Below are 262,890 nucleotides of genomic sequence, written 5' to 3'. Positions count from 1 at the left end.
AGACTTTTATTAGGGGAGGGGGCTTTTTACTATAAACAACACTTTTTTTTTTTTTTTTTACACATATACTAGAAGCCCCCCTAGGGGACTTCTAGTATATACACTGTGATCTCTCATTGAGATCTCTGCAGCATAGATATGCTGCAGAGATCCATGAGATCGGCACTCGTTTGCTTTCGGCTGCTGCAGCCGGAAACAAACGAGTGCCGAGCCGAGGACGGCGCCATCTTGGACGCGTCCCCGGCCGGCATCAGTAACGGAGATCGCTCCTCCGGGACAAGGTCCCGGAGGAGCGATCTCCCCCACTAGACACCAGGGAAACGTTGCCTCCGGTAATCGGAGGCAGCTGTCAACTTTGACAGCTGCCTCCGATTAGCTAATTAGCGGGCACGGCGATCAGACCGTGCCCGCTAATAGCGGCGGTCCCGGGCTACACGCGGCACCCGGGATCGCGGCACTTCAAAGCGGGGCCGCCGCGCGGCCCCGCTTTCAAGTGCAAGTGAGGACATAGGACGTACCGGTACATCCTTTGTCCTTAAGAGGTTAATTTAAAGCGTAACTGTCATGTTTTTATTTATTGCAGAAATCAGTAGTTTAAGCGATTTTAAGAAACTCTGTAATAGGTTTCATCAGTCAAAAAAGCCTCCTTCTGTACTCAAGAAGCAATCTCCCAGCCTCCCCCCCTGACTTCTTATCTGTGCATTATCAGGCAAACACGTCTTCATTACAGAGAAGCCAGTGAAGACGGGCTCTGCTCTCTCCATTGTAAGCCTATGAAGGGGGGAGGGGCTGGGGGAGATGAGGGAGCAGGAAGAGGTGACATGAAGGTCAGCTGTTTGTAGACTCTCTGGGCACCTAAAACGCTGGATTCTGGGGTCAGAAAGGTCAGTGCTTATCTATGAACTTACTGAGAGAAGATTGCAGGGTGTTGTGCTGTGCAGGACTGCTCCGTGCTCAGTCACTCCTAACAGCCCCTCCCCTCTCCATAGCCACATAATGGACACAGAAATCCTGCTTCATCTGATGTGAGGGGGGAGGCTGGGAGATTGCTTTTTCAGTCCAGAAGGAAACTCTTTTAGTACATAAAACCTATTACAGAGTTTCTTAAAATCGCTTGTACTATTGATAGTTAATGTTTTCAGAAAAATGACCCTGAAATGACAGTTACGCTTTAACACTTTTTATGCCCACCCTTAGGGGACTAACATTTTTACATTGGATTTAATACACTGATCATTGCTATGGCATAGCATAGCATTGGTCAGTGTAATCTGTGATCATTGTATAGAGCCTGCCTGTTGTACAGGTACGTCTTGGGTCCTTAACCTCTTAAGGACATAGGACGTACCGGTACGTCCTATGTCCTCACTTGCACTTCAAAGCGGGGCCGCGCGGCGGCCCCGCTTTGAAGTGCCGCGATCCCGGGTGCCGCGTGTAGCCCGGGACCGCCGCTATTAGCGGGCACGGTCTGATCGCCGTGCCCGCTAATTAGCTAATCGGAGGCAGCTGTCAAAGTTGACAGCTGCCTCCGATTACCGGAGGCAACGTTTCCCTGGTGTCTAGTGGGGGAGATCGCTCCTCCGGGACCTTGTCCCGGAGGAGCGATCTCCGTTACTGATGCCGGCCGGGGACGCGTCCAAGATGGCGCCGTCCTCGGCTCGGCACTCGTTTGTTTCCGGCTGCAGCAGCCGAAAGCAAACGAGTGCCGATCTCATGGATCTCTGCAGCATATCTATGCTGCAGAGATCTCTATGAGAGATCCAAGTGTATATACTAGAAGTCCCCCAGGGGGGCTTCTAGTATATGTGTAAAAAAAAAAAAAAAAAGTGTTGTTTATAGTAAAAAGCCCCCTCCCCTAATAAAAGTCTGAATCACCCCCCTTTTCCCAGGTTTTAAATAAAAGTAAACAAATAAATAAATAAATAAACATGTTTGCTATCGCCGCGTGTGTAATCGCCCGAACTATTAATTAATCACATTCCTGATCTCGTACGGTAAACGGCGTCAGCGCAAAAAAATCCCAAAGTGCAAAATTGCCCATTTTTGGTCGCATCAAATCCAGAAAAAATTTAATAAAAAGCGATCAAAAAGACGTATATGGGCAATCAAGGTACCGATAGAAAGATCACATCATGGCGCAAAAAATGACACCTCGCACAGCCCCATAGACCAAAGGATAAAAGCGCTATAAGCCTGGGAATGGAGCGATTTTAAGGAACGTATATTGGTTAACAACGGTTTGAATTTTTTACAGGCCATCAGATACAATATAAGTTATACATGTTATATATCGTTTTAATCGTAACGACTTGAGGAACATGCATAACAAGTCAGTTTTACCCCAGGGTGAATGGCGTAAAAACACATTTCCCCCAAATAAAAGAAATGCGTTTTTTTTTTTCAATTTTACCACACTTTGAATTTTTTTCTGGTTTCGCAGTGTACTTTATGCAAAAATTCAGCCTGTAATTGCAAAGTACAATTAGTGACGCAAGAAATAAGGGGTCATGTGGGTTTCTAGGTGGAAAAATGCAAGTGCTATGACCTTTTAAACACAAGGAGGAAAAACCGAAAACGTAAAAACGAAAATGGGCCATGTCCTTAAAGGGTTAACCCTTTGAGGACCAGGCCCAAAATGACCCAGTGGACCGCGCAAATTTTGATCTTAGTGTTTCCGTTTTTCCCTCCTCCCCTTCTAAGAGCTCTAGCACTTTCAGTTTTTTATCTACAGGCCATGTAAGGGCTTATTTGTTACAGGAATAGTTGTACTTTGTAATGGAGTCATTCATTTTACCATAACATGTATGATGGAATCCCAAATATATTATTTATGAAGATATAAATTGGTGAAATCGCAAAAAAGAATGCAATATGGTAACGTTTGGGGGGTTCCTGTGTCTACGTAATGCACTATATGGTAACAGCGACATGATACAATTATTCTATAGGTCAGTCCGAACACAACCATATGCAGGTTACACAGATTCTCTAATGTTATATATGTATTTTTTTATGAAATCCTTTTTTTTGGCAATTAATTATAAATAAAATGGGACTATTGTGACGCTTATAACGGTTTTATTTTTTCACCTACGGGGCTGTATGGGGTGTCATTTTTTCCGCCATGATCTCTAGTTTTTATTAATACCATATTTGTGAAGATCGGACGTTTTGATCACTTTTTATAAATTTTTTTATATATATAATGTAACATAAAATCGGTAATCTGCGCACTTTTTCCCCTTTTTTCGTGTACGCCGTTCACCGTTCGCAATGACGCTTGTTATATTTTAATAGATCGGACAATTACGCACGCTACGGTATATTATATGTTTATCTATTTATTTATTTTTATATGTTTTATTTATATAATAGGATAGGGGGGTGATTTCAACTTTTATTGGGGGAGGGGTTTTGGGGTAGTGTGTTAGTGTTTTTAACTTTTTTTTTTTTACACATTTGAAGTCCCTTTGGGGGACTTTTACATACATTACTTGGATTTCTACACTGATGAATGCTATGCCATAGGCATAGCATTGATCAGTGTTATCGGCGCTCTGCTCATTGAGCCTGCCTGTGCAGGCTTAGAGTAGCAGAGCGCCGATCGGACCGCATGGAGGCAGGTAAGAGACCTCCAGCAGTCCGTTTTACCGATCGGGACCCCCGCAGTCACACTGCGGGGGTCCCGATCGGTAAGTGACAGGGGACTCCCCCTGTCACTTACACTTAAACGCCGCGGTCGCGCCGCGATCGCGGCGTTTAAGGGGTTAATGACACGCGGCAGCGCGATCGCCTGGGTCGTCTAAGGGTTAAAGTGTCACTGTCGTGAATTTTGTTTTTTGCAGAAATCAATAGTCCAGGCGATTTTAAGAAACTTTGTAATTGGGTTTATTATCCGAAAAATGCATTTTTATCATGAAAAAGCAGTTTGAAGCTCTCCCCCCTGTCTTCATTGTTCTCCTATGGAGAGAGCTAAAGAAAAGACCAAAACAGGACAACAAAGAGTTAATCTACAAATCCCTCAGGGGATATCTCCTGTGACAGTCACCAGTGACCAGTCTGAGCTCAGATTACAGCTGTCACCCAGCTCCATGCCTGTAATCCTCTGTTATCTGCTTTCTGCTGCCGGCTAACTCCCTCCTTCCTCCTCCCCCCTCCCCTCTCCCTAAAGCAGACAGGGTACGTCTCCTGCAACAAGTCACAATTTTCAGATTTTTCAGAGTGGATGAAAAAGAGGAAGGAGGGGGGGACCTGGGAAAAGGCTTTTTACATGCAGATAATGGCAGATTTGGCTAATAAACCCAATTACAAAGTTTCTTAAAATCGCCTGGACTATTGATTTCTGCAAAAAAAAAAAAAATACGACAGTGACTCTTTAACCCTTTAAGGACATGGCCCATTTTCGTTTTTACGTTTTCGGTTTTTCCTCCTTGTGTTTAAAAGGTCATAGCACTTGCATTTTTCCACCTAGAAACCCACATGAGCCCTTATTTTTTGCGTCACTAATTGTAGTTTGCAATTACAGGCTGAATTTTTGCATAAAGTACACTGCGAAACCAGAAAAAAATTCAAAGTGTGGTGAAATTGAAAAAAAAAAACGCATTTCTTTTATTTGGGGGAAATGTGTTTTTACGCCATTCACCCTGTGGTAAAACTGACTTGTTATGCATGTTCCTCAAGTCGTTACGATTAAAACGATATATAACATGTATAACTTATATTGTATCTGATGGCCTGTAAAAAATTCAAACCGTTGTTAACCAATATACGTTCCTTAAAATCGCTCCATTCCCAGGCTTATAGCGCTTTTATCCTTTGGTCTATGGGGCTGTGCGAGGTGTCATTTTTTGCGCCATGATGTGATCTTTCTATCGGTTCCTTGATTGCCCATATACGTCTTTTTGATCGCTTTTTATTAAATTTTTTCTGGATTTGATGCGACCAAAAATGCGCAATTTTGCACTTTGGGATTTTTTTGCGCTGACGCCGTTTACCGTACGAGATCAGGAATGTGATTAATTAATAGTTCGGGCGATTACGCACGCGGCGATAGCAAACATGTTTATTTATTTATTTATTTGTTTACTTTTATTTAAAACCTGGGAAAAGGGGGGTGATTCAGACTTTTATTAGGGGAGGGGGCTTTTTACTATAAACACTTTTTTTTTTTTTTTTTTACACATATACTAGAAGCCCCCCTAGGGGACTTCTAGTATGTACACTTGGATCTCTCATTGAGATCTCTGCAGCATAGATATGCTGCAGAGATCCATGAGATCGGCACTCGTTTGCTTTCGGCTGCTGCAGCCGGAAACAGACGAGTGCCGAGCCGAGGACGGCGCCATCTTGGACGCGTCCCCGGCCGGCATCAGTAACGGAGATCGCTCCTCCGGGACAAGGTCCCGGAGGAGCGATCTCCCCCACTAGACACCAGGGAAACGTTGCCTCCGGTAATCGGAGGCAGCTGTCAACTTTGACAGCTGCCTCCGATTAGCTAATTAGCGGGCACGGCGATCAGACCGTGCCCGCTAATAGCGGCGGTCCCGGGCTACACGCGGCACCCGGGATCGCGGCACTTCAAAGCGGGGCCGCCGCGCGGCCCCGCTTTGAAGTGCAAGTGAGGACATAGGACGTACCGGTACGTCCTAAGAGGTTAAGTAAGAGGATTCCATGACGTACTGGTACGTCATGGGTCCTTAAGGGGTTTGCAGGAATCTATGATGTGCACAATGCATGTGTTCTAGGGAATAGCTCAGCCACCCGGTAACAGCTGATGGCTGCCGACCATGCCTCCTGTGCTCCGTCAGAAAAGGGGGAGCGGGCTGCACTAATTTTTTTTCTGTTTTTTTTTCTTATGTCTTGTTGAACTTAAACACTATTTTCAGTCCTATTAGTCAAACAGTTGCTCCTTCTGAAGTCAAGCGTCCTTCCTTTTCTGGAAAAAAATATACAAATTCTTCCTGACTTGTGTTATCTTATTTTTTGGTCTCAGTATGCCCCTGTTGTGCAGGGGCTTGGACTTCCATCTGGACAATGTAAAGGGAATCTGTAAGCTTCTGGGCCCTACCTAGTGAGCATGGTACCTTTTGGTAATTTGTCCGTGCAGTGGATTATGCACAATATCACATCTACTGTGATGAGGAGCCAAAAAGGAGTTGTTTCTGTTGCACTCTGGCACGCCTTACCACTCCCTCCTCCCTCTTCTTCATGAATAATAAATACTGCCCGGTCTTCTGCTCGCTCAGCTGTCAGTCAGTGTGTCTGATTGCAGATCAGTCCTCTGTAGGCAGTTTATGTCTGAAAGAAACACTCAGATATAGTTTAATCTCTCAGCTCAAATGTGTTGGAGCTGTGGTTAGGGGTAACTGACCTTACCACCAGCATTTCATTTTTGGTTCAAATCCCCTGATGGAATGGAAATGAAATAGGTCTTTAATTTTTTTATTTTTTTTTTACTTTTTCTTTTTCTCATTGTTGTATCATTTTTAATGTTCCCACACAGTAACTTTGCTCAGTATTTTTCAACCAAAACCAGGAATGGATTTAAAACACAGAAAGGCCATGTTCACACACTGTTGAAATTGAGTGAATGGCCATTTAATGATTAATAACGGCCAATATTTCAAAACAACGCACGTTATATGCCATTAAATGGCGGCCATTAACAGTGTGTGAACATAGCCTTTCTGTGTTTCCAACCCATACCTGGTTTTGGTTGCAAAGTACTGAGCAAAAACATTGTGTGGGAACATAGCCTTATGGTGTGTTTACACAGATTTATCTGACCAATTTTGGAAGCCAAAGTCAGGAATGGACTTGAAAAGACATGGAATCTCAGTCTTTCCTTTATGACCTGCACCCTGTTTATAGTTTGTTCCTGGCTTTGGTTTCAGAAATCTGTCAGATAAATCTCTCTGTGTAAACGCACCATTAAAATGATAAGATAATGAAGAAAAACTGGATTTGCATTCCCAGGGAAATACATAGTGCTTGAAAAGAGCGCCCCTATAACAGTGACTTCCCTTTAAGAGAAATTCTAACCCTTGATACCTTCCCTTTAAGAGCGACTTGGGTACCGTCCCTTTAAGAGAGATTTGCTACATGGCTGCCTCAGCTCTGCTACATAGTGCGGGTGTGGGGCTGGCTCAGCTCTTCTACTTTACGGACTTAACTCTGTTACTTATATTGGTAAAGATCATTGCTCGGTTACCATGACAATCTTACTCATGTCAGTGAGACAGAATCGTTAAGGACCTTCCATCTTCTGTTGGCCAATAGTTGACATGTGACTGTGTGGATGTTGTGAGGCATTGACTGACAAAACCTTAGATTTTCTATTGGCTGCTATATTTCAGCTATTTGCATATGTGCTGTGATTGGCTGTTAGCGTTTACATTGTGGACATTATTTTCAATAGGCCATTATTTCCTATGGGTAATTAGGGGTCTTTAAATGTAAATTTCTTTAAAAATCTGATCGGAACCAAGAATAGCCGAGGGGTTCAAAACGCAGTTTGAACGGAGTCTGTGTGCAAAGCAGTTCGGGCTGTATTAATTGCAGAAGAATGCCTGGCAGAAGTGGAAGAAGAATACGGATTACAATTTACTGCTTTTTCAAGCACTATAATAAGAAATAAAGACCATTTCCATCAGGATTTGACACAAAGAATGAACTGCTGGTGGGTATCTAGACAGGTGAGTTACCCTTGACCACAGCTATGACTGAAGCCAACTTCCCTGAATGTGGCAACAAAAGGAAAATTCATGACAAATCAAAGAGACTGATAATACGAATGGTAACAAAACAGCCCAGAAAAACTTCTAAAGAGGTTAAATGTGAACTGGAAGCTCAAGGAACATCAGTGTCAGATTGCACCATCCGCTGATGTTTGAGCCAAGGTGGACTTCATGGGAGACAACCAAGGAGGACACCATTGTTGAAAAAAAAATAAATAAAAAAAGCCAGACTGGAATTTGCCAAACTACATGTTGACAAGCCGCAAAGCTTCTGGGAGAATGCCCCATGAACAGCTGAGACAAAAATTGGCCCAACATCTCTGTTCACAGATAGAAAAATGAAGAATATCGAGAAAAGAACATGGTCCCTACTGTGAACCATGGAGGAGGCTCTGTTATGTTCTGGGGCTGCTTTGCTGCATCTGACACATGGTGTCTTGAATCAGAGTACAATGAAATCTTAAATGGGTTATCCAGCGCTACAAAAACGTGGCCACTTTTCCCCCTACTATTGTCTGCAGTTCAGGTGCAGTTTGCAATTAAGCTCCATTTACTTTAATGGAACTGAGCTTTAAAACCCCACCCCAACTGGAGACAACAGTAGGGGGAAAGTGGCCATGTTTTTGTAGCGCTGGATAACCCCTTTAAGGCTATCAAGGGATTCTAGAGGTATATGTCTGAAAGCTTGGTCTCATTAGCAGGTCCTGGGTTTTGCAACAGTATAATAACCCAAAACACACAGCTAAAAACACCCAAGAATGGCCAAAAGGAAAACATTGGACTATTCTGAAGTGGCCTCGACGAGCCCGGACCTAAATCCTATGAACATCTTTGGAAGTAGCTGAAATATGCCATCTGGAAAAGACATCCTTCACACACCAGACAACTGGAGCAGTTTGCTGTTGAGGAGTGGGCCAAAAGATCTGAGGTGCAGAATTCTCATCGTTTGATTGCAGTGATTGCCTCAAAAGGTTGTGCAACAAAATATTAAGTTAAGGGTACCATCATTTCTGTTGAAGCATGGTTGAAAAGCAATGTCTGACTTTCATTTGTTTATTTTCATAGAATTTTTATTAATTATTTCTTTTGTCAGATTCAAGTTATTTCTGTGCCCATTGTGTTTTTTTTCTTTTATTAAACAAGGGGTACAACAATTTTGTCCACATGTGTATGCCTGGTGGTGAAAGTTGTTAGGCAGCATTCCAACTGTCCTTTCGCTACAGGGGGTCTGTAATAAGAGTCAGGGGGCCAGACACATTTCCTGGCCTGTATTCATGCAGCCCAAGATGTGCTTTTTATACGGTCCCATCCACATCTTCCGATCGGCGATGTAATAGGTTTATTACCTGGCCTGTCCAGATACCGCATGTAGGAGAAGTGGATGTTAACATGCTCCACAGTTCATCCATGGGGTTTAAAAATCTTGCACTACTTAGGCTAGGTTCACACTGCGTTTTCAGCATCCGTTTAACGAATCCGTTTTTTGCAAAAAACGCATGAAAAACGGATTGCAAAAAACGGATTCATTTGTGTGCATCCGTTTTTCCATTGACTTCCATTATAATAAAAAACGGATCCGTTTTTTTTTTTTGACGGACCAAAACGGACCAAAAAACGTTGCTGACCCTATTTTTCTGGACGTTAAAAAAAAACGGATCCGTTAAACGTACGCTGAAAACGCAGTGTGAACCTAGCCTAAGCTGAGAAAGTCCTCACATCTTCATCCACTATCACACCATCCCCACCTGAAAAGAGAGAGACTACTAGAACCATCATCAGATACAGTGTCTAGCTAAGTATCATTGTGCAGGGATAAGATTGCATGTGTGTATGTATGCTGGGTAGCAGGGGTTTATGGGATGTATTCCTAGGTGCCGGGTGATATGTGTATGTTTGGTTAGTTTGTAATCCATGGGGATTGTAATTGCATTGCATTGTATTGTATTTTGCCATGTAGATAAATAATAACCAATATGACCATCTGTAAGAAAAAACTAAAATTACGTACGGTAATTGTTTTTATTTGAGCCCATGACAGCACCCATGGAAACCAGAAAAGCCTACGAGAAAACACAGTCTGCTACCTACCAAGACTGACTAAACTAGGGCCTGATGCCCAATCTACTCCGATAAGAGCTATAAACTAGCTTACTTAGAGAAAAATTTATATTTCTTTATATATATATATATATATATATATAATTTATTTATTTTTAAAATTTTAGTTTTCATAATTTATGATATATCAGTGAATAAATCTATCAAAAGGTATGCCTCTATATACAAATATGCAATTATAAGGGTGGGTATTAGGTGGGTGCTGTCATGGGCTCAAAGAAAAACAATTACCGTACGTAATTTTAGTTTTCCCTTTTCGCCCTATGACAGCACCCATGGAGAATAGAATAGCTAATTTAGGGAGGGACAACTGCCTGCAGAACCTTTCTGCCAAAAGCTAAGTCTTCACTAGCAGGTAGGAGCAATCTATAATGCTTAAAAAACGTATGTGGTAAACTCCATGTGGCAGCCCTACAGATCTAATCTATTGAAGCTGAGGCTCTCAATGGAGGGGGGGTTGCATGATTGTATGTGTGGAGTATAGTTTTGATGCCCGCAGCGGACAGCATGTATAATAGCTTTCTACCACCCACAGAGCAAGGAAAATCCTGCGAGTCCACATAGCCAAAAATGGCCCAGATCGGGCCCAGGGGGATATAGTTGACTAGATGTGTGGTGGCAAAAGTGTGAACTCTGTTCCAGAAAGAGCGTATAACTGGACACTCCTATAGACAGTGAAATATACCCGCTCCTCCCGCGTGGCATCTAAAGCAATCATCATTTTGATATATACCCATTTTGTATCCTCTGGTCGGGGATATGTAGGATCTATGAAACAGTTGCAGCTGCATCTCCAAGTATCGGCTAGAGGGTAGGTATCTAAGACTCCGCCCATGGGCTTTCTGGAGAATAGAGTGTGTCATCTCTGGTATGTCCCTCAGCCATTTAGTCAGTGTTGCTGTAGACTGGGTGTGGTCTAGGGGGGGTATACAAACTTATAATAATATGATATATGACCCCGCATAGTGGGTGGATGTGCGAGGGCTTTCTTCACCCATGGGGACCATTCTGTTGGGCTTATAGCTGCTGATACTTTGGATATGTAACTATGAGCCTGTAAGTAGGAGAAGGGTATGTTGATGTGTGGGAACTGTGTGGTAAGGTCCGCCAGAGTGAGTACAGTGTGTTTGTCGGGATGTAGGAACTGATATACGTAGCCAAGTCCCGCTGTGTGCCAATGGTGGAAGTCTCTATGTGGCGAGCCATCTTGGAAGTCCGGATTGTGTATGAGGGAGAGGAATGGGGAGTAGTGTGGGCGGAGCCCTATTATTTGTCACATTTTTTGCCATGCTCTCCAAGTGGGCATCAGTAACGTATTAAGTCTGTGGGGCTCAGGTATGTCGTGGAAAGATAGATGGAGAAAGTTAGCTAGGGAGAGTCGGGAAAGGAATTGTTGGTCTCGTTTGGGATCAGTGAAGTGGCTGGTGTGATATATCCAGTCTATGGCGATGCGCATAAGAGTGGCGATATTATAAGCCCGCACATCCGGGAAATTCAGCCCACCATTAAGTTTGGGCTGTTTCAGGAGGTGAAATGGGATTGTAGGCCTACCACCCTTCCATATGAAGGTGCGATAGAGATAATTAATTTTATTTTCGTCTTTGGGACGTAAGCAGATGGGGAGAGAGCGTAAGATGTATAGGAGTCGTGGGAATTCTATCATTTTTAAGAAATGGGCTCTACCTACGTAAGACAGTGGGAGATGACGCCATTTTGATACTGTTGCTTCTAAAGAGGAGATATAAGGTTTAATATTAGCTCTGTAGAGGTGGATGGGGTGTTTAGGCAGGGTTACGCCCAAGTAGGTAATCTCTGAGGAGCACCAGTTAAATGGGAAGGCATATGTCCAGCGTGGGCGAGAAGGACCTCTGAGGAGTAGGGCTTCAGATTTATCTAGGTTTATGTGGTATCCCAAGAGCATACCCAGGACTTGTAGGTCCTCCAATAAAGGAGGGAGCGAGGACATGGGGTTTTTAATTACGAGTAGAATATCATCTGCAAATGCTGTCATGGTGATATCACGACAGAAGGATGGGGATGAGTCGGTGGGTATAATAGGGGAGAGGTGATAGAGCAGCGGATCGAGGGACAGGTTGAAAAGTAGGGGAGAGGGGGGGTTTAGAGTTAGCATCCGTCTGTGAGTAGGTCACGAAGTTGGAGAATGTGGGTCCGAATTGTCTTCGTCTAATGGTGGAATGGAGAAATGGCCAGGAGACTTTATCAAAGGCTTTCTCCACATCTAAGCTGAGCACCATAGTCAGGGGAGAAGAGGGGTCGCGGGCCTCCACCAGGCAGGAGATGGCTGTCCTGATATTTTTGACTGCCTGTCTATTTCTGAAGCCTCTTTGGAAGGGATGTATAAGGGAGGGGAGTATTTGCTGTAAGCGGATGGATAAAATTTTGGCTAGGAACTTGTAGTCACTGTTTAACAAAGTAATAGGGCGGTATGATTGGGGTAATTGTGGGTCCTTGCCTGGTTTCGGGAACAAGATCGTCCTGGAGTCCAGGAAGAGGTCCACAGGGGTGTAGCGGATGGATATATCGTTGTATAAACGAGTAAGATATTGAATCAGGTCAATTTGCAGTAGTTTATAATATTCATTACTGAAGCCATCAGGGCCTGGTGTTTTGCTGTTGGGAGACGATTTTATAGCGGCCGCCACCTCCGCTTCTGTTATCTCCGCACTGAGCACTGATTGTTGGTCATCTGTGAGAGAAGGTAGCGTTAACTTGTCTAGGAAAGAGTCAATTTTGTAGGGGCACATCATCTATATGATCAAGATTATCATCGATGAAGTTTGCCCAAGTCATTAGATAAACGCCATGGGTCATATAGGGAAAGAGATTCGATGAGATGTAGCAGATCTCTAGTAGAGGGGGATATTGTCCGTTGGTCTGATGTTTTATCTATAGATGGGTTTAGGATCGTATTGAAGTCACCCCCAAGTACGAAATTCGTGTAGGAACCCTGGAGTAAAAAGGAGTGCAGTTTGGAAAAGAAAGCAGTATTGGGTTGGTTGGGGGCGTAGATGTTCAATAGTGTATATTGTGTACCATTCAGTCTGACCACCAGCAGTAAGTATCTACCCCCTTCATCCGCGACCTCCCTTTCCACCTCCACCCGCAGGCCCCTTCTAAAAAGTATCGCCACTCCTCTTGATTTTGAGGAGTAGTTGGCCGTATGACAGGAGTCCAGCCAGGCCGCTCTCAGAGTGGACGGAGAATCTTTTTTCCAATGGGTTTCCTGGAGGAACATGATGTCAGGTCTCATGCGTTTTAGGTGCGTGAGTACCTTTTTATGCTTAATGGACGTATTAAGCCCCGCCACATTCCAGCTAAGGAGTCGCAGGGTGGATGGGGTAGTGTATGTATCCGCCACCGGATGGTCAGAGGGAATCATATGCGTGTCTGTTGTACGTGAGTGAGCATGTCAGTAAACATACAGTTGTGCGTCCCCCGTTGTCCCAGCAAGCAACGAGAGACCGCATATCATACAGGGTGAAGCTGGAGGTCCCACGCAAGAGCACAGGAGTGTCATCATAGTATCTAGGAAAATAAAGAAAGGTTAGCTTCAGTAGAGAACAGTAACAAATGAACAACTGAGACAACTGAGACAAACTGATCAGTGGCAGTGCTAGTTGAAACCAAAAGACCTGCAACATAACACGGGTAATATAGTGTATCATATGAAAAAAACAGAACTAGTGCCTGCATGTCCCTGTGATGGAATTATCCTGGGTGGTCATCTTGTCCAATGCGGAAGTGACGACGCGCATTTACGGGGTCATCAAAGCATCAAAGAGGAGTTGTCTTCCCTCGGACTGAACCCGCAGTTTTGCTGGATATAGAAGCTGGAAGCGGATGTCATGGTCATGTAGGTAGCGACAGATAGGGGTAAAGTTTTTGCGCTTTTGTGAGACAGTGACCGAGAAATCTTGGAAGATTATTACTGAGAAGTCTTGGATCCTGAGAGCCCTTTTGTTTCTGAAGGCACGTAACACTTTCTCCTTAATGGCCCAATTTTGGTAGCGGGCAATAACTGGTCGGGGAAGAGTGTTCCTGTCTCCAGGAGGCCTTGGAGGCCCAATCCGGTGTGCTCGCTCAATGTAAAGGGCATCCGGAGGGCCCTCTATCTCCAACGCTGCAGGTAGGGTGGATGTCAGTAGCTGATGAAGAGCTGGGCCGACACAGGACTCAGGAATGCCCACGAACCGGAGGTTATTTTGTCTCTCACGATTTTCCAAATCATCGAGTTTGTCTTTAAGCATAACCTCTGCTTCTCGGTGTCGGGCTATCACTTGTTCCAGGGCAGATGTGGAGATTTCACAAGACGTCATTCTTTCCTCCAGATCGGATATTTTTTGGGTGTTTTCTATAATTTGGGTTAACGCTGAAGTTATGGTAGCATGTATAGTGTCCAGTCGTTTATCAAACATGGGCATCAGTATGCGAGAAACCTCTTGGGCCACCGAGGTAGCACTGAGTGGGTGATGTTCAGGTGGGTCCACCACACTGTAGGCTGGAGACATATTGGGAAATATCATCCCTATCAGGGGAGGGAGGGTCAAAAATGTCACTTGAGGATTGCTGCGAAACGTTCACGGAGGTTTTGGGGGTCAACCTGTTTTTCGTGGTTTTCGTCTGTTGTTTAGATGCCATTTTAGTGGGTTGGTGATGGTTAGAGGAGAATTGTAGTTGAGATTGGCGTCTGCGGTTCTGGCCGAGGGAGTTTTGGAGAGAAATTTGTCCATGACCCCTCTTGGGGTATACAAGTATTACGTAGGTGTACAGGAAATGCCAAGGCACCATTCAGTAAGGGTTCACATGAGGATGGGGGGCATCAAGGTCTCAGCCCCATCAAGGCTCTATCCACCGCCTCAAGGCCTGATTGATATTTGACGAGTGGAGAAACATGTAGCATGCGTTGCGGCTGTGCGAGCCCTCTAATGTAGTTTTGAGCACAGCCAGCGGGTGAGGGCAACGTATAGGACAAGTTATGAATTACGTTATGGACAGTTGCTTTATGGGGTATGCCAACCAAAGGTTCCAGTCTAGGTGTATTCACTGCAATCACTTGATGGTGCAACGTTCAGTCAGAGGTGGATTACAGGACTGTGCCCCTAAGGGTACATGTGGTCAGCAGCGCGGCTGTATGTTTGAGCAGCCCAGGGTGCTGCAGGAGGCAGCTTATGGATGTGGGTTAGGCAGGGGGGGAATCCCACAGAGGCAGGAGTATGAGATGAAGGTCCTCGCACTGGAAGGAATGTTCAAATTTAGCCCGCTCCTGCAGCTGAGTCGCAGCAGTATGGGGGAGGTTATGGGGAAAGTTCGAACAGCCCCTATGTTGTGGGCTTAGCTGCAGCGTTCCCCCTATGCTATCAAACGGTGTCAGTCACTGAAGGGGGTTATGTGAAGCACCCTGTGTCACTTAAGATGGCGCCTCTTCTCTCCTCCGCCTGTGCTGCCCAGTACTCCACACAGTACCTTCTCCCCCTGGAGGTCTCGGCTGGGCGGGGGTCCACTCCAGTTGTTTTCTGTGGTGAGCGTGCGGGCCGTGCGACAGCGGTGTCGGGCTGCCGGTAGTGCCGCCCAGCCCCCCAGCAGCTCCTCACCAGGATCCGTGTGGCGCCCGCTCTGCCCGGATCTCAGCGGCGCCGTCTGTCCGGACTGTGAGTGAAGCCGCAGCAGCAGCACGTGGGTAGAATGGAGCTCCTCCGTGCCCCGGTCCCCACACTCCGACTCCTGTTCAAGTGAGTCCGGGGGGCTGTAGAGATGTCAGGCCCCCGCCACCCGAGCAGTCCGGGGCAACGGTGGAAGCGGGAGACAGCCGCTGTTCCCTCTGTGTGGGGGCAAGATGGCGCCGCCTCACTGTGCTGTGCCGCCAATCGTCCGCCCGCTGCGCCTCTGTAATGACCGGAGCCGGGTCAGACTTGGTAGCGGTCTGCTCTCTGTTCCGGTGGTCCGTTAAGGGGGAAATAAGGGTGTTATCCCCCTGAAAAGGTCGCGGGCATAGGAAGGCAGCCGGAGCCCAGATAAAATGCCGCCACTCTTGGTGTCCCGCCCACCGGAAGTCCCCAGAGTTTTAGTTTTAAGCCAAACTTTATGTTCCTCAACCAAGGACTTGGACTGATCTTTTCCCATTTGCGGTAATACAGAAAAAGCCAACCCCCCCACTGGACCCCTGACTTTTTATCAGACACTTTGGAGGAGAATAGGAAACCTTTGCCTTTCACTTGCGTTTTCCAGCTATTATTTTTCGATCCACTACTGTCTTGAACCCTCCCCTTGCCACGAAAGGGCCGTTTGGAAGGAGGGGTGACAGAAGGTAACCCTTTCTTCCTATCAGAGCCCGACCTCCCCAGAGCCCAGGAGTGCGCGAACTGGACGGCCAATGCTCCGGTATCCAGGAGGAGACACAGGGATACTGACCGTAGCAACCGGGGGAGCCGAGACACCCAGACTACCAAGGCAGCCTTCATAGGACAGGACTTACGCCGTCAGGAATCCCTAGACATTCACAGGTACCACCCGCCAGGGATCGTCAGCTCTGAAAACAAGGAAAAAACCTGGAGACAAAACCGGTGCACCGCCACTTCCTGCTCGCAAGACAGGAAACTGAACTGGGGATGATGGGAAGTCCGGCCTACTTATGGAAAATTCCTGGTGACTGTTTCCTGTCCAGCGAGGAGTAGGTGGACGCTCTTCATGGGTGCTGTCATAGGGCGAAAAGGGAAAATATGTATCCACCTTTCTGTGGTTCGCCTGTGGCAGCAGAGTGGCTTGATTCACCTGACTGTAGGGTTCCCGATCAGCTTCCCTGACTGGCAGAGTAATAATACCTCTATGCAATCCAATCAATCTTCTCATGGGGGACATTTATCAAACCTACGGGCGTGGCCTCCTCCGGTGTCTCATGTATCATGATTTAGGCATAAATCATTATTCAAATCTAAACCAGCAGGAAGCAGGTGTAGCTTTGGTACGTTGAGCGCATGGCTGGCCGTAATCAGTAAAAGGTGGGCAGTGAAATTTTTTTTTTTTAAATATATTTTTATTTAATTTTTTTTTTTATAAACAGTGTCACAAAAAGGTCAAGGAATAGGTCATCCATAATACAAGCATAAACGCCTTTTCCCTCGCAGACCGTCTCCCAGGCTATTCATTATACATGTACCGCTACAGGTAAGTGACTGTCCCGTCCACCCGAAAAATTACTTTGCATCAGGGAACTTTAAGTCTCCCTAGAGATCCCGCTTTCAGGTACCACTCAGTCAAACGAAATGGAGAGATGATCTGAACTATCTCATGGTCACTGAGGAAAGCAAACTAACAGTTTCCATTTGGAAATAAAAAGTGTTTTGTTTTTTTGGACTTACATTGTTCTGTGTCAAATTGATCCATTTTGAGATAGTGTTTTACTTGAACAATAATCTCAGTTGTGGAGGGAATAGTTGGCAGGAGCCAATTGGCCAGCAAGCACCTCTTGGCTAACAGGATAAATATATGCTGGTTTTAATGAATGTCCCCCCATAGGGTCTGCAGAACAGGGCAGATAACACTAACCAATGCTATGCAAACTTCACAAATTCGATTTAATCAAAGACATTAATGTCTCAGTTTTATCAAGCTGCCTGAAACCTGAACTGGTCCAGTTTTCCTCACAGCAACCAATCACCGCTAATATTTTAATCAGCTCTGATGAAATAAAACCTGAGCTGTGACTGGTTACTGAGGAAAAAACAGAGAGCTTGATACAAGCTATCCCTTCAAACTCCTCCCTTGTATTCAAATCTGTTTTAGGATGTCCAGCAGGACATACTGAACCTGTCAGCGGTCAAAAGGAAGAAAGAGTTCATTATTAAAGGTTATCCAGCGAAAATATTTTTCTTTCAAATCCACTGGTGTTAGAAAGTTATATAGATCTGTAATTTTCTTCTATTAAAAAATCTCCAGTCTTCCTGTATTTATTAGTTACTATATATGTCAGGCAGGAAGTGTTTTATTTTCATTCAGACACAGTGCTCTCTGCTGACATCTCTGGCCGAGACAAGAACTCTTCAGAGTAGGAGAGGCTTTCTATGGAAATCCCCATAGAAAACCTCTCCTGCTGTGAAAAGTTCCCACTCAGCCAGAGATGTCAGCAAAGTCTCCCCCCACCCCCCACCCCCCCCCCCCCCTCCTCTCAGCTGTTTCCTTAACAGTATAAGCTGGGGTAAGATAACATTTGCTAGAAATTTTAGCTCTGTTTCTGTGTCTCTCTAGCAGTGTCTCTTTTCTTTCCCCTTCTATGGGTAGAATGAAGCCAAATACATCAGTGCACTGATTAGTCTCAAAACTTCTTTTAGCAGTTTTTCCAGGGTAAATAATAGTGGGTTGCCTAATAAATAGAGAAACATTTCAGTCTAAACATAGGTGTGGGTCCCAGAGTTGGGATCCGCATCTAATGGGCACAGTGTAGATATGCCTTAAGTGTCCCAGATGGGTATATCCCTTTAAGGAAATTTCCAGTTTTACCTTTCCTCTCAAACAACCACCAAATTCCTTGAAGTGCCGTTTAATCACCATCAGTGCCTGGTACCTACCCCGCAACAGAAAACAGGACATGTACCCACAACTTACCAATAAACAAGATCCAAATACCCAATACACAGCTGAACTATAAAATTATTGCATCCTCAATGCAATCAACATATGATATGATGTACATGGTGCACTACATACATTGGGAAGCAAAAAGTATAATCCAAGATCAATCTACACAGACACATTTAGATCTCTGTGAGCAAATCTTTTCGTAGACCAGGACATAGCATTACAGAAATACAGTTATTACTAATAAATGGTAATTTTAAGAATGAGGAAAAACTGAAAACATACCAACAACATTCCATTCATTGACACAAGCATTTAACACTAACACCTGGATATGTGATTGGATTTATTACATGGACACTTCACAATACACAACAGAGGATCACTAGATTCCTAAATAAAGTGTCGCCATTCCAATTGAGTAACAAAACCTCAGTTTTATTACTTTGGCTAATCTTAATGTACGGCCCTAAATAAACAGATGTCTTGACGTAAAGGCTGTGCCATTCTCTCAGACACTCATTTGTAGGCTCTCCTCAGGAAACAGTCTCTGTACTTCAAAAGCTTGTAAATATAATATTTTTTAATTTATCCAATAAAAGTATCGCTCCTAAAACACTTTGGGTCTTTTTAACACAGAAGTAGTTACTATAACATCTATAGCATGGTTTTTTTTCCTGAACATGGTACAACAATATCTGATGCTATATATCCCTCCAGAAGACAAAGCAGTGTACATGAGCAACCATTGTCAGTAGCCATGAAAACCTTAAAAAAAGAAACAATCATGGATCAAGGCTGGGTGGTGTGGATACAAATATATATATATAAAAAAAGAATAGCCATCTTGTCATGTTTTAAGTGCAACATTAGTAGGTCAGTCATGACTATAAATGAAGGAAAGGTTAGGCACCTCATGTGAAGCAGACCGAGATCTTTATTTAGGCAACAAACAATAAAATCCAATACATCAACAACAGGGGTACATCATATTACACAATTGAGGACATAATTGTCCCTTCATTGCTCATTGTAATAGCTTTCCTCCAATATTTTGTTTGCATATCGCTCATTTTCAGCATACAGACCACATATTACTTTTGCTTCTTATTGTCATGAAATCCTTAATTACAAGAACTGCGAGTACAGTGAAACCTCTCAAAAAGACCACTTCTTTAAGAAGACCACCTCATTTGTAATGCAGATTGAGTTGGTCATATCAAAGTTGTTTCACTGTACTATGTTTTAAGAGAGTAACTTATTCCAGTTCATCTACCAAGCTACTTTAAAACGTGTACATGAATTATTTTGATTAAGGCTAGAGCTCCAAGGCAAGCAGCCTCAATGTTTCCCTATAAGGGAAAAGTTGCAGACAACTTGCAATGACTGCAAGAATTCCAGCCATGTCTGAATTATTGTGTTGTCACTCGACTTGTCTCTACATTGGAAAACCTGTCATACACTAGTCACTAAACATTTTCACAAATTATATTGCTATTTTTTAAAATCATTTTTACCTTTTATTTTTGTTTCTCATTTTTATCATGTGAGAGCAGTAAGACTGCAGAACCCCCTACTACAGAATGTGGTAAATGCTATACATACACACTTAAAACAGGCTAGATACCTATCTTGTAAAAAAAAAATATTACAAATTATATGTAGTAGATTTATGCTACTACATCCAGAGATTTCTTATTGTGCCATATTAGCTGCCAGGCTGGTAAGCCTCTAGCTCAATTGCCAAATGACTATTAAGCATATCATCACTTTGAAATGGATTGACTTTTGTGATATTCAACCATAATTTTACAAATTAAACAATTTGCTTTGAAACAACATTTTTAATGTTTGCATATGTTATTTATGTGTTCTTGTGATTCCTCCTTTAGTGTCACAATGGGGTTTCTTGTGCTCATCAGAGGAAATTAAATACTTGGCCCATCCTCCATATATAGAGGGCAGGTCCAAGTCCAATTTCATTTTTATTAACATTTTAATATTTAATGAGGATGTTCCATTTTGCAGGATTACATATGTCTTATGTAAAATGTACACTATAGAATGGAACAATGCATTCGCTAACCAGATTTCTTGAATAGCCGATTTAAACACTTATCTTCCTAAACTGGTCATCTGGGAATTATTACAGAGGAGAAAAGAAGGCTTAAACTTTACTTTTAGATATTACATGTTCACACTTGGGCATCTCTGTTATTTATTATTAGATGTTTAGTTTTGAGTGGCCTCCACATTTGCTTTAAATAGGCATGGGACAGGCTAAAAATACTTAGCAAATGAAGGCCAAGTTAAAAGCTAGCATCCCCAAATAATCTTAGTGGCATTGTGGTGCGATTTTTACCCATGTGATATTTACATGCAAAACATTTTTTTTGAACCCATCTCAAAATCATGCAGTCCCTATAGTGGCATTGCAAACCATGGCAAGTCGCAGTAGAACCCATACATGTGGTAACGTATCCTTATAGAACTTTGCGGACATACTAAGCCAACAACCAAAGCTGAAATGAGGGGAAATTCAACTAAAGCTGAAATTTCCATTTTGGCAGTGGGCTTCTTCTTTTAATGCTATATCTTTTAAAGCTATACAATATCAGAATATTTTGGAAAATGACCTTGTCTTCCAACAGAAATCAAACTGTCCACAACGGAGCATTAAAGTGACACCTGGATTTAATAAATTAATATAGTTTTTAAGATTTACAATAAAGATATTCACAAAATTCTTCATTTGGTATCCCACATATTCTCACTCCTGGTACACAATGTCCACATAAATTCAATGATGACGGTAATGAATTTGAGCAGATTCAAACCATTCTATGAGTTCTGTTCTAACGTTATGGGAGCACTGTTCTGTAGACCCCCCAGTGTTAATACATTCCTTTAAAAAAAAAAGTTATCAGGTGTTTCTGGAGGTAAGCAATTATATTAGTCTTCTCTGTCCTTTTCACTCCCGTGCCAAGTGAGAAGGAAATGTTAAAGGCGAAGTTTTTGATTTTCCAGATTTGCGTTCGTAATTAACAAGACGTTGACCAACAAGATATCTAAAAGCAAACAAAAGAAAAGGCAATAAACATAGGTATATACATTCATTTGGATAAAATCTACTTCCTATTATGGATCAATAATATGGCACCCCATAACACTGTATATAATCATACGGTAATTTTATGTGATCTGGTTAATCTTATTTTGCTCATAGATGTGCCATATATGTGCTCAGACAGGCATGGGACATAAAAAGCAATACTTTCCTAGCTTCCCTGACGATGTCATGGAGCCCTGGATGCACAGTATTCTGGGGATAAAGAGGTGACAAAAGACACTTCTTGCTCAGCCAGTCACTGTCAAGCTCAGCAGGCATTTTTTTTCCCTTAGACGAAGCAGATTTTTAAATAAAAGGTTGACCTCCGAAAACTCCTTTAATTTTCCACACACCTAAATTTGGCATACTACATATCAGAATGAACACCCAACAAAGCCAGTGTGAGTCTAGATGTGCCAGTCAATTCTAGTAAAGTAGTATTATGAATTATGTGCAAAAAAAAAAAAAGTCTAAACGCAGGAAGTCCCGGCCAGAGTGTTTGGCTTAATGTTTCCGTCAATCAAATGACTACCCTCTCTGTAAGCATGCAGATGACCAGGACCTTCTTTTTTTAACCAGCACAAGCCTAAAAAGCTGCCTTCCGTATATGTTTATATACATATATAAAGTAAGTAAATGCTTTTTGGTTTTAGAGCATGATAACTAAAAGAAAAGAATTAATGTAAATTACAAACTTGTTTTATATCACATCACATATATAGATTTTAACGTTGTAAAAACAGGGACACTTTAAAACATGCATTTTCAGGTACTATATTAAAAAGGTTCATACTTGTCATTCTTAATGTGTTCATAGAGACGCTTAAACTGTCGAATTTGGAAAGATAGTACCCCCAGTAGTATTACCACCATTAGCAAAAATGGATAAATGCGACGCTGAACTAGATTCTGCATTTCAAAAGTTACACCTGTAAGGCAAAGAAAATTCAAGACATTAGTATAAAAAAACAAAACAATCCACACATGATCACAAGTCTTTCACCCTACCTTTGGCCAGTATATCTGAATCCTTTTACAGGGCAGACATCTGTCTCATATGAAGGTGAATCGACTATGTTTAAGTTGATTAGCGTTTTGTAAAAGGAGCTTTCACACACATACAGGGCCATATTTCCCACTAGGTATTTGTTGCACTTCTTGTTGGGGCAACCCTTCTTAACACTACTCAAACATCCCCAGAGCACCCAACATACCCAGAGCACCCAACATACCCAAGCCCCTCACTCCTTTTGGAATGATTATGAAAAAACAACAACATTTTTAGAGGGGGAGTGGTCAATCCACTGGGTGCATAACAGATTGAAAAGCGGTGAAGCTGCAGGAAGTTCTCTTCTTTGCTTCACTGATCAGCTCACCACCCTACAATATCCACAGCCAGCTGTACCTGCCTTACCTAACCAACAGACTGTTCCAAAGTTGTAACTTAAAGTTCCTGAGACCTACCCTGGCCTGTTGTCATTGTTCCTCCATTTTGGTGACCAGAAGGTGATACATGTAATTTTACTTGCCATATCCTACCTATTAATCAGATCCTTTATGATGTTTTTATCTAATAATTGTAATGAAATATGATCAAATCAAATCATCGTCCTTCGGTGTTATAGATTAATTCATTGGAACTGGTCATAGTATTTGATTGGCTCTGAATAAAAGTGCCCTGTTTACCGTAAAAATACATATATGACACTTTTGAGGGAGGTAGAAAGAGAACTGTATCTTGAATCCCTTTGAGACAGAGTTCAGGATCAAGCTATTTTTTTTTTTTTTAAATCTTTGTCCATTCCTGAAGGATCAACAGAAATCCTGCTGTCCACCTAAAATGTCACTGCTTCTGCTGCAGCCTGTCCTGGGCACCATCCCCGCTGTGGCGCAGCAGGAGACCCACAACCTAGGATGGGGGAAAACCAGACCAAGACCCTCCCCTAGCCCTACTAGGCTGCAACCTCCCCCAGACCGAAATCAGACCAGAGGTAAGGCTGGGAGCCCCCCTAAGGGGAGCAAAACCACTGAATAATCTCTCACAAGTTTGCAAAAGTGCATGAGAGGAGAGTAACCCACAAGAGGTAAAGGCAGCCGATGAAAAGGGAGGAAGCAGTGGATATTATGGATTGATCCTAGCTTCCTAACTTCATGTCAGGATGAAAGTAGCATGGACAAATAAAAAAAAAATATATATATTTTCTTTCTAATTTCTGACCACTTTAACCTAAAAAAAAAAAAACCTTACAAAATTAATTTACAACTGCTGAGAAAAGAATTTGCAAAGTAGCTCCCCTAGGGTATGTTCACACTAAGTTAAACAGGCGTAAATTCCGAGCGTAGCCCCCCCCCCCGTGGACGACGCTCGAAGTCCCACTTGCCACAGCGTCTGTAAAGTGTTGCGCTTCTCCACTGCTCTTCGCTTTGACAAAGAACCAAACCTGTTGTAACCTTAAAGGGGTAGTGCGGCGTTTAACATTTATTTACTAAATAACGCACATTGCAAGTTATACAACTTTGTAATGTGTGTTATTTAAGTGAATGACCCCCTTCCCCGTGTTCCCCCCACCTCGGAAGTGTGGTGCATTATACTCACAGACCCCGGCCGCCATATTGGGTCCACGTCATCTTCTGGAGGCCAGCCGGACCGCTCCAGCCCTCCCTCATGCCGCTCCCCTCAGCCAAGCAGAGGGGGGCCGGCATGAGGGACGGCTGGAGTGGTTCGGCCGGCCTCCCGAAGATGACATGGTTGACCCAAGATGGTGGCCGGGGTTGACAGCAATTGAGTTAGTATAATGCACCACACTTCCGGGGTGAGGGGAACACAGGGTAGGGGGCCATTCACTTAAATAACACACATTACAAAGTTGTATAACTTTGTAATGTGTGTTATATAGTGAATAAATGTTAAACGCCACACTACCCCTTTAAAAAAAAATAAAAAATACTTTCTTAATGATAAAGTTTGTTTTCTTGCTAATAGTGAATCATTTGATCAAAGCAAAGTCTTTCAACATTTTTTTTCCAAACAGAAATAATGCATTAAAATTTTCTGCGTGACAACATACAGTATATATGCCTAGATGGTATCTTCTAAAACAAAAACCAAATCTGGAAGCTCACTGTACCTTAAAATGATATAGGATATAGAATGTACATACAAAAAACTGGAACAAGTAAAACTTCTGAAATATTACTAGTCAATAAAATATAGTGGATGGAGGAAGTTACATACCAATTAACAGTACAATTCCAGCAGAAATAATGTATGGGATACACAGTGACAGCAAAAGAACAGCGATAACTGGAGCAGCCAGTTTTCCAAGTATAAAATGTAGATCAATATTGCGTATTCCATTGGCATAAACCTATTTATAAAAACAAACCATGAAAAAAATGAAACAAGAGATAACTACAAATTACTTAGATCTCTCTCTTCAATCCAAGACATGAATTTTTTTTTAAGAGAAAAAAAATTAGCAGACTTTCCAAATAAAGAAAGAACATACACTGCATTTTTCGGTCTATAATACGCACCCCTGGTTTAGTCTCTTTTTTTCCACCAGCACTAAAGACTAAAAATCTGCCTTTAGGAGACTGGACCTGGATTTCTGGCAAGTTCAGCTTTGTTATACAGAATAAGAACAACACAAAAATAATATATGTATATCGCAAACTACTGTTGATTTAGATTTTGAAAGTTATAACAACAGTGACACTTTAAAGTGTAACTACCATTTATAGTGTAAATACCATATATAAATGCTGTCTATGGAATTCAGCTCTCTTTAGCAGAGATGAAAGGGCAGATGGCGCAGGGAGGCCCCTTCGTTCTAGCTTTTGGCAGGTTTTTCAGCAGCCAGACAATATATAGCTATGACATGTCAAAAGTTTTTTAAAATGGTAGTTACACTTTAAATGCTTGTTTTTTGCAGGACCAAATGTACTTTTTAACAACATCCTTTATGATATCATAAATTACAATGCAAAACAGGGTTTCATTTCACGCTGTTCATTATGCAATAAGATTGTTGTTATCCTTAGGTTGGTATGATTACAACAATACCCAATTTGTAAAGCCTCCATCAAGGTTTAATATATTTTAAAAATTAAAAACATTTCCAAATTTTTTAAAAAATGCCATTTTCTGACCCCTAAACCTTTGGTATTTTTTTCTATGTTTAAGCAATTTCCCATGCATTTTGATGCAGCACTATATTTTAATAGATAGAACATTTCCGCATGTGGCAATGCCATTTATTATACGCTTCCTAACAACATGTGATGAGTGTAGGTTTTACAATGTCAGAAACCATGATGAACCTAGGCACAGTACAACTGTCCTTGATCCCTCAGTGCTCAGATGTACACGTAGCTAAGGTGGCTGTGCAGGGGAGACAGCACACGTGCTAGAGGATGTGTGCTCCCACCACCCTATCCCTCTTCTGCTGTGAGATAGGGAATGAGGTGGAGTAGTCAGTAACCTAGGCAATGAGCTGTTAGTGAGGAGGAAAGAGGAGAAGGCAGATCTTAAAAAAAGAGGCAAGTGTTGTAATGAGTGTTACTGCAAAAGGGTTTATTTTGACTTGCACTACAACATAGAATATGATATTGGAGATTAGAGATCCCTTTGAATTGTAATAAATGAAAAAATAAAATAAAATATTTTCTTACCTGTTCTATCACAGCTTTCAACCACCACTGAGGACCCATCAGAGTTATAGCAGCAATTATCTTAGCATGCAAAACCCCAAGGGCCCAGTCCTGAAAAACAGAACATCATAAGACTCCTTTGCACAAATTTTTTTTTTTGCAAAAATGTATATTTACATATCAATCAGCACAGTACAAATAGTAATAAAAATTCAGCACTTAAAAATGTAAACTTTAAAAAGTATCTGTAATTAAAAATACCTTTGACATGTCATGAGGCATGTCAAAAGTTACTGATCACAGTAGGTCTCACTTTAGCCTCACTAGGAGGCTACATTGCCGGAATTATGGGCTGGCAGGAAAATGGATTGTGCAACTGCCACTCTCCCCCCCCGGCTATATCTTCCAATCACAGCGGATCTCAGCTTTTGAGAACTGCTGTGATTACTAACTTTTGGCATGCCTTATGACATACCAAAAAGAAAGTCCAACATCACCAAGAAACTGTGTCAAATATGGCCTTGTAGGGGATGAATGCACGCTGGAGGGTCCAGAATCCTATATATGAGGACTTAACAGCATCTGTAGTGTAATCAGACAAGATTTAGAGTTCACATGATCCGGTACATAAATGCGACAATTCAACCACACTGGTCTTTATGCTTGATTAAATCCCATGGGGTCGAAACATTGCTGTATCAAAATAAATATTCTCTGATCAAAGCACAGATGCTGCAGACCTATCTACTTTATTCCTGATAATGTGTCAAAAGTTATTTTTATTGACAATTGATCTTTAGAGATGAAGGTATAGAAAATGCATAAGATTTACAAAGATACCAAGAAGAAATGTAAACATTCAATTAATTTAGTGATTAGCAATTAATTTAGTCAGACAAAAAAATTGAAACAAAAATAAAATATAAAAGTAAAAAAAAAAACTGATAAACTAGGCTCTGTACAAGACAACAGTAGAAATATATTTAAAAGAGGTATTCTAAGGTAAAATAACTTGGACCCCTATACACAGGATATATTAAGTGCTAGATTGGTGGGGGGGGGGGGAGGGGTCCCCACCGATTTCCAGAATGGTGCCTTGAGTGTTTGTTACAAAGGAAGCAGCAAGTTGCACCATCGCACTGCTGCTTCATTCATGGTCTCTTTTCATTGTGTAAGTGAATGATTATGCTGGGAGTTCCGAGGTCTGGTCCATAGGTCTGTGCCACCATGTATTGTTAAAAAGCAAAGATTTAGATGTGCCCTATCAATCAAATAAACAGACTGTTTGGACTTCTAACAAAATTAATTTCTCCTCGTCTTCTAAGCATGCTCAGTTTCAAAAACGGATCTTGACAAATGGATTCTAACCGTAGTAACACTTAAAGCAACTCTGCACCCACAATCTGACCCCCCCAAACCACTTGTACCTTCAGATAGCTGCTTTTAATCCAAGATCTGTCCTGGGGTCCGTTCGGCAGGGGATGCAGTGATTATCATAAAAACAACTTTTAATCCTACAGCGCTGTGTCTAACGGCCGGGGCTTACATTTGTATATGCATTAGGTTGGCACAACCTCTCCGTCCTTCCTCCCCACCCTCCTCAGCATTAGGAATGATCCAGGAACATTAACTGCTGTTTAAGCTTTGCACAGGTGTCTTAACGATCCAGCCCATGTTCATTATGCACACAGAAGGGGAATAGGAAGCAATCTGCCAGGAGCATTCCTAATCATGAGGAGGGTGGGGAGGAAGGACAGAGAGGTGGTGCCAGCCTAATGCATATACTAATGTAAGCCCCGGCCGTTAGACACATCGCTGCCGGATTAAAAGTTGTTTTTAAAACAATACCTGCATCACCTGCCGAACGGACCCCAGGACAGATCTTGGATTAAAAGCAGCTATCCGAAGGTACAAATGGTTTGGGGGGGACAGATTGTGGGTACAGAGTCGCTTTAACAAAACAGACAGAAGTGTCTCTTCTGTTCATGTTTCGTTTTTAAGGGTGGAAAAAAAAAATTGTCTGTGACATTTTATTTTCATGGTTCAAAAAAACAAAAAGCAAACAGGAAAAATGTAAACAGACGCAAACTGAAAATAAATTCCCATTCAGATCAATAGGGATGTAAACAAATCAGTTCATTTAAATTTCTCTAATTGGCAATAAATTAGAGAAGCAGGAAAAAAGGAGAAGAGCAGACATAAGTATGAACCCTGCCTTACTTTGTTTTTCTTATCACAAAGTATATCGACAACTAAAAATATTAAATTTTCACAGGATGCTACAAAACGGAGAACATGTATCCAAAAGGAGTCTGAGAACAGTCTGAAATGAGTTGCAGCAAAAAAAAAAAAAAAAGCCATAAACAAATATAATTTTTTATTTCACATCTGTTCAGGGCTTTTTTTTTTTTTTTTTTAATGAATCCCTTTTCCCCAGAAAACAAAATTAAAAATTATATATCTGATGGGAATGACCTTGGTGAATAAATTCATTCACTGGTATGAAGAACATATTTTAATATATTTTATTTTAATTTGTTTCTCTTTACCTGCCATGGATAAAAAAGTGGTGTTTGATCTAAAGGAACCCGGAGTGGGGCAACAATAACCAGTTCAAATAAAAGACCAAGCAGGAGAGGGACAACACCAGCCAACAGAAGTGCAACAATTAGGGTCTTCATAATCTGGAATGAACATGTTCATATTAGTTAAATGTTTAATAACACATCTCAAGATAAAAAAACATAACTAAATTTTTAGTAAGTGTAGCCCACCTTTTCCCTGTAGATGCTTCCATTTGCAAATACCAGTAGTGAGGAGTGAACTTGCTAAACGCTTGGGTTTCGTCCGAATCCTAATGCTGCAGAAGTTTGATGCATCCAACTTCTGCAGCCATCAGCTGTCAAAAGCTAAGCTTTTGATTTCAGACGAACGCGAATGTTCAGCAAGTTTGCTCATCAATAATTACCATAATTTCAACATAAATGTTTACTTGTGGGAGAGAGGACAGTACCTCTTAAAAGGGAAACTGTCAGCTAGGAAAAAAGTCTCAAACTGCTTAAACGGTTATGTAGCTATGTAAGCTGTAAGACTATCCATCACCTTATGTCTGAAGCTGCAATCACCTAAAAGAATACTTTTACTGATGCTATTGAGCGTCACAGAGGTGTGGCAAGGGTACATCAGTGTACTTCAGTGCTCTGGCAACACCTCTACTTTTATTTTTATAGAAGGTCATAGCCTCGGACAGATACAATAAAGATAGAAATAATATTTTGCTTCCACAGCTATGTAACCATGTAAGCAGTTTGTGAAATCTTTCCTGTCAGTTTCCCTTTAAATGTAGTATGCAACTGTTAAAACCTTAAGCAGCTGTCCGGGGGTGGGGTGGGGGTGGGGGTGTGTAATATTGATCAGGAGTACTAACTTACCTCTCCCCGTGCCCGCATTGGGATCAGCCTCAGGACCCCCGCTGGGCTCCAGGAATTCTAGCGCTGACATGTCATGACCTGGCTGACGGACTGGCCAATCAGCCAGTCACTGACTGGGGCAGGACGCCGCTCCAGTCACTGATTGGCTGAGCAGCCAGTCTATTAGCCGGGTCAGGCATTCCCCCTGCCTTATGTTGGGGGTGGCGAGGCCACTCACCGCAGGCATGGTGAGAGGTAATTTCGTACTCCTGATCAAGTTCCCACTGCCAGCTGCCAGTCTTTAAAACTGGCTGGACTTCTCCTTTAACAGCCAACTCTAATTCATGTACATATAGCAGCATATCACTGTATGTACAGTGTCATGATTGGCCATTTATAAAGGAGTCAGACCTGTGACTTACCAACTACCCAGCCCTGGTGGGAAGGCACCCTTAAAGTAGTAATAAATTATAACCTGTTAAACAATGAAATTATAATGCTTTAACACCTAGACGACCCAGGGCGTACCCATACGTCCTAGCGTCGCTAGGGGAGTTCAGAGCTCTGAACCGCCGCGGTCCCGGGTGCCGCTTGTAGCCTGGGAAAGCAGCTATTATCGGGTACGGTCCGATCGGTGTGCCCGCTAATTAAGTATTCAGATGCAGCTGTCAAAGTTGACAGCTGCATCTGAATACTAGATTTTTCCACTCCCTGGTGTCTAGTGGGGGGAAATCGCAAAGTGCAAAATTGCACATTTTTGGTCACATCAAATCCAGAAAAATTGTAATAGAAAGCGATTAAAAAGTCACATATGCGCAATCAAGGTACCGATAGAAAGTACACATCATGGCGCAAAAAATGACACCTCATTTAGCCTCATAGACCAAAGGATAACAGCGCTATAAGCCTGGGAATAGAGCTATTTTAAGGAACATATATTTGTTAACAATGGTTTAATTTTTTTAAAAGCCATCAAATAAAATAAAAAGTTATACATGTTACATATCGTTGTAATCGTAACGACGTGAGGAACATATATGACAAGACAGTTTTACCTCAGGGCGAACTGAGTAAAAAAAAAAAAATATATATATATATATATTTTTTTTTTTTCAATTTCACCACACATAGAATTTTTTTCTGGTTTTACAGTGTACTTTATGCATAAATTCAGCCAGTAATTGCAAAGTACAAGTAGTGGCGCAAAAAATAAGGGCCTTTTAAGCACAAGGAGAAAAAAATGAAAGTGCAAAAATTAAAATTGGCCCGTTCCTCCTTTACACCAATAAAAAAAGCCAAATTTAACTCACCGTAAGTGACCATTCTTTAACTTTTAACAGAATCACCTGCCGTCCTTGTGGCATCCATGCAACCAATACCGTTAAAGCTCTAATAGACAGCCAACATATATAGAGACCACAAGCAGCTGTGTATAATTCATGTATTTTTGCAGTTCCAGTCCAAAATGACATCAGCCAGCGCCCTACAAACACTAAACAGATACAGATACATATTAGCCACACTATTCTTTAGACCAGTGCTTCTCAAACTTTTTCTACTGGAGCCTCACCCAACAAACCAAGGCAATGCCTGGGCCTCACCAGACTGACCAAGAGGGTGTCTGGGCCTCACTATCTGTGGTGAAAGTTCAATTAAAAGCTGAAATAATGCTAGGGCTACATTTCACCCATCTCTTAAGCTTTATATACTAATAGAGCAAGTACAAAAAAAAAAATTAATAATGTTGCTAAAATGGACTGTGCAGATCATAGTTACTTTTGTGAAATCTGGTTTCACAGCTGGGCCTCACCAACAACTGGGGGGCGGGCGCCTCACTGGTGAGGCCCGCCTCACAGTTTGAGAAGCACTGCTTTAGACCACAGGTGTCAAACCTGCGGCCCTCGAGCTGGTGTTCTCATGGCGTATAGTTGAGCTCCTGTCATCAGAAGTTCAGGTACATGCGTAAGCCCTATCAGATTAGAAGAGAACTCTTGTACAGAGCTGACCCGGTGTGGTCATATCCATAGTTATCTGAACTTCTGCTGGCAGAAGCGACTGCAAGTCAATTGAGTGAGAACACATTATTACAGGTATGCTTTAAGTACTAAACAAGTAGGACTTATTATATTGTGATATTGTGAGGTTTGGCCCCAGTCTCAACAATCCTGAATAACTTCATAGCATGTCCAATTGTAATAATTAATAAAATTACGTGACTATATACTGTTACTAGAGTTAATTCAAGTGCCTACAGCGATACACACAAATTGAAAGACATTTGTATAAGTTGTAAAAAAAAAAAGCACACTGGAAATAAGAAATAACGTAAAGTAAATGTGACCAAGGCATTGCTTTAGGCGATATAAACTAGTGTCGCCTTTAAAGTGCTCTGGTTGCCCGGAAAATTCCATCTTTGTTAAGCAATTGGAGCACTTTGAAAACTGCAGTAATATATGTAGACAAAAACAAATATGTATAATTTCCCCCCCTTAAGGCCGCATTCATGCGTTCCATGCTATGCATGGAACACAGACGTGGAATGCCTGCAACTGAGTCCCTGGAACGTGTTAATGCTGCCTAAAGACACAGCTATATGAGAGCATTTTTTTGCATGCTCAATTAATATTTGTAAATAGCACATTTATGGGGTATCCTACAGGGCTTTTAGAAAGCCTTTGGATCCTTTCACCTTTTTCACATTTTGAGCTGAAATTAAATAAAAATTCAAGTTCTCCGCAATCGTTCTGTCCTCAATACCCCATAACAAAAAAAAGTGTGCAAACAGGCCTTAAAACATATTTTGCTAATTTATTAAAAAGGAAAAACTAAAATTCTGCATGAACATATATTCAGACCTTTTGCTATGACAATCGAAATTTAGTTCTGGGGGTCTCTTGATAATCTCTGAGATGTTTCCATCTGTGGTAAATTCAGATGACTGGATATTATTTGGAAATGCACACTAATTATAAGGTCTCAGAGTTGACAATGCTCACGAGAAGGAAAAAAAAACAAACGGCTGGAGCGCCAGACAGGATTGTAAAAAGGCACAGATTCGGAGAAGAAAATGCAACAAATTTAAGCTGGGCCATCACTGCGGCCCTCCACCAATTAAGCATTATGGCAGAGTGGCCAGCAAGAAGCTACTACTCAGTAAAAGACACATGAAAGCCCACCTGGAATTTGCAAAAAAAACACCTAAAGGACTCTCAGACTGTGAGAAACAAGATTCTCTGGTCTGATAAAACCAAGATTTAATCTTCTGGTCTCAATTCTAAATGTAACATCTGAAGAAAACCAGGCACTGCTCATCACCTGCCCAATTCCATCCCATGACGTATAGTGATCACTGCATCCTACTCTGGAATCTTTTTCAGTGACAGGGAGACTGGTCAAGGCTGAGGGAAAGCTAAATGGACCCAAGAACAGAAATATTCATAATTAAAACCTGATTCAGAGTGCTCTGGACCTCAGACTGGGCCAAAGGTTCACCTTACAACAAGACAATAACCCTAAGCACACAGCAACACAGGAGTGTCTTAAGGGACAATGTCCTTCACAGGCCCAGTTAAAACCTGATTTGAACTCAAGTATGACCTGAAAATGGTTGTCCAACAATGACCTCAAAGTGGTATTCACATCTTGACAAGTTATGCCCTAGCCACAGTATCTATGGCATAGAGCATAACTAAGATCGCAGGGGATCAGACCACTGGGTAACCCTGTGATCTTGAAAATAGGGACCCCAAAATCTGAGCAGCAGGTTGCACATGTGCTGCCGTAGACAAAAGCTGGATTTGTCTATCTCCAGCAGATCCATAGAGAAAGAATGAAGCAGTTGAGCACAAGTGTGACCCATAGCTCCATCCAGAAGGCAAGGTACCTGTTCTCAAGATCACAGGTGCCCCAAATTTCGGCACCCCCCCAATCTCTTAGTCATTTCCTAGACTGTGGATATGGAGCATAGGGCAAAAGGGCATATTTTAGTTTTTCCTTTTCAATAAATTAGTTAAGATTTTTAACATTCTGTTTTTACCATTTCATTATGGAGTACTGAGTACTATATACTGGGGAAAAACTTGAATTCTATTTATTTTAGCACAAAAATGGCAGCATAAACCACACCATCAAAGAAGAAAAAAGTAAAACAGGTCCAAAGACTTTCCAAATGTTCCACTGTTTAGAAGGGAGTATTTCAATTGATTTATGCTGTCTTAATCATGGAAAGCTTAATAATCTAATGTTTCTAGAAATGCTAATTCAGCCAATAACTGGCCCACGTAAAAGTGCAGAATACCACCATGCAGAGGTGAGGGTATTCTGGTGTGAGAACCAGTCCTTGTGCCTCCGTAGCTCCGCTCCTGGGTCTTCCTGACAGCCGCCGGCTGTCATATTAAAGTGACACTGTCACCCCCTTTGTGCATTCTGACATCTCTACACAGGTGTAAAGGGTAAATTTAGCGGTTTTCATAGCTTGTTTTATATCATACGTCATGGTGCTTGTTCAAGTAAAAAGTGATCTTTTATCAACTGTAGATTGTGTTGAGTGGGCGGGGCCTCGCGGCATTAGCGCTACATTAGCCCCGCCCCCTTGATGCCCATTGGTGGTCCGACCTAGAGGGGCTGGGGCCTAGACCTTTAGGGCTGCCTGTTCCAATGGCCGGCGAGGGGCGGGGCCAACGATGCCGTTGTGAGCGGGGCTAAGTGGCTCTAATGCCGCGAGGCCCCGCCCACTTAACACAATCTGCCATTCATAAAAGTTGACTTTTTACTTGAACAAGCACCATGAGGTAGAATATAAAATAAGGTATGAAAACTGCTAAATTTACCCATTACACCTGTGTAGAGATGTCAGAATGCACAAAGGAGGTGACAGTGTCACTTTAAGTTAGAATCTGGCTATGTCACGTATCCGGTCTATTCAGCTGGTCACCCACCCTAGTCACTGATTGGCTGAGCAGGCAGGCTCATGACATTGCAGCTGGAAGAGCTGCAGGAGGCTGGCAGTAGTCAGCTGAACCTGGGAGCAGCACTATGGGGGAAGAGGACAGGCATGTCATGGGACTCTTCTTTTAACACGAAAGGCTTGTACACTGGCAAATTATATCGTCCAGCAGTGTTGCTAGAAACACTCCTTCAGACCATATTTGCCATGTGTAAAAGTGTCAGCGATCAGCTGAGTAGCGGGAAATGCATTGTTTGGGCTTTAAAATTTATATTGGCCACACATTCCCAGTGTAAACAGGGATGTAGGGCCAATAGCAATACATTTAAAAGAGAAAAAACACTATGGGCAGGAGGTGGTCAGTAATTTAAAAAGGCAATATGCATCACGGAACTCCCGGACCTTGCCGGTTGTCATCTTCTCCCTGATTCTGGGTACGTCATGACCTGGAGATCCACATCACAGACTGGTAGGATTTAGCCCGCTCAGCCAATCAGTGACTGTAGTGGTGTCTCGTCTGGAAGCACCCATCAGCTGGGTGGTGACATAGCCAGCGGGGAGCTCAGAAGACAGGCAGGGTCCAGTAGGGGGATGTTGTGCTGCATGGGCTTGGGACCGCTAAGCATATTGCCTTTTTCAATTACCCCCTGCCTGTAGTGATTTTAAATTCCTGGCAAGATTACTTTAAATTTCCACACAAATGATTGTTGAGTGATTGTTTGTGCAGCCCGGGGTCTTCTGAAGGCACTGCAAACAAGTGCTGATCGGCTCTTATCTGCGTTCTTGCACAGCCCCATCTTGGGTTGTATAAAAGGATCCTATTTTGACTGCTCAGAGGCAAGCAAATCTCAACTGAAACTGGTTAATGTAAATGTTTCTGTAATGCTGTAAACATAGGATTGGTCCCTGGGACAGTGTGAGCTTTCTTTACTCTATTGGTTCTACAGCTAATATGGTGCTGGGTCTACAGGAGGAAAGAGCAAAGTGAAGTGTGGTGTTTTTTTTGTTAGGACTGTATGTTCTGGGCATAAGCCTGATTGCACACTTTAATTATTATTGCCGTAGGGTAGTTCTCAAATATTTGGTCTGGGAAAGATAGGAGCAATGATGTAAAAAAAAAAAGAATGAATTTACAAACTGAAGAATAGACAATTCAAATCAATTCTTTTGGTGGACCCAAGATCCCCCCCCCCACACACACACACAGTCTGATACTGTAAATATGGCAGCCTCACAACATTGGTGAAGAGGCGTAAAAGTGCAATCATCATGTATAAAACATTATGACTATAATTTTGCTATATTCCTTATTAGGCTCAATTAGCCAACCTTCATATAATCTTTTGTGCCATTTGGTCTCACGGCAGAGCGCTTCTGCCCCCATTCAAAGCTTCCAGTAAAGGGGCAGGATAGTATCGTAAAAAATCTAAGCTCTAAATAGACACTTTGAAAGAAAACTTTTGATATGTCAGACGCTGGAGTGTTCAGACCCACTAGATAGAACAAGAATAAGTGCATTTTTTCTCAGATCTTTACCTTGTGACAGAGACAGTCTTCCTAATACAAGTCTATGGGAATGTCTGGGTCCTAACGATGGAAAATGGGAAAAGGAGCGCTTAGCTGTTCACTTATCTCCCTGCTTGTTCTAGCGATTAATCAGGGCCTGAACACTCATATTCTAACTGATCAAAAATGTTGATATGTTGCAAGGACATGTAGAATTTTTTTTAAAAAGTGATAGGTACACATTAAAGGGAAACTTCAGCGAAAACAATTTTATTTCAAATCAACTGAGAGATTTGTATTTTACTTCTATTAAAAAAAATTTAAGTTTTGTACTACATACATACATACGTATCTCAAGTAAGTGCCCTACATATGTATGTCTATGACATACAGCAGCTGATAAGTACTGAAAGTACTGATTTTTTTAATAAAAGTAAATTACAAATCTCTGGTGCTTTCTGACACCAGTTGATTTAAAAGTAAAAAAATAACTGGAGTTGCCCTTTAAGCATAAGTAAATTACTTACAAACGTATTACTAAATACACCATTTTTTAGCAAAGTATTTTGACAAATTTGTACCGTATTTTCCGTCTTATAAGGTGACTGGGCGTATAAGATGACCCCTGACTCTTAAGATAATTGTCAGGGGTTTGCCTTATATGACGAAAAATGATAACCCCTGCCTGTAGCTAAATAAAAAGAAAAAAAACAACTGTTAACTCACCTGGGGCCTGTTCCCGGTATCTGCACGTCTCCTGTCCTGTTCCCAGCACAGGAAGTGTGAGGTACACTGCCTGCGCCATAGATTCCCGAACTTCTCCCGGGCAGCCGAGCATCTCATCAGAGAAGCTCAGAAATGCTTGCCTGGTGGGAGAGCTTCGGGGGAATGACAGAGGCTTTGGGAACTTCCGGCACCTCTGTCATTCTCCCGAAGCCCAGCGTCTCTGAGCTCCTCTGATGAGATGCTCGGCTGCCCGGGAAAGCTTTGGGAATCTCCGGCGCAGGCAGTGTACGTCACGGGACAGGAGACGCGCGGATGCCGGAACCGGACACCAGGTGAGTTAACTGTTTGGGTTTTTTTTTTTATAGTGGTCGCCCCATACAGTGGGGATGCGGCCATTTTTGAGCTCCCCCACTGTATGGGGGTGACCATACCCTGCATATAAGATAACCCTCGACTTCTAAGAAGATTTTTCAGAGTTAAAAAGTCATCTTATATGCCGGAAAATACGGGAAAAATCATCTTAAGCAAATATAGTCTGATCATATGCACTTACCTGGTAGTGTAAGGCAAACTAGGCTAGCAATCAATAATGTGATGCACATCAAAATTATTAACAAAAATATCTGGGGGGAAAAAAAAATAAATAAATATGTAACAGTGATTTGCAAGTCACAGATGTATAACTATTTAAATGCACAATGCCTAGAGAACAAGAAAATGGCTGCACATCTTTTTTTCTTCAGGCTTGTGCATAACTATTTAACACCTTGTTAACTGTATTTTAACATTATGTAATGTACCTGCACAGAAAACAATATCAAACATAAAAAGCCGATAGATCTCACATGTACTAGGTTTGCAAACATTTTTTACTGTTGCTTTAGTGTCCCCTTAAGGTGGCAGTGCTGTACAAATGCATGTTTTTGTGGCACTATACTACCAAAACAAGGTCACAAAATTGAATAAATTGAATATGGCAGTTTCTTCTATGTAATAATGTTCTCCATTGAGGTCCATGGGGAATTGGCCGTTAGCAAAAAGTAACACGCACTATAATGCTTATGAGCACCCTCCACACTTCCGAACTCCACCAGTCCGGACAAAACATCCAATATATACAATAGTAGTGAAGGAAAAAAGTGATTTGCTCACCATGTAGCCGCCAACTTCGGGTTATGAAACCCACTGTGCTCCAATTGTAAGGAGCAATATACTCACAGAGTCGATAAGACTTAAATCTTTTTTATTTTCTTCTTTTAAAGTGAATGCAGCATAAAGTTAACATGTTTACAGCTGATGTTACTCTCAGACTCGGACGCCCAAGTACGTCCTCCTCGCGGACGTTTTGGAGGATACAGACTCCTCCTTCCTCATAACTTTATGCTGCATTTACTTTAAAAGAAGAAAATAAAAAAGATTTAAGTCATATCGACTCTGTGAGTATATTGCTCCTTACAATTGGAGCACAGTGGGTTTCATAACCCGAAGTTGGCGGCTACATGGTGAGCAAATCACTTTTTTCCTTCACTACTATTGTATATATTGAATTGGCGGTTAGTGCACCCCCAGCACAGAAAAACATCAGTGTCTGGGTGTAAAAATGTGTAATGAACATGATTATTTACAACCTATTTTTATTTTATTTTTGTAAAAAAGCTTTTTTTTACTATGCAACCTAAAAACGAATGTAAGGAAAAAAAATAGAAAAAATTATATTAATTATAATTTTTTTTTAATTTGTGGGGGACAATTGAAAAGTTCTTTAAAGAAACTTTATTCTGTGGGAAAGTACAATGACAGAGATACTCCATTTAATTTGTTATTGTTATTTTTACTACTTTTAAAAAGGGATACTACATTTAAAAGTAAAATCCAGAATTAGAAAAATGTGTCTGCTATGTGTCTTAAATACAGCACCACTCTTGTCCTAAAAGCCCTATTACACGGCACAATATTAAGAGCAAGCGAGCGGCAACCTGTCAAGTCAGTGTTCGCTTGCTCCTTGTTCCCCCCTCGCTGTCAGTGCTGTTCCACGCACCGGCAGTAAGTGGGGAGGATCATGGGGGGGGGGGGGGGGGGTGTTAGAGCTGCCCAGGCGATTGGTCTGTTGCCGCTGCTCTTAGTATGCAGTCAATATCATTATTTTAATTCAACATGCTTAAAGACAACAGTAAGCCGACATCGTGCATGTCAGCTGGTCATTGTCTTTCAGCATGAGCTATTACACCAAACTATTTTAGGCCAGAATGGCCAGCAATTAGCCACGTTTGGACTATCGTTTTGCACAATAGGGCCTTAAGGATAAAAGTGGTGTTGTCTTTTGATGAAAGCAACCATGTCTTTTCTAATCCTTGATAACCCATTTACCGTAATTTATTTTGAAAAATTGCTTTGTCATATTCTGACCCATATAACTTTTTAAATGTTCTGTCTAGAGGGCTATGTAAGGGCTTGCTATTTGAATATTTAACTATACTTTTATTGGCACCTTTTTGAGGTAGATTGGACTTTTTTCCCCATGTTTTCTGGAATGGGAAGAGCCAAAAAAAACATTGGTTCTGGCAAAGGGTATTTTTCTTTAACAGCATTCACTGGGTGACATAGTTTAGAATTCACATATAGGGCTTTTACACCTACATTTTTAGTTCCCCTAGAAGATTTCACTATACAAGTTATTGCTATGATCTGTAAAGCTGCTCGAGTCATTACTGTTTATTTGTAATAGATAATTATGTGCTGCATATGAGGGTAGTCAACAAAAAAAAGTTTCCTCATTATAATGATAATGCAATGGGCCAACCCTATATATGACCTCCTGTTCAAACTAAGGGCAGTTATTGATAATTTCACCAAAGTTGCAAAGGAGTATATCCCTTAAAAATACATCTTAATTAACAAGTCCCGCATTAGCTTCAATTCCGCCAGTACATTCACAGAAAGAGGGCAAGGTATGGGATAAAACATTTTAAATTCTGAGAGAGAACCTAAGGGTACACTTACAAGTTTAAAATGTACTCCCCATAGTCAATCCTCAGAATGCTGACCAATCCTAATGGTGCTTTTACACAGAGAGATTTATCTGACAGATTTTGGAAGCCATAGCTAGGAATGGATTTGAAAAGGGGAGAAATCTCAGTCTTTCCTTTATAACCTGTTCTCTGTATATACTATGTTTCTGGCAGATAAATCTCTGTAAATGCACCTTAAGGGCCAGTTCACACTGAGCAAGATCATCGAAATTCCGCCACGCTCAGTGTGCTGCTGTAAGTGAATGGAGAGGGTGCGCGCTCGTCCGCTCCCTATCCTCTCCACTCAAAGAACTAACATGTTAGTTCTTTGAGCGGAGAGCGGCGGCAGCGGACGAGCGCGTGCCCTACCATTCACTTACAGCAGCACATTGAGCACAGCGGGATTCCGACGATTTTGCTCAGTGTGAACTGGCCCTAAAAGTTTGCAGGACAATTGTGTGCAAACTGATGTACTAATGGATGGATCAGGGTTACTGTGGATAGATTCTATACCAGTAACCTCTCCTCCAGTCCCTCGCAGACCGCTAATGCAGCTTGTGGTACTGTGTGGGAAAAATTAAAGGGGCCTCCTTTGACGTACGGTAGCAGAGCCAATACTAAAGGGGAAGAGCACGGGGAGTTGATCTCTCTGGTAATTCTGCAACAGAAGGTGCCTGTATTGTACCAGGGCAACACTTTTTCTGGGGAAGTCCCCTAAACTGCTAGAAAAGAGGGTAAAAAAAAAAAAAGACAGTGTGTGTCATAATAAGAGGGTAAGGACGCCACTTTTCAGTTTAACACCAGGGACGATAAATGATGCCTCTGCATTAAGGGTTTTAAAGTGTACCATTCCTCAATGATTGACTATTTTGGATTTTATCACCATCTGCAGTACATTCTGTTTATACATTTAGGAAACACCTGTTCACTAGAGCGCTAGATAAATATTTTTGGGAGTTGTACACTTTCTGTAATGTGGTAAAGTTTGGGTGTTTCTCTTTTTAGTTCCCATAGAAGTAATCCAGAGATACAGCCAGGGGAATTGTATGCAGAAGTATGCTCCCCTTCCAAAACTCCAAAAATCTTTTAAAACACTTGTGTGATCTAAATATCCACTGCACCCTTTTTTAGATACCTTAAAGTGTCACTGTCATTAAAAATTTTTTTGCAGAAATCAATAGTCCAGGAGAATTTAAGAAAATTTGTAATTGGGTTTATTAGGCAAAATGCCATTATCTGCATTTAAAAAGCCTTTTCCAGGTCCCCCCTCCTCTCCTTTCTGTCATCCACTGCTCAGAATCAGGAAATCTGGACTGTTTTTCATTAGTCGGATTCTGTCAGAGCTATGGAGAGAGGAGGAGGAAGGAGGGATATAAGTCGGCAGCTGAGAGCAGAGAACAAAGGATAACAGTGGGGGAGCTATTCAGAGTGCTAATCAGAGGTCAGAGAGGTCAGTGGTGACTGCAGAGGAGAGAGCCTGTGATGTTGCTGTAGATTAACTCTTTGTTGTCCTGTTTTGATGCCTTGTTTCCCTCTCTCCATAGAAGAACAATGAAGACAGGGGGGAGAGCTTTAAACTGCTTTTTCATGATAAAAATTCATTTTTCGTCTAATAAACCCAATTACAAAGTTTCTTAAAATCGCCTGGACTATTGATTTCTGCAAAAACATTTTTAACGACAGTGACACTTTAAGGGGTATATTGTCAAAAATGGTGGCTATAGTTGTAATGTACTGGAAAACTGCTAAACTTGTAAGCCCTCTAAGTAAAGGCATATTTAAAACCATAACATTATGTTCTGTGAATATTAGTAAGCATAACAAAATGCTGTGCAACAGAAGAGAAATTTCATGATGAGCTGGCCATTTTTACTCTAATAAAAAAAAAAAAAGACAGCAGACAGCTAATAATTACCCTGAGAGGAAATTTGACTGGTCTATGGTATGGCTGAAATCCCACAGGGCCTCCTTGCTGCAGTATGGCTTGATGAGCTGCATGCAAACCTTCGCCAACAACTGGAATGGCATTGTTTCGAATAAGTGGATTGTTGGCAGCCTGTTGATTTGCATGGTTCTCACTCTCCTCTTGGTCTCCAAGAAGATAGGAGTGTAAGTCTCTAGCAGAGATAAAATGAGAGTAAAATTAAATTTGGGCAGCCTGAATTAAAACATAAATGTATGTGCAGGTGCATCTTAATAAATTATATCACCACCACCATCATCATCACATTTATATAAGGCTGACAGGTTCACATTGCTTTTTTTCTGTTTACCGTATACAATAAAGAAAATGCAGAATCCATTTCCCATAAAAAAAACTTGATTGACAACATTCTGATTTAGTGAGATGCAATAACTTTTTGCTGCCAGGGGTTTATTAACATTTTGCACTTTTAGTGGTTGTGAAAATGTTTGCAGGTTTAACAAAATAATTAGTTGTTAAACCGAATGAAACAATCCAAACCGTGACTGTAAAAACTTAAAAAAAATAAATGTAGGCAGGCAGACTTACTATGCAAAAAAAGAGATATTCTAACAACCATGTAAGGTTAAGTTCAAATCACATCTTCACTATATATTTGGGGTACATGTCAAAAAAGGTTTGCTAATGTATACTGTGCCGCACTGGCGGTGTGCTCACGGAGCTGAAATTAACATAGTCAGCTGGTGGCTATATTTGGTCCACTTCCTGAACGTATATGTTCATTTTGTACGACTCAAAGCATTGTCTGCTGGGCATTTGATTACTGCAAAATAAACCTATAAGGAAAGGTTGATAATCAATAGTGGCTACAGCTGGGTCTTAGGGTCTTATTACAAAGCCTGATCATAAACTGTAGACAAGCGCCCATCCACTAGATTGACGCTCGTTTTACTGAGCAATTAAACGGGCCATCTATCAGGTAGCAAGGACATCATTAGCAATGTCTGTGCAGCCCTTGACTTTAGTGTAAAATAATAAAGTCTTAGCTTACCTTACCAAATTCCCTGGTGTCCTCAGGCCAGTGATTGGCTGAGTGGCTGTGGCCTGTCAGTGCAGAAACCTGAACAGAAGGCACAGCAGCAGACACCAGGGGAAGGCCTCAGAGTACACCGGGGGAGGCACAAGGACACCAGGGAACGTGGTAAGGCAAGTTAACACTACTATTTTATATTACAATCATCAGTCATCGACCGGGCATCACTATAACACGTAGCGATGTGTGCCCAACTTCTGATGATTTTAGGTCTAGACCTAAAGAAATGATCAGCTGATGATAGTTTCATTGGCTGACTGTTTTCTCTATTACACGGAGCAATAATCAGCCTTAAAAGGAGAATTGCGGCGAAAGTTTTTATTAAAGTATTGTAATGCCCCCCAAAAGTTATACACTTATTACAGGAAATGGTTAAAAAAAGCTCTTTTCCCTGCACTTACTACTGCATCAAGGCTTCACTTCCTGGATAACATGGTGATGTCACAACCCGACTCCCAGAGCTGTGCGGACTGTGGCTGCTGGAGAGGATGATGGCAGAGGGACACTGAGGGACACAGGGCACTGGAGGGACACTGAGCATCCCTCTGCCATCATCCTCTCCAGCAGTCACAGCCCGCACAACTCTGGGAATCAGGTCAGGACATCACCATTTTATCCAGGAAGTGAAGCCTTGATACAGTAGTAAGTGCAGGGAAAAATGTACTTTATAAGCATTCCCCGTAATAAGTGTATATTGGGGATTTGTATAACTTTTGGGGGGCAATACAATACAATAATAAATAATTTCGCCAGACTTTTCCTTTAAGCATGATAGGGTTATAGTTTAAAGATATTGAGTTTACAACTTTATGCAGACTGGTGAGTATTGTGTGCTGCCTTTTAGTCATTTGGCATCTAGCATAATCATAGTCCATTCTAACCTCTGAGCTTAACAAAGTCCCTTGTTTTCAAATTGTACTGTTTTGGAGAGTTGGCAAAAAACTAAACAAAACACATTATATGCAAATTAGCTTACCACCTCCCCTGTGCGTCAATGATGCCACTTCATCAATATTCATGATGGTTAAGATGTGACATCACTCCCAACCTGAATCATAATCACTGGCAGGCATTTTTGTCCCTTACTTCTGACACGGTGCAACCAATTTGAAAGCAGAAACAGAGGTGAACTTTGGGTCAAGATGCCAATTTACCCATACAAAAGTTAGTTTGGGCTAGGTTAATGCTAGACTGCCTTTAATTGAAAATGAGACAATATAAGATTAAAGGAAAACAGGAGATTAGGGTAGAAATTTCTGTCTTCCTTTGCCAAGCAGTGACAATGTGCACACAATGAAAACCCCTAACACAAGTACCAATACTCACCAATGCAAAATAGAAGTGATTTACTCTTCTAGGTGATGGTTACAAACACAATGCGTCTTACAACTGACCAATGTCAGATCATAATGTGGGCACTTTGGGCGGCAGGGGCCCATGGCTGTCCAAAATGTCCACATCGGATCATTAACTGCTAGATGGCAAGTGGCACTGACCCACCAGAGGATAATCTGGTGGGCCCTGACTGATGTGCAGCTCTGCACGGCCATCCCGGGAGCAGCAGCAACAAAGGGTTGTGTGAGGTTTTTTTAATCTACTGATGGGGGCCAGCCATCTACTATGAAGGTACTACACAGGGTGGCATCTAATATAGTGGGAATAGTCACTCGGCCACCTCCCATAAGAGAACTACACAGGGGGCAATCTACTTAGGGTGACTAGACAGGGGGCAACCTTCTATAAGAGGATTAAACAGGGGGCCCAACTACTTACGGTGACTACACAGGGGGCAACCAATATCGGCCAGTAGTCGCTTTGTGTAATAGGGCCTTAAGGGAAACCCACCATCAGCAGAGTAAAGCAGTGCGAAAACGGGTTGTAATGGCTTACACTCAAGCCAGCACAGAGGCTAATTCGTATCCACATTTCAGTTAAAAATGGGGAAAGCAGACACAGAGATGGTGTTTGCAGGGTGGTAACCTGGGGAAAATGGAATATACAAGAATGGCAAATGCTGCTCCCCATATATACACACAGTGCATTTAGAAGAGTCACCTGAAATAACAGTTAAACTATCTTACTTTGTGCCATTACAATTTTAATTTTTAAGCATTTAAACTTACAGTAGATATCCAGCTGTTACAGTCCAAGCTCTGACAAGACCTTTCAACCACTGTCGAGTATGCCCTTGTTCTAATAAAGCTGGGAGAACAACCTGAAGTAGTAGTAGCTCCAAAGACAGTTCACTCACTGGAGCATCACTAAAGAGAAAAATAGTAACCCAAAATAAGTATGACATCAATTGTATAAACATACATAAATAAAAGTTTTCAGAAAAAGTAAAAATTATATGAATAATTTCCCACACTTTACAACCTTTTATCAACTGCAAATTGTGCTAAGTGAGCGGGGCTTCACGGCAATAGCGCCACCTATCCCCTCCCACAGCCCCTCCGTTGGCCCCACCCCTCCATGACGTAATCACCACATAGGCCCCACCCCCTCGCCGACCATTGGTATGGGTTGACCTAGAGGGGGTGGGGCCTAGACCTTTATATTTTTTTTTTAATTCGTTTTATTGCAAGTGTGAAGAGAAGATTAAAAGAGCAACCATTACCGCAGAGGTATACAAATCACATGCTTGCATCACACAAAAAGATAAATAAGGATATACAGTGGACTAACTTATCACTTAACTGAACAAAGATAAAACAACTAAACATAACAAGATCGAGTACACACTTATGCATCCAAACGAGATTCTAGGGCATCTCTCAGCGTCCTAAAATTACCGGTTGTGTATGCCGCCTGTGGAGAGGCGCACCATGCTCCCCATACCTTCCTAAATTTGTTAGGGTGACCTCGCTTCATGTAAATTTGGGAGAATGGGACTACCGTGTTGGTCCATCCAGCGCAGAGCAATTACCTTACGGGCCATAAATAGGGTCTCTCTCAAGAAGGTCTGTTCATAGTGTGGCCATTCCTCCTCTGTCAGTACTCCAAATAGGCAAACAAGGGGAGTCAAGGGCACCGGTTTCACCAGTACCCCTGTTAGCATAGTCGTGACCTCCTCCAAGAATGATGACACATGGGAGCACTGCCACATCAGGTGCCAGAAATCAGCCTGGGGCCTACGGCATCGATGACACTCATCTGTTGGCAGCCGTCCCATGATAAACAACCTGATCGGTGTGAGATAACAACTATGAATAATAAACATTTGAGTCATTTTATTATTAGCTGCGGGGGATGCCAATGTGTGGGAGCTAAGTATTTCCTGCCAATCGTCATCCGTTAGTGTAGGTATACAGGATTTCCAATAATCTGCCGCCGGCAGAGGGGTACTATAGACCTTCAGCTGGATTAGATGTGTATATAAAGAGGAGATGAGACCCTTCGGGCCTTGGGACCGCAGGACTCCTATCAGAGGGTAGTCTTAGATTGGTGGGTTCTGCGAGGGGAACTGTGCCATAAGAGCATGGCGAATTTGAAAATATCGAAACAGAGTGCCTGGGTAAGTGGTTGTCGTCCTGCAATTGGGTAAAAGTTTTTAAAGTGCCAGAACAATACATATCTTGTAAGGACGTTATGCCATGTAAACACCAGAAGGCCGGCTCAAGACCTGCTGTAAGGTGTGGAAAATTAGGGTTGTCCCATAGGGGAGATCCGCCATAACACCAGTGAATCCATGCAATTTTTTGGCTGCAAACCAGACTTGTCTCGCCAGTCTATGTATAGGTAAACAAAGAAAAAAGAATGAAAAGGGATTCAGCTCACCTAGGCGTTGTCTTCCTTGCAGCAATCACAGAGAGTGGAGGGTGCACGGATGTCCGGTGCTGGCTAGGCACTGATTACTGAACGTAAGTGAAAGAAAAAAAGTGGTGGATACCGGCACTCCAGACGTGGGGTTAAAACTTAGCGTTTAATAAATATACATTAAAAAAGGATGTCACTGAACGGACCAACGCGTTTCACGCGACTGCGCTTAATCATGGTCTGACCATGATTAAGCGCAGTCGCGTGAAACGCGTTGGTCCGTTCAGTGACATCCTTTTTTAATGTATATTTATTAAACGCTAAGTTTTAACCCCACGTCTGGAGTGCCGGTATCCACCACTTTTTTTCTTTCACTTACGTTATGTATAGGTAAGTATGGTTTTTTTAGTTCCGGATAGGCCTTCTAGCAATAGACGAATATGACCTATCCCAAGATAATGTGCCAGGCGGTACTCAGAGTTAGGCAACGTGTCGGACAGTACCCAGGTGCGAAGCAGTCTTAACTGACCCGCCATATAGTATAGGTGTATGTCCGGGAGGGCGTAGCCTCCTGCATCTTTAGGCCTCTACAAGGTCGCTAGTCTAAGTTTCGACCTGCTATTGCCCCATATAAAGGAAGGAACCAAGGATGCAAGGGTCTTAAAGAATGTGAGGGGGACCGGGATGGAGGCATGTTGTAGGATATAGAGGCATTTAGGAAGGATGATCATTTTAATCAGGTTCATTCTTCCCGGGGTAGTCAGCGGGAGAGTACTCCATATTTTGAATTTATCCTTAACATATGGGATTAAGGGGGAGAGATTGCCAGCCAATTCATTCTTGGTGTCCCTATATATATGTATGCCAAGGTATTTAAATCGGTCTACTACCTTCAGACCACATATTACAGGGGGCCGGGGGTCAGCAGTTAGTGGGCAGAATACCGACTTAGACCAGTTGATTCTGAGGCCGGAAAAGTTCCCAAAGTGATCTATCTTGCTAATGAGATATGGGAGTGTGGTATCTGGTTGGGACATTAACAATCTCAAGTCATCTGCATTCAAGCCTATGCGGTCTTCCCCCATCTCCACAGGGCATGCCACGTACTGCTCTGTCCTGACGGATGGAGAGGGCAAGCAGCTCTATCGCCACTGCAAAAAGCAGCGGCGACAGAGGGCATCCCTGGCGGGTATCCCTACCCAGGGCGAAGGATGGGGAGCAGATGCCATTAACTAGTACCTGGGCTTTAGGCGCCCGATATAGAGTAGATACCCATTTAATGAAATTCTCTCCAAACCCAAATCTTCGGAGGACCGCCAGGAGAAAGGGCCACTCGAGGGAGTCAAAGGCCTTGGCGGTGTCAAGAGGCGCCAAGGCCCAGTCTCCACCCAATGCCACTCCAGTCTGCATTTCAGCCTGCACTCTGCGGATATTATCCGTGGTCAACCTGGTAGGCATGAATCCGGCCTGATCCTCATGTATGATGGACAGGACCACTGTATTTAAACGGTTGGCCATTATTTTTGTAAGGACTTTATAGTCTATATTTAAGAGAGAAATCGGCCTATATGAGCCGCATTCCTCCGGGTCCTTATCCGGCTTCAGAACAACCACTATTGTGGCATCATAAAGAGAATCGGGAAGGGTTCCCCTTTGAAATGCGTTTAGAAACATTTGGTGTAAAGGAGTCAATAAATCTGCGGAGTACTGTCGTAGGACCTCCAGTGGCAGACCATCCGGGCCGGAGGCTTTCCCAAGAGCCAGATTATTCACGGCCTCCGTGACCTCTTCTAAGGTAATGTCTTTTTCCAATAGGGCTCTCCTATCTTCAGTTAATTGAGGGAACTCTACGGTGTCCAGGTAATGCGATAGTTTATCCTCTGAGTAGTTAACCTGTGAGGAATATAGTGTTTCATAGAATGTGGAGAATCTATCTGCTATGTGTACAGAGTCTATTAACGTATCTCCGTCCGCCGATTTAACCCCAAGGATAACCGGGGATGCGGAGCTCTGATGCACTAACTGCGCCAGAAGCTTACTGGACTGGTTCCCGTGTTCAAAAAAGAATTGTTTTGTGAAAAACTGCTTCCTATTCATTTTGAGGTTCAGAAGTTGCATGTACTCTCGGCCCTTGGTCAGCCACTGGAGCCTATTGCTATCCGTGGGGTCAGTGATGTATTTATTTTCCAGCTCTGCACACTGAGTAGCAAGTTCATTTTCTAGCCTAGAGGTGTCCCTCTTTATAAAGGAGATAGTAGATTTTAAGCAACCCCGTAAATATGATTTCAATGTATCCCAAAGAATTAAAGGATCCTCATAACCTCTATGGAGGGCAAGAAACTCCTTCAACTGGTCGGGAATGCGATCATTATCGCCTATCAGTTGTAGCCAAAAGGGGTTAACCTTCCAGCGTCGGGGACCCAGAGAGGAGGCTGCAATAGTGTGAATGACCACCGGAGAGTGGTCCGATATAGCCCTAACCAGATATGCGACATCCTTGATAGCGTTTTACATATGTGAGTTACAGTATACCAAGTCTATTCGTGAATGGGCTTGCTTACCAGGCGAATAACAAGAGTACACTCTACGGGTTGGATTTTGTGCCCGATAAGCATCTATCCAGCCTATTTCTGTCATTAAACGAGCCAGGGATGACCATTGTGGGGAGGGGGGGGGGGGGGGGGGGCGTAGAGCCTCCGGGAGGGTTAGTGTGGGTTCGATCTAGGATCCCATCAGGCACTAAGTTGAAATCCCCTAAACAGACACACCTGGCATTCGGGTAGTCGGCCGCAAAGGCAACTGCCAGATGTATTATATCCAGGTTCGCGGGGGGAGGATTGTATATACCCATAAGCACATATGCAATATTATTTATATAGGCATGTATAAAAACATATCTGCCCTGAGGATCAACCTTGGTAGATATCGGCTCCCATCTAAGGGTTCGATGAATAAGGAAAGAGACTCCCCTCGAATAGGATGTATGGAAGGCGTGGATTTTCCACTGTACCCATGGCTTACGGAGGAAGCTAACTCTCTGAGGGACCAAATGTGTTTCTTGCAGACACGTGATCATGGGATTGAATTGGCGTATATGGGAGAATATAAGTGACCTCTTTTTAGGAGAACCCAACCCTCTAACGTTCCATGACAATATAGTGTAATCAGCCATTACCGCAACCACATAACCCTGGCAGCAGGACATACAACCATAACATTATAAGCATCACTGGACGGATAGTACATACTATGGACATAGCGAGTACTCGGTAAAAAGCAAGAAACACAATAACCTGTAACGGGAACAAAACAGCGTCCTTGGATTGTCCATAAGACACAGTAGTCAACACAATCAGGATAAGGCTAAGACTGTTTAAGACATAGGTAGAGACTGATGGCATTGATGTGGCTCTGTTAATGGGGCAGAGCCTGTCATCGCATAACAGAAAGTGGTTCCTACCAGTCGGCCTAGTAAGTAAAACAGAACGAGAGTGGGGCAAGGCCACATAAACAGGTTAACAGGATATCACCCATCAGGATATATTCCTCCGGCATGAAGAGGGTCATCGGGGTGTCACTCCGGTCTGGGCGAGCGGAGTCTCTGTCGTCGGGCCCAGTCGTCAGCCTCAGCGGGGGTAGCAAAGAAGATTGCCCGGTCTCCATCAACAACTCGCAGTCGCGCCGGATAGGCCATGGAGTACGCCACACCAAGTTCTCGGAGGCGGGCTTTAACTGAGGTGAAGGAGGCTCTCTGCTTTTGCAGCTCCGCTGAAAAGTCAGGGAAAATGGAAACCTTGACGTTGTCATACACAATTTCTCCTTTGCGTCTGGCAGCACGGAGTATAAGATCCCTATCATTGCAGTTCAGAATGCGAGCAAACAATGGGCGCGCGGCGGCGTCTGGGGGGGGGGGGGGGGGGGGGGGGAGGGCGCGCAGGAACCCTATGGGCTCTTTCCACCGTGAAGGCAATAGAGAAGTCAGTATCAGCAAAAGTTTCCTTGAGCCATCTTTCCACAAAAGCAGTAGGATTCTGCCCCTCTGCTCTCTCAGGCATCCCAATGATTCGGACGTTATTTAGTCGGAGCCTGTTCTCTAGATCATCCGATTTTTGCTTGTATAGTGAGAGCTGTGATTCCAGGGAAGAGACTGTATTTGTCAAAGGGTGTACCTCGTCTTCCGGGGAGGACATGCGGCCCTCTGCTTGCGTTATCCTCCCTCTAAGTTTCTGCAGGTCTTGCCGCAGGAGGCCCACGTCTATCTTCACCTCCTCAAGTTTAACCGTTAGGGTTGACTTACATGAGGTGATGGCTTGCAGGATTTCCCTCATCGTGGGTTCAGCATCTCCCTCAGGGCTAGAGGGACCAGCTACAGGATCTCCGTCAGCAGCAGCCCCGTGCTGCGCAGCATGAGGCAAATCAGCGGCGCCATCTTGGTCATCTTCCCGGAGCTTCTCCGTGCCATGGCGCTCCTTCGATTTGCCGAAATCTTGCTTACCCATCTTGCCCATGATGTACTGAGTAAGGCAGACGATGGTAGGAGTCAGGATATTCAGCAGGAGACTAGCTAAGACGGGCACAGGACGGTAGCTGTGCCTACATGCGACCGCTCCGCTCAAGCGCTAAGCCACGCCCCGGGCCTAGACCTTTATGCCAGCGTGTTTCAATGGTCGTGAGGGGACGGGGCCTATGCGGCGATGATGTCACGGAGGGCGGGGCCAATGCTGGCGCTATTGCCGTGAAGACCCGTGTTATTGGCTGATCGATGATTTTAGGTTTGGGCCTAAATAAACAGTCACCCATAGCAGGTGTGCGGCGGGCGACCAACGATTTAAGAAGCAGCATACATTACCTAGCAGGGCTTCTCCTCCTCTCAGTCTTTATCCTGGTCCCACGCGCAGCAACAGCTTCGGTGCCACCTGACTGAGCTGCTATCACAGGCCGGGACCGCCGCAGCCAGTGATTGGCTGAGCAGTCTGACAGCGCAGTCAGGCCGCTCCGCAGTGGATTCTGCGCCGCGGGACCCGGGGAGGAAGACGGAGCGGGGGAGAAGCCCTTCTAGGTAATGTATGCTGCAAGGGCTGCAAGGACATCGCTAAACGATCATCGGGCCGTGGAATAGGCCCAGTAAACAAGTGCCAATCTAGCAGATCAGCGCTCGTTTACACTGTTGATCGGACCCGTGGAATAGGGCCCTAAGTCCAAATAAAGCGATCTAAATGCAAAAATATCCAATACCAACTGTCCCTGCAAGAATAAAGCGGTCTCTTTAGCTTATGTATAGTATTCCAATGATAACATTTAATTAAGCGATTCATCTTATTAAATTGTACTAATGATACTTTCACTAATATTTATCACTTAGGAGGTGTGTTCAAGAATACAACATAAGTATTACTCACCTGTATAACATCACATTATAAGGTAAAAAGGTAGGCAGCATGTGCTTCATGATACGAATTGGAAGCCATAGCATAAGTATTACAATAGATCCAAAGACAATCTAACGGGGGAAAAAAAAAAAAAAAGATTTAGCATTTTAGCATTTTATAACTTAATTATTGCAAAATTTGAAAAAAAGTCACCCTAAATTTTAATATTTAACCCCTTAGGGACCAAGCCAATTTCCATTTTTGCACTTTGGTTTTGTTCGTACTTTCTTTCTTGTGTTTAATATCTTCACGTCAGTCATGACGATGCCCCGTGCAGTAGTAACATGCATAAACGTGCTTGACATGAAGGAGGTTTTAATTTGTGCGGGACTGATCACACTAAAGCAGCCCATTAGTGTCCCAGGAGAAAGGGATAGTAACAGGAAGCCACGATCACACAGCTTCTTGTCATTAACCCCTTAAACACAGTGATCTATAGCGATCACATTGTCTAAAGGAGTCAGTGACAGGAGAAGTACCTGTACTTCATCTAAATTGTTAAATAGCCAATCACAGCTCATCTTTCATTTTACCAGAGCTGAAAGCTGAGCTGTGACTGGTTATTATGGGTAGTTTAAATCAGCTTCTATTCTACACCCTTTTAAAAATCTGGGTCAATAACTTTATTCTCAAGGTCAGTGTTAGTAAAATTAAAGCTTAGTTATGATTGGCTGCTACGGGCAGGTTACCAAGGCTGTGGAGTCGGTAAGCGCAGCTCTGACTCAAACTCAGACTCTGACTCCTGAATTTTATCAGGCCAGACTCAGACTCCTGCTCCTTCATAAATGGCCGGTCATATACCAGGGGAGTTATTAATCACACTGGCTCAGCAGCTTCTCCCTAATGTCCTACATGATCCTGGGCAACTTCTGAGGGAATAAGTAGAGATATAAAGCAGATTCTCCTGTGTGTGCAGTGGATGCAGCGAGTCTCCAGCCTCCATGTCCTGAACTACTCACAACTAGACTAGATGGAGCAGGTGGATCTTTTCCTGCTGACAATCTTCTATGTTTCTAACCAAATATTCACCATACAAAAAGATACACTGCAATAATAATATAGATGTAATTGTGATATAGAGGGGGACACACATAGTTATATAAAGAAGTCACACATAGTGATATAGAGGGGGTCACACATAGTGATATAGAGAGGTCACACATAGTGATATAGAAAAGTCACACATAGTGATATAGAGGGGTCACTATGGGTGCCATAGCGCGCACACACACACAGTCTGCTGCAGCCATAGCATACACAGAGCTGCAGCCATAGAACACTGAAGAAAAACACCACATTGAGGACAGAGGTTTATGCTACACTACTTATATCTTCTCCTCCTCCTCCTCCTCCTCCTCCTCCTCCTCCTCCTCCTCCTCCTCCTCCTCCTCCTCCTCCTCCTCCTCTATATTACACAGGATCAGGGCCGGTTTTAGACTAGATGTGGCCCTGGGCAAAGTTAAAGGTGGGGCCCCAAATGCTGAAATATTTTAGCAACAGTTTAAGGTACCCATACATTTTACTCTTTTGTTGGTGGTACCTGTTGCTCCTGGTGGGTTCGGCCATCAGTGTAAGGTGTATGGGGCTCTCTGGACAGTCCTCTGACATATGATATCAGTGGACATAGGGGGTCGAGCTTGATGGAAAATCAATGCCCAACCTCTTTGTTCTAAGAGAGATAAGCCGCCATCAGATCTGTATGGCTATGGCTTTCCCCGCTCATAGAAAACACAGGAAAACTCATATGTGCCAAATTTCTGTGTATGGGGAGGACGGGACCAGATGGGAGAGATAATTGTCAGCTGAAGGATTGTTCAGCCAGCAGTTATTGGAAGCGTACGGCCACTTTAGGCCAGATAGTCTGCAGAAGTGAGCACCAATCTGGTAGAATGGAGCTCGCTTAGAGAGCCTACTACAGCAAAAGCTATGGAGGAGATTTATCAAACTGGTGTAAAGAAGAATTGGCTCAGTTGCCCCTAGCAACCAATCAGATTCCACCTTTCATTTTACAAAGAGTCTGTGAGGAATGAAAGGTGGAATCTGATTGGTTGCTAGGGGCAACTGAGCCAGTTTCACTTTACACCATGTTTGATAAATCTCCCCCTATGTGTATATATACAGTATATCATTAGTGATGTGTGTGCAATCCTTGCTGTATATAGTAAACAATAAAGATATATACTACCTGATCACGTTCCCCGGTGTCCTCAGGCCATGTCTGTGATATATACTACCTGATCATGTTCCCCGGTGTCCTCAGGCCTTGTCTGTGATATATACTACCTGTAAATGTTCCCCAGTGTCCTCACAGAGCGATAGCGTCCTGATTCGGACAATTTTCGCTCCATGTATTAGGGCCGCTACATGTCAGGACTGCCGCTACATGCCGGGACCGCCGCTACATGCCGGGACCGCCGCTACATGCCGGGACCGCCGCTACATGCCGGGACCGCCGCTACATGCCGGGACTGCTCCTACATGTCGGGACTGCCCCTACATGTCAGGACCGCCGCTACATTCTGGGACTGCCGCTACATGCCAGGACTGCCGCTAAATGCCAGGACTGCCGCTAAATGCCAGGACTGCCCCTACATGCCAGGACTGCCGCTAGTGGTGTAAACACAAGAACTATTTATATGAATTGCTTTAAAAAAAAAAAAAAAAAAATCACTTTAATCAGGACCAAATATTACCTCCATACCGTTATTGAAGAAAACACACTATATATAGGCCAATATTACCACCATAAAGTGACCGCCCCATAATGACTCTATATACAGACCAATATTACCACCATAGAGTGACCATCGCATAACGACTCTATATACACTATATATAGGCCAATATTACCACCATAAAAGTGACCGCCCCATAATGACTCTATATACACTATATACAGACCAATATTACCGCCATAGAGTGACCACCGCATAATGACTCTATATACACTATATACAGACCAATATTACCGCCAGAGTGACCACCGCATAATGACTCTATATACACTCCAATATTACCGCTATAGACTGACCACTGTATAATAAATGACTGTACTATTGGTCTGTATATATTGTATATATAGAGTCATTACGTGGCAGTCAATCTATGGCAGTAATGACTCTATATAAACGCTATATACAAACCAATATTATTGCCATAGGCTGACCCCTGTATAATGACTTTATATACACTCTATATACAGACCAATATTACCGCCATAGAGTGACCACTGCATAATGACTCTATATACACTGTATGCAGACCAATATTATGTGGCGATCACTCTATGGCTGTACTATATATACTGTACTGTGGCTGTACTGTATATAATGTCATTATGTGGTAGTCAATCTATGGCAATAAGGACTCTATATTTACGCTATATACAGACCAATATTAATGCCAAAGAGTGACCACTGCATAATAACACTATATACAGACCAATATTACCGCCATAGAGTGACCCCTGCATAATGACTCTATATACACACTATATACAGACCAATATTATGTGGCGATCACTCTATGGTTGTACTATTGGTCTGTATATAGTGTGTAGATAGAGTCATTATGTGGTGGTCACTGTATGGCGGTAATATTGGTCTGTATATAGTGTCATTATGTGGTAGTCAATCTATGGCAGCAATGACTCTATATACAGACCAATATTAATGCCAAAGAGTGACCACTGCATAATGACACTATATACAGACCAATATTACCACCATACAGTGACCACCACCTAAGGACTGAATACCACCTTATTTTCTCAATAAAATACACCGTATTGCCTTAGTGATGTCATCATAAGCTATACATAGGAGCTGCAGCAATTACATAGGACTGATGAGGCCGGAAAATGGCTGCAGTTCCTATATACAGTCTATTCACCTCAACACTTGGAGTCAGCAGTGCTTATACACACACACACACACCATTATATATATATATATATATATATATATATATATATATATATATATATATACACACACACCATTATATATATATATATATATATATATATATATATATATATATATATATATATATATATATATATATATATATAATGGTGTGTGTATATTATATATATATACATATATACACACACACATGCATATTCAAATTTTGTATGGGACAATCAATGGAGACTCTTAAATGAGTACTCCATTGGAATTTTTCACTGTTCTCCCTGAGTTCATTGATTGTTGTGTTTTGTTGGTCTATTTGTCATTGCCCCAGTAGCCAGAATCCTGCTCCACACTGACGAGGGGCAAATACCCCGAAACTGCAGTCTGTGGATGGATGCCTAGCCTTGGTAACCCTTGTCTTATGTCGTTATACTCGCCACAGAGTTAGACTTTGACTTGCAGGGGCCACCCTGGTGTTTCCGTTTAGGTCCCAAAGCTCGTAACAGAGTGAGGACCTGAGGGACTACGTATCAGGGTGGTTTGGTGCTCTCCCCACTAGGAGGCACCCCTTGGCAATGGGCTTCCTTCTCTGGAGAGAGGGATATCTGGCTATTCCCGTGTTTTGAGACTTGTAACTGAGGCTCCACGGACCCCTTTTTTGCATATATATATATATATATATATATATATATATATATATATACACATATATACACACACACACACACACACACACACACACACACCATTATATATATATATATATATACACACACTCACACACCCATGAAAACACATTATACAGATACAAACCATCCAGCCCACACACTATACACAGGACATGTAACACACACTACATTCATCCATTATACACTTACATTCATACACATTACACACTACATGTACAGTATACTTACTCCCTCTAGCATGCTGGTTGTAGTGGTGAATCCCCCTCATGTTCCTTGCAGCAGCAGCAGGCTGTCATCCTAACCCGGCAGCCCTCTCCTCCATCGTCCCGACAGCTCCACACCAGAGGAAGAAGTCACGTCCAGGGAGAGGAGCTGGAGGGAGAGGGAGGGGGAGCAGACACCGAGCCCAGCGTCCTGCAGCCTCTGCGTGACCTCTGATAGCAGCAGCCAGGGATCACTCCCAGACGCTGGAGGATGCTGTCTGTGCTCTCCTCTCCACTGGAACTGCGGTAGTGGGCATTTGCCCTGCTTGCCCCCCCCCCCCCCCCCTAACGCCGGCCTTGCACAGGATATCTTCTTATTACACTGCTGCTCATATACAGTCATCCAGCATCCAGGGAGAGAACAGCACAGATCCCCCCCCACACACACACACACACACACAATGGACTCTTCCAGCTCAGAAACAAGCTGCCAAATAGTGACCGACAACTTTCCCCTGACCACCCTTATGTAATAGGGCCAATGTCCTATTAGAATGTTGCTCAATATATATTGATGAGCAAAACTTATAAAAATCATATTAAAACAAAATTTTTAATTGTTCTAAGATTTTTTTTTAAAGCTGGAGTCGGTACATTTTTTTTCCGACTCCAACTCAGACTCCAGCCAAAACTAGCTTTGACTCTGACTCCACGACCCCAACTCCACAGCCCTGCAGGTTACACCAGTTACACCAGTGCCAAAGTGAAAAGGATGTAGAAGTGAAACTAACATAATTTTTAATAAAAGCTATAGAAAAATAGTTTTTCCACTTTAACAATAAAAGTACACAGCCAAACAAAAAAAATCATTATGACACAACACAAGAGAAGCCCCACAAAAAATACATCTCATCCTAAAAAATAAAATGTTAGTAACACAATTTAATTTTATATCATATTTCATATAGAATATTTTCAATGGCATTTAATAAAATTATATATTTTATGATGAGATGTGCGTTATAGCTTCCAAGTTTTTAATAAAGGAGTTGTTAACCAAAAATGTTTTTCTTTAAAATCAAATGGCGCCAGAAAGTGACAGAAATTTGTATTTTAATTCTATTGAAAAATCTCAAGCCTTCCAGTCTATGTCCTGGAGGAAGTGGCGTATTTTTTCGAGTCTGACACAGTGCTCTCTGCTGCCACCTCTGTCCATGTCAGGAACTGTCTAGAGCAGTAGAAAATCCCCATAAAAAACCTCTCCTGCCTCCAGACTGGAAATAATACAACTTCCTGCAGGACCTACAGCAGCGGATAAATAAAGGAAGACTGAAGATTTTTTAATATAAGTAAATTACAGATACAGTGGTACCTTGGTTTAAGAGTAACTTGGTTTAAGAGCTCACAGTTTTTCAAAATTATGACTTGGTTTAAGAGCATTGCTTTGGTTTAAGAGCTCCCTATACTGGGTGGGAGTGCGAGTGGGGGAGGGGCATGGTCTGCATAGCAAGGTCTACAGTACTGTACTCTGACCCAGAAAGTCTCCCTCACCTTCCAAATTATAGCAGATCCACTTAAGGCTGGGGCTTACATCAAGAGACAAGACCGTGGAGGTAATCTCTTCATACCTGTAACAGCTCTCTCCCCGGACAGAGAGTGCTGCATGTAAGTGCCCACATCTGCCCTGCTCATTCCTTCATGCTCCCTGCAGTCTCTGTCCGCCCTTGTGTTTCCCATCCTCTCCATTACTGTATAGTAACAGTTTCTGAATGTTTGTTTCATTTGTTTTACATGTTATTCAGAATAATAAATCATTATTTTTGGGGTGTGGAACCAATTGTCTGCATTTCAGTGACTTCTTATGGGAAAATTTGCTTTGGTTTATGAGTGGATTTGGATTACAAGCGCGGTCATAGAACGAATTATGCTCGTATTCCAAGGCACCATTGTATCTAGCACGTTAATTTGAATTTTTTTTTTTAACTACACCCCCTTGAAAAAAAAAACATCTGCAAATGCTTGGATGCTTTAAAAATAACCAGTTACGTGAATTCTTGTACATAAACCCAGAGTAACTAAATGCTTATGATATTTACCACAGATAATATAAATCTTCTAAGATGTCTGTAAATTGGCAAGTGGATCATTTCCTGGACTGGATTAAAATCTGGATCATTCAAATTTCTGAGAAACCACAGAACTCCTGGTCTTAGCACCTATATAATAATAATAATGATGATAATAATAAACAATAATAATAACATGATAATTTACACAACCAGTTGTGTACATAGGAGAGAGGGGGGCCCATAACAATACTCAAAACTGGTATCTGATTTTGACCCACAGGACAAACAAAAAAAAAAAGTATGGTTTTAGTTTCCCCTTGCTTTGCTCAATTTCTCAATCCCCCCTCCAATAATTTGTTGGCAATGCACAAAACTGGAAAGAGAAGTTATGTACAGTTGTTTTTTTTATTGTTTTTAAAAACAATCTCTAATCATCAGGCAAGCTCTATCCATGATTTCTCCACTAGAGAGAAACATCACAATACTTAAAAGGGAACCAATCAGGCAGTTAGTGTCCTTTCTGCCTGTTAATTATCGCCCACAGAGCATGCTGACATGCAGAGAGCTGTGTCTAGTCACAGGCGGCTCCCCACCCAGATGACTAGTTTCTGCCCCTCTCCCTGCCTTGAGCAGCAAATAAAAGTACTTTTTCTCCTTACTAAAGCTACTGCTGCAGCCCATGGCTGGTACATGCCGCTGCTGCAGCAGTAGCTCTATACCATCATCCTGGGAACCTGCTGATTGGTTACCTTTGGAGTAGTTAAGCAGGATTACAAAAATAGGGCTGTTTTCTGCTGGAAACAGCACCAATCTTGTGTTTAGCATGGGCGTCATGCCGCAACTCAGTTCTATTAAATTGAATGGAGTTGTAATAAGTACTCCTTTTTCCACTCATTCTCGTATTTGAGACCACTGAGGGTAGTGATTGGTTGTAAGCACCCCTTTAATGCATGAATAATTCTACATTTTATTTACTGAATCTTTCCACCTCTTACCTCTCTTAGTAGCAGGATGAAAGATGCAAAATAAAAAACATACACCATTCCTACAAGCCAATGGAGAAACATGGTTGTTCCAGGTGCTGACTGAAAGCTAAGTTCCCTGTCTTTCAAGGTGGCATCAAACATTTCCTGAAATACAAAGGAAGCAATCAGTTAAAATGTGTAAATCAATATATCATACAAGTAGGAGGAAATTGGAACATAACTGCAGGGACAGACAACACAGATTGTGCTTTTGATATGTTGTTATGGAGATACAAAGGTCTGTAATGGAGTTAAAATATCTCTGAAGGTGTGCCCTTAAAGCCAACCCTGTATAGTCATGGGGAAAGAATGCCCTACTTTTTTCTTTATCAAGGCTTAAAGGTGTACTCCAGGGATATTTTTTTTCTTTCAAATAAACTGGTTTTAGAAAGTTATATTTATTTGTAAATTACTTTTATTTAAAAATCTCCAGTCTTCCAATACTTATCAGCTGCTGTATGTCCTGTAGGTAGTGGTGGATTCTTTCCAGCCTGACACAGTGCTCTCTGCTGCCACCTCTGTTAAAGAAAGACAAATAGCGGAAAAAAGCGTCAAACTCCTAGATTCCAGCGCTGCCTCAGAGGAATCACAGGAACGATGATAGTAATATCCCTGAGGCAGAGCTGGCATCTAGGAGTTTGACGCTTTTTTCCGCTATTTGTCTGCACTTCCACGGGCCCCTTTGGGAGCATCCCGGTTTGTCTCTCCCAGCTAGCTGCAGCCCTGAACACAGACGCCAAGTTGATACAAGACACAGTAACCCACTAAAGGGGTGATATGCAACAAGCCCAAGGGGCTTTAAGGTGAGCCTCCAATCTACCTTTCTATTCATCCACTGGTACCTACGGTATCACATGAGGCGCCGCCTCCCGCCTTTTGCTTTTTTCCCCCTTATCCTATCTGTTAAAGACAGGAACTGTCCAGAGCAGCAGCAAATCCCTATAGAAAAGCTCTCCTTCTCTGGACAGTTCCTGTCTCGGACAGAGACGTCAGCAGAGAGAGTGCTTCCAGTGTTAGGGTGCGTTCACACCTACAGGATCTGCAGCAGATCTGCAGCAGATTTGATGCTGTGTTCAGTTATTTAAATGAAATCTGCTGCAGAAAATCAGCTGCAGATCCTGTAGGTGTGAACGCACCATTAGACTGGAAAGAATACACCACTTCTGCAGGGCATACAGATACAACAGCTGATAAGTACTGGAAGACTTGAGATTTTTTAAATCAAAGGAAATTACAAATCTATATAACTTTCTGAAACCAGTTGATTTGAAAGGAAAAGACTTTTGCCGAAGTACACCTTTAGGCTGGGTTCACACTACGTATATTTCAGTCAGTATTGTGGTCCTCAATCATATTGCAACCAAAACCAGGAGTGGATTAAAAACACAGAAAGGCTCTGTTCACACAATGTTGAAATTGAGTGGATGGCCGCCATATAACAGTAAATAACTGCCATTATTTCAATACAACAGCCGTTGTTTTAAAATAACAGCAAATATTTGCCATTAAATGGCGGCCATCCACTCAATTTCAACATTGTGTGGACAGAGCCTTTCTGTGTTTTTAATCCACTCCTGGTTTTGGTTGCAATATGAAGACCACAATACTGACTGAAATATACGTAGTGTGAACCCAGCCTTAAGCAGTTCTGTGTCCCTCAAAAACTGATGCAAAGAAGGATAATAAAAAACTGATGTATTTGCGTGCATCCGTTATGATCCGTTTTTCCATTGACTTCCATTATAAAAAAAAAAAAAAAAAAAGGATCAAAACGCATCCATATTTTTTTAGCATACACAAAAACATGGTCAACCATGTCAAAATGGATCAAAACATGCACACAAATACATCTGTTTTTTATTCATGTTTTGCATAAAGTGAATGAAAAAAATAGACTGCAAAAACGCAATGTGAACCCAGAGTTAGTCATGTGTTTTTTTTGTTTTGCTTCTTACTTTGAGAGGATATGAATACCAGTGTGACATCTAACGTAATTACATATTGCCAGGACATGCCATCGGCTTATGAGTGGTTGGTAGGAGCACCATCACTCCAGAGAATGAAAGTCACAGTACAAATTTAGATTCTGAACACGGTCAAGTGCTGAAGATGCCACATGCAGATGACATGAGCGCTGAACACTTAAACTGTGTGGTAGTCACCCAAAGTTTGAACAGAGTGGAAGGGTACATACTCAACCACTGTTTCTTTCAAACAGGGGTGTTCAGGACTCCTGTTTGGTGGGTCCTGGCAGTCATATGGATTAAGAGAAACTTTAAATATGTTGTCTAACCAATTTTTCTTATTGGAATAGAGAATCATTTGTAATCTGTCCCTTTTTTCCCCAGTTGTTTCTCCAGCTTTTTTTGGTCTTGGTTGTCCTTGGGCATCCTCCTCTGTTGCTGCTTTCTAGATCTGTGTTTTGTTTTACATAAAGAACTTCCTACTGAATACACAGTTGTGCCCGACTGACAATGGACATGACCAACCCCTGGCCTTTTTTGAAGGGATTGCCCAGAGCTTAAAGAGGATGTACCATCAGGGATAGAACGGCACCGTCACAGGGAAGCCGGTTCCCATGTACGGCACCATTTTATCCATGGGTCCCGGGCCAGAACTGAAGCACGGGAGGCGGGCTGGGCCGCCTTCAGTGGGTGGAATCCCCCGCCCCTGTATGACGCAGCTCCATTGATTCTAATGAAGCCGCGTCATAAAGGGGAGGGAATTCCCTCCCACTGGGAGCGGGCTGGCCCGCCTCCTGTGCTTCAGCTCCAGTGGATAGAACGGTGCCGTAAACAGGAACCGGCCCGCTGTTAAAAAAAACGGACTGCGGCACCGGCTTCCCCGTGATGGCGATGTTCTATCCCTGGGTCAGATTAAAGAGGATGTACCTGATGGTACATCCTCTTTAAAAAAAAAAAAAAAGGGGTCTGTGTTTTCTCCACAAATAGCACCGCTTCTGTCCATCAGCTGTGTCACATATTGCGGCTCATCAACAATGGAATCATGTCTTGTTAGGACAAAGCAGGAAAACCTTTTCCAAAAGGTGTTGTAAGAGAAGTGTAAATTGTCTATACCTATTTTGTCCTGACAGAATAAATCTGTTAAAAATACATAGCTTCCAAACAAAGTTGTATTATGACCATTCAAATAGGACTGTCGCTGTTAACAAAATTTCCATTCCGTAAAATCAAGAAGGCCTTTAAATGGTCATTAAATATAGCATATTTAAAATACACAGAAAATAAGAAAACAAATTTAAAATTCATATGCCAATACCACTTATTTTCTTTGAACAGTTTAAACTGCATCAATAATTAAAATCCTTACCAAAGAACAAATGTCCAACCACCAGCCACAAATGAGGGGGAAAACACCAATCTCTACAACCACCAGTAAGGAAACCTTTAGGAGGGAGAAAAAATAAATAAATATTATTATAATAATAAACACTCCATTCTGTGATTACATAAACATACATTTGTGCTATAGTATGTGCCAGACTGTGTTTCTTTATATATCAGGCTAGATTTATATAGAGTAAAACAAGAGCAATACACATTTTCTTATCTAATAATGTGCTGCATTGAAGTCTATGAAAAAAAATCCTATGTGCATACATTTATTTTAAAATGTTTGCACAGACAGATGTGTAGCACATTAGATTAAAAATAGGACCACATTTTATGGAAAAATTTTTGCTTTTATTTTACAGTGTCTAAACCCAGACGCATTTTTTTCAGTCTTCTAATGTATTTCTCACACAATATAGTGTGAAAACATTAATAACTTACCTTCACAACTATGTAGCATATGCCCAATATTCGTCTTGATCGCTGGAACTTAACAACTGCTGCTAAACTCTAGAAAAAATGTCTTAAGAAAAATGAACGTATAGAGGGTCATACAGCTGAGCAGTAAAGAATGAATACACTTTATACTAAATAGAGAAACAAAAACTGAGTTCAGAGTTTTGAGAAGCCAAAAGAAATAAACCAAAAGTTACACAGAAAATGACTGGGAGATGGCTCTTAGGCATCATTCACACGTTCCAAAGGCTGTCTATAGCCATGGAAGTGCATCCTTAGGCTGCATACACACACACACACACACACACACACACACACACACACCGCAGCATGTACAAAAAGTGTAAATAGGGCCATTTAAATAAATGGGTCCTTAGTACTGCCTGTAATTGTGGGTCTGCATTTACAGGTGCACTATGGAAGGTTGTGAATGTGGCCAAAGGTTAAGTGCACACAAAGTAAAATAATACCGAAATACCTCTGTAATTCTGTAAGTACAGCCCACTAGCTGTCTTGTGAAAGTTAGATATACCATACCACTCCACTTAGTCGGTAGACTCATGACTGATACCCTACTGGGTTCAATAGGTGATTGAGGAAGGACAGGAGTGGGTGCGTTCATAAATTTAGGCCGCTATGAATATACTCTTTTATTAGTGAAAGTTATGTTTTACACTTAGTGGGAGCCAGTACATGTGTGCCTTGGGCTTGTGGCCCTATTATGTATAAATTCCTTCCAGTCTGAGACATTGCTCTCTGCTGTCACATCTGTTTGTGACAAGACTTATCTAGGGCAGTAGCAAATCCCCTTAGAAAACCTCTCCAGATTGGAAAGAATATAATTTCATGCAGGACATACAGCAGCTGATAAGTACTGGAAGACTTGAGAAAGAATTTTTTGCACATGTCATTTCCTTTGATTTGCGGGGGTCCCAGCATTGGGATGAAGACCGATACAAACTTCTGATGTGTTGCTATGATATATCAGAAGTTTGTTTAAATGATAGGTACCCTTTAAAGAAAAAAAATCAAGTATATAAAACAGCTAAAGTCAGCCATTGCATGAGAGTCAGAAAGTGTGGACCTGCTCTAAGCATATAAAAAGGATACATGGCACAGAATCAACGTGACAGCCAGGAGAACATATCCAACTATTGTAGTTATAAGTCCTTCAAAGTGGGAAGCTTTTACCTGTAATAGAAAATAACATCTATTCACAATATGTTTATTAAAATATTACGTTTCAATGCAATCAATGCAATTTTTTTTAAAGAACTTAATACAGAATAATACTAATCAATGAACACATGGTGTCTTATTTAGAATTCACGTAAGGGTACAGCTCACCAAACCTAGATCAGGTGCACGATTCTAGGGAAGGGACAAAAATTATAGTGTGCAGTGGTCAATCCCTGACCGATCAGTAGAATGAGTGAGGAGGCTATTACATTGCTACGTACTCCTCACCCCATTTTTGCATTGGAAGCCCACCTCGATCATGTGACACAGAGCAGGAAGAAAATGTAGTAAAAGTGCACACTTCTCCCAGCTCGTTCTCTCAGTCAGTCACAGTCTGGACACTCAGACCCCAACCAATCAAAACTTAACATAATGTATGATATATCAAAAGTTTTTTTTTTAATGAAAGGCACACTTTAAGCATGTGCATACAACCATATCTGCTTTTTAACCCCCTTAATAGCTTGTATTTAATTAAACATTTGAATACTGGTAACTAAACGCATACATATCTGCAAAATGAATCTACGGCAAAGATTTAACAGAGGAAATCACTTGTATATACTCACATAACAATCAAACCCAAGTCCAACAACAGAGAAGTGTCCAATGTGGTAAGGACAAAATGCTGTAAGTGTATAAGGAAAACATGAGTACAAAAAAATTACTAAATGTAATAACTGGCATAATGGTCATATACAAATTTTGGGCAACAAAATAAAACAATATTGGTGTATTGGTAAGTGCTAGCATTACACTTACACACAAATTTAACTACTGTAAAAAGAAAATAGTTTGTCTTGTTTATTAGTACTATACATGCTGTAGCCAATTATTTTCTTTTTTCTTTTTTTTTTTTTTTTAAAGTTCCACAAGGGCCCAAATATTGGAGGCACACATACATGGGTCTTGTATAGTGCAGTGTAGAAATCGGTGTCAGCGACAATCGACAGGAGTTAATGGTGCAATCCAGGATAAGAAGAACATGGCTGCCTTTTTCCCAGAAACAGCACTACACCTATCCTTGGTCTATCTGTGGTATTGTAGCTCGGTTCTATTGAAGTGAACACAACAGAGTTATAATACCAAGCACAACCTAAAGACAACTGTGGAACTGTTTTTAGAAGAACAGAATAATGCAGCCCCTGTCCCTGATTGAAAAAAATTTGCAGATCTTACAGAAAAAAGTTTGGTGACACTGCCGCATCTATTCTAAGGTCACATACTATAACGCAAACACATGTATTCTTTAGGGAATAGAAAGTAATCAAAAAGTCACCAAAATACACCAACCCAATGCCAGGCAGCATTAGAAAGCACCCCAGTCTCTCTGTGGACCAATCCATGCTTTTACTGGGAGACTATTATCTCTGCTATGAAATGAAACCTAATCAGGACTAGAAGCCTTGGCATAAAGCAGCCTCATCTAGACTTCTGCTACCCATACCTCTCCACATTAGGTGAAAGCCTGAAGGGGATACCATCTCTAATAAACCAGGCACTGGGGGAGATCAAGGAATATTTTTCACTTTATAAGATGCACCTGATGATAAGACAAACCCCTGGTTTTAAATGAGAAAAAAAAAAATGGGGTAAAAAATTGTTCTGCACTATACTATAAAGTATATGGAGTTTGTCTCTTTTCAATGTGTAGCGGTGGTGATGTGTAACTGCAGCTCGAGTCCCAGTCAAGTGAATAGGAACTGAACTGCAGTTACTGATCGCCACACAGTAAATGGAGACAGTGTTCAATGTGTAGTGCAGCACCAAACGGCTGATAGTGCCAGGTGTTGGCACCACACTATTTTTTTGGATAGCTCATCGGTTGGCCCAGAAAACACCTTAAGGGTGCGTTCACAACACGTCGGCCGAGGCGGACGAGTGGTTACAGCTCCGTGAGAGACCACCTCAGCGGGACCGCTGATCACCCAGTGACTATGTCATGTTCTTATGTTTCTTGTTAGTTTTACCTCTCATGATACTGCTGTGCATAACTGTATAGTTACCTAATTTTGCCGTATACCGTTAGTGGTTATACTTGCTTCCGGGGTGCCAGCATTGTTCTATTTGACCTGTTTATGAGGTGCTGGTTAGATACTGCGTGCAACCTGCTGAGTTAGAATCCACCCTCCTTCTCAATATTGCATATGGCAGGACGGCGGGAGTACCGATGGATCTCGGACTACCCCTATCTATAGTCTGTGATTTTCTATTTATATCACAGACTCCCCCGTTATCTTCTGTGCCACGTGCATCTGTTTTACATCCATTGCTGTTTTAGTTGTTTGTTGGTCCGTTTTTTTTTTTGTTACCCAGTCGTGTTTGTAGTGTCCATGTCCTTCCGTGTCTTTTCTCTTAATGTAAGAGGACTGGGTTCCCCACATAAACGGTCCCTCACTTTTGCCTACATACGCAACCACAACCCCCAAATTATATGTCTCCAGGAGACCCACTTGACCCCCTCAACCACTGGCTGTCTCTCTAAACCGTGGATCCAGTGGGCGGCACATTCCACGCATACCTCTTATTCTAGAGGAGTTTCCCTGCTGATCCACAAGACTGTTAGATGGGAACCAGGTAGACTGTTTAAGGGCCCTGAAGGTAGAGCCTTATTTGTTCAAGGATGGTTGGAGACACAGCCAGTGGTTATTATTGCACTATACCTGCCTCCCCCTGCGAACCTGCAACTTTTACACGATGCCGCTAACTTTGCTGCAATGTATCCCCAATCTCTGTTTCTGTGCATGGGAGACTTTAATATGCTATGGGACGTCAGCCGTGACAAGCTATATCCATCCCCGTCTGCCCCTTCCCCCTCTCAACCCTCTCCCTTTCAACAGTTCACTGAGGAAATTGGCTGGATAGATTTGTGGCGATCCAGACATCCTCATGCCTCTGAATATACCTGCCACACACCGAGTAGAAATTCCCTATCTAGACTGGATTATATGTTTGAAAATCCAGCTATCAATTCTGTTCTAGTCTCCATCTCCCACCTACCGAGAGGTATATCAGACCACTCACCTCTGCTGGCGGATTTCAATATCTTGCCAAGTATGGCGAACAGAGGCCCGCGTAAAATACATCCTTTCTGGCTGTCTCTCATGCAGGATAATGATAGAATACCTGATCAGCTACAGATGTTCTTAACTGATAACAGGCTTGATGATAATCACTCTGCTTTTTGGGATTCCCTGAAGACATACCTTCGGGGCTGTATCCAATCCTCTATATCTTACATCAAAAGAGAGACAGTCAGACAGGAGGATGATCTCGCTTCTCACTGTAAGCGTAGAGAGGAGATATTTATTGCCCAACCCACAGATAGTAACAGGCTGGAGTGGTTACAGGCTGGTAGAGCCTATATGTCACACCTCCATGATAAAACTAAACGAAGAATGTTCTTTCTTTCCCAAAAATACTTTGATCTGGGTAACCAATCAAGTAGCCTCCTTGCTCAGCTAATCCATCGCAATAGCGCCTCTCCAGCAGTACTTAAAATACGATCCTCCCAGGGTACGGTCCTGACTGCTAGTGTTGATATAGTGAGCAGATTTGCATCCTTTTATTCTGACCTTTACACCTCTCATCTTGTACCCTCTACAGAGGAAATAGCCCAGTTCCTGTCTAACATCCCGTTACCTGAGCTTACGGAGGAGACCTGAACCCAGCTTGATGCTCCCATTACGCTGGAGGAATTACAGGAGGCACAGAAGGCGACGGCGAGAGGTAAGGCCTCGGGTCCGGATGCAATCCCTATAGAGGTGTATGCCCAATACTCCGATCACCTTCTGCCCGCTTTCCTAAAGGTCCTTAACGCATCCCTGGAGTTAGGTAGGCTTCCCGATTCTTGCTATAACGCCAACATAGTGCTCATTTTGAAGCCAGATAAAGATCCACTTGATTGTAGCTCATACCACCCAATCTCGTTGGTGAATTCTGACTATAAATTGCTCACTAAAGTGCTAGCACTCCACCTTAACAAAATTGTTCCATATCTCATTCACAGCAACCAATCAGGTTTTGTGCCTGGCAGGAGCACTTCAGATAACTTGCGTCGTGCTCAGATAATCACACAACTTGGAATGTCTCTTGGGCGGGACTGGGCCTGGCCAAGGCCTTTGATTCGGTCGAGTGGCCATTTTTAGTGGAGGTGTTGCGGAGATTCCGATTTGGTGACACTTTTATCTCTTGGGTCTCTATATTGTACCATCACCCTGAAGCATCCATTGCGCTGAATAGCTTGCTTTCCCCGTCCTTTCGGCTGGGGAGCGGGACGAGGCAGGGCTGCCCCCTGTCCCCCCTCCTCTTTATCCTCTCCATGGAACCCCTGGCAGCCCTACTCCGGAGAGATAGTAACCTGTCTGGTATTCCACATTCCCTGGGAGAGGAGCGAGTTAGCCTGTATGCTGACGATCTATTGTTGACATTGTCAGACCGTGATAGATCTTTACCCAGAGCCATCACCACTATTAATGACTACGGCCGCTATTCCGGTCTGACCATTAATTGGTCTAAGTCTGCTCTCATGTACCTTAGTCCTACTAGGGATGGCCTGGAGGGCTCGACGGTGGCGGGTTTGAAGGTGATCCGCACATTTAAATACTTGGGCATACACATATGTAAAACACCCTCAGAGACTATAACCCTGAATGTGGATGCTCTTCTGATCCATTTCAGGGAAAAATTCCGGATCTGGGGCTCGCTGCCTCTCTCTGTCGCCGGACGGATAAATTTGGTAAAAATGGTTACCCTCCCTAAATGTCTTTATGTTCTGCAACATGTTTTTGTTCCACTAAGCCAATTGTTTTTTAAATCCTTACACTCGGCTGTAACTTCCTTTATTTGGGGCTCATCCCGCTCTAAGCTCCAACTAGCTAGGCTGCAAAGGCCAAAGGACTTAGCAGGCATGGCCCTACCTGATATTTTCCTATATTATCTTGCAGGCCAGCTTAAATACCTGGCGCAATGGACCCAAGTTGACCCCCCTACCCCCCCTGAGGTGATGCTCCTTGACTCTTTCCCTCCCCCCTTCACTATGGTCGCTTCTCACGGCTGACATCCTCCCAAGGGCAGACTACCTTCCTGTGCACAAAACAGCCCATAAGGTCTGGTCCCTTGCTCGCACTACCATCCAATACGTTGATATCCCGTCCGAGTCCGGTCTCTGGCAGAACTCATTGCTTACACACTTATATGATCTCCCTGATTACCAGTTCTGGTCACGGTTGGGGGTCAACACCCTAGCAGACGTCTTTGTAGATGACACGGTGGTCTCCTTTGAATATTTGCTAGACAAGCATGAAATTCCACACTCTCAGTTCTACCGCTTTTTGCAATTCAGACATGCATTGAATGCCCAGTTTGCTCCACCAAGAGCTCGGATTTCCTCCTATCCACTCATAGGCAGCATCAGATTCCAGGGCCCAGAGGCCTGGTTTCCTCTCTATATGATTATCTAATTCGTGCTAAAGCCCATAATCATCCTCTCCCCTCTCTGGGAAAATGGAAAACGTATATTCCCTCTCTTACTGACGAGGATTGTGAAGAACTGTTGGAATCCCACTTACATGTCTCCCCCGCAGTAAATAACAAAATGACCCAACTCTATTTTATACACCAAAGTTACCTTACACCCGTCAGACTATGTAGAATGGGCAGGATTCCAGAGCCAACTTGCCCTAAATGTACCCATCTACCAGCAGACTGGCATATGGTCTGGGCCTGCCCCCACATACATACATAGTTTTTGGAAAGAGGTGACCTACTATCAGAGGTGGTTCAAATACCTGTCCCGTTAGATCCCGCTATTTGTTTATTTGGGCTTCTAGATGAGGAAACCTGGCCTCACCATACTCGTATATGTATAAGAGAATCGCTATTTCTGGCACGTAAGAGTATTGCCCTGAGATGGATAGACAAACGACCTCCTAAAAAGTTAGAATGTGGATATCATTGGTTAATAAAATAGTGGAATATGAAAGAGTGGTGTTCACTCATAGGAAATGCCCTAAGAAACATGATAAGGTATGGGGTTTGTGGAGTGCCTCTCCACTGACTAGGACTTCTGACCATGAAGTGAGGACCTAATTGACTGTCTATTATTGTTTTTTTTCTGTGACTGGGTACTGGTCCCTGTTGGACCGTAAAGTTGGATTTTGTTATCCTATTGATGTATATAACATGATGCCACACTGTTATCTTTCACCGTGTTCATGCCTTTATGCTTATACTTGTGATTCTGTGGAACTCATTCTAATAAACGGAGTTTAAAGAAAAAAAAAAAGGGTGCGTTCACAGGTACAGGATCCGCAGCAGATTTGATGGCCCAGATATGATTTGTTTTGAATCTGGGACTTCAAATTTGCGCCATCAAATCTGCTGCGGATCCTGTACGTGTGAAGGGGAGTATACAGCGGGCTCAGGAACTTATACACTTTGATAGTCTGCTGCTAATGACACCAGCAATCTTGCTGATGTAAGCTGTTTAACCACTTAAATGCCACGACTAACAGCAATTGTGATATTTATATCTCAAAATGACAGGTGCCGCACCTGTTGGGTGTGCGAACGACACCCTTGCATCGTGACTGCGGGATGCCAATCAGTCATGTATGCAGCCAAAGGTCTATACTTAAACTCCGTAGCTGCAAAATTAGCTCTGCTATTAGAGTCTGGCTCAGCCAGTAAAAAGGAGCCCCAAACAGCTCTGTGGTTCTGTATGGGTTAATGTTGCGAAAAACAAAATTTGCAAAACTGCAGGTTTTCTTTTGATTTGACAATTTTTTTGTTGTTTTTTTTGCAGTATACTTTATGGTAAAATGTAGGGTGTCATTACAAAATATAGTTGATATCACAAAAATCAAGCCCTTATGTGGCTCTACAATTGTAACAATTAAAGTGTTATGGCTCTTCGAATGCAAGTTGAAATGCAAAAACGAAAATTTGACTAGTCCAGGAGAGGTTAATAATTTTTGAATCATTGCCCTGTGAACGGCTTCATGCATTTAACCCACTATAAAATGTTCTCATACTTACCGAACACAAGGATGAAAAGAGTATTTAACGACACAACCCAGAAGACATGTTCCTACAATAAAACAATCAAGGCAATTGTAAATGAAAGGTAAAAAAAATCAATGTAAAATAAGCATTCTGGTAATTTTTTTCTTATATATTGCAGCATAGTCTACTATTAGAGCATAATGTAGAAAATCCTGTGTATGCCTTGTGAATTCCTGTTTTATCTCATATGGCATAGATGGGTTTTCAGCCATCTTGTTTCCTATTTCCCTACTGATATACTTTTCTAATGCTGCCTATATTACCCATAATGCCTCTGGTTTTGCAGAGAGAGAGAAGAAACGGAAGGAGGTGGTGTCTTACGACTGCAATTGCTCTAAATCCTAAGTGCAGCAATTAATAGATTTATAAGCACTGCAAATGAGTGACGATCTTGCTGATCATCGCTCGTTTGCGTCATTGCACGGCCCCATATGGGGCCGTATAAAAAGATCCTTACACTGTACAGTACTATTTGTGAGAGAACTGCAGCCAGCCTCCTTTGCTCCCCATTACTATAGCTCTTACACTCTATATATAGAGCAGCAACATGCAGATGGAGCTGGGTGAGGAAAGGAGAGTATGAGTGTCCAGGAGGGATCTGATAGGTGATTATGTAATCCTGCAGTTCACAGAAAGGCTTCTAACCCTGAACTGACCATTTCTTGTTAAACACAAAGCCATGTAATTTTCTGGTTATTAGACTGGTGTTCACATGACCCAGATGAATTCATAAGATTTATATATGTAGATAAGGGGGGCGAGAGAGTGTACTAGGGGTGAGTGTGCACTCTATGGCCAAAAGAAAATAAAAAATACAGTGCTTCTTAATCATCTTCATCCTTCCAAGACTAGCCCCTTTTTTATTTTTTAAATTACATAACAGACCAACTGCATTCTGGCTTTACATCATCAACCACAATGCTAAGCGTCGGATGGAGATGGCTGACATTGGAACCTGGAGCAGTGGAGAGGTGTCTGACAGACCAGTCTGGTGAATTCCAGGATAATGTTACATGTCTGACTGCACCAACTGTAAAGTTTGGAGGAGAGATAATGCTAAGGGCTTGCTTTTCAGGGGCTGGCTAAGGTACATTAGTCCTAGTGAAGGGAAATCCTAATGCTTAACCCCTTAGCGACCCATGACGTATCTGATACGTCATGGTGCCGCAGGGGGTGATCAGAGCGGGGTCCCGCCGGGACCCCGCTCTGAACGGCACCGATCCCGGCTGCAATCTGCAGCCGGGCAGTGCCTCTATTAGCCGGCGCGGGTCCCGTTGCCGCGCCGGCTAATTAAGCCCTTCAATGCAGCTGTCAAACCTGACAGCTGCATTGAAGTGCTTTCCTCCGTGCATCACTGGTGTCTAGTGGCACGGATCTCCCCCCCACGATGCGATCGCGGGGGGGAGATCCGTTCTTCTGCCCGTGCCGGGCCTCAGCGTTGGAATGACGCTGATCCCGACTCGGCAATAGATTGCTGTGGCCTGCAGCAGGCCATAGCAATCTATGACCGATCTAATGGATCTTTGCTGTGTATATACACAGCATTGATCTCTATGAGAGATCAGTGCTATGTATATACAAGCCCCCCAGGGGGGCTTCTAGTGTATGTAAAAAAAAAAAGTAAAAAAGTGTTTTTATTAATAAAAAATCCCCTCCCCTAATAAAAGTCCAAATCACCCCCCTTTTCCCATTTTATAAATATAAATTAATTAATAAATAAATTAATAAACATATTTAGTATCACCGCACACGTAATCGCCCGAACTATTAATCACATTCCTGATCTCGCACGGTAAACGGCGTAAGCGCAAAAAAATCCCAAAGTGCAAAATTGCGCATTTTTGGTCGCATCAAATCCAGAAAAAATGTAATAAAAAGCGATCAAAAAGTCGTATATGTGCAATCAAGGTACCCGTAGAAAGAACGCATCATGGCGCAAAAACTGACACCTCACACAGCCCCATAGACCAAAGGATAAAAGCGCTATAAGCCTGGGAATGGAGCGATTTTAAGTGACATATATTTGTTAACAATGGTTTGAATTTTTTACAGGCCATCCGATACAATATAAGTTATACATGTTATATATCATAGTAATCGTAACGACTTGAGGAACATGCATAACAAGTCAGTTTTACCATAGGGCGAACGGCGTAAATGCAAAACTCCCCGAAATCAAAACAAATTCTTTTTTTTTTCAATTTGACAGCGCAAATGTTTTTTTTCCGGTTTCACAACATATTTTATGGAAAAATTATGCCTGTAATTGCAAAGTACAATTGGTTTCGCAAAAAATAAGCACTAATATAAGTCTCTAGGTGAAAAAATGCAAGCGCTATGGACTTTTAAACATAAAATGGAAAAAGCAAAAGTGCAAAAACGAAAATTGGCTTTGACCTTAACCCTTTAAGGACGGGGCCCATTTTCGTTTTTACGTTTTCGGTTTTTCCTCCTTGTGTTTAAAAGGTCATAGCACTTGCATTTTTCCACCTAGAAACCCACATGACCCCTTATTTTTTGCGTCACTAATTGTACTTTGCAATTACAGGCTAAATTTTTGCATAAAGTACACTGCGAAACCAGAAAAAAATTCAAAGTGTGGTGAAATTGAAAAAAAAAAAACGCATTTCTTTTATTTGGGGGCAATTTGTTATGCATGTTCCTCAAGTTGTTACGATTAAAACGATATATAACATGTATAACTTATATTGTATCTGATGGCCTGTAAAAAATTCAAACCGTTGTTAACCAATATAGGTTCCTTAAAATTGCTCCATTCCCCGGCTTATAGCGCTTTTATCCTTTGGTCTATGGGGCTGTGCGAGGTGTCATTTTTTGCGCCATGATGTGATCTTTCTATCGGTACCTTGATTGCCCATATACGTCTTTTTGATCGCTTTTTATTAAATTTTTTCTGGATTTGATGCGACCAAAAATGCACAATTTAGCACTTTGGGATTTTTTTGCGCTGACGCCGTTTACCGTGCGAGATCAGGAATGTGATTAATTTATAGTTCGGGCGATTACGCACGCGGCGATACCAAACATGTTTATTTATTTATTTATTTGTTTACTTTTATTTAAAACCTGGGAAAAGGGGGGTGATTCAGACTTTTATTAGGGGAGGGGGCTTTTTACTATTAACAACACTTTATTTATTTATTTTACACATATACTAGAAGCCCCCCTAGGGGACTTCTAGTATATACACTGTGATCTCTCATTGAGATCTCTGCAGCATAGATATGCTGCAGAGATCCATGAGATCGGCACTCGTTTGCTTTCGGCTGCTGCAGCCGAAAACGAACGAGTGCCGAGCCGAGGACGGCGCCATCTTGGACGCGTCCCCGGCCGGCATCAGTAACTGAGATCGCTCCTCTGGGACAAGGTCCCGGAGGAGCGATCTCCCCCACTAGACCCCAGGGAAACATTGCCTCCGGTAATCGGAGGCAGCTGTCAACTTTGACAGCTGCCTCCGATTAGCTAATTAGCGGGCACGGCGATCAGACCGTGCCCGCTAATAGCAGCGGTCCCGGGCTACTCGCGGCACCCGGGATCGCGGCACTTCAAAGCGGGGCCGCCGCTGGAGGCTGTGTTTCACCTGCTGGGCTCACCTCAATTCCTCTTTCTGCAGAAATTTGGTATTCCTCATCAGTTCTTTCTTCACTGCCACCAATGATTTACTTTGCAAACTCTCCCTGCCACCAATGATTTTATTTGCAGGTCCCCACTGCCATCAATGATTTTATTTGCAGGTCCCCACTGCAACCAATTATTTTATTTGCAGGTCCCCACTGACACCAACGATTAACACCCCCACTGCCACCAATGATAAGGCGGAACGCAAGCCGCCGAATGACGTCACTGGACCGCAAGCCTCCGAATCACGCCCCTCTGGGCGTGATTACAGCCCCGGACCGTGACTACATACGCCCCCGGACCGTGACTACATACGCCCACCTTGACTACATACGCCCACCTTGACTACTTACCAAAAATTTACATACAGCGCGTGACCTGAACAAAGTCAGAATACTGTCTAATTGATGGGGGCACAGAGGTTACAGGGGCATATTTGGGAAGTGTGCTGGGTGATCTACCAGCACGTATCCTTAGCTTTACATTGATTTTCTGCGTGATTGGTTCCCTTTAATTATGCATAGCATATTCTTGATCCCCTTAAAAGTGATACTGTAAACCCCTTACTCTGTGTATGGTTTTCTGCACCATCCACAAACTTACATGCTGCATATTTGATATATACCTGTATAAAACTTGTTTGTCTTCTTTCTGCTCTAAAATTGCTTTCCCACTGCGGATCTCTGCCCAGTACACCCTTCCTGCAGACAAACTCGTAGCAGAATGCACATCCATCTGCGAGTATGTCAGCAGCCCATCCCGTTAACACGCCGGCTGCCGTAGTGTATACTTCACCTGGTTCCCGGCCGGTCCCGCTCAGCCAATCAGTGCGCTGCCCCGCCGCAATGCACTGATTAGATGAGCGGGACGTGAAGGCATCGGAAGCCCCGAAGCAAGCTGAAGCAGAGACCAGGTAAAGTATACGCCGCTGGGGGGTTCCATTACGTGTGAACGCAGCCTTAAACACAAAAGTGCTTTTATTGTCAGTTTAATACAACTGCCATACCAGAAAAACCAGTGATCCATCCAAGCCCAGCATCTATATATAAAAAAAAAAAGAAGTTATAATAATTTAAATGAAAGCAAAAAAGTAAAGCTATGTTTCAAAGAAGCAGTACCATTAAAACACTTATTGAAAATACCATAAGAGAAAAATAAAAATGTAGGGTAAATGTGTCTTGGGGCAAAGAGAAACTATATGTAGGCTTCCATGAAGAAACTACTTCCACAACAGATTAGTTCTGTAAGGATGAGCTTCACCCTGCTATATGAAAGTCAGGACACTGCATCTTATAGGAGTAGCAACAAAAGAGCATGTAAATGCATGCTGAAAATGGAAATAGCAAGACATCCTCCTCCACTTTTAAATACATGGTGGAACTGCATTATCTTACTGTGGTTAGCCATCACTGTTTTGTCCCATTGTGAGCTTCTGCCTACTTTTAACAGCAAAGAGATTATGCTCTTGCTCTATATTTTTCATCACTTTCAGAACTAATATACATGTTTTCTATTCTCCCACCATTACCTGCGTTTGGTGCATCTGTACTTATTCCTAGCTAAGGGATAGCCCCCTTCACTCGGACAAGTGGGGACTCCCATACCAGGGGGTCAAACTGTAGTGTTGAGGCAGGGATACTACAGGTAAATGTATATGTGTGTGTGTGTGTGTGTGTGTAAATAAATAAATACATTTGTTATTTCTTTTGTTTATTTATAACTTACCTTTTGCAATAAATTCACAAATATGGATAGCGGTTATACAGTGTCTTTCTATGATAGTAAAATGCCCACAGCAACAAATCACAGCTCAGCTTTTATATCACCAGAGCTGAAAACTGAGCTGTGATTGGTTGCTGGGACAGCTTACACCACTCTATTTTACATACTTTGATAAATGTGGGCCCTGTGCAGTGGCGTAGCTACCATAGAGGCAGTTGCTATGGGGCCCGTGCAGGAGGAAGCCCCCGGGGGAGAAGGTAAGAGCATGTGTCTTTCTGCTTAACCCCTTATGTACTGCAGTGTGTAAGTGTCCCAATGTTTACTTACATGCCACAACACAAAAAAAAGGGTTAACAAGCAGAAGACCGAGATCTCTCCTTCACTGCACTGATAACCTCAGACCTCTGTTCTCCAGCTGAGCAATCAAGCAGGAAAGGAAAATGTGCAGAGATCCATGCAGAGGTAAGGTGTTATCAGTGCACTAGATAGATAGATAGATAGATAGATAGATAGATAGATAGATACACACATACATACATACATATACACACTGTATATATTATATATATATATATGCACAGTGCTTTGTGTTGTGCGTAGGGGGGCCCCTTAAAAATCTTTGCTATGGGGCCCCGTGAATCCTAGCTACGCCCTTGGCCCTGTGTTTGGGTACTGCTAACAAAGAGCACTGCAGAATACTTTAACTCACCCTTTCCCAAGTCAGTTCTTCTGCAGCTCGATCCCATTCTAAGGCATTCCAGTTCATGTCATCTGCAAAGCAAAGCTAAAGTTATAGGCCACATTAAATGCTAAGGCGTGACAGTTGCAGTTCAGTATAATCCAACAGCAAAAATTTATTTAACCCTACGTAATCACCCATACATGTTTTTACCATGGTCACTAAGGGGCTTTATTCTACTACTGTAGCCCCTCCCATCACATAACTCTAGCTATTTATTATTCCTGCTTAGAACCCCCTACCTCTTACTATGTATTTCCCAAGGGTACCCATACTAACTCAAGCATTTGCCTTCCTGCTCTCATAAAGCCTCTGCCACCAGACTCTGTCTGAGGCCCTGGATTTTAGGAAACCTTAAGTGTGATGATATTACATCATATTTCTGCCAGTACCTTGTGCCCCATTGTTTATATCAGCTGCATCTTCAATAACAGCATCATCTTCATTGTCTTCCTCCTCATCTTCCGCCTGATCATCTGGCAGATCAGGATTTTCACCAACTACTGCATTTTCCACTGGAGGAATAGCCGGCTGGTCCATGGCAACATTTTCAACAACTACATTGCCAGCACCTTGTGCCTGTAAAGAGTAGTATTCAATAAAGAATATGTACTTCAAGAACTACAAAGCCACTAAAGAACAGAGCTGATAAATACAAATTAGTACACAGAAAACAACGTTAGAAGTGCAAGAGTATAAGCCACCACAAGACTGGAGCTCATGATGCCAGGTCATCATCCAAAGATAATTTTTCCCAGGAGCCTGTGTGAGTCAGTGAGCTGTAAAAAGTGGTCCCTTCCCACTTCCCCCTGAACTAAAAAATGATCAGGAATTGTCACAACAGTGACATGAGTAACATTGCCATTATGTGACAGCCCATGTCTCACAGCCTCTGCGGAAGACAACTATGCTAGCACCACCAACACAGCAATCATGTGACTGATAATACAGCAATCAGCCTAGGTGTAAAAAGATAACTATAAATATATTACCAGTATTGTCTGTTCTTATTTTTGTACATAGATTTTCCTTAAGCCCTCCTTATGTCCCTAAACTTCACTGCTCCAAGATTAATAAGGCTTTAAAAAATAAATAAATAAAATCAGCATGGTTCTCTTACATTAATGGGGAACTATCAGCAGGTTAGACGAACCTAACCTAGCCCCCGGGACACTGAGGAGGAAGGTATGTGTGTTACCTTCCTACTCTGCGCCGTTCTCACGCTTTTAGTCAGCGTAATCTTTGGCCGTGAGCCCTGTTAGGCGCAATGCCCTGCCCCCACAACATCATCTGGCCCGCCCACTGCATGAGTTAAAGGAGAAGTCTGGCGGGGTGGGTGAAAATTGACTTATCTTTATATTCGTCTTTACATGGTGTCTACTGAATATAATATAAGTGCACAGATGATATTATTTACACCACACTGGTTATTACTGATTACTGATGGGGTAAACAGTATACAACATATTTCCTGTTATTACTACTTACTAGGATTATACCGTGTACAGGGTTGTAACTGGTTATTACGGTACTAGTGTTCAGTGGACCTGTCAAAATGTTCGGATTCGGCAATGCTATCTGTTTTGTATCAAATGTCTTAGAAGGCTTTTTTGTTTGGGATATAGGTTCTGCTTTGTCTATTATAGACACACTCTATGCAGGTGTCTTACTTGTGGTATAGAATCTTAACACATGAGAAGAAGCCACCACTTAGCACAGGGAGCAGTAAAATCTTTTCCATTTGAGTCATGATTTCTGTTAATATATAAAAATTATATTGATGGTGTGTTTCCACACAGAGTATTTCTGTCAGTATTTTTCAACCAAAACCAGGAGTGGACTAGTTCCCACACTGTTGAAATTTAGTGGATGGCCGCCATTGAATGGCAAATAATTTTCTTTGTTTTAAAATAATGGCCGCTATTTGTCGTAAAATGACGCCCATCCAACATCGCCATTCTGTGTTTTCAATTCATTCCTAGTTTTGGTTAAAAAATACTAATCAAAATACTGAGCAAAAATACTGTGTGGAAACACAGCCTAAAAATGTATTTCAAGGACCTTTGCATACATCCATAATTTACTGTCGACAACTGCAGAAAGTATCGGACCCATTGTATTCTATGGCATAATATATTTGCCCAGAGCTCAGGCTGCAAAAAGTGTGGACTTGTCAGGGCTAATCTATTTCTATTGACTGCAAGCAGCTCACGGATGACACTCCACTGGTCATCCATGCATTATGGACCTGTGCAGGGGGCCAAAAATGGGTGCAATACATTCGCTCTTAGGGTGCATTCACACTACGGAATCCACGCGAATAACCTCCACTCGCACCATCCCATCCCCACCCCCCGCTTGAAGATCTGCCCATCTCATAGGCTCCATTCTATTCACGTAGATTCCTCCATGTGCCCAAAGGAGGTTATCTGTCCACTAGAGGTTATCCACGCGGATTACATAGTGTGAACGCACTCTTGCTTCAATACTCTCTGGTAACAATGGCCAAAATGTATTCATCTGAACTGCAAATACTTAGGGTGCCTTTACACACATAGATCTATCTGACATATCATTGCAGCCAAAGCCAGGAACAGACTATGAACAGAGAACAGGAAAGGAAAAACTGGGATTTCTCTTCTTTTCAAATCTTCTCTTGGCTTTGGCTGAAAAAATCTGCCAGATAATCTGTGTTTGTAAGGGTCCCTTACTATTTTACAGATTTATCAATCTAAGACGAAAAATGTGTCTAATTTTAGTCTTCGATAACAACCACAGCTCAGCTCTCATTTCTCATGAAAATAAGTTGTCATTGGTTGCTATCAGTCTGACACATTGGACACATTGGTAAATCTGTATAATAATGGGTGCCTGTAGTGCAGCTCTCCTGGGCTGCCCCTTCTGCATAAGGATCAGATGCAGGACAACATCCAATGTACAATAAGATAAGATCCAAAGCAGAAAATATGTAAACGTTTTATTCCATTTATTCAAAAGCATACAAACAGACGGCTTAAAATGAAGTGTTTTAGGAATACCTGGCGACCTTAGTCATACTAGGCAACACAGTGTACCAATTATAAACATGCTCTCGAAACACGAATAATAACACATAACACTTAAAATAGGTTTATTGTAGCAAATGCATAACTTGTCAAAAGGATAGGATGTACGATATGAAAATTACCACCAATAAGGAAAGTACATCAGCTCACCATCTAAACTATGCCCAGAAGCATGGTGCGGTTTCTCCCATGTCTGAACACGCTGGAATGATATTGCAGGCAGTTTCCCAGAAATCACTGGTAAAAATATGTAGTCCACAGTTTCATAAAATTTCAAGGTTTTATTGTAGACATCTTAAAAACGTGTCGTTGTGCATTTTAAAGTTGTTTGTGATTAAGATTTTTCTACAATAAAGCCTTGAAATTTTATGAGGCTGTGGAAATTTCTAATGGTGCGTTTACACGAAACGATAATTGGCCCGATCGTACGATTAACGGATGTCGGATTTTTTTTCATAACCATCAGCGTTTAGACGGTACGATATATCGTATGGAAAAATCGTTTTGCGATCGCACGCCCGCAGCCCGGCCCCCCGCTCATCCGCAGCCCGGCCCCACGGTCAACCGCAGCCCCCTGCGCCACCCTGATCGGCACCCCCGCCGCTCTGATCGCCACCCCTTCCCCCCCCCCGCCGCACCAATCGCCACCCCCCGCCGCCCCGTCCACGAGCATACGTTACCTGCTCCGCGTAGCAGGTCTTCGAAATCCCCGGATCCCCTCTTCATTTTTTTGCGAACGACGATTTGATAACATGTTGAAAGATCAAAATGAACGATTTCTCGTTCGTCGTTTGATCGTTCGCTGCTTTTACTCATACGATTATCGTTCGAATTCGATCGTTATCGCGCAAATTCGCACGAAAATCGTTACGTGTAAACGCAGCAGGCAGGCTCAATGAGCAGATCGCCGATAACACTGATCAATGCTATGCCTATGGCATAGCAATCATCAGTGTAGAAATCAAAGTACTGGATGTAAAAGTTCCCCCAAAGGGACTTCAAATGTGTAAAAAAAAAAAAAGTTAAAACACTAAACACACTACCCCAAAACCCCTCCCCCAATAAAAGTTGAAATCACCCCCCTTTCCCATTATATAAATAAAACATATAAAAACAAATAAACATAATATAAATTAAAATATAGCAAGCGTCATTGCGAACGGTAAACGGCGTAGACGAAAAGAGGGAAAAAAGTGCGCGGATTACCGATTTTATGTTACATTATATATAAAAAAAAAAATTAATAAAAAGTGATGAAAACGTCCGATCTTCACAAATATGGTATTAATATAAGCTAGAGTTCATGGCGGAAAAAAATGACATCCCATACAGCCCCGTAGGTGAAAAAATAAAACTTTTATAAGCGTCACAATAGGCCCATTTTATTTATAATTAATTGCCAAAAAAAAGGATTTCATTTTAAAAAAAAAAAAATATAACATTAGAGAATCTGTGTAAACCTGCATATGGTTGTGTTCGGACTGACCTATAGAATAATTGTATCATGTCGCTTTTACCATATAGTGCATTACGTAGACACAGGAACCCCCCAAACGTTACCATATTGCATTCTTTTTTACGATTTCACCAATTTATATCTTCATAAATAATATATTTGGGATTCCGTCATACATGTTATGGTAAAATGAAAGACGCCATTACAAAGTACAACTATTCCTGTAAAAAACAAGCACTTACATGGCTTGTAGATAGAAAACTGAAAGTGCTAGAGCTCTTAGAAGGGGAGGAGGGAAAAACGAAAACACTAAGATCAAAATTTGCGCGGTCCATTTTGGGTCATTTTGGGCCTGGTCCTCAAAGGGTTAAGTGATTAATCCAGCTTCCATTTTTAAATCTGAGAAAGAGTGAACAACTCAGACGTAGAAAATGGGGTCATGTGTTAATACAGAAACTCATTTGATTTTTATTGTTGAATACCTCTGATCCAAAAGGGTAAAACTTGGGTACAGTTTATCTTGCATGACTGCATGTTTTCTAGTCTAGACAGTCCATAGGACCCTGGTGTGGGTAGGTGTTACACATTCAGTAAACAGATTTTGACAATGAGCCCAAACAGCAAGGCATCAAGTATCTCTAAAGATTTGTGCAGTAAGACTATGATAAAAAAGTGAGAAGTCTGAAATGCATTAGCCACCGGTTTTCCCCCGACAGCAATTCAAATGTCTTTGTCAAGTACTGTTTTAATTGACCTATTCAAATAAAGAGAATTCTAGAGATGAATGACTGAATAACCAACTGGATGCTGTTTACATTCTGTCAGTACAGTACTGGGACATGCATCAGAAGAACAAGCAGGGAGATATCTGAGCTGAGCCTGGGACGTGACGAACCGGGAGCTGCAGTAGGCTGACTGGTTTGTGAGCAGTGATGCTGCGCTGCGGGGGGCAAGGATGGGTAAGTATGATTTCTTTATGTTCCATCCACCCCCCTACCTGCCTGGGCCTTTTACATTTGGACAGAGTTCTACTTTAGGAATGCCAAGGAATAACTTGTTTTATGCTTAAAGCGACTCTGTATCCACAGTCTGGCCCCCACAAACGCGTGTACAGCAGATGATGCAGTTATTGTCCTAAGAAACAACTTTTCGACTTGCAGCCTGTGTCAAATTGGCGTGGCCTAGTGCACCCATGCCTTAGGATTGTCCCTCCTCCACACACTCCTCATCAGTAGGAATGCCCCTAGAACAATTTCTTCTAATCATCACCTGTGTGAACACAGCACATGAGCTGGATCGTTAAGGCACCTGTACAGTGTTCACACAAGTGATGAATCGGAAAAATTTTGCACGGGGGCGTTCCTAGTGATGAGGAGAGATGGAGGGGAGGCATAGACATATTTGACACAGGGATACAAGTTTAAAAGTTGTTTTTTAGGACAATGACTGCATCACCTGCCAAACGGACCCCAGGACAGATCTTGGATTAAAAGCAGCTATCTGAAGGTACAAGCGGTTAGGGGGGGGGGGGGGGGGGGGGCAGATTGTGGGTACAGAGTTGCTGTAAAAAGCATGAATAATGTGAACCACAGAGGCCAAGTCCAGAAGGGAATGGAGTATTATTATAATAGACATCAGATTTTTTTTTTTTTATAATACAACTTACCTCATTTTGGTGGCCCAAACCATTCTGAGGCTGTGGGAAATTTTGATCCAGCCACAGAGGAGCTCCTCCATGAACTATTTGTTCTCTTAACCAAACAAGGCTTATAAAAGCACAAAGGGTGCATGTAACAACAAAACATCCCTGCAAGCAGTCTGCCAGTAAATTTTCCCTGAAACAAAACAGTCTGAAATTAGTGCATGCCACAAACACCTTAACACATTAAAACACAGACAATGACTTAAGAATTGCTGGGGCCAGAACTATACCCTTTTGATGCTTTCACGCTTTATTGCAAGTGAAAGTAAAATCAGGTTCACCTAAGAAGCAACATCAATACAACCCCCATTGACACATCATTATGTACTCAATAACAAACAACTTTTATCAGTAAATTATTTTCAAATTACATCAATAACCTGTTCCTCGACAGTGTCACTGTGCCTCACTTAACTCATTTAAAGATGTCTATGTACCTCCTGATAATATTGACCTATCCTAGTTACTGTTGTGCTCTACTGTTTTGGCCAGGTCTGACTACTGTGGGATTAATCAGGAAGGGCATACAGAGTACACTGTATGATAAAAAGACAGTTCCCAGTCTCCCACTGCCGATCACATGAGCAGTGCATACTTACCTTCAGCACTGCTCTGTGATTCGCCGTGTGTATGTGTATTATGTACCTCTGTACTATATGCATAGGAAAAAAAAAAAAGCGATGCGGAATCTGTTGGCGCTATACAAATAAATTTATTATTATTATTATTCATGATAAACGATCTTTATCCCAAGTTGACAGTATCACAGAGGTGCCTATATGATAGGGGCGCCGACAGCTAGGGGGCGCTGGTGGCACCCCCCCAGACTCCACTTAGCTGCGCGCACCCCCGGCCGGCCGGCCGCCCGCCTGCTAGCTCGCTCGCCCCATCACCTGCTCCTCTGAAGAATCACCTCGCGTAGCTCCGCCCCCGGACCGGCCGTAGCTCCGCCCCCGGACTGCCTGGACCTCCGTCTCTGGACCGCCCGTAGCTCCGCCCCCGGACCTCCCGTAGCTCCGCCCCCGGACCACGCCGACCCAGCCGAGCACTCTGCACCTGCAGACATCTCCCTCCAGCAGCGCAATGACGTCATTTCACTGCGTTTGCTGGAGAGAGATGTGTGCAGGGGCGGCAGCGGTCTGCTCCTCGCAGGCTGGAGAAGATAAGAAGAGGAGAGAGGGACCCCTATGCCAGAATAAGGTGAGTATAATGTTTTTTTTTTTTTGTGTGTGTTTGGCAATGCAGGGGGAGCAGAGGGGATTATTACTATTTGGGGGGGGGGGCAGCAGAGGGGGGATTATTACAATGGGGGCAGCACAGGGGGGATTACAGGGGGTGGTCACCCAGCTTTCCCAGCATCCTGTATGTCAGTGTGTAATGGAGGTCACCCAGCTTTCCCAGTATCCTGTATGTCAGTGTAATGGAGGTCACCCAGCTTTCCCATGATCCTGTATGTCAGTGTGATGGAGGTCATCAAGCTCTCCCAGCATCCTGTATGTCAGTGTGATGGAGGTCACACAGCTCTCCCAGTATCCTGTATGTCAGTGTAATGGAGGTCACACAGCTTTCCCAGTATCCTGTATGTCAGTGTAATGGAGGTCATCAAGCTCTCCCAGCATCCTGTATGTCAGTGTGATGGAGGTCATCCAGCTCTCCCAGTATCCTGTATGTAAGTGTAATGAAGGTCACCCAGCTTTTCCAGCATCCTGTATGTCAGTGTGTAATGGAGGTCACACAGCTTTCCCAGCATCCTGTATGTCAGTGTGATGGAGGTCATCCAGCTCTCCCAGTATCCTGTATGTCAGTGTGATGGAGGTCATCCAGCTTTCCCAGCATCCTGTATGTCAGTGTGTAATGGAGGTCACACAGCTCTCCCAGTATCCTGTATGTCAGTGTAATGGAGGTCACCCAGCTCTCCCAGCATCCTGTATGTCAGTGTAATGGAGGTCACACCTTGCAGACTTTACTGCACCAAGCAGCAGAATTACTACAGTTTAGGAGCCTATAGGAGGGAAAAGGGAAGGAAGTTGCTGGATAAGTGCAGAGCCTGAGATGTTTGTCTGGAGACGAATTGTAGCTGCAAGAAATCATCATGGTGGTCCGGTTGGAGAGGAAAAGGAAAATGGTGCCGCAGATCAAAGAAAACAGCACCTGTGAGTCCCTGTATGGTGATTTTGTATTCGGTTGAACATTATCTCTTAGGGGTGCAACGCTGCTCTATGCCATAATACACACACTGCTTCTTCCTAATAACCCGGATCCTGATAAAAGCCCCTCTTCCTTCTCCAGGGCTGAATTGAGTGATGTTGAGGGGGGGGGGGGGGCGCTTTTATCAAGACTCGCCCTGTTTCCAAAATGATCTAGAAACTGCCCTGCCGTAGCTTCAGGCTCTTGCTCTGGCTCATCCGCAATGATTGACAGCCGGGGGAGGCAGTTGACAGCCTGAAGACACATCATCACCAGAGAGTGGGGCAGGCATAGGCTGTGTCACAGACACCCCTCTTTGACAATGTCAGCCCGGGATAAAGATAGCTTTTGCAGCGATCGCTAATATGTATATGTTTTTATTTTTCACCTGTAATAAAAGGACTTGAGAAAGGGTGACTTTAATTTGTTTATTCTCTTTATTTTGTCCCTCTAGGGGACTTGAAGCTGTGTGTTACATTGCAAATATAGTACACAGCAGTGCATCTATGCTGCTATACACTATACAGTACCTCTCAGTTACTCACTGACAGTTCCAGCTACAATTGGAGGCCATTATCTGGCTTCCAGGTGCCACAACAATCATCGGGACCTGCCTATGACATAGATACACAGAAATATCAGTCATTAGCCTCAAACATAGCTCCTCATATATTGATGACCTTGGTAAGGTGCTGCCCCGTCTCGGCCAGTGACTGGCTGAGTGGGCAGTCACCCCAAACAAGTCGATCTAGGAAGTGGAGGGGGGATCGCAGGGACCAGAACATGGGTTAGGGCAGTGGATAGGCAAGAATAGTCTGTTTGCTATTTTGTCACCATGGGCTGCAATATATGAAAAGTTGAAAACTTTTGAAAAAATAATTAAAAAACAGACTTAAAAATAAACAAGCAAAACAAGAGTCCATGGAGTCTTGGTTGCGAGTCTCAAAACATGGGATAGCCAGATATCTCTAGCCTGTTGCCACGGGGTGCCTCCATGATGGGGAGAGCACCACACCACCCTGATAAATAGCCCCTAAAGTCCCACTCGGTTGCGAGTATTGGAACACAAACAGGAAAATACCAGGGTGGCCCCTTTTGTCAATGTTTAACTCAAGGTGCGAGTATTGCGATCATGACAAGGGCTTGCCAAGGCAGGCCTCCATCCACAGACAGCCATTTGGGGGTATTTGCCCCTCGTCAGTGTGGAGTAGGATTCTGGCTAGTTGGGGCAATAACAAATCAACCAACAAAACACAGTAATCACTGAACTCAAGGAGAACAGTGAAAAAAAACTCCAATGAAGTACTCAAGAGTCTCCACTAATGCTCCCAAAAATTTAAATATGCAAAACAAGAGTCTGGAGGCACCCCGTGGCAACAGGCTAGATATATCTGGCTATCCCGTGTTTTGAGACTCGCAACCGAGACTTCACAGACTCTTGTTTTGCATATTTAAATTTTTGGGAGCATCAGTTGAGGCTCTTGAGTACTTCATTGGAGTTTTTTTTCACTGTTCTCCTTGAGTTCAGTGATAACTGTGTTTTGTTGGCTGATTTGTTATTGCCCCAAATAGCCAGAATCCTACTCCACACTGACAAGGGGCAAAAACCCCGAAACGGCTGCCTGTGGATGGAGGCCTGCCTTGGCAAGCCCTTGTCATGATCGCAATGCTCGTACCTTGAGTTAGACATTGACAAAAGGGGCCACCCTGGTATTTCCGTTTGTGTTCCAATACTCGCAACCGAGTGGGACTTAATGGGCTATTTATCAGGGTGGTGTGGTGCTCTCCCCATCATGGAGGCACCCAGTGGCAACAGGCTAGACATATCTGGCTATCCCGTGTTTTGAGACTCGCAACCGAGACTCCACGGACTCTTGTTTTGCATATTTAAAAAATTTTTGGGGGCATCAGTGGAGATTCTTGATTGAGTACTCCATTGGAGTTTTTTTTAACTGTTCTCCTTGAGTTCACTGATTACTGTGTTTTGTTGGTTTTTTTTTTTAAATAATCAATTAAAAAAACTTAGTAATAAGAAAAAAGAAACTTACGTTGACAGCATGTCTAGGGGTAGGGTCAAAAGCGAGCTCACAGAGCCAGTAAATAAGCACTTGTAAATGCGACCTGTGGTGGAAAAATTTTTTTAATTAACAGTCCTTGCCTGCTGACAAGATATAACAGTACTGGTATCACCGATATTACTATAACTGGTTACTAAAAAAAACCAAGTTCTGTTATAAGCAAAGATGAAGAGATTAAGAAACATTATGGGAAATATTAATCATTTGTACAAATACATAGAGAGCCCGAAGCAGCATGGGGGGCCAGCCCTGAAGCTCCCATCAATCAACCTTCGATAGAGTTTTTGGGACAGAAAATAATTCACATATTACTTGTTTTCACAGCGTTTCCCTGCCTCCCACTGAAATAATAGGACCAGGGTCGTTTGTGACACAGAAAACAGTGTTCCTTTGAATGTATGAATGTCCTGCTGCAGCTACGCATCTCAAAGGCAGACTGAAAAAAGACCAAAGTCAATGTGGCACTTTACACACTTCTTTTTTTCCTGTGTGAACTACCAAAAGTATGAATGTTATTTTTTCCATCTTCGCCAGCAACTTTTTTTTTTGTTTTTTTATGAAACACTCCTTTAAATGTGGGATTTTAATGATGGAACAATAACTAACAATTCTGTCAATTTGTGACTGAATCCAAGAAACTGAACAGTAGGCTAGGTTCACATCACAATTTTGCAATTCGTCTCATTGTATCCATTTTGGAAAACATACAGAAAAACGTTGTCAACCATGTTTTTGTGTACGTTTGTAACCGGTTGCTTTTGATAATAGTCGCAGAAGGCTATAACCACACAGATTTATAGAAAAATAAGATTTTTAATACAGAAAACAATACTTAGCTGCAGTAACAGATGGTACAGGTGCATAGTTGTTTCATGCACAATGAAATGGGAAGCCCCATTGTATATTATGCACTAATATACCCCATCTCCCTCGATGACCACCAGGGTGCTGGGCACCTTCCTTCCATGGTCCCAGCTGAGGCTGACTAGAAGCTACATACCCCTGACCTTTATAGTAAGTTTGGGTGGGGATGATGTGCTTCTAGAAATGTCTGTGTAGACCACGGATGACCATGAATGGAAGTTATCTGATGTTTCCCAAGCACAATGGGTACCCAGTTTTACAACTACAGCTACAAGGTTCTTTCAGCCATACAACAATAGCAACAAACAACTGTATCCTCCAATGTTTACAATGTTGTGAAGGTATATGGCTGGACAGTTGACATAGGGGTGACAGTATATATACACACACACACACACAAAAAAACACTACAATGACTTCTACACACATAGCCATACAAATTATATATATACATATACACATATACACAAGACATTAAAATAATACATTCCTTCTCATTACATCAATAAGACACTTTAATATTCTGAAATGAACCCATCCGGTTACAACGTTATAAAATTTAAAAAAACGTATCTGCTTTGATCCATTTACAAAAAAAAAAAATAATGTAACTCAATGGAAAATGGATGAAAACGTATGGCATCCAACAGCATCCGTTTTCACCCCGCCCCCCCTTTTTTTTTTCTTTCATAGAATGGATACATTTAACGGATGGCAAAATTGTGATGTGAACCTAGCCTTATAATTAGAGATTACAGTATAAACAAAGCAAAGCCTTTTATTACATCAGCAGTCTGCTTATTAGCCGGCTTCCTTTGAACTCCATGCCGCTCCAGGTCTCTGGAAAAGCTGGATCCAGTCCTGGGAAACTGGGACACGTTTCCCAAGGCTTGATCCAGCTTTTCCAAGCACCCGGAGCAGAGTGGCATGGAGCAACAAGGATATTAAAGGCAGCTTTGCTTTATACTGTAAATTTGCTAATCAATAATAATAATAATAATAATGATGTATATCACATCAAAAATTACAGAAAATGTATTATGTGGCGTAAATATTTACTCACATGCTGTAAGGGGTACCACTCCAAGCCATGCAAATGCCACTAAGGTATAATGAAACCAATATCGAATTGCTGTGCCAATACTTGTAATCAGTCCAGCACAGATGTCTTGGATTGGAAGCCGAGAAGGCATGTCTGGGGAATAGACTGAGAAATAAAGAAATATTACCTATACAATTCAAAATAAAAAAAGCAACATTATAGGAGGTAAACTTGACCGTCAATCTGACAACTTTATTGAGGTCCCATTCACGTGTCCATAGTGCAACCAGTTACTGTAGACTGCACTATGAATGTGCATAAATAGTGCACCAAATTCGGCTACATATTAGGACCTGTGCTTTTTTTTTTTTTTTTTTTTAATGCAGCATGGATTACAGCCCTGTACACATGTACGGACATGTGAACAGAGCCATTGAAATCTATTGGTACTATGTTCTGTCTCCAATTGACAGAACTACAAGCATGTAAATAGGGCCTTATACTTTTACATAAACTTCCATTAACCAGAACGAAAGAGCATAATTTAAACAATCAATCTTATTAGCAGTGTGAAGTAATAAGTCCCACCTACAGCACTGCTATTTTATGTATGTGCAGTACTGACTGCATAACTCCCCTGTATGATTTGCTCATGTGCAGAAGCTGTACTTGCTTTCTATTACTGCCCAGAACACAGTGGGATGCAGAAACCTGTGGCGATGAACATTTCACCCACAAGTTAAAGATCCCAAAGGATAGTAGGGGCACTAAAATAAATAGAATGTAAGCTCTTACAAAGAACTGTCTTGAGGGTAGATGCACACATCACATTTTTCCACCTAGAAAATATATGCTGCAAAATACCAAGCATAACTTTTGGACAAAAATATAAACTCCTGACCACATGTTTTGTTAGAGTTTTGGACACGGAATAGTCCCATTATCCTATAATTACCAAAATGTTTAATGTGGGGTAAGTAACGACTTATTGCTACAGATATGAAATAAGTGCAAAAAGAAATATTTAAAGGACAAGTGCCATGAAAAACTTTTTCCCAGTAATTGAAGCACATTGCAAAGTTATATAACTCTTTAAGGCTCCGTTCCCACTGAGCAAAGGTAGCGGAATTCCGCGACGGAATTGTCCGCCGCGGAATGCCGTTAGCCTCCCGCTCATAATGGGACTCTATGGGAGGCGCGCGCTCCTGCCCTGTCCGCGCTGAAGAATGAACATGTTCATTCTTCAGCGCGTACAGAGCAGCAGCGCGCGCCTCCCATAGACTCCCATTATGAGCGGGAGTCTAACGGCATTCCGCGGCGGACAATTCCGTCGCGGAATTCCGCTAGCTTTGCTCAGTGGGAACGGGGCCTTAATATGCTTCAATCACCTATCTGCCTCCCTTCCCTGTCTTTTCCCCCCTCCACCCCCCACCAGGAAGTGTCCTGACTCATACAGACCTAATGACTGCCGTCACAGTCACCAGGCAGCTCCTTCTTGTGAGGATGAGTCATCAGCAGGAGGGCTGGTCTAGCTCCTGTTACAGCAGCCCCCCCTCCCCAGTCCAAGTGATGGCTTGCAGTTGTTCAGCCAATGGGAGCTGAGCAAGCCTGTCACCTGACAAGGCAGGGGAAGGGAGAGGCTGGTGTAAGAGGAGAAGGAGCTGAGAGAAGAGCTTGGTGACGGTGACGACAGTAATTAGGTCTGTGTGAGTTAGGACACTCCCTGGTGGGGGGTGGAGGGGGGAAAAGACAGGGAAGGGAGGCAGATAGGTGATTGAAGCATATTACAGAGTTATAAAACTTTGTAATGTGCTTCAATTACTGGGGAAAAGCTTTTCATGGCACTTGTCCTGTAACACAGTCCGCAGTGTGAATATTCAAAAAAAAGAAAAAAAAAAAAAAAAAAAAAGATCCCCAGTTTCCTACCAGTCCTCCATCCCTCCTATGTTTTTTCCCCAGTTCTTTGGTGTAATTATATATGGGTTAGCAGCACATATGACTATATATCAGCCATTACAGTGTTAAAATTGCTCTTGTATATCTCCATGTTGTATGTTGTTTTTTTAATTAGTATGTTTTGCCATTTATTTTCTTTATAACAGTCCTGCTTACCCACTGTTACTATAACAAAACATTATAAATGCTACCAAAGCCTCAAAAGAGGAAGAAATTCAAAAAACTGCAGAAGAAAGAAGAAAAACTGCAGCATTACTAAAACAATTGACTAGAAGAATTCATTTTGATTGATTGAGATAAAGATCCGTGTTTTTAAGGGAGGTTTTAGAAATCACAATATTGTTGGACATAACATGGCCTTCAGTTGTAAGAGTTCAGAATTTGCCAGTTTTTAATTTAATAAGGTGCTGGTATTCAGTATTCGACCCAGAATCTTTGAAAATATATTATATATATATATATATATATATATATATATATATATATATATATAATATATATACACACACACACACACTGTATATATACTCAGTGGACTGTACAGGATAACAGTTTATGTTAATAGGACATTAATTGGACATTTTTGCATGTGGAGGCACCAAATAGGTTTTTCTTTTTGTGTGAAGACTATTTGTAAAATGGGAATAGGGGGAGTTTTAAATTATTATGGAGGGGATAATTTTACTCATACAATCTGGCCTTTCTGGCTTGTAAATCACACTAGGTATGTGGAATTACAAGCCAAACTGTGTGACTAGTTCTATCCGGCTCTCTGCATCTATGTACACTTGGTAGTAATTTACATATGTTGCAAGCCAAACAATAAAGTTATACTTATGGATATTAATCAACTGTGCAGCAGTCAAATACATGATAGGATTTGTCTTACTATGGTGGGTAATGTGCTATAAACCCATTATATCTCCACAATCATGATGACTGGTTCCCTTTAAAAAGGTGGAATCTGGCATGGCAGACACTGAGGCCTATAGGAGGCCTCTGGCTGCAATGGCAGCCTATCAACACCCTGTGACTGTGTTGCTGAAGTGTCAAATGGAGCTCTGACAGGCCCCATTACTGTCAGATAACAGTCTAGATGTCACAATCTCTATTACAAGATGTAGATAGTAAGAAACAGCACAGCCCTGCTTTCACCTCAACCACAGGCCCTACCTACTTCAACAATCTGCCTTAAAGAAGAACTCCGGGCAAAATGTATTTTTTAATGTTATTACTTAAAGGACAACTCCGGCGGGACCCCCCCCCAAAAAAAAACACAGACACACACAGACACCATACTCACCATCCCTCCGGTGACGATCGCCACTCCATTCGCCCGCCTTCCGCCTCACCGTCACCTGAGTCCGCCGTCCAGCGATGTCTCTTGCTTCCGGGTCCATGAGAGAGAAAAGCCAATCAGGGCTGAGCAAGCTGGAAGCCATGTGATGCGCTCCAGCCAATGAAAAGGCTGCTGGTGCGCATGTGCACCAGCAGCCTTTTCTCTCCCATTCACTCTCAATGAAGACGCCGAAGAGGAAGAAGACCCGGACCGCCCCCCAGCTCTGACGTCACCCGTCACCAGATGCCGCCCGGGAGAAGAGGACCGTGACGACCGTAATAGGTAATGTATACATTCTTTAACTTCCGGGGTGGGGGGGTCGGGGGTCGGAAAGTGGGGGAAGGGGGCCAGACCGGGTATTTAACCACATTACAAAGTTATATAACTTTGTAATGTGTGTTAAATAAGCCAAAAAATTTTTTTGCCGGAGTTGTCCTTTAAGCAAAATTAGACAAATTCCTAATATACACTAGTTATGGGAAATGCACATATAGTGGTATTTCCCTCAATTTGGTAGTTCAGACAGGCTTCAATTTCTCTAAAAAAAAATAAAAAAAAATAAAATCTGATGTAAAAAATGTGACATCACAACTACCCAGTCTATACCTGCAGGATCCAGCAGGGGGCGCAGTATATGTAGAAGTACAGAAGTAGAAGTCTATGTAGAAAGTATATGTAGTGCAATCATCCACATCAAGCAACACCCCCCGGCCTGTCCATCTAACTGACTCTCTCCCTCCCTGCTGCCTGGAGCCCACTGCTGTTCATCTAACTCCCTGCCCCCATCCCTGCTGCCTGGTGCCGTGCATCTAACTCCCTCCTTCCCTGCTGCCCGATGCTGGGCATCTTCCTCTCTCCCTCCCCATGCTGCCCAACGCTGTGTAAAGGGCTGAGCGACAGATAAGGAGAGCTCACCCCGCTGTAGGGCACCTGGCAGCATAGAGAGAGGGAGATGTAGGCACCGGGCAGCATGGGGAGGAAGGAGATGCACGGCCAGGGGCGGGCTGGGCCGGGGGGCAAGGGGGCATGTGTCCCCCGGGCTGGTCTTCCCCACCAATGAGTGGGCCGCGACCCGTGGCCGACCCTCTGCTATAATTGAGACTGAAAGAATAGCGCGGCCGGCCGCCGCGCTATTCCCTCAGTCTCTTTCAGGCCGCCTGATCCACCCCAGTAGCCGCAGACGTGCCGCGCGCAGGCACGTCTGCAGGCACCTACATCAGGTCCCCAGCGGTGACGTCACTTCCCTGACGCGCCGCTGAGGACCTGAGAACGGAGAGAGGAGCCGCCTTGCTGCAGCAGCAGGGAGAAGCTGCTGCAGACTGAAGATCCGGCCCGAGGAGAGGTGAGTTGTTTATCTTATTTTTTTTTTTAAACCCCTTCAGGGAGGATGCACAGGGGGGCTATTCTATTAGGGGGGATGCTTAGGGGGGCTGTTTTATGAGGGAGGATGCACAGGGGGGCTATTCTATTAGGGGGGGATGCACAGGGGGGCTATTCTATTACGGGGGATGCACAGGGGGGCTATTCTATGAGGGGGGATGCACAGGGGGGCTATTCTATTAGGGAGGATGCACAGGGGGGCTATTCTATTAGGGGGGATGCACAGGGGGGCTATTCTATTAGGGGGATGCACAGGGGGGCTATTCTATGAGGGGGGATGCACAGGGGGGCTATTCTATTAGGGGGGATGCACAGGGGGCTATTCTATGAGGGGGGATGCACAGGGGGGCTATTCTATTAGGGAGGATGCACAGGGGGGCTATTCTATTAGGGAGGATGCACAGGGGGCTATTCTATTAGGGGGGATGCACAGGGGGGCTATTCTATTAGGGAGGATGCACAGGGGGCTATTCTATTAGGGGGGATGCACAGGGGGGCTATTCTATGAGGGGGGATGCACAGGGGGGCTATTCTATGAGGGGGGATGCACAGGGGGGCTATTCTATGAGGGGGGATGCACAGGGGGCTATTCTATGAGGGGGGATGCTTAGGGGGGCTGTTCTATGAGGGGGGATGCACAGGGGGGCTATTCTATAAGGGAGAATGCACAGGGGGGCTATTCTATAAGGGAGAATGCACAGGGGGGCTATTCTATAAGGGGGGATGCACAGGGGGAGCTATTCTATATGGGGGGGATGCACAGGGGGGCTATTCTATATGGGGGGATGCACAGGGGGCTATTCTATATGGGGGGATGCACAGGGGGGCTATTCTATATAGGGGGATGCAGGGGGGCTATTCTATATGGGGGGGATGCATAGGGGGGCTATTCTATATGGGGGGATGCATAGGGGGGGCTATTCTATATGGGGGGATGCCCAGGGGGGCTATTCTATAAGGGGGGATGCACAGGGGGGCTTTTCTATATGGGGGATGCACAGGGGGGCTATTCTATAAGGGAGAATGCACAGGGGGGCTATTCTATAAGGGGGGATGCACAGGGGGGCTATTCTATAAGGGGGGATGCACAGGGGGGGCTATTCTATAAGGGAGAATGCACAGGGGGGCTATTCTATAAGGGTGATGCACAGGGGGGCTATTCTATAAGGGTGATGCACAGGGGGGCTATTCTATAAGGGAGAATGCACAGGGGGGGGGGCTATTCTATATGGGGGATGCACAGAGAGGCTTTTCTATATGGAGATATGTGCACGGGGGGGGGGGGGGGCTATTCTATATGGAGGGATGTACAGCAGGGGGGCTATTCTATATGGGGGATGTACAGCAGGGGGGCTTTTCTATATGGAGAGATGTGCAGCGGGGGGGGGGGGGCATTCTATATGGAGGGATGTACAAATGAGGATGTTGCTGGAGCAAGAAGCCTAAAATGTCTGTCTGACAGATCCCGTGGAGAGGAGGAGTCATGGCCAGAGAAGCCTTCATGATGGCCGGAGCCAGATGGAGAAGAAAAAGAAAAGTGGACGTCTCTTCATGCAGAGAAGACGCCTACTGTGAGTCACTGAATGTAACTGCTTTATAATCACTTATAAGGTCTTATAACTTATCAGGGGTCTCAAACTCCGTCCCTCCAAGTGTTGCAAAACTACAATTCCCATCATGCTTTATCTGTCCAGTCATGATGGGATTTGTAGTTTTGTAACAACTGGAGGGACGGAGTTTGACAAGTGTGCTCTATTGTCTGTGTTCTTATACCTGAGATAGATAGGAGATAGATAGATAGATAGATAGATAGATAGATAGATAGATAGATAGGAGATAGATAGATAGATAGATAGGAGATAGATAGATAGATAGGAGATAGATAGATAGATAGATAGGAGATAGATAGATAGGAGATAGATAGATAGATAGGAGATAGATAGATAGATAGATAGATAGATAGATAGATAGATAGATAGATAGATAGATAGATAGGAGATAGATAGATAGATAGATAGGAGATAGATAGATAGATAGGAGATAGATAGATAGGAGATAGATAGATAGATAGGAGATAGATAGATAGGAGATAGATAGATAGGAGATAGATAGATAGGAGATAGATAGATAGATAGATAGATAGATAGATAGATAGATAGATAGATAGGAGATAGATAGATAGATAGATAGATAGATAGATAGATAGGAGATAGATAGATAGATAGATAGGAGATAGATAGATAGATAGATAGATAGGCGATAGATAGATAGGAGATAGATAGATAGATAGATAGGAGATAGATAGATAGATGATAGATAGATAGATAGGAGATAGATAGATAGATAGATAGATAGATAGGAGATAGATAGATGATAGATAGATAGATAGATAGATAGATAGATAGATAGATAGATGATAGATAGATAGATAGGAGATAGATAGATAGATAGATAGGAGATAGATAGATGATAGATAGATAGATAGATAGATAGATAGGAGATAGATAGTAGGAAGTGGCTATCTAGCAGCTCATTATGTATCTTCGATTACACATGATATCTCGACTTTGGCTGTCCCAGGCATGATGGGAATTGTAGTTTTGCAACAGCTGGAGGGCCGCAAGTTTGAGACCCATGTTCTATGGGGATGATCCTGGTATTTGTACAGTGGATGTTAGTTAGTAATGGTGGCGGTGGTGAAGGGGTTGTGATATTTGTTTCTTTTATACTGGTATTATTGGTCTGGGTATACTGGATCTCAGTTATGGTTTGGTGGTATTAGTTAGTATGGGGTGGTAATGGTTGTGGTCACAGTGATAATATATGTTTCTTATATACTGGTGTATTTGATTTGGTCAGTAACGGTATATAACTGTATCAGTTCTGTTCTGGGGTCACATCCACATACTGAGCCCCCACAGAACTCTGTATTCTGATCTCCCACAAAGCCTCCAGTATACAATACACCAAGAATCCTCCAAGTACAACAGCTGCAAACACTACAACTTCCAGCATTTACTGACAGTCTGCAGCCCTCAGGATATGCTGGGAGTTGTAGTACCTCCTCTGATAACAGCTGGTGCTGTAGAGATTCAGGGCTGATGGTTGTAACATGATAAGAGAACCAGAAGGGCATTGTAAATGATTACAGCACTGATAACAGGGTCACCGGGTACACAGCATGGTACCTTAACCCTGGTGCATTCACACAGACAGATTTAGCTGACAGATTTTTGAAGCCAAAGCCAGGAATGGAGTTGAAAATAGGAGAAATCTCAGTTTTTCCTTTATTACCTGTTCTCTGCTTATAGTCTGTTCCTGGCTTTGGCTTCAAACATCTGTCAGATAAATCTCTCTGTGTAAAGGCCCCCTAAGGTACTATGCTGTGCACCTGAGCTAGGTTCCCTTTAATCCAATAGATATATATCCTGGGATAGCTCTCATTACATACTATATAGCATGTGAGAGACCACTAGGTTTAAAGAAGTACTCAGGGGCTTGAGACATTTCATCCGGAGGTGAGACAATTACAAGGGCTTTTCGTGGCTGGGAACACTGGCCACAATACTATAATTCTGTGGCGCATGTAGTATCTTCCTTTCCCGCACTTATTTGGGGAGGGTAATACCAGGTAAGGGCCAGAGTGGTCCTTAAAGGATGGGCCGCTAGCCTGCCAGTCAAGGGCCAGTGCCGTGTGCTTGCCCCCCAGGCTAAAATCTGCCAGCCAGCCCCTGTGCACGGCAGCGGGCACCAGGCATGGACGGAGTCAGTTAGATGTACGGCGACGGGCAGAAGGGGGAGGGTGCGAGGATGAGTGCACTACATATACCTTCGACATAGACTTCTAAATAGACTGCGCCCCCTGCTGGATCCTGCAGGTATATGGACTGGGGAGCTGTGAAGTCACTTTTTTTTTTTTTTTTTTTTAGAGAAATTGAAGCCTGCCTGATCTACTAAATTGAGGGAAATAGCACTACATGTGCACTTCCTATAAGTTAGTATATTAGGAATTTGTCTATCTTAGCTTATGTAAAAACATATAAAAAAAAAAAAAATTTGCCTGGAGTTTTCTATTAAAGGAGAAGTCCGGGAAAAATTTTTATTAAAGTGTTGTATTGCCCCCCCAAAAGTTATACAAATCACCAATATACACTTATTAAGGGAAATGCTTATAAAGTGCTTTTTTCCCTGCACTTACTACTTCATCAAGGCTTCACTTCCTGGATAAAATGGTGATTTCACGACTCCCAGAGCTGTGCGGACTGTGGCTGCTGGAGAGGATGATGGCAGAGGGATGCTCAGTGTCCCTCCATTGCCCTGTGTCCCTCAGTGTCCCTCTGTCATCATCCTCTCCAGCAGCCACAGCTCGCACAGCTCTGGGAGTCGGGTCGTGACATCACCATTTTATCCAGGAAGTGAAGCTTCAATGCAGTAGTAAGTGCAGGGCAAAAAGCACTATGTGCATTTCCCTTAATAAGTGTATATTGGTTATTTGTATAACTTTTGGGGGGCAATAAAATACTTTAAGGGTACAAACACACACAGCGTATACGCAGCAGATACGCTGCAGATAGGCAGCAGATTTGATGCTGTGTTCAGTTATTTAGATCTAATTTGCTGCTTATTGGCTGCGTATCGCAGCAGTAAATACGCAGCGTATATGCCGTGTGTTTGTACCCTAATAAAAATTTTTGCCGGACTTCTCCTTTAACTCGTGGCCCCCATTTGTTTGTAATTTTTTTTTTACTGTATAAAGATTTCAACACCTTTTGTGTCGCTTCTCTCATAAAAGCACAAGTGACAGCAGAAGGGCAGAAATGACAGACCCTTTTTTTACATGTTATGCAGATGTGATCACTGCCAATGGCTTCTGGCAGCCATAACATCTGCATAACTAGTAGGATTTGATGTCTAGCTTTTTCTCCCTATTGGAGGGTCCTGTCATAGACTCACCCAGTCCCAAAGTCCCAAATCTGACAGCTGCCTGTTAAATGTATTTAAAGCGACTCCGTACCCACAATCTGACCCCCCCCCCCCAGACTACTTGTACCTTCACATAGCTGCTTTTAATCCAAGATCTGTCCTGGGGTCCGTTCGCCAGGAGATGCAGTTATTGTCATAAAAACAACTTTTAATCTGGCAGCGCTGTGTCTAACTGCCGGGGCTTACATTTGTATATGCATTAGGCTGGCACCACCTCTATGTCCTTCCTCCCCACCCTCCTCATTATTAGGAATGATCCAGGAACATTTACTGCTGTTTGAGCTTTGCACAGGTGTATTAACGATCCAGCCAGTGTTCATTATACACACAGGTGGGGAATAGGAAGCAATCTGCCTGGAGCATTCCTAATGATGAGGAGGGTGGGGAGGATGGACAAAGAGGTTGTGCCAGCCTAATGCATATACAAATGTAAGCCCCGGCCGTTAGACACAGCGCTGCCGATTTAAAAGTTGTTTTTATGACAATAACTGCATCCCCTGCCGAACGAACCCCAGGACAGATCTTGGATTAAAAGCAGCTATGTGAAGGTACAAGTGGTTTGGGGGGGGGGTCAGATTGTGGGTACGGAGTCGCTTTAAGAACATGCTGCCACAGCTAGTCCAAATCATGGGCTGTAACTGATTGGGGCACAGAGTAACAACCACAGCACCATGTAGAAATTGGGGCATGCTGACCGGCGGCTGTAGTGTATAGAGATGCGATCACAGCCACTACTTCTAGAAGCATTCGCATCTCTAATACAACTGAAAATTTATGATGAACTGCAAATGGCTGCCAACAACAAAAAAATGTCAATTGCTAACTTGCATTATAATCACATCTACTGTTGATTTAGATATTGAAGGTTATAACGAAAGTGAAACGTTAAAATAGACGCTGTTCTACCGGGGGCTCGGTGATCCCGCAAAATGGAGAAAATGACCTTTATCCCCTGCAGCAATAACAATTGTTTTCCAGTCATGGCGATGCTGTGCGCCCTCCTGCCACTTAGGCTTGATTGACAGCATAAGCACAGTGCTTTTACCTGCAATTAGACATTTACCACTTTCTGGGTGGGAGGGGCAAGCCATCATGACCTTACCAGGGCAAGGCTGCTGTCACACACTTTTTGGAAAAACTTCTGCTGCAGAAGTGGATTCAATAGGAAGCAGAAGTCCTTTCTCTATATTTTCCATTATTTCATCCTTTTTGCTCAAAAACTGCAGTGGCAGTTTTCCACAAACAACTGTGGTGTGTGACAGCAGCTTTAAAGGGTGCAAAGATAAACCAACAAAAACAGATATAAGGAAAATTACTTGGTGTAAAGGCAAATCTGTGCTTGCATAATTCACAGTATTCCTTCCGGCTGTGTTTAAGCCATTGGACCAAGCTGCAATAAAAAAAAAAAAAAAAAAAAAAAAAAACTTAATTAATGCAAAATAAAATTATATATTATGTTTTAGTAAACAAAAGTACTGTAAACATTTTCTTAAAAGGGTTCAGGTAAACTTTAAAAACACAAATAAGAAATACTCTCCCCTGCCTGATCACCAATTCCTAGTGACAGAAAACAAACACATAAACGAGGGTGCTAGAACTAATATAGGGGATAGGGTTGCTGCTAAAGACAAAGGGGACCCGAATTTTACCCTCAATAAACCCGTAAAATGTAACTATTGTCCAAAAGGAAAGGAAAAAGTCTAGTAAGTGTGAACTTTAAAAACACAGCCTCCTCAAGCCCTGATATATGTATCAAACTCCGCTTGGTTAAAGGGGTATTCCCCCCAAGAGCTAAAAAAATGAAATGCTCCCAAACCTAGCTGTTCTTACTCACCAAGGCCCCCTGAGTATTTTGAGCCGTGTCCCGTCTTTCTAGCTGCTGCCGTTCCTGGGTTACAAGTTTTTCTAAAAGGTGGTCTATAATCAAGATAGGAAACTACATTTCCCATCATGCAATGCTTATGCCTGATGATGGCGATGTAGCAGAGCTGAGATAGGGATGGCGATGTAGCAGAAAGGCAAAAAGTAAAAAAACATCTAAATTTTGAAAAATAGTTTTTTTTTTTTAATTTAACCTCCTAAATTATTGTTTAGCAACATATTTTATGGAAACATTAAGTGTGTCATTACAAAGTACAACTGGTATCTCAAAAAATTAGACCTCATAGGGGGATATTGAACATCTGGACAAAAATGAAATGCAAAACTTACCACTCTTGATGAATAAATTTAATACTGCCAGTACACACACAAGGATGATAAAGAGGTTTTTCTGCCGTTCCTTCTGATCGACACACCCTGCATATATCTTCTGGGCAAAAAAAGGAAAGCTATCAATGATTGAAAAATCAAAGTACAAGAATTCACACCACAGATACTGGAAAGTAATAACTGAAGAATAAAACACATTCTCTACATAATAACATTACTATATGGTTATAACATATGGTGAGCAGCACTTAAAGGGAACCATTCACGAAAAAAACGTCCATAAAGCTAAGGAAACGTGCTGGTACATCAACCAGCACGCTTCCTAAACATCCCCCTGTCCCCCCCCCCCGTGATCCCCTCTATTAGTCAGTATTCATACTTTGATTAAGTCCCGCGCTGTATGTAAATCTCCGCCAAGTAGTCACGGTGGGCGGATTTAGTCATTGTCCTGGGCGGCAGGAAGCGCTTTAATCACGCCCACAGGGGCGTGATTGAAAGTCGTGTGTTTCACTTACGTCAGCCGGGGCCTGCGTTCCACGTTGGCAGCGGGCTGACGTCTTCAGGACGCTGCGCACGGGCAGCACGGAGGGAGCGCCTCCTGCCTCCCAGGACAATGACTAAATCCGCCCACCGTGACTACTTGGCGGAGATTTACATACAGCGCAGGACTTAATCAAAGTACGAATACTGACTAATAGAGGGGATCACGGGGGGTACAGGGGGATGTTTAGGAAGCGTGCTGGCTGATGTACCAGCACGTTTCCTTAGCTTTATGGACCTTTTTTTCGTGATTGGTTCCCTTTAAAAACAACAGCCATTGTACTGAGTGTCAAACAACGGCCGTTGTTGCATTGAAAATGTCATTGCAATCAAAGCACAAAAGCCAAAAATAATTGACAAATGAGCATTTCCTTCATGAATACAGTGGAGTGGACTCATATATACGAGTCCAGTTGAGCAGGCACCAGGCCTTCAGCTAAGTGGAATCTGTCAGAGGTGTGGGAGTTATTTCCTCACAGTGCACACACAGCTGGAGAGAGTGCTGTGGCCGAACAAGACAAAAAGTTGCAATGATCCATAGTAGCAAAAAATGTGACAATATATTGTATACCGCCTCGCTTTTAAAATTCACATGTTCACATAATTTATTATTAGACATGTGACCTTTGATAAATCTAGGGTGATTAAAAAAAACAGCTAACTATATTTGTTAACTGATCAAATGTCCAGCCAAAACTTATTTTTTAACATGTTATTGCTTATGGAAAGTTAGACAAATTCCTAATGTACATTAATTATGGGAAATGCACATATAGGGCTATTTCTTTTAATTTAGCAGATCAGGCAGGCTTCAAATTCTGTAAAAAACTGTGACGTCATGAATTAGTTGTAATTCCTATGGAGTGTCCAGCAGGGGGCACACTATATGTAGAAGTCTATGGCACTGTATTGTGTCTATGGAAGTCTATGTAAAGTAATGTAATGTAATGTACACTATGCTTTATTGATTGAATACATTTATGGAATACTTTGGGGGGCAAGTGTCTTTGCTCCTCAAAGTATTACATACATGTATTTACTCAATACATTTGGAGGGCACCAAGCAGGGAGGGAGAGAGGTGCCTGTGCAACTAACTACTTCCCCCCTCCCTCCCTGCTCAGTGCTGTGGGACACATATACACTGTACTACTCCTCCCATCATCTGCTCATAGTATGAGCAGATGATGGGGGAGTAGTACCAGGGCCATCCCCATCACCCACTACTGCCGCTGATGCACTGCAGTTCACATCCCCTGCCGGGGACTGCAGAGCTCACCACTCTGCAGTGCTCCTCAAAGTATTCCATGTATGTATTCAATCAATAAAGCATAGTGTACATTACATTACAATACTTTACATAGACTTCCATAGACACAATACAGTGCCATAGACTTCTACATATAGTGCGCTCCCTGCTGGACACTCCATAGGAATTACAACTGATTTGTGACGTCACTGTTTTTTTTACAGAATCTGAACCTTGCCAGACCTACTAAATTAAGGGAAATAGCACTAAATGTGCATTTCCCATAATTTATGTACATTAGGAATTTGTCTAACTTTCCATAAGTAATGACATATTAAAAAGTATGTTTAGGCCAGAGTTGTCCTTTAAGGTTTATGGATCACTCATCATGTCAGCAAGATTACTATTTAGTCTGTCTGTGACCAATAAACTTTTTTCAACTGACTAAAACCTACCAAACCTTTCATCTTTCTCCCAGCATAAATATTTTGATTAACCATTTGTTTAACGAGACCGCATTTATGAATCTATGAATAAGAGTTTACAGTGGGGTGTGGGCGCCTACATAATCCACAGCAGAATGCTGGGACAGGCCCATCCAAAGCAAAAATCTGAAAAACACACAACATGTGCCTGAAGCTCTTGCGATGTAGCAGAATCAGATTTAATGACAGCTCAAGACACTGAGAAGGACCACAATAGCAGTTTATGACCGCTTTAATGTTTTCTTATCCTGCCTACATAGTGCTGACTGAGCACCTCCAAGGCATATAAAGCTACTGGTAGCATTGGATAGGTGTTACAAAAAACAACACTGCCATACCTAAGAACAGTACTTCCATGCCTAATATTTCTACGCTCAGAAATGTTTCATGTTTATCTCAGGGGACATGTCCACAAGTCTTGCTGTAAAGCATGTCACCAAAAGCTGTTAAAAACTGCTCAAGCAATATGGCAGCCCCCATAACAATGAAGCCAGACCTAGTCGTTGGATTTCTGATCAGGTGAATATATTTCCTCCAGTGGGGTACTGGAACCAATTACTTTGCCGCTGTCATGATTTGACGGCAGCATGTAACAGATTAAACTACCCAGAATGGAGGACTCTTCACATTGTTTAGTTACAGCAGGAGAACAGCTGTCATACTGACACATAGCTGATCTCCTGAGAGCGCAGGATTTAAAATGTTTATCTGATACCGCCGTAAAAAGCTGATGAGATCAGAATAAGGATGATTAGTGACTGCCGTAGAAACTCGTATTGGCAGGCAGTTATTTAACCCCCTTTTTTTTGCGCTTTAGTTTTTTCCTCCTTGTGTTTAAAAGGCCATTGCACATACATTCAGAATTTTTTGGCGTTTGCGCCATTTACCCCCCTAGGGGACTTCTAGTATGCCTGCTCTGATCTCTCATAGAGATCTATGCAGTATAGTAATACTGCATAGGTCCATGAGATAGGCACTCTATTGCTTTTGGCTGCCGAAAACAAAAGCGCTTTACGGCACAGACCCCGGCCGGGACCAGATGCGGGGATCACTCCTGTGTGACCACGTCGCAGGGGGGCGATCCCCCCCACTAGACACCAGGGAAGTGGCAAAGCAGCATTTTAAATGCAGCTGTCAGCTTTGACAGCTGCATTTAAAATGCTAATTAGCAGGCATGGCGATCGGACCGTGCCCGCTAATAGCCGCGGTCCCGGGCTACAAGCAGACCCCTGGGATCGCCGCGCGGACCCCCTCTGAACCCCCCCACCCGCATGAGGACATACAGTTGCGCCCTTGTGCAGGAAGGGGTTAAAGAAAGATCTCCAGGAGGTAGTAAACATAAAAAAAAAACTACTTATCTTCCCCTCTCTTCCACTACAGCCACAGAGCTCCGTCCCAAAAACACTTCCGGGTTTCCAGGTTGACAACAGCCTGTTCTGCCAATCAACAGGCCCATAGTTTTTCCCTTGGGAAACTGCATGTGCCATCCCGAGGGAAAGATAAGAATTTCTGTGTAGATATAGGGGGACATATATGAAATGTACAGCAGGGGCGTATGCCAGGGAGAAGGCGCAGATTCAGCCCTTCTCCCTGGCATACGCCTGCCGTTTTCCCCACTCGCCTGATGGGCGGGGCAGGGGGAGCAACAAGGCAGGGAGGAGGTGTGGCCTCCTCCCACACTTTATTTATCAGGATTTATGCCTGCGAGCAGGCGCAAATCATGATCCAAATCTACACCAGCTGGAAGCAGGTACGCCGGGCACAGGTTTGGGCGCCCAGCCGGATTCACTAAGAGGCATGCGTATCTTAATGAATTTGGGCAAGGAAAGGGGGCGGGGCCTAATTTAAAAGCAGTTTAGGAGTACAGTCTTGATAAATCCCCCCAAAAACGTATTCATTTTTTACAAATGTTTTCCCGTGCATACGCCCTTTAAGCAGCAGACTATGCTGTGGTAAAAGTCGTCATAACTTGCAGGTTACTAACGTATCCCACAGCGTATCCCACAGCGCAGGCTGGGGGAGAACTTGATCTGAAAGTAGCTGTACAATCTCCCATACGTGGCTGAAGCAGTGTATGAGAGGAATAAGGCTGCAGGTGTCATCCCTCAGCGTCTCCCATCACTGCAGGCGAGCAGAGCGCAGCACTACGTCAGCCCTCTAACATGTCACATACACAAACACTGAGCAGCCACAAGTCCTAGAGCTCCTGCTGTTGTGCACACGGCCTGTTACCTTCTTCCGCAGTCTCCATGGTGCCCGTCCTGTACGGCAGCTTCCAGCTTCCACAAGACACGCCCCCTCCGCCGCCACCGCTTGTTTTCAGGAAGTAAAACCAGTCCGGTCCCCGTTCGCTCCCACTCCCACAAGGAACCCGACTGGCCGCGGCCTAAGCTGATAGCAACGTTCTCTCGGAGATCTCGCGTTGTTACAAGCAGATTCCTCATTCGCCAGGTCAGCGAGTGACGTATCAGAGACGTCTGTACTGATCAGCTGGTATGGTCAGGTGATCAGTACAGTGTCGCCTCCTGTCATCTAAGACGTTTGTAGAGTATCTTCAGAATATGGCGCACACTTCCGATATACTGTACGCGGGAGCCACCTCATCCGGCCCTGCAGCCATGTAAATGGGGTTACTGTATATGCCCCATGGAGAGCCCCAGAATACATGGTAAATGTATCCATACACCTGGAGAAAACCAGAAGAGATGATAAATGTATCCATACACCTGGAGAAAACCAGAAGAGATGATAAATGTATCCATACACCTGGAGAAAACCAGAAGAGATGATAAATGTATCCATACACCTGGAGAGCCCCAGAATACATGGTAAATGTATCCATACACCTGGAGAGCCCCCCAGAATAGATGGTAAATGTATCCATACACCTGGAGAGCCCCAGAAGAGATGGTAAATGTATCCATACACCTGGAGAGCCCCCAGAATAGATGGTAAATGTATCCATACACCTGGAGAGCCCCAGAATAGATGGTAAATGTATCCATACACCTGGAGAGCCCCCAGAATACATGGTAAATGTATCCATACACCTGGAGAGCCCCCAGAATAGATGGTAAATGTATCCATACACCTGGAGAGCCCCCAGAATAGATGGTAAATGTATCCATACACCTGGAGAGCCCCCAGAATAGATGGTAAATGTATCCATACACCTGGAGAGCCCCAGAATACATGGTAAATGTATCCATACACCTGGAGAGCCCCAGAATACATGGTAAATGTATCCATACACCCGGAGAGCCCCAGAATAGATGGTAAATGTATCCATACACCTGGAGAGCCCCCAGAATAGATGGTAAATGTATCCATACACCTGGAGAGCCCCCAGAATAGATGGTAAATGTATCCATACACCTGGAGAGAACCAGAATATATGGTAAATGTATCCATACACCTGGAGAGCCCCCAGAATACATGGTAAATGTATCCATACACCTGGAGAGCCCCCAGAATAGATGGTAAATGTATCCATACACCTGGAGAGCCCCCAGAATAGATGGTAAATGTATCCATACACCTGGAGAGCCCCCAGAATAGATGGTAAATGTATCCATACACCTGGAGAGCCCCAGAATACATGGTAAATGTATCCATACACCTGGAGAGCCCCAGAATACATGGTAAATGTATCCATACACCCGGAGAGCCCCAGAATAGATGGTAAATGTATCCATACACCTGGAGAGCCCCCAGAATAGATGGTAAATGTATCCATACACCTGGAGAGCCCCCAGAATAGATGGTAAATGTATCCATACACCTGGAGAGAACCAGAATATATGGTAAATGTATCCATACACCTGGAGAGCCCCCAGAATACATGGTAAATGTATCCATACACCTGGAGAGCCCCAGAATACATGGTAAATGTATCCATACACCCGGAGAGCCCCAGAATAGATGGTAAATGTATCCATACACCTGGAGAGCCCCCAGAATAGATGGTAAATGTATCCATACACCTGGAGAGCCCCCAGAATAGATGGTAAATGTATCAATACACCTGGAGAGCCCCCAGAATAGATGGTAAATGTATCCATACACCTGGAGAGCCCCCAGAATAGATGGTAAATGTATCCATACACCTGGAGAGAACCAGAATAGATGGTAAATGTATCCATACACCTGGAGAGCCCCCAGAATAGATGGTAAATGTATCCATACACCTGGAGAGAACCAGAATATATGGCAAATGTATCCATACACCTGGAGAGCCCCCAGAATACATGGTAAATGTATCCATACACCTGGAGAGCCCCAGAATACATGGTAAATGTATCCATACACCTGGAGAGCCCCCAGAATACATGGTAAATGTATCCATACACCTGGAGAGCCCCCAGAATAGATGGTAAATGTATCCATACACCTGGAGAGCCCCCAGAATAGATGGTAAATGTATCCATACACCTGGAGAGCCCCCAGAATAGATGGTAAATGTATCCATACACCTGGAGAGCCCCAGAATACATGGTAAATGTATCCATACACCTGGAGAGCCCCAGAATAGATGGTAAATGTATCCATACACCTGGAGAGCCCCAGAATACATGGTAAATGTATCCATACACCCGGAGAGCCCCAGAATAGATGGTAAATGTATCCATACACCTGGAGAGCCCCCAGAATAGATGGTAAATGTATCCATACACCTGGAGAGCCCCCAGAATAGATGGTAAATGTATCAATACACCTGGAGAGCCCCCAGAATAGATGGTAAATGTATCCATACACCTGGAGAGCCCCCAGAATAGATGGTAAATGTATCCATACACCTGGAGAGAACCAGAATAGATGGTAAATGTATCCATACACCTGGAGAGCCCCCAGAATAGATGGTAAATGTATCCATACACCTGGAGAGAACCAGAATATATGGTAAATGTATCCATACACCTGGAGAGCCCCCAGAATACATGGTAAATGTATCCATACACCTGGAGAGCCCCAGAATACATGGTAAATGTATCCATACACCTGGAGAGAACCAGAATAGATGGTAAATGTATCCATACACCTGGAGAGCCCCCAGAATAGATGGTAAATGTATCCATACACCTGGAGAGCCCCCAGAATAGATGGTAAATGTATCCATACACCTGGAGAGAACCAGAATATATGGTAAATGTATCCATACACCTGGAGAGCCCCCAGAATAGATGGTAAATGTATCCATACACCTGGAGAGCCCCCAGAATAGATGGTAAATGTAACCATACACCTGGAGAGCCCCCAGAATAGATGGTAAATGTATCCATACACCTGGAGAGCCCCCAGAATAGATGGTAAATGTATCCATACACCTGGAGAGCCCCCAGAATAGATGGTAAATGTATCCATACACCTGAAGAGCCCCCAGAATAGATGGTAAATGTATCCATACACCTGGAGAGCCCCCAGAATAGATGGTAAATGTATCCATACACCTGGAGAGAACCAGAATAGATGGTAAATGTATCCATACACCTGGAGAGCCCCCAGAATAGATGGTAAATGTATCCATACACCTGGAGAGCCCCCAGAATAGATGGTAAATGTATCCATACACCTGGAGAGAACCAGAATAGATGGTAAATGTATCCATACACCTGGAGAGCCCCCAGAATAGATGGTAAATGTATCCATACACCTGGAGAGCCCCCAGAAGAGATGGTAAATGTATCCATACACCTGGAGAAAACCAGAAGAGATGGTAAATGTATCCATACACCTGGAGAGAACCAGAATAGATGGTAATTGTATCCATACACCTGGAGAGAACCAGAATAGATAATAAATGTATCCATACACCTGGAGAGCCCCCAGAATAGATGGTAAATGTATCCATACACCTGGAGAGCCCCAGAATACATGGTAAATGTATCCATACATCCGGAGAGCCCCAGAATAGATGGTAAATGTATCCATACACCTGGAGAGCCCCCAGAATAGATGGTAAATGTATCCATACACCTGGAGAGCCCCAGAATAGATGGTAAATGTATCCATACACCTGGAGAGCCCCCAGAATAGATGGTAAATGTATCCATACACCTGGAGAGCCCCCAGAATAGATGGTAAATGTATCCATTCACCTGGAGAGAACCAGAATAGATGGTAAATGTATCCATACACCTGGAGAGCCCCCAGAATAGATGGTAAATGTATCCATACACCTGGAGAGAACCAGAATAGATGGTAAATGTATCCATACACCTGGAGAGCCCCCAGAATACATGGTAAATGTATCCATACACCTGGAGAGCCCCAGAATACATGGTAATGTATCCATACACCTGGAGAGCCCCCAGAATACATTGTAAATGTATCCATACACCTGGAGAGCCCCCAGAATAGATGGTAAATGTATCCATACACCTGGAGAGCCCCCAGAATAGATGGTAAATGTATCCATACACCTGGAGAGCCCCCAGAATAGATGGTAAATGTATCCATACACCTGGAGAGCCCCAGAATACATGGTAAATGTATCCATACACCTGGAGAGCCCCAGAATAGATGGTAAATGTATCCATACACCTGGAGAGCCCCAGAATACATGGTAAATGTATCCATACACCCGGAGAGCCCCAGAATAGATGGTAAATGTATCCATACACCTGGAGAGCCCCCAGAATAGATGGTAAATGTATCCATACACCTGGAGAGCCCCCAGAATAGATGGTAAATGTATCAATACACCTGGAGAGCCCCCAGAATAGATGGTAAATGTATCCATACACCTGGAGAGCCCCCAGAATAGATGGTAAATGTATCCATACACCTGGAGAGAACCAGAATAGATGGTAAATGTATCCATACACCTGGAGAGCCCCCAGAATAGATGGTAAATGTATCCATACACCTGGAGAGAACCAGAATATATGGTAAATGTATCCATACACCTGGAGAGCCCCCAGAATACATGGTAAATGTATCCATACACCTGGAGAGCCCCAGAATACATGGTAAATGTATCCATACACCTGGAGAGAACCAGAATAGATGGTAAATGTATCCATACACCTGGAGAGCCCCCAGAATAGATGGTAAATGTATCCATACACCTGGAGAGCCCCCAGAATAGATGGTAAATGTATCCATACACCTGGAGAGAACCAGAATATATGGTAAATGTATCCATACACCTGGAGAGCCCCCAGAATAGATGGTAAATGTATCCATACACCTGGAGAGCCCCCAGAATAGATGGTAAATGTATCCATACACCTGGAGAGCCCCCAGAATAGATGGTAAATGTATCCATACACCTGGAGAGCCCCCAGAATAGATGGTAAATGTATCCATACACCTGGAGAGCCCCCAGAATAGATGGTAAATGTATCCATACACCTGAAGAGCCCCCAGAATAGATGGTAAATGTATCCATACACCTGGAGAGCCCCCAGAATAGATGGTAAATGTATCCATACACCTGGAGAGAACCAGAATATATGGTAAATGTATCCATACACCTGGAGAGCCCCCAGAATACATGGTAAATGTATCCATACACCTGGAGAGCCCCAGAATACATGGTAAATGTATCCATACACCTGGAGAGAACCAGAATAGATGGTAAATGTATCCATACACCTGGAGAGCCCCCAGAATAGATGGTAAATGTATCCATACACCTGGAGAGCCCCCAGAATAGATGGTAAATGTATCCATACACCTGGAGAGAACCAGAATATATGGTAAATGTATCCATACACCTGGAGAGCCCCCAGAAGAGATGGTAAATGTATCCATACACCTGGAGAAAACCAGAAGAGATGGTAAATGTATCCATACACCTGGAGAGAACCAGAATAGATGGTAATTGTATCCATACACCTGGAGAGAACCAGAATAGATAATAAATGTATCCATACACCTGGAGAGCCCCCAGAATAGATGGTAAATGTATCCATACACCTGGAGAGCCCCAGAATACATGGTAAATGTATCCATACATCCGGAGAGCCCCAGAATAGATGGTAAATGTATCCATACACCTGGAGAGCCCCCAGAATAGATGGTAAATGTATCCATACACCTGGAGAGCCCCCAGAATAGATGGTAAATGTATCAATACACCTGGAGAGCCCCCAGAATAGATGGTAAATGTATCCATACACCTGGAGAGCCCCCAGAATAGATGGTAAATGTATCCATTCACCTGGAGAGAACCAGAATAGATGGTAAATGTATCCATACACCTGGAGAGCCCCCAGAATAGATGGTAAATGTATCCATACACCTGGAGAGAACCAGAATATATGGTAAATGTATCCATACACCTGGAGAGCCCCCAGAATACATGGTAAATGTATCCATACACCTGGAGAGCCCCAGAATACATGGTAAATGTATCCATACACCTGGAGAGCCCCCAGAATACATGGTAAATGTATCCATACACCTGGAGAGCCCCCAGAATAGATGGTAAATGTATCCATACACCTGGAGAGCCCCCAGAATAGATGGTAAATGTATCCATACACCTGGAGAGCCCCCAGAATAGATGGTAAATGTATCCATACACCTGGAGAGCCCCAGAATACATGGTAAATGTATCCATACACCTGGAGAGCCCCAGAATAGATGGTAAATGTATCCATACACCTGGAGAGCCCCAGAATACATGGTAAATGTATCCATACACCCGGAGAGCCCCAGAATAGATGGTAAATGTATCCATACACCTGGAGAGCCCCCCAGAATAGATGGTAAATGTATCCATACACCTGGAGAGCCCCCGGAATAGATGGTAAATGTATCAATACACCTGGAGAGCCCCCAGAATAGATGGTAAATGTATCCATACACCTGGAGAGCCCCCAGAATAGATGGTAAATGTATCCATACACCTGGAGAGAACCAGAATAGATGGTAAATGTATCCATACACCTGGAGAGCCCCCAGAATAGATGGTAAATGTATCCATACACCTGGAGAGAACCAGAATATATGGTAAATGTATCCATACACCTGGAGAGCCCCCAGAATACATGGTAAATGTATCCATACACCTGGAGAGCCCCAGAATACATGGTAAATGTATCCATACACCTGGAGAGCCCCCAGAATACATGGTAAATGTATCCATACACCTGGAGAGCCCCCAGAATAGATGGTAAATGTATCCATACACCTGGAGAGCCCCCAGAATAGATGGTAAATGTATCCATACACCTGGAGAGCCCCCAGAATAGATGGTAAATGTATCCATACACCTGGAGAGCCCCAGAATACATGGTAAATGTATCCATACACCTGGAGAGCCCCAGAATAGATGGTAAATGTATCCATACACCTGGAGAGCCCCAGAATACATGGTAAATGTATCCATACACCCGGAGAGCCCCAGAATAGATGGTAAATGTATCCATACACCTGGAGAGCCCCCAGAATAGATGGTAAATGTATCCATACACCTGGAGAGCCCCCCAGAATAGATGGTAAATGTATCAATACACCTGGAGAGCCCCCAGAATAGATGGTAAATGTATCCATACACCTGGAGAGCCCCCAGAATAGATGGTAAATGTATCCATACACCTGGAGAGAACCAGAATAGATGGTAAATGTATCCATACACCTGGAGAGCCCCCAGAATAGATGGTAAATGTATCCATACACCTGGAGAGAACCAGAATATATGGTAAATGTATCCATACACCTGGAGAGCCCCCAGAATACATGGTAAATGTATCCATACACCTGGAGAGCCCCAGAATACATGGTAAATGTATCCATACACCTGGAGAGAACCAGAATAGATGGTAAATGTATCCATACACCTGGAGAGCCCCCAGAATAGATGGTAAATGTATCCATACACCTGGAGAGCCCCCAGAATAGATGGTAAATGTATCCATACACCTGGAGAGAACCAGAATATATGGTAAATGTATCCATACACCTGGAGAGCCCCCAGAATAGATGGTAAATGTATCCATACACCTGGAGAGCCCCCAGAATAGATGGTAAATGTATCCATACACCTGGAGAGCCCCCAGAATAGATGGTAAATGTATCCATACACCTGGAGAGCCCCCAGAATAGATGGTAAATGTATCCATACACCTGGAGAGCCCCCAGAATAGATGGTAAATGTATCCATACACCTGAAGAGCCCCCAGAATAGATGGTAAATGTATCCATACACCTGGAGAGCCCCCAGAATAGATGGTAAATGTATCCATACACCTGGAGAGAACCAGAATAGATGGTAAATGTATCCATACACCTGGAGAGCCCCCAGAATAGATGGTAAATGTATCCATACACCTGGAGAGCCCCCAGAATAGATGGTAAATGTATCCATACACCTGGAGAGAACCAGAATAGATGGTAAATGTATCCATACACCTGGAGAGCCCCCAGAATAGATGGTAAATGTATCCATACACCTGGAGAGCCCCCAGAAGAGATGGTAAATGTATCCATACACCTGGAGAAAACCAGAAGAGATGGTAAATGTATCCATACACCTGGAGAGAACCAGAATAGATGGTAATTGTATCCATACACCTGGAGAGAACCAGAATAGATAATAAATGTATCCATACACCTGGAGAGCCCCCAGAATAGATGGTAAATGTATCCATACACCTGGAGAGCCCCCAGAATAGATGGTAAATGTATCCATACACCCGGAGAGCCCCCAGAATAGATGGTAAATGTATCCATACACCCGGAGAGCCCCCAGAATAGATGGTAAATGTATCCATACACCTGGAGAGCCCCCAGAATACATGGTAAATGTATACACCAAACTTCAGTAAGCAGTGTTTCCTAAATCAGTCACTATTGCTGTCTCATATCTGAATAGGGAAACAAGTATTGTGTACAAAAAGCCAACATAAATCGGGCTCTAATTACAGACTAAGGCCCCATTCACACGTCCGTGTCAGTTTTTACTGTCAGGAAATCCTGATCAGGAGACCTCAAATGTCATCAGGATAGTATCAGGATTTCCTGACAGTAATCCGTTTTTACCATCAGGAAACCATCAGGAAAAACCTTCAGGATTTCCTGATGAGATAATATGGTCTAGTATGCCAACATAAATCACAGGTACCCATGTACCTGGATGGCCACAGGCTGCAGAACTACAACTCCCATCATGGCCTGTCAGCAAGGCATGATGGGAGTTGTACGTCTGCAACCTGGATGGCCACAGACTGCAGAACTACAACTCCCATCATGGCCTGTCAGCAAGGCATGATGGGAGTTGTACGTCTGCAACCTGGATGGCCACAGGCTGCAGAAGTACAAGTCCCATCATGACCTGTCAGCAAGATATGGTGGGAGTTGTAGTTCTGCAACCTGGATGGCCACAGGCTGCAGAACTACAACTCCCATCATGGCCTGCCAGCAGAGCCATGATGGGAGTTGTACTTCTGCAACCTGGATGGCCACAGGCTGCAGAACTACAACTCCCATCATGGCCTGCCAGCACAGCATGGTGGGAGTAGTAGTCCTAAGGGGTAATCTCACCTGTCCTGGATCCTGCTCTGTCGGGGCCGCGAGGTTGGGGTCCGGGTCCGGGTCAGAGTGCAGTGCTGAGGTCCGGGCGGCGGTCGGAGGTGCAGAGCATCCGGCGGGCGGCCCGGTGGTGAGTTCCCGGGGGGAAGAGAGTCAGATGCAAGAGAGCCGGTGCTCCAGTGGTGAGCGGCGGCGGCGGGGGGGGGGGGGGGACTAGCGGGTACTGGGGGTTAGGCGGCGGGGGGGGGGGGATCTGCACCGCACTCTGGCCGGCCAGCCCTGTAGTGCCGGGCAGAGTGTGCGGTGCGGTGCGGGGGGGATGGGGGTGTGCGGGTGATCGGACGGCGGCCGGGGCTGGCTCTCTACCAGTCCGGAATCGCGGGCACTTTCCTGATATACATCAGGAAAATGCCCGTGATTCCGGCGCTCCCATAGACTTCTATGGGGGCGTCCGTGCCGGATTTCCGGACGAAAATAGGACAGGATCTAAAAAATCCGGTCCTATTTTCCGGAACGGAATGAGTAGCTTGAAACTGTAGGGCAGAAGGCAGTCAGACACAGTCTAAACGTGAGTACGAGTATCACTTCGCTACTAAAGGTTTTAAAATCTAAACCAAAAGTAGATGTGATATAAAGCAAGAAAACAGGAAGTCCTGTGTTTACCAGGTCATCTGAGCACTCACAGAGAGAAGGCAGTCATGTGATTGATGGCCACATTGAGCTGTGACTCTCTGTAATTGCTGGAATTCCTGTGTTTAGTCTGTTAGTTTCAACCAGCACAAGTCAGAAGATTTGCCCTCAGGAGACTGGACCTTGATTTCTGGTAAGTACAGCCTTGTTTTACAGCATGATAACACCAAAAAAATAAAGAATGTATATTGCAAACTTGCTTTATTTCACATCTACTGTTGATTTAGAATTTGAAAGTTATATTGACAGCTCCACTTTAAGCACTAAGTCAAGCACTCAAGTATGTGTCATGATTACTACTGTCTGTGAAACGTGTACTGTAAACCTGTGAAAGCTCTACAGTAAAGTTGTTTTACTTTTATATCAAACACACAGAACTCCGACAATCCGGCTGGGTCAGTTGCCACTCCAGATTGCTGTGACAAGAGCCCAAGGGACCCACAACAACCCAATATTTGTATTAATAAAATTGTAAAAGGGGGTTATTTAAACTTTTATTAGGGGAGGGGATTTTAATTTTTTTTTTATTAATAAATTATTATTACTTCAGTGATCTCTCATAGAGATCAGAGCAGTATACTTAATACAGCACTGATCAATTAGATCAGTGCTGTCTTACCCTGGGCTGCTGCAGCCCAGATCTATGGATTACTGAGCCAGGATCAGTGTCATTCCGACGCTGAGGCCTGGCTTGGTAAGAAGAAGGGATGTCCCCTCCGCGATCGCATCTCCCCCACTAGACACCAGGGATGGGGCAGGGGATGGGGGTATATGACATACAGTATACTTATATCACGCATTAACCATGTATATAAAATACAGTATACATATATCACACATATACCTTGTATTTAACATACAGTATACATATATCACACATACACCATGTATATAACATAAAGTATACATATATCACTCATACACCATGTACAGTGGTGCCTTGGATTATGAGCATAATTCGCTTCAGGACTGCGCTTGTAATCTAAATCACTCTTAAACCAAAGCAAATTTTCCCATAAGAAATAATTGAAATGCAGACGATTGGTTCCACACCCCAAAAATAATGATTTTTTAAAATTCTGAATAACATGTAAAACAAATGAAACAAATATTTAGAGCTAAATATGTCATATTATAAGTTACTATACAGTATAGCACTGTGATGTAGAATATGTGCATAAACCTTAAAATACAGCAGCAATTTGTAGATACAGGATGAAGCTGCAGATCCCCATAATGCAGTAGCATAGTACAACAGGCTAGAAAAGAGAAGAAGGGCTGCTTTCAAAGGTCTGTGTGGTCACATGACAGCAATGGGGAAGGGGTGTGTGTTAAGCATGGACAAATCAGGAAGTGAGAATCACTGTGCAGGAGGACAGTGACAGAAACTTTTCTTTACAGCAGTATGAATGGCTGAGTGTAAGTTCAGGCACATTATAGCAGCAGTGTGTATAGCTGAGGATTTTAATTTGTGTAACTCTTCTAATGGGAATTGGTGTATATTTTGTTCCAATATCTTGTGACTGATTTATTAAAATGTAGCACTGCCATCGTGAATTTATCTAAGTAAAAAGTCGCACAAGAAGTCAAATGCAAAAATTGCTCAAGCATATTCACCTGGTACTGACCAGACGTAGGCCTGCACCTGTTTGTGCAACTTCATAAAAAGTCGCAAATGATGAATTGCCAAAAAGCAGCCCAAAAAAAACCTATTTTTCCCAATAAATCTGGGAATATTTTATTTAAAAAAATCATAAACTAAAAACGTAACAGAACCAAATCAAATTAAAATGCACACTTTTAAAAGCACAACCACTCTGCCATCTGGTGGTAATGATAATATTGTTGGCTAGATACGATCCTAATAGCTGCTAAATGTTACTGTATATCGGACTGAGCAGACTGAGCAGACTGAGCTGTAGTATAGAGGCAGTGTGGTACAATTTAAAATATAAGTGTGCCCCTGTAAACATATTTCGGAACTCCTGGTACCTTTGTCAAGAGCTAGCAGGCAGACTGAAAGCACGCCAGTTCCGGAGTTAAATAAAATCTTACTGCATTACTGTGCACCGCCAATCAAAGAGGGGATTCCCCAGCTTTCCCAGATTTGAGACATAATTATGGCAAGTAAAAATTCCTATTAGGAAGCTGATCACTTAAACCAATGGATGAGCTAGTTTGTCTGCGAACAGGGAAGGGTCGCAGAGAGTCACATGATCCGTCACATTCCTGAATCACCATCGGGCCCGCATCACAAAAAGGTGTCAGAGGGAGGACTGGCCCGAATGGAACACGTCATTGAGATCCCCGGGATCTCCCAACGCATGTGTACTGACTAGAGGTGGCGTCCGTGCACAGGTCTTGATGCACGATTTTCAGTGGAGGAATATAACCTCACATGAAGCAAAGAGGAAGACAGTAGCTGGGAAGATAATGTTAAGTATATACAAAGCCACAAGATTAAACATTAATATATCCAGGCTAGACTAGAGCATTCTCATAGGATGATGTCCGAATATAAAATGAAAAAGTAAATGATAATGAAAATATAACATAATAATTAAAAAAAAGTATTTTTACTAATTATGGGATAAAGGCAGGATTAATGATGTGATGGTAACTACCATTACTGTACAATTAAATAGCCACAATGAACGCAGTGAAGTTGAAGCCCTCATGGATCCAACGGACTTCCTCTTGGAGGAGCCTGCAGTTCAGATTCCCTTTATGAGTCCCACAGTGGAGCTGCCATGATGCTCTTTAATATGGTGATAGAGGTATCAGTATTTGTCTTTACATTGCTGAGGTGCTTTCAGATTCTCCTATGCAGAGGCTGGACCGTTTTTTCAACATAAAATTTCAGACAAGATACAAGATAGAACATAAACTATACCAGTAGTCAATCAATTAATGAAATCAGGTATCTCGTATGCTTGGTTGTCCACTGGATTCATGAAGGATGTCTTCTTGGGCATATGTTTACAAAAGATACACCCTCCACATGGATAGGAACTTGTAAGTTGTGATCTGAGCCAGGGTGATGGTGCAGTTTCAGAAAAATTATTTCAGCCAATAAAATTGGCCAGTACTTGGCCAGAATTTTTTTGAATTGATAATGATGTGGATCATAGGACCCAATACACCGTACCACAGCCCTGGTGTAATGGTTGGACCAGGCACATGGAGGTGGCTCCTCTTGATTACTATACAGCCTGGAACTAGATGCTCTTCTTCTGTGGTCACACTTCAAAATATGAGAAGATGCTGTTCAGACTGGAGCTGAGCTGAGAATTAGAAATGGAACAAGATCCAAATGGCTAGAAGGATGGTTGGAAGCGAGGAAGTATCAGATAGCCTGGGAACACAGATGTAGTTTGCTGACTGACACACACCAACAATTGAGGTTAAAGGTGTGGAGGTTGTGGCTACCCTTTCTTTCTCTATCTATCTATCTATCTATATATATATATATATATATATATATACTAGAGATGAGAGAACCTTGACCATGCTCAAGACCATCCGAACCCGATTGTTCGGCATTTGATTAGCGGTGGCTGCTGAAGTTGGATAAAGCCCTAAGGCTATGTAGAAAACATGGATATAGTCATTGGCTGTATCCATGTTTTCCAGACAACCTTAGAGCTTTATCCAACTTCAGCAGCTACTGCTAATCAAATGCCGAATGATCGGGTTCGGATGGACTCGAGCATGTTCGAGGTTCGCTCATCTCTAATATATACCCTCAGATGAACAGCCTGAAACTCTCCAAAACCCGTGGGCTGAGCTATAAATACAGGTGAACAGGTGCACGCCTACCACTAGAGGGAGCCCAATCGTCCAGCAGGCCATCTCAGAACAGGAGAAGCTGCCGGAAGAAGCATACTAAGAAAAAGCAGATGACCATGTCATGGCCGCGGCGGCGTCCCGGAGCACGGGACGCCGCCGCAACCGCCATCCAGCTCAGGCAGCCGCCGGGGTCCTGGTGCAGGGACCCGGCGCTGCTGTCTGTTCGGCCCCGGGGGGCGCCTCACCTCGTCCCGCTCCTCCTTCCGTCTGTGCCGGCCGGCGCGCGCGTCCCCGCCCCCTCGGGCGCGCGCGCCGGCTGTCTCAGATTTAAAGGGCCAGTCCGCCCCTAATTGGTAGTTGCACCCAATCACTCCCTATAAATCCCAGCATGCCCTGTCCCCTGTGTTGGAGCCTCTACATGCTTCCCATAGCGTTTGGCCCAGCTCCCTGTTGTTCCTGATACCTGTCCGCTACCTGGTCCCTAGTCCTTGTTCCTGATTCCTGTCCGCTACCCAGTCCCTACTCCTAGTCCCTGGTTCCTGCTTCCCGTCTCTCTGCTGTTCCTGTGTTCAGCCTGTCACCTGCGGTACGCTTACACGCCACTGTCAGTACCTGCTCCTGTCACGCCTCGCCTGCCGTCACCAGCAACCAAGCCAGGGGTAGCGACCTGGGGGTCGCCTGCCGCAGCAAGTCCATCCCTCCTTGCGGCGGGCTCTGGTGAAAACCAGCGGCCCCTTAGACTCCGCTCCCTGGTGAGGTTTGTGCCATCGCTGGTGCCGGTCCAGTGGATCCACTACTCCGGGCGTTACAGTAGGCTCCAACCATGGATCCCGGCGAGGTGCCTGATCTCCGTGACGTCGCCAGAGTGGTCGCTCAACAGGCTCAACAGATCCAGCAGCAGTCGCAGCAAATCCAGCAATTGACTGCCGCCCTACAGCAGCATGCTACAGGCCAGCGCCCACCACCACCTGCAACCACTTCGGGACTCCGATTGGCCCTCCCGAATAAATATGGAGGTGATCCCAAGTTGTGCAGGGGATTCCTGACTCAATGCACAATGCATATTGAACTGTTAAGTAGTCAGTTTCCCACCGAGCGCTCTAAAGTGGCCTTTATCATCAGCCTATTGGAGGGTACAGCTCTGGCCTGGGCCACGCCACTGTGGGACCGTGATGATCCTGTTGCTGCCAATCTCCGGGCCTTCCTGGCCGAGTTTCGCTCCGTCTTTGAGGAACCTGCCCGTGCCACCTCAGCCGAGACTGCTCTTCTCAACCTCTCACAAGGGAGCTCCTCTGTCGGTGACTACGCCATCCAGTTCCGCACCCTGGCAGCTGAATTGGACTGGAATGAGGCCGCCCTAATAGCCACCTTCAAGAAGGGTCTATCCAGCCGAGTGAAAGACGTACTCTCCGCCCGCGATCTTCCTCCTTCTCTAAACGATCTTATCCTACTGGCTACCAGAGTCGACAACCGGTTTTCCGAGAGAGAGGAGGAGGTCCGGCAGGAACGACGACTGAGCCTGCCCCGTCGCCTTCCTCGGCTGGCACCGGTGTTCCAGAGTCCCGTTGCTCCCATACTCCAGTCGCCTCCAGAAGTCCCTATGCAGGTGGAACGAGCTCGCCTGACGACTGATGAGAGAGCCCGCCGCATGGAGCTGAATCTCTGTCTCTATTGCGGTGGTGCAGATCACTACCGGCAGAGATGTCCCCAACGTCCTCAGCGTCCGGGAAACGCTCGCACCTAGGTCCGGTGGGAGAGGCCTCCCTAGGTGTGAATGCCACCTCTCCAAGGTTGACTATACCCGTCTCCATCCAGACACCTACAGGGCAAGTTTTCCAGACTTCTGCCCTCATCGACTCTGGCTCTGCTGGCAGTTTCATCTCTGCTTCTTTGGTCCAAAGATGGCGGCTACCCGTGATCCAGCTAGCCCAACCCCGGTCTATCTCTTCGGTTACGGGGGAGATTCTTACCGAAACTGTGCACTGCCAGACGGCACCCCTAGCCCTCCGGGTGGGCGCCTTACATCAGGAGAGGATCTCCTTCTATGTGTTGAGCCATTCCTCCTCTAACATCCTGCTGGGCCTTCCTTGGCTGCAATTTCATGCCCCTAAGCTGGACTGAAGAACTGGGGAGGTTCTCAGCTGGGGCCAGGACTGTCATAACCGGTGTCTGAGATCTCCTCAACCCAAGTGCTCTACGAGGTCTCCTGCTAATGACAAGCCTCTAGCCGGTCTACCAGAGGAGTACCAAGATTTCGGTGATGTTTTCTCGGCCAAGGAGGCGGACTCTCTACCACCCCATCGGGTCTATGATTGCCCTATAGACCTTCTTCCCGGGGCATCTCCTCCACGTGGTCGGGTATACCCTCTCTCTGTGCCCGAGACTGAAGCCATGTCCTCCTACATCCGGGAGCACTTACAAAAGGGCTTTATTCGTAAATCCACGTCTCCCGCTGGCGCAGGATTCTTCTTTGTCCAGAAGAAGGACGGTTCCCTTCGCCCATGCATAGACTACCGGGGCTTGAATAAGGTGACTGTTAAGAACCGCTATCCCCTTCCACTTATTCCTGAACTATTCGACCGTCTTCGTGGAGCTAAGATCTTCTCCAAGCTGGATCTCAGGGGAGCGTATAACTTGATCCGTATTCGTAAAGGAGACGAATGGAAGACCGCTTTCAACACCAGAGATGGGCACTACGAATACCTGGTCATGCCATTCGGCCTATGTAATGCTCCAGCGGTCTTCCAGGAATTCGTGAACGACATCTTCCGAGACCTCCTCTATGTCTGCGTCATTGTCTATTTGGACGACATTTTGGTCTTCTCCCCGGATCAGCAGACTCATGTGGCACAAGTGCGTCAGGTCCTCCGAAGACTACGGGCCAACCATTTATACGCCAAGCTTGAAAAGTGTGTTTTCCATCAGCGCAGTCTTCCATTTCTTGGCTATATCGTCTCCGACCAGGGTCTACAAATGGACCCGGCCAAGCTCTCAGCTGTCCTCCAATGGCCACGCCCTGTGGGACTTAGAGCAATCCAGCGTTTCCTTGGATTCGCCAACTATTATCGGCAATTCATCCCTCACTTTTCTACCCTGGTCGCACCCATCGTGGCTCTCACTAAAAAGAAGGCGGACCCCAGACGTTGGCCTCCAGAGGCCGAACAAGCCTTCAATAGCCTCAAGTCTGCCTTTGCCTCTGCTCCTGCCCTAGTCCGCCCGGATGTCTCCAGGCCGTTTTCTCTCGAGGTCGATGCTTCTTCTGTGGGCGCAGGAGCCGTTCTCTCGCAAAGGGACACAGCAGGCAAGACCAGAACCTGCGGGTTCTTTTCTAGGACTTTCTCCCCTGCCGAGAGGAACTATACTATTGGGGACCGTGAACTCCTGGCCATTAAGTTGGCACTGGAGGAGTGGCGTCATCTACTAGAGGGGGCTAAACACCCCGTTAACATCTACACGGACCACAAGAACCTCCTCTACCTCCAGTCGGCTCAACGCCTCAATCCCCGGCAGGCCAGGTGGTCTCTCTTCTTCTCTCGGTTCAACTTTACCATCCATTTTCGTCCAGCCGAGAGGAACCTAAAGGCCGATGCATTATCCCGAGCATCCGATGTCATGGGGCAAGAGGAATCTCCTCGTCACATAATACCTCCCGACCGCCTAGTACCAGTTGCTACTTCTGCTCTGCAGAGACTGCCCCCCGGGAAGACTTATGTGCGCCCCGCGCTCCGTAGACGCATCTTGAAGTGGGGGCATTCCTCTTTGGTGGCCGGGCATCCAGGAACTCAAAAGACTGGGCAATTGATCTCCCGTCACTACTGGTGGCCCAATCTCCTCCAGGATGTCAAGGATTTTGTGGCTTCCTGTGCAGTCTGTGCCAGGAATAAGTCTCCCCGTCAAAGACCTGCCGGCCTACTTTTGCCCTTGCCAGTCCCGGACCATCCCTGGCACCACATTGGGATGGATTTCATCACCGACCTACCACCATCTGCGGGCAATACTGTTATTTGGGTGGTGACGGACCGCTTCTCTAAAATGGCTCACTTCGTGGCTCTTCCTGGCCTACCCTCTGCTCCTCGTCTGGCTCAGTTGTTCTTCCGACACATCTTCCGCCTGCATGGACTTCCTCTTCACATTGTGTCCGACCGAGGCTCTCAATTTGTCTCTAAGTTTTGGCGTGCCCTCTGCTCGCAGCTCCAAGTAAAGCTGGACTTCTCATCAGCCTACCATCCCCAGTCTAACGGGCAAGTGGAGAGAGTAAATCAGATCCTGGGTAACTACCTACGGCATTTTGTGTCCAGCCGCCAAGACAACTGGTCCGACCTCCTTCCATGGGCGGAATTCTCCTATAACCATCTGGACTCGAGTTCCACAGGCAAGTCTCCTTTCTATGTGGTCTACGGGCATCATCCTCGTCCTCCTCTGCCTCTCTCTCCATCCTCTGGGGTCCCAGCCGTGGAGGAGCTGTTATCTGACCTGCAGTCGATCTGGGAACAAACTCGACAGTCCTTACTCAAAGCCTCAGAACGCATGAAGGACCAGGCGGATAAGAAGAGGAGACCTGCCACGAATTTTCGTCCAGGTGACAAAGTCTAGCTCTCGGCCAAATATGTTCGACTCAAGATTCCCAGCTACAAGTTGGGTCCCCGATTCCTTGGTCCTTTTTCGGTGCTGAAACGCATAAACCCTGTCACCTACAAACTCCGCCTGCCCCCTACTATGCGGATTCCGAACGCCTTCCATGTCTCCCTCTTGAAGCCTGTGGTCCTCAACCGGTTCTCCGATCAGTCTCCGTTCTCTGTTCCACAAGCCGTCTCAGACGACGTCTACGTTGTTAAAGATATTCTGGCCATGAAAACTGTCAGAGGGAGACGTTTCTTCCTGGTGGACTGGAGAGGATTTGGTCCGGAGGAGAGGTCCTGGGAACCCGAGGCTAACATCCTGGATAAAGATCTCATCAAGGGGTTCCTGCAGGCAAGAAAGAGGGGGAGGCCAAAGGGGGGGGGGTATTGTCATGGCCGCGGCGGCGTCCCGTGCTCCGGGACGCCGCCGCAACCGCCATCCAGCTCAGGCAGCCGCCGGGGTCCTGGTGCAGGGACCCGGCGCTGCTGTCTGTTCGGCCCCGGGGGGCGCCTCACCTCGTCCCGCTCCTCCTTCCGTCTGTGCCGGCCGGCGCGCGTCCCCGCCTCCTAGGGCACGCGCGCGCCGGCTGTCTCAGATTTAAAGGGCCAGTCCGCCCCTAATTGGTAGTTGCACCCAATCACTCCCTATAAATCCCAGCATGCCCTGTCCCCTGTGTTGGAGCCTCTACATGCTTCCCATAGTGTTTGGCCCAGCTCCCTGTTGTTCCTGATACCTGTCCGCTACCTGGTCCCTAGTCCTTGTTCCTGATTCCTGTCCGCTACCCAGTCCCTACTCCTAGTCCCTGGTTCCTGCTTCCCGTCTCTCTGCTGTTCCTGTGTTCAGCCTGTCACCTGCGGTACGCTTACACGCCACTGTCAGTACCTGCTCCTGTCACGCCTCGCCTGCCGTCACCAGCAACCAAGCCAGGGGTAGTGACCTGGGGGTCGCCTGCCGCAGCAAGTCCATCCCGCCTTGCGGCGGGCTCTGGTGAAAACCAGCGGCCCCTTAGACTCCGCTCCCTGGTGAGGTTTGTGCCATCGCTGGTGCCGGTCCAGTGGATCCACTACTCCGGGCGTTACAGACCATAGGACAGAGCGACCTGCAGCAGGTAGGAGAAAATGGACAGAACTATGTGCCATTACACCTGATTTAGACATGATGGGAGTTGTAGCTTTGCAACAGCTTGAGGGCTGCAGGTTCCATATCCCTGCTTTATCATGTGTAAAGGGGATAACATTACAAGTACAAATACCCCTTTAAAGGGAATCCTTCAGCTCCCGGGCACAACCTAAGGTGTTGACAGTGTGCTGTAGCTGGCAGTCCCCCAGTGAGCATGGTGCCTTTTTGGTAATTTTCCGTGCAGTGGATTATGTACAATCTTATGTCTACTACTGTCACAGAGCTGTTGTTCTTGCCACACCTGTCATGCATCCTCCTCCCTCTTCATGAATAATCAATGCTGCCCGGCCTCCTGCTCGCTCAGCTGTCAGATTGCAGATCAGTCCTCTGTAGGCAGGTTATCTCTGAAAGAATCTCTCCTCCCTAATGTGTTAGAGCTGTGGTCTAGGGGTAACTTACCTGTCTGGAGACCTGACAGCAGTTCATTCTCTGGTTTGAATCCCCTGATGGAAATTAAATAGCCATAAATAGCCATAAAAGAACATAGGCTTAAAAATGATACAATAATGAGGAAAAAAAGACATCTATTTAATAGGGGATTTGAACCAGAGAATGAACTGCTGTCAGTTCTCTAGACAGGTGAGTTACTCCTAGACCACAGTTCCAACACATTACAGAGGAAAGATTCTATAACCTGCCTACAGAGGACTGATCTGCAATCTGACAGCTGAGCGAGCAGGAGGCCGGGCAGCATTGATTATTCATGAAGAGGGAGGAGGATGCATGACCAGTGTGGCACAAACAACAGCTCTGTGAAAGTAGGAGACATAAGATAGTACATAATCCACTGCACAGAAAATTACCAAAAAGGCACCATGCTTACTGGGGGCTGCCAGCTACTGCACACTGTCAACACCTTAGTTATTGCCGGGGAGCTGACGGATTCCCTTTAAAGGAAACCTGTCTACATTTTCATGCTGCTCCAAACCACAACTTAGCGGAGAATGTCTTCTCTCATTCCACAAGCCTTGATTCATAAATTTCTCTCTCTTTGGGTTTAAGGCAAGATTTATCATTCAAGGGTATAGGGCAGGCAGACCTGTCATGTTGTATGCTGACCCAATCAGCGTGAAATCCATTCTTTGCTGGAAGTTTGGCTATTCATGGATGCAGGCACATGCAGTACTGACCTGGCGTGGTCGTATGCATGGATATTCAAACTTCTAGCTGCAGAATGGGTTTTACGCTAGTTGGAGATGTGGAGATATATTCGATTTTTCTCAGATTTAATGGAGTACTCCGGGCTGGGGTCATTTTTATTGTACTGCCGGGGAGGGGGTGGATATAGAAGGTGCCGGTCACTTACCTCCCCAGTTCCAGCGTCCGGTCCCTGATCGGGCCGCCCCGTTCTCCTGTGCGGAGTTCCGCCTCAGCCGCTGAATAGCTGAGCTGCCCTAAGACGTCATGTCTCAAGCCGCAGCTCAGACCAGGAAGCAGTGGCTAGATGGGAAAACGGGGAGGCGCGATCCAAAACCCTGCGCTGGAACCGGGAAAGTAAGTGACCAGCGCCTTCTATTTCCACCCCCTCCCTGGCCGTACAATAAAAATGACCCCAGCCCGGAGTACCTCTTTTTTTTTTGGAAATCAAAGTTTATTAAGAAGAATTTTACAATTATAACAGAAAAGAGAAAGAATATGTAGAAAGGGACGCAGTCCCAGCAATAGATATCCGGACTACCTCTTTAACTCAAATTGTTGTTTTCTTTAGTGTAGCTTTACACGCACTGTATGCTTTTATGCTGCAGATCCGCTGCAGATTTGATATAAATAACTGAACAAAGCATCAAATCTGCTGCAGGTCCTTTACATGTGAATGCACCCTTATAAAGCTGGGGCTACACAACAACTTTGGTCACGTAACAGCAAGTCTCTACACTCACCGGCCACTTTATTAGGTACACCATGCTAGTAACGGGTTGGACCCCCTTTTGCCTTCAGAACTGCCTCAATTCTTCGTGGCATAGATCCAACAAGGTGCTGGAAGCATTCCTCAGAGATTTTGGTCCATATTGACATGATGGCATCACACAGTTGCCGCAGATTTGTGGGCTGCACATCCATGATGCAAATCTCCCGTTCCACCACATCCCAAAGATGCTCTATTGGATTGAGATCTGGTGACTGTGGAGGCCATTGGAGTACAGTGAACTCATTGTCATGTTCAAGAAACCAGTCTGAGATGATTCTAGCTTTATGACATGGCGCATTATCCTGCTGAAAGTAGCCATCAGATGTTGGGTACATTGTGGTCATAAAGGGATGGACATGGTCAGCAACAATACTGAGGTAGGCTGTGGCGTTGCAACGATGCTCAATTGGTACCAAGGGGCCCAAAGAGTGCCAAGAAAATATTCCCCACACCGTGACACCACCACCACCAGCCTGAACCGTTGATACAAGGCAGGATGGATCCATGCTTTCATGTTGTTGACGCCAAATTCTGACCCTACCATCCGAATGTCGCAGCAGAAATCGAGACTCATCAGACCAGGCAACGTTTTTCCAATCTTCTACTGTCCAATTTCGATGAGCTTGTGCAAATTGTAGCCTCAGTTTCCTGTTCTTAGCTGAAAGGAGTGGCACCTGGTGTGGTCTTCTGCTGCTGTAGCCCATCTGCCTCAAAGTTGGAGGTACTGTGCGTTCAGAGATGCTCTTCTGCCTACCTTGGTTGTAACGGTTGGCTATTTGAGTCACTGTTGCCTTTCTATCAGCTGGAACCAGTCTGCCCATTCTCCTCTGACCTCTGGCATCAACAAGGCATTTCCACCCACAGAACTGCCGCTCACTGGATGTTTTTTCTTTTTCGGACCATTCTCTGTAAACCCTAGAGATGGTTGTGCGTGAAAATCCCAGTAGATCAGCAGTTTCTGAAATACTCAGACCAGCCCTTCTGGCACCAACAACCATGCCACGTTCAAAGGCCCTCAAATCACCTTTCTTCCCTATACTGATGCTCTGTTTGAACTGCAGGAGATTGTCTTGACCATGTCTACATGCCTAAATGCACTGAGTTGCCGACATGTGATTGGCTGATAAGAAATTAAGTGGTAACGTGCAGTTGGACAGGTGTGCCTAATAAAGTGGCCGGTGAGTGTATGTTGCATGGCCAAAATAATTTGTGTGACTTGTCTGCGACATACTGTTCCTAGACTTTATTACAGTTGTGACTTGACTATCAACAAAATAGCTCAGTCTCAGGCAAGTCGTATTCACATGCAACATGCATTAAGGCTTCTGGTAGCAAAATTTCATATGACTTGCAACTTGCAACCAAAAATCCATCAAGGATGTTTTTTTGCAACTTGCGTCACAATAAGGCAACATTCACTAACATTAGGTGCAACATTATACAATCTCTGTGTTGCACAAACAAAGTCGCTGTGTAGCCCTAGCCTAACACAATTGTGGCACTTTTCTTCCCAGTGTAATTGTAGTTGCAAATTACCATTTTCTTATTTGAAGTAGAACACAGTAAAAAAACAAAAAACAACATGTTTCTACTTTAGAAACAACACAGGAGGGGACAATATTAGGTCTCTTTTACACTACGTAAAAGTACGGCTGTTGTTGCCACCGTACTTTATGCGCAGGGGGACACTGCCTCTACTTCAATGGGATACCGGCCGGAGCATATACGCATCATATGTCAGTATACACATGTCAGTTTTCTGTGGCCGCAATTCACTAAATTGCGGCTGTAGGAAAACCCTGTCAGTTCACACAATGAAGCGAGCGGCCGCTTGCTTCATTGTGTGCAGTGGCAAATTCTAATGCGGGCGCGCGCTGATGCGCCCGCATCAGAATACTACGGCCAGAAGGATCATCCGGCCGGTACTTAACTACCTGGCGGGATAATCTTTGCAGAGACCGGCCGTTCCGTGACCCGACCGGGTCACGAAACGGCCGGTCTCATACGTTGTGTGAACATAGCCTTATACTGTCTGCAATTACAGATCCAGTATAGTACCCATTGATTTCAATGGACCCTTTTACACAACCATAATTGTATGGATCTGTAAAAGGGCCATGATCACCTATCACTAATAAATGGGTCCATGCAATTGTGGAAGGCTATCAATGCATATCCTTAGTGAAGTCCATAAAAGCCTGGCTGTGGCTGCAGACAGAGCTGCAGACGTGTAAATGCGGCCTAAGGCCTTATTGCCTTATTCGCACATTCCGTGAAGTTGTCTGTGCTCACAGACAATTTTATAGCCCATTGCTTTCTGAGTGAGGGTGCATGTATGTGTGAGTGAGGGTGCATGTATGTATGTATGTATGTATGTGTGTGTGAGTGAGGGTGCATGTACACAAGCCTCCACAAGCCTGAACCTGGTAACAGGGTTTGTGGTAGAAAAGCAAACAGTAGAGGATGCACAACATCACTTACACTGTGTGGTGTGTATCCTCCACTGTCTGCTGCTGTCCCTGAGGTTGAAACAAACAAAACTGACTGAAGTCAAAAGTCCCTTATACTTATCAGCTATTAAATATCATCACCGTTTCCCCATCTGCCACAAGCCGGTGACTTGTACCTTTTATATATACGTAGCAGGAGCACAAATCACGCATGAGCACGCAAGAGTAAGGGGGCTTACCCCGAAACGTCGCATCACGACAGAGAGGAACGCCCACTTAGTCTATGTGCTCCTAAGTAAAGCCTGAAGCTGTTTTATGTAAATAAACCATTCAAATAGAAAAGAAATAAAAGGAGAATTGAAAACAACGAAACGTGAGTCAATCTCTTTGTATGGACACATTAAATAGTCACTACAGTTGCGTATTGATTTGTCCCTGAGGTTGCCCTGGCTGTCGGGTCCAGGGGATGGGGGAGGAGAGGACACGCAGCACAAACCTGCACAGTGTCATCAACAGGAAGGCCCCCTGCAGAGCTTCCTCCACTGCCTGACTATGGCTGTCCTTATCTCAGGTCCTGACCCTGCACAGCCAGGATGTCTGCCAGTGAGGAGACCAGTATCAAGGAGGTTAGTGAATGTATGTGTACGTGCATGTATGTGTGAGTGAGGGTGCATGTATTTATGTATGTGTGTGTTTATGTATGTATGTATGAGTGAGTGTGTATGTATGTATGTATGTGAGGGTGCATGTATGTATGTATGTATGTGTGTGTGTGCATGTATGTATGTATGTGTGAGTGAGGGTGCATGTTTGTATGTGTGAGTGAGGGTGCATGCCAGGGCTGTGGAGTTGGTAAGCCGCAGCTCCGACTCCGACTCCTGAATTTTATCAGGTCCGACTCCTGACTCAGACTCCTGCTCCTTCATAAATGGCCGGTCATATACCAGGGGAGTTATTTATCACACTGGCTCAGCAGCTTCTCCCTAATGTCCTACATGATCCTGGGGCAACTTCTGAGGGAATAAGGAAAGATATAAAGCAGATTCTCCTGTGTGTGCAGTGGATGCAGCCAGTCTCCAGCCTCCATGTCCTGAACAACTCAGAACTAGGCTAGATGGAGCAGGTGATCTTTTCCTGCTGACAGTCTTCTATGTTTCTGACTAAATATTCACCATACACACAGAAACACTGCTAACAATGCCAGATAGCTGTAATATAGAGGTCAGCCATAGTGATATAGAGGGGGTCACACATAGTGATATAGAGGTCACACAGTGATATAAAAGGTCATTGTGGGGGCACGCAATGGCACGCACACACACCCACACAGCCTGCTGCAGCCATAGCATACACACACTCACACAGCCTGCTGCAGCTATAGCACTCACACAGCCTGCTGCAGCCATAACACACACACACACAGCCTGGTGCAGCCATAGCACACACACACAGCCTGTTACAGCCATAGCACACACACACAGCCTGCTGCAGCCATAGCACACACACACACACACAACTTGCTGCAGCCATAGCACACACAACCTACTGCAGCCATAGCAGACACACACACACACAGCCTGCTGCAGCCATAGCACACATACACACAGCCTGCGGCAGCCATAGCACACAGCCTGCTGCAGCCATAGCACACACACAGCCTGCTGCAGCCATAGCACACACACACACACACACACACAGCCTGCTGCAGCCATAGCGCACACACACACACACACACACACACACATAGCCTGCTGCAGCCATAGCACACACATACACACAGCTGCAGCCATTGAACACTAAAGAAAAACACACAATCTTCTCCCTGAGAGAAAACACCACACTGAGGACAGAGGTTACTGCTACACTACTTATGTCTTCTTCTCCTCCTCTATATTACACAGGATATCTTCATATTACACTGCTGCTCATATACAGTCATCCAGCATCCAGGAAGAGAACAGCACAGATCTCCCCCCACACAATGGACTCTTCCAGCTGAGAAACAAGCTGCCAAATAGTGACCGACAACTTTTCCATGACCACCCTTATGTAATAGGGCCAGTGTCCTATTAGAATGTTACTCATAATGTATATTCATGAGCAAAACTTGTAAAATTCATATCAAAATTCAATTCTACATGTCGGTACATTTTTTTCCAACTCCGACTCCAGCCAAAGCTAGCTCCGACTTCAACTCCGACTCCAGCCAAAACTAGCTTCAACTCTGACTCCGACTCCACAGCCCTGGTGCATGTATGTATGTATGTATGTATGTATGTATGTGTGAGTGAGGGTGCATGTATGTGTGAGTGAGGGTGCATGTATGTATATGTGTGAGTGATGGTGCATGTGTGTGTGAGTGAGGGTATATGTATGTATGTGTGAGTGAGGGTGCATGTATGTATGTTTGTATGTATGTATGTGTGAGTGAGGGTGCATGTGTGAGTGAGTGAGGGTGCATGAATGTATGTGTGTGAGGGTGCATGTATGTATGTGCAGTGTCCCAGAACGCAAGAACTACTTCTCCTATCGTGCTCATTTCTATCATTTAGTCCATGCTGGTTCTGGTAACTGTGCACACTGCAACTGCTGCTAGTTTTCCCCCTGATATTCCCTGGTTATGTGTATTCTCATGTATATCTTGGTAGCTACTAGCTTCCTGGTCGCCAGAGTACGCTAGGCACCCCTAGGTGAAGTCCTGCCACTAGGGTTTCTCATTCTTTCTCCTTTTTCACCTGTGCCTTGGGCGTGGGAGACACACCCCTCATCACACTCACTCTCATCATTCATTCCTGTTGTTTGATTGTCCAGTCTATTCATGTTTGCTACCTTCTAGATTCGCCGAGGTCGGCTCAAACTTGCTAGGGAGGTATGCAGTGTCCCAGAACGCAAGGACTACTACTCCTATCATGCTCATTTCTATTATTTAGTCCATGCTGGTTCTGGTAACTGTGCACACTGCAACTGCTGCTAGTTTTCCCCCGGATATTCCCTGGTTATGTGTATTCTCATGTATATCTTGGTGTATATATATATATATATATATATATACTCCTGTGTATTATTATTACCTTGTACAGTGGTATGCAAGGCTGTGGATCACGTGCCAGTGCCCTGTAACCATGGTTCCTCCAATGGCCGACTAGCTCTAGCCAGGAGCAACCATGTGACTTCCCACTTCCTGCTGACAAGGGAGTTCAGCCCCTGCTTTCAAGCAAGGAGGTTGTGTTGCTCTGTCCTCTCCCTCAGAAGGGGACAGAAGCGTCTCTGCAGCCTTTTCACCATAAGAAGAGTGACTGATTCTGCTGCTGCGTTCCAGTAAACAGCTGCCTGCCTATACAAGTGTCCGGAGTCATCTTCTCTCTCATCTGGGTGTCGTGCGGATATATCTCTCATCTCTACAAGTACCCACAGCAAGTATTACTCCCAAGTTTGTCCACCCAGCAACGCTAGTTTCTTCTCATACTACTACTCCCAACATCCGGCACGTATCTCCGCAGCCTATGCAGCATCACTCCTGCATTAACTGTCTAAGCCTGCTATATACCCGGTTGCAACCGGAGGAACTCGTTACTACAAGTTACTTCAACTTTAATAAAACCGCTGTTACTGAACCCTGGCATTGGTGTCTACTAACTGGTGCCCTGACTAGGTGCAGCGAAGAATCGCATGCTTCACATCATCAACCGCAGATTCCACAGACCGGCCCTACAGCTGTGCTGCCCTCAGGCCTATACCATGACAAGTATAACCCCTGCAGCTGCCCCGGTCATTGCCCGCTCATAACATCAGCACTGCGGAAGTGGCCCCCAGGGGCCAGGGCATCGCATTTTGGCGTCACGAACAGGATCTTACATCACGCGGTGTGCAAGATTTACATTTTATTATTATCTGCAGAGACTGTGCCCGAATCATCATGGGAGTAATTGAAGTGCCCCAGGCCCTAAACTGTATCCAAGATGGCCGCTGTTTCCTCTTATTCCTTGCTACGCCATACTCCGGGCCAGAGGGGGTTAACTGCCATGCTGTTAAAGCGCGGGAATCGCCCGGCGCTATAGACTTTGCATTGACTGTTCCTGATTGGCCGGCTGCCGCCGCTGACGTTGATGTTGCTAGGCAGATTCTAAGATCTGATCCTCCAGCCTGGCGCTCCTCCCCTTCCTGCTACAAGTTCCGGCCAGTGCGTAGCAAGATGGCGGCTCGGATGGAAGACACGTGTGCCACTGCTGCTGCCGTGTTGCCAGGATATCCACAACATCTGCCTGAGTTGGATCCCGCTTGCCTGTCAGCCCCGCTCCCATCAGATGACAACAGCTGGGGGTCCGACAAGTCCGACGCTGCCGAGCATAGCCGTCCGGCCAGCCCGACGCATAGTGACTGGGAGTTGGACTCCTTGTCTGACCGCAGTCTGTCTCCGATACCAGGCCGCTCCAGCGAGTCGGATCTGGCGCTCTCCACAGGAGGGTCGACCTCGCCAGAGTGTGATGAATCCGTGAGTACCGGGGTTCCGGGCCCCCTCTTCCTGCCTCTAGCAAGGGGGATAACTCTAAGGCCACCTGATACGCCAGTCCCTGGAGACTCCCTGGGCCCAAGACACCTTCCCTGCCTCAGTGGGTGTTTGGGGACGACCCGGTTATAAAGAAGTTGGCGGATGAGATCGAGCAGGCCCTAATCCTGCTACCCCCGGTGACTAAAGCCACCCTTACCATGGCTACTATGGTGACTTCCACTACCACTACTACCCGATCACCTCCTACTCCTTTTGTTACTGGGGTCCGCAAATCCGTCAAGACTGGCCTAGCGCCGGAAGCCCATCCAGCTGTCCCATATTCAGCCTATGCTCCCCTGTGGGGTCACCCTCACACCCCTTGGGCCGAATCTGATGGGGAGACTGAACGCCTGTTCATACGGAAGCTGGAGAAGCCCCGTGCCGGGGAAGTTCTGCTGGAAAGGCGACGAGGCACGGTCACGAAATTTGACCAGAAACGCAGCTATGGTCTGATAATGGACGCCTCTAATGGACTCCTAGTGCTGGTAAATCGGAGGGCCATCACCCGGGATTATCAGCCTGCCTACAAGAAGAAGCTCACAGCCGGGGAAGTGGTGAAGTACACCCTGGTGGGCTCCAAGAAGGGTCCCTGGGCTGCTGCCGTCACCCGGCTTACTAACCCCGTACAACGGCCGTTTCTCTGAAGACTGGGAGGAGGATTGGGAAGATTTTCAGCCCCTGGGCTCTATCAGGGTCTCATCACAGCCCTCGGGATCAACTACTCCAGGAAACCTCACCACTGCCGTGGCTAGAGCCGCGACCACCACCACCTCGGTGACCTACCACGTGGCTCCCATCATATCCCCGATCACCACTGTGACCCCGAGTATTGTGGTCACTTCTGCATCCAGTGATGTTCCTGCTCCCGCCCCTTCTCGTTATAGGTACCCCTGGGAGAAGAAGGGGAATGGTGCTGGAGATCCTGCTGCCTCCTATTAGGGCTCATACAGAGAGCTAAGCCCTTAGAGGGTTAAACTGTTTTGCTGTTCAGTATTTCTGTTTTTGTTTGGTGTGAAAAGTTATGTAACGTTCAAGGTTCGTGCCTGGTCCTCCTGACCAAGTTCCCTGTACTAACCAGCCATGAGCTGATGCACACTCACCATAACCAAACTGTTCTCTAGTGCCTGTCCCAGAGCCTTTAGCCATGGACGATAGTCTTTATTGCCTCAAAGAGACTCTCCCTAACAGAGACACTTAACCCATTCCTTCCTAAAGCACTTTTCTGTGAATGTGTGATACCCAAAGTTATTATTGCACTTATTTCTAGTGTTACACTTATTCTGCTATTGTATTTCAGTATTATCAAAGTCTCTTATATTTCCTCCTCTGAGCAGGCAAAAGGATGTTTAAGTAGCCTCAGAGTAGAGTGCCTCTTTTTGTAAGAAACAGTTTATTTTTCTAGTGTCAAAGTCAGATAGCTCCTCCTCTGAGTAAGAGAAGTCAGTTCATATATACCTCAGAGAAAGTCTAGATTATATAGGAGTGTATTTTCTCATCCAGTCTCATATTCTCAGTATTGTCTATATTATCTTTATAGCTGGAAAGATTTAGTTGAGCCAGTTTGTATTCAGATTTCTCTCAGGTTTCCTTAAGATTTACTTGAGCCAGTTCTCATCAAAGACCTCGTTGTATATGTCGTCCTTTGTACCTCCCTTCCTGGTGTCTCTAGTGTTGGTCGCCCTGTTTTGTCTCCACACGTTAGTAACCACACATAGTAATACTCCAACATTTACACTTGTCCATACCCATTGCACCTTGGATGCCTTTTCGTGTGTTTGGCTTATAGAGTGCTTGTGTCATAGTTAATACGGTTGAAAAAAGACACATGTCCATCAAGTTCAACCAAGGAGGGGATGGATACAGGGAAGGGGGAGGGGTGATAGGTTCTATACATATGCATTGATATTATTTTGGTCTAAGAACTTGTCTAGGCCGGTTTTGAAGCCCTCTACTGTTTTTGCTGTGACCAGATCCTGTGGTAGACTGTTCCACAGATTCACAGTTCTCATGGTAAAGAAGGCTTGTCGCATGATTGCTTGTGTATATGAGGGATCCCAAAAGTGTATGGTTGCTTTTATTATTTTTCTCTCTCTCTCTTCCAGGTATTCAAGACATTTCACAAACACGCCAAGGGAATACACAGGTCTTCACAGTTCTCCTCCAGTAGGGTAACACTTTATACAGAAAACCTACTGTCTAACTGGCTGGAACATGGAGGGTCACCCGCCAGCAGTTAAGTTGTCCTGGCTTACACGTCAGATGGTTCACGCACTAGCTACCTGGTCGCCAGACTACGCTAGGCACCCCTAGGTGAAGTCCTGCCACTAGGGTTTCTCATTCTCTTTCTCCTTTTTCACCTGTGCCTTGGGAGTGGGAGACACACACCTCATCACACTCACTCTCATCATTCATTCCTGTTGTTTGATTGTCCAGTCTATTCATGTTTGCTACCTTCTAGATTCGCCGAGGTCGGCTCAAACTTGCTAGGGAGGTATGCAGTGTCCCAGAACGCAAGGACTACTACTCCTATCGTGCTCATTTCTATCATTTAGTCCATGCTGGTTCTGGTAACTGTGCACACTGCAACTGCTGCTAGTTTCCCCCCGGATATTCCCTGGTTATGTGTATTTTCATGTATATCTTGGTGTATATATATATACTCCTGTGTATTATTATTACCTTGTACAGTGGTATGCAATGCTGTGGATCACGTGCCAGTGCCCTGTAACCATGGTTCCTCCAATGGCCGACTAGCTCTGGCCAGGAGCAACCATGTGACTTCCCACTTCCTGCTGACAAGGGAGTTCAGCCCCTGCTTTCAAGCAAGGAGGTTGTGTTGCTCTGTCCTCTCCCTCAGAAGGGGACAGAAGCGTCTCTACAGCCTTTTCACCATAAGAAGAGTGACTGATTCTGCTGCTGCGTTCCAGTAAACGGCTGTCTGCCTATACAAGTGTCCGGAGTCATCTTCTCTCTTATCTGGGTGTCGTGCGGATATCTCTCTCATCTCTACAAGTACCCACAGCAAGTTTTACTCCCAAGTTTGTCCACCCAGCAACGCTAGTTTCATCTCATACTACTACTCCCAACATCCGGCACGTATCTCTGCAGCCTATGCAGCATCACTCCTGCACTAACTGTCTAAGCCTGCTATATACCCGGTTGCAACCGGAGGAACTCGTTACTACAAGTTACTTTAACTTTAATAAAACCGCTGTTACTGAACCCTGGCATTGGTGTCTACTAACTGGTGCCCTGACTAGGTGCAGCGAAGAATCGCATGCCCATCATCACCCGCAGATTCCACAGACCGGCCCTACAGCTGTGCTGCCCTCAGGCCTATACCGTGACAAGTATAACCCCTGCAGCTGCCCCGGTCATTGCCCACTCATAACATCAGCACTGCGGAAGTGGCCCCCAGGGGCCAGGGCATCGCATATGCATGTATGAGTGAGGGTGCATGAATGTGTGTGTGTGAGGGTGCATGTATGTATGAGTGAGGGTGCATGTATGTATGTATGTATGTATGTGAGTGTGATGGAGGGAGGGTGCATGTATGTATGTGTGTGAGTGATGGTACATGTATGTATGTATGTGTGTGAGTGATGGTGCATGTATGTATGTGTGTGAGTGAGGGTGCATGTATGTATGTAATTGGTTTTTTTTGGGGCGGGGGGGGGGGGGGGGGGGGCAAGATTTCTTCTGTGCCTAGGGCTCCAGAACTCCTTGTCCCGGCCCTGGTTGACAGATTTCCAATAAAGGGAATGTGTCATCTCAAAAAGACTTATTGTTTAAATTGGGTTTTACGGTAAACATATTTTTTAAGAATTTCCCATTTTACTATCTATATTATTAAATAATCCTGAAATCTTGCAGTTTTCATTTTCACTACTAGGTCTAAAACTAAGCTGAGATTTCTTGTTTTGCAGATCACAGATCACCTTCTTAACAACGAAGACAGGAGTGCAGTGAAAGGTAACACTAGTATATAGATAACACAGGTACACAATAGCTGTTGCTCACAGTTGTTTGAAAGACAAAACGACTCAACAATCAGCCAACATGAACGATGTCGGCTGACCGTTGCCTTCTATTCCACAGGACGATTATCGGCCATAATGGCTGATTGTCCGAATACAGCCGATAATCGTTCCGTGGAATAGGGCCTTATGTCCACAAGAATTGCTGTAAAGCATGTCGCTAAATGCTGTTAAAAACATCTTAGGCAAGATGCCAGCCCCCATAATAATGTACTACAAATAGAGATGAGTAAATGAGTCAATCATTTGGGTTCATACAAACCCTAACTTTCAGCAAGTTAGCCCATCTGTAATAAAATTTAAAAATGAAAACAGGAAAAAGAAGATGTTCCCGTATCAGTAAAAACAAATCTAGGTGATAAATTCTCTTTAAAAATTACTTCTCTATACTTTGAAGTTTGAAGAAGCAACAGTACAAAAATTCTTGTTTAGTGTTTCCTTAAAAATTTTGATTCCTCAATTTATTGCCTCTTTCATGTTGGTTCTCCTTTCACAGAGCATTTCACATGCAAATGTTTTGAGTCTATTCTATCTATGATTATAAAATCAAAATCCCAATCGTTCCTTAGGTAACTATAAATGTTTGCATCATATGTCATGCAGCCAAAGTTGTGCCTTCACTTTTGTTTTGTTTGCTGTGATTATTTTTTTTAAAAAGGTTTTATTTATTGCTTTTAAGATTTAACAGTAAAAGGCATAAACTAATAGCAACAGAGACAAAACATCCATACTAGTGAGCAAAAGGGTACATTGTTTGCTGTGATTATTAGTATTATCTTCAAATTTAGAGTACTGTAAAGTACAGTGGTGCCAGTGGCGTAACTACCAGGGTCGCAGCGGTCGCCGCTGCGACCCGGCCCGCCACAAGGGGGGGCCCGCGGGGCCCCTGAGGCCCCCCCTCATCAATCCCTCTTGTGACCGCAAGCAACATTGTGTTGCTTGCGGTCACAAGAGGCCGCCTCCGTCTGCCCCGCATCATGCGCTGCTGCCGGGGTGTCGCGTCCTATCCCCGGCAGCGTGCGCATCATAGAGTTCCCTGTGTGCCTGTTACCTCCGGCACAGGGAGCGCACATTAGAGACGCTCCCTGTGCTGGAGGTCTCAGCACAGGGAACTCTATGATGCGCACGCTGCCGGGGATAGGACGCGACACCCCCGGCAGCAGCGCATGATGCGGGGGCAGACAGAGGCTGAAGAAGAAGATCGCCGGGGGAGCGCATTGTTAGGTGAGTTGTGTGTGTTTTTTTTATTTGTTTTCATAAAGGAAATAGGGGGCTATCTATAGGAGGGAGGGGGAGAGGGGGACATTTATAAAGGGGGGGGGGAGGAGGCCATCTATAAAGGGGGGCAAGAGAGGGGACCATCTATAAGGGGGGGGAGGGGGCCATCTAAAGGGGGCAGGGGACCATCTATAAGGGGGGGAGAGGGGACCATCTATAAGGGGGGGGAAGAGGGGGATCATCTATAAGGGGGGGGAGAGGGGACCATCTATAAGGGGGGGAGAGGGGGACCATCTATAAGGAGGGGGGAGAGTGGGCCATCTATAAAGAGGGGGCCATCTATAAGGGGGGAAGGGCCATCTATAGCAGAGGGGGGCATCTATAAGGGGGGGGGAAGGGGCCATCTATAGGAGAGGGGGCTATCTATAGGGGGGCAATATATATAAGGGGGGGAAGGGGCCATCTATAAGGGAGGCATATATAAGGGGGGGGAAGGGGCCATCTATAAGGGGGGCATCTATAAGGGGGAGAGGGGGCAATCTATAAGGGGGGCAACATAGGGGGAGAGGGGGCCATCTATAAGGGGGTATACACAGAGGGGGCATCTATAAGGAGGCTACATAGTAGGAGGCATATACTATAAGGGGGGATACACAGAGGAGGGCCATCTATAAGGAGGCTACATATAGGGCATAAACTATAAGGGGGTCACATAGAGTCAGCCTAACCACTAAATGAGGGCATAAAGGGGCCAATAAAAATGTGCAGTTTGTAGAGAGATGAGGATGGTGTCAGTGTGAGGAGCCTAATATGTCTGTCTGGCAGATTCTGTGGATTCGTGGCTCGGAGAAGTTCATGATGGCCCAGGACGGATGGAGAAGAAGATGAAAAGGGAAGAACTCCGATCAGAGAAGACGTCCCCTGTAAGTCACCGGATATAACTGCACTGTAATGTATATGGTGTATAGAGCCTGTGTGGAGCTGCGTCCACCTCTATATGACTGGATGCGGTGATACGTGTACAGTGAATGTTATTCAGTAGCAGCGGTGGTGTTAGTAGGTGGTGGTAATAGTCAGTAGCAGAGGTGGTGTTAGTCAGTATGTGGTGGTGTTAGTAGCAGCGTTGGTGTTAGTCAGTATGTGGCGGTGTTAGTCAGTAGCAGCGGTGGTGTTAGTCTGTATGTGGTGGAATTATTTGTTACTTGTTATCTGGTACTGTGTTTTATTGGTCTTAGTATACAGGATTTGGTCAGTAACAATATGACAGTAATATGTATGGTGATAATATTTCTCTTCCTATCTTCCTTATATGCTGGTGTTATTGGTAATATCTGTCTCGGTGTATATATATATATATATATATATATATACACCAATAGCATCACTTGGTCGAGGAAGGGGGGGGGGCCCAAGTTGACCTTTCGCAGCAGGGCCCAGGAGTCATTAGCTACGCCCCTGAGTGGTGCCTTGGATTATGAGTAGAGATGAGCGAGCATGCTCGTCTGAGCTTGGTATTCGTTCGAGTATTAGGGTACTCGATGGTGCTTGTTGCTCGGATAAGCATCTCTTCCTGCCTGTTTGGTGGCTTTTTTTAGCCAATCATCATGCAGGAGAGTCTTTAGGAGCTCGTAGCATCATGTGGGAACCCTACATGTTGATAGCAGCGATTGGCTGGCCAAATCAGATGACCTGGGCATATAAGAATCAGGTGAGATTAGGGAGAGAGCTGCTGTCTGTCAGGGAGAGTGTTAGGCTTAAATCCGACACGAAGAACCTTCTAAGGGCTTAAAAATTTTAAAACAGTAAAACAGTCCTTCAAAGGGCTTAAAAACTTTAAAACATTTTTTTTTTTTTTTTTGCTACTTTTGGCTGCTGGCTTGGACTTGTAGTGCAGCTGTCAGTAATTTCTCCTGTTGCTGACATTCTCTTGGCTGGCTGGGATCTGTAGTTCAGCTATACATATTCTCACTGGCTGTGTCCTGTGCACGTGGTGCCTTAAAAAAAAGCACCAGCTACACACGTGTGCCTTCCCCATCTTGGTCTAGGTCAGCAAAATTGTATTGAGGGCCACCACCCAGCTGTTGCCCATAATTTGGAGCACCTGAGCATTTTAGTACTCGCTCATCTCTAATTACGAGCATAATTCGTTCCGGGACCATCCACTCTTCAAGCAAAGCGAATTTTTCCATAGGAAATCCCATAAGAAATCACTAAAATGCAGACAGTTGATTCAGCATCCCAAAAATAATGTTTTTTTAATTCTGAATAACATGTAGAACAGATGAAACAAACAATGAGAAATAGCTTAATATGTCATATTGTAAGTTACTGTACAGTATAGCAAGCAGCATGTGGAGTATAATGTATATTAAGTGCATAAATCAGAAAAAACAGCTGCAGTTTGTAGATACAGGATGGAGCGGCAGATTCACATAATGCAGTACTGTAGTACAACAGGCTAGAAAAGAGAAGCAGGGCTGCTGTCAGAGGTCTGTGTAGTCACATGACAGAAATGGGAAAGGGTGTGTGTTCAGCATGGACCAATCAGGAAGTGAGAATAACAGACCTGTGCAGGAGGACAATGACAGAGACTTTTCTATACAGCTGTGTGAATGGTGAGTGTAAGTGCAGGCACATTATAGCAGCAAAGTGAATGGCTGAGTGTGAGTGCAGGCACATTATAGCAGGAATGGAGAGGATGGGAAACACAAGGGCTGACAGAGACTGCAGAGAGCATGAAGGAATGAGCAGGACAGATGTGGACACAGTATAGCAGCAATCTCTGTCCGGGAAAGAGGGGTTACAGCTATGATGAGATTACCTCCACAGTCCCATCCCCTGATGCAAGCCCCAGCTTGAAGTGGATCTGCTATGATTTGGAAGGTGAGGGAGACTTCCTGGGTCAGAGTACAGTGCTGTAGACCCCGCTATGCAGACCATGCCCCTCCGTCACTCCCCCTTCCACCTAGTACAGGAAGCTCTAAAACCAAAGCAAAGCTCTTAAACCAAGTTACAATTTTGAAAAAAATGTGAGCTCTTCTTGCAAAATGCTAATTGAAGTTACTCTTAAATCAAGGTACCACTGTACTTATTTAAGGGTATATTTTTCTCTTTATGTCCCTTAAATAAACTTATCTCACCTTTAAAAGTACAATGATAATTAACGTGTGATATTAAGACTGTTAGAATTCGTTCCCTGTGTGTGAATTCGGCTGGAAGAACCAGCCGGCGCCCCATTACTCTGACCTGATTTACACACTTCTATCTGTGCTGCCAGGGAGCCGACACCCGGCTTCATGTTTCTCCTGATTCCTCTCTGGTGCTTGTGGGGTTAAGCCTTCAGGTGTTGCATTGCTCCTGGGTCTTCCTCCATTCAGAGCACAGGGAGGGCTCCCTGGCTACTATTGGTCTGCATCACTGCTGTCAGACTCCTTGCTCCTATCAGGAGCTGGGGCGGAAGTTCTGGCAGCATTTAGTCTGGCCAGTTCCATCAGTAGTTGCCAGTGTATGTTTGTTCTCCAGATACACCAGCGTTAGATTGTGTTACTTGTGACTTGGACTTGGACTCGGACTTAGACTTTGCCTCTGCCTTATCCTTTTGTACTGCAATACCTCCTGTGCTCGACCTTGGACTGGACTCTGTTAACCCATTGCTTGCCGATTTGGATTTTTACGTTACCTCCTGTTGCCGTCTCGGACTGCCTGACCTGTTTTGTATTTACCTGTCTGTGTGTACTGTCTACCTCCCCGTATCCCTAGTTAGGCTAGGGACTTTCGCCCAGTTGCAGCCCTAGGGTTTAGCCTAGGGGGGCAAGCAGGTAGGGACATTACAGCACACAGTCAGGGACAGGTATAGACTTCTTATACAAAGAAATATACAGCATGTAATTCATTTACTCAAAACTAATGATTTGTTACAAAGTTGCTTGGGTTATTTTCTAGTTTCCGTTTCTCCTATTACTTTGTCACTGATTCTTCTACTTAGGCGTAATGTGTACTATTGTAGTGATACTTACCGCCGGCAGAGTCATTCTGGTTCCTGCTCCTGTTGGTGTTGCTTCTTTGCTGCTCTTTTTGTAGATCCTGGGTTCTCTGCCATCTGTGGTTCTCTTAGCCTATGCTACTTTCTTTTGCTTACCAAGGATTTAAAGGGGCAGCATGTCTCCTCCTATTTCTGCCTCCACCAATCCTGTTCCACTTGCACCCATTTAAAGTCACTCTGCCTGTTTCTCCTTGCTTAAACATTGTTGGATCCTTGTGTTTCTAGCAAAGGTGTGTTCCCTGTGTGCACCATCTACCTTTTTGAAACTCCATGCAAGGATTTGGAAATGATTATTAAACATTTTGGGGGACATTTATCAAGACTAGCATAGGAGTACACCAGTCTTAAATAAATCCCACCCTCTGTGTTTTCAGAGGGTGGAACACACCTCTTAGTAAATCCACCTGGTGCCGATGTGGCGAAGCAGTCAGGTTGCTTTTGGCCGGGGTGGCTTTGGCGGTGTTGTGGCTGCTAGGTGGTTGTAGAGTCTCTTGGGCCCTTGTCTATGTAGCCTGGAGTGGCGTTGGTACCCACCCCTAGTCAGACAGGCACTGCTTCCACAGGTTTGGATAACCCAAGTGTAACCTGGTGTGTAGGTGCAAAATGTCAGAGGCAGACAGAGACAAGCTCAATAACCAGCAAGGAGTACACAGACTGGGGTTGTTATATAGGAGGCCATGGTTCTGGTTTAAAACATAATTGGACCCAGGGCAGTTTCTAGGTAATTTGAACTACAGGGCGAATCTTGCTGAAAGCAAACCCCCCCCCAAAGTGATATGTGGAGGGGGGGGCGGGTGTTACTAGGGGGAAGCAGTGTGTGTATCATGGCATACAGCAGTGTTATTCAACCCTTTTCTACGTGGGGCAAAAAAAAGTCATATAGTGACTCACAGGTGACGTCTTCTTTGTTCCCTTTTCCTCCCCTTCTGGCCCAGACCACCATGATGATCTCTTGTGAACCTGCCAGACAAACATTTTTAGGCTCCGCACTTTTACAATTTCCACTTTTTTGTGTCATGTGCAGTAAAGTAAGTAGGTATGTGGGTTGCCCCCTGTATGTAGCATCCCCTGCTGTGCCCCCATATAGTAATAATGCCACCTGTGCTGTCCCCATAGTAATAATTCGTCGTGCTGCATCCAAATTAGTAATAATCCCCCTGTGCTGTCCTCATATTAATAATCCGCCCCAATGCTGTCCCCATATTAATAATCCCCCCAATGCTGTCCTCATATTAATAATCCCCCCCAATGCTGTCCCCATATTAATAATCCCCCAATGTGTCCTCATATTAATAATCCCCCCCAATGTTGTCCTCATATTAATAATCCCCCCCAATGTTGTCCTCATATTAATTATCCCCCCCAATGCTGTCCTCATATTAATAATCCCCCCCAATGCTGTCCTTATATTAATAATCCCCCCCAATGCTGTTCCCATATTAATAATCCCCCCCATGCTGTCCTCATATTAATAATCCCCCCCCTGTGCTCTGCCCCCCATAGTAAAAAATCCCTCCCATGCTGTCCTCATATAAATAATCTCCCCCTGTGCTCTGCACCCCACCCCCCCAAAACACACACACACACAAAAAAAACAACATTATACTCACCTCAATAGATAGAGCGGGACCCTGTCTGTTCTTCTCCTCCGGCCTGCGGGGAGCAAGCAGGCCGCCGCCGCCCCTGCACACATCTTCTCCCTCCAGCACAGTCAGATGACGTCATATGCTGGAGGGAGACGATGTGTGAGGGGGCGGCAGCAGCCAGCCTGGTAATTAGCGCTCGGCTCGGTCAAGTGCCGTCCGGGGGGCGGAGCTGCGGTCCGGCGGGCTGTCCAGTGGTCTGAGCAGGTGATGGGGAGGTCAGACCAGGACCCAGAGGAGGGGGCGGCAGCAGCCAGCTGGGTGATGAGCGCTCGGCTCGGCCAAGTGCTGTCCGGGGGGGGCGGAGCTGCAGTCCAGCGGGCGGTACAGGGGTCGGAGCAGGTGATGGGGCGGGCGGGCTGACGGCCGGGAGTACACACCGCTAAGTCAGGTCCTGGGGGTGCCACCAGCGCCCCCAACCTCTCGGTGCCCCTTGCGGTCGCCCGGCCCGCCCGCCCCTAGAAACGGCCATGATTGGACCATCCCCCTGATCTCCAAGCACAGACACCTGACAACAAAACACATCCACTGGCAGGAAGACCTGGCAGTCACAGAAAGAATCAAAACAAAGATTAACCATGACATGGCCAGACAGAACTCAGCAGATGAAGTCGGGTGTGTCCATTAAATCAAGTGAGTAGACAAAATAAACCAGCGTTCACACTAATGCAAAACAAAACACAGAAACAGAACAAATACAAGAAAATCAGCGCCTTCTCGGCCACACAGCATGAGCCGAGGGACACATCAAGCTCTGCAAAGATACCATCCTGACAGCAGATCTGTATCTTGTAGAGAGTATGCCTGGCATGGACAAGGTGATCCTCAGAGGACGTCCTTTCCTCCTGAGGGGTCTGGCACTGCTAGCGGTAGTTACTTACACAAAAAATAGAAAAGCCTTTCAGTCCCTGACAAGGGTCCTGGCTTGAGCGAGGCCCTAGCTTCACTGCAGCAGTAACTACCTCTGTCTGTGTCTCTCTCACTGAACTGACTAGAGAACTTTTCCCACCAGGAACTAACCTCCCTCTTATAGGGGCCAACTAAAGTGTCTTGTGATTGGCGGGGCGGTGTGTAGCAAAGAGAAAAGAAAGAGGATAGGTAGAAAAGTGAGGGAAACCAAGCCTGCATCTGTGATTGGAGGAAAATAAACATGTAACAACATAGTTAACCCAGTGCTTCCTTCAGCTGTGCACACTGTAAGACATACAGAAAACATTGTAGTGACACCTAGTAGAGAAAAACACACAATACACCTATCTTTAATCCCACTGTGGGAACCTGAATGAGTTACTTTGCCCAGGTGCATAAAAGACTTAGTGGCACACCTGTGCTGGGACACTACACAGGCATTGCACAACACTCGGGAGCAGGTGTAGATTTGTGCAATGATTTACACCTTGCCATGCCACAGGAATTTAATACTATCCCTTAACATTTAAAAATGCCATTAATGTAATTTCTGGTTATTTCTATTATTTGCATTAACAGCTTTTAACTGTTATTTGCCTACCTGACCTAATAAAATCCCCCAAAATGTCAATACATGTGGATTAAGTGCAACTTCTCTAAATTAAAGGGATACATACAGAAACTGAGAGACTCTAAAAAGTATTTGAAGAAGTGGGTTATACTGTGGAATTATTAGCTCAACAGGAAGTGCCCTTAAGAACAGGAGACTACCTATGCAAACTAGCTATGCTACCTATTAAAGAAAATGTGTATAGTTTAACTTTTTTGCATTTTTACATTAAATGAAAGCAGTGCTGCCATCAGTGGCTGTGTTGGGAACTGCAAGACTGCTCAAGCCCTAGTCCCAGTACAACTACGTACATACCGCTAGCACTGCTGCAAGCAGCGTTAGCAATACTTAGCTCCTTTTAATGGCTCTTTTAATTTATGTTATTGTTATTAAAATCAACATTAGATTTGGGAATGCCAAGAGGAAAGAACATAAAAAACCTTTTTGGGAGCAGAACCGTTCTTGGCCCGCGAACACACACCTAGTAAGACTTCATACTTACACTTGGTGAGTGGTGATGCCGTACCGTTCCTCAATGTACAATGCTCAAATCGACTCAAGTCAGGTTTGCTTCCATCTCCTGGTGGGTAGGGCAAATTCTATTGGCTAAAGGCATTAAGCGCAAAAAAAGACATAGACATATAAATTTATCTCATAAAATCTCATTGTTGCCTGCATGCCGCAACAGTGGCAATTTCCGTTTTTCTCCCAAAATCAAAAGAAACACATGATGCCGCGTGCGCCATTGTGGTAGACATTAGCAAAATTAGATATATTGCGTACGAATAAAGGAGAACATGTAATGTTCTAAAATGTTCATATATAAAATAGACGTACAATTAAATGCTAATAAATGCTAAGAAAAGGCCACGTTAATTCTAAAATGGATACATTGCAAAAAAAAAGTAATAAGGCAATAAAAGGTCTTTAAATACTGTCAATAAGGTGACCCTGATCAAGGGAGGAGAAACAAGCCACGTGATTCCTATGAAGTTATTGCTTTACCAACTAGAACAACCATCTGTTGCAGATCAGTTAGTGTAATAGCTCTGAAACAAATGCATTAGCGACCACAGGATGGTCAATAGAACGATCATAAGTAACTATCATTGTTACTTGTAATTGGGTGAACGAATTCAGGTTGTTCACCATAGCAGTAGTTAAAGATCGTTTATTGCTAATCGTCTAAAAATTGCTTCATGGAATAGGACCTTCATCCACAGGAGCAGTGTTCACAGATCTGCCAAATTCTCCTACTTTTGCCCAACCTTCCTCTGATGGTAAAGGTATGAATACCGGACTACCACCATAAAGCACAAATATACATTAATTGCTGATCTGACGCGTATCAGGGCTTTCCACCCTTTCCTCAGGGATATAACATACAAAATAAAACATTACATGTTTTAACTAGAGATGAGTGAACCAGGTTCGGGTTCGAGTCCATCTGAACCCGATCGTTCGGCATTTGATTAGTGGTGGCTGATGAACTTGGATAAAGCTCTAAGGTTGTCTGGAAAACATGGATACAGCCAATGACTATATCCATGATTTCCACATAGCCTTAGGGCTTTATCCAACTTCAGCAGTCACCGTTAATCAAATGCTGAAAGTTCGGGTTCGGATGGACTCCAGCATGCTCGAGGTTCGCTCATCTCTAGTTTTAACCCTTTAAGGACAGAACCAGATTTCATTTTTGTGCTTTCGTTTTTTCTTCCTCAGGTTTAAAAGGCCACTGCGCCTGCATATTTTCCCCTTCAGACCCACATGAGCCCTTATTTTTTGCGACACCAATTATACTTTGCAAATACAGACATAATTTTTCTATAAAATATGCTGCAAAACCAGAAAAAAATTATATGTGCAGTAAAATTGGAAAAAAAGTGCAATTCCTTTTATTTCAAGGGGTTTCTTGTTTACGCCATTCGCCCCATGGTAAAAGTTACATGTTATCTATGTTCCTCATGTCAGTACGATTACAACAATATGTAACTTGCAATTGCTGTATTCCCATGCTTATAACTCTTTTATTGGTTGGTCTATAGGGCTGTTTGAGATGTCTTTTTTGGGCCAAAAAACAAAAATGCTAAATTTTGAACTTTGGCGAGTTTTTGCGCTTACGCCGATTTCCGTGCGAGATCAGGAATGTGATAATTTAATAGTTCGGGCGATTACGCACGTGTGTTTTTTTTATTAATTTATTATTTTTTATTTATAAAATGGGAAAAGGGGGGTGATTTAAACTTTTATCAGGGCAGGGGGTTATATAAAAACACTTGTAGACATGTCACTGGAGATGTGTTCGAGGGGGTGTACATCTCACCTAGGCTGCATGCATAGTGTGAGATGGTAAGTCCAGGAGGGATCTCTTGCTCAGCAGTGCTATGCTGCTGAGTTATTATTTATTTTTACCGGGCCTGGATTTACATGGAATGGCAGGTAGGTTTTGGTAGTGGGATCTGCCATTCCCTCCCCCTCGATCCAGTATGGGTTTTGGGATCAGGTGAGCTCTGATCCCAATCAGCCTGAGAAGGCAAAATGTGTGCTCAGTGTGCAGGGGAGTGCTCTCAGCCAGGGGTGAACAGCCTGCATACTGGTTCTCCTGGGAGCAAGGAATACTGCCGCCGCTGGGGCCAATTCATACCCTGCGATACCGCTTATTGAAGCATCAGATAGGTAACCTGCCTGTTAGTAAGCGCCCAGACGGGCAAGACCTTTTTGTTTTGTTGTTAAAAGCACAGTGTTGCTGTATTTATGTTTTCTGGACTGTTTATGCTGCAAATAAACGCCAAGCTGTTACTTTACAAAGCCAAGTCTGCTGTGAACTGTGTCCAAACACACCATCCCCCGGGAAGATCCCTACACACTTTATTTATTTATTTCACATACAGCAATTAGAAGCCCCCTGGGGGACTTCTATATACACAGCACTGATCTCCTATTGAGATCAATGCTGTGTATATAATAGAGCAATGATCCATTAGATCATTGCTCTATTATACTGGTCTGCTACAGACCAGCTACATGGATTGCCGAGTCGGGATCAGCGTCACTCCAACCGTAAGCCCCAGCAGGCTCAGTACAAGTGATCCTCTCTCCGCGATCGCATCAGGGGGGGGGGGCGGCGTAGATACCCCATATAACACCAGGGACAGGGGCCACAGATACTATTCAAAAGCAGCTGTCAGCTTTGACAGCTGCATTCGAATAGTTAATTAGCCGGCCATGGCGATCAGCCGCATCGGCTAATACCCGCGCTCCCTTGCTGCACATAGCAACCGGGGACCGCGGGCTGCAGACAGGCCTTACACGGGAGTCCTATCTGATCACCCTTAATGGTATACCCGTCATGCGTCGTTAAGGGGTTAAACACAACAACTGCAAATATCCCTCCTCTTCATTATTTCACCACCAAAAATTACATCATTATAAAATCTGTGAATCAATAAATTACTAAAAAAAAACTGACATTTTTAATAATAAAATATTTGTAAACCCTCTTTTTATTTATTTACAGTGGTACCTTGGTTTAAGAATAACTTGGATTAAGAGTGCTTTGCAAGAAGAGCTCACAGTTTTTCAAAATTGTAACTTGGTTTAAGAGCATTGCTTTGGTGTAAGAGCTTCCCGTACTGGGTGGGAGGGGGAGTGGGTGATGGGCAAGGTCTGCAGAGCCTCCTCTACAGCACTGTACTTTGACCCAGGAATTATCCCTCACCTTCCAAATCATAGCAGATCCACTTCAGGCTTGGACTTCCATCAGGGGACAGGACTGTGGAGGCAATCTCTTCATAGCTGAAACCCCTTTCTCCCTGCACAGAGAGTGCTGTATTTATGTGCCCACATCTGCGCTGCTCATTCCTTCATGCTCCCTGCAGCCTGCGAGCTCTTGTGTTTTCCATCCTCTCCATTTCTGCTATAATGTGCCTGCACTTACACTCAGCCATTCACACTGCTGCTATAATCTGCCTGCACTTACACTCTGCCATTCACACTGCTGTATAGAAAAGTCTCTGTCACTGTCCTCCTGCACAGCTATGTGATTCTCACTTCCTGATTGATCCATGCTGAACACATCCCTTTCCTATTACTGTCATGTGAACACACAGACCTCTGACAGCGGCCCTGCACGTTTCTTCGATACATATCAGTGTTCATACAAATGTGTACACAGTACTGCCTCCTGAATGTTATCTTCCTCTTTCCCCCGTTTTCCTGGGTTACCACCTTCATTGCTGTTGTTTTTTTTCTTTTATGCTCACATAACATCTTGCAAACCCAGTGCATCAGTAACCCCCCCCCCCCCACAGTCAGTCTAGAGAACGTTAATAGCACAACGTAATGAAACAGCAGAAATGACTGTTGTCCTGTGATTAGCCAGACAAGTAAGGGAAGTCCCTGAGTGAGTACCACTGGCAAACAAACCAGCTCTGCTCACACCGCAGAAATGGAGAGAATAAAACATAACTGTGTTATGGAGGGAACGCTCAGAGGTTCAATAATAACAGCGAGAGCCCAAAAATCACCTTGTCGCTACTTTGAAACTTAGTTAATCTCGTTAATCTAACAAAACCATGCAGTTTTTAATATTTTCTTTTTTTTATAGTTACAGGTACTGTATACATTTCAGGAAGAGAGGGTGCTTGGTGCAGTATGAAATTGCATCCTTCAGCACCAACATAGCTTGCACCTCTCTTTGTATATGTATGTTCCAGGGTCCTAAGCATCATTTGTACAAATTCATTTGGGTGCACATGCAAAGCCATAATACATGTCTCTGGTCATTACCTGTAAATCACATATTTAAAAAAAAAAAAAGATGGAACAAAAACCAAATAGTACGTAAACAAAGTTTTAAAAGAGGAAGTTGTTTGACCTATATTGGAATGCTTGAGTTACCATTTTTTAGCTTTCTTTCTACATCTTTGCTACGGTAAGATTGGATTCAGTATGTTGAAATATCCATTATAATGCTGAAAATTGTAGAAAATGTTTTTCTTTTTTTTACTAGGTCACCAAGAAAAAGAATATAATGGAAGAAACTTCTACTCCTGAAGTAACCTCGCCAGAGTATGATACAGAATACGTCACAGCTTGTAACAAACAGGATGTATATGCATTTGTTGCTTTGTTCACAACCATTTTAAATTCTTTCTTTTTTATATTTGGAATCATTGGAAATTTACTTGTAATATGGATCCTCGTCATGCATGAACACATGGTGTCTCTTACAAATGTTTTCATATTTAATTTATCAATTTCAGACCTTATTTTAACTGCCTGTCTACCATTTTTTGTTGTGTATCACAGACAAGGATGGGTTTTTGGATCTGTGGCTTGCAAAGTGTTCAATGTACTTTTTTCTCTGGGATTCTACAGTGGAATAATTTTTTTAACATGCCTCACTTATTATCGTTATGTGGCTGTAGTGGATCCATTATCAGTTCTGAAAACCAAAAGACACTTAAATGGAATGCTTTTAACTGTGCTTTCATGGGCAGTTAGTATTTTTGCTTGTATTCCTGTTATGATTTTCCAAGTTCACACAACATCGGCTAAATGTGAATATAGCCAAATATACCCAGTGCTGATAAGTCACTATCAACAAAATATTTCATTTTTTATTGCCTTTTGTGTCATTGTATACTGTTATTTCAGAATTATCAGGACATTGAACAGTTCTCGATCACAAATTAATCATAAACCAGTTAAACTAATTCTTGTTATTGTTGCACTATATTTGGTCAGCTGGGCACCTTACAATATTGTAATATTATTACAGTCATTTCAACATCAACAATCTTTTACGAGTTGTGGACTGACAAAAAACCTTGAATATGCAAAATATATTACTGAGAAAATAGCATTTTCTCATTGTTGCCTCAATCCCATTTTGTATGCATTTATTGGAATCAAATTCAGAAGACATTTAAAGAACATTCTAAAATGTAACCAGCACAGCAAACGTAAACAGCAGAATGGGACTAGAAGTATTTCACAAGATCAATATTATAATGAGGTGGGCTCAGTTTTCTAATGGAAATTATGCTATGCAACCTGAAACAAACTGCATTTTTTTTTTACTTTGAGTATTACTTGGAAAGCTGATGCAAAAATACATCATTTGTCCAAAACATTTAACACATAAAATTATATAGTTTTATATTTTATTAGCTGTAATAGATCAATTTATAATATGTGCTTTTAAAGTAAACCTTTAATAGTATTTTTTGGTTTCTTACCTTTGTTATGTAACTTATTCTCAATCTCTTTAACATTATATATATATATATATTATATATAAACTTTCTTCTGATTATGTATTTTGTGGCGGTATAACTATATATATATATATATATATATATATATATATATATATATATATATATTTATAATCCAAGCCCTCGACTTGTACCATACAATGTATAGAAGTTAGTTTTCTGTTTGTATTTTGTTTAAACATTATTTACTAGAATCAAGACAACCATAACATTCAATTTTGAGGCACTGTGTCAATTTACTAGTCTAATAAAGATTACTTGTGTATAAAACATGTAAATATGTTATAGATATACTTAAGGGAAACTTTGATGTATGTAAAATCATTAAAAAAAACGTATATCAAATTATTGGTCTCATCAATCTAATTAACGCAGACAATACGCATGTAAATATACTTTAGACTTCAGTATAACACACAAAATTTATTTGAAGTAAATTAAATATGACTAAGTCTTGTGGCTAGATAAATACTAGATAAATGTAGTCCCATGTATAAGTATGTTACAGAAAATACATTAGTGTTATGTATTTTATTTCATTTTATTCTATAGAGATTAGGTTATACACATCACTGGTAAAACTTATCTAAGGGTACTAATTATAGGAACAAAGATTGTGTATTCTTTACACATGCTCGGGACTGGGACTGCCATAAACAACATACAAGGCGGTATACAAAACCATACATTTACATCCTAATGTGAATAATGCTTTAATACTGCCAATATAAATAATCCAAATATATATTGCATGAATGAATAATGCTTTTAAAAAGACTGCATGATCTCCTTCTGTTAGTTCCAAAGTAGGACATTCTTATGGTGCATTTACACAGAGAGATTTATCTGACAGATTTATAAAGCCAAAGCCAGGAATGGATTTGAAAAGAGGAGAAATCTCAGTCTTTGCTTTATGACTTATTCCCTGTTTATAGTCTGTTCCTGGCTTTGGCTTCAAAAATCTTTCAGATAAATTTCTCTGTGTAAACACACCATAAGAATCATTCAGGCAGCCCCTCCTGCAGCTTTCCGTACACTGCTATTACACTGTGCGTGTAAAAACAGTGAGTGGGGAAGAAGGAGGAAGTGAGTGCTCTCGCTTCCTTCTCTAGATTGTGCCATATAGTATGGCCTTATGATGCATCCACTTCCACTGGCCTGCCTAAAAATTACCCCACTTGCAGAGGTAATACTATAGCTTTAAAGGGGTAGTGCGGCGGTAAAAAATTATTCACAGAATAACACGCATTACAAAGTTATACAACTTTGTAATGTATGTTATGTCTGTGAATGGCCCCCTTCCCCGTGTCCCACCACCCCCACCCGTGTACCCGGAAGTGTAGTGCATTATACATACCTGATTCGTGCCGACACGCGTCCGCCATCTTGTGCCAAACGTTATCTTCGGCCGGCCCGAACACCTCCAATCTTCCCGAGTGCCGGCCGCGTCATCAGCTGCTCAGCCGCGATTGGCTGAGCATAACTGTGCTCGGCCAATCGCGGCTCAGCGGATTTTGCAGCTCGCCCCTGTGCACATCTCCACCTGTGCCATAGACTACATTCCATGCATAGGCCGATTCCACTGTCCGTCTGAAGAATGAACCTGTTCATTCTTTGGGCGGACGGCAGAATCTACCTGTGCATAGAATGTAGTCTATGGCACAGGTGGAGATGCGAGCAGGGCAAGCTGTGGAATCCGCGGCAGGTAATCCGTCCGGATTCCTCAGTATGAACCCACACCAGTGGCGTAGCGACCGCGGTCGCAGGGGTCGCCGCCGCGACCGGGCCGCTACCAAGGGGGGGCCCGCGAGGCCCCCCCTTACCACTGCACTGCCCGCCTTCCACTCCCTCTTGTGACCGCAAGCAATGTTTTGCTTGCGATCACAAGAGGCAGGGGCCCCCGGCTGTCTTGCGGCCCCCAGGGAGCTCTGTGTGCGGCGGGGGGGGGGGAAGTACTTCCAGCGCAGGGAGCATCGCGTTAAGAAAAAAACAGGTCCCGCGAAGCTCCGCCCCCTCCACGCTAAGCCCCACCTCCCGCCGGGGGAAGCCCGCCAGCGCGTGTGACCTGGGGGCTACAGAAATCATGCAGGTGAGTATAGATTTTTTTGTTTTTAAGGGGATGATGGGGGTGTAGTGGTATGATGATGGAACAAGAGGATAGTGAGGGGTGTAGTGGTATGATGATGGAACAAGAGGATGATGGGGGTGTAGTGGTATGATGATGATGGAACAAGAGGATGATGGGGGTGTAGTGGTATGATGATGATGGAACAAGAGGATGATGGGGGCGTAGTGGTATGATGATGATGGAACAAGAGGATGATGAGGGGTGTAGTGGTATGATGATGATGGAACAAGAGGATGATGAGGGGCGTAGTGGTATGATGATGATGGAACAAGAGAATGATGGGGGTGTAGTGGTATGATGATGATGGAACAAGAGGATGATGGGTGTAGTGGTATGATGGAACAAGAAGATGATGAGGGGTGTAGTGGTATGATGATGGAACAAGAAGATGATGAGGATGTAGTGGTATGATGATGATGATGATGGAACAAGAGGATGATGGGGGGTGTAGTGGCATGATGATGGAACAAGAGGATGATGAGGGGTGTAGTGGTATGATGATGAAGGAACAAGAGGATGATGAGGATGTAGTGGTATGATGATGATGGAACAAGAGGATGATGGGGGGTGTAGTGGTATGATGATGAAGGAACAAGAGGATTATGAAGGAACAAGAGGATGATGAGGGGTGTAGTGGTATGATGATGGAACAAGAAGATGATGAGGATGTAGTGGTATGATGATGATGATGATGGAACAAGAGGATGATGGGGGGTGTAGTGGTATGATGATGAAACAAGAGGATGATGAGGGGTGTAGTGGTATGATGATGAAGGAACAAGAGGATGATGAGGATGTAGTGGTATGATGATGATGGAACAAGAGGATGATGAGGATGTAGTGGTATGATGATGATGGAACAAGAGGATGATGAGGGGTGAAGTGGTATGATGATGGAGGGGCAGGAGGATGAAAGGGGTAGTAGTATGATGATGGAGGGGCAGGAGGAGGGGACAACATGGGGGGCATCTGTAAGGGGGATAAAATGGGGGGCATCCCCATGGGACGTCCCCTGTGAGTCACCTGATATATTTGCACTGTAATGTATATGGTGTATAGAGCCTGTGTAGAGCTGGGGCCACCTCTATATGACTGGATGAGGTGATATTGGTCTATGTACAGAGGATTTTATTCAGTAGCAGCGGTTGTGTTAGTCAGTATGTGGTAAGGGGGGGGGCCAAGTTGACCTCTTGCACCAGGGCCCTAGAGACATTAGCTACGCCCCTGACCCACGCGTACTCTAAAAATCTGCCTAAGGTCCTTTACAGATGAAACAGACATGACAGTTTATTGTAAAAATTTACTTAAAAGTGTGAGTACAATGTAAAGGGAACATGTCAAGTCAGTTTGCCACCCGAACAGGCACATTGGTCCAGATTTATCAATTTTCTTGAAAATGCAAAGATGGTTCTACTGTCTAAGGCTTTATGCAACATTCAGGATTTTTTTCAACTCCGTAGTCTGTAGAGCATCTGTATTTCTGTAAATCCTCTTTTTTTTTCTCAACATGTCAATTGTAACTCATACGTATTTTTTTTACGGAAATATGGCTGCCAAACAGGTTATAATCCGTAAAAAATAGTGGATCCCATTAATTTCCATGATAGGATCCGTAAAAAAAAATCTAGGTCCGCACTAGGACATGTCCTTTTTTTTTACATTGGTTTGTGTCCTGTGTAATCTAATGATGGTGTGAATAGCCCAATAGACAACAATGTGCACTAATTCAAATACGGAAATATGGATGCGTAGATTACGGGACATGTGAATAAGGCCTAAGGGTAAGTTCACACAAGCAAAAAGAAGCACCCATGTGAAGCACCATGACGAAACTTTCACTGATCTGTGGGCAGTACAGCTCCCAACCCTGAAGCTCCCACTAACTTCAATGAGAGCTTTGGCTCAGAGCCATTCTGAAAAGAAGTTTTGTCACGCACTTCAATTGATTTCAAATAGAAGCAGAGATTTGAACAGTGAGACTGCACTCACTGACATTGAAAGCTTTGCATTAGCCTACGAGCTTGATTGATTGGTTATTAAAGCTAGTATACTTATATACTTGAAATAATTGATCCAAGGCTAGGTTCAAACTTCGGGTATGTGCACACTATGGAATCTAGATGGAAAATCCGTTGCGGATTCCGCAGCTCACACCCGCTCGTGGACTCGATTCCGCTGTCCGTCCAAAGAATGAACTCCGCGAGCCGCGGAGTCCGCAACAAATTTTCCACCAGGATTTCATAGTGCGCACATACCCTTTCACTAAAGCCTCCATCCGAGGGTCCATTCAGTTCCAGAGACACTAACTGGTGCAGAAGGATACCTGAGATCTCACTGACTTCAATGAGGTCTGTCAGTTGTCTGGTAACTAGAACTTCAACAGAGGTCCCCAAAACTGAGCCCCAGCGCAAGTGTGAACCTAACCTTGTACTGTTCATGAAATTGTTAGGAAAGTATACTTACTGCTTATACAAAAATTGGAATTTTGCTTATAATCATTACAAAAACAATCTATTTTTAAATTGTGAACATCCAGAATCAGTTGATGAATTTTTTAAGCCAATCAATCATGTCTTTTCTTGCTTCTTCAATGTAAGGTTTATCTTCAGGATTAATATCTTCATTTTTTCTATGTGCAAATCCATGGGTCTGGTTTGAAAACACTTTCACTTTGAATTCAACTGTTGCATGTTCTTTAAGTTTTTCCTCCAATGATGTTACCTAAAAATAAACAAAGCCAACAAAAAGATAAAATATGAATGGAAAAAGTATAAGAATATAATCAGGGTCAAGAGAGTCAAAAGTCTCAGGATATCCATGGGTGGGGCGGTCGACTTTTAGGTTGTCCGACTTTTAGGTAGGTCCATCCGAACCCGAACATTCGACATTTGATTAGCGGTGGCTGCTGAAGTTGGATAAAGCCCTAAGGCTATGTGAAAAACATGGATATAGTCATTGGCTGTATCCATGTTTTCCAGACAACCTTAGAGCTTTATCCAACTTCAGCAGCCCCCGCTAATCAAATACTGAACGTTCGGATGGACTAGAACCCGAACACGGTTCGCTCATCTCTAGTAGTGTCTGAAACATAGCTGCTGTCTTGAATTAATCCTTTAAGGCCTTCAGGGTCATTGATGCACAGATGTCCAGGTCACAATGAAGCAGCGCTCTCCTCCTCGCTTTCTAAGAGCCACAGCGATTTTATTTTTCCACCTACAAGGCTGGTTGGGGTGTCATTTTTTGTGGCATGATCTCTTGTTTTTATTGGTATTATAGTGGTGTACAAGAATAAGTTTGATTGCTTTTGGTAATTTCTTTCTGAATATAATAAAAAAAAATAAATCAGCAATCTGGGTGTTTTTTTCCTCTTTTTGTTTCTGCTGTTCACTGTTACATATTTTTATTTTTATATGGGAAAGAAGATTATTGAAACTTTTATTGGGGGTTTTATTTTTTATATTTTTTAAAACTTTTCTTTTTGCACTTTTTTTTTCAACAGTTACATTGGATTGCATATGCAGATTAATGCTATGCAATAGCATAGCATTGATCAGTACTATAGGCAATCTTCTGGCCTGAGGGCAGACTCTACATAAGATTGTCAATCCAACAAGACAGAGGAAAGGGGAACTCCTCCGTTTGTCAGGGAAAGTGATTGGGACCCCCACAGCTTCAGTCGGTGACTTACTTAAATGCTGCCATCGCTATGCATCGAGGCGTTTAAGGGATTAATGACAGGCAGCTGCATGACCGAGGCTGCCTGTCATTACCTCCAGTGCCGACGACACTGCTGTTTGCTAGACTGCTCACAATGGAACCAGCCAGCACACATTAAAAGCCCCTTCACTTCAGGAACATATATATATATGTTCCTACTGAACGGGGCATGTGCAGTAGGAACATATATATACCAATTTTGGATGTGAAGGGGTCAAAGACCAGGCCACTTTTGTTTTTCCTCTTTATGTTTAACCGCTTCCAGCATGAGGGTGTAACTGTACGTCCTCATGCGGATGGGGGCGTTCAGAGAGGGGTTGCGTGGCGACCCCGCTCTGAACTGCCGCGGTCCCGGATGCTATCTGCAGCCCGTGCTCGCGGCAATTAGTGGGCACGGTCCGAACACCGTGCCCGCTAATAAGCCTTTTAAATGCAGCTGTCAAAGTTGATACCTGCATTTAAAAGTCTTCTTTTCCCCTTTCCTGGTCCCTGCATCTGGTCCCGGCCTGGGTCTGCGCCGTAAATGGCGCTGATCCCGGTTCGGCATTCTATTGTTTTCAGCTGCATATATCTATACTGCATAGATCTCAATGAGAGATCAGAGCAGTTATACTAGAAGTCCCCCAGTGCAAAAAAATTCCAAAGTGCAAAATTGCGCATTTTTGGTCGCCTCAGATCCAGAAAAATTGTTATAAAAAGCGATCAAAAAGTCGCATATGCGCAATCAAGATACAGATTGAAAGTACAAGTCATGGCGCAATAAATGACACCTCACACAGCCCCATAGACCAAAAGATAAAAGCGTATAAGCATGGTAATAGATGGTGGCAACAACGGCCATACTTTTACCGCGGTGGAACAATGCCTGTTGTTCTATGGGATCCCGGCCAGAGCTTACACACATCGTACACGCTCCGGCCGGGATCCCATACGCCGCCGCAAACAACTGACATGTCAGTTTTCTGCGGCCGGAGTTCAGTGAATTCCGGCCGCAGAAAGACCTGTCCGTTCACAGTGAAGCGAGCAGCTCCGGCCGCTAGCTTCATTGTGTGCTATGGGAAGCTCTGATGCGGGAGCGCGCTGATGGGCCCGCATCAGAGCTCTGCGGCCAGAAGGATCATCCGGTCTGTACTTAAAGTGTCACTGTCGTGAATTTTTTTTTTGCAGAAATCAATAGTCCAGGCGATTTTAAGAAACTTTGTAATTGGGTTTATTATCCGAAAAATGCATTTTTATCATGAAAAAGCAGTTTGAAGCTCTCCCCCCTGTCTTCATTGTTCTCCTATGGAGAGAGCTAAAGAAAAGACCAAAACAGGACAACAAAGAGTTAATCTACAAATCCCTCACGGGATATCTCATGTGACCATCACCAGTGACCAGTCTGAGCTCGGATTACAGCTGTCACCCAGCTCCATGCCTGTAATCCTCTGTTATCTGCTTTCTGCTGCCGGCTAACTCCCTCCTTCCTCCTCCCCCCTCCCCTCTCCCTAGAGCAGACAGGGGACGTCTCCTGCAACAAGTCACAATTTTCAGATTTTTCAGAGTGGATGAAAAAGAGGAAGGAGGGGGGGGACCTGGGAAAAGGCTTTTTACATGCAGATAATGGCAGATTTGGCTAATAAACCCAATTACAAAGTTTCTTAAAATCGCCTGGACTATAGATTTCTGCAACAAAAAAAAAAATACGACAGTGACTCTTTAAGTACCGGCCGAGATGATCCGGCCAGAGACCGGCCGTTCTGTGACCCAGCCGGGGTCACGGAGCGGCCAGTCTCTTACGTAGTGTGAACATAGCCTTAAAAGAAAAAGGTTTTTGCTGGATAGAATTATTTTGGTTTCTGTAATTAAATTGTGTCTTACAAGTTTGTTTTATATGTCATTACTTACAAAGTGCATATGACAGACTAGAGTCATTTTTACTGCTTATTTTTCTACATGAAACACTTAGAAAGGATCCATTACATCTCCTTACCTGTTCAAGAGGAATAATGGGGTCATTTTCTGCAAAAATAAACAATGTTGGATGTAATAATTGATACCGATCTTCTGTGGCTCGAATTATTCCTGTGTATAAAACAAACATAAACCAGTAATTTTTTTATAAGGACACTTACATATTTTATGTATGTTCACATTATAAACATCAGGATAAAAAACTCACCCCTCAGCTTGGTGTTGTCGCTCTGGGTTCCCCTGTCAGAAGGGGTGCAATCTTGTCCCTGTATATTGTGACATTATAGGAAATCACTAACCTCACTTGTAAGTCACTGCTGAGGCCAGTTACTGGCTACAATGTCACATACTCAGTGCACAAAGATGTTATTGCACTACCTCCATAGGGTAACCAGCAGCTGGCTAAATTGAGAGTTTAGTACATGTGTTTTGTATTTTGCATGATATTCCCTGCACATATGTAAGTTTTAAACAAGGCTAGAAAAGCTTCCTCAATAATAATTGTTATCATCACACAGTCTTGCTCATCATTATTGGCACCCATGAAGTCTAAGTACATAATGTGGAATATTTCCTGGGAAAAAAAAGTGAAACAGCTTTTTTGTTTAGAGCGCTTGTGTTAAATACTAAAGAGCAAGTGATAAATATTTAAAACAAAAACAATGGGAGGGAAAAATATAGAAACCTAAAGCTTGATGTGGCACTGGTATTGGCACCCTTTACATTTAAATAGTATGAATAGTTGAGTAGAGTCACTTGTGATAAACTGTCAGTGCCCATGTGACACAAATTAACCAATGAATGATGACTTAAGAGGACCTGTCACCTCCCGTGCCGGAGCAGAGCCCAGCCGACCCCCCGTTGGAGACCCTTATACTTACCCCGTGCACGAAGTCTCGCTCCTGGAGCCGCTCCCGTTGCTGAGAAATCACCGTTGGAAGCCCCGCGCCCGCACATCCGAGATAAGTCTGACGCTTATAGAGAATGACGGCTCCATTCATTCTCTATGGGCATCGGACTCATCTCTGATGCGCGCGCGCCGGACTTCCGTCTGTGATATCTCGGCAACGGGAGCGGCTCCAGAAGCGAGACTTCGTACACGGGGTAAATATAAAGGTCTCCATCGGGGGGTCGGCCGGGCTCTGTCCCGGCATGGGGGGTGACAGGTTCCCTTTAAGTGTATAAAAAACCTACATGTTTGGCCCTGTTTCTTTGTCACAATGGTGAAGGCAAAGGAGCTGTCTGAGGACATCAAAACTATTATTAGCAGACACAAGACTTCCAAAGGGCATAAAGGTGCTCTCCAAAGACTTTGATATCCCAGTTTCAACAGTGCGCAGTGTTACTAGGAAGTTTACCAAGTATGGGACCGCCAAGAACCTCCCTGGATGTGGGGGAAAGAAGAAAATTGACAAGGGATGTCTTGGATGGTTGCTGAGAATGGTGGACAAAACACCACTTCAAACATCCTGAGGCCAGGTTCAGACTATGTAACTGTGCGGCTGTATTTGCGGCTGTAATTGTGCGGCGGTATTTTTGGTGGTTCATGCGTACGCTGGAAAGTATAGGATATACGGCTGCACAGTGCACACTATGTATGAATCTACGGCCCGATCGTAAACGGACCTGTAAAAAATGAACAAGACCATTGTTTGCGGCTGGACATGCGGCCGAGGATTGACAGGCGGTCCGTACGGAGTACTTCAAAAATAGCCGGCAATGATGCCGAATGCCGATGCCTCTAATAGTTAATATATTAAATTAATAAAACACATTCTCTTTGTAATAAAGTCCCTTTCGTTGGTCAATAATTTAATTCTAACGAATCCATCATTTTGCAATTAAATATACTGTTAAAATAAATAGATATATAAATAAATGTATATTTATATATATATTTATTTTTTGACAGTATATTTAATTGCACAATGATGGATTCGTTAGAACTAAAATATTGACCAACGAAACTGAATTTATTTAAACGAAAATGTGTTTTATTAATCAAATATTAATTAGTACAGGAAGCTCCATAAGCCGTTAATTCATATGCCGGCAATAGAGCTTTCTGTACTAATCATCACTTTACTTTAATGAAAACATCAAATGTTTCTTCTAATTATGTTATCACAATAGCATTATTAGAAGAAACATTTAGAATTATATGTGCGCTCAGCTGATTGGCTGATCGGCTCAGCGCACGTATAATTAGCGGGTCCGCAGCACAGTGACTTCATTGTGCTGCAGACCAGCGAAGAGGACACATCGGGGTGAGTATACAGCTCTCCCCACCCCCTCCCCAGCACTGCACCCCTCCCAGCAAGGAAGGGGGGGTCAGTTAACCCCTTCCTTGCTGGGATGGGTGCAGTCTGACCCCCAAGGGGTTAAGGGGGATGCAATACATCCTCCCTTAACCCCTTGGGGGCCAGACTGTAAGCAGCGATCTGTAAAGATGCTGCATACTGTAAGGAGCACAACACCGCTCACAATGATGGGTGTTGTGCTCCTGTTTGTGTGTTTCTCCCTTTTTGTTTTTCAGATATCGGTATCCTGGGGATTACGTCGGATTCCGTGGACTACGTCGATGACCAGCGTTTTTTTAATGTTTTTTTTTTTATAAAATGGTCAATGAGGGGTGTGGGGGTGTTTTTATTTGAATAAAAAATTTTTTTAACTTGTGTCTTGTCTTTATTTCTTTACTTTATAGACTTAGTAGTGGAAGCCGTCTAATAGACGGAATCCATTACTAAGTTGGGGCCTAGTGTTAGCCGGTATAAAATGGCTAACACTAACCCCCTATTATTACTCCAGTACCCAATGCCACCAGGGGTACTGGGAAGAGCCGGGGCCAGTGGTCCCGGAGCGTCAAAATTGGCGCTCCTGGACCGGGCTGCAGCAGGCTGGTAAGGGCCTAAACCAATGGCTCTTCCCACCCTGGTGTTTTTTTTAAATTGTTTATTTATTTTAAAAAAAAACGCATAGGGTCCCCCCTATTTTTATAACCAGCCGGGTTAAAAACCAAACGACAGCAGCCTGGTAACACCAGGGTGGGAAGAGCCATTGGTTTAGGCCCTCCCCAGCCTAAATCTTACCAGCCTGCTGCCGCCCGGTCCAGGAGCGCCAATTTTGACGCTCCGAGACCACTGGCACCCGGCTCTTCCCAGTACCCCTGGTGGCATTGGGTACTGGGGTAATAATAGGGGGTTAGTGTTAGCCATTTTATACCGGCTAACACTAGGCCCCAACTTAGTAATGGATTCCGTCTATTAGACGGCTTCCACTACTAAGTCTATAAAGTAAAGAAATAAAGACAAGACACAAGTTAAAAAAAATTTTTATTCAAATAAAAACACCCCCACACCCCTCATTGACCATTTTATAAAAAAAAAACATTAAAAAAACGCTGGTCATCGACGTAGTCCACAGAATCCAACGTAATCCCCAGGATACCGATATCTGAAAAACAAAAAGGGAGAAACACACAAACAGGAGCACAACACCCATCCATGTGAGCGGTGTTGTGCTCCTTACAGTATGTAGCATCTGTATTGCATCCCCCTTAACCCCTTGGGGGCCAGACTGATGTCAGACTGCACCCATCCCAGCAAGGAAGGGGTTAACTGACCCCCCCTTCCTTGCTGGGAGGGGTGCAGTGCTGGGGAGGGGGTGGGGAGAGCTCTATACTCACCCCGATGTGTCCTCTTCGCTGGTCCGCAGCACAATGAAGTCACTGTACTGCGGACCGGCTCATTATACGTGCGCTGAGCCGATCAGCCAATCAGCTGAGCGCACATATAATTCTAAATGTTTCTTCTAATAATGCTATTGTGATAACATAATTAGAAGAAACATTTAATGTTTTCATTAAAGTGATGATTAGTACAGAAAGCTCTATTGCCGGCATATGAATTAACGGCTTATGGAGCTTCCTGTACTAATTAATATTTAATTCATAAAACACATTTTCGTTGAAATAAATTCAGTTTCGTTGGTCAATAATTTAATTCTAACGAATCCATCATTGTGCAATTAAATATACTGTCAAAAAATAAATATATATATATATATAAATATACATTTATTTATATATCTATTTATTTTAACAGTATATTTAATTGCAAAATGATGGATTAGTTTAAATGTAATTATTGAACAACGAAAGGCAGTTTATTACAACGAAAATGTGTTTTATTATTTTAATAGATTAACCATGAGAGACATCGGCATACTGCAGAGGATCGCAAACCCCGGTAATAGCAATTCATGTAAACTGTGTTCCCTGCTTTCCCAGATGCATCCAGAGGTGTTTGCATCACTTTCTTAAGATCTTATTTGTTATTTTTAGTTGAACCAGATTTCAAAGTAAATGACCGTATGTTTTGAGCCGCATGTCTATTTTTTCCCACGGCCGGAGTTTCATCCGCACATTTACAGCCGCATAAAAAATACAGCCGCACAGTTACATAGTGTGAACCTAGCCTGAAACAAGAACTGAAGGCCAACCTGAAACAGTCTGGGGTCATGGTTTAACCCCTTAGTGACCGCCGATACGGCTTTCTACGGCTTTCTACGGCGGTCACTAATGGGCCTTATTCTGCTGCCATCAGCTTTTTACGGCGATGGCAGAGAATAAGGCTGCGGGGCCGGGACGGCCCCCACCCCATCCCCCCGGCTACCGGATATAGCTGAGGGGTTGGGGCAGTGTGTGGGGTCCGTCCCGGCCCCCCCCCTTACCGACGATCGCCGCTATTAACGTTATAGCGGCGGCCGTCGGTAAAGAGGATTACCGGTGCTGCCGCCGCCTTTCATCTCCCCCCGCCGTGAATCTACGGCGGGGGGAGATGAAATAAGTGTCCCCCAGACCTCAGATCAGCCCCCCCTAGTAGGGCGATCACTAACCCCCCTCCCCCGGCGGCCATCATTTCCAAGATGGCCGCCGCCATCGCTGTGAACCGACTAACGTCGGTTCACAGCGATGAAAGAGTTAAAATGAATGAAAGCCCCATGCTCTCCGCCACCGGAGGTAGCGGAGAGCATGGGGCAGTCATCGGGGACCCCCCTGTGGGGTCCCGGTACAAGCGATCAGCGGTATATACTATATACCGCTGATCGCTTGTACCATGTGCTCCCGGCACTTTTTATCCCCTGTCACCATGAATGATTGGTGACAGGGGATAAAAAGTGATGTCCCCCCACCCCCCAAGTCGCCCCCCACCCCCCCTGTCACCCCCGTCCCCCAGTCACCCCCCCTTCCCCATTTACTCACCGGATCCACGGAGCTCCTTCCTCCTCGACGTCCTGGCTGGTTATGAAGTGCGCATGCGCTTCACAACCAGCCAAGCTCTGAAAATTTAAAGTGACAGAGACCAATTTGGTCTCTGTCACTGAACTATGATTACTGTGATAGAAAATATCACAGTAATCATAGTAATACAGTGAAAATGAATATGTAAAGTACAAAAAGTGACAAACATACAAAAAAATAAAACACACACTTTTTATTATAGTAATAATTGCAGTTTACTCCCAAATTACCCCTAACCCCTCCCCAGATTACCCGTAACCACCGCACGTTGCCCGTAACCACCGCACGTTGCCCGTAACCACCGCACGTTGCCCGTAACCACCGCACGTTGCCCGTAACCACCGCAAATTGCCAGTGACCCCCTCCAGATTGCCCGTAACCACCGCACGTTGCCCGTAACCACCGCAAATTGCCAGTGACCCCCTCCAGATTGCCCGTAACCACCCCAAATTACATGTACCCACCCCAGATTACCTATAAGCACTTCAGTTTATCAGTAACAATCCCAGATTGTCTGTAACCCTTCCAGGTTGCACATAACCCCCCCAGGTTCCCCGTAATCATGCCAGATTACATGTAACCCCCCCAGATTGCACGTAACCACCGCGCGTTGCCTCTGACCACGCCACGATGCCTCTGACCACGCCACGATGCCTCTGACCACCGCACGTCGCCTCTGACCTCCACACGTCGCCTCTGACCTCCACACGTCGCCTCTGACCACCGCACGTCGCCTCTGACCACCACACGTCGCCTCTGACCACCCCAAATTGCCAATGACCCCCTCCAGATTGCGGTGCCCATGTCAGATTACAGGTACCCACCCCAGATTGCCTATAAGAACTTCAGTTTATCCGTAACCACCCCACATTGCCCGTAACAACCCCACGTTGCCCGTAACCACCCCAGATTGTCTGTAAGCACAGCAGGTTGCCCGTAACCAGCCCACGTTGCCCGTATCCACCCCAGATTGTCTGTAAGCACTGCAGGTTGCCCGTAACCAGCCCACGTTGCCTGTAACCACCCCAGATTGTCTGTAAGCATTGCAGGTTGCCCGTAACCACCCCACGTTGCCCGTATCCACCCCAGATTGTCTGTAAGCACTGCAGGATGCCCGTAACCACCCCACGTTTCCCGTAACCATCCCAGATTGTCTGTGAGCACAGCAGGTTGCCCGTAACCAGCCCACGTTGCCTGTAACTAGCCCACGTTGCCTGTAACCAGCCCACGTTGCCTGTAACCAGCCCACGTTGCCTGTAACCACCCCACGTTGCCGTAACCACAGCAGGTTGCCCGTGACCACCACAGGTTGCCCATAACCACCACACGTTGCCCGTAACCACCCCGCGTTGCCTGTAACCACCCCACGTTGCCTGTAACCACAGCAGGTTGCCCGTGACCACCCCATGTTGTCCGTAATCACCCCAGATTACCTGTAACCACCTCAGGTTGCCCATAACCACCCCTGGTTGCCCGTAACCACCCCACATTACCTGTAATCTCATTTTTTTTATTTTATTTTAATAACTGCGCTATTCTAATAACCATTACTAGCTGCGGTTTTGCTCCTGTAAATTGGCGCTCCTTCCCTTCTGAGCCCTGCTGTGTGCCCATACAGTGGTTTATGCCCACATATGATGTACCGTTTTACTCAGGAGAACCTGCGTTACAGATTTTGGGGTGCGTTTTCTCTCCTGTTCCTCGTCAAATTGAGAAATTTCAAACTAAACCAACATATTATTGGAAAAATTCGAGTTTTTCATTTTTACTGGCCAATTTTGAATACTTTCCTCTAATACCTGTGGGGTAAAAATGGTCACCACACCCCAAGATGAATTCTTTGAGGGGTGCTCTTTCCAAAATGTGGTGACTTTTGGGGGGAATCTATTCTGCTGACACTACAGGGGCTCAGCAAACGCACCTGGCGCTCAGAAACTTCTTCAGAAAAATCTGCACTGAAAATGCTAATTGGCGCTCCTTCCCTTCTGAGCCCGGCTGTGTGCCCATGCAGTGGTTTATGCCCACATATGGGGTACCGTTCTACTCAGGAGAACCTGCTTTACATATATTGGGGTGACATTTCTCTCCTGTTCCTCGTGAAATTGAGAAATTTCAAACTAAAGGAACATATTATTGGAAAAATTTGAGTTTTTCATTTTTACTGTCTACTTTTGAATACTTTCCTCAAATACCTGTGGGGTCAAAATGCTCACCACACCCCAAAATAAATTCTATGAGGGGTGCACTTTCCAAAATGGAGTAACTTATTGGGAGATTTTACTCTGCGGACACTACAGGGGCTCTGCAAACGCACCTGGCACTCGGAAACTTCTTCAGCAAAATCTGCATTGAAAAAGCTAATTGGCGCTCCTTCCCTTTTGAGCCCTCCTGTGTGCCCATACAGTGGTTTACGCCCACATATGGGGTACCATTGTACTCAGGAGAACCTGCGTTACAAATTTTGTGGTACTTTTTTCCTCTTGTTCCTCGTGAAATTGAGAAATTTCAAACTAAAAGAACATAATATTGGAAAAATTTTAGTTTTTCATTTTTACTGTCTACTTTTGAATACTTTCCTCTAATACCTGTGGGGTCAAAATGGTCACCACACACCAAGATGAATACTTTGAGGGGTGCACTTTCCAAAATGGAGTGACTTATGGCGAGATTTTACTCCGCTGGCACTACAGGGGCACTGCAAACGCACCTGGCGCTCGGAAACTTCTGCAGCAAAATCTGCATTGAAAAAGCTAATTGGCGCTCCTTCCCTTCTGAGCCCTCCTGTGTGCCCATGCAGTGGTTTATGCCCACATATGGGGTACCATTGTACTCAGGAGAACCTGCGTTACAAATTTTGGGGTACTTTTTTCCTCTTGTTCCTCGTGAAATTTCAAACTAAACGAACATATTATTGGAAGAATTCGAGTTTTTCATTTTTACTGTCTTCTTTTGAATACTTTCCTGTAATACCTGTGGGGTCAAAATGGTCACCACACACCAAGATGAATTCTTTGAGGGGTGTACTTTCCAAAATGGGGTGACTTATGGGGGGTTTTCTCTCTGCTGACACTACAGGGGCTCTGCAAACGCACCTGGCGCTCAGAAACTTCTTCAGCAAAATTTGCATTGGAAAAGCTAATTGGCGCTCCCTTCCTTCTGAGCCCTGCTGTGTGCCCATACAGTGGTTTACGCCCACATATGGGGTACCGTTGTACTCAAGAGAACCTGCATTACAAATTTTGGGGTGCTTTTTGTCTCATATTCCTTTTGAAAATGAGAAACTTTAATCTAAACGTATATATTATTGGAAAATTTAAATTTTCAATTTTTTTACTGCCTAATTGTGAATACTTTCCTCCAGCCCCTGTAGGGTTAAAATGCTCATTATACCCCTAGATTAATTCTTTAAGGTGTGTAGTTTCCAAAATGGGGTCACTTATGGGGGTTTTCAGGATACCAGACTTCTAAATCCATTTAAAAAAAGAACTGGTCCCTAAAAAAATCAGTTTCACGAAAATGTGATAATTTGCTGATAAATTTCTAAGCCCCATAACACCCTAAAAAAGTAAAATATGTTTCCCAAATTATGCCAGAATAAAGAAGACATATTGGTAATGTGACTTAGTAACTAATTTATGTGCTACGACTTTCTTTTTTTAGAAGCAGAGAATTTCAAAGTTCATAAAATGCAAATTTTTTTAATTTTTCATGATATTTTGATGTTTTTCACAAAAAACACACAAAGTAGTGACCAAATTTTGCCACTAACATAAAGTGCCATATGTCACGAAAAAACAATCTCAGAATCGCTAGCATACGTTAAAGCATCACTGAGCTATAAGAGCATAAAGTGAGACAGGTCAGATTTTGAAAAATTAGCCTGGTCATTAAGGCCAAAACTAGCTGCAGCACAAAGGGGTTAAACAACTAAATTATTTAAAGGGGTACTCTGGGCAAGAGCCTTGTTTGATATATGCACATATGTGGTGTTTAAAAATAATGTACCACACTTACCTCCCTGGCTCCCAAGATGTCGCCGGTATCTCACCCACTCAGTCCTGGCCGCTTCCAGGACCTTTAGTCGTGATGTTGCAGTCCCGCCCTGCAACATCACAACAACAGGTCCCTGGGGCTGATGCACAGAGGGACAGAGAAGGTAAAATACAAGTGGCGCCACAGGAGCCAGGGAGTTGAGTATACTTTATTATTGTTAGGGCTGCGGTGGTGTCCTGTGCTCCGGGCCGCGGCCGCAACTCCCCTCCGTCCCAGGCAGCCGCCGGTGACCGTGTGCAGGGACCCGGCGCTGCGGCTAGTTCGGCCCCCGGGGGCGCCTTACCTCGCCCCGCTCCTGTCTCCATCTGTCCCGGCCAGCGCGCAAGTCCCCGCCTCCCAGGGCCCGCGCCGGCTGTCACAGATTTAAAGGGCCAGTCCGCCCCTAATTGGTATTTGCACATAATCACTCCCTATAAATCCCAGCATGCCCTGTCCCTCGTGTTGGAGCCTCTACATGCTTCCCTTAGTGTTTTGGCCCAGCTCCCTGTTCCGTTGTTCCTGTCCATTGCCTCTGCCACCTGTGGTTACGCCTAAGACCACCATCTGCCTACTGCTCCTGCTCACCTTGCCTGCCGTTACCAGCAAATCAAGCCAGGGGTAGCGACCTGGGGGTCGCCTGCCGAAGAAAGCCCATCCCGCCTTGCGGAGGGCTCTGGTGAAAACCAGCGTCCCCTTAGACTCCGCTCCCTGGTGCAGTTTATGCCATCGCTGGTGACGGTACAGGGAATCCACTACCCCAGTCGTGACAATTATTTTTAACACCTCATCTCTGGGCATAATTTTAAAAAGGCCCTTGCCTGGAGTACCCTTTTAAGCATTATAAAGATAGATAATACATAAGTGAAGAGTCAAAAAGGCAGGGCCATGATGCTTTTAAGCAAGTGGGCAGGGGTAAAAGGGGGCATAATCTTACGTAGTAAACTAGCAGTTAACAGTGCTTTCTTCTTACTGTTTGGAGTCCACTTTCCATACATACTATCAATAGCGATCACCACATTTAAACAATTTTGACAACAGCTGGTGATTCAGGGGCACGATTGGTAGCCCTACGATGTAATGGCTTCAGGGCCAGTGTCAGAACCCGGCTTAGTTGTGCAAGTGCTGGAGCCCACTACACCTCTAGGGGTCCCAGTACTTGCCCCCCACCCCAGAACTCACAGCCTGGGCCAGTACTGTCACCACCCAGCACCCGGCAAGAACCAAGCACAGTGCCTAATCATTCCCCCCTCCCCTCACACACACACACAAGCCAACATAAAGTTTGACCCGGAGACAGCTACACGGGCACAGTGGTCGCCATCTCTACGCGCTGGTCTCAGGCTCCACGTCCCACCTGCGGCACCACATGTCCCAATAAGTGACGTCACTCATCTCCATCTTAGCAGGCTGCAGTCCCGCCTCCTGCGGCAAGCAAAGACTGAGGACCAGGTCAGTATTCTTGAGGGGGGAAGGGCGCAAGGCCATGGTGGTAATTTGTGGCATTACTCTCAGCAGAGGTGGGGGAGGGCAGGTTCCTCTGCTGAGACCCCCTAATAGTGTCACTAGGCTACTGCTTGCTAGTGATAGTGTCTTTATTTTTTTTTAAAAAAACAGGGTAAAATAAAGAAGACCGGACTACTTCGGATTTTTACTTTTCTATATAATAATTTATTTTAATATCTTTTTAAACTTTTTTTGCTTACTTATTTTTGGCTTAGTAGTAGAAGCCATATACTAAATTGTGTCCATTACTAAGCCAGGGCTTAGCATTATCCCATAGAAGAGTTAACACTAACCCCCCAGATATTACCCTGGAAACCACAACCTTAGTCGGGAAGAGGTATCGGGAAGAGACTGGAGCATCAGAAAATGACAATCAAGGATTATTAGGCTGACAACGGCCAAAATAAATGGTCCATTCCACCCTGTCAGACTGTTACTGCTTAGTTTTGTATCTAGCTGGTTATGGAAAATAGGGGGGACCCCATGCATTTTTATTTATTTATTTATTAAACTAATGCATGGGGTCCCCCCCTATTTTCCATAACCAACCATTTTTTATAATAAGCTAATTGGCTGATGTGTATATATAATATATATTGTTTATCTCTGATCAAATATCCCGTACTTTTGTGGGACTCTTGCTGTTTGATATACCGCGCCCCCTCTCTCCTCCCCTTTTAGTTTCCTTTTTGGTTTCTTTTATGTTCTGTTACTTCTGTAAATATGTAAATATCACCTGATACTATGGAGTACGCTGTGGGGTTGTAAATATTAGTTACTGTATATAGTTTAGCTCAGAAGGTAGTCGGTGTCAGCAACACGCGGTGGGTTACTTTTCCATTAAATCTCCATATGTTATATCTTTAGAACGACTGTTTGTATGGTCGCCTAGTTACAGCGGTCACATGACTATTGAGCTGACGGCATTCCGGAAGTGACGGCTTGGAGCGCATTTTGCGTTCCACAGGACCGGAAGTAGGAAGTGACGCAGTGGATGCATGTAGGACCGCAAGGTATTTGAATCTCCATACTGTTGTAAGGTGGACAGGAGCCGCACATTCATCGCCGCCCGTTACCTGAGGCCATTGGGCCACGTGAGTGCAGTGATCCTAACTTATTTGGATCAACTGCTTTAGCCACATTACGTTGTTTTGTTATATTGCCCACCCTATCCGTATACTGAATGACCCCCCTGATGAGTATCATTACGAAACACTGGTGTCGGGAGTGTATCTAGGAAGGGATACTATAGGGTAAGTGGCGTTAGGGGTAGTACGGGGCAGGGGCCGCCCTTTCTAGGGCGATCACCCCGCTACACCCTGAGCGAGCAGGGATAGTATGGTGCACCTATAGGGAGCTATAGTGACTGTTACTCCCACCACCTATCCGTATTTAAGGATCTGCTCCTATTGGTAGATAGCCCATGTATGGACGTATGCACTTTAGTAAGATGGTTCACATGACATTTTTTTAGATTTATTTATATAGTGTCTAGGAACTGAATTTGATGTGTTGACCGACGTCTATATAGGCTACTACTTAATATTTATAGGCGTGTGGACTTCGGGTCCGTTAATATTATGGTGGAGGTTGTTGTTGTGCACATTTTGGTGTGAGTATTTTTTATATCTAGTAATTAATAAAGGTTATATTTTAATAGGATCCTAACTGTGATTAGTACCAACCATCAGCAGTCTGACTTTATAAGGGTGGCAAGGGCCATTTATTTTGGCCGTTGCTAGCTTAATAACACCAGCTTGCTGCCGCCCAGTGTGGAATTTGTCATTTTCTGATGGTCCAGGCCTGATGGTAACTGACTCTTTTTGATACCCCTTGTGGATGAGGTTAGTAAAAAGTAGGAGGTTAGTGTTAGCTGTTCTACAGGCTAATGCTTAGCCTTGACTTAGTAATGGATGCCAGCTATTAGACTACTGTACTTCCACTACTAAGCAAAAAAAAAAAAAAAACACAACAATTTTGAAAATATCTTTATTGCAATAAAAGGCCCCAGAAAACCCTTCTTGACCCTTTTATTATATGAAAAAGTAATATTCTTATTCCCAAAGTAGTCTTCTCTTCTTTACAGTCTCACTGAGTAGCAACCAGTATTCTACTGCCACTGTTAGGGGGTTCTCTCAGCAGAGGCCCTTGATCTCTCCCTGCCCCCTTGGCCGAGACCGCCTAATAATGATGCCACATGATTTGCTCCACAAAGGGGCCCATCCCTAAATTGTTGGGTGCCAACTGGCTGTCATGTCAACCCGATGCCTGCTGTGACGGATCTGCTGATCTGCAAGATCAATGCAATGCATTGAATTGATTTATGGTATCGGGAACTGGCCACAGCCTGTGTCTGGATTGCAGCCACACCCCTTTGTCCTGCCTCCAAACTCTTCTTCTCCTTTTCTTTGCACAATCAGGAGAATATTGCATGAATTGATGATGACATACATCAGGGTAAGATGGATTTCTGCAGGCACATGGCAAAGGCACAGCCTAATAAAGTCTATTATTTCCTCAACTGTAAAAACCTATATAATAACGTACACAGAAAAAAATGGTCATTTAGAAGAAGTCTGCTTGAAAGATTTATTTTATGCAATCCTTAGAATATATGAATAAGGAGGTGTGCCCCCGTAATGTTGCACTAGGACCATGCAGTGCCTAGTTTTATTTGGCCTCAGCCTTAACTATGTATGCGCTGTTTCTAGTTTTGTGAATAAGGGTCCTCTACAGTGGTCTGTGAGTCAAATTCTAAATTCTTTTTTTAAGTTATTGCCTTGTAATGTATACTGCATTCCCCAACTACTATACTGATAGGGTAAACAGTTGCCATGAAGTGTTAAGCCCCTATTCCACGGAGTCTCTAGTCTACGGATCGATAATCGATTCGGCCGATTATCGCTCCGTGGACTAGAGACAGCAATTAGCCAATGATCGTTGTCATCGGATGATCGTTGATATAGGCCTATATTTGTCAGGCACCGACTGCGTACCGCTACGTGGAATAGCAGTGTGCAGCCGGTGACTGACGATATACATTACCTATTCATGGTGCAGGTCTTCTCTTCTCCTGCTTCTTCCCGGGTCCCGCGTGTTCCTCCAGCGTCAGGGCGACCTGTGCCGCGGCAGTCCCGACCAGTGATTGGCTGAGTGGCTTGTCAGCTGATACAGGCCGCCCTGAAGCTGGAGGAATGCGCGGGACCCGAGAGAAGCAGGAGAAGAGGAGCCCTGCACCATCGGTAACAATGTCCTTGCAGCCCTTGTTTAACGATAATCGGCGCCGTGGAATAGACCCAGTAAGAAAACATAAATGTAAACATAAATGTAAGTGCAATGGCATTGGGTTTAATTGTTCCCACACTGGATTACTGTAAGGGTCTTGATAGGACCATGTGTGCACAAATGATTAACCTTTCCATGGTACAAATAGTTATCCTTTTAGTAGCAAAATCGGCCTGTGTATGGTACTGATTGCACTAAGAGATACTGACAGATTTCTCGCCTGTGTCCATAGTGTCTGCGTGCTTGATTTGCTGATGGCAAAAGATGAAATTGCTCCTTACCAATTATTCCGCCGGATTCACAAAGAGGCGCATGCCTGCCTGCGTATGGTGGGCGCAGAAATCTACACCTGCAACCCCGCCCAACTGGCAGGTGGGGGAAACGGCTGGCATACGCCATGGAGAAGGGACGAATGTCCCCCATTGCGTTCTACTTACCAACACCGTTTGTTATTGGCTTGCCTTCACCTATTTCTAACATTAAACAGTATGTACAATCAAGCATGACACTTACCATAAAAAGAAACCCCAGCTTTTAGCTCAGGATACTTTAACATTAGATGATGAGTGACAATACCACCCCAGCAAAATCCAACAACTCCAATTTTTGTCACATGACATTCTTTTTTAAGATAGTTGAAAACAACTTCAGCCTCCCTGTAACAAATAAATAAAAGGAATAATAATAATAATATTTAAAATATTTATAATTCATCCAGACAGGATATATAGCAAGACAACTACTATATATATATATATATATATATATATATATATATATATATATATACAGACAGATTTATCTGACATATTTTTGAAGCCAAGGCCAGGAATGGATTTGAAAAGAGAAGAAAACTCGGTCTTTGCTTTATGATCTGCTCTCTGTTTATAGTCTGTTCCTGGCTTTGGCTTCAAAAATCTGTAGATAAATCTTTCTGTGTTAATTGTGAAAATGATGTTTTCTTTTTCCAAATTGTCATTTTCACAAAAAAAACAAAAAACAACAACAACCTATAAGTCACTATGCACCTGTCACTGACTAATCCGGACCCCCGCAGCCCTCTCAGTCAGGCTCTATGCGTAGATCGCCGATAACACTGATCTATGCTATGGAATGGCACATCATATTTCAGTGTATGCAATCTAATGATTGCATGTTTTACAGTAAAATAAAAGTGTTTTAAAAAATGTGTAATAAAAAAAAGTTTTTAAAAGTTTTTGAAAAAACCCTTATATAACTTCCCCCACAATAAAAGTTTAATATACCCCCTTGCCATTATAAATATCTAAATATGTAAAATAAATAAACATAATGGGGGAGATATATGAAAAGGTGTAAATATACACCTGGTGTAAACTGCCCACAGCAACCAATCACAGCTCCTCTTTTATCCTACCAGACCTGAAAGCTGAGCTGTGATTGGTTGCTGTGGGCAGTTTACACCAGGTGTATATTTACACCCTTTTATAAATCTCCCCCATTATATATCGTAGTGTGTGGAAACATTCGATCTATTAAAATATAACATTATTGTTCCCAATGAATGGCGTAAATGGAAAAAACACTGGGATTGCTGATTTTTTTAAATGATATAATAGAAAAAATAATAAAAAGCTATCAAAATTTTTCCCTTACACCAATATGATACCAATAAAAACAAGAGATCATGGTACATGGACACCCCAACCAGCCCTGTAGGTGGAAAAATAAAACCGCTATGGCTCTTAGAAGGCGAGGGGAACATTGCACTAATTTGACCCGGACATCCGTGCATCAAACAAAAACAAATAAACAGTGCCCTCAGTGCTTCAGACCTGGGGACAAAAGTGTAGTAGAAAATAGTGAGCCATTTGGACGTGTGTCTCCCATCCAAATTGAGTTCCTGTACATGCATGTGTGCTGCCACTCCAAACATTCTCTATTAGAGCGAGTTCATACTACGGAATTTGCGTGGATAAAATCTGGCGGATTCAGTTACTTAGAGGGAGAAAAAAATGAGAAAGACGCCTGAGGAATCTATATAATAGGTGATAAGTGCTTGGTGGGGGTCTAACTGCTGGTACCCACAAGAACAGGAGTCCTGCATACCCTTGTTTGAATAAAGCAGTAGTCGTGTATGCACACTGCCACTCCAATCAAACTCTAGAGGGCTGACAAAGATAGCAGATAAGGTAGTGGAATACTTGACTGGGCCTCACAAGCTTCTCTACATGGCAGGTCCACAAGGTTGCTGATGGGAGACTGCAAACCCTGTTGCATCATACCCTAATAGACTGGGCAAGGTAATCACTGCCAAAGGTCTGAAGACTTATATCAATACAATCTTTTTATTTTTCAATATTAATAAATTAGGAAAGATTTCTAAAATTCGGTTTTCACTTTGTCATTATGGGATAGTAAGTGCAGAATAAGGCCGGGTTCACGCAAGGTATAACACCGGCCGTTCTGTGACCTGGCCAGGTCACAGAACGGCCGGTGTTACTGAAGATCATCCAGGCTGGTACTGCAGTACCGGCCTGATGATCTTCATTTCTGGTAAATTCGGATGCGGCTGCACCATTGTGTGAACTGACACGTCTGCTGCGGCAGCTATTCAATGAATAGCGGCTGCAGAAAACTGACATGTCAATGAATAGCGGCTGCAGAAAACTGACAAGTCAATGAATAGCTCTGCAGAAAACTGACATGTCAATGAATAGCGCTGCAGAAAACTGACATGTCAGTTTTTCGTGTGGCCAGATGGAATCCCGGTCGCAGCGTATACTATATGTATACGCTTTGAACAGGATTCCATTCATTGAAATGCAATATATGTTTTGTATAAATCACGGGCGTTGTTGCAAACTGTAAAAACGGCCGTGATTTATACAAAACATACATTATGTGAACATAGCCTAATGGTGGAAAATTACAGGGTTTTGCTTACCTCCATGCTGTCCAGTTGACAATTTGCTCCTAGAGCCTGCCCTTAGGCACACTCTGGTAGCAGAGCGCCGATGTCACTGCTGAATGCTATGCAATGGCATAGCATGGACTGGTATAAGCAATCTGATGGTTACTTTAGTCCTCTAGGGGGACTTAAAAAGTGTAAAAATAAAAATATACATTTATAATATAACAATATTGTTTCCAGAAACAATATGTATCAGAAAAAAATCCCAATCTACAACAATACCAATAAAAACTGTAAATCATGGTGCAAAAAATGAGGCCCCAAACAGCTTGATGGAAAAATTTGAAAAAAATTCACAATAACACACTAATTATTCACTAAATAACACACATTACAAAGTTATACAACTTTGTAATGTATGTTATGTTGGTGAATGGCCCCCTTTCCCGTGTTTCCCCCCCCACCCACGCTAGATCCGGAAATGTAGTGCTCTATAAGATTACATCATTGTCACAAGATGGCGGAGGGGGGTTGACACGGATCAGGTGAGTATAGAACACCACACTTCCGGGTCTAGCGTGGGTTGGGGGGGAAACACGGGGAAGGGGGCCATTCACTGACATAACATACATTACAAAGTTGTATAACTTTGTAATGTGTGTTATTTAGTGAATAATTGTTTAGCGCCGCACTACCCCTTTAATATTTATTTGTAAAAACAGTAAAATATAAAGAAAAGCTATGTAAACAAAGTATGGTATTCAGACAGAATGATTTGCAATGATGATTGAATAATTTTGATTGTATATAAATTATAAAGATAGATACATAGATAAATTACAACAATAACAACGTCTCATTGAAACATCAGGATGAGGCCTTAAAGGAGAACTCTGGCCAACATCTATTTTTTAATTTGTTATTTTATAAGCAAAGTTAGACAAATTCCTAATATACACTAATTATGGGAAATGCACATATAGTACTATTATCCTCAATTTAGTAGTTCAGATAGGCTTCAATTTCTCTAAAAAAAAATGTGACGTCTCAACCCCAGTGTATGTACCTACAGGGTCCAGCAGGGGTGTAGTATATATATATTAGATGTAAAAAATAACAGGGCCATTCCTGCACAAAATTCAGCTACCCAAACAGCCCAGTCCTGTGCAGCGGGCTAAACACTCCTCAGTCGCAGTCCCTGCTGCCTCTCTCCCGCTGCAGTAATTGATCAGGTTTGGAGGGAGAGAAGCAGCGGGGACCATGATAGAGAAGCGTTCACCCCGCTGCACAGGACGGGGCTGATCTCAAATACTGCAGGGGGAGTACCAGCCCCGTCCCGTACAGTGGGGTGAACACTTCTCTATCGCAGTCACCGCTGCCTCTCCATAGAGGAGCATTCAGCCAGCTGCACAGGATGGGGCTGGTACTTCTTATGCGATTGGGCGGCCAGGGGTGTTCTGGAAGCTAGTGCATAGCACTACAGGCTCCTATCAGGGTGTGGGGCGACTTGGGGGGGGGGGGGGGCTGCTCAAGACACTGTGTAGCTGAATTTTGTGCAGAAAGCGCAGGAATGGCCCTGTTATTTTTTACATGTAATAAATAAATGATATATAACATATGTAAAATAAGTCTACATATACTGCGCTCCCTGGAGTTTTTTAAAGAGAAATTGAAGCCTGCCTAAATTGAAGGAAATAGCAATATATGTGCATTTTCCATAACTGGTGTATATTAGGAATCTGTCTAACTTTGCTTTGCTTGTCTAATTTTGTTTTTGTCCGGAGTTGCCCTTTAAGAAAGATCCTGAGGCCTCATCCCTGCATACTTAATTTGCAGTCCACAATTTTGAATCCAAATGTACAGACTGTATAGGACACATTAAAGTCTTTGGGCCAGTGCACACAACCATAAATGACACGGTTCAGGCTCCATACACTAAATCCTTTTTGCAAGTGAATGGTCTATGTTTGCGGGAAGCACATCTGCAAGCCACAATCACGGATCTTTGGAGTGCTACAAGATTTTGCTTTATGGTGTGTTGACACAGACAGGTTTATCTGACAGATTTTGGAAGCCAAAGCCAGGAATGGATTTGAAAAGAGGAAAAATATGCATTTCCTGTATGATCTATTCCCTGGTTATAGTCTGTTACTGCCTTTGGCTTCAAAAATCTGTCAGATAAATCCCTCTGTGTAAACGGACCGTAAGGGCCCTATTACACCAACAGATTATCTGACAGATTTTTTTAAGCCAAAGCCAAGAATGGATTTGAAAAGAGCAGAAACCTCAGTCTTTCCTTTTGTTGCCTATTCTCTGTTTATAGTCCATTCCTGGCTTTGGCTCAAAAAAATCTGTCAGATAATCTGTTGGTGTAATAGGGCCCTTAGAAAGAAAGCTATATCCTTATTCACTTAGTACCGGTCAACTTTTGTTGCTTGACGAGTCTGTAACCAATCATTGAAGGTATTCCAGTCGTTTGAAGGATTCCAAGCCTCTTGTCCAACAAAAAAATCTGGGCAAATTGTTCTACAAAAACATTAGAAAAACAAATCAATAAATACTGGAATGATAAAATAAGCATTTTCTTGTACATAGTCTACTGGAGCTTGCATATCTACTGTATAAAGAAGCATGGACAAAAACAGCTGACATGTAGACATGTGGTAAATCTATATCATAAAAATGAAATTCTGTCTGTCTGTCTATCTGTCCCATATAGACTTCCAAACGCCTGGAACCGTTTGACCCCAAATTTGGCCCACAGATACATTGGGTGCCCGGGAAAGTTAGAGCGAAGGTCCCGTCCTTGCCAGATGTACAGGAGAGGAGGGGAATGCGGAAGACCGCCCTATAGAAATGAATGGGAAAATCTCCACACTGCACACACAGGTGATATAATTAGCTGCAGCTCTGCCCAGCAGTAAATGGCAGTTTGGAGCCTTAGCAACCAATAGGATTACTACTTTCATTTTCACAGGGAGCTGTGGTTGCTAGGGTCAGCTGCCTCACAACATCCACAGAAATAACTGGTAGACCCCCTACTCCATCTATACAGTACATGTATACAGGGCAGTATTACCAGCTGCTGCTGCCCTAAGCACTAAACCTGAGGACACCCCATCTTCACTCACCAATTAGCATCATGATAGATTGGTAGTTAATAGCTCTAGAGGTCACATTTAACACCACCATATCAGACCTGACCAATACCGCCACACTGTGACTTGTTAACACTGCCATACCAGACCTGACCAATACCGCCGCACTGTGACTGGATAACACTGCCATAACACACCTGACCAATACCGCCACACTGTGACTGGATAACACTGCCACACCAGACCTGACCAATACCGCCATACTGTGACTGGATAACACCGCCACGCCAGACCTGACCAATACCGCGATACTGTGACTGGATAACACCGCCATACCAGACCTGACCAATACCGACACACTGTGACTGGATGACACTGCCATACCAGACCTGACCAATACCACCATACCGTGACTGGATAACACTGCCACACCAGACCTGACCAATACTACCATACCCCCTTTCGAAAAGACACTAGATTTTCTGGCAAGTCTGAACAGGAGGTGGAAGACTAGAAAAAAAAAAAAAAAATTAAAAAGTTGTTTTCTTCCCCCTGCTCCCTGGTGCTGCCCCCATGCAAGGTGCTGCCCTAGGCAGACCACGAGTGCCTGATAGTAAATACGACCCTGCAGGTATACAGGACACTACAGGTATACAGGACCCCAAACTATACACTACAGGTATACAGGACCTCCACCAACTCTCTACTACAGGTATACAGGACCCCCACCAACTCAATACTACAGGTAAACAGGACCCCAAACTATACACTACAGGTATACAGGACCCTAAAACTATACACTACAGGTATACAGGACCTCCACCGACTATATACTACAGGTATACAGGACCCCAAACTATACACTACAGGTATACAGGACCCCCGAAGTATATACTACAGAACACTACAGGTATACAGGACCCTAAAAGTATACACTACAGGTATACAGGACCTCCACCAACTATACACTACAGGTATACAGGACCCCAAAAGACCTCCACCAACTATACAGTACAGGTATACAGGACCCCAAAAGTATACACTACAGGTATACAGGACCTCCATCAACTATATACTACAGGTATACAGGACACCAAACTATACACTACAGGTATACAGGAACCCAAAACTATACACTACAGGTATACAGCACCCCCACCAACTCTATACTACAGGTATACAGGACCCCAAACTATACACTACAGGTATACAGGACCCCAAAACTATACACTACAGGTATACAGGAACTCCACCAACTGAATACTACAGGTATACAGGACCCCCGAATTATAAACTTCAGGTATACAAAATCTCCACCAACTCTATACTACAGGTATACAGCACCTCCACCAACTCTATACTACAGGTATACAGGACCCCAAACTATACACTACAGGTATACAGGACCCTAAAACTATACACTACAGGTATACAGGACCTCCACCAACTATATACTACAGGTATACAGGACCCCAAACTTTACACTACAGGTATACAGGACCCCAAAACTATACACTATAGGTATACAGGACCTCCACCAACTATACACAACAGGTATACAGGACCCCAAAAATACACTACAGGTATACAGGACCTCCATCAACTATATACTACAGGTATACAGCACCCCCACCGACTCTATACTACAGGTTTAAAGGATTCCAAACTACACTACAGGTATACAGGACCTCCATCAACTACACTCACCGGCCACTTTATTAGGTACACCTGTCCAACTGCACGTTACCACTTAATTTCTAATCAGCCAATCACATGGCGGCAACTCAGTGCATTTAGGCATGTAGACATGGTCAAGACAATCTCCTGCAGTTCAAACCGAGCATCAGTATGGGGAAGAAAGGTGATTTGAGTGCCTTTGAACGTGGCATGGTTGTTGGTGCCAGAAGGGCTGGTCTGAGTATTTCAGAAACTGCTGATCTACTGGGATTTTCACGCACAACCATCTCTAGGGTTTACAGAGAATGGTCCGAAAAAGAAAAAACATCCAGTGAGCGGCAGTTCTATGGGCGGAAATGTCTTGTTGATGCCAGAGGTCAGAGGAGAATGGGCAGACTGGTTCGAGCTGATAGAAAGGCAACAGTGACTCAAATAGCCAACCGTTACAACCAAGGTAGGCAGAAGTGCATCTCTGAACGCACAGTACGTCCAACTTTGAGGCAGATGGGCTACAGCAGCAGAAGACCACACCGGGTGCCACTCCTTTCAGCTAAGAACAGGAAACTGAGGCTACAATTTGCATAAGCTCATCGAAATTGGACAGTAGAAGATTGGAAAAACGTTGCCTGGTTTGATGAGTCTCAATTTCTGCTGCGACCTTCGGATGGTAGGGTCAGAATTTGGCGTTGACAACATGAAAGCATGGATCCATCCTGCCTTGTATCAACGCTTCAGGCTGGTGGTGGTGGTGTCATGGTGTGGGGAATATTTTCTTGGCACTCTTTGGGCCCCTTGGTACCAATTAAGCATCGTTGCAACGCCACAGCCTACCTGAGTATTGTTGCTGACCATGTCCATCCCTTTATGACCACAAGGTACCCAACATCTGATGGCTACTTTCAGCAGGATAATGCGCCATGTCATAAAGCTAGAATAATCTCAGACTGGTTTCTTGAACATGACAATGAGTTCACTGTACTCAAATGGCCTCCACAGTCACCAGATCTCAATCCAATAGAGCATCTTTGGGATGTGGTGGAACGGGAGATTCGCATCATGGATGTGCAGCCGACAAATCTGCGGCAACTGTGTGATGCCATCATGTCAATATGGACCAAAATCTGAGGAATGCTTCCAGCACCTTGTTGAATCTATGCCACGAAGAATTGAGGCAGTTCTGAAGGCAAAAGGGGGTCCAACCCGTTACTAGCATGGTGTACCTTATAAAGTGGCCGGTGAGTGTATATACTACAGGTATACAGGACCCCAAAACTATACACTACAGGTATACAGGACCTCCACCAACTATACACTACAGGTATACAGGACCCCAAAACTATACACTACAGGTATACAGGACCTCCATCAACTATATACTACAGGTATACAGGACCCCAAAAGTATACACTACAGGTATACAAGACCTCCGTCAACTATACACTACAGGTATACAGGACCCCAAAAGTATACACTACAGGTATACAGGACCTCCATCAACTATATACTACAGGTATACAGGACATCAAACTATACACTACAGGTATACAGCACCCCCACCAACTCTATACTACAGGTATACAGGACCCCAAACTATACACTACAGGTATACAGGACCCCAAAACTATACACTACAGGTATACAGGAACTCCACCAACTATATACTACAGGTATACAGGACCCTCAAACTATACACTACAGGTATACATGACCCCCGAACTATATACTTCAGGTATACAAGATCTCCACCAACTCTATACTACAGGTATACAGCACCTCCAACAACTCTATACTACAGGTATACAGGACCCCAAACTATACACTACAGGTATACAGAACCTCCACCAACTATATACTACAGGTATACAGGACCCCAAACTTTACACTACAGGTATACAGGACCCCAAAACTATACTTTATAGGTATACAGGACCTCCACCAACTATACACTACAGGTATACAGGACCCCAAAACTATACACTACATGTATACAGGACCTCCATCAACTATATACTACAGGTATACAGCACCCCCACCGACTCTATACTACAGGTTTAAAGGATTCCAAACTGTACACTACAGGTATACAGGACCTCCATCAACTATATACTACAGGTATATAGGACCCTAAACTATACACTACAGGTATACAGCACCTCCACCAACTTTATACTATAGGTATACAGGACCCCCAAACTTTACACTACAGGTATACAAGACCTCTACCAAGTATAAACTACAGGTACACAGGACCCCCAAACTATACACTACAGGTATACAGGACCCCCGAACTATATACTACAGGTATACAAGACCTCCACCAACTATACACTACAGGTATACAGCACCTCCACCAACTTTATACTATAGGTATACAGGACCCCCAAACTTTACACTACAGGTATACAAGACCTCTACCAAGTATAAACTACAGGTACACAGGACCCCCAAACTATACACTACAGGTATACAGGACCCCCGAACTATATACTACAGGTATACAAGACCTCCACCAACTATACACTACAAGTATCCAGGACCCTCAAACTATAAACTACAGGTATAGAAGACCACCACCAACTAAACATTACAGGTATACAGCACCTTCACCAACTATATATTATAGGTATACAGGACCCCCAACTATACAGTACAGGTATACAGCCCCCCCCCAATTTTACACTACTGGTATACAGGACCTCCCTCAACTATACACTACAGGTATACAGCCCCCCCCAACTACACACTACAGGTATACAGTACCCCCCTTAACTATACAATACAGGTATACAGCCCCTCCACCCCCCAACTATACACTACAAGTATACAGGACGGATGTTTGAAGTTTTTAGTTTATTTCTAATGTGCATAAGCTACAATTTACATAAACAGTGCAGAACTGTCAGGTATATAGGGGCATATAGGGCTTCTGGCAATTTCCCCTTAAACAAAAAAAACAAGGACATAGATTGGCCTCCTGGGCACCTTAGAATAAATCTAATTAACACACTGACACTTTATACCCGGGCAGCGCCGGGTAAATTTTCTAGTCTATAAAATAAAAATAAATGTCTATCCATCCGTCTGTCCTCTATAGACTTCCGAATGCCTGAACCGTTTGACACCAAATTTGGCAGGCAGATACATAGGGTGCCCGGGAAGGTTAGAGCGAAGGTCCCGTCCTTGCCAGATGTACAGGAAGGGAGGGGGATGGGGAAGACTGCCCCATAGAAATGAATAGGAGAATCTCCAGAGCTTGTCTCCAGCTTGTCTCCCCAGCAATGTACAGGGGATTTGCCTCAGCCAGAGTTAGGACCGGATGTGCAGCGAATTTCACACTGCCAGTTTGCAGCGGAATCCGCTGCGAATCCATGTAGTGTGAAGCTAAATGGGGTTACATACCAGCAGCAGAATTTTCATTCCTCTGCGAGTATGTAAGCCGGCCCCTTTAAACCCCCCCCCTCCCCCCCCCCCCCCCCCCGGAGCATAAATTACCTACTCGGCGCCACGGCTGCATGTGAGGTTCTCGGGTCCCATCGGTCACCATCAGCCAATCAGTGCATGGCATCACTGATTGACTCATAGGGACCAACAGAAGCCGGAAGCCTCACATGCAGCCACGCGCTGCGGGGGTTTAACCGCTTAGCGACCAAGCCTATTTGAGCCTTAATGACCAGGCTCATTTTTCAAAATCTGACCTGTCTCACTTTATGCGCTTATAGCTCAGTGATGCTTTAACATATGCTAGCGATTCTGAGATAGTTTTTTTGTAACATATGGTACTTTATATTAGTGGCAAAATTTGGTCACGATCTTTTGTGTTTTTTTGTGAAAAACATAAAAATATCATGAAAAATTTGCACTTTACAAACTTTGAAATTCTCCGCTTCTAAAAAAAAAAAAGTCGTATCACATTAATTAGTTACTAGGTCGGGGGGCGTGGCCTGAGCTGCATGGGAGAAGACGTGTGAGACCTGAGCTCCTGCCTGCTATCGGCAAAAGCGGCACTTAGCGGCGGGCACACTTGGCCAAATTGCACAGATTTGTTCCTGACTGATTATCCTACTGCTTTGGTATGGCTAGAGGGAAGAAGAAGCCCGCAGCGCTGAAGCTGGCCCGTTTTTTCAGCGCTGCAGAAAAGTCCCAAGATGGCGCCGACCGCCAGAGGAAGCAAAGCCATGGCGCTTCCTCCCGGGCCCGTTCATCATCGCCTACAACCTCGAGCAAGGCCGCGGTGGATCACGGCAAACCCAGAGAGGTAGGCGACAGCCTTGGTAGCCCCGCACCGCTCCTGGCACTTGCGGCATCGCCTGTCAGCAGCGCCTCACAGTCTTCCCAGCATGACGGAGACATGGGAGGTTCGCCATTACAACTCCAGATGTCGCTGGCGGAACTGCCTAACATTACCACTGCTAATCTCTTAGATATGGACGCTCCCTCTCTGCCACCTACACCTTTGTCCTGGAAAACACAGCCCATGCATGCCATGGCTGATGTTATGGAAGGGCGATCGAACACTGTGCAGGGTAATGCACCCATATCAGAGGCTACCATGCGTATACTGCTATCCGATCTGAAGATGTCCTTTCAGTCCACCATTCAAAAACTCATAGATAACATACAATCAGACATGGTGGGTCTTAGCGACCGCACGTCCCATATAGAGACTAAAATGGCGGAGCTCACTGAAGCCCACAATGACCATGTGGACATAACCACTGAGATGGAAGCGGACATAGAAGCAATAAAGCTCAAAATGGCGGACATTGAGGACCGGTCGCGCCGGAACAATGTCCGCCTTAGGGGGGTCCCAGAAGCGGTCAGACCTGATATGCTACAGGAGTTCGTGGTGGATTTCCTCTCCTGTCTGCTACCGCGGGCCTCTCAAACAGACCTGATAGTGGATAGGGTCCACCGTCTCCCGAAGCCGAGGGGACTTGCTCCTGAACTACCGAGGGATATTATTATGCGGATCCACTTCTTCCACGTTAAGGAGGAGCTGATGTATGTGATGAGGAATGCACCTTCCCTCCCAGAAAGGTTCCGTAATATTTCCGTTTATGCGGATTTATCCGCAGTCACGCTGGCCCGCAGACGTGCCTTTGGTGCTAGCACAGCCACTCTCCGCGCCAATGCAGTCCAATACCGGTGGGGTTTTCCGGTGAAGCTCCTCATTGTAAAGAATGGGCAAATGGTGGTGGCTAACACGCCTGAAGTGGCCCTGAAGTTATGTGAGGAGTGGCAACTACAACCTCCTTCCCCTCGACCTTCCTCGGCCAAGAGGACCGGCTCACCGGCTGTTCCGGCGGAATGGGCCACGGTATCACGCAACAAACGGCGTACCAACTAACTTAGTGCTTCCATGACCGTTGTCACCTCCTGGTGCTGATGGATCATTTCTTAGGTTTTTCTTTTTGGATCTATTCTTATCCTACCTGTGCTCTTGGCTAGTGTGCAGCCTCCAGCGAAGCCGATGATGGCACACGCAAATCTGGTGATTGCACCCGATCCCCTACGAGCAGGTGTTATACCTGCTAGACACAAACTTGTATTCTTCTGTTGGTTTTGTTTTTTGTTTTGTTTTTCTCAGTTTGTATGCATGTCCCTGTACATATTCTGTCATGTCCTTGCACCGTCACTTTTATGTTTTCTCGAGCGCCTCTTAGATGTAAGTGTGCTCAGGTATGAGATGTTGGATGTTGGACTAAGCACTTCTTTCAAACCGTTATTATGGTATTCACAATAACATCCATGAACGTTAAGGGGCTCAATTCCCCATACAAGCGATCAATGGTTTGGAAGGAGGCGCTTACCTCTAAATCAGACATATTTTGTGCTCAGGAGACGCACCTGAATGGTGATGACATATTTAGATTGAAACACAAAAAATTCCCACACATTTTCTCGGCACCTGCAATACAGAAAAAAGGAGGGGTCTCTATACTAATTAAAGACACCATAGCCTTTACCCTGCATCAGGAGAACACTGATAGCAAGGGCCGTTTTGTGATCTTAGTGTGCACCATAAATGACTCCCAGTACACGTTGGCATCAATATACGGTCCCAACACTAAGCAGCATAAGTTTCTGAGACACTTCTTGAGAGTATTGAACTCAATCAAGAAGGGGTCTCTCATAGTTGTAGGGGACTACAACAAAGTGCTGTGGCCGGATGTTGACTCCACTGCCCCATCCCAGCGGACATCTATGTCTCCATTTACACTTACGATTCATAACAATGCACTTTATGATATTTGGCGGATACAACATCCGGGCGAATCTGATTATTCATATTACTCACATGCACATAAAATCTACACGAGATTAGACTATTTTTTGGTGGACAGGTTCCTTATTTCTCGGATCTTGTCTTCCAAAATTGGGACCATTAGTTGGTCCGACCACTCGCCTATATCCATAGTAGTGCAGGAACATTTTTCTACCTCACGCAATACCCCCTGGAGATTACAGAACTACATACTGCACCATCCTAAGTATGCTCCGGCTACTCTGATAGAGTTTCAGGAATACTTTGCCCACAATGACAACACCCTAGTTAGCGACACAACTTTATGGTGTGCCTTTAAAGCGGTAGCAAGGGGGCATCTCATAAAGCAGACGTCGCATGAGAAAAGGGCAAGGACCAGCGAGATGCTTCAGATACAATCTACATTAGCAGAACTGCATAGAAGGAATAAGAGGGTCCACTCCTTGGACACCACTCATAGAATCTCCATGCTGACTAATAGACTACATGAGTTAAATCTGTATAGGTATGAGCTGGCCCTTAAGAGATTGAAAATGTCATATTACTCTCAAAGCAACAAGGCGGGCTCATTCTTAGCCAGATTGTTGAAGCACAGAAGCGCGAAAGCACGAATACCCTTTATCACTAAATCCGATGACACTCGTATAGTAGACCCTGAGGGTATAGCGAATGAACTAGCACACTATTATGAGGACTTATACAATTTGCAAAATAATAGCGCCACGGTACAGCCCACTAACGCCCACATAACGGAGTTTTTGAACAAATGTAAGCTGCCCAGCATCTCGCCCTTACAGCTAGAAACCTTGGTCCGCCCTATCACAGATCAGGAGGTGTTGATGGTTCTTAAACATACGAAGTCCAACAAGGCGCCTGGCCCAGATGGCCTACCAAGTGAAATTTTTAAACGGTATGGAAAGCTTGTGGCCCCTTATTTGTCTAGAACCTTTAATGAATTTGTGGCCACAGGACGCATCCCCAAAGAAATGCTCCAAGCATTGATCATAACGATTCCCAAGCCTGGTAAGTCCCCAGACAAGCCGGCTAATTTTCGCCCTATATCTTTGCTGAACACGGATATAAAGCTATACTCTAAAATCTTGGCCACGCGCCTTGTGGACATATTGCCTACTATCATACATCGTGATCAGGTGGGCTTCACTAAAGGTAGACAATCCCTAGATGGCACCAGGAGGTTTTTGAATATTATAGCAGTAGCTGAGGCCCGTCGAACGCCTTCTCTGCTCCTCACCTTGGATGCGGAGAAGGCGTTCGACAGGGTACATTGGGGTTACCTGGAAAGAGTGTTGGTAACCTTTGGGTTTACGGGGGAGATCTTGAGGGCTATCATGGCTCTATACACCTTGCCCACAGCGAGGGTCTACACCTCTGGCGTGTTGTCTAGGGAATTTAAGATCACTAATGGCACTCGCCAGGGGTGTCCATTATCGCCCCTGATTTTTACTATGGTAATGGAGCCCCTGGCTCAACTTGTTCGCTTGGATAACAACATTGAGGGTATCCCAATTGCTACAGTGGACCATCGGATCGGTCTGTTTGCCGACGACGTGATCCTAAGCTTGGCATCTCCGGTACAATCGTTGAGGGCTGTAGCCGATATCCTGGAGGAGTTTGGGCGCGTTAGCTTTTATAAGGTTAATGCTTCAAAATCCTTAGTCTTAAGCATGGGTATATCTGCCCAAATGCGAGCTAGTCTGAGTACCCTATACCCATTTCAGTGGACTAATGGCCAACTCCCATACTTGGGTATCCTGTTAACCTACCCTCTCACCAATATCCTAACAGCCAACTGTGGAGTACTTCTCTCCACAGTATCAAAAGATCTGGACACTTATGCTAAGCTCCCTATCTCATGGGTGGGGCGTATAGCGGCTGCTAAAATGATGGTCCTACCCAAAATGTTATATTATTTTCGCAATCTTCCGATTATTTTCCCACACAGAACCCTCTCCCGATTGCAGAGGCTTATTAATGCTTTTGTTTGGAAAGGTCAGCGCGCTAGGGTCAAACATACCATTCTGTGTCTGCCCGTAGCGCAGGGAGGGTTGGGATGCCCGTCGGTGAAGCATTACTACCAGGCTGCAATCCTAGATCAGGCAAAATCATGGGCTATTGGAGATGAATCTAAACAATGGGTGCAGATTGAGAAACATATACTAGGCCGCAACTCCTTAAGAGAAGCCTTGTGGGAAGCAGAACTTCCCAGCTCCACTACAGTAAGGGACTTAGGTGGCCGTTCACCAACGATTAAGGCGACCCTACATATGTGGAGGGCGGCCCTCACCGCGAAGAACATTCTTCCATGTAGACTATATAACCTCCCATTAGCGGTGATACAACATTGGATCCCTGATGCTGATTTTAGATTGTGGATGCAGGCAGGGGTTACCATATTGGGGCAGATGTATGATGTAGACGGGCAGATGTTCCCCTTCTCCCACTTTGCTCAGGTCTTTCAAGTGCCTCATAAAGAGTTCTTTAGATACCTTCAGATCCGCCATTTTGCAGGCTCTCTAACAATGAACGAACCACAGCCATGCACCTTGTATGAAGCATATTTCTATAACTCTAAAAAGACCGCCAAGGGCATCTCAATGGCATATAGACACTTGATTGACTTGAGTGATCAGCCTACATCATTCATACTGAAATGGGAACTGGATTTAGATCGCCAATACCCAAGAGAGGAGTGGGCTCAGACCTTTGCTCTACCTGGTAAACTCTCCAGATGCGTGAATCACCTAGAGGCCTCTAGGAAAATCACCTACAGGTGGTATCTTACCCCATACCGGCTTTCTAGGATGTATCCTGGTACTTCCCCGGTGTGCTGGAGATGTCAGGCGGAAACAGGATCATTACTGCATGTTTGGTGGTCATGTAGCAAAATAGTGGGGTTCTGGCATCAAGTTAAGGGTTTGGTGCGGCATGTATTGGGTTATCACCCTCTGTGGGATCCAGGTCTGGTACTGCTGTCCCTAGGACTGGGGGATCTCCCAATGGCAGATAAGACTGTGTTATTTCATATTCTGGTGGTGGCACGATCTAAAGTGGCTCAATGTTGGAAGACGACCACATTACCTACTGTAGCTGAGATTTCCAGCATTGTTCAGCGGAACTGTATGTTGGAACATATGTTAGGAGGCCACACAGCCTCAGCGAATAAGGTGTTTATAAACAAATGGGCTAAGTGGCTGACCTACAATAAATTGTCAGTATCCTGAGGAAATATGCTAAGGATGGATAAAAGTTGTATGTTTCTGTATTGTAATGTACTTTGGTGCTCCTTCCCCCCTTCCCCCTCCCCATCCTCTTTCCTCCTCCCTCTATCCTCCTTCTCCATCCCCTTCCCTCCTGAGTCAACACTTATGTACCATTAACTGTTGTAAGAGACGAGACGACGAGATAGCTGGGACTTTAGTGATATAGAACTGCTTTGTTGGACATGCTTTGTTGTTTGTTCGCTCCGTTTGGAGCTTATTTCTGTTACTGTCTGTTAGCTCGGTTTCGAGCTTTTGTTTGAGCTGCGTCCTCAACAATATTCTGGTATAATGTTATGTTTTAAAATCTAATAAAATATTTTAAATATAATTAGTTACTAGGTCACATTACCAATATGTCCTCTTTATTCTGGCATAATTTCGTAAACATATTTTACTTTTCTTGGGTGTTACGGGGCTTAGAAATGTATCAGCAAATTATCAATTTTTCATGAAATTTCCAAAACTAATTTTTTTAGGGACCACTTTTTTTTGAGTTTAGGAGGCTTGTATACTTGAAACCCCCATAAATGACCCCATTTTGGAAACTACACACCCTAAGGAATTAATCTAGGGGTATAATAAGCATTTTAACCCTACAGGGGCTGGAGGAAAGTATTCACAATTAGGCCGGAAAAAATGGAAAATAGAAATTTTGAAATAATATGTTCGTTCAGCAGGTTCTACTGAGTACAACTGTACCTCATATGTGGGCATAAACCACTGTATGGACACGCAGCAGGGCTCAGAAGGGAAGGAGGGTAATTTTGCTGGTGCAAAACCGCAGCTAGTATCAGTTATTAGAATAGCGCAGTTGCTAAAAAAATTTAAAAAAAATTTGATTACAGGTAATCTGGGGTGGTGACGGGCAACCTGGGAGTGTTTACTTGCTATCTGGGGTGGTGACGCCAATTTGGGGTGGTACGAGCAGTCTGTGGCAATCTGGGGTGTTTATGGGCAATCTGGGGGTGTTTACTGGCAATCTGGGTTGGTTACGGGCAATCTGGGGTGGTTACGGGCAATCTGGGGTGGTTACGGGCAATCTGGGGTGGTTACGGGCAATCTGGGGGTGTTTACTGGCTATCTAGGGGTGTTTACTGGCTATCTGGGGGTGTTTACTGGCTATCTGGGGTGGTAACGGACAATCTGGGGGTGTTTACCGACTATCTAGGGGTGTTTACTGGCTATATGGGGTGGTAATGGACAATCTGGGGGTGTTTACTGGCTATCTGAGTTGGTGACAGGCAATCTGGGGGGGGTCACAGGCAAACTGGGGTGGTGATGGTCAATCTGGGGGAGGAGTGACAGGCAACCTGGGGTGGGTATGGGCAATCTGGGGTGGTTACGGGCAATCTGGGGTGGTTACGGGCAATCTGTAGTGGTTATGGGTAGCCTGTGGCAATCTGGGGTGGTTACAGGCAATCTGGGAGTGTTAACTAGCTATCTAGGGTGGTTACGGGTAATCTGAGCGGTTACAGGTAAACTGGAGTGGTTATGAATAATCTGGGGTGGTTACAGGTAATGCGGAGTGGTTACAGGTAATCTGGGGTGGTTACAGGTAATGCGGAGTGGTTACAGGTAATGCGGGGTGGTTACAGGTAATCTGGGGTGGTTACAGGTAATGCTCGGTGGTTACAGGTAATCCGGGGCACTTTTTATCCTGTTACCAATGATTTTTGGTGACAGGGGACAAAAAGTGCCGGCAGCATTTGGAACAAGTGATCAGTGGTATATAGTATATACAGCTAATCACTTGTTCCAGGACCACATCGGCTAGTCCCTGATCATTACCCCATGCTCTCTGCCACCTCTGGTAGTGGAGAGAATGAGAGTTTGATCTTTTTTAATGGTACAAACACACTTGCTGTATCCGCAGCGAGATTCTGGCTGCGTATTCGCAGCAAGACTCGCTGAGGATCCCGGCCATGTGTACTCAATGGCAGACAAACTCGCAGCAGGGATGTACATCGTTAGCCCCGTTAACTCCCCGGCCGCCGGAGACTATACACCAGCTAATCCCGGCTACGGGGCTCCCAACGTCTTCACGGCCCGTTCACCCAATCAGTGCTGCGGTGGGGCTGAGCGGGACGTGCCGGGAATCAGCGAAGGACCAGATGATGTATAGTCGGGACCAGGTGATGTATAGTCTCCGGCGGGGGGTTAACGGGTCGGCCTATAGCCCCACTGTTCCTGCTACACCTCGTCCCCCGTCACTGGCAAGCCAATCCAGGGGTAGCGACCTGGGGGTCGCCTGCCGCAGCAAGTCCATCCCGCCTTGCGGTGGGCTCTGGTGAAGACCAGCGGTCCCTTAGACTCCGCTCCCTGGTGCGGTTTACGCCATCGCTGGTGACGGTCCAGTGGATCCACTACTCCAGTCATTACACTTTGTAATGTGTGTTATTCTGTGAATAATTTTTTAGCTCCGCACTACCCCTTTAAAGTCTACTAACCTGCTGTCAGTTTCCCTTTAAAAGCTGTAAACATGTAAAGGCATATCAAAGTTCATACCAAATTCATGTGTAAACACTGTTACTCTTTGTGAATGTACAGTACTGGGCAAAAGTTTTAGGCAGATGTGGAAAGCAATACTGCAGTAAGAATGTTTTCAAAGTGTTAATCGTTTTTTTATCAATTAACAAAATGCTAAAGGCCCTATTCCACCAACAGATCTGACGACAGATTATCTGCCAAAGATTTAGAGCTAAACCCAGGAGTGGATTTGAAAAGAGGAGAAATCCAGTCTTTCCTTTATGACCTGTTCTCTGTTTATAGTCTGTTCCTGGGTTTGGCTTCAAATCTTTGGCAGATAATCTTTCGTCAGATCTGTTGGTGGAATAGGGCCTTAACTGAAAGAATAGAACAGCACAGAACTCTAAATCAAATCAATATTTGGTGTGACCACTAAAGATAAGAAAACTTTTCAAAATTTCAGTTTGGCAGGTTTATAGAACTTTGAAACTAAGTTCGGGTTTGGTTCATACAAACCCAAATTTTTCTTATTTCCCTAAAATAATATAATTTATATTATATTATATATAATTTATATATAATTTCTGTATGCTAACTTTGTATAGATGTGTAAGCCAATTGCTCTCTACCCTGTCAGCTTGTTTTGAGTATATTTACTTATAACAGCATGTTTTCATTCCATTGTTGTTGTTGGAAACAAAAAACAGCAACACTGGAACAAAAACATGCTGTGATTAGTAAATATAGACAAAACAAGCTTGCATGGTAGAACGCAATCCACATACACAGTGATTGTGTCAATTGCTTTCTACCACTCCAGCTTGTTTTATGTATATTTACTTATCACAGCATGTTTTTGTTTCAATGCTGCTATTTTTTATTTGGAACAAAAACATGCTATATCCCTATCTCCCTATAGTGAACAGGGTGCTGAGGATGAGGTTTCTTACCTTCATTCTCTGTGTTGTGGGGGTATGGATGGGGTGGGGCGGGGCTATGAATAGCAGCGCCCTGGGGTGGTATTCCCATCCTCAATGCACCAAAAGAACATATTTGCGCATGGATTAAACTCTTAATATCACGGAAATAGCTCTGAGCATCAAGGTAACAAACTTATCTTCATATCTATATCATAAAAATCAAAGTCTGTCTGTCTGTCTGTCTGTCCTTCTGTCTGTCTGTCTGTCCTCTATAGACTTCCAAACGCCTGAACCGTTTGACCCCAAATTTGGCACACAGATACATTGGGTGCCCGGGAAGGTTATTGCGAAGGTCCTGTCCCCGCCAGATGTACAGGAGGCGAGGGGGAGAGGAAAGAGAGGCGCCCCATAGAGATGAATGGGAAAATCTCCTCACTGCAAACACAGCTGATATAATTAGCTGCAGCAGACACGGCAGTTGGAGCCTTAGCAACCAATAGGATTACTGTTTTCATTTTCACAGGGAGCAATGGTTGCTAGGGAAGCTGCCTCACATCCACAGTAATAACTGGTAGACCCCCTACTCCATCTATACAGTACATATATATACAGGACCCCCTACTCCATCTATACAGTACATGTATATACAGGGACCCCTACTCCATCTATACAGTACATGTATATACAGGAGCCCCTACTCCATCTATACAGTACATGTATATACAGGACCCCCTACTCCATCTATACAGTACATGTATATACAGGGCCCCCTACTCCATCTATACAGAACATGTATATACAGGACCCCCTACTCCATCTATACAGTACATGTATATACAGGACCCCCTACTCCATCCATACAGTACATGTATATACAGGGTACAACAGGTATACCAAACTGTGACTGGATAACACTGCTACACCAGACCTGACCAATACCACCATACTGTGCTGGACAACACTGTCAAACCAGACCTGACAAATACCGCCATACTGTGACTGGATAACACTGCCAGACCTGACCAATACCGCCATACTGTGACTGGATAACACCTCCATACCAGACCTGACCAATACCGCCATACTGTGACTGGGTAACACCGCCACACCAGACCTGACCAATAGCGCCATACTGTGACTGGATAACACTGCCACACCAGACCTGACCAATACCGCCATACTGTGACTGGATAACACTGCCACACCAGACCTGACCAATACCCCCATACTGTGACTGGATAACACTGTCATACCAGACCTGACCAATACCGCCATACTGTGACTGGATAACACTGTCATATAAGACCTGACCAATACCGCCATACTGTGACTGGATAACACTGCCATACCAGACCTGACCAATACCGCCATACTGTGCTGGATAACACTGTCATACCAGACCTGACAAATACTGCCATACTGTGACTGGATAACACTGCCATACCAGACCTGACCAATACCGGCAAACTGTGACTGGGTAACACTGCCACACCAGTCCTGACCAATACCACCATACTGTGACTGGATAACACCATCATATCAGACCTGACCAATACTGCCATACTGTGACTGGATAACACCGCTATACCAGACCTGACCAATACCACCATACCGTGACTGGATAACACCGCCACACCAGACCTGACCAATACCGCCATACTGTGACTGGATAACACCCCCATACCAGACATGACCAATACCGACACTCTGTGACTGAATAACACTGCCATACGGGTAAATACAACCCTGCAGGTATACAGGACACTACAGGTATACAGGACCCCAAAACTATACACTACAAGTGCACGGGACCTCCACAAAACTATATACTACAGGTATACAGGACCCCAAACTTTACACTACAGGTATACAGGACCTCCACCAACTATATACTTCAGGTATACAGGACCTCCACCAACTATATACTACAGGTATACAGGACCCCAAACTATACACTACAGGTATACAGGACCCCAAAACTATACACTACAGGTATACAGGAACTCCACCAACTATATACTACAGGTATATAGGACCCCAAACTATACACTACAGGTATACAGGACCTCAAAACCATACACTACAGGTATACAGGACCTACACCAACTCTATAATACAGGTATACAGCACCTTCACCAACTCTATACTACAAGTATACAGGACCCCAAATATACTACAGGTATACAGGAACTCCACCAGCTATATACTACAGGTATATCGGACCCCAAACTATACACTACAGGTATACAGGACCTCCACCAACTCTATACTATAGTTATACAGGACCCTCAAACTATTTACTACATGTATACAGGACCCCCGAACTATATACTACAGGTATACAAGACCTCCACCAATTATACACTACAGGTGTCCAGGACCCTCAAACTATAAACTACAGGTATACAAGACCTCCACCAACTATACATTACAGGTATACAGCACCAACTATATACTACAGGTATACAGGACCCCCGAACTATACAGTACAGGTATACAGGACCTTCACCAACTGTACACTGCAGGTATACAGGACCTCCCTCAACTATACACTATAGGTATACAGCCCCCCCAACTATGCACTACAGATATGCGAGACCCCTAAAAACTATACATTGTGGGTATACAGAACCCCTCCAACTATGCACTACAGGTATACACTAATTCCACTGATTAACTCAGATGAAACAATACCTTTAGCTTGGCCTCCTGGGCACCTTAGAACAAATCTAATTAACACACTGACACTTTATACCAGGGCAGCGCCGGGTACATTTTCTAGTATATATATACTTCTAACCTGCTGACAGTTTCCCTTTAAGGGTAGGTTCACACGTACTGGATCCACAGTGGATTTCAAGCTGCAAATTTGCAGCGAGACCTGCTGCGGATCCCTGCCCAGTAAACTCTATGGGCAGACAAACTCGCAGCAGGATGCACATCCCGCTGCGAGTATGTTCACAGACCGCCCCGTTAACCCCCAGCTGCCGGAGCCTATACTTCACCTGGTCCCTGCTCCGGCTTGCTTCAGGGGTTATTGGTATGTCCCACTCGGCCAATCATTGCGCCAATGATTGGCTGAGTGGGACTGGGGACACTGGGAGCCCCGAAGCAAGCCGGGGGTTAAAGGGGCAGGCTGCGGACATACTCGCAGCGGGATGTGCATCCTGTTGTGAGTTTGTCTGCCCATAGTGTTTACTGGGCAGGGATCTGCAGCGGATACACAGTGAGAAATCCGCTGCTGTTCAGGTACGTGTGAACGTACCCTAAAGGTAATGTGCTACCTGAAATTCACATCCCACACTGCTGCCACTCTTAGATAGAAGGAGACACAAGGTACCTTTCATATATCTGTCTGTGCTTCTAGAATGAAGGAAAATTTTATTCTATAGTACAAAGAGTCAAAGAGGCTTTCCTGAGCTCCTAAAGTGCATCATGCTGTAACACCTCCTTACACCCCCCCCCCTCCTATACCTGAGTCTGTTTAGGACTGTTTGAGCGTCCAGATGACAATCAAGCAGGAAAGGGGGAGTGTGGGAGTATTTCAGCTTGCAGCAGATCACGAGCTTAGAAAAGCGTCTTTGACTCTTTGCAGTTAATAATAAAAGTATTTTCTATGCTTTAAAAGCAGAGATGGATAAAGCCACACATGCTTTATTGGGTCTGTGTCCTGAAGATGAAATTGGCCATGTTCCTAAGAGTTAAATGTTTTTGCAGCTAATTGGGAGTGATAATGAGATTTCAAAAGAATAATTTCAGCAATTTTCTAATAGTTGCAAGTAGCTCCAAAATTACGCACTTACGCAAAAAAAATAGTGCTAGAACCCTCTATCAATACTTACACATATCCTTGGGATGCAAGTAGGTCTGCAATAAATCGAGTATTTGGTAGTTGCCACCCAAAAATATCTTGAACAACAATAACAGCTTTGTCTGTGCTGCATCCTGGTTTGCACACATAAGCCTTTATGTGTTTAATTTGTATTTCACTGCCTTTTCCTCCATATTGAGACTTATCTCCAAGGTCACAAGGGCATGGGTTTGATTCATTTGCCATTGCAAATCTGTCAAAAGCAAAGTATCTACGTTAGACTATGTTCACATCTAAAAAGCGGCCTATATTAGCAGTATACATAAATAGCTTTACATAAATAGTTTGCTGACATATACCACGGAGTACTCATGCCAGGCCAATTGATTTCCATTAAAGGGGTAGTGCGGCGGTAAAGAATTATTAACAGAATAACACACATTACAAAGTTAGACAACTTTGTAATGTATGTTATGTCTGTGAATGGCCCTCTTCCCCGTGTCCCACCACCCCCACCCGTGTACCCGCACGTGTGGTGCGCTATACATACCTGTCACGTGCCGACTCGTCTCCGATGTTCGTCTTCGGACGGCCGGGCCGAATCCCTCCGGGCGTCCTGAGTGCCGGCCGCCCTCTTCAGCGTCATCAGATGCTCAGCCGCGATTGGCTGAGCATAACTGTGCTCAGCCAATCGCGGCTGAGCAGCCGATGATGTGGCCGCGTCATCAGCTGCTCAGCCGCGATTGGCTGAGCCAAACTGTGCTCAGCCAATCGCAGCTGCACTGAGGACGCTCGGATGGATTCGGCCCAGCCTTCCGAAGACGACATCGCAGACTGAAGAATGAAGACGAGTCGGCACGTGACAGGTATGTATAGCGCACCACACTTCCGGGTACACGGGTGGGGGTGGTGGGAAACAAGGGGAAGGGGGCCATTCACAGACATAACATACATTACAAAGTTGTATAACTTTGTAATGTGTGTTATTCTGTCTATAATTCTTTACCGCTGCACTACCCCTTTAAGTGAATGTAGTCTAGCAGTAACTACGTTTGGTCTATTTCCAAATGTATAGTATTTTGTGGGGCTCATAAGTGTAGCTTCCTGTGCTTTGGAGTACTGTAAAAAAAACTATATACTCAGAACATAGTCACTTTTTAGACTACAGCCAGTTTACTGAAATCAATGAACCTAGCAGGGGTAGGACATGGTATATATTTTTTTACATTTCTCTTCCAAAGGGTACAAAAAAATATATTATTCCTTAAAGCGTAACTGTCATTTCAGGGTCATTTTTCTGAAAACATTAAATATCAACAGTACACGCGATTTTAAGAAACTCTGTAATAGGTTTTATGTACTAAAAGAGTTTCCTTCTGGACTGAAAAAGCAATCTCCCAGCCTTCCCCCTCACATCAGATAAAGCAGGATTTCTGTCTCCATTATGTGGCTATGGAGAGGGGATGGGCTGTTAGGAGCACGGAGGATTTCTGCAAAGCACAACACCCTGCAATCTTCTCTCAGTAAGTTCATAGATAAGCACTGACCTTTCTGACCCCAGAATCCAGCGTTTTAGGTGCCCAGAGAGTCTACAAACAGCTGACCTTCATGTCACCTCTTCCTGCTCCCTCATCTCCCCCAGCCCCTCCCCCCTTCATAGGCTTACAATGGAGAGAGCTGAGCCCGTCTTCACTGGCTTCTCTGTAATGAAGACGTGTTTGCCTGATAATGCACAGATAAGAAGTCAGGGGGGAGGGGAGGCTGGGAGATTGCTTCTTGAGTACAGAAGGAGGCTTTTTTGGCTGATGAAACCTATTACAGTGTTTCTTAAAATCGCTTATACTACTGATTTCTGCAATAAAAAAAAAACATGACAGTTACGCTTTAAAGTCATGAATGCATTTTTTTTTTTTAACTAAGGTCAAGTGTATATTTCAGACTGAAGAAAGTCATATGTTGGTAAAAGTTATTAGTATGGGTTCAACTACACACAGCGCCACTACTAATGCAGGAGTATAAGGCTACACTCACACTTATTTGGTCAAACGGAGCACAATAAAATATCATTGAAACCTATGGGGATTATAACGGATCCAACAATTTCCGTTTCGCTTTCTCTAAAACGGAAAAGGATGACAGAATGGTGCCGGAAGGACGAACGCCAATGTGATTGTAGTTTTTCAGGACCTTATATATGGTCAGCAATAGGGAAGAGTGAATTTACAGTAGGAACGATGCAAAGCGCTTTGTTAGGATCAGCTGGCAGCTTGTCAGGCTGCTGGCTTTGAAGTCTGTGCCACTCCTCCTCCCTGGGTGCCAGGAAAAGCTAAATCCAGTCCTGGGAAACTGGGAGGAGCATTTCCCGGCTCCAGGAGCAGAGCGGCACGGACTTCAAAGCCAGCACCTGGACAAGCTGTGGGCCAATTCTAACGAAGTGGTTTCCTGTCTGGCAGCGGACAGTTCCCTCAGTCCAGTGGTGGCCCTCAGCCTTTGATTAGCAGTGCTGCCAGTTCATTTTTAGTACCGCAACTCACCTGTCCCACTCTCCAGCAGTTCCTCTCTCATCAGGCAAAGTGGTACAGAGACACTGCCTTCGCCAGAAGTGACCTGCAGCCCCTCTACTATTCATCTGCAGAGAAACCCTGCACAAGAAGTGTCTCTGTACCACGCTGCCTGTGCCGGAAGATGTGAGAGGAGAATGTGGCGCTGCACAGTTGCTGCTGGGCTGCGGGTGACAGGTGAGACTGTTTTTTGTTCTTCTGGTGGTAGCACTGCACGAAGGGGCCACTGCATACTGCGGGGAGGGGATGGCACAGGCGTTGGATTGATTTCTATATGGAGCACTATTGGGGAGGATTTGATACTATATTGGGGCTGGAAACTAAAAATTGCTTTGTCTAATAGGACTTTTACTTGCTGATTTATCCAATGGGGAACATGTAGAGTGAGAAAAGAGAGGATCCAGGACTGATCCCTGTGGAACCTCAACAAAAAGGGGAAGAGAAGACAAGGCTGAAACTGAGCTGGCAAATTATACTCTAAAGGAACGGTCATAGAGGTAGGAGGAAAACTAGGTATGAGCTGTGCCCTTAGGGCTGATAGAACGGAGCATATTGAGGAGGAGCTGGTGGTCTAAATTTTACAAGGCTGCAGAAAGATAGAGGAAAATAAATAGAGAGTAGCCTATTAGCCGGGCTAATATAATACCTGCCCGCACTCCCGCCTGCTTCTTCGGCTCCCTGGCGTCCTGCTCAGCCAATTAGTGTGCTCTCCCGCCGCAGCCAATGATTGGCTGAACCGGGGTGGGTTCCATGTTTACGTAATGCCCTTTACGGTAAAACCGACATGATATCTTCATTCTATAGGTCAGTCTGAATACAGTGATATGCAGTTTATATAGGTACGCATATGAATATATAGCATAGCATTGATCAGTGTTATATGCGATCATTGAATAGAGCCTGCCTGTGGCAGACTCTAAGCACTGATCACACATTTGACTGCCGGGAGAAGGTAAGAGGCCCTTAGTTAGAACCAGGGCTGTGGAGTCTGAGTCGGAGCTAGTTTTGGCTGGAGTCGGAGTCGAAAAAAATGTACAAACTCCGACTTCAGCTTTAAAAAAAAAATCTTAGAACAATTTAGAACTGAGTTTTGATGTGAATTTTTGCTAAAGTTTTGCTCATCAATACATATTATGAGCAACTGGCCCTATTAGATAAGGGGGGTCGGGGAAAAGTTGTCAGTCACTACTGTATTTGGCAGTTTGTTTCTGAGCTGGAAGGGGGGGGGATCTGTGCTGTCCTCTTCCTGGATGCTGGATGACTATATATGAGCAGCAGTGTAATAAGAAGATATCCTGTGTAATATAGAGAAGGAGGAGAAGCCATAAGTAGTGTAGCAGTAACCTCTGTCTTCATTGTGGTGTTTTTCTTCAGTGTTCTATGGCTGCAGCAGGCTGTGTGTGTATGCTATGGCTGCAGCAGGCTGTGTGTGTGTGTGTGTGTGTGTGCTATGGCTGCAGCAGGCTGTGTGTGCTATGGCTGCAGCAGGCTGTGTGTGTATGCTATAGCTGCAGCAGGCTGTGTGTGTGTGTGTGTGTGTGTGCGTGTGCTATGGCTGCAGCAGGCTGTGTGTGCTATGGCAGCAGCAGGCTGTGTGTGTGTGTATGCTATGGCTGCAGCAGGCTGTGTGTGTATGCTATAGCTGCAGCAGGCTGTGTGTGTGTGTGTGTGAGATGGCAGCAGCAGGCTGTGTGTGTGTGTATGCTATGGCTGCAGCAGGCTGTGTGTGTATGCTATGGCTGCAGCAGGCTGTGTGTGTGTGTGTGTGTGTGTGTGTTATGGCTGCAGCAGGCTGTGTGTGTGTGTGTGTATGCTATGGCTGCAGCAGGCTGTGTGCGTATGCTATGGCTGCAGCAGGCTGTGTATGTGTGCAATTGTACTATGGCTGCAGCAGGCTGTGTGTGTATGCTATAGCTGCAGCAGGCTGTGTGTGTGTGTGTGTGTGTGTGAGATGGCAGCAGCAGGCTGTGTGTGTGTATGCTATGGCTGCAGCAGGCTGTGTGTGTATGCTATGGCTGCAGCAGGCTGTGTGTGTGTGTGTGTTATGGCTGCAGCAGGCTGTGTGTGTGCTATGGCTGCAGCAGGCTGTGTGTGTGTGTATGCTATGGCTGCAGCAGGCTGTGTGCGTATGCTATGGCTGCAGCAGGCTGTGTATGTGTGCAATTGTACTATGGCTGCAGCAGGCTGTGTGTATGCTATGGCTGTAGAAGGCTGTGTGTATGTGTGCTATGGCTGCAGCAGGCTGTGTGACTATGTGTGCTATGGCGTGCCCCCACACCTACAGTGACCCCTCTATATCATTATGTGTGACTTCTCTATATCACTATGTGTGACCCCTCTATAGCACTAAGTGTGACCCCTCTATATCACTATGTGTGACCCCTCTCTATATCACTATGGCTGACCTCTATAGGTGACTGATCCCTAAAAAATAATACATTTCTACTGGTCACAGACACCTTTCGGTGTATTTACTAAAGGGTGTCTGTGCTGCAGAAATGACCCAGAAAATATAGGACATAGGTCCTATTTCTGGCTGCAATCGTGGCAAGAATGAGACCATAGAAGTCTATTGGTGCTTTCAGTGGGAAGGTATTTTAGGGGGAAAGCTGCAGTGACTACTGGGAAAGTTATTAAGGGGACGGGGAGTTACAGTGACTACTGGGGACGATATTGTGGGGGCTACAGTGATTACTGAGGAAGTTATTGGGGGAGGAGCTGCTGTGACTGATGGCTAATGGGGCTACTGTTGCCACCTAGCCTGCAGTCCATTTGCTCTCAGCCAGTGTTACCTCAGGGAGGCCAGGGCAGTATGTCATGTGTGCTGGCCATATTAAGTAGCCATGACTTGACACAGGACAGCCAGGGTGGGAGCAGCTGAGAATGAGGCTGCTGGATGGAGCAATTACTCCACACTGCAATTATATCAGTTCTTATACACTAATGGAGGCCCACACTGTCATGAAGAGCCGCACCCACTCTCACCTGTATGAACATGGTTGCTATTTTTTTTTTTTTTTATGAAAAAGGTGGCAACTTTATGTAGCGGATGAAGTACAGTGCACCATTCACTACACACACGTGACACAGCGATGGCCGTGCGGTCCTTACCAGGACTGGGAAGGTATGAGGAGCACCGAGCAGGCTCGTCCTATGTGGAGCCCAGAGGCTCCCTATCATCCATGGACCCCTGCACATAACTGGACCCTTCTGCTGGATGCCTAGCTGATGATGACATCATGAAGAAACTTCTTCTGGCTGACAGCCTCCTCCTAGAGGGACCCGTCAGATTACGTCACACAGAAGGAAACTAGACCGTGACTAGCGGACACAACCACCTTCTACAGGAACACGCTAGGTGACGTCACGCTGACAGCTTCCTCCTGTCCCTACACGTCATATGACGTCAGGAAGAAACAAACCATCTATAACATTGCGGATTCCCGTTTCCTGTCCCAGCCCGGTTGTTTACCTGTTGCAGACGCTGCCGGGAGGCTTCTGTGTTCTCTCACGGAGTGCCCCGCGCTGGCCCCGGATCTGAAGGACAGCCTATACTGATACTGAGTAGGAGAAGGGTTAACCCGCCCGTTCTCCTCGCTGTTATTCGCTCCCGGCCTCCCCTCCCTCCCGAGCAGACAGCCTCCCCGTGTGTGAGGACGGTGTCACTGCGCTCCTCGTACAGGCTGTAAATAAGAATCAGGTGACATGCTGCACAGCTCTCCCCACAATACAGAGGAATGGTCGGAGACATGCGGACGGCTCTGTACGGAAAGGGAATATACATGAAAGCCTCGGGCATTTTGCTCCGTTATGTAGGCGCCGTGGCTTAGTTGGTTAAAGCGCCTGTCTAGTAAACAGGAGATCCTGGGTTCGAATCCCAGCGGTGCCTTGTGTTTTTACTGGCAAATTGCTGACACATATTTCTGTATTTCCCCAACAGGCCCCTGCACGGCACACGTGACGCCTTCTCTATTGCTACATAACTCTGTAGTGTTACATAGATTTTACAGTACATTTAGTAACAACACATAGTATATATATCCTGAGAAGAAGTGAGAGTGAAACAATACAGCACTGTCTCATGGATATTGGATGCTACCTGTCAGCCCAGGAAGTTTATAAAGGTGCCTTCATACACACCGGACCCACAGCGGATTTCACGCTGCAAATTCGCAGCAAAATCCGCTGCGCATCCAGTGGCCGTTCATCCCAATGAGAATACATACTCGCAGCGGGACTGACATCCCTCTGCGTGTATGTAAGTTAACACTGCTAGCATCACAGGCAGCGACAGGATTGGCATCACGTTGCACAGGGCACAGGGACAGGTAAATAGGACTTCTTTATTATGATCCCAAACACCTAGCCCCCCCCCCCCCCCCCCCCCCCCCGGATTTTTCACTGATGCCCAGACGTCCCTTTAATTTCTGCCATCTACACAGGACCACGGCTATTAGCGGGCACGGTCCGATCGCCATGCCCGCTAATACAGTAATCGGATGCAGCTGTCAAAGTTGACAGCTGCATCCGATTACCTTCAGGAGCCGTTCCCTGGTGTCTAGTTGGGAGGATCGCTCCTCCAGGACGTTGTCCTGGAGGAGCGATCCACACATCTTACACCGTCCGGGGTCAGCGCCATAATGCCGCTGATCCCGGCTCAGCACTCGATTGCTTCCGACTGCAGCAGCCGGAAGCAATCAATGTGCCTATCTCATCGATCTATGCAGCATAGATCTCAATGAGAGATCAGTGCACTTATACTAAAGGTCCCCCAGGGGGGCTTCTAGTATAGGTGTATAAGTTAAAAAAAAGTGTTTTAATAAAAAGCCCCCTCCCCTAATTAAAGTGTGAACCACCCCCCTTTTCCCATGTTATAAATAAAAATAAACAAATAATTAAACAAACATGTTTGGTATCGCCGCATGCGTAATCGCCCAAACTATTAATTAATCACATTCCTGATCTCGCACGGTAAATGGCGTAAGCGCGAAAAAATTCCAAAGTGCAAAATTGCGCATTTTTGGTCACATCAAATCCAGAATAATTGTAATAAAAAGCGATCAAAAAGTTGCATATGCGCAATCAAGGTACCGATAGAAAGATCACATCATGGCGCAAAAAATGACATCTCACACAGCCCCAGAGACCAAAGGATAAAAGTGCTATAAGCCTGGGAATAGAGCGATTTTAAGGAACATATATTTGTTAACAATGGTTTGAATTTTTTACAGACCCTCAGATACAATAAAAGTTATACATGTTACACATCGTTGTAATCGTAACGACTTGAGAAATATATATAAGAAGTCAGTTTTACCCCAGGGCGAACGGTGTAAAAACGAAAAAAAAAAAAAAGAAAAGAAATGCTTTTTTTTTTTTTTTTTTTTCACCACAGTTTGAATTTTTTTCTGCTTTTGCAGTGTACTTTATGAAAAAATTCAGCCTGTCATTGCAAAGTACAATTAGTGGCGCAAAAAATAAGGGCTCATGTGGGTTTCTAGGTGGAAAAATGCAAGTGCTATGGCCTTTTAAGCACAAGGAGGGAAAAACGAGAACGCAAAAATTGAAATTGGCCCGGTCCTCTAAGGGTTAACCCCTAGGCGACCCTGGATGTACCTGTACGCCCAGGGCCGCCTATGGGTGTTCAGAGCAGGGCCACGCGGCGACTGCACTCTTAACCGCCGCAATCCCGGGTGCCGCATGTAGCCCAGGGCCGCGGCTATTAGCGGGCACAGTGCGATCACCATCCCAGCTAATTAGGTAATCGGATGCAGCTGTCAAAGATGACCTCTGCATCCGATTATTTTATGCAGCCGTTCCCAAGTGTCTAGTGGGGTGGATCTCTCCTCCGGGAAGTTGTCCCGGAGGAGCAATTTACACGTCCTGCTCGGGCTGGGGTCTGCGCCGTAATGGCGCTGATCCCAGCTCGGCACTCGATTGCTTCCGGCTGCAGCAGCCGGAAGCAATTGAGTGCCTATCTCATCGATCTATGCTGTATTACTATACAGCATAGATCTCAGTGAGAAATCAGTGTGCATATACTAGAAGTCCCCCAGGGGGGCTTCTAGTATATGTGTAAAGGGGAAAAAAAGTGTAATTATTAATTAAAAAAACCTCAAAATTCCGTATTTTTGGTCGCATCAAATCCAGAAAAATTGTAATAAAAAGCAATCAAAAAATCACATATGTGCAATCAAGGTACCGATAGAAAGTAAACATTATGGCGCAAAAAATGACACATCAGTCAGCCCCATAGACCAAAGGATAAAAGCGCTATAAGCATGGGAATTGAGCGATTTTAAGGAACATATATTTGTTAACAATGGTTTGAATTTTTTACAAGCCATTACATAATATAAAAGTTATACATGTTACATATCGTTGTAATCGTAACGATTTTAGGAACATATATAACAAGTCAGCTTTACCCCAGGGCGAACGGCGTAAAAAATACCCTCCAAATACACATTGAATTTTTTCCTGCTTTTGCAGAGTACTTTATGAAAAAATACAGCCTGTCATTGCAAAGTACAATTAGTGGCAACATGTGGGTTTCTAGGTGAAAAAATGCAAGTGCTATGGCCTTTTAAGCACAAGGAGGAAAAAACTAAAACGCAACAATTGAAATTGGCCCGGTCCTCCAAGGGTTAAGTCAACCAACCTAAGGGCCCTTTTACACTGAAAGATTATCTGACAGATTATCTGCCAAACATTTGAAGCCAAAACCAGGAATGGATTTGAAAAGAGGAGAAATCTCAGGCTTTCCTTTATTACCTGCTCTCTGTTTATAGTCCATTTCTGGCTTTGGCTTCAAATCTTTGGCAAATAATCTGTCAGATAATCTTTCCGTGTAAAAGGGCCCTAAAGCATCTTAGGGCCCTTTTACACGGAAAGATTATCTGACAGATTATCTGCCAAAGATTTGAAGCCAAAACCAGGAATGGATTTGAAAAGAGGAGAAATCTCAGGCTTTCCTTTATTACCTGATCTCTGTTTATAGTCCATTCCTGGCTTTGGCTTCAAATCTTTGGCAGATAATCTGTCAGATAATCTTTCCGTGTAAAAGGGCCCTTACTGTCCTAATGATATGCCTACAGTTAGAAGTGGTGCTTGAATGTCTTCTAGGCTGCAGGGCAGCATCATGCCTTTGTAAACAAGAAGCCAGGAGCATGTTTGTCAGGTTTTGAGTTATGGCTGGAAGAAATCATCCTTTTGGTCTGGACCAGATGAAGAAGAAAAGGGAAAGCAAACTAGGAGCTTCAGACTTTCAAGTCACTGAATATAACTCACCTGTTAAAATCTTCTTTTTATTTCTTCAAACACATAAAAGCCATCCGCTCGACTTGAGGATGGTGGGAACGCCAAACACCTTGAAGTCACGGGCGTGACAGCTGCTTCGTGCTTTGCTAGCGCTTCTCAGACGTCGCAGACTTTTATGTGTTTGAAGAAAAAAAGAGAAGATTTTAACGGGTGACTGCGCTCCCTATTATCTCTTTCATATACAGTGTTACCTTGGTTTAAGAGTAACTTGGTTTAAGAGCGTTTTGGTTTAAGAGCTCACTGTTTTTAAAAATTGTGACTTGGTTTAAGAGCATTGCTTTGGTTTAAGAGCTCCCTGGACTGGGTGGGAGCACGAATGGGGGAGGGGCATGGTCTGCATAGCGGGGTCTACAGCACTGTACTCCGACCCAGGAAGTCTCCCTCACCTTCCAAATCATAGCAGATCCACTCCAGGCTGGGGCTTACATCAGGGGACAGGACTGTGGGGGTAATCTCTTCATAGCTGTAACCCCTCTCTCTCTCTGGACAGAGAGTGCTGTTATACTGTGCTCGCATCTGCCCTGCTCATTTCTTCATGCTCACTGCAGTCTCTGTCCTCCCTTGTGTTTCCCATCCTCCTCATTACTGTACAGTAACTTATAATATCACATATTCTGCTGTTTCTGAATGTTTGTTTCATTAGATTTACCTGTTATTCAGAATAATAAATCATTATTTTTGGAGTGTGGAACCAATTGTTTGCATTTCTATGATTTCTTATGGGAAATTTTACTTTGGTTTAAGAGCGGATTTGGATTACAGTCCCGGAACGAATTATGCTCGTAATCCAAGGCACCACTGTATTTCTATAAGATAGTTGGACTTTAATTAAATAGAGCAGCACCAAGATACCCATATTTATATACACCTGTAACCTCACCTTATTCCATTTAATATACACACCCGTAGTGCCGATACTGTGCCTTTAAGTGACTATTATGTTTTGTTGTTATGCTGTAAAACAAAGCTGAACTTTATAACAACAGTGACACTTTAATCTCACCCAATTTGTGCACAACTAAGGTAAGTCTAGCCAACTTGTGTATGCACTAATAGGGGGATTAATTACTAGATGGGGGGGCTGACTACTATATGGGGCACTATTTGGGAGACTGACTACTATGTGGGGCACTATTGGGGACGGTGTCAGGAATGCTGTACGCACACTTTAGTAAATATCAAGGTTGGCCCACAACTTTTTTTTAAAACTTTTGCCCACTGTGTATTTGAGTTTGACACCCCTGGTCTCTGTATATGGTCTATAGTGGTAATGGTAGGTAATGGTGTAGCAATATTATTCAAGAATTAAGTAATGGTATCGTTAGTCAGGGCCGTCTTTCCCATTGGGCAGGGTAGGCGGCTGCCCGGGGGTCTATGACTCATGGGGGGCCCCAGTGGCAGTCGCCTACCCTGCAGAAAGGGAAAGACCAGGGACGGGCTGGGCCGGTTTTCCTCACCATTGAGTGGGGCAGTAGTTGAGACTGAGAGAATAGCGTGGCCGCCCGCCGCGCTATTCCCTCAGTCTCTTCCGGGCCTCAGTGATCCCTCAGGAGCCGCAGACGTGCCGTGCGCAGGCACGTCTGCAGACACCTACATCAGGTCCCCAGCGGTGACGTCACTTCCCTGACGCGCCGCTGAGGACCTGAGAGTGGAGAGAGGAGCCGCCGTGCTGCAGACTGAAGATGAGTTGTATTCTTTTTTTTTTTTTTTTTAAACCCCATCACATGTGGCCACACGGGGGGGGGGGGTTGAGATGCACAGGGGGGGGGGGGGGCTATTCTTTATGGGAGGATGCATGGGGGGGGCTATTCTATATGAGGGGGGATGCACAGGGGGGCATGCACAGGGGGGCTATTCTACATAGGAGGATGCACGGGGGGACTATTCTATAAGGGGAGATATACAGGGGGGCTATTCTACATAGGGGGATGCACGGGGGGGCTATTCTATAAGGGGAGATATACAGGGGGGCTATTCTACATAGGGGGGTGCATGGGGGGCTATTCTATATGGGGGGGTGCACAGGGGGGCTATTCTATAAGGGGAGATATACAGGGGGGCTATTCTACATAGGGGGATGCATGGGGGGCTATTCTATAAGGGGGATGCACAGGGGGGGCTATTCTATAAGGGGGATGCACGGGGGGTATTCTATATGGGGGGATGCAGGGGGGCTATTCTACATAGGGGGATGCACAGGGGGGGCTATTCTATATGGGGGGATGCACAGGGGGGCTATTCTATATGGGGAGATGCACAGGGGGGGCTATTCTATATGGGGGGATGCAGGGGGCTATTCTATATGGGGGGATACATGGGGGCTATTCTATATGGGGGGATGCAGGGGGGGCTATTCTATATGGGGGGGATGCAGGGGGCTATTCTATATGGGGGGATGCACAGGGGGGGCTATTCTATATGGGGGGATGCACGGGGGGGCTATTCTATATGGGGAGATGCACAGGGGGGCTATTCTATATATGGGGGGATGCAGGGGGCTATTCTATATGGGGGATGCATGGGGGCTATTCTATATGTGGGCATGCAGGGGGGGCTATTCTATATGGGGGATGCAGGGTGGCTATTCTTCATAGGGGGATGCACGGGGGGCTATTCTATATGGGGGGATGCAGGGGGGCTATTCTACATAGGGGGATGCACAGGGGGGCTATTCTATATGGGGGATGCACAGGGGGGCTATTCTATATGGGGAGATGCACAGGGGGGCTATTCTATATGGGGGGATGTAGTGGGCTATTCTATATGGGGGGATGCATGGGGGCTATTCTATATGGGGGATACAGGGGGGGCTATTCTATATGGGGGGATGCAGGGGGGGCTATTCTATATGGGGGGATGCACAGGGGGGCTGTTCTATATGGGGGGGATGCACAGGGGGGCTATTCTATATGGGAAGATGCACAGGGGGGCTATTCTATATGGGGGGATGCAGGGGGCTATTCTATATGGGGGATGCATGGGGGCTATTCTATATGTGGCCATGCAGGTGGGCTATTCTATATGGGGGATGCAGGGTGGCTATTCTATATGGGGGGATGCAGGGGGCTATTCTATTTCTTTTTCCCCACACGGGCTGCACAGCACAAGGTTAGGGGGGAGGGGGATGCGGGGACTTGATCTTGTGTGCGTGTGGGGGGGGGGGGCAGTCCACAGCTGTGCCCAGGGGCCCATAGTTTTGTTAAGACGCCCCTGTCGTTAGTAATATCTTTCTGTATAAAGTAATGTATGCAGCTGTAAGATTACCTTTCAAGGGAATCAATCACTGCTAAATTGTGTCTGAAGCTATACATACACTGTAATATAGCCCATAGCAACATATACTTACAGTGGTGCCTTGGATTACAAGCATAATTCGTTTCAGGACCGTGCTTGTAATCCAAATCGCTCTTAAACCAAAGCAGATTTTCCCATTAGAAATTACTGAAATACAGACAATTTGTTCCACACCCCAAATATAATGATTTCTTTTTATTCTGAATAACATGTAGAACAGATGAAACAAACAATGAGAAACAGCTGAATATGTCATATTATAAGTTACTGTACAATATAGTATTAGCATGTTGAGTATAATGTAGAGCCAGAGCATAAACCTAAAAAAAACTGCAGCAGTTTGTAGATACATGTCACGGCCACGGCGGCGTTCCGTGCTCCGGGCCGCCGCCGCGACCTCCCTCTGCCCCATGCAGCCGGGGTCCTTGCGCAGGGACCCGACGCTGCTACCTGTTCGGCCCCGGGGGGCGCCTTACCTCGCCCCGGTCCTGTCTCCGTCTGTGCCGGCCGGCTGTCTCTGATTTAAAGGGCCAGTCCGCCCCTAATTGGTTAGTTGCACTAATCACTCCCTATAAATTCCAGCCCTGCCCCACTACAGGTGTTGGAGCCTCTGCATGCTTCCCATAGCGTTTGGCCCAGCTCCCTGTTGTTCCTGACCGTAGTCCTTGTTCCTTGTTCCTGTCCGCAGACCCTGTCCCTAGTCCTTGCCTGCTGCCTTCCCATTGTTCCTGAGTCCTGTCCGCCACCTGCGATTACGCCTACTGACCTCTGCCTGCACTATCTCCTGCCTACTACTCCTGCCACGCCTCGCCTCGCCTGCCGTCACTAGCAACCAAGCCAGGGGTAGCGACCTGGGGGTCGCCTGCCGCAGCAAGTCCATCCCGACTTGCGGCGGGCTCTGGTGAAAACCAGCGGCCCCTTAGACTCCGCTCCCCGGTGAGGTTAGTGCCATCGCTAGTGACGGTTCAGTGGATCCACTACTCCAGGCGTTACAATACAGCATCACAGCGCTTGCCGCGGCACGCCGCGGTCTCGCTGTGGTTAGTGGCCCTTGGTCCCCCCACACCTTTCGCCGCAGCAGGGCTGTCAGCCCTGGCCACGGCTGTACGGTGTATTCCTGCTCTGCTGCCTCTGCCCGCTCACTTCGGCGCGCCGTCCTCTAGGGCGCACACGCGCCGTCTCTGCTTAGTAGTTGCACCAACAACCTCCCCTATAAATGGACACCTGCCCTGACCTTCCCTGTTGGAGCCTCTGCATGCTTCCATAGTGTGGTCCCAGCTCTCCGTGTTTCCTGCAGGAGCGTGAACTGAACTGGCCTCATCGCACGTTACGATTGGCACCAGCTTTTCAGAAGCCAGTTTCTCCTGTGTCCTCGCCAACTCCTAAGGAACCCATGTAGGTGGAGAGAGTTTGCCTGAGGAGAGAACTCGTCATCGGGAGCAGAACCTCTGTCTTTACTGCGCCAGTCCTGACCTTTTCTGCCTATACTTTCCCCAGCTTCCTGGGGTTCACAAATTATTATCTGCAATTTATTCCACATTTCTCCACTCTGGTCACGCCGATTGTGGTCCTCACCAAGAATGCAAACCCTGGGCAGTGGTCAACTGAGGCTGAGCAAGACTTTACTAAATTGAAGGCTGCCTTTGCTTCCGCCCCGGTTCTGTCCTGACCTGATCCCGCCAGGCCATTCTGTTTGAAGGGGGATGCCTCTTCTGTGGGAGCCGGAGACGTTTTTACCCAGAAAAACTGGGGTCAGAATTGGGGTCATTCCTCCTTGGTTGCTGGCCACCCTAGAATACTTAAAGGGGTAGTGCGGCGCTCAAAAATTATTCACATAATAACACACATTACAAAGTTATACAACTTTGTAATGTATGTTATGTCTGTGAATCGCCCCGTACCCCGTGTCCCACCACCCCCACCCGTGTACCCGTAAGTGTGGTGCATTATACATTACCTGATCCGTGTCGAGGGCCGTCCGCCATCTTGTGCCAAACGTCATCTTCGGATGGACGGCCGAGTCGCTGCTGGCCATCCCCCCTTCGCCGCGTCACAACTGTGCTCAGCCGCGATTGGCTGAGCACAGTTATGCTCAGCCAATCGCGGCTGAGCGGCTGAAGACACGGCCGCGTTATCAGCTGCTCAGCCGCGATTGGCTGAGCACAGTTATGCTCAGCCAATCGCGGCTGAGCATCAGATGACGCTGCAGAGGACGGCCGGCATTCAGGACAGTCGGAGCTGTTCGCCGTCCGCCTGAAGAAGACGTCACTCGCTGAAGATCGGAGACGGGTGTCGGCACGTGACAGCTGAGTATAGCGCACCATACTTCCGGGTACACGGGTGGGGGTGGTGGGACACAGGGAAGGGGGCCATTCACAGACATAACATACATTACAAAGTTGTATAACTTTGTAATGTGTGTTAGTCTGTGAATAATTCTTTACCGCCGCACTACCCCTTTAAGACCAGACAATTGATATCTTTTCATTACTGGTGGCCCAGTCTTTCTCGGGATATCAGAGACTTTGTGGCATCCTGTTCCACCTGTGCCCAGAACAAGACCACTCATCAGAGGCCAGCCGATTTACTCCTGCCTTCGCCAATTCCCGAGAATCCCTGGACACACATCATTATGGACTTTGTTACAGATCTCCCTCCTTCCACTGGTAACACAGTCATCTGGGCGTTCACTGATCGGTTTTCCAAGATGTCCCATTTTGTGCCATTTCCCGGTCTGCCTTCCGTTCCTTGTCTAGTCAGTCTTTTCTTACAGCATGTCTTTAGGTTGCATGGCCTTCCTCAACATATCGTTTCAGACAGAGGACCTCAGTTTGTTTCCAGATTTTGGCGTGCTCTCTGTTCTCAACTCCAGGTGAAGTTGGACTTCTCTTAAGCTTACCATCCCGAGTCCAATGGACAGGTCAAGAGAGTCAACCAGATTCTGGGGAGCTATCTAGGGCATTTTGTCTTGGCTCGCCAGGACAACTGGTCCAGCCTACTTCCCTGAGCAGAGTTCTCCTATAATCACCTGGACTCTAGTTCCACTGGTAAGTCACCATTCTTCATTGTCTATAGTCGACATCCACTTCCCCTTTGCCTCTGTCCTCATCCTCTGAGGTACCAGCTGTGGACGAACTGGTGATTGACTTTAAGTCCATCTGGGAACAAACACGGCAATCCCTTGTTCGTGCAACAAGTCAGATAAAAGCCCAGGCAGACAAGAGGAGGAGACCATCTGTAGCCTTCACTCCTGGCAAAAAGGTTTGACTTTCTGCCAAATATATGTCTCAAGATCCACAGTTACAAGTTGGGGCCACGGTTCCTAGGACCATTTGCGCTATCTAAAGCGTATCAACCCGGTCACCTACAAGCTTCGCCTGCCTCCCACCATGCAAATTCCCTCTCCTGGAGCCGATGGTCTTCAACCGCTTCTCACGGAAAACCATCTCAGCATGCAGCATCTTCTGACATCTATTCTGTCAAGGACATTCTGAACATGAAGACAGTCAGGGGAAGACGGTTCTACTTGGTTGACTGGAAGGATTTTGGCCCAGAAGAAAGATCCTGAGAACCTGGATGCAACATCCTAGACAAGGACTTCATCAAAAAGTTCTTGCAGGCAAGAAAGAAGGGGGGGGGGAGTACTGCCACAGTGGCGGCCGCGGCATGCCGTGAATCCAGCTGCCTGCCTGCTAGCCTACTGTTCCTTCTACACCTCGTCTGCTGTCACTAGTAAGCCAAGCCAGGGGTAGCGACCTGGGGGTCACCTGCCACAGCAAGTCCATCCCGCCTTGCGGTGGGCTGTGCTGAAGACCAGCAGACCCTTAGACTCTGTTCCCTGGTGCGGCTTACGCCATCGCTGGTGACAGTCCAGTGGATCCACGACTCCAGTCGATACATAGAGGATGGATCTTCAGAACCCCATAATGCATTAATGTAGTAAAACAGGCTAAAATAGAGAAGCAGGGCTGCTGTCAGAGGTCTGTGTGGTCACATGACAGCAATGGGGAAGGTGTGTGTGTTCAGCATGAACCAATCAAGAAGTGAGACTCAGAGACAGTGCTCAGAGCCAGGGCCGCTTTAACCAGAGGGCACATGGTGCACGAGCAGGCCGTCCGTTGCTATGTGCGACCAGTGCGGTCGCACAGGGCTCCGGCCACCAGCCTGTCAGGGGGGAGCGCCATGGATGGGTAATCTACTTACCCCTCCATGGCGCTCCCTGCAGGGCCCCCCCGTCCGCCGCTGCCCCTGCCCGCCCGCTGCTGCTGCGGCGCTTCAGCAGCAGCTATACTGACAGAGAGAGAGCCATTGGCTCCCTCCCTGTCAGTCACTCTTGTGGCCGCACTTCCTGCGGTCACAAGAGGCCGCACTCTCCCTCTAGCGCCCGACGTCACTAGAGCGTCGGCGCAAGGGTAAGGGGAGTGCTGCCTCTTGTGACCGCAGGAAGTGCGGCCACAAGAGGTAAGAGAAGAGGAACGCGTGGACCTAGGTGAGTAAAAGTGTTTGTTTTTTTCAATGTTATATGGGAGGGGGAGCGCATATGCTATTGGGGAGCACAGGGGGCTATATACTATGGGGGGGCGGCTATATACTATGGGGGAGCACAGGGGAGCTATATACTATGGGGGGAGCACAGGGGCTATATACTATGGGGGAGCACAGGGGGCTTTATACTATGGGGGAGCACAGGGGAGCTATATACTATGGGGGAGCACAGGGGGCTATATACTATGGGGGAGCACAGGGGGCTATATACTATGGGGAGCACAGGGGAGCTATATACTATGGGGGAGCACAGGGGGGCTATATACTATGGGGGAGCACAGGGGGCTTTATACTATTGGGGAGCACAGGGGAGCTATATACTATTGGGGAGCACAGGGGAGCTATATACTATTGGGGAGCACAGGGGGCTATATACTATGGGGGAGCACAGGGGGCTATATACTATGGGGGAGCACAGGGGGCTATATACTATGGGGGAGCACAGGGGAGCTATATACTATGGGGGAGCACAGGGGGCTATATACTATGGGGGAGCACAGGGGCTATATACTATGGGGGAGCACAGGGGGCTTTATACTATGGGGGAGCTATATACTATGGGGGAGCACAGGGGAGCTATATACTATAGGGGAGCATAGAGGAGCTATATACTATTGGGGAGCACAGGGGAGCTATATACTATTGGGGAGCACATGGGAGCTATATACTATTGGGGAGCACAGGGGGCTATATACTATGGGGGAGCACAGGGGGCTATATACTATTGGGGAGCACAGGGGGCTATATACTATGGGGGAGCACAGGGGAGCTATATACTATTGGGGAGCACAGGGGAGCTATATACTATTGTGGAGCACAGAGGGCTATATACTATTGGGGAGCACAGGGGTCTATATACTATTGGGGAGCACAGGGGTCTATATACTATGGGGGAGAGAACAGGGGGGCTATATACTATTGGGGAGAGCACAGGGGGGCTATATACTATTGGGGAGAGCACAGGGGGGCTATATACTATTGGGGAGAGCACAGGGGGGCTATATACTATTGGGGGGACAGCACAGGGGGGCTATATACTATTGTGGGAGAGCACAGGGGGACTATATACTATTGTGGGAGAGCACAGGGGGGCTATATACTATTGGAGAGCACAGTAGGGCTATATACTATTGGGGAGAGCACATGGGGGGCTATATACTATTGGGGGAGAGCACAGGGGGGCTATATACTAATGGGGGAAGGCACAGGAGGGCTGTATATAACTGGAGGAGCACATGAGGGTCTATATACTACAGGGACACCTTAAAACTATGGAGGCACAGAGGGGTATAACTATGTATGGGTACAGAGGGGTGTAACTACTGTATAGGGGTACAAGGGACCTAACTACTGTATGTGTTGGAGCCTAAAATATTTCTCTGGCAGATTCTGGAGAGAAGATTCACAGCCAGGAGAAGACTTCAAGGTGGCCCAGGCTGGATGGAAAGAAAAAGAAAAGGTGACAGACTCTGATCGGAGAAGACGCCCCCGGTGAGTCACTGGATGTAACTGCACTCTGTTATAGGGTTGTAGTGTTAGGGGTCATGATATGGCTGTATTATGTAATGGTATCATTGGTGATATCTTTCTGTTTTGTTTAGTGCAGTTTTTATGTAATATGTAATCACTGTATGGTGGAAATAGTGTTATAAGGTAACTACTGTATGTATTGGGGCTCTTGATACAGTGTGGGGGCAAATTCAGTACATTATACAATGTGCCAAAAGGGAAGGGGGGGGGCACTCTTGAGGGCTGTGCACTGGGCCCACCAATGTATTAAAACGGCCCTGCTCAGAGAGCACTGTCAGAGGACAGTGACAAAAAAACTTTTCTATCCAGCAGTGTGAATGGAGGCACTTTATAGCAGCAGTGTGTATAGCTGAGTGTAAGTGCAGGTACATTATAGCAGCAATGTGAAAGGCTGAGTGTAAGTGTAGGTACATTATAGCAGCAGTGTGTATAGCTAAGTGTAAGTACAGGCACATTATAGCAGCAGTGTGTATAGCTGAGTGTAGGTGGAGGCAGATTATAGCAACAGTATGTATAGCTGGGTGTAAGTGCAGGCACACTATAGCAGCAGTAGACCATCCTATGCAGACCACACCCCTCCCTCGCTACCCCTCCCACCCAGTAAAGGGAGCTCTTAAACCAAAGCAATGCTCTTAAACCAAGTTACAATTTTGAAAAACCGTGAGCCCTTCTTGCAAAACACTCTCAATCCAAGTTACTTCTAAACCGAGGTACCACTGTAATTGTTATGAGCATTACTCCTATTCTCTAAAAATAAACTTTGTAAAAGTCCTACATTGTATATAAATGATACTGATACTATAACCAAATAATATCTAGTTACAGGGCAGGTATCTGAAGCGGGTCTCGCCGCGAATTTGCAGCAAGAAAACCGCTGCGGGAGTGTGTTTGTACCCTAAAATTTTAGCTATGACCCTAATGTGCAAGGGGTGCTCAATAAGTTATCTATCTGAAGATAAAAACTAACTTTTGGGAGAAAATTAACCTTGCTCTTCAATGGAGTCACTTTGCTTCCAGTGAATAAACCTTGTTACTGCCTCTCTGATTGCATTATCTGCAAAATCATCAGTAAATTGTTATCCCCATTACAAAAGAAAAAGTAATTACTGGGACCCAGGTCCACATCCCTCACTTTGTAGACCCACACTTTACGGCACTGCACTCCCACACTTGGAGTTACTCTAAAATTAAAGAGTGGCCATACCCTACCCATAACCTGGCCCTAGGCAGAAGCTATAGAAAAATAAGCTTATAAAAATGGGCAGGACATGGGGAAAAATGTTGCATGCTGCGCTATGTCCGCCACTTGTTCCTACATTCCTACATTCTTAGGTGTCTCCATGATGTCCTTTTAGTGGTAGGTCACTATAAGCCTAGCCTGATACTGATGTGGAAATAAAAGGTCTCCCAGCATGTGAAGCTATATAGGTATTGGGCATTGTGTCTTTTAGCGGTTTTTGACTTTTCTCAAGGGGTGGTCCAAAGTGGAAAAGGTTGAAAAAAAAACACTATAGGCTGATATGGGGTTCCAGAACAGGCTATAACTCTTTCTGGCTGTCCAGCCATGATAGGAATTTCGCGATGGCTGGAAGACCACAGGTTGTGTTCCACTGTACGGCTGCAGGGGTCCCAATAACTCAGTGACAGATGCTTGGTCTGTCACTGAGCACCTAAAATGCAGTGATTGCTGTAGATTAAGGGGTTAATGAGAGTCGGCTGTGGGATCGCAGCTGACTCTCATTACCTCCAGGCCCCAAACATTGATGTGAGCGGGATCGCTATCTCTGCAGCGCTCCCGCTTACATCAGGAAGCCCCCTGTAGTCAGGAATGTATATATACATTATTACTGCACGGGGTATCTGCAGTAGGAACGTATATATACATGTTACTGACAGGAAGGGGTTAATATAAAAACTTGATTCAAACAATGGGTCATTTTCTGATGACACATTGCCTTGAAGTATCATTAGGTCTAGTTGTTCTGTATTCAAATGTAACACTTTACTTGAAGTCTTAAAGGGGGTTCTGCACATGTTTGTGATGTTCTATTGCATTTCTGTGCCTACAAATTGTTTGCTATTCACTGACAGGTAGCATGTGCTAAAGGATCTGCAAAGGGTTAACCAAGTTTCTATAATTTATGCTGTGTAACTATGCCACCTTCTTGCAGAGGCAACATGTCTGGGTCACCTCCCACTTCTGGGCCCATCAGAGCCTGCTTAAAGTCTCCTCATTCTCCTGAGCTAATGGGTGCTTAAGTTACCTCAGGTCTCTCTTTACTGATAAGGAAGCAGCCCCTGAAGTACATAAGTAGGGATGGAGAGGTTCATGAAGTGGCAGTCTGTTTAGTCTGGCCTAGGTAGTGGGGGAGTTCAGACTGTTTGTTCCTGTATTCCTATGTCCCCAAGTTTCAAAGACATGTGTTTTAAACACCTGAGGTGGGACTCCTTCTGAGGTTTTGCTCATCCATGATTTGAGGTCCTTCATCTCTCTAATCAAGGGTTGGAGAAGTTGCTAATTGCTAAAGTGACCCCCTCCTTCTTTTAGCTTCTGGCTGTAAAGTGCTACATCAGTAGAGTCTAATTCTTTCTGGACAGAGCATCCCTTAAGTAGTCGCCCAAATCTTGGCTCAAGTCTTACTACCAAGTAACTTATCTCAGAGACTAAGGCTAGGTTCACACTGCGTTTTCAGCATCCGTTTAACGGATCCGTTTTTTTTAACGTCCAGAAAAATAGGGTCAGCAACGTTTTTTGGTCCGTTTTGGTCCGCCAAAAAAAACGGATCCGTTTTTTTTTATAATGGAAGTCAATGGAAAAACGGATGCACACAAATGAATCCGTTTTTTGCAATCCGTTTTTCATGCGTTTTTTGCAAAAAACGGATGCGTTAAACGGATGCTGAAAACGCAGTGTGAACCTAGCCTAACCAAGTACATTGAAGGAAATAATTATTTGATCCCTTGCTGATTTAGTAAATTTTCCCACTAACAAAGACATGAAAAGTCTATAATTTTCAAAAATAAAATCCAGAAAATCACATTATATAAATTATAGAAATTTATTTACATTTTGCATAGAGAAAAACGTATTTGATCCCCTACCAACCATTAAGAGTTTGGGCTTTTACAGATCACCTTATCAACTCATCACCTAATTGTCACCTTCTTAAAAGACTTTTGTCCACAGACTCAATTAATCAGTAAGACTCTAACCTCTACCACATGGGCAACAGAAAGAGCTTTCTAAGGATGTCACGGACAAGTATCATAAATCTACACATGGCTGGAAGGGGCTTCAAAACCATAAGTAAGATGCTGGGCGAGAAGGAGACAACTGTTGGTGTAATAGTAACAAAATGGAAGTAATACAAAATGACCATCAATAGACATCACTCTCGGATCAGCCTAAAACTACATGGGGGGGGGGGGGACTTATTAATGATATTAGGGCAGCTGGGATCACTGGTAACACATTACACCGTAATGTATTAAAATCCTGCAGTGCCCACAAAGTCCCACTGCTCAAGAAGGCACATGTGCAGCCCCATCTGAAGTTTGCAAATGAACACCTGAATGCAGTGGCGTAGCTACCGTGGTCGCGGGGGTCGCCGCCGCGACCGGGCCCGCCACAAAGGGCGGCCCGCGGGGCCCATCAGGGCCCCGCAAGGCCCTCCCGATCAATCACTCTTGTGACCGCAAGCATTGTTTTGCTTGCGGTCACAAGAGTCCGACTCCGTCTTCCCCCGGCTGCTGCGCGGCTGCCGGGGGTGTCGCGTCTTATCCCCGGCAGCGCACGCATCCCAGAGCTCCCTGCGCGCCGGAACCGGAAGTCAGGGCCCAAGGCGCGCAGGGAGCTCTGGGATGCGTGCGCTGCCGGGGATAAGACGCGACACCCCCGGCAGCTGCGCAGCATCCGGGGACAGACCGAAGGAGTGAGGATCAACGTGGGAGCGCGTTGTCAGGTGAGTTAAGTTTTGTTTTTTATCAGCCTGCAGGGTGGGGGGAAAGAGGGGGGCATCTATGAGGGTGGGGGGAAAGGGGACCATCTATAAGGGAGGAGGGGGGGTGAAGGGGACCATCTATTAGGGAGGAGGGGGGGGGGTGAAGGGGACCATCTATAAGGGAGGAGGGGGGGTGAAGGGGACCATCTATAAGGGAGGGGGGTGAAGGGGACCATCTATAAGGGAGGGGGGGGAAGGGGACCATCTATAAGGGAGGGGGGAGAGGGGGCCATCTATAAGGGAGGGTGGGGGGAGAGGGGGCCATTTATCAAGGAGGGGGGAGAGGGGGCCATCCATAAGGGAGGGTGAGGAGAGAGGGGGCCATCCATAAGGGAGGGTGAGGAGAGAGGGGGCCATCTATAAGGGAGGGGGTAGAGGGGGCCATCTATATGGAGGGGGGAGAGGAGGCCATCTATAAGGGAGGGTGGGGGAGAGGGGGCCATCTATAAGGGAGGGGGGGGGGAAGGGGACCATCTATAAGGGAGGGGGGAGGAAGGGGACCATCTATAAGGGAGGGGGGAGAGGGGGCCATCTATAAGGGAGGGGGGGAGAGGGGGCCATCTATAAGGGAGGGTGGGGGGAGAGGGGGCCATCTATCAAGGAGGGGGCCATCCATAAGGGAGGGTGAGGAGAGAGGGGGCCATCTATAAGGGAGGACGGGGGGTGAAGGGGACCATCTATAAGGGAGGACGGGGGGTGAAGGGGACCATCTATAAGGGAGGGGGGGGTGAAGGGGACCATCTATAAGGGAGGGGGGGGGGAAGGGGACCATCTATAAGGGAGGGGGGAGAGGGGGCCATCTATAAGGGAGGGTGGGGGGAGAGGGGGCCATTTATCAAGGAGGGGGGAGAGGGGGACATCCATAAGGGAGGGTGAGGAGAGAGGGGGCCATCCATAAGGGAGGGTGAGGAGAGAGGGGGCCATCTATAAGGGAGGGGGTAGAGGGGGCCATCTATATGGAGGGGGGAGAGGAGGCCATCTATAAGGGAGGGTGGGGGAGAGGGGGCCATCTATAAGGAGGGCAACATGGGGGGAGAGGGGCCATCTATTTGGGGGGGGCAACATAGGGGGAGAGGGAATACACAGAGGGGGGCATATATTATTAGGGGGTCACACTAAATGAGGGTGTAAAGGGGTCAATACAAATGTGCAGTATGTATATAGATGAGGATGGTGCCAGAGTGAGGAGACTAATATGTCTGTCTGGCAGATTCTGTGGATTCGTGGCTCGGAGAAGTTCTCATAACGGCTCAGGGCAGATGGAGAAGAAGATGAAAAGGGAAGAACTCCGATCAGAAAAGACGTCTCCTGTGAGTCACCTGATATAACTGCACTGTAATGTATATGGTGTATAGAGCCTGTGTAGAGCTGGGGCCACCTCTATATGACTGGATGAGGTGATTTAGTATACTGGATTTGGTCAGTAACAATATGGTGGTGATGGTAGTGGTTGTGGTGTGGCGGTAATGTTTCCTTCCTATATACTGGTATTACTGGTAATATTGGTCTCAGTATACAGGATTTGGTCAGTAACAGTATGGCGGTAATATGTACGGTGATAATACTCTTCTTCCAATATGCTGGTGTTATTGGTAATATCTGTCTTGGTGTGTGTGTATGTATATATATATATATATATATATATATATACACACACCAATAGCATCACTTGGTCGTGAAAGGAGGGGGGGGGGCCCAAGTTGGCCTCTCGCACCAGGGCCCAGGAGACATTAGCTACGCCCCTGCCTGAATGATTCTGAGAGTGTTTGGGAGAAGGTACTGTTGTCAGATGAGGCAAAAACGGAGCTCTTTTGCATTAATACACTGTGTTTGGAGGAAGTGAAATACTGCCTATGACCCAAAGAACACTATCCCCACTATCAAGCATGGAGGTGGAAACTAGTGATTGGTAGTTCGGATTGATCAGTTCAAAATGAACTAATCTTTTAACTGACCTAAAAGATACAGTTCACTTTCCTGGCAAAGATTAATTCAAAATGAACTACAGTCAGGGGCTCTGTTAATGTCACACTGCCATTTGCTTTTTAGTCCCCTATGCTGGAAAATGAAAGTAATATAAGGGTGGGTTCACACGTACCATATCTACAGCGGATTTCACGATGCAATTTCACAGTGAAATCCACTGCGGATACAATCCCTGTCATTTTCAATGAGAGTACATACTCATCCTATTGTCACATATTGTCATCCTGCTCTGAGTATGTAAATGCCGGCCCCCTGAGGCCCCTGGCTCCCAGAGGTCGTGCCCAGCCAATCAGTGACTGCGGCTGGGCCTTACACTGATTGGCTGAGCGGGCCCTACCACACAGGATAGTCTGTGTGTGTGTGTGTGTGTGAGAGAGAGAGAGAGAGAGAGAGAGACTGAGAGAGAGAGTCTAATGGTGCGTTTACACAGACAGATTTATCTGACAGATCTTTGAAGCCCAAACCCGGAACAGACTATAAACAGGGATCAGGTCATAAAGGAAAGACCGGGATCTATCCTCTTTTCAAATCCATTCCTGGCTTTGGCTTCCAAAATCTGTCAGATAAATCTGTCTGTGTAAACGCACCCTAAGGCTACGTTCACACAGAGCAAAAGGAGCGGATTACGCAAGGAAATATTTCCGCCTGAAATCAACTGACGCTGAATTCCGAGCAGAATATAAGCAGAATGTAAGCAGAATCCCTGCGTATTCTGCTAGGAAAGTGTTCAGCTCGTAATCAGCTCATGACAAATTCAGCGCGGAATACTCGAGGAATCCGCGCTGAATCCGCATGCATTCAGCGCTGAAATTCAGCGAGTATTTGGTGAGTAAACTAGACTATACCAGAACATATACTAGAATCCTCCTCCCCCCTTTTCCCCATTTCCGCGCTGATTCAGCGAGTAATTTCCGCTTGTATTACGCTTGTATTCCGCGCTGAATACGCGCGTATTCCGCGCTGAAACAGAAAATCAGAGCCCCATTGGTTTGTATAGGCTTCCGCTAGCGGAAGAATGAACATGTTCATTCTTCTGGCGGAAAGCGGATTAGTTCAGTGCGGAAATTCCACTGTGTGAACTGCAGAGCAGAATTTCCATTCAACACAATGGAAATTAGCTCTGCACCTATTTTAACGGCTGAAATTTCAGCGCTGATTCAGCGCAGAAATTCAGCTGCTTTTGCTCAGTGGGAACGAGCCCTGAATGAACATGTTCATTCTTCCGCTAGCGGAAGCCTATACAAACCAATGGGGCTCTGATTTTCTGTTTCAGCGCGGAATACGCGCGTATTCAGCGCGGAATACAAGCGTAATATAAGCGGCAATTACTCGCTGAATCAGCGCGGAAATGGGGAAAAGGGGGGGGAGGAGGATTCTAGTATATGTTCTGGTATAGTCTAGTTTACTCACCAAATACTCGCTGAATTTCAGCGCTGAATGCATGCGGATTCAGCGCGGATTCCTCGAGTATTCCGCGCTGAATTTGTCAAGAGCTGATTACGAGCTGAACACTTTCCTAGCTGAATACGCAGGGATTCTGCTTGCATTCTGCTTATATTCTGCTCGGAATTCAGCGTCAGTTGATTTCAGGCGGAAATATTTCCTCGCGTAATCCGCCCCTTTTGCTCTGTGTGAACGTAGCCTAAGTGTGTGAGAGGATGTTTACCCAGCTCACCTGTAGTGTAGCCATCTTGTTAGCCCATAGCTCCAGTCTTGTTTTCCAGCACTGGCTCCTGTATCCTCACTGTGTGCTGTATATGCTACATGCAGCTTTACTGCTTTTCTGCTCCCTCACACATTCACCATAGTCAGTATCTCTAACCACCACAGGTGTCCCTGCTGAGCTCAGTCATATATGTGTGATTTAACTAGACTCTTGATTGGTTCTGGCTCATATAGCTCAGTAGTTGACTGAGTGAGCTACCCTCTCTAATCTTCTGGCATATAGCTCAGTAGGTCACTGATCAGCTCCCTCATACTAGGGGTCAGTACCTGTAACTACCACATGTGTCACTGCTGAGCTCAGTCTTATACATGTGATTGATTCTCCTAATCACATGATAATCTTGTGGCTCATATAGTTCATAGCTCACTGATTGAACGGATTCTCCTGATTTAATCTCTTGTAGCTCGGTAGTTCACAGGTCATATGATGATCACCTATGAGGCTTCTGAGAACACAGAACTATAAGCTGCAGCCATGTTGGTGCCTGTCATTTGTATATTACATAGCACATAAAATGATTGATTGATTGTGCAGAGTTCAGCATGACACTATGAGCTTGTTGTATAAGTGGTCGCATTCACAAAAATTACTAATGAAATTTGATTATTTTACCACAATAATATCTCATCCAAGCAGCTGGAGCTGAAGGCTCCAAGTGTAATAAAGAAGATCTGCTTCTAGGGACCTCTTATCAGGATCCCAGAGATATAATGAACTAAATAAGCCGATCTTCTGAACTACTGCTTTAAATGAACTAGATCATAGTGACCTAATCACCAAAATGAACTAGATTTCCCATCACTAGTTGTGAGTGCTAGTAATTGGGACACTGTGTCCATGTAGAATCCAGCCCTATTTCATTTTATTCAGGGGGTCTGTATACAATGTATTCCCAGCTGAGGTTTCAATATGTAGCACACCTGCTTGCAACTATGCCACGATTTGTGTACATTACACTGTTTAACATCTTAACCCAGTGCTTTTCAATTCCAGTCCTCAGGCCTCACCAACAGGTCATGTTTTGAGGATTTCCTTAGTATTTCACAGGTGATATAATTATACTCATCAGGTATTATCACTGGTGTTCTTTGTATGGGATAGCCTCAAAACATGACCTGTTGGTGAGGCCCGAGGACTGGAATTGAGAAGCACTGTCTTAACCCATATTGATGTCAGGCTACATCATATGGGTTAAGGAGGATACAATGAGGGATCCCTACATGAGACCTCACTGTACAGTTCTGCCAGCAGCCGGGGACTGTGGCTATTAGCTAACGTGGCCTGATCTTCTCGCTGGCTAATTAAGCATTTAAATGCTAATGTCAAAACTGACAGCGGAATTTAATTGCAGGTAAAACAACACTTGTTGGTATATAGTGGAAGGATCACCTCCTGCAATGCATTCCCAGAGGGGCAATCCTTCCTACTTGCCGGGCCTCTGCACCGGGCCTCTATGCTGATCCCAGCTTGGCAATCCAATGCTATGGGCTTCAGCAGCCCCTAGTAATGGATCACTGATTGCATAGATCAATGCAGTACATATGAACTGCATTGATCTCTATGAACAATCAGTGCATTCATAGTAGTGTAAAATAGTGATCAAAAAGTTGCATATACGCAGGCTAGCTACTGATAGAAAGTACAGATCATGGTGCAAAAAATTACACCTCACACAGCCACATAGATAAAAAAAAAATTGCGTTATAAGGATGGTAAAAGAGCAATTTCAAACAATTTTTTTTTTTTTTTAAATAGGTTTTAATTTTTAAAAAGCAGTCAAATAAGATCAAAATTATACACATTGGGGGACATTTATGAAGTCCAGCGTTTTTTACGCCGGGCTTACAAATATCCCCGCAGCATTGCCTCTACACAAATCCTGAGCGCATGAAGCCCGCCCGTGCGAAAATTTTGAAACCGGTTTCCATATCATTTTTCCACCGGAAAAATGATAAATGTGATGCACGCAGAGGCCGCGCCCCCGTAATGCCTCCTCTCCTGCCCACCAGTGAAGGTGGTACAGATCTACGCCTAAAAAAGGTATTTCCGCCTTTTAATAAATGTCCCCTATTGTCTATCGTTGTGATCGTACTAACTTGAAAAGCATAGATAACACGTCATTTTCACTACTGGTTGAACAGCGTCAAAACAGTGTAAAACATTTCAATTATATGCTCAGTAATTAAAATATATCTAAAGTGGAGGATTTAAGACAATAGTTATTAACATCTATAGTTATTAACCTTCTCAGTTCACTGTTTAAGATGATATAATGTTTAGAGTTATACATCTCTATTTTCATGAAAATATAAAAGAAAAGTTAAAATAATGTAGAAACTACCAGCATAAGGGTGACTATGCTGAATGAACTATTGTTCACCGAGATAGTATTATCACAGTCAGAATGATTTGGCAGTTTTCCAACATGAATAATATGTGTTACTGCCCTTACTTCATAGTGACACAGTTGACATGGTTGACAAGAATGTAAAAGCCAACCTATAAACCTGCTGTGAATGGCAATTGCTCCATTCTATGGGTAAAATTGCTACCTGGCTCAACATATGGCAATCTAAAGAGACTGTTGGTACAACATCCCATCTGTAAATGTCTAACACCCATAACTTGTAACATTATATTTTTTTTTAAGAAAACCCTTTATGTCCCTCTTAACCCCTTAAGGACTAGGCCAATTTAAGTTTATGCATGTTTCTTTTTCCCTCCTCACCTTCTAACAGCCTTTTGGTTTCCATCTATCAGGGCTTGCTTTAGGGGGACCAACTGTATTTTGTAATGAAATCGGGATTTGAGATTTTTAAAGCCGCTCACCATATAGAAAAACTGACATGCTATCTTTATTCTGAGGGTCAGTATGTTTACAATGACTATAGTTGTATGGCTGCTGTTATGTTTTTGGATTTAAGGCATATAACTGTCATTTAAATGTCACTTCTTAAAAATCAATGAGTATCAATAGTACAAGTGATTTAAAAAAAATCTAATAGGTATTATTATGCAAAAGTATTTCCTTTTGTACTCAGAATGCTGTTTTGCTGCCTCCCCTCACTTCAAAAGAAGCAGGATTTCTGTGTCCATTATGCTCTATGGAGGGAGGAGGGGCCGAGGGGGGTAAGTGAGCATGAAGAGGAGAAAAGGCAGCTCTGTACAGCATATCATCCTGCAAACTTACCTCATCAAGTTTCCAGATTTCCAGATAAGCACCTACCTTTCTGACCTGTGAATCCAGCATTTTATGTGCCCAGACAGTCTTCAAATAGCAGTGCTGGTTCTCTTGAGGAAAAATAGAAACAGTAACCGGCACTACTATACAGGAGTGGTGCTCCTATCTGATTGTTATACTATTGGTCCTGAGCGCAATCCTGTTTTTTTGTTTTCTTTTATTCTTGTGAGCTGACCACTATCCATTTTTTGGACTGCTCTGGGTGTTTGGATCTGCTGGCTCTCCTAATTGGATAGATGTGTTTACGTGGCTCTATGGTGATATGGGAGTTTATTTCACCCACTATCACCCGGTGAGTAATTTTCTTCCTTGGTTCTGTACTGGATGAGCGCTGCTCCTACCTATTGTTCCATTGATCTACCCCAAAATGGTACCAATAAAACTAGTCCCCACACAACTCTGTAGATGATAAAAAGGGATTAAAATATTGCAATGCATTTACCTAAAAGGTAAATATGCCTAACTAGGTAGATTAAGAATTGTTCCGTTTTGTCAGTTACGGCTTCTCAGGGATTCTTGCCTGCTTTTTGGCTTCTGGATAACAAATCTGACTAGTCATTCCATAATATGTGATTTGGGGACCTAGGCAGATATGGCAGTCTGGGAAAGCTTGGTAACAATCTCTGTGGAGTTGTGATGGAGGATTCACTGATCATCAGTGATATACTGGCTGTATCTATTATGCAGTAACAGGCCTGTGGTCCCCATTGTGGCAGGATTTATCTCTATATAGCTAGACAAATTTGGAATTCAGAAGTATGGGAAAGTCATAGATAATAGGAAGGAGGAATGCCCAAACTGAGAGGGAATATAGCCACTCTACCTCAGCTACTGCTTTATTATACATCTTGCAGCAGCTCTGCTTCTGAAACAGGCAGTGTCGGACTGCTGTATCTTGGGGCTCACCAGAGGAAATGATCCTGGGGGCCCACCAATGAAGAACCAGAAAGAAATAACATGTGTGTAAGTGTTTGTGCAGGTTCTAAAGCTGGGGGCCCACCGGAGGATCCTATGGTCCTCTGGTGGGCCAGTCTGACACTGGACCCAGGCCTTTGGGGTACACTTGGTTGAGATGTTTGACCAGGTCCATCAGGTCTAACTGTCGCTATTGCCTGTTGGTGTAAGGACAGTTTACAATCCCAACTCCATGTGTCTTCACCCTCTCCTATTCACTGAAGCATACAAGGGGAAGGAGAGGGATAGGACCAGCACATTGGAGGCAAGCATTCATACTACTGGATAAGAAAAACAGGGCAGACAGAAGACAACAGCATCAATGTGCAGGCAGAAACAAAAGTGAACTATTATAAAAGTCTTAAGGGGCAGAACCCTTTTACAAGCTGAATGGAGCAGATGTTGCTGTAAGGCTGCAGTCATTAGTAAATATTGTATTGGTTTAAGACAGATGAACAAGAAAACTAAAGAGATCATCTACAAACAGAGATGTCATCATCTGTGAGTCATTGGATGTTCTGTGACTGTGTTTGATTATCTTCAGAACTAAGACTGCTGTAACATGTCCATAATAGCGACACAATTAAGTCTTTGTATCATGTCTACCACACTGAACTATTGAAAGATGAACTGAATGAAACATAATGAAATAGGTAGGTTGTCAGGACTGGTCAAGGTATACACAGAAGACACAGAGACAAGTGCAGCCCTGGCACTGTCCCACGGCCACTGTCCCTGCCTACTTGCCTCAACGTATCTGTTAGGAATATGACTTTGCGATCCTTGGTCCGTGCTGGGCGGTCGAGAAAGCGCTGAGTTTGTCTGTGTTTTTTTTTACTCTGTCTGAATTGTGTTGTATTTGCCAGCCACACCTGCTTTTCCTGGCAGACTCATGGCAGTGCAGGGGTTACTGCTCTGCTTGATCTCCTCAGCTGAACTTGCTGCTGGGATCAGGGCTTGTCCAATCATCTGCTGGACCTAGTCTCTGGTCCGAGATAAAAAGCAGCAAGTTTCTTTCTTCCCTGCTGACTATTAGAGTTCACTCGCCTGCTCAGCTCCCTGTTTAGTTACTCTGATCTCTGTATTCTGGACCTTCTGCTTCTGACCTCGACTATTCTTCTGTTTGCTGTTTTTGTACTTCGCCGCTCGACTGTTGCTGACCTGGTTTGTCTGACACCTCTTATTGTGTTTTGTTCGTCTGTCCGTGCTTTGTGTGTCACAACTATTCAGTGTAGGGACCGACTCCGTGGTTGTCCGGGCCGTTTAGGGACGTCTATGGCAAGTAGGCAGGGTCAGTGGGTGGGGTCAGCTCAGGGCTCACTGTCCGTGTTTTGTCAGACTGCCTTTGCCATACTGACCTTAACAGATAGTCAGCCCAAAAAATTTGTTGGGGTAACCTAGCATTATGGACGCCATGAAGACTCTGGTGAACCAGATGCAAGGTCTGAACACGCTGGTTCAGAACCTTGCTGAGCGCGTCCAGGAACAAGAGACTGCACCCCGAAAGGTGACCATGACCACCCCTCTACCTCCAGAAACTCCTGTGCAGCTCCCAGAAAAATTTAAGGGAGACAGGAAGCGTTTCCGAACATTTAGAGAGGGGTGCAAGTTGTTTTTTCGTTTGTGTCCCCACTCCTCTGGAGATGAGGACCAAAGGGTGGGCATTATTATGTCCCTCTTGCAGGGTACTCCTCAGGAGTGGGCTTTTTCATTACCCCCTGAATCCATGGAGTTGACCTCTGTGGATCAATTTTTTTGCTGCCTGTAACGCCTGGAGTAGTGGATCCACTGGACCGGCACCAGCGATGGCACAAACCTCACCAGGGAGCGGAGTCTAAGGGGCCGCTGGTTTTCACCAGAGCCCGCCGCAAGGCGGGATGGACTTGCTGCGGCAGGCGACCCCCAGGTCGCTACCCCTGGCTTGGTTGCTGGTGTCGGCAGGCGAGGCGTGGCAGGAGATGGCACAGGCAATAGTCTGCAGATGAGAGAGCACGTGACAGGCTGGACACGGGAACAGGTGGAGTGACAGGGGAACAGGAACCAGGAACAGGGACTTGGGACCAGGTAACGGACAGGACTCAGGAACAGGGACTTGGGACCAGGTAACGGACAGGACACAGGAACAACAGGGAGCTGGGCCAAACGCTATGGGAAGCATGTAGAGGCTCCAACACAGGGGACAGGGCAAGCTGGGATTTATAGGGGAGTGATTAGGTGCAACTACCAATTAGGAGCGCACTGCCCCTTTAAATCTGAGACAGCCGGCGCGCGCGCGCCCGCGGCGGGGGGGACGCGCGCGCCGGCCGGCACAGCGGGAGACAGGAGCGTGGAGAGGTGAGGCGCCCCCCGGGGCCGAGGTGATAGCAGCGCCGGGTCCCCGACTATGGACACCGGCTGCTGCATGGGGCAGGAAGCGGTCGCGGCGGCGGCCCGGAACGCGGGACGCCGCCGCGGCTGTGACAGTACCCCCCCCCTTTGGCCTCCCCCTCTTTCTTGCCTGCAGATGGCACAGGAAGCCACAAAGTCTTTGACATCTTGAAACAGACTGGGCCACCAGTAGTGGCGAGAGATCCGTTGGCCGGTCTTACGGACTCCAGGGTGCCCGGCCTCCAACGAGGAATGACCCCACTTCAAAATACCTCTTCGAAGCGCAGGGTGAACATGAGTCTTTCCGGGGGGTACTCTCCGAAGCGAGGAGGTGACGACTGGTGCTAGGCGATCAGGCGGGAAAACATGGCAAGGGACTGTGGGTCTGTGGACGAGGACCTTCTGTAAGTTCTCCCGGTGGTGAGAGGACCCGACCTTAGTCTTGGGTACGGAGAGAGGGTACACCTCGGCAGAGAAGGCATCCGCCGAGTCTTGGTCTTCTGCCGGTAGGTCGGATAGAGGCTTGGCTGGGACAGGAAACGACATAGTACACTTGGTCTGAGGTGACCTGAGACACTGGTTGGAACAGTCCTGACCCCAACTGAGAATCTCCCCGGTTCTCCAGTCCAGTTGAGGGGCATGTTCTTGCAGCCACGGGAGTCCCAGGAGGACCGCGGGGGAAGAATGGGGCAGGACGTAGAAGGATATCTCTTCTTGATGTAAAGGACCCACCTGGAGGACTAAAGGTGCGGTCTGGTAGTACACACGGTCGGTAAGAATTTCGCCTGTGACCGAGGAGATAGTCAGGGGCCTGGCTAGTCGGGTCACGGGTAGCCGCCATCTTTGGACCAATGTTGGCGCAATAAAACTGCCTGCTGACCCAGAATCGAGGAAGGCAGTAGTCTGATGATTTCGTCCTGAGAGAGTCCGGATGGAAACTGGCATAGACAGACTTGGAATGGTGGCATTCACACCTAGGGACACCTGTCCCACCGGACCTAGGTGCGAGCATTTTCCGGATGTTTGGGGACGTAGGGGACATCCCAGCCGGAAGTGATCGGAACCACCGCAATAGAGACAGAGATTCTGCTCCAGGCGCCGGATTCTTTCATCAGGCGTCAGGTGAGCCCGTTCCACCTGCATAGGAATCTCAGGAGAGGGTTGGGACATCGAAAGGTCAGGATTCTGGAAAACCGGCGCCAGCTGGGGATGGCGACGGGAACGGGTTAGTAAATGTTCATGCCGAACCTCCTCCTCCCTCTCCGAAAAAACGAGTATCAACTCGGGTGGCCAGTAGAATGAGTTCGTTCAGGGAGGTAGGCAGGTCTCGGGCAGCGAGCACGTCTCTCACACGACTAGACAGGCCCTTCTTGAAGGTGGCCAATAGGGCGGCCTCGTTCCAGTCCAATTCGGCTGCCAGGGTGCGGAACTGGATGGCGTAGTCACCAACAGAGGAGCTGCCTTGAGAGAGGTTGAGGAGAGCAGTCTCGGCTGAAGAAGCACGGGCAGGTTCCTCAAAGACGGAGCGAAACTCGAATAGGAAGGCCCGGAGATTGGCAGCAACTGGATCATCACGGTCCCACAGTGGCGTGGCCCAGGCCAGGGCTCTACCTTCTAATAGGCTGATGATGAAAGCCACTTTAGAGCGCTCGGTGGAAAACTGACTACTCAAAAGTTCAATGTGCATGGTGCACTGAGTCAAGAATCCTCTGCACAACTTAGAGTCCCCAGAGTACTTGCTTGGGAGGGCCAGTCGGAGTGAAGAAGAAGCGTCAGGAGGTGGTGTGCGCTGGGCAGTAGTCTGCTGCTGTAAGGCGGCAATGAGTTGCTGGATCTGCTGTGACTGTTTCTGGATTTGTTGCGCCTGCTGAGTGACCACTCTGGCGACGTCACGGAGATCGGGCACCTCGCCGGGATCCATGGTTGGAGCCTACTGTAACGCCTGGAGTAGTGGATCCACTGGACCGGCACCAGCGATGGCACAAACCTCACCAGGGAGCGGAGTCTAAGGGGCCGCTGGTTTTCACCAGAGCCCGCCGCAAGGCGGGATGGACTTGCTGCGGCAGGCGACCCCCAGGTCGCTACCCCTGGCTTGGTTGCTGGTGTCGGCAGGCGAGGCGTGGCAGGAGATGGCACAGGCAATAGTCTGCAGATGAGAGAGCACGTGACAGGCTGGACACGGGAACAGGTGGAGTGACAGGGGAACAGGAACCAGGAACAGGGACTTGGGACCAGGTAACGGACAGGACTCAGGAACAGGGACTTGGGACCAGGTAACGGACAGGACACAGGAACAACAGGGAGCTGGGCCAAACGCTATGGGAAGCATGTAGAGGCTCCAACACAGGGGACAGGGCAAGCTGGGATTTATAGGGGAGTGATTAGGTGCAACTACCAATTAGGAGCGCACTGCCCCTTTAAATCTGAGACAGCCGGCGCGCGCGCGCCCTAGGAGGCGGGGACGCGCGCGCCGGCCGGCACAGCGGGAGACAGGAGCGTGGAGAGGTGAGGCGCCCCCCGGGGCCGAGGTGATAGCAGCGCCGGGTCCCCGACTATGGACACCGGCTGCTGCATGGGGCAGGAAGCGGTCGCGGCGGCGGCCCGGAACGCGGGACGCCGCCGCGGCTGTGACAGTACCCCCCCCCCTTTGGCCTCCCCCTCTTTCTTGCCTGCAGATGGCACAGGAAGCCACAAAGTCTTTGACATCTTGAAACAGACTGGGCCACCAGTAGTGGCGAGAGATCCGTTGGCCGGTCTTACGGACTCCAGGGTGCCCGGCCTCCAACGAGGAATGACCCCACTTCAAAATACCTCTTCGAAGCGCAGGGTGAACATGAGTCTTTCCGGGGGGTACTCTCCGAAGCGAGGAGGTGACGACTGGTGCTAGGCGATCAGGCGGGAAAACATGGCAAGGGACTGTGGGTCTGTGGACGAGGACCTTCTGTAAGTTCTCCCGGTGGTGAGAGGACCCGACCTTAGTCTTGGGTACGGAGAGAGGGTACACCTCGGCAGAGAAGGCATCCGCCGAGTCTTGGTCTTCTGCCGGTAGGTCGGATAGAGGCTTGGCTGGGACAGGAAACGACATAGTACACTTGGTCTGAGGTGACCTGAGACACTGGTTGGAACAGTCCTGACCCCAACTGAGAATCTCCCCGGTTCTCCAGTCCAGTTGAGGGGCATGTTCTTGCAGCCACGGGAGTCCCAGGAGGACCGCGGGGGAAGAATGGGGCAGGACGTAGAAGGATATCTCTTCTTGATGTAAAGGACCCACCTGGAGGACTAAAGGTGCGGTCTGGTAGTACACACGGTCGGTAAGAATTTCGCCTGTGACCGAGGAGATAGTCAGGGGCCTGGCTAGTCGGGTCACGGGTAGCCGCCATCTTTGGACCAATGTTGGCGCAATAAAACTGCCTGCTGACCCAGAATCGAGGAAGGCAGTAGTCTGATGATTTCGTCCTGAGAGAGTCCGGATGGAAACTGGCATAGACAGACTTGGAATGGTGGCATTCACACCTAGGGACACCTGTCCCACCGGACCTAGGTGCGAGCATTTTCCGGATGTTTGGGGACGTAGGGGACATCCCAGCCGGAAGTGATCGGAACCACCGCAATAGAGACAGAGATTCTGCTCCAGGCGCCGGATTCTTTCATCAGGCGTCAGGTGAGCCCGTTCCACCTGCATAGGAATCTCAGGAGAGGGTTGGGACATCGAAAGGTCAGGATTCTGGAAAACCGGCGCCAGCTGGGGATGGCGACGGGAACGGGTTAGTAAATGTTCATGCCGAACCTCCTCCTCCCTCTCCGAAAAACGAGTATCAACTCGGGTGGCCAGTAGAATGAGTTCGTTCAGGGAGGTAGGCAGGTCTCGGGCAGCGAGCACGTCTCTCACACGACTAGACAGGCCCTTCTTGAAGGTGGCCAATAGGGCGGCCTCGTTCCAGTCCAATTCGGCTGCCAGGGTGCGGAACTGGATGGCGTAGTCACCAACAGAGGAGCTGCCTTGAGAGAGGTTGAGGAGAGCAGTCTCGGCTGAAGAAGCACGGGCAGGTTCCTCAAAGACGGAGCGAAACTCGAATAGGAAGGCCCGGAGATTGGCAGCAACTGGATCATCACGGTCCCACAGTGGCGTGGCCCAGGCCAGGGCTCTACCTTCTAATAGGCTGATGATGAAAGCCACTTTAGAGCGCTCGGTGGAAAACTGACTACTCAAAAGTTCAATGTGCATGGTGCACTGAGTCAAGAATCCTCTGCACAACTTAGAGTCCCCAGAGTACTTGCTTGGGAGGGCCAGTCGGAGTGAAGAAGAAGCGTCAGGAGGTGGTGTGCGCTGGGCAGTAGTCTGCTGCTGTAAGGCGGCAATGAGTTGCTGGATCTGCTGTGACTGTTTCTGGATTTGTTGCGCCTGCTGAGTGACCACTCTGGCGACGTCACGGAGATCGGGCACCTCGCCGGGATCCATGGTTGGAGCCTACTGTAACGCCTGGAGTAGTGGATCCACTGGACCGGCACCAGCGATGGCACAAACCTCACCAGGGAGCGGAGTCTAAGGGGCCGCTGGTTTTCACCAGAGCCCGCCGCAAGGCGGGATGGACTTGCTGCGGCAGGCGACCCCCAGGTCGCTACCCCTGGCTTGGTTGCTGGTGTCGGCAGGCGAGGCGTGGCAGGAGATGGCACAGGCAATAGTCTGCAGATGAGAGAGCACGTGACAGGCTGGACACGGGAACAGGTGGAGTGACAGGGGAACAGGAACCAGGAACAGGGACTTGGGACCAGGTAACGGACAGGACTCAGGAACAGGGACTTGGGACCAGGTAACGGACAGGACACAGGAACAACAGGGAGCTGGGCCAAACGCTATGGGAAGCATGTAGAGGCTCCAACACAGGGGACAGGGCAAGCTGGGATTTATAGGGGAGTGATTAGGTGCAACTACCAATTAGGAGCGCACTGCCCCTTTAAATCTGAGACAGCCGGCGCGCGCGCGCCCGAGGAGGCGGGGACGCGCGCGCCGGCCGGCACAGCGGGAGACAGGAGCGTGGAGAGGTGAGGCGCCCCCCGGGGCCGAGGTGATAGCAGCGCCGGGTCCCCGACTATGGACACCGGCTGCTGCATGGGGCAGGAAGCGGTCGCGGCGGCGGCCCGGAACGCGGGACGCCGCCGCGGCTGTGACAGTACCCCCCCCCTTTGGCCTCCCCCTCTTTCTTGCCTGCAGATGGCACAGGAAGCCACAAAGTCTTTGACATCTTGAAACAGACTGGGCCACCAGTAGTGGCGAGAGATCCGTTGGCCGGTCTTACGGACTCCAGGGTGCCCGGCCTCCAACGAGGAATGACCCCACTTCAAAATACCTCTTCGAAGCGCAGGGTGAACATGAGTCTTTCCGGGGGGTACTCTCCGAAGCGAGGAGGTGACGACTGGTGCTAGGCGATCAGGCGGGAAAACATGGCAAGGGACTGTGGGTCTGTGGACGAGGACCTTCTGTAAGTTCTCCCGGTGGTGAGAGGACCCGACCTTAGTCTTGGGTACGGAGAGAGGGTACACCTCGGCAGAGAAGGCATCCGCCGAGTCTTGGTCTTCTGCCGGTAGGTCGGATAGAGGCTTGGCTGGGACAGGAAACGACATAGTACACTTGGTCTGAGGTGACCTGAGACACTGGTTGGAACAGTCCTGACCCCAACTGAGAATCTCCCCGGTTCTCCAGTCCAGTTGAGGGGCATGTTCTTGCAGCCACGGGAGTCCCAGGAGGACCGCGGGGGAAGAATGGGGCAGGACGTAGAAGGATATCTCTTCTTGATGTAAAGGACCCACCTGGAGGACTAAAGGTGCGGTCTGGTAGTACACACGGTCGGTAAGAATTTCGCCTGTGACCGAGGAGATAGTCAGGGGCCTGGCTAGTCGGGTCACGGGTAGCCGCCATCTTTGGACCAATGTTGGCGCAATAAAACTGCCTGCTGACCCAGAATCGAGGAAGGCAGTAGTCTGATGATTTCGTCCTGAGAGAGTCCGGATGGAAACTGGCATAGACAGACTTGGAATGGTGGCATTCACACCTAGGGACACCTGTCCCACCGGACCTAGGTGCGAGCATTTTCCGGATGTTTGGGGACGTAGGGGACATCCCAGCCGGAAGTGATCGGAACCACCGCAATAGAGACAGAGATTCTGCTCCAGGCGCCGGATTCTTTCATCAGGCGTCAGGTGAGCCCGTTCCACCTGCATAGGAATCTCAGGAGAGGGTTGGGACATCGAAAGGTCAGGATTCTGGAAAACCGGCGCCAGCTGGGGATGGCGACGGGAACGGGTTAGTAAATGTTCATGCCGAACCTCCTCCTCCCTCTCCGAAAAACGAGTATCAACTCGGGTGGCCAGTAGAATGAGTTCGTTCAGGGAGGTAGGCAGGTCTCGGGCAGCGAGCACGTCTCTCACACGACTAGACAGGCCCTTCTTGAAGGTGGCCAATAGGGCGGCCTCGTTCCAGTCCAATTCGGCTGCCAGGGTGCGGAACTGGATGGCGTAGTCACCAACAGAGGAGCTGCCTTGAGAGAGGTTGAGGAGAGCAGTCTCGGCTGAAGAAGCACGGGCAGGTTCCTCAAAGACGGAGCGAAACTCGAATAGGAAGGCCCGGAGATTGGCAGCAACTGGATCATCACGGTCCCACAGTGGCGTGGCCCAGGCCAGGGCTCTACCTTCTAATAGGCTGATGATGAAAGCCACTTTAGAGCGCTCGGTGGAAAACTGACTACTCAAAAGTTCAATGTGCATGGTGCACTGAGTCAAGAATCCTCTGCACAACTTAGAGTCCCCAGAGTACTTGCTTGGGAGGGCCAGTCGGAGTGAAGAAGAAGCGTCAGGAGGTGGTGTGCGCTGGGCAGTAGTCTGCTGCTGTAAGGCGGCAATGAGTTGCTGGATCTGCTGTGACTGTTTCTGGATTTGTTGCGCCTGCTGAGTGACCACTCTGGCGACGTCACGGAGATCGGGCACCTCGCCGGGATCCATGGTTGGAGCCTACTGTAACGCCTGGAGTAGTGGATCCACTGGACCGGCACCAGCGATGGCACAAACCTCACCAGGGAGCGGAGTCTAAGGGGCCGCTGGTTTTCACCAGAGCCCGCCGCAAGGCGGGATGGACTTGCTGCGGCAGGCGACCCCCAGGTCGCTACCCCTGGCTTGGTTGCTGGTGTCGGCAGGCGAGGCGTGGCAGGAGATGGCACAGGCAATAGTCTGCAGATGAGAGAGCACGTGACAGGCTGGACACGGGAACAGGTGGAGTGACAGGGGAACAGGAACCAGGAACAGGGACTTGGGACCAGGTAACGGACAGGACTCAGGAACAGGGACTTGGGACCAGGTAACGGACAGGACACAGGAACAACAGGGAGCTGGGCCAAACGCTATGGGAAGCATGTAGAGGCTCCAACACAGGGGACAGGGCAAGCTGGGATTTATAGGGGAGTGATTAGGTGCAACTACCAATTAGGAGCGCACTGCCCCTTTAAATCTGAGACAGCCGGCGCGCGCGCGCCCTAGGAGGCGGGGACGCGCGCGCCGGCCGGCACAGCGGGAGACAGGAGCGTGGAGAGGTGAGGCGCCCCCCGGGGCCGAGGTGATAGCAGCGCCGGGTCCCCGACTATGGACACCGGCTGCTGCATGGGGCAGGAAGCGGTCGCGGCGGCGGCCCGGAACGCGGGGCGCCGCCGCGGCTGTGACACTGCCCTAGGACTCCTGTATGACGATCCAGACCTAGCAGGGGAAGCAGAACGCCAACTGACTTCCATGAAACAGGGAAAAAGACCTGTGGAGGAGTACTGTGCGGAATTCAGACAGTGGTGTGTGTCATCTGTGTCATCCTGTCAGCTCAGGGCTCACTGTCCGTGTTTTGTCAGTCTGCCTTTGCCATACTGACCTTAACAGTATCCTAAACAACATGGGACAACTTGGAGAAGTTCCCTGCGCTAAAATAGGTGTAACAGGACAGGAGACATATACGGGACAATTACAAGACAATTATGGAACAAGGAACAAGGACAAAAATACACAATAACAGGTGGTCAGTAAGCTAGAGTCAAACCAGGAGAGTCAGAAACTAGTACAAAGTCACTGGGCAATAAACAGTGTCAATGAGGCAAACAAAATTTAGGAAAAACCTAAGGACTAAAATACAGACCAGATCAGAAGGTCTGCTCCGATCGCCACCCCCGCTACCGCTCCGATCACACCCCCACCCCACACCCGCCGGGGATTTTGAAGACCTGCTACGCGGTATGCTCGTGGCGGGGGCGATCGGAGAGACGGGGGGGGGGAGATCGGAGAGAGGGGGCTGCGGTTGAGCGGGGGGCCGGGCTGCGAGCGGGGGCGGGGCGGTCTGCGGGCGGGGGGGGAGATCTGCGGGCGTGCGATCGCAAAACGATTTTTCCGTACGATATCGTACCGTCTAAACGCTGATCGTCATAAAAAAAAATCCTTAAACTTACGATCGAGCCAATTATCGCTCCGTGTAAACTTAGCATATGGGCCCATTTAAACAGAAAGATTATCTGACAGATTATCTGCCAAAGATTTGAAGCCAAAGCCAGGAATGGATTTGGAAAGAGGAGAAATCTCTCCTACATGACCTGATTTCTGTTTATAGTCAGTTTCTGGCTTTGGCTTCAAATCTTTGGCATATAATCTGTCAGATAATCTTTCTGTGTAAATGGACCCTCATGCTGGGTTTACACGGAACGATTATCGTGCAAATTTGCACGATAACGATTGAATTCGAACGATAATCGTACGTGTAAACAAGTCGAACGATCGAACGACGAGCGAGAAATCGTTCATTTTGATCTTTTAACAGGTTCTTAAATCGTCGTTCGCAAAAATTCGCCGATTGTTCCGTGTAAACCGTCGTCGCGTGATAGTCCGGCCGCCCGCAGCCCGCAGCGGGGGGGGGGGGGGCGATCGGAGCGGCGGGGGTGGCGATCGGAGCGGCGGGGGTGCCGATCGGGGCGGCGCAGGGGGCTGCGGTTGAGCGGGGGGGGGGGGCAGGCTGCAGGGGGGGCGGGATGCGGGCGCGCGATCGCAAATGATTTTTCCGTACGATATATCGTACCGTCTAAACGCTGATCGTTATAAAAAAAAATTGTTACTTCGAAATTGTTAATCGTGCGAACAGGCCAATAATCGCCTCGTGTAAACTTAGCAAAAGACGGGGGATAGGGCTGTCAATCACTGGCAAGGAGTTAACTGTTAAGTTGCTGGTAGAACTCACTCCAGAAAAGTCTGGAGTCTGGGAGTTAACAAGAATGTATCAATTAAGCTAGACAGAATCCACCTGTTCACACGGCTGGGAGCAGCATGGCGCCTGTTCACCTAGCTAGCACAAGTCCTACTACTTGAAAATGTGTGGTGTCTACCAAGGCTAACCAGAACCTCTCCTATACCCCTGAGCAGGGCCAGACTGGGACAAAAAAAAAATCAGCCCTGGCACACAAACTACCCCACCTACCCACATAACAACAATAGAATGTTGAATTAGAATGTTGGCGTATAATGTTGCCATAGAATGTAAGTTAAGAATGTTATGTAAACATTTTAAGCCAGGTTTCAATGTCAACATTCTATATCAACATTCTAAGCTGTAACGCCTGGAGTCGTGGATCCACTGAACCGTTTCTAGCGATGGCACAAACCTCACCAGGGAGCGGAGTCTAAGGGGCCGGGATGGGCTTGCTGTGGCAGGCGACCCCCAGGTCGCTACCCCTGGCTTGGTTGCTAGTGACGGCAGGCGAGGCGTGGCAGGAGCAGTAGGCAGGAGATAGTGCTGGCAGAGGTCTGTAGGCGTAATCGCAGGTGGCAGACAGTACTCAGGAACAAATAGGAAGGCAGCGGACAGGGGCTAGGGACCGGGTAGCGAACAGGAACAAGGAACAAGGACTGAGGTCAGGAACAACAGGGAGCTGGGCCAAACGCTATGGGAAGCATGTAGAGGCTCCAACACGAGGGTCAGGGCATGCTGGGATTTATAGGGAGTGATTCAGTGTAACTTCCAATTAGGGGCGGCCCTTTAAATCTGAGACAGTCGGCGCGCGCCCTAGGAGGCGGGGACGCGCGCGCCGGCCGGAACAGCGGGAGACAGGAGCGGAGGAAGGTGAGGCGCCCCCAGGGGCCGAACTAGCAGCAGCGCCGGGTCCCGGTACTGGGACACTGGCGGCTGCCCGCAAGAGGAGGAGTTGCGGTGGCGGCCCGGAGCGCGGGCCGCCGCCGCAGCCGTGACATAAGCCTAAATTCTGGCATAGATTGTTTTTATGGATTGTAGGCTTAAAATGCTGGTTTAGAATGTTGTAAACCTATATTCTATGTCAACATTCTGTTATAGCATGTTGACACAGAATGTAGGTTTTGAATATTATGTTAGCATTCATGTTGTTATAAAAGTTTGACATAATATTGAAAACCTACATTCTATGTCAACATGCTATGACAGAATGTTGACATAGAATATAGGTTTGCAACATTCTAAACCAACATTTTAAGCCTACATAACATTCCTAACCTACATTCATACTGTCATAGATTATTGACTTACAATTTAGTTCTAAAATGTTGTCATAAAATGTTGACTTAGAATGTTGACATAGAATGTAGGCTTAGAATGTTGACATAGAATGTTGGCTTAGAATGTTGACATAGAATGTAGGCTTAGAATGTTGACATAGAATGTTGGCTTAGAATGTTGTCATTGAATGTATGCTTAGAATGTAGACATTAGACTGATAAGACTCCAAGCTCCCTGATTCCTGCTTGTGGTTCCAGCTCTCTCTCATAGACTACTGTCTGTGGTCTTCTTATTTTAGGGTCCTATTACACAGAGTGATTTTTAATGATTAACGACTAACGATAAACGATCGCAAACGAGATTGTTGATCGTTAACCTGAAATCGTTCACTATATTACACAGAACGATAGTGGTTAGATATGATTGTTATTACGATCTTGAGCGAACGAATGTGGAATTACAGCGAACGATTAGCAAACGATTAGAGAACGATTAACGATAATTTTAGGTTCAGATCGAAATCAATGATCAACAACATACAAACGATTTTTCGATCGTTGCCTGCAATTACACAGAACGATTATCGTTTAAATTCAAACGATATAACGACTCCTTTTCAGCACCTCCAACTTGTCTCTGTGACCCACTCTCTCTTTAGCAAAGTTTCCTTACAGACTCTTTATTACCTCATCCTCTTTCTCATGCAAAGGTCCTTAAGCTTTCAGTTGCCGAATGGCTCTGCTGAGCTGTAGCTAGTGCTCAAGAACTGTTAATGACACATCACAACGTCTAGCTGCCTATAAGGGCAGTTTTTGGCACAATTCGCTTTACACACAATATATCCTTAGACACAGAATATATTTAAAATAACTAAAACTTTAACTGGTTGATGATAGAAGACGAGCATATAGAACAAGCTCGGCACTCGAGCTTGCGCTATACATTGTGCCTCCGGCAGCCAAGAGCCACTGCTAGTAGAAAGTATGGAAAATAATGACCATGCCTATTATTCCTGGATGCTGTTAACATCAGACAGCGTCTGAAAACAATAGCTGTTAACACAATGTTAAAGTGACACTGTCACCCCCTTTTTGCATTATGACTTCTCTACACAGGTGTAAAGGGTAAATTTTGCAGTTTTCGTACCTTATTTTATATCATACGTCATGGTGCTTGTTCAAGTTAAAAGTGATCTGTTATCATCTGTGGATTGTGCTACCAGTGCGGGGCTTTGCGGCCGCAGTGCCGCTGTGCCTCACTCACAACGCCCCTATACGTTATCGGCGCATAGGCCTTGCGGTGGCCATTGGTGGCCATTGGTGTGGGCCGACCTAGTGGGGGTGGGGCCTAGACCTTTATGCTGGCCCATCCAATGTCGGCTAAGGGGTGGAGCCTATGCTGCAATGACAGGGCGGGGCTCCGGTGGTGATGTGGCGGGGCTAGGTGGTGCTGTGCCCGCAAAGTCCCGTCCAGGTAGCACAATCCGCAGATGAGAAAATATCATTTTTTACTGGAACAAGCACCATGATGTATGATATAAAATAGGGTATAAAAACATCAAAATTTACTCTTTACACCTGTGTTGAAAAGTTATAATGCAAAAAGTGGGTGACAGTGTCCCTTTAAGTATGGCTAGCAGTTCTACTTTACATTGTAGTGAATGGTTAATTAATTTCTGGGCACTCCCAGCGGTGTCGGCAATTCCATTTAAAAAAATTAATGTTCCTGCAACCCATACAGCAGTATCGGCTGCAGGAACGTGCTGAATGCTGCCCAGCGGCTAGCAGTATAACACCGTCCATTGCTATGCAACGGACATATTATACGATGTGTGAACATATCTAATAAGTTTAAATCACCCTTTTCCTATTTTTTTTAAATAAAAAACATATTTGGTATTGTGACATGCAGAATCGGATGAACTATTAAAATTTTACATTCTTGATCTTGCACAGTAAACTGTGTCCCTCCTTTATATTTCCCATTCCTTTTGAATTCACAACAGTAGCAGTTTTTAAAAAAAAACAAACTACCACATGTGATGGCAGCATCAAACTAGTCCCTCCCTGCTCCTATTATTCCTCTCTTTGCCTCTGATATTGCCATTTTACCAGCAATTGGGGGTTTGGGGCTATGTCCCACCTAAGGATTAGATGGCTTGAATAACACTGTAAACAAGTGCCAAGCTCCTAGATTGGCTCCCATTTACAGAGCCTATTACATGGCTAAATAAGTGTGTCCAGGGCTCCAGAAACATTCTATCTAGATTGTTTGCATGGTCCTAGGTTTAATCAGCTGTTGTCCACACACCCTCTATTACATGGGAATATGTGCAGCTAATGGCAGATTATTTCTCCTTGTCAGAAGTAAGTGATTGCTGGCCCTATTGCATGGGATGATACCTCTTTGGGCAGTTAATTGACCTTTGTATTTTGACCTCTAGCATCAAAATCTCGGTTTTTGATTGAGCTCTCGGTTTAAGGCCATGTTCACATTTAGTAAAACACTGGCCATTCTGTGACCTGGCCGGATCACAGAATGGCCAATGTTACTGATGATCATCCCGGCCGGTACTGCAGTGCCGGCTGGATGATCTTCACTACTAATAAATTCGGATGCAGGTGCGACAGTGTGCGCCCGTATCTGAATTCCCCGTTGCACACAATGGAGCATGTTCAATGAATAGTGGCCGTAGAAAAACTGACATGTCAGTTTTTTGTGGCACTGCTAGCGATCCCGGATGGAGTGTATACAATGCGTATACACTCTGTCCGTGATTCCATAGACGTCAGCACTATGTAAGTTTCAGATTAGTCACAGCGGTTGTTGCAAATCGGCAACAACGGCCATGATAAACACATAATCATAGTGTGAACATAGCCCAAATCTGCATTGCCATTTACTCAGAACAATTTCAGTGCTCAAATCCAGAGTAGAGAAGAAGACAATGTCCAGTGGACAGGGGAAATCTCATTCTGAAAGGTAAATAATACTTAATGAACATCTCTTTTCCTACATTGAAAAAAGTAGCTAGGCTTATTTTGGGGGTATTAGTAAATACATAAGTAAATATTAATATTAATTAATATTAATATATTATTAATTTTAATAATAAATATTTAGACTTCTTAAGTTATAAGAATTTTAGTGTGTATAAGTGAACTCCTCAGGAGATTAAAAAAAATGGAATGTTGAAATGTAAATAAAAGTAGTAGAACCTGTTGGGAAACTGCCAAGTCATTCTGACATGCTTGTTACAATGCTGTGTGCACGGTTACTATATATTCATTTTTGTTTTACTAAAGAATAGTTCAATATTAGCATAATCATCCTCATGTGAGCAGTTTATATTTAAATAGCACCTGAAGGTTATCTTTCCACCTAGTAAAAATCCAGATTTCCTGAGAAGAGGAGCCTAAAGAGCCATCTGAGAAGGTAAGATTTTTAATTTCTATCATTCATATATTTCTTTGCTTTCTTTAAATAGTAAACTCTTATATTTAGCATTTAAAATATAACACTTTAAGAAAAGTGTCAAGCAATAACCTGCTTTGCATTCTATAAAACATAACTAATACATTTGATCATTTCTTATGTAAATGTATTGTATAATTCTAAGGTTGACAATAGAAATTATATAAATACTGTGTGAAATTTCAAATTTTGACATTAATTATTGGTCATTAATTGGACCCATGTTGTTTTGGATTTTTTGGGGACAAGCAGTCTGTGACAAATTCTAGTTCTTGGTAAGATCAGCTGGTGAGTGGTTAATCACATGTTTTAAACAAGGGTGTTTTTGTTCTCTCTCTCGCTTTAACTGACTGCTGCATGATATGTAACAATATCTAACTTTGTTGATTGTATTAACCAAAAGAAATCGGTGACCTTTGTGTAAGCCAGTTAAAATCTGTGGCCAACTCAAATGCCATGTTGGCAAACATATTGTTAAGTTTTTTTTGTATCTTATTGTATTCCCATTATTTATGTCTTTATGATATATCAACAGAATATTCCAGTACATTTTGATTCAAGGCAGTGCAACCTCTAGGAAACCACATTCCTAATGCAAAGGGACAGTTGTCCCTTTGTCAGTTTTTCAGCATGGCTCAGCTCCCAACCACCCACTATGTAGGTAACTGCAACACAGCTCTATTCAAGTCTCTATATACACAGACAATAAAACCTCTTGATGCTTTCAAAGAAAAAGCTAATGGATCCTGAGTATTGGGGAATGTAAAATTAGAAAATCTAGTCTACATAGGTATTTGTCTTTTTGAGGAAGTGGTCTTTTGGTTTCAATTTGACACCATTTTATTTTAGAAACAAAAGGGAAAATGACATATCTGAATACCTCAGCAAATAAAAGTCAAGGTGCTACAGTATGTCCGGGACATGGCCACCATCTCAAAAGCTGCCACATTAAATCATAAAGTTTTTCCAATGAGAAGGTGAACATGTAAAATATCAAAAAGACCAAAATTGTCTCAGAAATTAATTGCCACAATGAGATTTACACTATTTCATGTGGTTCAAAGTCATCAAAAGCAATAAGACAATACCGAAGAAAGAAAGAAAGAAAGAAAGAAAGAAGGAAGAGGGGAAAAAAGGGGGAAACAGAATCATACAGTTCCTTAATTGTATCACATCAATGTACCTACATACGTAACTTAACCTTCCATGTGTAGGTACATTGATGTGATACAATTAAAGAACTGTATTATTCTGTTTCCCCCTTTTTTCCCTCTTCTTTCCTTCTTTCTTTCTTTCTTTCTTTATGCTTCTGCAGTATGTTTATTAATTTACCTGATGACGAAGTGCCCATTTAATTTATATCTAAATAGAGTTGCATGCCATTGTTATAAGTATATCTATAATAAAGAATCAATCTTCCTCACAGATTTCCAATGGCTAATGAAGCAAAACCTTGCCCCTGTGAGCTAGGAGATCAGTTTGACTATAAAGGTCTTGGAAATGAGATTCAAATTGAACATATAAAAGCGTATGTCTCCAAACCAAAAACTAGCACTGATAAAGCCATAATTGTGGTTCAAGATGTTTATGGATGGAAGCTTCCAAACACACGATATATGGCTGATCTTCTTGCTTCAAATGGATACATGTAAGTCATATTCCCATTTCAAATTTCTACAATAGTCTAACTTTTTCATTGAACCATAGACTTGTATGTTCTTGCACTTTTTAATTAATTCTCTGACTGTTTTTTTTTTACAACTTTTATTCAATATATACTAAAATGGGCTAAAATTAATTGTTGCTGTGGTACCTTAAAGCATATTGTATTTATAATTGTACCTATGCTGGTCTTGCAGTATTAACTCCTTTACGCCAAAGGTTATTGATGCACCGATGTCAAGGTCAAATTGAAGCAATGTTCCTCCTTGCCTCCTAAGAGCCATAACACTTGTATTTTTCCATCTACAGGGCTGGTTGGGCCATAATTTTATTGGTATATTTGTGTAAAAGAAAAATTATGATTGATTTTTAATCATTTTTTTCTAGCATTTAATAAAAAAAAAAAAAACAGCAATCCTGGTGTTTTTTTCCCTCTTTTTGTTTACACCATTCATTGTGTGGGAACAATATTGTTATATTTTAGTAGATTGTACAATTCCGCACGCTACAATATATAATATGTTTATTTTTTACATATTTTTATAATATATTAGATTTCAACACTGATCACTGTATAATTATTATTAAGTTGCATATACTGATCAATGCTATGCCATTGTATAGGATTGATCAGTAGTATCGGTAATCTGTGCATAGAGTCTGCCTGAGAGCAGCACAGATTCCCGATCCTACAGGACAGAAGTAAATGTTGTACAAACGCAGTATTGCTGCTACAAACCTGTGTGTGCTTAAATGTACCATCAGGTACATTCGCTTTAAGTGTTACACATAAATAGAACAGCGCCAGCGCAGGGAAATTGGTGTGGTGGTCTTTTTTTGAACCTCGGCCCGATTCCCGTGCACGGCACTGGTCTATTACCGAGCAGTAGCCCAGGCTGAAGCACTGGAGGCGGGCCGCCCCGCCCCCAGCAGGAGGAATCCCCTTCTCCTCTGTGACACTGCTCCAGTGGGGGCAGACCGCAGTTCAAACATACAAACTCAAACACTGCAAGGTAACATTGCTAACCACCGAGCCATGCTAAACATTTTGATCATAACATCTGCACATTGTGTGATGCATAGTGGCAAGCAGCCTAAGAACAACGTAACTGCAATTACAATTTCATCTTAATATTAAGGAATTGCTACATATAACACCTCAATTTAATTTAAGACCAGTATTGAATAGTAGTGCAACCCCTAGACTACTCATATGCATTAGCAAAGCACCTTAAAACAAATAGAGTGGTGAACATGACCAGTTAGCTATAGGGTGCTATCACTCAGTTGATCTGTCTCTTCTAGCTGGTAGATGAAAATATTTCCATAGACCCCACATTTCAACTTTGATTCAGGGAGTGGTTTGAGAAGGTAGACAATTAATATCTTTTTCCATATATACTGTAGTTTTTCACTCAGAGAAATAATGCAAATCTAACATTTATTTCCATGTCCTTTCTTTTTGAATGTTTACAGTGCCGTCCTGGGAGACTTTTTTGTAGGCCAGGATCCATGGAACTCAACCTATGAGGATGCAAATTTTTTTAAGTGGCTTGAAACCCGCCCACCAAATAAAGTATACAAGTAAGTGTTGATTTATAAAGACCCTGAAATTACACACATCTATCATTTTAAATGTGAAAATATAATGGATATTTGGAAGTATAAATATTTCACATATAAACACAGACTAATAATATTCTATTAAATTCATACTGTCATTCCAAACAACTACGCTCTATTTGATAGTCTGTGTGATATCTAAATTAGTACTTTATTTACTATAAGAAAAACAGCTGTAACTTCAGAAGCAGCAGGAGTTCATTGCTTAGTATAACCCCTTACCTGTTGTTCTGTGGCTGTTGCAACACAGAGATAAAAAGCTGTTAATATATGTTAATATTTGAATGAGGATTCTGTGCCCAGGGGCAGTCTCCAGCATGGCAAAAAGCCAGGGTTATGTAGCAAAGTCCAAGGAACTGGAATCTCATAAAACTTAGCTTGTATTCAAACTTTTTTTAAAACGTATACAAGAATGGCATATACTGTAGCAGCAATATTTTATCCCAAATCACCTATGACAAATTAGCCTCAAGCTGCTATTTGCCAGTTTTATGAGATTCCTGTGGTGTGGACTTTGCTACATTTGGATGACGTTGCGATATAGTGAAGGATGGCCAGTCAGTGGTGCATTAGACTGCTTTGATGTTTAAGAGCAGCTCATCTCCACTTATTCACCATCTCTGTGCCCAGTTGCATCTGGGTTTAGGATTTGTAGTCATACAACAGCTGGAGAGTCACAGGCTGGATATAGACTATATGGTGAAAGTGTGCGTTGATGTCATGTAACATCTGAGGCCAGTGATTGGCTGTAGCAGCCCATGCACAGTGTATGATAATGTCTGATCTGAGCAGTGGCAAGGGACCAGGAGCCAGCTAAAACCAAAATCACATAATTCGTATCACCACAATCAGAAATATCCAAAAAGTAGCTGCACAAACCCTTTTGATGCCTTCTCGGACCCTTTACATAGTGCAAACCAAAATAAATAAAAGGGTTGTGTTGTGTTGTCAACATGTTTATCTCTACATTTTGTATTTCATTTTCAGAGAGGTCGATGTTGTTCTGAAATATTTGAAGGAGCAGTGTAAAGCAAAAAGCATTGGAGTGATTGGATTTTGCTGGGGTGGCATTGCCACCCATTATCTCATGCTAAATTACCCTGAATTGAAGGCTGGAGTGGCATTCTATGGTAATTTTTTATTTAATGTCTATCTATCTATCTATCTATCTATCTATCTATCTATCGATCCATATCAGACATTAACATGAAACCACTGTTATAGAGGACAGAGGAAATAATTAGCAGTATCTTACATTTCCACCTGTTAAGGGGGAAATATATAGGACATTAGGTGAACAGTCAATTCTGGAAGCTAATTTGTTAGAAGCAGCAAAATTAGAAAGTTTAAGGATATTTCTTAATAACAGTGACCTCTTTCAGAGATATAAGGCAATTAACGAATATGTATTTTAAAAATAGGAATAGGGAGGCAATGCCGGCCCAGATTTACCATGTGAGGTTTTTTTCTGTTGATATACCTTGTTTACTATTTTGGTGCTGGTCCTTTAACCCCTAGATGACCCAGGACGTAGAGTTACATCATGGAAGTCTGTCTCCAGACGACCCTGGACGTAACTTTACGTCCTGGGTGTTTCTCCGGCTATGAAGCGCGCTCCGGGACCAGATATGAATCAGCAGCCGGGACCTCACCGGTAATGACACGCTGCAGCGATCGCGCTGCCGCGTGTCATCAACCACTTAAACGCCGCGATCGCGGCGCGGCCACGGCGTTCAAGTAAAAGTGACAGGGGGAGTCCCCTGTCACTTACTGGTCGGGACCCCCGCAGTGTGACTGCGGGGGTCCCAATCGTTAAAACGGACCACTGGAGGTCTCTCACCTGCCTCCGTGCGGTCCGATCGGTGATCTGCTGCACTGAGCCTGCACAGGCAGGCTCGATGAGCAGATCGCCGATAACACTGATTAATGCTATGCCTATGGCATAGCAATCATCAGTGTAGAAATCAAAGTAGTGAATGTAAAAGTCCCCCAAAGGGACTTCAAATGTGTAAAAAAAAAAAAGTTAAAAACACCAATACATTAGCCCAAAACCCCTCCCCCAATAAAAGTTGAAATCACCCCCCCATCCCATTATATAAATAAAACATATAAAAATAAATAAATAAACATATAATATACCGTAGCATGCGTAATTGTCCGATCTATTAAAGTATAACAAGCGTCATTGCGAACGGAGAATGGCGTAGACGAAAAGAGGGAAAAAAGTGCGCGGATTACCCATTTTATGTTACATTATATATATAAAAAAATTCATAAAAAGTGATCAAAACGTCAGATCTTCACAAATATGATATTAATAAAAACTAGAGATCATGGCGGAAAAAATGACGTCCCATACAGCCCCATAGGTGAAAAAATAAAACCGTTATAAGCGTCACAATAGTGCCATCATATTATTAACTAATTGCCAAAAAAAAAGGATTTCATTAAAAAAAATATATATATAACATTAGAGAATCTGTGTAACCTGCATATGGTTGTGTTCGGACTGACCTATAGAATAATGGTATCATGTCGCTTTTACCATATAGTGCATTACGTAGACACAGGAACCCCCCGAAAGTTACCATATTGCATTCTTTTTTACGATTTCACCTATTTATATCTTCATAAATAATATATTTGGAATTCCATCATACATGTTATGGTAAAATGAAAGACGCCATTACATGGCGTCTATCTACATGGCCTGTTGATAGAAAACTGAAAGTGCTAGAGCTCTTAGAAGGATAGGAGGGAAAAACGAAAGCGCAATGATCAAAATTAGAGCGGTCCACTGGGTCATTTTGGGCCTGGTCCTCAAAGGGTTAATACATTTGACACTAACCTTGATGTGGAAAAAGCTGGCATATTATGTACACCTTTTTGTATGTGGTGTAATATGCAACAAAAACATGTGCCAAAAAAGATTAGTTATTCCAGTTAGTAAATGTAGTTAAAGGTGACTTTGACTGTGAACCTGCCTCCTAGTTAGAAAAAAAAAACAAGACAATTTAGTCAGAAACAAAGGTTTATTTTGGCATCCAAGTTTTGTAATTTACATGAAAAGTATATGCACCAAAGATTGCCCATAAAACATCTAATCTCCTCAGTGATAGTGTGGAGTCTATATGTCAAACCAAAATCATTTCATTTTAATATTTGTCACTTTTATTAGGCCTAGTCCGTGAAGAATGTGAAAAGTATAAGTTGCTTAATCCAACATTGTTTATTTTTGGTGAGAATGATCCACTTATACCACTTGAGCAGGTAAGTTGTTATAACTAATATTGTGTGCAACATTGCTATACCTGTTTAATTTACACAAGAGTGTCTATGTGTAATGTGTCTATGTTTACATGTAATTTTACCTAAAGCTCTCTAATATACAATTTTTGGGCTGAACAAATATAACAAAAATGCTTCCAAAAATAATAGCAGTGTTTTTGGCATTTTTTTTTATTTTGGTGTAAATTACTATAGGCATTTTTAATCGTACAAGTCATGTGATTCCAGAATTTCTATTGAAGAACTGGGGAAAAAAACACCATAAAAAAGCCAATATGCAGATAGACATGACATTTTTTTCTGACGTTTTTACACCCACTAAAAGTCTATGGAAGAAAAACCACCAAAAGTAAATTCTGTTGCATAAACAAAAATGCAAACTCACTGAAAAATGCTAAGCTTCCCTGAAAAAATGTAATATCAAAAATGTCAAGTGGGTCTGGCATTGTGGTCTGTTAGCTACCTCCGTGATCCGTGCAAAACAGTCCGTTTTGCATCCGTTTCGCATCTGTGTCCAATTTTTTCACAGATCTGTTTTAAAGCATTTTAAATTACATTGATTACATCACTTGCGTGTTTTTCACGGATGAACACGGATGTTACATCTGTGTACATCTGTGAAAAACACGGATCTCATTAATTTCTATGGAGAATCCGTTCCGTGCTTCCACTTCGAGTTATGACATGTGCTATTTTTAAACTGAATGGATCACGGATCTATGAAATCAAGGAACGTCTAAATAACCGAAAAGAAAGCAATGGGCTGTAAATTGTCCGTGCGCACGGGTCCATGAGCACAGACAACTTCCCGGAACGTGTGAATGCAGCCTAACAGTATAAGACTATGTTTACACCTAGTAAGAGACCGGCCGCTCCGTGACCCGGTAGCAGAAAACTGACATGTCAGTTTTCTACGGCGCCGCTAGGGATCCCAGCCAGAGTGTATACTATGTGTATATACACTCCAGCGGGGATCCTATGCTTTCAGATACAAAGTGTGTGCTGTATAGATCACAGCCGTTGTTGCAATTTGCAACAACGGCCGTGATTTCTACAACACATACGTTGTGTGAACATAGCCTAAGGGGGTAACAAAAAGATTGTAGAAACATGGCACTCACCGCTCGTAGTCTTCTCAGTTTCTTTATTAATTCATACAAACAATGTGCATAGACAGGTATACGGGAGGACGCCCTAACGTTTGCAGCGACAGCTGTTTCTTGCCTTCCGGCACTTCGTCATGGCTACGTACATTACTTTACGTACATAATCTTTATAACATAGAGCACCACCCGTATAGTCTGATCACGATATTTTTGCCTATCATCCAGTGGGCCTCACGTCCAGTTTGGACATACATGTAGTGCCGTACTCATCAACCTCTCTCTGCACGATGGACATAGCCTAAGGGGGCATTCACACGTCTGCAAAATTCTCTCAGTCAGTCAGTACAGCGGCTATTAGCATAGCCGTTGTTGCAATTTGTAATTACGTTCTGCCATTTCAAGGACAGAAATAAACTCACTGGCTGCAATTGCATAGCCGCTGTACTGACAAGCACAGAAAATAACAATTAAATAGGTTACATTCCATGAGCATATGCTTGCTAAGAAATCCTTATTTTTCTTACATCCTATCAGTGGTGTATTCAGGGTATTCTTGCCGCTGTGAGCTTGGCAAGACAAAAAAGAATCTTTAATTGTACAAATTTAATTAAAATCAAGTGCAGAATCGGCGAGCAGATAAGGAGCGTGTCCTTTACCTGCCGCCGCTACTGCTGTGGGTCCGCCTGCTGCCCCCACCTCTGTCCTCACGCCACCGCCGCCACCTCTGTTCCCCCTGCCCCTCCATCATGCCGGCCTTTCTTCCCCGCCTCCTCCATTACGCTGCCTCTATTACTCCTGCTCCCATGTGTGTCCCCCTGCTGGCCCTGCCTCTTTCGCCCGTGCTGCCGCCACCAACCTCCCTCTGCCACCCTCTACCTACCAGTCTCTCCCACCCTCTACCTGCCAGCTTCTCCCACCCTCTCCCTGCCACCCTTTCCCTGCCAGCCTCTCCCACCCTCTCCCTGCCACCCTTTCCCTGCCAGCCTCCCCCACCCTCTACCTGCCAGCCTCTCCCACCCTCTACCTGCCACCCTCTTTCTGCCACCCTTTCCCTGCCAGCCTCTTCCACCCTCTACCTGCCACCCTCTTTCTGCCACCCTTTCCCTGCCAGCCTCTTTCACCCTCTACCTGCCAGCCTGTCCCATCCTCTCCCTGCCACCCTTTCCTTGCCAGCCTCTCCCACCCTCTACCTGCCACCCTCTCCCTGCCAGCCTCTCCCTGCCATCCTCTCCCACCCTCTCCCTGCCAGCCTCTCCCACCCTCTACCTGCCACCCTTTTCCTGCCACCCTCTCCCACCCTCTCCCTGCCAGCCTTTCCCACCCTCTCCCTGCCAGCCTCTCCCACTCTCTCCCTGCCAGCCTCTCCCACCCTCTACCTGCCACCCTTTCTATGCCAGCCTCTCCCACCCTCTACCTGCCACCCTTACCCTGCAAGCCTCTGCCACCGTCTACCTGCCAGCCTCTTCTTCCCTCTCCCTGCCACCCTCTCCCACCCTCTTCCTTCCACCCTCTCCCTGACAGCTGCTCCCACCATCTCCCTGCCACCGTCTTCCTGCCAGTCTCTCCCACCTCTCCCTGCCAGCCTCTCCCACCCTCTACCTGCCACCCTTTCCCTGCCAGCCTCTCCCACCCTCTCTCAGCCACCCTCTCTCAGCTACCCTCACTCTGCTGAACTCCCTCTGCCACCCTCTCCCTGCCAAACTCCCTTTGCCACCCTCTCCCTGCCAAACTCTCCCTGCCACCCTCTCCTCTTTCCTGTCACCCTCTTCCCTCTCTTGCCACCCTCTCCTCTCTCCTGCTTGCCACCCTTTGTCCTGCCACCCTCTTTCCTGCCACCCTCTCCTTTTGCCACCCTCTCCTCTTACCCTCTCCTGCCACCCTCTCCTCTTTCCTGTCACCATCTCCCCTCCCCTGCCACCCTCTCTTGCCACCCTCTCCTCTCTCCTGCTTCCCTCTCTTGTCACCCTTTGTCCTGCCACCCTCTCTACTATCACCCTCTCCTCTCTCCTGCTTCCCTTTCTTGCCACCCTTTGTCCTGACACCGTCCGTCCTGCCACACTCTCTGCTGTCACCCTCTCCTCTTTCCTGCCACCCTCTTCCCTCCCACCCACTCCTGCCACCCTCTCCTCTCTCCTGCTTCCCTCTCTTGCCACCCTCCATCCTGCCACCCTCTCCCCTCTCCTGACACCCTCTGTCCTGCCACGCTCTGCCCTCTCCTGCCACCCTTTCCTTTTTCCTGCCACCCTCTCCCCTTTGTCCTGCCACCCTCTTTCCTGGATAGGTGGTGATAAAGTGTCCCCTGCCTCTCCCCTCTGCTGTGTTTTTTTTCCTTTTTTAGTGTAAATTTTCTTCTTTTTTTTAGTAAATTTTTTTTTCTGCCCCCCCCCCCTATGTGCCCCCTAAGTAAAAAAAAAAGTCAAAAACACAAATGAAACGTAAAAACAGCACACACTTATGTAGCATAACACTTACACTCCCCCTCTAAGGGTGCGTTCACACACACCGGATCCGTAGCGGATTTCACGCTGCGGATTTGCAGCAGTATCCGCTGTGGATCCTGTGTCAGAGTATCCCTATGAGAATACATACACGCAGCGGGATTGACATCCTGCTGCGTGTATGTACTGTAAGTTATCCCCCGGCTGGCTGGAGCATACATCACCTCCTCCCTGCTCCGGCTTGCTTCAGGGCTCCTGGCGTCTGCTCATCCCGAGCAGCCAATCAGTAGGCTGCCACTGATTGGCTGAGCGGGATGTCCTGCCGAGAACCCTTGAAGCAAGCCGGAAAGGAAAGGAGGTAATGTATGCTCCGGCCAGCGGAGGGTTGACTTATCAGTCCTGCTGCATGTATGTATTCTCATAGGGATGCAGTGACACTGGAACCGCAGCTGATTTTGTTGCGAATCCGCAACGTGAAATCCGGTGTGTCTGAAGGCACCCTAAAGAAAAAAACTAAAAAATGGTCTACAGGTTGTTCTCGGCTGAGGAGGCATACGCCTGGATTGCCTCAGATACTGAGACAACCAGTGAGGGAGAAGAGGAAGATCCCTCCTTCGTTCTTCTTTCCTCCTCTTCCTCATCGTCATTATCATTTAGTGATGATAAGCCCCCCAAGGCGCCGCCCCAGGACTAGGCCCCAGGAAGCCCCCTCAAGTGACCCCACCTGGACCTCAGTCCCTGACACGTACGAGCCACAGATTCCTGAGTTTTGTTGGGGGTCACTTGTGGGGGCTTTCCAATGTTTTGGCAGCACTTGGGCTCTGCAAACCCGACATAGCCTTCGTCCTCCTTTCTGGCCAAATCCAGCTCCTTCCTTTTGGATGTTTTCTGTGCGCCGGCTTTGCACTTTGTGTCCACATGTGGGGTACTCCTGTAATCGGGGGAAATTGGTCTACATGATTAGTGGTTTATTTTTCCTTTTAACCCCTTGTTAACATGAAAAATTCAAAGTTACACCAACGTCTTAGTGTAAAAAATAAAATTTTTCATTTTCACATCACATTGTTCCACATTTGTGTCTGTCACCAGTGGGGTCCATATGCTCACTATACCTCTTGTTAGATTCCTTGAGGGGGTGTAGTTTCCATATTAGGGTCACTTGTGGCGGGTTTCCACTGTTTTGGCAGCACAGGGATTTTGTAAACCCACCTGTGTATTTTTTTCTGTATTTTTTAAGACTAGACCAAGTTTTAGTGTAAAAAAATTCTATTTTTAATTTTCACGGCACATTGTGCCTGTCACCTGTGGGGTCCATGTGATCACTATACCCCTTGTTACATTCCTTGAGGGGTGTAGTTTCCATAATGATGTCACTTGTGGGGGTTTTCCAATGTTTTGGCAGCACGGGGGCTCTGGGGACCCGACATGGCTTTCGTCCTCCATTCTGGCCAAATCCAGCTTCCAAAATCCTCCTTTGGAGGCTTTCCGTGCACCGGCTTTGTGGTTTGTGTCCACATGTGGGGTACTCCTATAATCGGGGAAAATTGCTCTACATGATTAGGGGTTAATTTTTTTCATTTAGGGTTTCATTTTTCATTTTTACAGCACATTATTCCACATTTGTGTCTGTCACCAGTGGGGTCCATGTGCTCACTATACCCCTTGTTACATTCCTCGAGGGGTGTAGTTTCCTAAATGGTGTCCCTTTAGGGGTGTTTGTTAGGTTTTTGCACCAGGGAGCCTCTTCCAACCAGAAGTGGTACTTTGAAAATTGGCCAATTGTAATGGAGGCTTCAAAATTCCCTAGGTGCTCCTTTACATCTGAGGCTTGTGGTTGAGTCAAAAAGCGCAATAGGGCCACACATATTATATTTCTATAAATTGCAGAAACAGGGCAATACAAATTATGGTGCATTTCTCTGGAAATAGGTTTTTTATTATGAAAGATATTGGATCACAATATAATTTCTGCAAAGAAAATTTAAATTTTCAATTTTCTCACACACTTAGCTTTTATTTCTGTAACTCACCTAAAGGGTTAAAAAAAACTTTCTGGAATTTATTTTGAACAGTTTGGGGGGTGCAGTTTCTGAGATGGGGTTCTTTGTGGGGCTTCATAACATACAGTCCTCTCAAATCCACTTCAAACGTGAACTGGTCCCTTGCAAAATCTGATTTTGAAATTCTTGTGAAAATTTGGAAAAATGCTGCTAAACTTTGAAGCTTTCTATTGTCCTAAAAAAATGAAGGCAAGTTTAATAAACGCTACTAAGATAAAGTCAACATGTTGCTAATGCTATTTCATATATAATTTATGTGGCATAACCATTTTCCTTGCAAGCAGAAAATTTCAAAGTTAGCGAAATGCACTTTTTCATTATTTTTCAAATAAGAGGTTAAAGCGACTCTGTACCCACAATCTGCCTCACCAAACCGCTTGTACCATCATAGGGGGTTTTCCCTTCCCCTGGATTAACACAGTAGGGTTCCCCTAGGTTGAACCTGATGGACTCTTGTCTTCTTTCAACCTTATTTACAAGTTTACTATGTTACTATGTAGATAGCTGCTTTTAATCAAATATCTGTCCTGGGGTCCGTTCGGCAGGTGATGCAGTTATTGTCCTAAAAAAAAAAAAATTTAAACTTGCAGCCCTGCGTCAAATTGGCATGGCCTAGAGTGTATGTGCCCTAGGCTTGCACCACCATCACTTGTCTTGTCTGAACACTGCACATGTGCTTTAACGATCCAACTCATGTGCAGTGTTCAGACAAATGATGATTAGGAGAAATCCTTCCCAGGGGCATTCCTAATGATGAAGTGGGCGGGGAGGAGGGACGGAGGGGCGGTGCAGGCCTAGGGCACATACACTCTAGACCACGCCGGTTTGACTTAGATCAGCAAGTTTAAAAGTTATTTTTAGGACATAACTGCATCGCCTGCCAAACAAACCCCTGGCCAGATCTTCGAATAAAAGCAGCTATCTGATGGTACAAGTGGTTTTGTGGGGGTCAGATTGTGGGTACAGAGTCACTTTAAGATGCACCAAACCTTCAGTGTTAAAATTTTATGAAAAACAAGGGTACATTGATTTGAGAAGGATAAATGTGTTTATGGGTAAAGCTGAGCAAGTTAAACTTGTTCTAGATTTCAATCCTTCTATTCTTTTGCAGGTTGCATCTTTGGATCAAAAACTTAAGGAGCAATCCAAGGCCGACTATAAGGTTAAAGTATATCCAAAGCAAAACCATGGTTTTGCCCATAGGAAGAATGAGGAAATCAATCCTGAAGACAAGCCATACATTCTAGAAGCAAGAAAGGATATGCTTGATTGGCTGAATAAATATATGAAGTAATTAACTGGAATGGCGCAGATGTTCTTTATTACTGCAAACATGAAAATATGAAGTTTTAAGAGCTTTAAAAAGATTTTCTTATATAAGATTAAAATACACCTTTGAGCTATGTTTACACTGTGTAAAACAGCTGCCGCCATATCAGTCGCTGGAACATTATTTAAAACCCATTTAAATATGCTGGCCGTATGGGTGTGCCTGGAAATCAATAAACCATGACAGCCACGCTGTGTTTGGAAACAACGTCTAGAAATAATTGACAGGTCAGTTATTTCCATGGCCGTATATAACAACAGCTGTTGTTCAGTACACTGTGTGAACAACGGCTATTTTGCATTGATTTCAACGCAGCACATTTTTTTTATGACAAGCCTGGCATCTTATCTGACTTCCCTCTTTGTGCTGGCTTCTTGTAGCTTTATAACCTTCTGTAACGCTTATAATAAAAGAATTTTGTCTTGACAAATATTGTGTCATAGTAGTTGTTTTCTATCTATCTATCTATCTATCTATCTATCTATCTATCTATCTGTCTGTCTGTCTGTCTGTCTATCTATCTATCTAAAAAAATAAAGGGAACACTCAAATAACACATCCTAAATATGAATGAATGAAATATTCTCATTGAATACTTTGTTCTGTATTCTGTACAAAGTTGAATGTGCTGACAACAAAATCACACATAAATCATCATTGGAAATCAAATGTATTAACCAATGGAGGCCTGGATTTGGAGTCACACACAAAAGTAAAGTGGAAAAATACACTACAGGCTGATCCAACTTTGATGTAAAGTTCTTAAAAAAAGTCAAAATGAGGCTCAGTATTGTGTTTGGCCTCCATGTGCCTGTATGACCTCCCTACAACACCTGGGCATGCTCCTGATGAGGTTGCGGATGGTCTCCTGAGGGATCTCCTCCCAGACCTGAACTAAAGCATCCGCCAACTCCTGGACAATCTGTGGTGCAACGTGACGGTGGATGGAGTGAGACATGATGTCCCAGCTGTGCTTAATCGAATTCAGGTTTGGGGAACGGGCGGGCCAGTTCATAGCTTCAATGCTTCATCTTGCAGGAACTGCTGACACACTCCAGCCACATAAGGTCTAGCATTGTCCTGCGTTAGGAGGAACCCAGGGCCAACCGCACCAGCATATGGTCTGACAAGGGGTCTAAGGATCTCATCTTGGTACCTAATGGCAGTCAGACTACCTCTGGCGATCACATGAAGGGCTGTGCGGCCCTCCAAAGAATTGCCACCCAACACCATTACTGACTCACTGCCAAACTGGTCATGCTGAAGGATGTTGCAGGCAGCTAATCACTCTCCCAGGCGTCTCCAGATTCTGTCACGTCTGTCACCTGTGAAAAGCACAGGGCGCCAGTGGCAAATTTACCAATCCTTATGTTCTCTGGCAAATGCCAATCACCCTGCACAGTGTTGGACTGTGAGCACAACCCCCATCTGTGGACTTTGGGCCCTCATACCTTCCCCA

The 262,890-nt window shown here is 45.0% G+C and overlaps 4 protein-coding genes and 1 non-coding gene across 12 annotated transcripts; 3 read left to right on the top strand and 2 right to left on the bottom strand.

The window, feature by feature from the left end:
* Positions 1-21,122: 21,122 nt before the first annotated feature.
* On the bottom strand, positions 21,123-107,075 carry MARCHF6 (membrane associated ring-CH-type finger 6). 2 transcript variants are annotated; one of them, XM_069958310.1, is made up of 26 exons: positions 106,886-107,075; positions 102,382-102,481; positions 101,487-101,560; positions 90,534-90,677; positions 88,577-88,649; positions 84,306-84,474; positions 78,511-78,697; positions 78,089-78,150; positions 76,664-76,696; positions 71,992-72,043; positions 65,523-65,581; positions 64,825-64,905; positions 63,700-63,768; positions 63,236-63,310; positions 59,876-60,010; positions 58,908-59,027; positions 51,976-52,076; positions 44,944-45,081; positions 41,719-41,920; positions 37,349-37,418; positions 30,929-31,110; positions 28,758-28,892; positions 26,230-26,319; positions 24,791-24,923; positions 22,349-22,484; positions 21,123-21,514 (listed from the first exon to the last, which is right to left on the bottom strand). In XM_069958310.1, exons 1-26 carry the CDS (start codon positions 106,902-106,904, stop codon positions 21,418-21,420), a joined length of 2,736 nt encoding a protein of 911 aa, XP_069814411.1. In that variant the 5' UTR covers positions 106,905-107,075; the 3' UTR covers positions 21,123-21,417. The 2 variants fall into 2 exon arrangements, with proteins under 2 accessions (XP_069814411.1, XP_069814412.1); XM_069958311.1 differs by having other exon boundaries at positions 102,382-102,478.
* Positions 107,076-139,214: 32,139 nt separating this feature from the next.
* On the top strand, positions 139,215-153,954 carry LOC138783512 (chemokine XC receptor 1-like). The gene is made up of 2 exons (XM_069958300.1): positions 139,215-139,289; positions 152,788-153,954. The coding sequence occupies exon 2, from the start codon at positions 152,809-152,811 to the stop codon at positions 153,811-153,813; it is 1,005 nt and encodes a 334-aa protein (XP_069814401.1). The 5' UTR covers positions 139,215-139,289; positions 152,788-152,808; the 3' UTR covers positions 153,814-153,954.
* Positions 153,955-157,471: 3,517 nt separating this feature from the next.
* On the bottom strand, positions 157,472-206,575 carry LOC138783515 (carboxymethylenebutenolidase homolog). 2 transcript variants are annotated; one of them, XM_069958308.1, is made up of 6 exons: positions 206,422-206,575; positions 200,420-200,641; positions 181,289-181,396; positions 176,491-176,633; positions 161,875-161,966; positions 157,472-158,906 (listed from the first exon to the last, which is right to left on the bottom strand). In XM_069958308.1, the coding sequence occupies exons 2-6, from the start codon at positions 200,632-200,634 to the stop codon at positions 158,724-158,726; spliced, it is 741 nt and encodes a 246-aa protein (XP_069814409.1). In that variant the 5' UTR covers positions 200,635-200,641; positions 206,422-206,575; the 3' UTR covers positions 157,472-158,723. The 2 variants fall into 2 exon arrangements, with proteins under 2 accessions (XP_069814409.1, XP_069814410.1); XM_069958309.1 differs by lacking the exon at positions 206,422-206,575 and adding an exon at positions 206,061-206,251.
* LOC138783514 (carboxymethylenebutenolidase homolog) lies at positions 206,135-261,861 on the top strand. Of its 6 annotated transcripts, none has more exons than XM_069958304.1 (7): positions 231,537-231,555; positions 247,836-247,885; positions 249,351-249,572; positions 251,063-251,170; positions 252,197-252,339; positions 254,388-254,479; positions 261,213-261,861. In XM_069958304.1, the coding sequence occupies exons 3-7, from the start codon at positions 249,358-249,360 to the stop codon at positions 261,393-261,395; spliced, it is 741 nt and encodes a 246-aa protein (XP_069814405.1). In that variant the 5' UTR covers positions 231,537-231,555; positions 247,836-247,885; positions 249,351-249,357; the 3' UTR covers positions 261,396-261,861. The 6 variants fall into 6 exon arrangements, with proteins under 6 accessions (XP_069814407.1, XP_069814405.1, XP_069814404.1 ...); XM_069958303.1 differs by lacking the exon at positions 231,537-231,555 and adding an exon at positions 247,414-247,432; XM_069958306.1 differs by lacking the exons at positions 231,537-231,555; positions 247,836-247,885 and adding an exon at positions 206,135-206,513.
* On the top strand, positions 206,765-206,838 carry TRNAT-AGU (transfer RNA threonine (anticodon AGU)). The gene has a single exon. It is a non-coding gene; the product is annotated as a tRNA-Thr (tRNA).
* Positions 261,862-262,890: the final 1,029 nt, after the last annotated feature.

The sequence above is a fragment of the Dendropsophus ebraccatus genome, chromosome 2, assembly GCF_027789765.1.
Source record: "Dendropsophus ebraccatus isolate aDenEbr1 chromosome 2, aDenEbr1.pat, whole genome shotgun sequence".
Taxonomy (NCBI): Eukaryota; Metazoa; Chordata; class Amphibia; order Anura; family Hylidae; genus Dendropsophus; species Dendropsophus ebraccatus.
Note: the sequence above shows the minus strand (reverse complement) of the source record. Positions and strands in the feature narration are given on the sequence as shown.

Coding starts and splice junctions, on each gene's coding strand:
- MARCHF6 (XM_069958310.1), bottom strand. Junction 72,044..76,663: donor ATGGATCACTGGTTTTTCTG/GTATGGCAGTTG, acceptor GTTTTATTGTAG/GAACATGTCTTCTGGGTTGT. Junction 21,515..22,348: donor GAACACATTAAGAATGACAA/GTATGAACCTTT, acceptor GTTTGCTTTTAG/ATATCTTGTTGGTCAACGTC.
- LOC138783512 (XM_069958300.1), top strand. CDS start 152,809: ATGGAAGAAACTTCTACTCCTGAAGTAACCTCGCCAGAGTATGATACA.
- LOC138783515 (XM_069958308.1), bottom strand. CDS start 200,634: ATGGCAAATGAATCAAACCCATGCCCTTGTGACCTTGGAGATAAGTCT. Junction 181,397..200,419: donor CTTGCATCCCAAGGATATGT/GTAAGTATTGAT, acceptor ATGTTTTTGTAG/AACAATTTGCCCAGATTTTT. Junction 176,634..181,288: donor CAAGCAACAAAAGTTGACCG/GTACTAAGTGAA, acceptor TATTTGTTACAG/GGAGGCTGAAGTTGTTTTCA.
- LOC138783514 (XM_069958301.1), top strand. CDS start 248,517: ATGCAAAGGGACAGTTGTCCCTTTGTCAGTTTTTCAGCATGGCTCAGC. Junction 249,573..251,062: donor CTTGCTTCAAATGGATACAT/GTAAGTCATATT, acceptor GAATGTTTACAG/TGCCGTCCTGGGAGACTTTT. Junction 254,480..261,212: donor CACTTATACCACTTGAGCAG/GTAAGTTGTTAT, acceptor ATTCTTTTGCAG/GTTGCATCTTTGGATCAAAA.